Consider the following 288,358-nt stretch of genomic DNA (forward strand, 5'->3'; position numbering starts at 1 on the left):
AGGAAAGAACTAACAGAAAAAAATTATCGTTCATGAACTTAAACATAGCCAAGATGACTGAAATGTCTTTAAATGTATTTGCAGACAAATATAAGACCTGGTAGAAATGATCCTTTCTGAGAAGGGAGGAAAAGTATAAAGCACGTGAAGTTGTGGGAGAGTATTCAGGTAAAATATTCTTGAACATATTTCAGACTAATTTCAAAGACAAAACTTTCCCCACTTTTGAGCCAGTTTCCCTGCACATGGGAGTTGGTTTATTAAGAAAATGTTTTATCATTTAAGCATATTTTATCATATTCAGTATATATTTCAGTGAATTTCCATAGCACCTCTGATTTATGGATCTAAGAACTGTGTGAAGGCAATATAGCTCTCAGCTTTCCAGTGGAATCTTCAGTGCTTAAAAATATTTACTGTGTAATTCATTCTTAATTTCTTAATCTTTAATGTCTCAGTGAGTCTCAGATTAAATATCCTAAAGCAATCACGAAATTAATCTCCCTGTATATTTCAGAATGTGAAACATACACATTTACTTCTCATTTTCTTTAGTATGTGAACAGGAGCAGAAAAGTGTCACAGAATGTTAGGAAGGCCAAGAAATGCATGATTTAAAGGTCAACAGGAGGGAAGAAGAACTCTGTGGACCAGATGAAAAAACACAGCCGGACTATGCAGTAAGACTGTATGAAAGTCACTGCTTCCAAGTTTTATAGCAATATTGGGATATTTGTGGATTCTGTTGTTTTGTTTTGTTTTGGGGTTTTGAGGGGTTTTGTTTGTTTTTCTTCTCTCTCTCCAAAATGGGAAATCCTAATTTACATGAAGTCATTACAGTGCTGAGATCAGAAGCTAGCTCACTTGGTGCCCACCATGGTTCCTGGACCTCTGCACCTCAACTAGGGTAGACTTACACCTGGGACCTCAAATCTCAGAGAGATTGCCAAAAACTGGGGTAAAAGATCGAAAATTTTATTTGGTTCTTTATTAGTGTGCAATCTTATAAATTTACACAGTATCTGGAACTGGAAAGTAAATATAAACTTTACTTGGGAATAGATATCCAGAGTGCCAAACTTGAAGGTCCTTAAGGAACAAGACTTACCTGCCAGGCGAGTATATTGCCAAAGGAATTCAAGCCAGGTTCCCCTTCTGAATTGCCTTCTGGAAGAGAGTCTCTTCCACCCTCTCTCTGCTGACTACACAGGATGTCAGGAAGACTAGCCTCTTAACATTAAGCACCTAAGATATTAAGGAAAAACTCAGAATAGCCATACTAGAGTTTAAGTCCAGTGAGCCCAGTCTCCTCTTTCTAGTAGTACCCCTTAGCAGATACTAATGGAAATATTAGAACCAAACATATTAATAAGACCGAACTCGCCCCCCTGCCTCCCCATCTGCTCATTGCTCTGAGCATCTGCTGAAGCAGTCTCTCTGTGTTCAATAGCTCTCCATAACCATTTCTTCCATAGGTTTGCCTAATCACTTTTGAACTTAAAGCTTTTGGCACCCTCACATTTTAAATTGCAGAGCTCGCTGTCATAAAATATGCTACGCAGGGAAGAACTTTCATGTGTTTTGAACCTGCCCTTTAGTTCTCATACAGTAAAGAAACAGTGAATAATTGTTGCCTAGTCCCTTTTTCCATGACTCATTATTTTGTACGCCTTTATCATAACTCCTCAATCACCTACTTTCCAGGCTGAAGTGTCCCAATCTATTTAATCATTCCTTGTATTCAGGCTGTTCAGTACCTTAATCGCTCCTCTCATCCTTCTTTACACCTTTTGTAGCTCTACTATATTTATTTGAACTGTATAGGACAACACTGTAAGATGCAGGCATGCCAAGGATTTACACAATGATTTGTTCTCTATTCATTTTCTTGCTATTTTGACCACAGAGCTGATGTTTTCATTGTATTTTTACAATAACTCCAAGGTCTCCTTCCTGAGTCATATCTATTTGAGAACCCACCGCCATGTATGTACAGTTTGGGTTGTTTTCCTTCCTGTGCATTATTTTGCATTCATTGACATTCAATTTCATCTGTTATGTTATTGCCCAGTCACTCAGTAGCTGAGATGCTCCTGCAACTCTTCATAGTTAGCTTTTGTTTCCACTACCTGAGTAATTCAGTATCAATAATTTTGTCAGTTTACTTTAGAACCCCTTCTTGAAATAATTTGTGAATACATTAAACCCTATGGATCTAGCACACCTACCTGGACTGCAGCAATAATCTTTCCTCTATTCTGAAAACCAATCATCTATTCCCACCCTTTGTTTTTGACCTTTAAAGCACTTACTAACTCTTACAGATCACCCCCTTTGCCCAAAGGCAACTTTGTTTCTTTAATAGGTACCATGAGGTGCCGTCTGACAGCCTTTTGGAAGTTTAAGTGGACTACACTAAGCAGTCCTATCTTCATTGTAAAGTAATCTAATAGATTTGTGAGACATGACTTCCCTCTACAGAAAGAGAGTAGCATTATATTTGCCCATAGGTTTATTTATCCCACATCTTGACCGTATTTCCTAACAGATTGCTTATTACATTCTTTAAATTTTTGCGTAGAACCCTAGAGCTTCTAAAAAAAAAAAACCAAACCTCCAAAACAAAACCCAACAGTTATTCAGCTGTTCTCTATTTGACCTTTAGTGGTTTTGGCTATTGAGAGTGATCTTTTAGTACTCCTTTAAATACTCGTTTGTAAAATACCTTCTATTGGCTCTTCAGTTTGAGACAATTCATCCCATTCCTTTGAACGTAGGATCATTCAGGTTGGAAGAGAGCTTGGAAGGTCATCTAGTCCAGCCTCCTGCTCAAAGCAGGGTCAATACTGATTTCAGACCAAGTCACTCAGGGCTTTGTCCAGTTCCTTCTTGAAACCTCCAAGGACAGAGATTCCACAGCTGCATGGGCAACTTGTTTCAATGCTTAGTTATCCTCACCATTAGAAACACCTCCAGTGCAATTTAGCACCACTGTTTCTTGTTCTTCCACCACGCACTTCAGCAGACAGTCTTGCCCTGTCTTCTCAACCTCCTCTGCTGTACGCAAGGCTGCTATTAGGCCTTCTCTTTGCCAAACTAAAAGCAAACCCTAATCCCTCAGCCTTTGCCTTGTACTCCAACCCTGCACCACATTGGTTGCAAAGGTTCCTGTTGGTCGTTTCCTTCAGCTCCGAATAGCAGTCCTGCCCTTGAGCATGTCAGCTGCACCCCCCACAGCTTGGTGACCCCTGCAAACTTGATAAGGCTGCTTTTGATCTCTTCAACCTCAAATGACAATTTAGCTATTTCTTGTCAAGAAAAGCTCTGACAAGCAAGTCTCACTTAACATATCTCAGGAATTCCTTTAGGATTTCTACCTCCTTTAAGATCTCTACCAGAGCCTTTCCTCTTTGACTACTTTTTTTACTGAACCACTATGAGTCAACCCTTACACAGGTGAAAAAGTATTTAACTTTCACATTTAGCAAACGATTTTAAAACCTTTTTATTTAAAATTCTCTTTGTTTTTCCTCATATAAACATAGCTTCCATATTTTTACTTCCAATATTGAAAGGAATAAATTTTGACTTCCAACGGTTTCCTTCATTTGGCTTTTTAAGTATTTGTTTTTTCCTCCCTTCCCCTCAAAGGCTGTTTTGATAGATACATGTCATGGTTTAACCCCAGCCGGCAACTAAGCACCACACAGCCACTTGCTCACTCCCCTCCACAGTGGGATGGGGGAGAGAATCGGAAGAGTAAAAGTGAGAAAACTCGTGGGTTGAGATAAAGACAGTTTAATAGGTAAAGCAAAAGCCGCACACGCAAGCAAAGCAAAACAAGGAATCCATTCGCTACTTCCCATCGGCAGGCAGGTGTTCAGCCATCTCCAGGAAAGCAGGGCTCCATCACGTGTAATGGTTACTTGGGAAGACAAACGCCATCACTCCAAACGTCCCCCCTCCCTTCTTCTTCCCCAGCTTTATACGCTGAGCATGACGTCACATGGTATGGAATATCCCTTTAGTCAGTCGGGGTCAGCTGTCCCGGCCGTGTCCCCTCCCAACTTCTTGTGCACCCCCAGCCTGCTCGCTGGTGGGGTGGGGTGAGGAACAGAAAAGGCCTTGACTCTGTGTAAGCACTGCTCAGCAGTAACGAACACATCAGTGTGTTATCAACATTGTTCTCATCCTAAATCCAAAACACAGCACTGTACCAGCTACTAGAAAGAAAATTAACTCTATTCCAGCCAAAACCAGGACAGTATTCACCCCTGAAGACAACAAAAAATGTTTTTACAAATATATTAATGACAAGAAGAGAGCTAAGGAGAATCTCCATCCCTTATTGGATGCGGGGGGGAACACTGTCACCGAGGATGAGGAAAAGGCTGAGGTACTTAATGCCTTCTTTGTCTCAGTCTTTAACAGGCAGACCAGTTGTCTTCAGGGTACTCGGCCCCCTGAGCTGGAAGACAGGGACGGCGAGCAGGATGAACCCCCCCATAATCCAAGAGGAAGCAGTCAACGACCTGCTACGTCACCTGGATGCTCACAAGTCTATGGGGCTGGATGGGATCCACCCGAGAGTGCTGAGGGAGCTGGCGGAGGTGCTCGCCAAGCCGCTCTCCATCATTTATCAGCAGTCCTGGTTAACGGGGGAGGTCCCGGATGACTGGAGGCTTGCCAACGTGACGCCCATCTACAAGAAGGGCCGGAAGGAGGATCCGGGGAACTACAGGCCTGTCAGCCTGACCTCGGTGCCGGGGAAGATTATGGAGCGGTTCATCTTGAGGGCGCTCACAAGGCATGAGCGGGACAACCAGGGGATCCGGCCCAGCCAGCACAGGTTCATGAGAGGCAGGTCCTGCTTGACCAACCTGATCTCCTTCTATGACCAGGTGACCTGCCTAGTGGATGAGGGAAAGGCTGTGGATGTGGTCTACCTGGACTTCAGTAAAGCCTTTGACACTGTCTCCCACAGCATTCTCCTAGAGAAGCTGGCGGCTCACAGCTTAGACAGGTGTACTCTGTGCTGGGTAAAAAACTGGCTGGATGGCCGGGCCCAGAGAGTTGTGGTGAATGGAGTTAAGTCCAGTTGGTGGCCAGTCGTGAGCGGTGTTCCCCAGGGCTCAGTTTTGGGGCCAGTCTTGTGCAATATCTTTATCAATGATCTGGATGAGGGCATCGAGTGCACCCTCAGTAAGTCTGCAGATGACACCAAGTTGGGCGGGAGTGTTGATCTGCTCAAGGGTAGGAAGGCTCTGCAGAGGGACCTGGACAGGCTGGATCGATGGGCCGAGGCCAACTGGATGAGATTCAACAAGGCCAAGTGCCTGGTCCTGCACTTTGGCCACAACAACCCCATGCAGCGCTACAGGCTTGGGGAAGAGTGGCTGGAAAGCTGCCCGGCAGAAAAGGACCTGGGGGTGTTGGTCGACAGTTGGCTGAACATGAGCCGGCAGTGTGCCCAGGCGGCCAAGAAGGCCAATGGCATCCTGGCCTGTATCAGAACTAGTGTGGCCAGCAGGAGTAGGGAAGTGATCGTGCCCCTGTACTCGGCACTGGTGAGGCCGCACCTCCAATACTGTGTTCAGTTTTGGGCCCCTCACTACAAGAAGGACGTTGAGGTGCTGGAGCGTGTCCAGAGAAGGGCAATGAGGCTGGTGAAGGGTCTGGAGAACAAGTCTTATGAGGAGCGTCTGAGGGAACTGGGGTTGTTTAGCCTGGAGAAAAGGAGGCTGAGGGGAGACCTCATTGCTCTCTACAACTACCTGACAGGAGGTTGTAGCGAGGTGGGTGTCGGTCTCTTCTGCCAAGTAACTAGTGATAGGACGAGAGGAAATGGCCTCAAGTTGTGCCAGGGGAGGTTTAGATTGGACATGAGGAAAAATTTCGTTACTGAAAGAGTGGTTAAACATTGGAACAGGCTGCCCAGGGAAGTGGTTGAGTCCCCATTCCTGGAGGTATTTAAAAGACGTGTAGATATGGCGCTTAGGGACATGGTTTAGTGGGCATGGTGGTGTTGGGTTGACGGTTGGACTCGATGTTCTTAGAGGTCTTTTCCAACCTTAATGATTCTATGATTCTTATTCTATACCATCTACGTCACACCCAGGTCTCTACACTTTCCAATACATTCCAATTAATCACCACCACTTTTCCTGTCTTTCGATACATACACCCAGATATCATTCCCTTAGTCTGTGAACCATCCCTGTAAAATGGTTGTTGAGTTCATTTAGTCCATAACTTTGGGCTCCATCTGTCATAACAGTCCTTCAGGGCAGGAGAGGTGGTGTGTGGTGTTGGATTGTTGCATGCTGAAGCTAGTTCTGGTTCCATCACTGCTGCACTTGTCCAGTTGTATCATCGCTGCACTTTGCTTGGTTTCATCAAAGTTCATTCTCTGTTAATCTGGGTGATTCTTACTGTAATACCGTTGATATGGCATATAACCACCACAGAAATGTGATATACAGTATTATATAGCAATTAACATCATAAAATTTAATTCATTGGCTATTCTCACCCAAAATCAAATCCCCTTGAGGTACACATTGGACTTCCCCATCCTTCCGCATTATCCACCGAGTACACCCAGGTCCTTGAGCAAAAGCAATCCCACGGATGGGTTTGCCTTTGCCCGAGGCAGGAATAACCGAGACTGTCTTCCTCAGCATATTTTTTATGTGCACTATAGGGACTTTATCCCCTTCCACAGTACATAAAAGTTTTGACTGGGCAGGGCCAGCTCGATCGGCAGATGCCCTCGTGTTGACTAACCAGGTGGCTTTTGCTAAATGTGTGTCCCAATGTTTGAACGTCCCACCACCCATTGCTCTCAGTGTATCAATTTTCCCAGAGGCTGGTGCACGACAGGGGATGTGATATACCCGCTCAATGCCGTGCTCTTGGGCCGAGATGTCTATGAGGTTGTTTCAGAAATGAGTCCCGTTATCTGACAATTCTTTCTGGGGTGCCATGTCGCCATAGGACTTGCTTTTCAAGGCCTAGGATAGTGTTCCGGGCAGTGGCATGGGGCACGGGACATGTTTCCAGCCATCCGGTGGTTGCCTCCACTGTTGTAAGCACGTGGCGCTTGCCTTGGCGGGTTTGTGGGAGTGCGATATGATCGATCTGCCAGGCCTCCCCATATTTATATTTCAGCCATCAACCTCCATACCAGAGAGGCTTTAACCGCTTGGCTTGCTTGATTGCAGCATGTTTCACATTCATGGATAACCTGTGCAAGTGTCCATGGTCAAGTCCACCCCTCAATCACGAGCCCATCTGTATGTTGCATCTCTTCCTTGATGGCCTGAGGTGTCATGGGCCCACTGAGCTATAAATAATTCACCCTTTTGTTGCCAGTCCAGATCCACCTGAACCACTTCAATCTTAGCAGCTTGACCCACCTGCTGGTTGTTTTGATGTTCTTCAGTGGCCTGACTCTTGCGTATGTGAGCATCTACATTGCAGACTTTTACAACCAGGTTTGCTACCTGGGCAGCAATATCTTGCCACAATGCGGCAGCCCAGATGGGTTTGCCTCTGCTCTGCCAGTTGCTCTGCTTCCATTGCTGCAACCACCCCCACATTTGCCACCATCCATGAGTCAGTACAGAGATAAAGCACTGGCCACTTTTCTCAGTCAGCAATGCCTAAAGCCAGCTGGATGGCTTTCACCTCTGCAAACTGACTCAATTCACCTTCTCCTTCAGCAGTTTCTGTGACTTGTCATGTAGGACTCCACACAGCTGCCCTCCACCTCCGATGCTTTCCCACAATACGACAGGACCCATCAGTGAACAGGGCATATTGCTTCTCATTTTCTGGTAGTTTATTATACTTTGGGGCCTCTTCAGCACGCGTCACCTCCTCCTCTGGTGATATTCCAAAATCTTTGCCTTCTGGCCAGTCCATGATCACTTCCAAGATTCCTGGGTGACTGGGGTTTCCTATTCAAGCCCATTGTGTGATCAGTGCGACCCACTTACTCCACGTAGCATCAGTTGCATGATGTGTACAGGGGATCCTCCCTTTGAACATCCAGCCCAGCACCGGCAGTCAGGGTGCCAGGAGGAGCTGTGCTTCAGTGCCGATCACTTCTGAAGCAGCTCGAACCCCTTCATATGCTGCCAATATCTCTTTTTCAGTTGGAGTATAACGGGCCTCGGATCCTCTGTATCCCCGACTCCAAAACCCCAGGGGTCGACCTCGAGTCTCCCCTGGTGCTTTCTGCCAGAGGCTCCAGGTAGGGCCGTTCTCCCCGGCTGCCGTGTAGAGCACATTTTTTATATCTTGTCCTGCCCGGACTGGCCCCAGGGCTACTGCATGAACTATCTCCTCTTTAATTTGTTCAAAGGCTTGTCATTGCTCAGGGCCCCATTTGAAATTGTTCTTCCTCCAGGTCACTTGATAGAGAGGGCTTACGACCAGACTGTAATTTGGAGTATGCATTCTCCAAAAACCCACAACGCCTAAGAAAGCTTGTGTTTCCTTTTTGCTAGTTGGTGGAAACATGGCTGTTGATCACATCCATTGGGATCTGACGACATCCATCTTGCCATTTTATTCCTAAAAACTGGATCTCCTCTGCAGGTCCCTTGGCCTTACTTTGTTTTATGGCAAAACCAGCTTTCAGAAGGATTTGGACTATTTTCTTCCCTTTCTCAAAAACTTCTCCTGCTGTGTTGCCCCACACAATGATGTCATCAATGTATTGCAGGTGTTCTGGAGCCTCACCCTGTTCTAGTGCAGTCTGGATCAGTCCACGGCAAATGGTGGGGCTGTGTTTCCACCCCTGGGGCAGTTGGTTCCAGGTGTACTGGACGCCCCTCCAAGTGAAAGCAAACTGTGGCCTGCACTCCGCTGCCAAAGGGATTGAGAAAAACGCATTAGCAATATCAACTGTGGCATACCACTTGGCTGCCTTTGACTCCAGTTCATATTGAAGTTCTAGCATGTCCGGCACAGCAGCACTCAGCAGCGGTGTGACTTCATTTAGGCCATGATAGTCTACTGATAGTCTCCACTCTCCATTAGACTTTCGCACTGGCCATATGGGATTGTTAAAGGGTGAGCGAGTCTTGCTGATCACTCCTTGGCTCTCCAGTCGACGAATCAGCTTGTGGATGGGAATCAGGGAGTCTTGGTTGGTGTGATATTGCCATTGGTGTTCTGTTGTGGTGGCGATCAGCACCTGTTGCTCTTCAACCTTCAGCAACCCCACAACAGAAGGGTCCTTCGAGAGACCAGGCAAGGTAGACAGCTGTTTAATGTCTTCCACCTCCAAGGCAGCTATACCAAAAGCCCACCTTTGGGCCTTTTGGGTCCTTGAAATACCCTCTCCTGAGGTAGTCTATGCCAAGGATGCACGGAGCCTCTGGGCCAGTCACAATGGAGTGCTTCTGCCACTCATTCCCAGTTAGGCTCACTTCAGTCTCCAATTCAGTTAGCTGTTGGGATCCCCCCGTCACTCCAGAAATACAGACAGGTTCTGCCCCTTTATAGCTTGATGACATTAGAGTACACTGTGCACCGGTGTCCTCTAGAGCCTTACACTTCTGTGCGTCCAATGTGCCAGGCCACCAAATCCACACAGTCCAGTAAACCCAGTTGTCCCTTTCCTCCACCTGGCTGGAGGCAGGGGCTCCTCTAGTCCTGGTCATAGTATTCATTACTTACTTCTTGTAAATATGAGTCAGAAGTCTCTTCATTAAGGTCAGAAGTAAGATCAGCCCTTCTGCTCTCTCTGGGGAACTGCTCACTGGCAACTGGAGCAGCAATTTTCCTTGAAGAACCCCCTTTCGTGATTGTTTTTCCTTGCAACTCACATGCCAGTGCCTCTAGGGCTTAGGAAGATTTTCCATCCCACTTCCTCATGTCCTCTCTGTGGTCACGCAGATAAAACCATAGGGTGCCCCGTGGTGTGTACCCTCTATACCCTCTCTCTTGAGCAAAAGAACGCTGACTCCTAATGGCTGAGATACTGGTCTGTACAGGTAGGGAGTAGGACCTATCCTCTTTGAGTTGCTGGACCTCCCAGGAGAGAGTTTCTCCACAGCTGAGATGCAGGCCCATAGGGAGGAAGAGGGACTTTCTTCATATTGTTGGAGTTGGCCAGCCAATTCATCCACTGTTTGTTCCTCTCCGTCTTTCCAGGTCACTACTGCCAACAAGTTGGTATACGACAATGGTGCGCTCCGTACAAACTTCCACCACATGGGTCATGTGCACTTGACTTCATCTGGATCTTTGGATAACCAATCATTGTCCAGCTCATCATAAATCATCTCCAGCATGGCTAATTCCCTCAGGTACTGGATACCTCTCTCCATGGTGGTCCACTTGCCTGGGTGACATATAACACCTTCCTTGAAGGGATACCTTTCCTTCACGCCTGACAGGAGTAGCCTCCAAGAGGCTGAGGGTTTGTGCCCCTTTTCCAATCCCTTTATCAATGCCCCCTTCCCTGGAAAGGGATCCCAGCTGCTTGGCTTCCCTACCCTCTAATTCCAGGCCACTGGCCCCGTTACCCCAGCATTGGAGCAGCCAGGTGACAACATGCTCGCCTGGATGACAACTGAAATCTTTTTGCATATCTCGCAGCTCACTCAGGGATAGGGATCGAGTGGTTACTGCCTCATTTATGGGTTCTGCCTCTTCCTCCTGTTCTCGTGATGGCCCTCGTTCATCTTCATCCCTTACTAAAGTTGATTTTCTCGTGTATTTCTTCTTGTGTATAGGAGTGACTGATACCGGCATGGGTTGGTTCTCTGGTTCAGCCATGATGCCTGTCACCGGGGGCTGGAGTAGCTGTAGTGCCTGTCGCCGGGGTTGATGTCTGGATGGTATTCTTAAATAATTGTTTAAACTTAAAGACGACCTGAACCACATCCAGGAGACATAGCAATAGGACCATGCTGGTTTGAACATCTAAGAAGAAAACTAACTCTATCCCAGCCGAAACCAGGACAATACCTCAGGTGAACAGCTTCAGCATTTATCTGCCCCTTCCAATTTCTTTTTAAACATTCAGTTTTAGTTTTCCCTTCCCCAGTTGAATACTCTAGTGACTATTCTGGGCTTTTTTCTCTTACAAAGGATGTAAAGTGTGAGCATATTAGAAAGTGATGGATAAACTTTGAGGCATCACCTATGTGCTGCTCAGGCCTAGGTAGGGCAAGCATCGTTTTTGGTGTCTAGAAGTGTAACCTGCATCATAGTCCCTCCTGACTCTATTTTATCTACACACAGTTAAGTCTCTAATTACTGTGGTGTTTTCTGCTCTTTACAGTCTGTTTTCTCTTATCTCATTGTCCTGATGCAGGTTGGGATGAACAATAGGAATTTAGCTATTGAATTTCAATGCAAATATTTTTCATGTTAATCATATGGTTAAGTTATTCTCTGGTTTTCCAGTCTCCTTCAGAATACAGAATCGCTATAATATCCAAAGTTAGTTTATCTGGATGTCTTTTCTTTTTGAAGACATCTTTAAGTAAATGAACCAACTGCTTCAATGAAAACTGTGAAAACAGTGTTTTCATCATCTTACTGTAAAACTTTCTGAAATATAACTACAGGTATTCAGTTAAAAACAATGCCAGCAATGATGGTTGGCTAAAATTCAAACCCCAAAAAGAAAATTGTTTTAAACACTTTTAAAGCTTGATTTACTCTACTGTAGCTTCTAATAAATGTTAGATTCAGTCACTTCCTTGTAGAACTTAGATGTACAAGAGTCATGCTACATAAAACCTTAAGACCTAATATGTATAGCACAATTAAACTTAAAGCAATGGGGGAATCAGGAATAATTTTCCCAAGAGCACTACATAGCAGAGAAATAAAACGGGCCATTGACCATTACACATCTACCTTATTAAAGGCAGCTCTTGGAATTTCCTGCAAGGAAGACTACATATTTTACACTTCTAGTGGATGAATTTTCTAAGAACATTTACTTTCTCTAGTTATTAAAACTAATTTCCTCATGCCTATTTACAGACACATTTTTAAAAAGCCAAGGAAAGTAAAATACAACTACTTAGGAATCCAAATTATTTTCAAGGTGGACTACTTTGCTAACTTAAATCTTTATTTTCGCATTATGTTGTCAGGTTTCCAAACAATACCTGCTATCTTCTGCAGCTAGAGTACCGAAATTTGCAGGTGCAAGAGACTCCGCTGCCTTAGCAGGGGATATCCCAAAATATTTGTTCCAATAAGCAGATGCCTCATCACCTTCAGGCTGCTATGGAAACTTCTCCCACCACCACCAATGACTTTTCCTAATAACCCAATCAAGTTCTTGTGCTTTGCCAGTTTGACAAGACAGCAGATATGATTTTCTTTTTGGTGTGTAATCTTAATATTCCATATAACCTGTAGAAATCTACAGGTGCCTCTGGATATAAGTTTGCATAAGTCTTTGTTTACTAGCAAGGTAACAAAGCTTCTTACAATTCTACAAAAATCAATGGACATGATTGGCTTTCAACATGCCTAGGCACTTGGCACAAATATGCTGAAGCATAGCAGTGCAGGCCCATACGCATGATTAAAGGTAGTTACTCAAAACGAATGACTGAAATATTTGCTACTTGTGTGGAATTAGTCATTAAAACCATGTTTTGCAAAATGGGTATGAAGATGTAATGAGTCCATTATAAATGGCTCAGTCTTTATAGCCTCACTGACAACAATATTGTTCTCATTCTTCCGTATATTTCTTTCTTCTGTACCCAACTCCATCCCCAGTAACAAATATTCATAGCCTCCCAAGCCTATGCTTCAGATAGCTCCTGTAAATTCACTTTCCTGCAATGACAATAAGCAAGTAAACGAGTCACAGTACAAACTATATCCTACAGCCTTCGTATGTTTTCCTAAGAATTTCCCAGTGGGACAAGATCTTTAACATACTTTTCACACTTGCAACAAATTGCTTTTCAGAAAAATCTGTCCATTTGGTCATGGCAAATGTCGACCTCTTGGCAAAATAGTCTGCACTGAGCTTTTTTGAAAAGCTGATAATAGTAAGCTGTCCTGAAAGCCTGGCCAGGGACCAGGAAGAGGTTACTAGGGCTCCCAGCTTGTACTAACAGGGGTTCAACCAAATAAACACAGCAGCTAGACATAAAACATAGGGGTCCTTGTTGATTGCAAATCACTTTCAGAAGAAAAAATAAGACATATTGGAGTATGACATATTCCTGATGCAGACCATAGGAAAAGGAAACTTTTTTTGGCTAAGAAAGCCTGGACAACATACCTCTGGGTGTACACCGATATTTTTAGGCATTGAGGGTTTCATGACTGCTTTAGTTTGATGGAAAGAGCAATGATAATTTCAATACTGAATATTTTACAGGCAGAGTGTTCTGATACTCCCCTTTGAGCTATGGGCATTTATAAGAGTGACATGAAGTCTACCATATTAAAGCTAATACTATTCACATCCAATTACACATACACAGAGGGTATTATGGCAATGACATATGTACCTCCTCCTATTACAAGAAGAGGCTCGAGATTTGTATTGCAAAATATACTCAGAAATATTCTAAAGAGAAAGAAAATTTTACAAAGAATTAATGTTACAAAATATTTTTCTTCTCACCCTTCTCCAAAATATACTACATACCATATCATTGCAATTTATCTATCTACAGACTTTCTGAGAGTTTTATACTTCAATAATTTAGCATATGAACTTTTCGAAACACTAAAATAAGACATTTGTGTATAAGGGACTGCTTTCCACAATGCTGATAAGCAGCACTGAACTCATGAATGTTCTATTAATTAGACAGAGCCATGAATATTAGACCTAAATTTTTGACTCAGGTTAGTATTTGTTTTAAATAAACTAGGTATCTGTTTTAAATAAGAAAGCAAGATGAGCCAAGATCAGGACTCCTATTGCCATGTATATGTCCAAACATACAAAAGTTGTCATGCGTATCACACAGCAAGTATGATTCACTCGTTACCTACGAAGTATTAGGCATCCACGACGTCAGACTCTAGAACAGTTAAGGAGCACAACATTTTCAAGTGAATTTATTTTAAAACTACTGGGGTTTTTTTTGGTGTTTTTGTTTTTTTTTTTTTTTTTTTTTTTTAACACTAAACAAGATTAAGTTGACCCAAATCATTTGAATTCTTGATTCAGCTTGAGTCATGTTATGTTGTGCAATATTCCGTTACATCCCATCTGGCATGATTTAACACTGCATGGTACAACAGAGTGAAATCAGTTAAATGTATACTTCAGATAAATGCTATTACTTAAATTAGTTTGTAAAGGCAGGCCAACAGGTAACAGGCAACGTAGATTGGCAAGAAAATGAAATGAGTTATACCATACCTCCTCTGCTTCCCAAATACTCTTTGCTTTCTACTTAAGAAGAAACTGGCAATCTGACAAAAACCTTATTAGGCACTGTAAAGTTCTGTACCAGCACTCCATGTGGAATGTGCTCTGAAGCTTTTGAAGTCTAGATGTGTTCATAGTATGTAACAACATAAAAGTACGATTAATAGGGCAGAATATTAATCAACAGCAACCTGAAATATGAAGATCCTGCTCCAATCTGTTATAATTTCTGGAAACGTTTCATTTATGCTCATTATAAATGGTAAATACATACCTAACTAACAAACTTGTAAACAACATATCTGGTTAGCAGATAGGAATGGGAGTCACATCTCATCTCCACTCAGGGCTATGCAAAACACATTAAGAAAAGAAGAGATCTCATCAGTTCTATGTTTTGACTGAGTATCAAAATGTTGCATGAACCAGCTCGTCTGAAAACCTTTCAAAATTGCTAGGAACATTTATGTGTAAGTCTTACGTGCCACAAGAACAATGCATATTACAACTATATTTATAAGCAAAGCCCAACATGCCTCTTGCAGATGTGAAGCAGTATCAACAAAAGAAGCTCTGTGTGCACATTTTATATTAAACACTGAGAATTTGAGAGAAAACCCATAAATCAAAAATGTATAGTCTCTATAATTTTAGCTGTACCAGGTGCCAAAATCATAAGAAGTTAAAATTAATTCCAAAATCTTGTTCCTCATCATAATAGAGAAATATTAAAATTATCCCCCACCTGAAATTACTTGTACCACCTGGCTGAGATGTGGTCAAGTCCCAAATTCTAGTTTTTAGGCTTTTCTGATGTTTGGAACTTTGTTCATAAAAGCCTTTCCCACAGCCAATATTTTCTCAGTCCTCATTATGCTATCAGCGTGACTCCATGCTCACCACAACTATATCACCTATACTCCCTTTAGAATGCAAATAGGAGGATTCAAATTTTCTCATTATTTTTAACTAGCAATGCCTATTTCTCAAGGAATCATTCCTTCCTCTTTTAACTTCCCTGGTGAAGTCAGCCTCTGCAATGTTGTCTGCTCCTCCCACAAGTGGTCCTGAAAGCCTATACAGGCAGTTACCATTTCCTTCTTCAGAAGCCTTCTGAAAAGTGCCCCTCCAGTGTGTCAAGAATAAAGATGTCAACATTTGATAGCTAGGGGGAGATATAACTGGGAAGGTTTATATTAGTTTGTCTAAATATCAAAGACCATAAAGCAAAAAATAAATCTATAAAACTATAGAAATTTGGAATACTGAAACAATTTTAGGAACAAATTTGATAAAAGCTATTAGATCATGGAGTCCAGTTCTCTGCTATCACAGGAAAGTTTGTGATAGAATAACAATAATAACAACCCGTAAAGCTCTTTTGAGCCCATTACTACTGCTGAAAGCCAGAACTTTCTTCTGCAGCATACTTCATGTTACTTAACTGACTAGGTTGCAAACTCCTTGCTTCAGTCATTTGACACCACTGGAATTAGTTAGTGGCCTTCTTCCTCTAGTTCTCCTTAGTTTGGGGAAATTCATGCATACACTTACATTTGCACAGACCAAACACACTAGAACAATGTTCCTAGGGGTGGGCAGGCTGTCAAGGCTACAATACCACTATATATAACTACTTTGTCTCTGAATATTAATCATTTATCAGAAGATAAAATATGAACTACATGTACTTATAACAATACTTGTCAAAATTAATTCAGACATTTTTCATAATAGAAGGAAGAGGCAAAAGAGTAAATTTTTTTCTAGAAGTTCAATTCACATTATATTGCTCTTATTAAAACTAAAAATTTATTCAAAGTAATTAACAATTATGCTATTTACAACTGAATTAAAAATTGAAAAAGAACATTTACAACCAAGTAACAGACTAAAAATAGAAAGGCTAAAAAAATTTAGATATAATACTTCATTAAAGACACTTTTCATAAATATTTTTCTGTCTCCTGATACTACATTGGTAGTATCTATCCATGATAACATACCTAAGAATAAACTGGCATCCTAATGCTAAGCATGAACGTATTTTAATATTAACATCTGTCTGACTTGCTTCTAAATGAAAAACAATTTTAACATTAGGAAGTTTCAGTGAAAATAATTTAGCAGGTCAAAACAATTTTTCTAACTTTTGTATCACAAAATTGTCATTAGAAAATTAAGACTGACTGTAGGTAAGCAATTTAAAGTAGCATCTAAAAATTAGAGCACCATTGAACCCCTTAAATACTTGCATTGTCTGAAGTATTATCTGTTAGTGATAAAAACGGGGAAACACTCACAAAGATTATGGCAAAAGGTATACTGTGCACTTCTCCATTCCCAAGTCCAAATTAAATTTCTTATTCATTTGTTAATATAGAAGAGACATTTGTAAGCTTTAACAGGAGACAAAAAAAAAAGAACTTATTTTATTTTAGAATTTAACAAAATCATCGTATTTCCAAAAAGTGGTTCTTTCTGAAATAGTGCATTACTGAGAGAGACATCTTTTAAACAAAATAATTCACAAGAGGAAAACAGAAGTCACCCTGTTCTCATTTGCTATCCATCAATCCTGCCTGAAATATGGATGATCTCAGAACTAAATCCTACTTTTTTTCTTACAAACATGAAGTAACAGACTTTTTGATGTCCTTGATTTAACACCCAATGCTACATTTCCTTCAGAAAGGCTTCTAACTAGGTTTCTTGGCACATCCTGTTCTTGCTTCCAGCTCCTTGTTTTAATTCCTAGTGAAGAAAGAAATGTTATTACAAATAGGAGACATTCATTCCATAAACATAAGTAGAATTTGGCCTACCTGGATCTCCTCTTCAGAGCATGTCTAAGAATTTTTACACATATTTCTTGTCCTTATTGAAAGCCTAATTTTGATATGCAAAAATGTAATCACTCTCAGCTCAGTAATCCACTGTGCTAATTGCCTAGAAAGTCCAATGATTAGACCCTCAATTGACATGAGATGCTATTAAAAAGGCACAGTGGTCTATATAAAAATGTAGAAATATGTGAAAATTTTATTAATCCTTATTATTATAGAACAGTATTGAAAAATGAACATCATGTCATTAGAGAAAGTTTTGTCTGTTTAATCCAAAAGCAGCTCTTCCTCTTAGGGATTTGGTCATATTTCATTCTTCTCCTGTAATGCATGATTTTGAAAATAAAATTTATTTTACATTCAGTTAAACTTTGAAGAATGAAAAATCTATTCTCTATTTTAGAATGTGGTGCTTCATTACATAGTTTCTTAATAATACCAGAGTAGTGACTGATTTTGGTGACTTCATAACCCAGTCTTTAGTAGTAGAAATTGATACTGATGTAACTGTGTATGCACTTTGCCAAGTAAGTAACTATTGGTTAGACAATGTTTAGCCTCAGATTTACACTTTTCAGAGAGTTTATTGTAACAGAACCTCAACGTTTCTTATGAATGGAGAATAATACATATTCATATGTACTTGATCCCTCACATCAGTTCTTACATAAAAACACATATGCTGTAAAACTGGTGTACTGCCTATGCCACTGGGAAGAGCTACACGATTGGACTATTTCATAAGAACAGCAGACTAAAACTCTAAACAATCTTTGATCTCCTCTAAACTTCCCAAGAAGTTGCAATAAGAAAGATTGTTAAGTTTATTTCTGAAGACAGAGAGAAAAAGGAGACAAGTGGGTAGAGATAAAAGGAAAATTGTAAGGATTTAGTGCATTAAAATCTACTGCAGGTGCCAAGCAACTTAGTGCCATGAACTAGGAAAGGCAGAGGTTTTTGGAAAGTTGCGAACAAAAAAGATCTCTGCGCACATCTACTCAAAAAATTTTTTGGAACTGATTTTGTTACAGTAAAGATTTATACACCTCAGAGAGAAGCCACGTAATTATAGCCATGTAATTGTAGCAGACTTTCACAGAATACCACCTGATAGTATTATTATCAGCAATCTGTTAGAAGCAAAATAATTCCTAAATGTTGCTTTAAAAGAATTTTTCCTCAGCTATTGTGTTGGCCCAAAATAGCCCCAAAGTTTAAGTAATAAATCTCTGAAAAAAAATCATATCTGTAAAAACAAATCAGTGCATTGTTATAAAACAAAGCAAGCAGTTAAAAACAGGTATGGAAATGATTTGAGGATTTTACTTCTTGATAAACCACACTCTGCAAAGATAAAATTGGTAATAAAGTTCACCAAATTTCTCCACAAGTACACAAACAATTTTTGGTGGAAGACTTTAACTCTTGGGAAAAGGTTTTCCCAACAAGTTTGTAGTAATGTTGAGTTTTGATTAGATACCATCTAGACAACTGGTTACACATTCAGATTTTTTTTTTTTCCTCTTTTTTTTTTTTTAATGAATGGATATACTATTCAAAGCAATGGCTTAGTGTACTGATCACAGCAGCACATGATGTTAAATTGACAAAACCTTGAGCATCAACCTTAATTTCAGACCTCCTGTACAAACACAGTTACCAATGCAGTGTCATGCATTCCAGTTTTGACACTTACCTGCCATTTTGGGTACTCGCAAAGCTCTATGGCTTAACAAGACCTCTTGTCGAATGCGTTTTGCAGAAACAGGGTCTTGCAGGCTGCCTAACCCAGTGTTTGATGTAGAACTGGAAAAACAGCCAGGAAAGAGTTTGTCTTCAGTAAAGTGATTAAGCTACATTACAGTAGTTTAGGCCTTGCAATATAGAAATATATTAAATGATATTATCTAGTATTGGTAGTTCATAACAGAATGCAAAGAATAAACTAATTTATTTATGATGCATATATATGGATATTATTCCCCTTTTTCCTTTTAAAACTCTACAAGAATGCTTCAATTGTTAAAATAAGAACTAATGTTGCCACTTAATGTTAAAATGCAGACCAATATGCCACAGGTTTTTTTGGAAGCCACAGAAGCCAGTTTGATGGTCATTGCACACAAATTATATGAAGAAATATTCTTAACACATGTATGAAATCCTTGAAATGACCAAGCTATGTTTATTGAACAAATCACATTTTTTATTGCTACAATAATTTTTCTACAGCTTCCAACACAGTTGGAGGGGGTGGGTTCATAGCAGACAATACTTTTTAGCTAAGCTACAAGAAAGCTGTTATAACTTCAAATTCATTAAGACAAAACCTCTGTATTTTATAGCCTTTTATGTGACGGACTTAAGATCTACAGTGAAAATTATGAACCTATCTGTTATCTCAAGCTTTTATGCTTGCCTCGCTAACTTCTCTGGTTCCACTCTAAGACAGCCTCATAAACAAGCTAATTCTATTTATGTCCCAAGTTTCTATGCTTTTCCCATTCCTCTGATGATATTGTATTATTCTTTATAGTCCCTTAACTTGCACTAGTTTTCTTAATAATAATTGTCTGCCTAAATGAAAATATATAGCTAGCAGTAAAGACTAAGACCTGCCTTGTGCCAGTCCTAAGATCTATTCATGAGTGCTTCTTGGAAGAGAACTTATGCCAATAAGAATGTAATACTATTTAGTAAAAGTAGCCTCTGTATTATGACTGACCTGTCTCTTATCCCTTGTCCTAGCAATACGACTGTTTCAAATTGTATTTCTAATGTAGAGAATATGTCTGAAATTTATATTTTTATCCTAATGTTAGTAGGAGATGAATGACTCGAGTGAACTACTTCAAACAGGGAAAGTGGGGGAGAGAAAAGGGGGAAAAAGTAAAGAAGAAAAGGAGGTCCTATCTGAAAAGTCAGAGCATATTCCTTTTCTCCTTCACAAATAAGAAACTTTCATTCCTTCTCTTCATCACCAACTGCTAGACAAAGCCATAAAGAATTTTCATTTACAGACAGTTTACAGTCTGAGACAGAAGAAATAATCCCAAAAAAAGGAACAAAAGTTGTGGGATTTTCCTGTAGCGTTATTCTAACTTGAAAACTGGGAAATGCATGAGATAAAAGAGCAGAAAGAGCTAGTCTTTTGGGAAGAGATAAGCATGTGTAAGTGTGGAAATCATTACACAGTTATTACAAAAAAAAGTACTCCTAGAGTCTATCTTGGAACATTTACCGTAAGATAAGATAAATCAGACTCCAAAAGTTCCCATACCTCTCCCTAAATAGAATCTAGAAAGTTAGCTCGGTTTCAGAGTGCAGGTGATTTTTTTGCTAAATTCATAATCAACTATTTGAAAAATTGAAAAAGCAAGATGTGCCTCTTCTCATCCTAGAGCAAAACAGTTTAGAACAATAATTAATAACAACTAGAACAGGAACATGAAGTTGGTAAATCTGTGATCTTCTAAGGAAGATTTTTCTATCTCAAAGAAGCTAATAAACAAAAAAAAGTGCTTGAAGTTTCTTCCTATCTATAGAACTTGTTCCAACAGTCTTGAAACATTCTTTAGAAGACCTATGAGGTGGCAGCTCCACTCACTGTGTAGCAGCAGGTGACTCATAATACCGTTTAAAAAAAAAGGTTGTATCAAATTTTGCGTTTGGGAAAAGAAAAAGAAAGAAAGAAAAAAGAGAGCTGTTTCATCAGTACTGACTTGATAGCTAATCCTTAAATACATTAACAAAAACAAATAAACAAAAAAGTACAATTGCGTTTAGCATCTATTCAGTTTCAGCTTTTCTGCTGCTCCTACTAACAAGCCTCTTTCAGGATCATAAAACAGAAGTGACAAAATGGAAGTTCTTCCCAGAGCAGACCACAAGAATGAAATCATAATAACTGAGACTGGAAATGAATTATCAGAAAAACAAAGGCACTGGCCACATAAGTATTGTTAAGCATTTTCTCCACTTTCTATTTTGGTAGTTTCTAATGTGTTCCAGCAAAGGCATAACAATTTCAAACAAATTAGATTTTTTTAATTGATGATGGAATTTCTCTTTTCAGAATTATGTGTCATCTTTCTATTTCGAGTAGACAGCAGATACGGAAGACACGATACTAGTTTGTACTTGTTCTATTAAAACAACAGAAGTTCCTAAACCAAGAGTAAAAAAAGATTCTACTCAACTTGCCAAGAAAAAAGATAATTGAATTGTCAAACATATTTGAGTCAGAACATCTCATATGTAGGTCAAGACGATTTGTATTTGAAGTTTTCAGATTTGAAATGTAATACCGAAACTGAAGTGATAACATAAGTAATGAACACAAACTCATTTGTATAGAATCAGAAGAGGTAGTTTAATCTCACCTTAATACCTTTCTTTTTCTCTCTGCAGCAGAAGTCATTGCCATATACGAAGGCTTCTCAAGTACTGAAGTGGGATTTTTGTTTTTTAACGAAGAGAGACCAAGTCTGAAATCAAAGAATTACATTTTTGTAAAACCTATTCTGGGTAGAATTCAAATGAAATTGTTCTTAACTGTAAATAAATATACGTTAAGTTGAAAAACAATACTGGAAATTCATTTCGATAATAGTACTTGAGGCAGCTTCACAGGACTTCACACATACATGGCAACTTTAACAGTGGCATCTCTCAATGTCAAAGAGGTTAAGGTATCCATTCGACAGACAGGAAAAGTAAGGCTTAGAGAAAGTAAATTGCATGAGGCATCACAAACAATTTCAGAAGTGCTGTATTTTCTTTTGGGTACATATCTTGTAAAACAGGATAAGGTTTCAACTTCATCTAATATCACTAACATACCACTGATTTCAAATAATGGCAGAATTGAATCTGATGCTGAATAAAATTGAGGGTTTGATTTTCAAAATGTTGGGTTTACAAATAAAGTTAACATCAATGGAAAAACCCAGCTCTGAAGATAAACAGGATTAAAGTGTTTGGGTAATATTCCTTGCCCATATAAATGGAAAATACCTTTGCAGAATGCTATTGCTGCACAGCTGTGACTCCTTCGTGGATGAGTCAGTAGACATTTCAGTTTTTTCACCTGTCCCTTCATAGAGAATTACTGTTGAGTCCATATCAGCTTCATCGCACTCTGGGATTATGTCACATGTAGAGTCCAAAATACTCGCCTTTTTCACTGGCATATCTATATTACATGCATTGGCTTCCTGAAGGCCTGCAAGGTGTAAAGCTTTCTTTACCACAGTCTGTGTACAGCAGCTTTGTACTGGCTTTCTGCAAAATTCTGGTGTGTACACAATAGGGTGGACCTCCTTGGTAAGAGAATCCTCCAGATGATGGAGACTGGAGTGCTTGGATGCAGCAGGACTTTGAGCTGTGACTGGAGAATCCATTAGCTTCCGCCTAATTCTTTTCTGTGGTGGTACTGCATATTCTACTATTTGTTGTGTATTTTTATTCATTTCTTGTGATGGTGTACCAAAAGTTGTACCTGTTCAACATAGGCAACAGTGGTTAGCACATTTACCTATATTTACTACTTAAATATTGCTTTTTTCCTCCTATTCCCTGCTGAAATACGTTTATTAGCAGAAATTATTACAAACACTATTTCATTTACATATTAATTTGATCACATAACTGAAATTATTTCTATTGCAGCATTGTCCAGATGGTAGCAATTGTTCTGTGGCACTCAAAGTATTATAAATATGCATAGGCTGATATAGTTAAACCCAGAGATATTACAAGTAATCACAAGTAAGATATGACACATGATGACAGGGAATGAATGGAAGAGTAAGAGTATTGAAAATGATTGCATTACCGTGACACAACTCTTAATTTGATTTAAGGTGGGACTATCACGGTAATCTACAGCTGCCTCCTGATCACGGCTATTTTTTCCCTAGCAAGTACCATGCAGTAGAATGAGAGAGACTGTTGTAAAAGGAAGGACATAGAATCACTTAGAGGGACAAAATTCATTGACATTGCAAATGAGAAAGTAGTGTTTTGGAAAAGGGTAAAGAAATAAGTTACTTGGATCCTGTCATCGACTCTGGGGAAAAAAGCTCTTTATTAAAACCCCTACCCTTAAAAATAACAAAGCAAGCAATGCAGCAGTAATTGGCCATTCCCATTCATCCTGATTCATGCTATTTTTCTAAAGCGTCATATTATTTTTATTTTCAAGTAGGTGGCAATGAAGGCAATCTCCAAAGTAAGAGAGAAAAGGCCTTTCTTTTATTCAAGTTTTCAGTAAAGGAGAGTAATTTAAAGACACAAACCACTGTTCAAATGGCTAGTCTGGTGGTCACTCAAGTCAACACCTACTAGCTTGTAACAAAAAATTAAGGATTTTTTTTTCTTTTTAAACAAAACAAGAGTAGGAGAGGGCTTTCAAAACCCCAAGTGCTGCTATATTTAACCTTCATTGCAAATTTAAGAGATGAAGTAAAGGCTACTATCCTTTAAAATGCCTATGGATTGGCCCCACTTCAGCTGGTAGCCACAGAATCATACTTGCCCTTTCTGCATTGCCTACTCCATTCCTATGTGCAACGAAACTGTAAAAAGAGCTCACGCTTTTAAATTGCTGACAGTTACTCAGAAATTAAATACAGTATTCATATAACAGTGTTGATAAATATTTATTTCTTCTACAATTCCATTCTATTTTTGCATCAGAGTAAGAAAGTTAGTTTGAACTCCTCAGTCTGAATGCTTTAGCGCTCTCTCGTGCATTAACACTTACAGCATTTTAGCCATTCCGTAATGTCTTTGATGAGGAGGAAAATTGATTAAAAATATCTATTGCATTATTCTCCCCCCCAAAGCTTGATTTCTTACAAAAAGCAAAGCTGAAATGATTGTAGTCTTTCCTCTGACTGGTTACCACTTCTCAGCCCCAGTTTAATTTTGACCTCATTGCCCAGTTGCAACCCAATTTGCCATAGGCAAGAAACTCTAAGAATGCCAATTCTCCAAGTACCCTCAAGAAATCAAATGTCTTGAGGAAAAAGGCCCAGAGAAGAGCCTCATTGAAGGAAAGCCTTCAAAGGATGAAAGGATGATCTCAGCACCAGTTTTTTTGTACACGCTTGGGAACTAGACATACCATATGACAGATTCCTCATGCCCAGCTACACAAGATGATGCCTAATTAGAAGATACAAATTAGAGCTGTGAAAAGACAGGAAAGATTTAAAGACTAGACCTGTTCTGGGAGGATGGAACGGGTAGTATCAAAGTGTGTACAAGTAGCAAGTAAATTAGATGCTTATATATAGGCCACAAATCTATTCTATGTTGCCAGAACTTAATTCAATAATGAAACCATTGAAAAAACAAAGCAAACATTTATTCCTCACTCAAGGGCTCAGTTTCAGAAAGAACAACGTTTAAACTACTATAGTTCAACAAATATGCAACATCTTATCCAACAATGCATAAACAATAAAAGCAGGTTAATTTAAGCTAAACTGCTTATGGGAAAAGATGCCTGGACAATTATATGAACAATTACAATTCTATTATGCTGTTTTCAGCTTTGAAGAGACACAAACATGGGAAACTCAGGCCTAAGAGGACTACTTGACATGAAATAACTGAATTGTGAATCTCTGTGTGTGTGTGTGCCCCCGCGTACAGTTCACTTCACTATATATATGTAAAGGACTTTTTTTTTTGTTTAAATGCAAAATACATTATTTTCTCATACCTAATCTTAGTCTAATTCATGGTCAGCATTCACCAGGTGAAGTGCAGCAGGTTGTTAAGACACAGTAGCTTGACTGTAATCGGAACATTAAGCTAATTCAGAATATTCTCCATGAGCAATGAAAGGGAAAGAGTAGTAAAACAGGGCCTGTGTGTTCCCCAAATAATTTTTACCTCCACCAGAAATAATATCAGCCTACTTTGATGAAGACATTTTTCTCAAGTCTCAAGACTTGGTAGGATTTTGTTGGTAACAAGCAAAAAACTTACTTTCTTACACATTTTCAATATGTACTCTGTGACACTATCAACAATGCTATGCTTCATTAATGTGCTTACTCTTTAATTTTGGTTTCATGAGTACAATATTATTCTTCTATGTAAAAGACTAACATTTCTTTCTTTCAAAAAAAAAAATTTTCTAGTCCTCACAACCAAAAATTGAAGCCAAAACTTTCTTTTAAAGATTTTTTTGACAGATTATATTCTTAAATACAAGAATAAGCTTTATCTACAGATTCCAATTTAATGTTTGAAATAGCTATCCATTAAACATTTCAGGACAAATTTTTAAATATTAATTTATTAAGTTCTCCTCCTGCTTATATGCATCTGAAAGTGTGTGTTTCGGGAAAAATAACGGTTAGAATTCTATTTGTCTCTTGTTGCATTAGGACAGGAAGGTTCCAGTTTCAGAAAGTTTGCTTACTGTAAGACACTGAGGTTTTGCTAATGTCCTAAAGTTACTAGGAAGGAAGTCTGATAGAGAAACATTTTGGTGAGAGTGCCAAGTTTTAGAAGCTTCTCCAGGACTAAATACTGGAAACATTTTTAAATTAACTGTAAATGCAAGCATTTAAACCATGAACTAGATAGGTAAAGAACACAAAAGTATTGCCAACATTAATAATTTGTTGAATTCCATCATAATGAACAGTATTCCATACTGTAATACAAGTACATTAATAAAAAGACAGTTGCAGCAATTCTATATAGGGAAAATATAAGCCGTTAGTAAAAACCCAGACCTATTTTTAAAATCTATTTTTTTCTGGAATGAAACTCATTGTAAAATGAAGTTAAAACAAAACTAGCTTTTCTTGCCAGTTAAGTATTGGAAAGCATATAAAATATTCAAGAAGTGTCCCTTCTCAAAGCTTTTTGTGAAAGCATTAAGTTGCTCCTAACACAGTAAACAAGAAAGTAAACAAAAACATCACCAGCAACATCATATTTAACTTGGTTCCACTAAATAACATAAACCAAATGTGATGTGACAAAAAAACCCCAACCCCAACACCCCAATTTCATGTTAGCTTGCTGTTATACAGTATAGATCATAACTGTTTGGAGCTATAAAGTAAACATAAATATAGCAAGAAAAACATTTAAACCCACAAAATAAAGGAATGCTAGTGTTTTTATTTCTGTCTTAGTAAGGAAGCAAGATACTGAAGCCAGTTGCTAATTTTTTGCTGGTGCTTTTAATAGCTGCCATTAAGAAGTTTAAATAAAATGGGCTCAGACAACAATAAGTGCTACAAAAACACTACTCAGATTTCAGATGACTTCAAATGGTCATGATATCAAGTGTTTCTCCTTAAAAAAACAAAACAAACTTTTTTTTGGTGAGAACCTATTTCCAAATCCTTCAAAGGCTACTCAATATTATTAAAAACATTGATATTCAGAGGCATACTTCAAGATTTATATATATAAAAATCCTTATTGAAAGAGAAAATTTTGTACCACAAGCTAACACAAAAGTAACATGCCTCAAACTGAAACACCATACCTTGTCTTTCCTAAATACTAAATTCATACAACTGTGTGGCTAAACAAGCACTGAGTATTTTAGCAAACAATTTTAGAAAATGTGGTCATCTGACACTATGTGGCTTATATTGCAATGGGACAGCTAGAACTAGGCAGAACTAGTTCCCCTAAATCCGATTCAAGAAAGGAAAATGAAAAAGGACTTAAATGTTATAAGTGGCAAATACGAACTTCTAGTATTAAAGCAACACAGAAGAGACACTAATTTCATAGCAGGTCATGCCTACTAAACCCAAAGTATTTGTATGTCAATTTTAGGGAATGCTTTCTCCCAGAATACTCAATTTTAACTTGATATTGTTGAGTGCTTGTAGGTGGGATGTATGTGTATGTTATCTGTTTTAGCACACGCTTTATCTTATTGCCTAAACATTCCAATGAGTAAACACAGAAAATTGAGACAACAGTACATTCCCAGTTACGAACAACCGAGGTAACATAATACATTAACAAAATGTCACAGATGATGTTAATAAGGAATTATTTTATTTCTTGCAGTAATGAACAGTAGATACCCCATTCATATCACATACTAATTTTAACACTAAGAGCGATACTTACCTCCCACAGAACAATTATGCTGTTGAACTCACTGCAGTATGCTGTGGCAAAGCCCATAAGTATAAATGGGTTACAAAATACAGATTTGACAAACTTAGAAGATTTCTGCCGGCAATTATTACATGTGATGGGTTCAATGGGATTTCCCATTGCACTGGAACTGGAAAATGCAAGTCAGCTGACTCTAGATTTATCCTGTTATCACTGTCTGTCTTAGGAGTGTGTTACTGGCAACTAATAAATACAGGGTACAGAAAACGACATAGTGTTGGACCAAGTACGGCTATTCATATTTTCTTAAAGAATAAATCCAAATAGTTCCTGAATGGATGTCTAATGCTAATCATTAAGTGTTGTCATTACTTTTCTACTGAAAGACAAACAACACATTCCAACTCCAAAGAAAATCTACAAACCTGTTCCATAATAAGGCAGGGAAATTATAACGTTTATGGTTTGTATTTGCTTCACATTTTACGGCCAGTTCAATCTTTTGCATCAGAACGATCATCATGATTCAGTGATATTAAGTTTACTTTTTATTTCATATACAAAAATGAATCATTAGATACTTTACAGAAACATCCACAGTTAACCTGATGGAGTAGCTTAAGAGAAAAATGCAGAAGGTGTATTTCCTTGTAGCTTTCAGCTACAATGCTGGTCTTTAAAAATAAGCATTATTCCAAATACATTTTAGAGAATAGATCACATATTTGTTGATCTTTATTTTCAGGCTGATTATTATAAAAGATAATTGTCAGAATTCTTTTAGATATTATTTTTATTAAGAGATTCACTTAGAAATTAAAAATAAAAGTCATCCTCCACTGACCAACCACCCCCCATCAAATGGTATGAGGTGGTTTTGGTCATTAGTTTGTTGTATTATCTGTCCCAAAAGACTATTCAGATGAACTGATTTATCAGGAGAAAAACATAGCAATATTAGATATTTACAGCCCTGTGAGTTAATACGAAAAGCAGAATGCAGTATTTGTGAAACATGAGTCACAGCAAAAGTGAGTAGAGTTCACGACAAGACGACTCTGATGAATTGGGTTAGTTCTAATTGATGTTTGGGACAAAATAACGGCCAAGACTTCTCTTCTTCTGGAACTCACGTTAATACATGCATACGGGGATTATTTCTGGAAACCGTGCTAAATTAAGTCTACCAGGTTGTTCTGCTAAAGTGAAATCAAGTATTAATGTATTCATTTCAATAAACATTTCTGGGCTACCAATGATTGATCCAATTACAATACTAATCATCCATTTTGATTCTTCTAACAACTGACTCATGGAATTCCAAATTGCAAATGAGGTCTAGTGAACGCATTTCAATTATTTAATATTCATGTGACCGAAAGGCATCACTGTGATGGCCAGTTTCACAACAGTTTCGCGAACAACAGCTGTGAACTGAAAAAGGCTAAAATCCAGGCTGCATTCTTGTGGGTCGTGGTGGTCAGGTGTACTATTTTACACAGCATGAGAAAAAAAAGTCATATAGGACAGTGTGAAAAAGCTGCTTAATTTAAGAAAAATCTTTCCTATATACAAGACACATGCTTTTCCTACTTTTAATCAAGTCTTTTACTACATACAACTACACCCCAATTTTTCCTGCCATGCAAAATAATAGTAAATTGACTTTACTTTCGGATGTTTGTGACAAGGGGAGGTAATGGATGCCTTTTTTTTTTTTTTTCCCCTGTAAATCAATTCCATTCTCTCAATGGTAATGTACAGTAAGGCTTCTGGAAATGGGATGCCTGAAACAATGCCAAGAACTTTCCCATTCACAGAAATACTTGCAAATACCAGTCATAGCTCTCCACCCATCAGTCCATACTCTATGAATACTATATGGCTCTCCATTAGCCAACACCCAAGAATGGGGGCCTGAATACATTTTTAAATGATCTTATGTCATTTTCATCGCTTGTGCTTTACTTGATACAAATATTTGAGTTGTTCATGAGGTTGCACATTTATGGTTTCATAAAGCATACACAAGCTTAATCTAATTTTTTAACATATTTATAAACAAAAATGATAAAGGAAAATCAGCATTTCCTCTACAAAACAACAATTCTAATTCATAATTAAAGTCAGATTAAATAGTATGGCTAGATGCTTAAAAATAGGAGTATACATTAATGAAACAATTGTTTAAAAAGTATCTTCTCTATTAATCTGGAGTAGAAAGTATGTTTAACACGTTACGGAAACCCCATGTTAAGGCTTCATAATGAAAGTGAGCAAGAGTAGACGTTCTGAAAATAATGTGCTTTCAGTCATATTTTAAGAAACAAAAATTAAATTACCAAGGAAAAAAATATTTTTAAAAGTATAGTGTGAATACACTTAGTGGGATAATTTAATGTTGTGTAAATCTTTTAAAATTACTTTTACTTGAACAACTTGAAATTAAAAGATAATTCAATGTTTCATTTTAGATTAAATTTTAGGGTATTTATTTTAAAAAACCTGAAGTGGTGGAGGAAGAAAAACCACATCAAATAAGCACAGTCAGAAATTTAAGATTCAGATACTCTGTTCTTTACAAGATACTCCTTGAATCATTACACGTAGAGTGCGTTAGCATGCACTGCAAAACAAGTGTTTGTTAGATCAAATTACTTGTCATACATAGCTGTGTTAACATGGCACTGTCTAAACAAACCAGAAGAGCAAGGAACATTAGCTTAGGACAAATTGTGAATTTTCTGAGAGCTATTTCTGGTACCCATGGTAGTGCTACTGTAGATACAGATGACTAAGCAATATTACTTGGTTGGATGAGGTTGCTGATTAACATAGTAAGCTAGTAATGTACATCTCTGACTCTCAGAGTAAGACATTTCACAGAAGGCGTTTAAAGGTTTCGAAGGTTAAAGGAAAAACAAGATAGAAAGAGGTCTATTCCTGTAGCTACATGTGCTTCGGCAAAGCTTATGAGCTTTAATTCGCTTTTTAATCAGCTTTCTCTAAAAAATCAGAGTTTTTAAGCACAAGAATTGGCTGTCTTGACAACTTGACCATAGAAACAGATGTTGAATGAATGGCCAGAGAGTATCTTGATCTTTTCCTCTCCCACTATGACTTTATATTATTTAATACATAGGAGACCCTTTCCAAGGAAGAAATCTTCCTTAGAAACAAAGAGTGGAATTCAGCTCAAATTCTTTGGTATTTTGAAACTCCTGATAGAAAGAAGGATCATATAACAAGGTAATATCAAAACCACTTCATACAATAAACTAAACACATTTGGAATATAAATTTCAAAACTTATTTCTGCAAGAGACTTTCAACAAAACCTCGAATAAAAATCCCTACCCTTTCACCTTTGCTGTTATTCCCTTTACTCTTTTTAGATGTTTTTTCCACATCAGTTACTAGTTTGACTTCCTTCTTCAGGACCAGATAGTTGAATATAGTTAATTCCAAAGCAAACCATGAGAAGTTAAGGCTCTGCTTTCACAGCTTTTCCTATTCTACCAAAATGATTCAGCTGCTTCAGCCTTTTGGGGGCAGTGCTTATAATCAGAAAAGTTATTTATATGATTTAAAGCATTTTAATTTTTATGTGAAAACACTGAATAACAATTCATTCGCATTTGAACAATGTCATGGCTCCCCCTAAAAGGACTGCCAGCAAAAGGTTACAGCGTTATTAAAAAAGTTTCTGCAATGATTAGTGTCTCATGTTTTACGACATGCAGAATCCTTCAAGTACAGGTGTTTTTCTGCATCACTACCGTTTTAAACACAGTGACTAAACAGTAACTCGTAGTTTGTTAATGAATTTGCAATTTCCAAATATGGATAACGCATGGATACTGCATACATCCTTAGATACTTTTGAGTTCAACAGAAAATATGTAATTATTAACTTCATAAGCTTACACTAAAGAGGAATTTATATTTTCCTCATAAATCTTATTGTTTTCTACATGAGTAGCATCTCATTTTTGCAGAGGGATTTTATCTCAAAAAAGTATTCTGTCAAATATGTGTTAACATAGGTTCAAAAGCAATACACCACATTTGTTACCAGCAGAGCTAGTACACTCTTCTTCCTCTTAGATGCTCTAGGCTTACATTTCATATGAAAGCAACATTACATTGCCACCAATTAACTTTTCTACCCTCTCCCCCAGATGATTTAGAAAAGAAACTTCTGAGACACACAAGGTGACATATATTTATGTTAAATGGGAGATTTTAAAAAAATTACTGCTCTCAACTTATAACATGAAAAATAAGAACCAAATCACAAGAAATGAACTGCATTGCTCTTTCCTGCTGACAAGTTGAAGTCCATGCAATTATGTTACATGTGATATATGGATTTTTAGATAAGGAATAATGACCACTGTGTAGCACATGGCTAATGTTTTTTTTTTTTCCATCTTGGTGCAAAACACTATTTCCTTCCCAGCATCTTGAACAAATTATAAATAATAAAATGCGCCAAAGGTGTGAGGGGATCTGTATAAATCTTCCTTTTTATTTGTTCACTAAGTTCTTAGGTCATCTCTTGCTAACATTTGCCAAGCATATTTCTGAGATGACTTTAGGGAGAAGGAATTGGATTCTTGAATAATTTATTTCATCTTTAAAGGAAAAAAGAAATTACTACATCCTTCCTATTTCTGATTGGGATGTTGCCCTTGTACTACTTCACATTTTCCCATGCTAATGTATTTTTTCTGATTTATGTTTTTTTCCTTAATAGTTTGTTATATACATTCTGCACAAGAGAAATGGATTTCCATAACATAATATCAGCTAATAGTTCAAAATATTTTAAATGTTAATTCAAACAAACAATTGAAGAAGAGCTATTTCATTACATTTATTTTGTGTTCAACAGAAAAAATTCTAAAGCACTGGTAAGTGGATTACTTTTTTCCACCACACCTCCCAAGATGTATGGAAATGATTGTGTCAACACCACTGCATTTTAGGTAAGGACACATTAATATTAAAATGATACTGTAAAAATATTGTTTGAAAAGAGTTTATTTTTTCTGAGCAGAGCTGCTACTGTTCATGTTTACTTGTTATCTCAATGTTTTAAAATTAAATAATTGAATGTCCAATTAATCATTTTTAGAACTTTATTTTAACTTCTTCCAGTATGCAAAGCCAATTCTCAATTCCATTCCAACTCAATTTCAAATTCAAATGTCTAATGTCTAGTCCCTAGTAGCAATGTGTCTTACTCTGTACAATGACTTATGTTTAGAAATTTTTGTACAACAATGGCTACCTGCTGAACAGTAAGTCTTATACTAACAAGCAGTATTGAAGGGAAAAAAGCTGTTGAAGAAAACTTATTTTATGTTAGCTCACCAACTTAAGCTGCCAATGAGAGAGAGAGGTAGATTCTTTTTGAAGATTAAAAATCTTCAGTAATTTGGAAAAAAAAAATCCTGGCAACATCCCCTAAAAGCATCAACACATTTATACAACTAGTCAAAAGCAAATGGAAAGAGCACACAATCAGATAAAGAGCATAAAAAAAAAAATTGAGAAGTGTCTTGTTAGAAATTGTCATAACCTTTCCTGTAAAGGTTACATAATTTGGAGGATAGTTGTTTCTACCATGCTTTCTCCTGCGTCTAAGAAGAGGGGGAAAGGAGTGAAAGTAACATGTCCTATTTCCTTTTCCAAAGAACAACAAGTAAACAAAAATAAAAATACCACAAAAGATTTCTATGGACATCTTCAGGCAAAGACACCATTTACAGCTGAAAAAAGTCCATCTTTACTGAAAAATATGGTGTCCATTCACTTAGGTGAACATACAGTTCAACAACATTTAGAACAAGAGAATAATTGGAAAACCTCTACATAAGACTTTCAAGACAACCCCTCAAATTACGTCTAATGATTTTAATGGAGTGAAATGTTTATGCCTTAAAAGCTCATGTAAAATTTAATTAATAGTTCTTTTAGTGTTAATTTCAGTAAGAACAGATCTGGCCTCTTACAAAACAGGACTTGAAGAAAGATGGAACAGAAGTAGATTAATCAAGAACTCTAGTGAAGCTTACTAGCATCAGGAATTAAAATTCACCACCATGATAACCCATATATGACAAGACAGAATCTCTACAATCAATATTTAGTTAGAAAGTACATTATACAGTTTACTGTATCTGTATTTGGGTACATCTCCCTACCTATTCTGCCAGAAAGAAAAGTCCCTCTAAAAGGAAAAAAAAGTATATAAAAAATATGTCTATGATATAAAATAAATACCAGCTAGGAGCATAGCTTCATGTTTGTCTTCCACATATACAATACCAATCTCCAAGTGAAAACCCCATTGCATGAGTCTTGAATTCTTATCTTACAAGTGATTTAGAGAAGTTTGTATTTCTTTCCTTCTTCAGTTAGACTTAAACTTCCATAAATCCAATCTTAACATGTCATAAATGCCATTCTTTAGGGGTTTGGGTTTTTTTTTAATATAATAAAAAAAATTACAAATTTCAGGCAGATAATCACAGTCTAAATTATAAATGAAAATATAGGCATATATATACACATACATATACACATGAAACATGATTTGAAATAAGAATGGGGTGATTTTTGTAATCAGAACTGCTAGCACTTAAGATTCCAGTGTTCTAGCACTGAAAATAAAATGTTACAGTATTTGAATTCTCAGATGAGTTATGACAGGAAACCACCCCCACCTCCAAACCCTTCACTAATCTGCCCTGTCATGACAGAATAAACAGACTAGAAAACCAGTTTTAAAAACCGTGTTCTTTTTGTTTAAAAATAGAGATAAAGCAAGAAAGAAAACCACTACCTTTTATTTTAACGCCTTTCATAAAGCTTTGCAGAATATATTTCCATTATGATATGACAGTAGCATCGTGGTTCCTAATGAACGCAATCCCACAAAATGCAGATACTTATCACTACCATGATTTTCCAAAAGGTTGCCAGCAATCCAAGATCATATCCTATTTCTTTCTACATGGGAAATAAGAATGGAGCAGAGTGGAAAAATGCAGCCACCCACTGAGGTCCACTGCCCTCACTGCAAGCGGGAAATAGAAACAGGCAAGCCAACAACTGCTTTCAACCTTGCTGAATCCCTGACTAGCATGGACAGGATAGAAGTATAATCATGCAAATCTGCAAACTTTCTTTTCCTCCTCTCAGAAAACACAAAAACAAACCCACACCAAAAAAACCCCTCCAAACCAAAACCAAGCCAACATCAACCCCCCACCTCCCCTAACCGCCACCCTTCCCCCCCCCAAAAAAAAAAACCAAACCAGCCCATCCTCACAGTCTGACCTTTACATTGAGGACAGTGAAATACTGGGAATCAACTATCTGGGTATGATGAACAGTGATACAAACATATGCCAAAAATCACATACACACTTAAGGAGAACAGAGATAATAAATGGTTTTGGCAGAATAATTCTCAACCCCAGGTTGAGCTGTGTAGAGGACAAAAGCTAAAGGAAGCAAGGAACTAATTTCACAGTGCTCCAGGGGTCAATGCTCTTCCGTGACTACCAGCTTTTGAGAAGCTGAAGTATTATTTATCTGCTTTTCCCTTGTTACCTATGGATGTCTTTCATTGTTACGGATTATTAGCTGTAATCAGAAAGCCCCAGTGTGTTGAGTGCTGCCTATCCAGAGCACAAGATACAAGCATTGGCCCACAGCAGCTTGCACTATCAGGCTGAGATTTTGCCTGTCATCCCTCAGAACAGCACCTCCTGTAAGGATTCTTCATCCTTTTTTACCCAGGCTGCGCACCAGGACAACTCACTTTACAGCTAAAGAAAAGACAGCTATATAGACTAGACTAGAATAGAATAGACCAGACTATTTCAGTTGGAAGGGATCTACAACGATCATCTAGTCCAACTGCCTGACCAATTCAGGGCTGACCAAGTTAAAGCATGTTATTAAGGGCATTGTCCAAATTCCTCTTAAACACTGACAGGCTTGGGGCGTCGACCACCCCTCTAGGAAGCATGTTCCAGTGTTTGACTGGAACATAGAGTTACGGGGAAGAAATGGGGCCATCAGGATACAGCAAAGCAGTCAATTCCATGGTAGAAACGGTGAATCTTTTGATTCTTGGAAAAATAAACTTAAAATATTGTACTAACTTGATTCCAGGTCAGCCTGTAATTAACGAGAAATCTCATCCCCCTCAAGGCTATTATTTCAAACTGTGCAAAACTGTAGTAGCTGCTTAACTTTTTGAATCACTAACAGAATTGTAATACTTATTGACACTATGATGCCTTTTCCATCAATGTCATGTGAAAGATTCAAACAGAATTGTTAATAACACTCACAGGATCTAGGAACATTGATATATGGGGTATGTTACAACAAGGGAATAAGGGAATTATCTGTTGGCAGAGCGTGTCTAGCCATTGAAAAAGTAAACTTATTTCCTATATCCAATTAAGAATGGTATATAATTCATAGAAAGCGGGTCTGAGGCTCGGTTTTACATTTGGCTTCAATATTTGGAGAAGGGTGCATCCACTGTGTTTATGGATGACATATAGCTTTTGCAGGAGACATTTAGAAGTATTTTCAACAGAGAACAAATTAATTATATACTTACGGCATGGGGTGTTTGGTCTGTTCACAAGTTGTGGGAATGCAAACATAGCTGACAACTCTAGTTCATGTTTTTGATTTTGTTCATTTTCTTCAGTCTGGTCAGCCCAAACTACTGATTTTTGTCTTTGAATCAGCTGCTCAACCTCCCCAAATTCAGTCTCAGTTAAATTATTTGTCAACCCAGCTTCTTTCAAAGTCAGGTATTGCTTGCGAAGAACTGGAAGCAAAGTATTTAGTACTCTGTAAAACAACAAGAGGTGAGACAAATATGACTAAATCACAACTAATCTGATCCTTACTAGCATTGCCACTATTAGGAATACAAGGGATTTTTTTGCCCTTCTTCCGCCCACCCAAGTTCTGCTGTGTAATTTATTTTAATTTATTTTTGGGGAATACCATAACACTGAGAGGAAATTTTCATGACTAAGTAGAGTGATTTTTCTCATTTGCAAAATCTTGTATTTCACTCTAAGCATTTACTAAGTATATTTTTTCCTCGGTATCCAAGATCTTCAGTCCCTCAAACACCACAGAAATACAGTCAGTATATCTTGATTGAGTTCTGCCTTTCTAAAATTACGTATCAGATAAAAGAAGAAGAGTATAAACCAAATGATGTGGTTTAAACCAAGCACATTTTAATTAGATGTGTATAAAACCTTATTAGAAGCCTAGTTCAAATAAATTTAGATACTAGGATCTTTAATTAAATAATGGAATACATTAAGATCCACACACAACTGCAAACCAAATTAAAGCGACAAAAGTTTAGGAATTCTATCTGAACACAGGAATTAATTAACTGTGGAGTCAGTTGCAAGACTAAACAGTAGGTTCAAGCAACAGGGAAAGGGATATGTATATAAAAACCCAAAGAAGCAACTTTGTAATTACTAACAACATAGCTTTAAAAATTTTGCTTTCAGTTTTGCAGGTTTATGTATTCGTTTTTGTAATGTTTATGGTAACTGCCTTTTCTCCAAAGGGGGAAGAAAAGCTGGTTATTTCATTTTGGAATGATTTAATTATAAATTCAATATACTTACTTACTGAACAGATTTGCAATTACTTCCTATTCCTTATGTCACACTCTGAAAGCTACTCTCCAACATTTTCAAGAGACTGATAATAGAAAAAGAGCTGACGCTTACCTGCAAATTCAGCTTTTTTCAGTCTGACTAGCTATATAAGAGTTTAATGGTAACAATTTTTAATACAGGTAAATTAATGGCTACAGTGCAAGGAATTAAAAGAGAACACAAACATTTATAAAAAAATCAATACTGCTATTCAACACAGAAGAGGAAGATAAGACACCATGATCTAGTGAACAATTGCTAAAAACTATGCAAAGAAGAAAATTAAATAGAAATATGAAGTGCTAGAGTATCCCTGCAGTTTCTGTTAAACAATGGTGGATACAGACCAGTATGAAGTGATTATTATTTTACATATCTTTTTGCTTAAGAAAACACAACTCTAACCTAGAAAAAAAGTTTGAGAACAATCTTGCTTCTGTTTCAACTAAAACTAAATTCTACAGGTATGTCTTCTGAAGTTACAAATGTCAGAATAGAAGTCTTATCAGGCCTGCTATGAAACCATACTTACTTTTCTGTCTGCTTATAATGCTGATCTTGAAGGGACACCAGAGATAACATGTGGTCAATCTGGGCTTTCAGGTCCTTAACTTCTAGGTTTAAATGGCAACACTGCAGATCTTTACGGAGTTCCTTGGGAAATTAGCAAGAAAAAAAAACAAACAACTGGACATCAAACTGAAAGTAAGAAACTAAAATTTGAACTAAAAATAATATTAATTCATCCTATATTGAAAAGTAAAGGTGGAGTGCATCTATATTATTATAATAAAGTTTTATGGTAGAAAAGTATGAATTGTTTGATTCTTATTTACATGCATAAATATTGCCTTGTAGATTTCCCTTGACCAAAAGTGGGTATGCTGTAATTAGTATCAAGAATCTAACAGGCACACATGTATGCTTATCTATGCATGCCCAAAAATATGCTTGCCTCTTTTCCTGTGCACTTGCTCCACATTTGAATTTCAGTGACATTGTCTAGGACAAGTCTTCACTGTATTCAGTCATCCTCCTGAGATGCCAGTATCTCGTTTGAAATACCTTAAAGTTCATTTCTTTTTAACGGATCAACAAATTTTAGTCTTCCCAATAAAAATACAGGTATTGAAATATATTTGGTTATACGAGTCACATAAGTGCTCATTACACTATCATTTAAGCCACTCCAATTGCCGGATGAAACTAAAAGGCAAGGAGGAACAACCCCCCGCCTTTCTTTTCCTCTTCTTCTTCCTGCACAGACCTTCATCCCTTCCCTTCTGCCAGCTCCGGTGCTTGTCTGAGGCTGCACTGAGCTGACTCTACTTGCTAAAACTTGGCAGAGAACACAACTTCCCACTTCTTGCCCCCTTCCCACTCCTCCAAAAAAGAAGGGTTTTTTTGGCCAGGCTAAGAATTAGGTTGTCACATGGTTAGACGAGCATCAGGAGCTACCGTAAAGGCAAGAATAGAATTGTATGGCCAGGAGCAGGATCAACTCTGGCAGCCATCTGAACTGTTCAGCCATGTCATACTTATTTCCCTTTAGCATGCACTTTTGTATGTAATTGTATACTTTCATGAACAAGGAATACTTGCATAAACAATGAAGTACTTTTAGGGCAGAAGAACAAAAACAGCTAACACTAGAATTTGAAACCGGCCTAAAAGAATTAAAGCAGAACTCCTGAGTAGAAGCAAGATGAAGAAAAAAAAAAAATCTATTCTTAACTATAGTCAGATGTTGCCTACAGTGCATGAAATCCGCCCTTGAAGTGAAAGGCATTTTACCTTTGGAATACACCCATCTTGACCCAGGAGGCGCATTTCATTTTCAACACGATGCAGCCAATTGGTATTTTCCTCAAAATGTTCAACCTCCTCTTCTTTCTTTTTCTGCATGTGTACACGGTGGGTTCTAAGCATTGCAAGCCTTTGATCCCGCTTGCAAGTGGCCTAAAAATCAACATTTAAGGGGAAACCTTTTAAATCATGTTCACAAACCTCTCTATATTAAAAAAAAAGATTTTTTCCATACTTTTATACCCAACTGAGCATAACAAACACTTTGCATTTTTGACCAGTTTAATAAAAGTGTAGTAGCACATTCTCCTTACGGGCATTACTGAATTACATTAAAACATTTTCAAATTTTTTTTCCTGGAAGCCCTTATAACAGAGAATATAGTTATTTGATTGATTATTCCTTTAAAGGATAATACATTGGATTTGATCAATTTCCATTCTAGGCCATAATTATCTTAAGTTGGAAAGACTGGAAAAACTACACGTGCACCGACAAACACACTTCTAGATAGAACATAACCTAATAGTTTCTAGTAACTCAAGCATGAACATGAAGAAGGAATTTTATCTTTGTTTTCCTAATGCAGTATGTCCTAGAAAAAGCCCACTAAAGGATAAAGTATTTGGCAAAAGGAAGACCCTCTTTCTTCAATCATCAAAATTCTTCTGATGCTTCTCTGAAATCTGACAACAAAAAGGCACAAAACCAGCAACAGCAAGCTGGATATGAATGAGGTAGTGTCCTAACAAGGCAAAGGAGACTCTTTGTATTCAGAGGACAACTATAGTTTGCAGTATACTTTAAAAATTAGGTCACTAACTCAACTAGTCATAGAGCACATTAACTTCGGATAGAGTTCACAGAGTTCAGCTACGCCTAAACTTCAGTTAAAAAAACCCAACAAAACAACAAAAAAACCCACAAACATTTGAAGTATATAGCTACACTCAAACATACAGAACCCAGTTAGTTTTTAAAAATTATGTAACCTAAATCTCTACATCCATACGTTCCAAAATTAACACTCTAAATGAAAACTTCATCAATTAGAATAAATCTACATATTTAGAATAGCAGGCCAAATTAGTTCCATTATAAAATGTCATAAGAAACTCCAAACATACCTCCCTAATGTTGCACAGAGCAGAAATTACTCTAACTGGTGCCCTTCTGAACATACTGTAGAAAACAGGAACAGTACGTGGAAAGATGCAGATTGCATTTCTTAAGCTGACTTTTCAAAATGCTTACTTCAACACACGGTGTGCAGAACATGGAACCAGCATGGTAAAGACACCTGAACTGCATGTGTACTCCAGGCATCTTACCAGGTCAAAGACTAGATTCTGGCCAGAATTTCACTTTGCTTTCTCTTTAGACTGTCTTACTTGCTAAGATGACAGAGGATCCAGAGGAGACAAAGTCACTTTGTAAAGGACCAGCTCCTTCGGGAAAGTACCGGGAGTAAGAGTTAACTGTCAGATTAAAGCTCACAATGACCACTGGTGCCCTCTGACCAGCGAGACTAGGGGAGAGCTTTCAGGACTGCTGAAGCAGAGAAATCCAAACGCACTGTTTTGCATACTTCAGCTTTTACATAGTGCAGGGAGAGGTATTAGGATTGAAGGTGGTATTGACAATGTCCCACCCATCCCATAGGTTCCCAGGAAGAAAGGACATGTTACATCGATGTGCTACATCAGAAAAAATACGGTTAGGCATGCTAGCTGTACACAACCTCTGGAACACATGTAGTCCCAAGCAAGATACTTGGTTGCTACTCTGTTTTGTAACTGGGGGGAAAAAAAAAAAAAAAAAAAAAAAAAATCACAAGAGATACAGAAGAAACAGCCCCTCCCGGGCTGAAGAACTGGGACACATTCAACAAGCATTTTTGGATCCAGCATGGGCAATTGCAGTAAGCAGAAAAACTGAAACCAAGATAGACTGACTGCTTTCCAGGAATATGCTCCTTTACCAGACAGTAAAAAAAAAAATATTAAAGTGGCAATCAGAAATGAAGAAGTGATTTTAAATCTAATATACTTTCTTTAAAGCCTATCAAAGTACCAGCAATTTTTTTGCCATGTCTTCAAAAATAAAAAAAATTGTAAAACAGATTCCATGGCTGATGCAGAAACCTTCAAGATAAAATAGGTCAAAACGGAGTAGACTTTCTCAAACTCAGCAAGATAGTTAAAAGTAACTATAACACAGTGGCACATACTAACTTTTTATGTTTCCATACAAAGAGGAATGCTCTATACATGTTCTCCTATTGGCACAAAGGTTTTCTGGCTAACACTGCTGTAGCCGATAACTAGTATGCAACAGGAAAACAACACAGATGCAGAAATAAAGGTAACGAGTAGAGGAATGGGCATTAGGCAGGAGGACGTAAACAGGCCCTTTAAATGGGCAGCTTCCAAGTTCTAAAAAAGCTGGAAACAGGGGCAGTTATGTGGAAAGTGGAAATGATTTATTACTGGACCAGGATGGACTGAATTTCACAAGATAAACCATGACAGAATTTTTGCAACAAGAAAGCATTTGTAAGAACAGAGATTAAGTAACCTAAACTCATACCTAAGTTTTCTTTCCTTCTTTCTGAAATTATTGTTTTGAATTAAAGTGTTCAAACTGGCGTTGTTCAAGTATTGATACGATATCATTTGCTTCGTGTTAACTTACCTAAAATTGTTATTATATCTAGTTACTGAGCACGGACAATTAAGTGTAAAATGAGAGAATACTTTATAAGTAAAACTTTTTCCTTAAAAATTAATATTTCAGAAATACCCCTATGGCCTAATCGTGTATTTTACAGAGAGAATACCCAGAAGCATTTAGGAAAACAGCAAATGTGTAAAAATACAAGGAAGAACAGAAGCATTATAATGCACAAGGGAAACACGAGCAGTCACTTTGGTAATCAAATGACTGGATTCCAAAATAAAATCCAATTTGCTCCAAAGTAGTTGCAAAAGGACATTTAATTTTACCATTACAGTGACTTACTCTTGCTAATAAATAAGGCATCGTACTTACAGGACAGTGACTCTTGACCCTTAGTAAATCACATCTATAAGTTAACTAATGGCAAAACCCAACATTTGAGTGCAGCACTGCTAACACTCAAAATAAAAGTTAAATCAGCTCATAAAAAACATTCATATGAAATAGAGTGTATGAAGGTATAAATCCTCATTATGAACAGAGCTATAGCTATGCTCCATTGTAAGTAGCATTTAAAAGTATGGCACAGATAGAAAAATATTACTTTGGAGTTTCTACGGCGTAAAAGAGAATTCTAGAAAACATTAGTCACTTGAAATATCTTCATTAATGACAAGCAAAAACGTGTGATATATTTTCACTTTGACATTTATCTAAGGACCAAATTTCATGTGAATCACTGCGGGAAAAAAATAGTCATATGGTAAACTATCATTTTCGGCCAAATACAGATTGTTACTGTGACTAAGCAAAATCAGCCCCACCCTCCACTTCATAACTATATAAAACATATATTTCTTTAAGCTGACTTTTATCAGAAAAATTAAGATACTGTCTAACGATGCTTACTTATTTATATTTTAATTCTTCTAGAAAGACACAAGCATTTAATGCTGCACAACAGCAATTGTTCATACTTAGCTCCCAAATTCTTCTCTTAAAATTCAAGGCAATTAAATGTAATTATTTCAATTCACACGACTCTGTCCTTAAGCAGCTATCCAAACATTTTCCTGGTGACAACTGAAAACATCTATGATAGGAATCCGTCTTGTTTAGCACAAGGTCCGTGCCTTTCCTTATGAAACACAAATGGATTTCCCAGCTTGGTAACAGCTTCAACGGCTGTACCATACATACATTAACATGCTCTGGTTTTGGACAAGAGCACCATGACTAGGCTAGCTCTGAAGCCTAGTCAGGTCTTAAGTAACTATGACAATCAAGCCTACATAAGGACAAGTTGAAAAGTTTTCACAATTAGCAGCAATAAGCACATCAACAGTTTTCTGTGCAGTGTGGAAAAAAATAGCACACCTGGCATTACTACTACTTTTTTGGTATTTATGTCAGAAAATGTTATCTGGGTGATAATCAGGGTGTCCCATTTTAATTAAATATTTAAGCATTAACTAATTATATAATTACTTAAGCAAAATTCGTACATTAGTATAGCAAAATGAAGAGAGATGATACCTTGTATTACATTATAGAAAACTCACCTTTTCTACTCTTTCTTCAGAGCACATCAGTTGAATTTGTTCATGACATTGTTTCTGGTAATGTGTCTTCAGTGCGTTTTCTTTCAGTTGCATTTCCAACTTGAGGTATTCTTTTCTGATTTCCTCGCGGTTTGTGAACACATTTTTAAGGATTTCTTTGTATCTATTAGAACCAAAGGATAAGAATAAATAATGGATTACTTACGGAAGACTTTTTTTTATGACTGTCTCCTTTACAAGGGGAATTTCAATTCCAAGTTAATAAAATAAATATAAAAAAATTAAGAGGAAAAAAGTAAAGCCTGTTATAGATGAGCACTAAATAAAGCGTCAGGACATCAGTAAAGATTTTATGTACTCGAACTGGAAACAGAATGTGAAATTTTGAAGGGGTCACTAAAAATAAACCTTGCTGTATTTATGAAGATGACACTGGGATTCAAAAGAGACATCTGGAACTTCTTCACATAAGTCTTATCTCTACCTCCAAAAGATACTACATACCTATGTTCTCTACTTCTTATACCAATTTATTAAACAGATTAGATTACTGTTGCCATAGACACACAAGGTCTCCTTCAAAAAACCTGCTAGCTATCTCTCAAAAAAGGAAAACCACAAAAGAGTCTTCAGTTGCTTACTTTCTCTGAAGTACTGTTGTACCATTTTGATCACTAATGGACAACAAAAATCAGAACATGCATCATGTTTTAACGCATACTAGGCTAATAGGGGGAAAACACAAACTAGTAGTAGAAGGTATTTGAGAGTTATTCCAAGGAGACAAATGTTTAAATGGTCTCAAAATCTGCTTATCCCTAGTCTGAAATGCAAATCAGAATAACAAGGCAAAGGAGAAAGCCTGGAAGCATTACTAGTGTTGCAATATAAGTTTCAGTGGTAGTACTTTTTCACTTCACTCCTGAATACTGAAAACGCAGTACAGAATAGCCCAAAAGATACCATATATCTTGATAATGACCAACCTTGTATACAAGCTATTTGATAACATCCTATTGGCTTGTTAGAACTTTACATAAGAATAAAGGCACAGTTTAACATGCAAATGTTCTAAAGACATGCAACATTTGAGGTCGTTATACAGTATTTAGTATAAAAGATCATAAAATTAAATACCGTAGAAATACTATAAAATAACACATAGGTTCAACCAGAGAGCAAGTTGAAGAGACATTCTTGCCATGTAGTTGACTTCTTGCCAGTGTGTTTCAGAAGTAGCAATTCCATTTCATAGTCTAAAGTCTGAATAACTCCGAGTCTTTTATTCTAGTGTCTTATTACTCTAATTTGAAAAACAAACAGAATTAACAAAAGAATTCTTCTCTACAGTTTTAGAAATTCAGTTTTGCCTCAAAGTGTCCAGAGAATGCTATCGTATCTAGGTAAAAACGTGTACTAAAACACACACAAAATTTAGAAATAATATTTCTTTAAGGAATGAAATAGTCAGCTGCAGAGTATCAGAGTTCTTACCCTACACTGTTACTATCTACATAATCTGCACTATTATACTATCTACTGCACAACTGGTTGGAGAATTTTTTTCCTCCATAGTATCCATAGAAACATGGTTCCTCCCAGCTGCCTGGGAAACACAGCAATAAGAAATGAAGGTGAATCCTCTCTCTCAATTTCCCTCACAGTAAAGCCCTGGGCATAATTTAAGAGAGGCTTCAGATTCTGATTCTATGTACAGTCACTGTGAAGAACTATTACCAGTAAATCAACCCTTTGTGTACTTATAATCATCAGTGTCCCAAATATAGCATCAAGTATAGAAGTCTTTGCAAAGCTCCTGCCTTGAGCTGGATTCACTCTTTCAGTAAACACACTTCTATTCTTACGGAGTTAACTTTACCCTCTCTTCTTCACTTAAAAATGACAAAGTAATCCTGTAGGCAAATCCAGGGTATGGACTCTTCTGGACTACCTAGTCTCAAAGAGCTCATGGAGCTGTCAGTGGTAGTTCTAAAGCCAGTGTCCACTGTTTATCTCAACAAGCTCAAGACTCAAAGCGATGGCAGACAACGCATCTCCAAGGTTTAGACAACAGAGGGAGCAGGAACGACCTTTGGGTTTCAAGAAGCAAGTGGTGTAATCAGTGAATCTCTTCCAGATAACAGTGAAGCAAAAGCCATAGGTAGATGGAATGAAACACAAGACTGTGGATAAGGCTCTCTACTCTGTCCCAAACGGAAGGGAGAAGACAGCAGAATACCTTGAAAACCTGTAAATGAATGTGGGGGAAATCAACTCATCACCCACACCATCAGTAGGATGAACCTGACAGGTTCTTCATGAGGAAGAAGAGAATGCAACATCCACTTTATTGCTGATATCTTGAGGGAATGGGATAGGCTTACATGTGTCCCTATGGATATTCCAGAACATTAAAACCCAAACGTTCTTTGACCAACAAATCTTGGCATAGAATATGTCCAGCATTTTGAAAAGACATTTTAGGGACCTTGCCCTTGACTGATTCTTCCCAGACACATAGAATGAAATAAAGGGCAAATCACAGGAAATTAAATTAACCTTAAAGACTTAGAGTGCAAAAACATGCAGGAAAACTGTCAGAACTATCAACATGACTTAGAAACCTACACTTCTTTTGAAAATTAAATTTAAATAACCTGAATTAGAGGTTTATTGAAACCTCTGGAATGCCAGTAAAATGAACCTCAGTTAGAGAGCATTTTGCTTTGAATGGGTTTTTACTTTTACCTCAGAAGTTTTTCCAGGTTAAATACCACATTCAAAGGGCCAGTAAAAAAAAGTTAACTGAGTAAACCTAGGCAAATAATTCTCAGAAATATGTGATGAGATATGCAGAGACAGATCCAGAAAGATTTTCACACCAAAACCTAACCTTCTTATGGAATAGATTGACTTCTGCAACAAATTCAAACATCACATGTTTATTTTGTCACATTTTGTGTGCTCTCATGAGGGACTGTCACAGCAGAGAAGATAGACAGGAACATCACCAAGAAGAAAAAGAGACCAAGAAATACAAAAGCAATAGAAAGTAAGGAACCTACAAACATAAATTAAACTCTTTGTGGAAAGAACTTCAAGTTCTTGCCTCTCTTAAACCTTGCAGGGAGGATACTACTGAAGTAGTATCTGCCAGCGGTAGCAGCAGCTGCTGTCATTTATGTGAACTACATTCTGTCTACCCGCAAAAATGACCTGTTAAGTAGCTTTACTGAAAGCTAGCATTCATATGCTCCTTCCCGCTGCGTGCGTGTTATTTCCAACCCCCATCCCCCTCCCGCCGATTACTAAAACAACCACACTGGACTGTGAGGCGAAACACTACCATTAGAACATAGAGTATAGTTTTGGAGGTTTTGTATAATGCAAGCGACAGTCAATTTCTATTTGGTAACATGTTCCTAGAATTATTAAAAAAGAGCCTTCTAAATATTCTACTGTCCCTCTCCCCAAAACATATCATCTCGATTTTAAAAGTCTAGATCTTGACCAATTTATTGATAATACAACTTTAAAATTATAGTAACTTTCTCTTACTTGTAAGACATTTTCACATTTTTGGGGTTTGAAGATAAGCTTCCTACCAGAAAAACAATTTTTTTCTGTTATTAAAGGACTCTGCCTAGTTTTAAAAGTCCTGTGAGATGGACTTCTATCATCCTCCAAGTAAGACTGTTCCATAGACAGATTGATCAGGAAGCTTTTGTTGCTATTATGGTCAACTTTTCCCCCCTTTCTTAACTATATTGTATTTCTTTATTACATAACACTCAAATATAACACCACTCTATTTAGTTACATTTATCATTATTTTTCCATCTTTAGGTTACTGTTCAGCCCACATACAGACTAGTTGTTTGGCTATTTAGTTGTTTTGTTTGTTTGCTTGGGTTTTTTACTGTATTTTTATTTGATGAATTTTTAGTTGATTGTATGGTTGGCAGTTATTTTTCATCACTGGACTTTCACCAACTTTTCAGTGTTCTTCCTGATAACACCTTAGTGAATGACCCTATCCCAGCCCTGTACCTCCCACAAATACAGATTTGCACTGAATATTTTTGCTACTAAACCTTTCACAATCACCATTTCATTTTTATCTGCCACTGTATGTGTGTGCGTACATATGTATACATATATATGTACACACACACATGCACTCAGTTTTTGAGACATAGTGCTTTCACGTGGGGATCCTTCCAATAACACAAGAATAACAATAGAAATCAGATCTGAAAAGTCAAGGTGACTTAAAATCAATTCATAGCAATTTGCTAAATATTGGCTCAAAATAGGATAAGAAATCTATAAAATTTACATGTTTTAGTTTTTCTAAAAACTTATGTTACAATATGGTACTTTAAACAACCAAGATTAAAGACGGTTGTTATTTTTCTCCAAAATCTTTAGCTTTTGGTAGTAGAAAGAACTTCTTAGCTGTATAGAGTTCTGGAGCTTCCTAGGAGAACACTTGTCCTAAAATCTTTTGTGTTATTAATGGTAGAATTCCATGTGCACGTTAGTACAGAATAACATTGGTAGCCTTGGGACATAAATACCCAACTTTCCCATGAAATATCTTCATTACAATAATGAAGCTATTGATAAGCTTTAAAAAAACCTGCACATAAGCATTTTAAAAGCCACATGCGCACTGATGAAGCTCATAACTTTTAGTAAGATTCAATTCCCTATCATAAATAAATACTCTTGATATCAGCAGTTCTAATGAAAATTTGATAGGAATAAATATAATCCACAGAATACTGACATTGCTGCACTTCTGTCAGTTTAGTAAATACTTCATAAGAAAGTAACCATAGATGCAAGACCTTCACCAGTGATCTAAATTGTGATGTCAGAGTGAGTTACATCAGCTGCTTGAGGATCAGAGTCCGTGGTTATCTTGCAGTGTTTTATTGAAAAATTTGCCTAGAAGGTTAATATCAGGATACTTCCTCAAGTACACAATATTTGTTTTGTTTTGAAGCAAGACCGTAACATGATTGATTTACCTTTGTATTTCCACTTGCTGGTTGTTTGAAAGTACTGCTGCACTACGATTTTCAGGAATGCTTGCTTGCTTTTCTTCATATTCTCTCAGTTTCTCTTTCAACATTAGGATCTAAAACAAAAAAGGTACCTTTTAGTTGGAATATAGTTTTCTGGTTTTTTTTTAAACCCATGATTCTGTGCTTATGTCTTGAAAAGCTTTACAAATGGCAGTAGGTGATATTCCCCTTAGAATATAAAACATCTTTCTTACTTCAAAAGACTATATAAGAGAATTAGGACAATATTGCCTTATAGGTTCAATCCCATGAACATTTTTTTGAATTCAAAGTTATAATAATTAATCTTTCAAACTTTTAACAACAGATTTTGACATACCTCTTCCTTTTGTTCATTGCAAATTTTAACATACTGGCTTATGTGACTGTCCAAACTAACAACATTGGTCTTCAACTGTTAAAGAAAAGAAACAAGTTAGAATTTAAGAAGGGTCCTTCACGTTTTCCTGCATAATAAATACACTGTGTATAAGTACTAGATAATTACACTTGCACTATATTATGAGGAAAGGGATTAACACAATCCTGACTTGCACAATGGAAGTATGACTCTCAGCTTTTGCAATAATCTGTTGCATACTCATGGCCATGTCATTGCCCTCAACAGAACAATAAAAAAAAGATTACATTTACATGTGAAAGCACATTTTGCATTTATTCAGACTAGTTTTACTATTTAAAGTATATCTTGTGCATTTTGTTATAAAAACTATCTAAGTATGCAACAAATGGAAACTACAGTCAACCCCATATTACATAAAATATATTAGAAGCTACGATACAAAGGATTATGAAAAAAAATCAGAATAATCTGGATAATAGAGAGCAGAAGACAGGACACCCCAGTAGCTTTTCATTTATCAATATAAACTCATCGAGTTTCTTGGCTCCAGATGAATTCTACCTGTAACAAACCTGGACTGGCTCTTGTACAACTGCTCAGACATTTCTTTACTATGCTTTACAGTTCTCTGAGAATGTAATAGTAAGATACTGAAACTAGCTGTGAATTCTACCAGCTGAATATTATTTCAAAATTTGAGGCTCACAAAACAAACCCTTTCAAACTGGCAGCATAATCCCATTAATGAAGCTACGTTGCTTTTAGGCCAGAACTAGTCAGCTGTACTGCTTCTGTATCTACTACATCTATCACTCAGATGATGAAGAGTTGACCATAAGAAAGAAGAGGTAACTGAACAAAATTGAGACAAAATGAAGGAAATTATAATCTTCTAAAAGAAATAACTCTCCTTCTCTTAATACTGTATTATTATACTTTCACAAAAGATCAGTAAATACCAACATACTCACAGAAGACTTGATATCCTTTGCTCGGTTTGCATACTTAAGAGTATTATATGTATCATCATAGAACATAGAAGATGGACTAACAGCAGCTATCATTATTGTTCGGCAATTTCCTCCAAGAGAATCTTTCAATAAACGAGTAAGCTTACTGTTTCGGTAAGGAATGTGCTGTTTCTTGCTCTAGAAAGAGAGTTACATGCATGTTTATGGATTAGTCAACTGCACTTTAAATATTCACCTGCCTAAAAGTCTGCTTAGAATTTCAACAATGCCACAAAACACAACAAACAGCCTTGGAACTTTTCTTTGACATAAGTAATTCTCCTCAAAATTACATACACATCACAAATGGCGTTAAAACTCTTGGAACTGTTCAATACCTTTATAACACATGTATTAGCCAGGTTACTTTCTGATGTCCGGATACGTAACAACTATTTTTGTGTTGTGGGCAAATAACAGAAAAGGTAGACTACATTAAACTACTTTCAGTTCACAGAATAATTGAGGTTGGGAAGCACCTCTCAAGACCCATCTAATCCAATCCCTCTGCTCAAAGCAGGGTCAGCTAGAAGAAGCTGCCAATGACTATGGCCAGCTGGGTTTTCAATATCTCCAAGGATGGAGACTCCACAACCTTTCCAGGCAACCCAAAGTCTGCTTTGTGAAGCTTTTTTCAATCACATATACAGAACCTTCATCTCACAGTACAAAGTTAGGTCGCTAGGACCCCAATCACACATCAAATAAGTCAACACGAAGAATTTTACTTATGTCAATGGTACAGATTCTAAATTATGCCTCCCGCTCCAACATGATGGTGATAAGAATGTGTGGCACCAGGAAAGGAATTAAAAGCTTTAATCATTTTTCCCTGGCATATTTGAAGGGGAAAATTGCTAGCTGACCAGAAAGACAAAAAGCCTGTAGCTGTAGGCAATGGACTTGGCTTTGGCAAAAGTTCAGGCGGTTTTGTCATTCTCCCACATAACTGTCCCCACTCCTTCCCTTGAGCTGGTGAGCCAGATCAGGAGACTAATTCACTACTGTGAGCAGGGTGCGGGGGTGTGTGTGGAACAGCACAAAAGAACAACTTTGGATAGGTGTTGTTTTCTCCTATAAAAGCCTCCTCCCCTAAGATTAAAGGGCATAAACCTCTGGAAAAATCTTTGTCCTTGTCAGGCTATTTATTTACTCATGCAAGCTTCTCTATATATACTTGATTTTGAAAAAGGTGGGTAAGAAAAGCAGGTACATTCAGCTTTGACACTATTCTTAGGTAGCTGCATATAATTTTTGAGAATTCTTTCCCATCGGGACTGTCTTTCATTCAGCTATCACAGAGATGATGGTGGAAACCCATAAGAAAGCCTTAAAGGAAAATGATGTGAGAAGCATCAACAACGTAATCTCATTACTCAATGAGATCTTTCCTGGACTTCAGGCTTTAGCAGGGTTATATTCCAGAAGTGAATAATGGATACCCTGGAGTTACCTTAAAAGATATTAAATATTCTTTAAACAAATTGGTAAATGGGAATTTTGCTAGACCAGATAATAAGATACTGAAGAAGTAGCTATCTACAGCACTACAGACAGAATCTGTGGTAGGATATTGACTCCCCCTATCACCCACAGCCAGAATGCCCTTTCTCACTCTGTAGGCAGCAAGAAGAGTTTACAAGGAATATCATAGGAAGACCATTGTTTTCGGTGGTCTGTACATGAGCTCTGGTATTATAATTTTAGTTGTTGCAGGAAATGAAAAAGCATCTATGTTTTATTAAATGACCGAACCATAAAAAAATACTTCATTAATGCTGAAAAAAATGTTTTTTGTTAATATGCAGGGGCAGTGTAAGACCAGGAGCAGCGTACATATAACTGGGGAGCGAGAACCTTTCTAATTAAAACTATACGAATACTAGGCTTCCTGATTGTAAGACAGAAACAAAACTTATTCACCTCTATGACTAGCCTATAACAAGGCAAAATCAAAAGCAGTTAAAACTGTTTAAAGCCTTAGCATTCCTATTCTGAGTGTAAGCAACAAAACCGAAGACGTTTTCCTCCAATATTCTTACACAGACAAAAAACCCCCTGTAGTTCATTTAAGTAAGCCTTTGACTTAAGGCAGTCAAAGGGATGCTGGTTCCAACATCAGTATCAGCAGAAGTGAAATACATAAGGATACTTAAAAAAAAGGTTGTTTCTCTTTCAAGTAGAAGTTAATTTCAGCACTGGTGCTAATGTGACAAAAGAAGTTGTATCAGATGATTCAGCAATTGAAAAGCTAAGGCAATTTTTTTTTCCTTTGCTCTCCCCAAAGTTGAGACTTTTTTTTTTTAAATTAGAACGACTGTACATATACCTTAAGTATATGTTTTTTAATATATTCCATTAGGATATCCCAGGAATAAGTTTCCAAGATACAGTAAGAGTCAAACCAGATATGCTATAAAGAGGTAGTGCCGCATTTAATACTTACCATTTTAAAAAATGTTTTCACAACACTAGGAGGTGAAGATTGCATGGGAAAGCAGCACATACCTTTGGATTTGCCAAGGCATTAATGACATTTCCAAGAGCTAGCAGGGAACGGTTAATATTTGTTCCTTCTCTAAAACGAGCCCCCTTGGCATTTGTCGCGCTGGCACGTTCAGATCCTGCCAGGTCAATGAGAGACATTTTGGCGATGCGAACATTTTGATTAATACTAGCTGTTTTATCTTGCTGCCTTAGATAAATCTAAAAAAAAAAAAGAAAATAGTTAAAAAATAACCACTAACCAGTCTGTTGTTACTCTAAGCAGTAAGCTAAATTTACAGTGTAACAACTGTTTTCAGAAATTCTTACTGGAACTCTTCTCGGAATCCAAGTTAAACCTTTCAGTATGTATCTAACACCAACAGGCAATTTGGCCTAATGGAAAATAGTAAATCCATTTCTGACACTTACCTTTTAAACTCACCTGCTTCAGGTATTAGTAGGGAAAAAGAAGCAGAGTGTGGTTGCACTGGCTTTGGCTGGGATGGAGTTAATTTTCTGCATAGCAGCCCGTATGGGGCTTTCAGATTTGTGACCCAAACAGTGCTGATAGCACACCAGCGTTTAGCTTTTGCTGAACAGCGGTTGTACTGTGGTGAGCAAGGGGACAGCTGACCCTAACTGACCAAAAGTTTCTCCAAAGTAGCCATGGCTTGAGGACTGGCTGGGCATCAGTCTGCCAGTAGCAAGTGACTGCTTCCCCCCACCCCCTTCACTTATGAAGTGAACCACAAGGCATTTCCCTCTCCCTCTCGCTTTTGCCCTTTTGATTCTCTCGCCCATCCTGCAGCAGAGGATTAAGCAAGCAACAGGGCTGGCTGGGGCACAGTGGCAAAGATTGGTGAGCTTCAAATGAATTTTATAGCTAAAATCACTCTTGATTCTTCCACACTCAAGATGTATACCGCACTATTGCACTTTAAACTGAAAAAGGTGTTCATTTTTCAAAGGCACCTTTAAGAGTATGCCATAAAGATATATATATTGGGATAAACCAGGAAAAAGGCTGGACTTTCAGTGATTTAGACTTAACTGTAACTACCATTAATAGGAAAACAATACTCATTTACTGCTGTGAAAACACATACTACTCCAGGGTCTTCTGGAAAGCTGTGACCCCTGAGGCCACTTGCTGCCCCCCTCATCCCTTCTTTCCTGAAATGTTCACAGTACAGGAGATATACAAGGAACTAAATGCTTTTGCTTCCTACTTTGAGGAAGTAGGCAAAGCACAATTATACAGTCAATAAGAAGAATTACAGTTATCCTTAGATGGCTTTTACTTTTTCAGGATTCTCTATAACTTCTTTTGTGCTGAGTGCCTTGCCATCTGTAAGGTTAATGGTTACTGACACTTTCATGAACGCACTTTTAGACAGTGAATTGGGAAAGAGTTGCCCTACACATAAAGGTGATTGACTAATAAAGACAATATCTCACCAGTTCTGTAGCTTTAAGCTTAGTGCATGAGAAATGAAGTCTTCCCAGCAATTTGTAACAGAAAAAAATTGACAAGTATTGGGAGTTAATGAAATTCTCATGACTTGCCACAAAAGGTATGTCTATACCAAGTAGACATGTTTCTATATCAAACAATACAAGTATGTCCTCTTGTACTATTTCTAGTACAACATAAAAAAAAAAAAGAAAAAAGCCACTTCCCTGTACTTATCTAGGTAAAGTAGCTATCTCAGGCTGGTAGCACTTTACCAGAACCCAGTAACTATCATTAGTGAAATAGGGAAAGGTGGAGTGACAGCCAAACTACGTTATATGACTCAAACTCTTACAAAAATTCAAAGGATACAGGAAAAGCCCCAAAGCAGAATCTTCTATTTCTTTGTCTGTCAGCAGAACACTTTCAATAGAACAGTGTGGCAATTGGAATATTACTTTCAGATGCAGTAATTGCCTGACCTAGATAGAGATTTCAAACCTAAGACAGATGGTACAGTAAGGCAAAACTTGCATCTCTAAAATCAGCTCAGAACGTCCTGGGCCAAGACTTTTACTACTTTGAGTCAGTTCCAGAAAATGTCCTGCTCCAATAAAGTTAACAACAAAAACCAAAGCCAGCGTAAGAGAGAATCTATCACTACAGACAAGAGCAACTCTTAAAATAACAGAAAATTTAAAAATGAAGAGGAATCAAGACAGCAATAGGGATTTCTCATCATTTATATCTGTGGAACCAAAGAGGCAATAAAGGACAAGCAGGTAAGATATGTTTTGCAGAATGTCACAGATTTGTAGAAATAGGTGAGGAACTGACATAAATGATTACTTGTAGTACTAATTGACTAGTTTGTAATTATTTCTTATAGCTGCCAACACTGCTAATAAGTGCCTCAAGTAGATGGAGTATTTAAGAACCTACTTTAAAAAAAGTGTATGGTTGTGAACTTGCTTAGCTTAAACCAGTACACATTAATTAAAATCTGCTAAACTTCCAGTTGCATTCATTGGACCAATCTAGTTAGCAACAATAATATTCCTCTAACATGCCACATGCAGATGCAGTATTTATATTAAGCATTTGTTTACACACACATTCTTATAAATATGTGACATAACCCCCCTTCTCCCAGGCATAAAGTCACTTCTGTGAAAAAGGCTTAAAACCCATTCACTCTTAAATGCGCTATTATTCAAAGGCTGCACTAGTTTATCTTTGAGAACACACGATATTAATAGATACTTATATAAATCACACATTCAAGATACAATTGTCTAACAAAACAAATCATGACTTTTACCAATAATTTGTACACTTAACAGAAAATAACACTTAAGCAAAAGCAATTAAATATCTTGATTGACAGCTAGACTATCTCAAAAGACAAATGGAACAAACATTCAGGATTATCTCATTACAAAAGTTAACTGGATTAAGAATATTGCAAACACCACCAGAGGAAGTTTTTGGTACCTACAGTATCTTTGAACACAATCAGTCTGACAGTTTTTGTGAATGAACTGTGCACTGGGACTGAATGCTGAGTACATAGCAGAACATGCTTTGTGCCATAGTATGGCAATGCCTAACCTTTACATTGAAAGGTCTTTTCGTTCACAAAAAGGTTCTAACATCCAGACATTTGTGTGAGTGAGGAGTGAGCGAGCGGCTGTGTGGTACTCAGTTGCTGACTGAGGTTAAACCACAGCAGTCCATGAATATCAAGTTCAATCAAGTACGCCATTTAACTGACTGCAGCTGCATATGGAGACTGGCTAAGAGACCGCCAGTGCACTTTACACAACCAAGGCTACTTTGCTGGCCACTATTGCTATTGGGACACAGAAAAACAAAGAAAGGATGCAGAGAGATTAGTCCAGAAATGACTTTGTCAGTTACCTCAAGCTCAAAGACAAAAATGTTCACACTAGTTTGAGGAGTCTTAAGAATTCTATTATCAACAATAATGATCTCGGAGAAAAATCATTCAGGGCTTAACATACCTGAGCTGCAAAAATATATTTTAAAGTCAGATGCTTACTGTAACAATGTTTTGTAAACATTCAAAGGATAGTGATTTGTACTTTCTCATGCATCACACCAGTTCACAATACGTACATAATATGCACACAATAAAAAAAAGTGAAGCTTGTTCATTTTCGAACAAATACGAAAGGCATTTACAAAACCACTGAGCATGACTTTTCATTCAGTGCATTACAAACAAGCTGCATCCTAAATATTTGTGTATAAAATATATACATACACACACAGAAATCATATATTTGCTGTTCCTACAATATTTAGAAATGAGAGGATTTTTCTTTTCATTATGGTTTTACTTATATTGCCAGAAAGTAAACAATCCTTTCATCTGCAAGCATTCATATTTGGTTCACTTTTGCTGTCTGTAAGCTGGAAATAGTTTGAAATGATGAATTTAAAAAAAAAAAGTGCAAATCTGATTAAGTATACCGATCCATTTTTTTTGTCATACATTCAAACAAAATTGCTGTAAGACACAGGTATACTAATTTTGTCTGTATAGTTTATTTGGTGAATATGCAACTTCTGCTAACAAGTAGATTTATGTACAGTGAAATCAATTTGCCAGAATAAATATAGAACGTAGGCTGGAGAAGACAAACTCTCCAGCATCCCTATTCACAGAACTGTTTGTCTTCTTATTGAAGATACAAGTCGTCTGCAACATTTACCTAATTTATTTAATTGCTTGCCATTTTTAGAAATGAACTGAGAAGAATGCAAAGCCTGCCAGATAAGACAATCCAGAGCTTTTTCCTGTTGAGTAAAGGTGAGGGAGGTCAGACACTCCAGCCCAGCAAGTAAAGAAACAGAAATCAGCAGTTCGCTCTCTGATCTCGGACTGTGGCACTGCACTTTGCGCCTTATTAAAGGCAGCACACATACACGACAATGCAGCTCTCAAACTGAAAAACGTCATAAGTAGTCTTTGCCTTAAATGTACAACCATGGGCAAGACCTCGGGGGAAATTAAAACCTGGAAGGGAAGTTTCAAACAGAAGTCTAAGGTATATAAGAAAACATAGAAGCTTTTAGAGTGGGGACGACTTTTGCTCCGTTACATATTTTAGAAGTATTTAACACATTTACTGTCCGTTATTAACCTCTTTTCTCATTAGTAGTGACAGCAGAGCTCTGGAGAGCTAATTGTACAGCTGCTTGCATTGCCATCATCTATGTCAAAATACAAACTTTTGGCTATAGTTATTAAGCATTGCTTAAGTCTGCAGATATAGTTAAGAACTGCCTAACCGTTAAATAGTTTAGTTGTAAAGCAAAGACCAGAATTCAAATTTGGTTTAATATTTTGTAACCTGGAATGGCAACATATAAATAATACAAGATAATGTGCTTTGCAGTATGCACTAGCAAAGAGAAAAAGAAATTTTAGCTAACAATACCCATTTTTAAATATTTTTTTTTTAAAATATCACAGGTTGTGTTTAAGAGGAGTCAGAAGGATAAGGTGGTGGTTACCAAACAGCAATAATCTTTGGAGAAGTCTTAAGTTCTAGCAGATTTGTACAACGCGTGCAAAACTCATCTGTGGAAACTGAAAATCAGCATTTCATTTTGATGATGCAAGTATGTGTATGGAGATATTTTCAGAGAATATATACTGCTTTAATTGTTCTAAAGCTTGGTACATATCAGAATATTAAGAAATCACTTTAGTGTGAAAACCAACATTAACCAAAATAAGCAGGATGAGAAAGTACTACTTGAGAATCTCAGTTTATAGTCAGATGTATAACTGCATTCTGTAATATATTTTTTCTAGAAAAATGCTGAGCAACATAATGAAACCAGAAAGCATTAAAAAAACCTCAACAACTTTCAATTTATAAAATTACAATATGGAAGTATATTCAAAGCTCAAAATTACACTTTTACAGAAAAGATATTTCTTCTAAGGAGTATTAGTTCAAACTATTGGAACTAAAGAGCTTTTCATTGAGTTCATTTTTTCAAATATAATCACTATGCACCCTGACATACTTACAAGGAATGAGAAGTCAACAAGAACAGTAAACTAGAAAACTTTAATCTCCTCTCACCCAAACTAAAGTTCAATACAGTTTAAAAAAAAAGCTTCCATTGTATTCAAATTTAAACAACAACTACACCTCTCAGTAATGACCACTGTATATCTGCTGTATCATCTTACCTGAAAGACGGCATGGGACCGGGAAGAGGAGGCATTTACATCTGTGGGATGCTGTGTTCTATTTTTATTTCCATAATCCAACATTTGAAGGATTTCCTCTGCTGATTTAGGCTTTAAGGGTAGAGCACAAGATAAATGCATGGGGTTTTTTTGTTTTTCATGAACTATAGGAGATTCTACACCGATTCTAAAACACATTAACATTCACCTTCAAAAAAAATAAAGGAACTTAAAATTTTAGTTACCTAGAAATAAGAGAAATTTCCTGTTTTGGAATTGAGGCACTTCAAACAAACACTTTCAGTTAAAAAGCAGTAAGGCACAAAAAGCAAGCACTTAACTGCAGAAATATAAATCAGAGATTTTTTTTTTTTTTTTTTTTAGAATTTAAACAAATCTCCAAAGGTTCTCCATAGTCAGAAAAAGTCTTATTTAAGAATGACTGACTTAATTTTTCTTGTACTAATGTATTAGACAGTGATATGCTAATTTTTTTCCCCACAAGACCCAAGCTTTGGGAAGTATGGTGTTCGCAGTGTGAACCAAATTAATCACACTGTTACCTGTTGAATCATTATCTCATGTACACAAAAGCTGGAAGCTACATAGCATATAACTAAAAGGCTGCAAGAAAATAGGTCCACAAGAGTTATTTTCAGATTGGAAAACTAAGTTCTGCCACTGACTTTGCCAAAGAACTGCTATACTGGCCTGGAAAAGTCATTTAAAGTGAAACTTTTCAAACATGGTTATTTAGAAACAAAAACAACCCTGAGATGTAGACACAAGACTTGCAAAGGCATAGAACACTCCGAGATGCCACTGACGGCAGTGAATTTCTTTAAGAAATGTAAGATGTATTAGCCAAAAAACAAATCTTCCAAAACCTGAAGATGAGCATCAAACCAATGGTACCCTTTCAATAATAAGGACTGGATGCTTTAATCCACTTGTGTTTAAGAATACTAGCAGTTTTTTTCCACAAAATGCTTTTGAATAATTAATTAATTAGGTTCACAAGTTACTAAGGTACTGGTGATTATTGCCGGAAAAAAGCCCACTAGGAAGTTACCAAGTTGCATACAACTTTCACAGATCAAAGGGAACTTCACCATTTTCTCAAACATATTGTGAGGCTTCCTGAATTTCAATATCTATTTACATACCTGATGTAATGTTAGCCCTTGAACTACCACCCCCTTCTGGGTATCTTCACGAACAGCCAGAGGTCCCGAGTTTACCAGCAGATCACGGATCTGTTCATTGTAGACCTTTAGAAGGGAATTTAAAATATTTTAATAAAACTATCCTACCATACTTGACAGGATTGAACTTAACTAACCAGAAATCATGTCTTTTTTAATACTTCTTTAAGACAAAGTAATAAATTAATTCTGTAGAATTTTTGCCAAACAGCTTTCCTATACTGAGCTTGAAATATTCAATTAATTCAATTTGCATAATTTTTTTAGCCATTAAAGTGGGAGTCTCTCTTTCTTAGGAAATAACTTTATTCTTTATTAAAAAAAAGTTTATTCTTTTCACAAAAAAACTTTTGCAGCAAGCATGAATCCAAAGCAATTATTGTCCTCTATTACACTTCATAATCCATATTTCACCATGATTCTTAATCCAAATGTACTTCTGTTAAAATTCTTAAATACCTTATTTCTTGGTCTGTGGAAGCACTTGAAATAGCACATGGCAAAGCAAACTTTTCCCTCCTCCTCCTCCCCCCTAAATACTAACTACTCTTCCATTAGAACTTTGAGGGGGCTAGAAGGTAACAGTTTTACTACTACTGCTTGACAGCAGTGCCAAGACAGCTACTTGTAAAAACAGAACTGTGATGCAAAAAAGTTGAAGAGTGGAGAGGAGAAGGTGACAACAAAGAACCAAAGGAATATTTGTAAAGAGCTAACCGCTGGCATAGCAGCCCTAATTCAAGTAGTTTTACTGTATCTTAGATAAATAAACTGAAAACTTTAAAAAACATCATGAAGAAGGAATTAGATATCATCTTGTGTGATTTCACAGTGCTTATAGGATTTTATTGTGAAGTCCTGAAATATATCCCTGAAAAGATATGTTCTTGTACATATCAACAGATGTTCAGAGGGATGTAACTGATCAGGAAAAAAAATCATTAGAATGTTTAGTGATTGTCCTTTTTGGGCAGCCTTCTGTAAAATAGTAACAGGTGCCTCTGAATAACACCAAATTTGTGGAGCACAGTTCAGTTCCATTCCTATCAGGGACACATTTTGTAAAGTCTCAGAAAGGGCTGGGGGGGGAAGACAAAACCAGCTTGTCTTTATTTATTAAAATATGCCTTATTAAAAGCAACATACCAAATAGAGGAACTGGCTTACCTCTAAATAAGAGACAGCAACATTGCATATTTTATCTTCTTTTATTTGATCCATGCAATTATAAAGTGCCATCATGGTTAAATACATCACTCCAGGATCTTCAGGGGAACCTAACATTGTATGAGTCTTTCCAGCTCCCGTTGCACCATATGCAAGCACTGAATTTTCACAAAAAACAACAAAGCAAGAAGATGCACTTTATACCAGTAAGCTAATCAGAAATGCAAAAGTCAAATAGACAGTCACACAACTCTCATTCTGCACAGCTGTTTTCATAAACTGATCAAGTTTCTTACTTAGGCTTTACCTTTTACAGCTATAATCAGAAAGCTATTTCAAAATCACATTTATTTTTGAATTTTCAGTTCAAAACTAATTCACTGGCAATTTACATGAAAATATTATTTGCTTACTCTCATAAATGTAAGCCATCAACTTATTGCAGGTAGATATTTCATTTCCTTATAATGTTCCATTTGCTAATTAAAAAACCAAGCTCTTAAAGACAGTTCATAAAGCAGGCTACCACACACTCTGGTTGAATAACTCTTTCCAGAGGAATCCCCTCATAAGCATGCATATCTCACATAAAATTCTGAAGTCTATTATAATAACCCCAACATGAACTCATTTTCAAAATAGAGTAGAGCTATCCTAACTTCCATAGGCTAAAAAGTCAGCCTCTTACATCTATAAATTAAAGCAAAATGCTTTATTTATATCTCAGCCTTTTCTAAGGCCTTTGCAGCAGTTGGATACAATGGTAGAAACTTCAAGGAATTTAGTGAAGTTTTTGAATTGAAGAAGATAAATAGCAGTTACCTGTGCAGTTATATCCATTTAAGAAGCCATCAATTACACTTTTGGTAGTATGCTCAAAAACTTCCAACTGGGATGAACTTTCAGCAAAAACAGCATCAAACACAAACTTAAGATCTTTCTTTTTTCTTTTATTAATATCCCTATGGGTCAGTCTCTTCCCGTGAAAGAAGCTAACTTCCTCCTCCTTTGGATCAAAGACCAATATATGCTGGTCAACAACATGAACAACTTTGCTAAAGTTGCCATCTTTTTCCTTTTGAGACTCTGGACGGACACGGACCACCACTTTCACGTGATTACAGACATCTTCTTCCTTAGCAGCAGACATAACAACGTCCCTTTTGTCCCCCTTCTTCGCTTCCAAGGCTCTTTCAGACCAAGCAGCTGAAGCTTTTCTGCAATTGACAAAAAAAAGTGAAAGGCCTTATATTTCAAATATAACCTTTCAATCAGTTCACACCTTTAACCAGGACTAATATCTTGCGCCTGTGCTGGATCTGTCCAGCCCCTGTTAGATAGCCCTCCAGACTGCTACAATGATCGCGCCACTTTGGGAAGTGCTGTAACTGCCCTGAAATGTGAACTGGTTCAGCACAGCTTTAAGAAAACTAAGCTCATAAGCTTATTTCCACAATTTAAACTGTTAGTTCATCTACCGGCTTTCCTTCATTTCAGAGCAAGCTTGCAGATGAGCTACCAGGTTTCCACGGAGCAAAGCGGGTGGTTTTCTTGTCCTTCAGCAAAAGGCAGAGTAGCCGCCTGTCCGCTTTCTCTGGGCTATTGGTTCAGTCACATTGCCCGTAGGTTTAAAGAGACAGTTAAAGTGGAATTCACGTTTAAAGAGACAGTTAAAGTGGAATTCACGTTAACGTAATTTGCACGAGACACGGAAACATATTCCACAGACGTCAAACCAGATTTCCTTTTAACAGGCCATCCTTGCTGGTAACTGAGGGTTGTTCGCTCCTAACAGCGGACAGCGACTGTCGCGGTAAAGGCTCTCGGTGACACTTTTTCAGCTTCAGGGCGAGTTGGCCCTCTCTCAGCCGAGCCGCCCCACGGCCGTTGGCATGACCGCGACACGGCCACGGAGTGAGGCCGTAACGCGGAGGGAACACCCAGAGGCAGGCGAGCGGGCGGGCCGCGGCCCAGCCCCACCCGGCCCTCTCGACACGCTCCTCGTCCTGCTGCAGGTAGATCTTCCCCAGGGCTCACCACCAGGCTCAACCCCACGACACAGACGAGGCTAACGGCGGGAGAACCCGACCCCCGCCCGGACGCCCGGTCGCCGCCCGGGCCGCCACTCACCTCAGCGCCGCGGCCGAGCAAACGGTCACTAACCCCGGCCGCCGAATTCAAACACAAGCGGCCCGCCCCCCCCGCCTCCTCATTGGCCGTCGCTGCCGTGACGCCAGGAGTGCGACGGCGCCGACGGTAAGCGTGTGGGGACGAGTGGCTGCGCGGCTCTAGTCCACACTGGGGCCGGGCTGCCTCCGCTAGCGCGGGACGCCCCCGGGGCTGGGGCGCTCCGCGGTACCCAGCAGGCGGGTGTCGTCCCTGGGGCTCAGCCCTGCCCTGCCCTGCCCTGCCCCGCCCCGCCCCGTGGAGGCCGCAGGCACCTGCTGCTGGGGGTGGGGGTAGCCCCGGTGTGGCGGTCTCGCCGGTGTGAAGTTGAGGTGGAGGCGGGCGCGGCCCTTCCCGCCTTTCTCAGCCTCTCGGGGAGAGCGGGAGGCCTGGGCGGAGGGGAGGTGCGGGGTGCGCGCGTGGGGGAACGACCCTGTCGGGAGCGGGGCTGAGGGGCAGCGGCAGAGCCCGCGGTGAGGGGGTCTTCCCCCGGGCCTGGCGGGGCGGGCAGGCGGCCTCTCGTTCCCGGTGGCCCCTCGTGTCCCGCCGGCCTCGCCCGGGCGGGGAGCGGGGAATAGCCCTCACCCGCTTCCTCCCGCGCACCGCCGTGGGGCCTGGCTTGGGCTGGGGTGCGGGCTGCGTGCCGCTTCTCTGGTCGTCTCTGGGAAAAAGCGTTATGGAGTTGAGTTTGTGTTCCCTGGCTGCCTTTACCGTCCGCTTCAGTGCAAGTCCCGATCTGCAGGCGGCTGCCTCGAACTCTGCCCAAATGCCACTTAAATGATTTCTGCTCGCTTCTAAGAAAAAAAAAAAAAATCCCTAATTGCATAGAATGAGGATGATTGTAAGTGGGGTGATCTGTGTCCCTAGTGTTAACAACACGTCCTCAGCTTGTACCAACGTAGGGCAGTGTGAGTTGGATGATGATTGTTGGGTCTTCACCAATGTTCATACAATGATTTCTGTAGAGACATTGTGGTTTGTGGCAAAATCTCAGGGCTATGGAATGCCTGTGCAAGGCTATAGAATCATATGCTTCCAAATTTAAGGTAAGGAGAAATACTGCCCATCTGAGGCTTAAATTATCAGGAGAATAACTTTCCAGAGGTGATAACTCAGCATGTTCTACTAGTAGGTTACTGACTTGGTTTTGGGGTGTTTTGGACAGGGGGAAAAGTCATCAGTTCTCCATGTAGTTAAAAAGCAAACTACGTAGCTAATCACACTGATGTTTCCAGGGTTTAGAGTATTATTTCAGTTAGTTATACTCTGGAGAATTCTTGCCTCTGGCTGTGCTCGAAATACTTGGTATTGCAAGATGTAATGCATGATGAAAACCATATATTTACTACATATGTAATGCTAAATTATAGCACCATTTTAAATATGGTTACAGTATTTGATTTGTGCATTCCCATTTTAACTAGAAATACAGAAAACTTGGCAACCAGAGTGCTACTATTCAGAGCAAGTGTCTCATTGTGTTTGGCAAAACGGAGGGGAACAATTTGAAAGTAAAGTCACTGTTCTGGTTGTGCTCAGATTTGGTTAGTCATTTAATCTTAGCATCACCAGGACATTGTAACGCTCTTAGAGTCCTGGTAATGAAAAGAAAAAGAGGTGTTACTTACGAAAAGAAAACTGTTGTTGCTTGAATATGATTGATTGGTAGATGACATTGAAAATTTTGAGAACAAGTTAAAGAGATTCTCACTTTTTGCTGACATGACATATCTATAAAACCACCCATCTTGGGCTGTGTAATGCTTTACTTGTAGCATTTCCATTTTGTTTTTTTAAACAAACCTACTGTTTTAAATATTTGTTTCAAAGTAATTCCTGACATCTACTGTTTTTTTAGGTTGAGCAACTCCAAAATGTTACCTCATTGTCTGTGCCAAGTTTACAAATGTTTGTTTCTGCGCAACTTAAAACTGAATTTGATAAATGTGGCTACTTTGGCCAGACGGATCCATTCTTCAGCAAAAAAACCTTCTGACTGTGAACTAAAGGAACAAACCGTCCAGAAATGTGAAACTGAAGAGCTACCTCAAAGTACAGAAAACAAAAATTTTTCAAGATTGCACATACCAGTGATGCTGGAGGAGGTTGTTAATTGTTTATCCCCCCAGCCGGGCCAGGTGAGTTAAATGATTAGTTAACATTTGTGATTCAGTAGCAGTCCAGCAGAAAAGTTTGTGCAGTGTAACTCTTGTTTAGAGAAGTAAAGGGATGCTCTTTAAGACTGTTGCACTTTCTAAAGCTTCTAAATTGTTTTGCAATTCAAATTAAGGCTTTATATTTAAAATAATAAAAACCTGGCATCTGTATGCCTGAATCCCCAAATAAGCAGTATTTGTTAAAACTGTAGTAAGTATTTGAATAGTCTCTTGCTTTTGTGCTTGTCTCTCTGGATTGCTCTTGTGTATTTCTAGGGTTGTGTTAATTACTAATAGTAGCAGGGAGTTATCATGTATGGTTATGTCATCAATTTGTGAAGAGCTCTCTTCCTTTTGTATAAGAGGTAGTAAGTACATAGGCTTCAAAAATCATCATCATCATACCTTGTTCTGAGATACTTATTTCCATGGTTTCACTTGGTTTGAGGCACTATATTTCCTTAGGATATGCTTACACTGCATAATGTGGTGCACTGTAGAGGTACTGTAGTTATAAGATGACTGTGAATGGTACCAGAAATGGTTTAGCATCAATAATGTGGAAGTATTACAAGTCGTCTTGGCTACGGTACTGTAAGTAGATGCCTTTTGGTATCTGGCTTAGCTCAGGTCTCTCTACGCTGCAGTGCTGATATATCTACGTTGTACTGGTATATGCAGTGTAGGTATGCTGCTACGCACTCCCTTTGCAAAAATGTTACACAGTGAAATAGTTTTCACCTGAGAGGTCTTAAATACAATATTAAGTTGAAAAGTTTTCTTATACAACTTAAATGCTTAAATGATTTTTCACATTTCAGATGCTTTCATCTGTGATTTTAGTGCTTTTCATGTAAGCTTCATAGAATCTTATTAATTTAGGCTTATCAATATGTAGTTTTACTACAAAGACTGAAATGATACATAAAGAAGTAGAAAGTTCAAAGTATGTGTATGTTTGTTTATTTTTACTCAAAAACAGCATCATCCAACAGTGGCAAAGAGATATAGCAAGTTTGAGGTGGACTCAGGGATCAAAAAACTGCAGTCAAATCTTGTTGCATTGCCTTGAGAGAACTTCTTTAGTTTGGAAGATAATGTATTGTTTTAAGTGTTTTGAAAACCCGAGAGAATCTGAATAGTGTAATTATTGTGACATACACATTGCTCTTGCACGTGTCCTACTGTTGAAGATACCTAAACTAGTGAAATACATAAAGAACTTCGAGTTTAGGTTTCATTTAGATATGAGAACTATTATGAAATTTTCACACATTAAATGAGCAAATAAATTGTGACACTATGTGTGTCACATATATGTGTCACACAATATGTGTCATAATTGTATGTGTCCAGTTGTGTAAGTTTCTACTTAAATAAGAATTAAGAAGAGGCTGATGAAGGGACTGTTTACTAAACTGTGTTTGTTGATATCAAAAAAAACTTACTTGGCGACAGAACTTGCAAAAGAAACTATTCCTGGTTATAAACTGTGGAGAGTAACTATTGTTGTCCCTGAAGGATTTTGAGAATTTAAATATTTATGAATGTAAAATAGCTTATTATTGGGGTGCAATTTTTTGCAGGTTTGTGTATACATGGTTTTGCAGATTCCTAAGCTCGTGGTGAACCTCTAATGACAGACATAAGAGAGCTCGAGTGTGTTATCTTGAACAGAAGCATTTGTAACATGGCTAGCCTTTTTAGCATAACTGAAAATGAAAACAGCATTTCCGTTTTTCTTTTTTTTTTAAAGACAGAGTAAATCATATGTTTGCAGCACTTTCTGAAGCCTGAAGTTTTGAAAATAAGTAGTGTGCAAAAGGATGCAATGTGTCAGCTGAGTTTTGCTAGAGTAAGCATCAGTGAAATTTTAAACAAAGACTGTGACTTTTTCTCACTGACATGAATGGTGGTACAGTTTCTGTTAAGATGGATATAGAACCTGGGACTGTTGTATCAATTTTCATTTTTAAGGTCATAGTCATGACTAGGAAGTCCATGAACACTTTCTTTATTTTGTGGGCAGGGATGGTAATGTTCTGGTCTTGGATTTTGTTTTTCTGCTTGCTTCTCTGCTACTCACACAAAGATTTCCTTTACTCGGCTTTAACACAATTATATTCTTTGTTATAAAAAAGCTGATTTGGGCCTCTACTTCTTGTTGTGTCCTAAGACAAGGAGTTGCCAATACAAAGAAAATCCAATTAGAAAGACAATATTCTCCCTATGGTTTTGGTCAGTGAATGGGGTTTTCATTTTACTTATAGGGGTTCCTAAGAAAATAAATGTTACTTAAGAGTGAATCACAGCTGAGATAAAGATGTTAGTACCCTCCTATTGAGTATTCTTGTTGACTGTCTCCTTTGTGGAATCTCTTTGTCAGGGGTTTAAGCAATAGTATTTCCACTTATCTTTGAATATGCCTTTATTGCCTTAGAGCTTGCTTCTACAAAGTCCCTGTAGTAGTCCTGTCTTTGAAGCACATTGTACGAATTAGTTTTTACCGATCTACCTCACTTGTCCTCAATGAAAAGTCTGTTGCAGTAAATCCACACACAAGTAATTTCCTCTTTAAGTTTCCTGTATTGACTAAACTACATTTTAGTCTTCTCAGTCCACTAGTGTTCTTTATGCATGCTCGTCCAGTGTTTCTGCAGTTGTCTGGGCAGCTTGAGTTTTCTCTGTTCTCTTAAACTTTAAAGGTAGCGAAGAACCAAGCATATTTTCAGAATGAATGTCTTTGGACATCCAGAAGCATGTTTTTCCAATTTTCACCCTACTTTCTCCTATTTTTTCCTTTGCAGTAGTCACTTGCCTTTTAACTAGAGATGTGTATCTCTTCCACGTCATACAGCTATAGTGATATGAAAAAGAATTTCATTAGCAGTGAGTTCTAGTATGAATGCCAGAGGATGAAACTTTGAATTTTTAATTATTCTAATGGGGTCTTACAACAAAGGTTCTTACAGGTTGCAAAGCTCTAGGAAACTATTTTGATAGTGCTCCAGCACAAACAGCACACTTCTACATATAATACTTAAACTCCAACTAGAACAAAAAGAAATATTATATCCTACTCAGATTTTATGGGGGAGCCTGTAATCTGGTGACATCTATGGTTTTGCATTAAATGTGATCTAGAATAGACTAAAATGGAGATACAGTAAGTTCTAGGAGTATTCTCTGGTTTATGATAGTTCTGGAAGCTTTTTTTTAATATCTGTAAATTAAATGGTAGGTGGTCAAACTTGAGGTGAGAAAGAATGAATGGGATCATTCCCTTTTCTCCGGTGTTTAAGTGATTCATCAGAAATGGAGTTAATATCAGATGATCTTTTTATCTCATTATGTTAATTTGTGTCTAAAAAAAAATAAGGCAGTTAATTTTCCCCAAACAGATCTTGTCTGACATCTTCTTGAGTTAGCTGGGACTTCTTGCGGAGGTATCCTCTTTGATTCTTCATGGAATTATTCAGCTTATTTTTACTACCCAGCTTTCATTGAAGGGGGTATCCTCTTTGTCTTGGAAATAACGTGTGATACCTAGCTTCTAGAAAGAGACAGGTATTTCTTAAAAACATCCAGCTTTGCCATGAGCTTTCCTTTCATTCTTTCAGGTATATATTGCATTGTTCTCAGGATAGCTATTATTTTCACGCATCCAAATGTCAAATGATTCTTTTTCAGCTGAGAGAGGGTGTGAGCATGGCCTTCCAAAATAACAAGAGGAAGCATAAGACATTGCTGACAGTCAAACATTGGTCTTTTGTCACTGAAGTGCTGCTTGAGCTCTGCAGTTAGTTTGAAGACAGTAGCCTTTCATGTCCTGAAGTTCTGTTGCCATTGTTGGATGTTGTTGATCTGGAGCGTAGTTTCCTTCCTATTCCGCAGAGCTAGTTTGTGAAGTAATAGATGGCACTCAAAGGAAGCTGAGGTAGACTGCTGGTGTGCAACAACTGAAGTGTTGTTTTAGTTTCTTTATATCCTTGTCCATATGTCAGTATTCCTTTTCTTTTTCTGCCTTATACTGAATGTAAGCTTTTAAGGACAAAAATAACCTTTCTCTGTACAGCACCCTACAGAGTGGACTTCTGTTTTGTGAGAAGAGTTTCCAAGTATCACTGTGTATAAATAGTTACGTGGCTATGCTGATGACCAGTGTACTTATCATAGTATTTCCAAAGCCATCTGCAAATAATTTATAACTGGAACAACCCATTTACACTAAAGGCTCTCAAAATTGAAGTTTTCCGCAGGGTGTCCAAGATAAACAGGAATTGAAAAGGGACCTGGAAAAATTAATTCTGAGTTCACAAGTTGTATCAGGTATTTTGTAGGGTGCAACCGAAATACCAGGTTTGGCACGGAGTGTTAATTACGTCATGAGATAAATGCCAACATACTTGTTTTGAAAAAGCACAACACTCCATGGACATAGTAATTGTTTTTATCATTTTAGCCTATTTTCCACGGGACTTGGAAAATGAAAGTAGGTCCAATGACATAAAACAAGTGATTTATATAGTGTTCTTTATTGTAGAAATAACTATGGGTTTTTTGTGGGAAGCATGCTGAAAATATCTTTCCATAAGCAAATTGTATGGTTAATTTTTCTGTGGCAGCAGTACAGTGATTTATATGGTGATTGATAAAGATAAGCCATTGTTGTAAAACAGGAAGAAAGATAGTGGAACTTGCAGGAGGCAATAAATTAATATAGAGAAATTCTGAAAATATTCTGGGAATTACAGAACACACTTTTTCCATGATATGTTAGTTTTACTGGCAGGTATTGAGAGTTATTTCAGCTGATCATGTAGTTCCTGTGTACCCTTTCAGTCACTCTTGTCTTGCCTGATTTCCTGGTTGTGTATATTGTGAATTTATGAAAGAGACTAGCCATGTTTCAGATCACAGCTCTGCAGGGAGATGTGTAATAAAATGTATGTAGAATGCATACGTATGCAAAGTGTATTCATTTTCTGCGGTGTGTAATAGGAAACTTGTTAAATGGAATCTCATCAGATAGAGAACACTGTTTAAAATACTTGGCTAAAATCATACTTTACAAGGGGTTTTTTTGGTGAAGTTAGCATTTGAAGGTAGTGCATGAAAATGGAAAACATTTTCAAAACATTTTCAAAAAAGTTTTGATTAAGATATGCACAAGAGAGTCTCCCAAATATCTATTACTATTTAAAGTAATAATATTATCTGTTTTTATGGTGGTAGTGTCTACGTGGGGATTTGGAAAACCAGACCCCATTTGCATAAGTTCCTTAACTTATAACTGATTGCTCTCTGCTGTGACAAGCAGTCTAAATCAAAAAAGTAACAAGGTAGAAGGAGTATTAATTAACAATGTGATGCCAGCAAATGTCATCTGCATCGGGTGAGTTCCATCACGAGATGAGAGAGGAAAGAAGGGGACAGGGAGGAAAGCAAGCCAGGAGGTAGTGTTCATGAACAGCTTGTCGGTTGAGGGGGCGGAGAAAGTCCAGTCACTCTCTTTAATTATCTGAAGTTTCTTGCTTTGCTGTCTTCTGTAGTGGGTCCCAAAAAAATACAAAGATCATAAATTCCCTAATGACAGATGAATTAAAACACATATAGTTTATTTGAGAGCACTGCACATCTGTTCTGTTTTGAAGCTGGTACTGCTGTGGTTAGACTGTGGTACCAGGAAATGAAAAACATTCACATATTGGATCTGAATGATGGCAAGATACAAATGAGGCATGGTGAAGAAATCCCTTCAGATTTTACTTTTTTTATACATCAAGATTTTTCTCTTTAGAGAGAAAGTAACTAAAAAAACTTGGCCGGGGGGGAAAGGATAAGTTGATGGCTACAGCTGCACAGGGAAGAATCTTTGGTTGTAGTTCTTGGCCATCTGCCCCACCACCTCTTCTTCCCACCTGCAGCATGGCTCTCAGCAGGCATATCTAAATGTTATCATCAGCAACAAGATAGCTCTCACCAACTTTGTTCTGCATCTTTCTCTATTGCAGTAGAGGAAGGGAAGCCTGCAGCTGCTATCTCCAAAGAGACCAGCAAGGGAACTTGGTCTGCCTACTGAGAACAACTCTGCAGATGCGCCAGATTTCATTTTATTGTAATACTGGGTTAGCTTGCTGTTATCACTCTATCGCATAACAAATGGTAGTGCTTCAGGAGACTATTTAAGACGCTGTGTTATAATAAAGCAAGATTCAATGCGTTCGGGTGACTCAGCTTGTAATGACGCTGTATATGCTCTCCTTTTCTGTTGTGACAGCATTAGTCTTTGCACCTCTTGGGGAAAACTAATAAAATTCACCAGAAAGTAATCTAAGCCCTTTAAATTTTAACTTGAGTGAGCCTGTGATTCCAGAAAGGGTGATAATTAATATATATAGCTACTCATTTCCTCCCCATCTAGTACTGTGTGTCTTATTTAGTCAGCCTTTTGGCTAAGCTTTCTTATTAAATATTTGAATTCGAGTTTGCAAACTTGAATACAGGCATACAGGCTTTTTCTACCACACAAAATATTACTAGGGGTTTAAGATCACGATTGGAGTACAGGAAATATCTGCAGGTTTTTTCCTTACTTTGTTGTCTTTCTGTTTAAGGTAATCCTGTTTTGAGTAGCAAAACACAGGCGTGTTCTGCATGAAGAGATAATTAAAAGGTTAAACTACCAAATCTGATGTTTAAAATTAATGGGTATCTGAAGTCACCCAAATGTATGGTCTGATTTTTTTTTTATTTTATTTTTCTTCTCAGAGTTTCTGAGCACATCATCTTAATTCCAGTGGTGTTTGGTGCTCAGCAGCTTGGGAAAATACTTTTTATATAATTGTGTTTTAAACACTGAAGTCAACTGATACTGTTTCAGGCTCCCTCTTTATAGAAAGTTGTATTATCTAATGTCAAATTGCTGTAGGCACCTAGCAGCCAAGACTTACCAAAAACATGTACACGGCTTTTTCAGGTTGGCTAACCATAAGTGTTAAAAACTAGATTAGATTTTCAGTTTAGCCTTTGTAAAATTTTCATTGCATCTTAAATACCTCCTCAGTTATAACCGAGGAAAGAAATTTCTGAGGTAGCTGAGGAAATCAGCTGTCTTGCTAAGTCTGGTGATTAGCTGAAGTCATTCAGACACTGAAATTTTAATTTCTTATGGAAATGTTAATAATGGCTTGCTTGAGTCATAATGTCATTAAATCTAATTCCAGACAACATTACTCTTAGGAAAATGGGTAAAGTAAATAATGCATACTGAAGCGAAGCCTGCCAGAGCTGTCTAAAGGCAGGTGCTGGTGACTTTTGTTTGCTTCTCTTACCTCTGATCTAAGAGGGAAGGGGGTAAGGGGAAAAGGCTCATCTGTGCTCTGTCGCATTGAAAAAATTTGCTCTCAGTAATCTTTCTGGACGTTTCACTCGGTTACATGAAATGCAGCGTCTGGCTGGCAGGTTTCACACTATGCAAGGAATGCCACTTGGCATACGCTAGAGGGTCTGGGTCATGGCTCCCTTTGCTTCTGGACGTGCGAGGATTAGAGTGGTTTACCAGCGAGCGGACTTTTGTCAGGCTTCTGTGAAGGACCTACAAGTGATGACTGAGAAAGCCGTCATGTATTTTAAGATAAATTGTAAAAGTTTACAGGTGGAGTATTCCAGTATGTTCTGTAGAATCAAGATCACAAATTAAGGTATGCAGTCCTAGAAAATAAGTGAAGAAGGCAAAACAATAACAAAAAAGAGGTAATATGCCTTTTTTATGTTTTAATACAAAAAATGTTCATAAGTAAGGAAGGGAGTATCTTGCCTACAAAATTGCTGCTTCATATTTAGCTGTAATCAGAAAATTGAACCCTTGTGAAGCAAATGTATTTGAAATTAATTTTGAGGCTATTGAGTGATTATGATTGAAGGGTGCTTCAAAATATCATATTCATAACAATTTTTTTCCTTTCTGTGTGGAATGATGTAGAGGTAGTTGATAGCGAATGCAAATTACTGAAATGCTTGAATATGCAGACCTAGTCAGTGATCTTACAGATATTTCAGCTGTAAACTAGTATAATTTAGTAGCATCCTCTGTTAGTGTACCAATGAGATGAATGTGAAAAATGGGTAATAATGGTTGCATTATGTTGAATAGACCAGTACTGGAATATCATTTTATATTGCAGTTAATATAATACTTTAAGTGAGAAGGTTGTTTTCCTACAAAATGCCAAATATTTATTTAGATTTTGTTTTGTAATCTAAATTGTTAGAGTGTAAACAACTTTTTTATCATTTCATATATTCTCTCAAAGGTGCTTTTGGAAAAAATTGCAGTCCAGTTATGTTCCACCTATCAGTCCTTACTTTTTTAAATTACATGTGATAAATTTTTACATAGATGAAACATATGTACTATATAGAACTGATAGGAGGTATTTTTTGCTTGCAACTAAAATTCTTTTTTGCTGTGTACTTTATTTGCTTCTTTCTCTTCTTTCTAGTAGGTACCAGAAAAAATGGTTTGTATGGTGTCATGTATTACCATTAGCAAAATTACAGAACTAAGATTTTTTTTTTTTGGTCATCTTTATTTTCTGGCAGGTGATGTCATAAGGCATAAGACCTTTTAATCCCTTTATAATGTTTTCACTGTCAAGTTCAGCTCGTATACTTGAGCAAGGTTTGGATGGGAATTGTGCCTCTGAAGATCTGTGGCTTAATCTGTACAATGTAGCTGCTCATACATTTCATAGCAGTGTCATCAACATCACCTTTTTGGTTGTAGGTGCAGAGCTTTGGAAAGCTTGTTTACCTTGCATATGTTTTCAACATTTTGAAGTTTGCTGCAGGGAAACTTGAAATGACTGCTTTGCTCTACAGAGTAACCTCAACCACTTTTTGCCACAGTTGTTTTTATTTTCCAGAAGTTCTTTTTTTTTTATTCCTTTTTCATTGTTAAATAATTTTATATTACAACATGGCAGTATTTTGTTATTGATTGATGTTGAAATGACATTAGAACATATACTCAAATAGTAAGTCATCTTTCATTTTTGGAGTTCCTTATAGAAGTAACAGAATGCAAATGCAAATTGCAACTTTTTCAGCGTGGGAGGTAAGGCCTTCAGAGTATCTAGGTGTCTGTGTACAGCATGTGGTTCTCTAGATTTTTTTAAATAATATTTTCCCTTCTGTGTGGCAATAGTTTTGAAACAATTACTAAGAATCAAAACAGATACTCTCTAGCTTAAAAACAGATATGTCTGATTTACCTTATGAAACTGAACATCTTTGCAAAATATTTTAAATTCTCATAAGAGGGAGGAAAGGTTATTAGTATGCTAAAAACTAAATAATGCTTCTTACTAAATTGCAGTGGTATAGAAATATCCTGATAAAAATGCAAGAATATCTTGGACTACCTTTGACCTCTCATTTTCTTAGTTCTAGGATAATTTTTCATATTTGCATGTGAGTAACAGCACAGTGTATGTTTTAATTTTTTCAGCTGCGACTTTGAGTGTGTACAGTTTCTGAATTTATTTAGAGAAACATTAAAACCCTTCCAGCATTTCTCTAAAAGTAGATTTCTCTACTAACAAATCTTTGTTGTGATCCCACAAGTAACCAACTTTTATAGCATGTCTCACCGTGCCAACATTTTTTAACAATTCATTTTATTTAAAATTATTTTAAAAGTCCTGCCTTTTGGCAGGCATATAAAACAAGTATGCCTTTTTAAATTTTTTTATATTTAATGGGAATCAAAGACAAACTCTGAGGTATTTCTGCAAAAATGAAAAGATAATCCTTTCTTTACATGGTTGATCTATGCATGTATTAGAAGGGACATAGTGATAGGTACAATAAACAGATCTGGGATAAGTTGGGAGGATGCAGGAGCCTTACCCATCATAAGCTGCATCTTGAGTCAACCAAAGAAGCAGCGCTTAGAACTGAGAAACATAATTAAAATTTATAGATATATGCAGTGGAATTAATCAGGGGTGGATAGTTAGACTTTGCTTTTTAAGATTAGTCTAAAGTCCTTGTTAAATGGCTTTGAGAAGCTGCAAATCTTTCAGCTTACATTGAGGTATGTTCTTTCAACAGATGTCACTTCTTCTAGCAGAGCAGTAAGTGCACCCCTGACAGAGGAGAAGAGGAGACAGATTCATAGAAACTTTGTTTTCTCGTGGATAATTCTGTTATCTGCTAGTATTTTGGTGACTGAAGGGCTAACATCATGGAGAAAAAAATGACCTCAAACGGATAAATCTTTTTATCAATTTTTTTGCTCTAGCAAAAATAGTTCCAGATTCCTGATAGTTCTAGAAATATGATCTGAAACATTTTGTAAGTTTTGACAGATACTGTTCTCTAAACCTAGCAAGATTACTATTGCGAAGCCTGAAGTGGGCATACATGGTGTATATTTTGTTTGAGTAGAGAGGGCTTATCTTTTTTTTTAGTAAAGAATTTTGTAGATGGGTAATTGTTCAGCAGGACTGAATGCAGACCTCTTTGCTGGCCTTGAATTTATAAACAAACAGTTATCTAGGGAAGGTATAAAAATGACAGTGACCTCTTTCTTATAAGTGGGAAATGGTATCCTATTGAAAAGCCCTTCTTAGTAGAATGTAAACCACTTATTTCTGAAGTAGTAAACTCTTACTTGGCCACAACTAGCACTTAAGTAGTTGTGTGGGTTTTTTTCCTCAGTATTATAGTACTTTTATCTTCTTTAGAGAGCTTTCTAGTATCCACATATTTTATAACACTAATAAGATTCCTTCGTATTGCATAGATCATTTGGGATAATGTCCAAGATGTGATTCATTGTAATATTTTAAGGAGTTATAAAATATTTGCCGACTCATCTGGATTATTTTATCACGGTGACATGATCTGGTTGTATTTCCTTTTTTGAAGAATTTTGCAGACACTGTCAGGTAATTAAGATCTGCTGTACTTCTTTAATTACTTCTTGGTGAGACATTAGAAAGTTTACCTTAATTTTTGCAAATAATTTGGTTTATGAATTTCTTCAGATGTTTTGAGCATGGCTTAGAATAGGTTACATGGTTATTCACTACAGACAGTTTTGATCTGGTATAATAAAAACATGAAGAAACACTAAGTACACTGGATTTCTATAGCAAAAATATTTAACAGCTTTCTTTGCCTATAGAAAGAAAAGTAGCACTTAAGATGACTTCCTGCAATATTTTTGGATTTCTGTAGTAGGTGTACTGGAAACATTAATAAGAATGATCTTTTTACAGCAAATCTGTAAAAAATACCTTTTTTTTTTCTTTTAAACTCAAGACTGTATTTGTACAACTACCGGTCTAAGCATTGGTTTATGGTTGAACGGGTATTGTTTGTACAGACAGACATAAAAAAGTTGCATTACACAGTGGTCTGCATTTTATATCCAATCTTAACTCTATCAAAGGAAGTTGACTGGAACATCGTACAAGTATTACAAAAGACTAGACTAAATATATGAAAAATGCATCTTGGCATGACAGGTATCATTTGTGTCCTCTGTTTTCCAGTGTGTAGGGTTTTAATAATGCAGTAGAGAATAACTGAATTGTTTAATTGTCACAATGGTGGCATTGAACGATTTTCCAGATTGCATCAGTTGTTTCTGTATTTTGTGAGCTTCCTTTGAAAAATGCTTTTAGATTACATTTAAAAAAAAAAAGTTTTAAAATGTAATTACATTTAAAAATTACATTTTAAAAAATTACATTTAAAAAACCCTAAACACTTTGTTTTTAGCACAATGTAGGGTTCATCTGTGTTAGCGTTTCAGTTCTTTAGTAAAGAATCTGCTTTTGAGAGAATGTATTGATTGTCCCTGCTTGAAGCAGATGGTTCACATTGCAGTGCACAAACTGGTTATCTTCAGACTGAGCCAGGAGATGTACTCTGAGAGTATACCTTGTGCTCCAACTGTTATTAAATATTCAGCTTAAAGAACCAAAGTAGAAGTGGTCTGAAGTAAATCCCACTGACGTGTGTGTAGGGTCTCGGACAAAACGGTTGTTCTGCCCTTTGAGAATCTTCTTCCACTGGCCTGCTAAGGTAGGCATAGCCAGAGAGTGCTGAGTGAATAAGCAGCTATTTGTTTTGTTTTGTTCTTGTACACCGCCACGACTTATTTGCTGTTCACTATTTGAACTCTGCTTTGAATTCAGATTTTTCTTTTGTATCATGAATTATGTCCCTACAACATTTGAGTTCTTCACAGGTTATTACACTTATCTTCCTAGATAATTTCACTCACTTGTTCAAAATCACGACACAGAATTTATCTTTACAGCTGTCCTATAAGGTAGCACAGTAATATTACTTATACTTTGCAGAACTTAAAGGCATCAATACCAAAATTATGCTTTGGGTGCCCAAGTGGAAATGCCCCTTTTCCTGCTCTTTTTTGAAGAGGTTAACATTTTGAGTTAAACATTTGGTTTAGAGCTTAGATACACATTGGAGTGACATCCGCTTGCAGTTGGTGAGGTCACAGCGTGTCTGGGAAGCAGATGTAGCGTTCCTGAGTTTTACAGCCAGAAAAATGAGAACCAATAATGTGACCTACCTGTTTGGTGTAGTGACCTCCTGAGAATAACAGGGGAGCTGCGTGGCAGAGGTTCCAGTGTTCATCTGTCAGCTGAGTGTGTTTTTTAATTACGGTGTTGGATATTGCAATTTCCAATGACGCTTCGCTTCTGAAAATAACACTCAAATTGAAACGGTTGATTCATTCCTACAGGGTTTGGAGAACCTTCTTTTGAAGAGCCAGGCTGAACAGGTAAGCCAGTGAAATGGCTTGCTGCCACTGAAGGGAGCAAGTCTGGCTTCCCTGCTCTCCATGCATCTCCATCTCTCTGTACGCTCCTGTCCCTCCCTGACTGTTCTGCAAATCACTTAAACGCACTGATAGCACTGGTGCTTACCAGGTACTTCCATAAGCCCATTTAACTTACCAGCATGGCACTGAAAACTAATGCAGAAGAAAAAGCTGTATTGTTTTCTGCCATATCAGTGTGTTTAAGTGATTCCCTGTAGGAATGAATCAACCATTTGAGACTTGCATATGAGAAAACAGTGCAGAACTGCTGCTTTTTTCTTTCCACGCACCCCCCACCCCATACTAAACATCTTGTGAAACCGTACCCTTAGTACCAGTCTTAGGCAGGTTGTCATTCTCTGGCTTTGCTGTGAAAAGCGGATGAAGTATGCCTGTTCCCAGTGAACTTACAGCATTTACAATCAATAAAAGTTAAATACTGAGATTTGTAGATCCTAGTGTAGGTTCTGGGGAAAACATGCTTTAATTTAAGATTCTCTTTTACCGAATTGCAACATTCATGCTCATTTTAACACTCAGAAGCCTTACCTGTTCCACCCTGTGTTCCAGGCCTAAAATAAAACTTAAATTCTTTTTTGAAGTTTGGTCCTGCTTATGATATGGCTTAACAGGTCTCAAACTGCACTGCACATGCTGCTGTCTGGATACACGTTCTTCATTCCTCTCTCGCTTTGCTGATTGTGCAGCCATGGAGTTGAGATCACACCAAAACTGTCAATTTACTTGCAGTTGGTTTTCAGGAGAATAAGCAAGCTGATCCAACCTGTGACTGCAGGGCCAGTGTGCAGCTAGAGCTGAAGATGATAGTAAGCAGCCGGTTGTTTTGAGAAACAATGAGATGTTTACATCAGTTTGTACATAGGTACTGTAGGGCTTCTCTTCAACAGGTTGCCTGTCTTGTGTCTGGACACCTCTAATCCACTCTTCTCTCTGATTACTCCCTGTGTATCGGCACTATCAGAGCGGGACTGAGAGAGCGAGAGACGACAGCTTTTGTTTTCTGAGATCCTGTGCTTGGCAGCTTAAACATCATAGCCTGAGCATTTGGAGAGAACAATTGGGAGAGGAGTCTTGCTTTTAAATCTAACATGTTTTTGGAGGTCCATGAGAATATCAGTAGAAGAGTCTTTCACCTAGGATTATCGTCCTGTTATTTTTATGTCAGAACTTGAAAATGCCGGTACTGCTTAGTGCAATGGTAGAATTGTTGTTGGAATTTTAAAATCTAAGCAGACATTTTTTCCCTGAATGGGGAAATGGCTGAAGACTTCTTGTCACTTTCCCACCCCCCCATCAGATGAAGACCTTACTTCTGACATAGAAAAATTTCAGCCTGCAGTTGTTAAAATCGGTCAGGACTCTAAGCGGCAGAAAACACGATCTTTCAATGAAAAATGGTAGATATTTTATTAATAATAAATAATGCTACTTGAGCAGCGTATAAAAAAGCAGATTTAAAATTGGCTGCTTCAGCTTCAAACTGTACGAAGCATTACTTGTATCTTGATTTTTTTTTTTGAGATGTTTATCGGACATGGAGTTAAAACAATGCTCCTGAAATTCTCTCCTTCATAAACCTATTTGAGCAGTTGTGTCAGTATATACTTTTGGTCATCTAAATTTAAAACAAGACTTATGCTAAGAAGGTCAGTGAAACTACTTTCCTTTTGATCTTGCATCCTTGTGGGTGCCTGGATAGTTCTTCTGTATCTTCTGTAAGAAAAGTTTTACTGCATGAGTCAGTGCACTGAGTCATAGGCAGCATGAAGCCTGTAGTGCTCTAGACTAACTAATTGGTAACAGTCTCAAATTTAATTAAAGCACAGTTGTCAGCTCTGTGTTACTGATTGACATCCCACTGAAGTATTGTGTTTTTAGCAACTTGCATTAATTGTTCTTTGCTGTTAAAATTTGTGTGTTTTAAGACCTTGTTTTTGTTGAATAGACCTGCCATTGCCATTATCTTTTACTATCCTCTTTATGATTTTTATAGTACTCACTTTGAATTTTTTTTTTCCCCTTTTAGGTCACATATTTGGTAATTATGCTCTTTACCATGCCTGTGGATTTACAAATGTTTAGAGTCCTTTGAGGATTTTTTAAAGTTTTCTTCATTAAGATCTGTCCTATTAGCAGTGAACATTTTTTCACTTTTCCTGAACTTTTGTAAGCATTGTGCAAAATTTCTTAAAAATCAAACTTAAAAAAATAATATATTTTTTGTGTTGACTTGCAGATTTCAGTGTTGCTAGTTTTCATTTATAAAGTTCATCTTGTGTTGTACCCTGTTTTATAATAACGAATGACTTTTCTTTATCCCAGTGCCTGCCCATCGTCCCCAGATGAAGGCAGTGGTTTCCGATATCATTAGAGCCTTTCTCCATCCTGTTCTTCAGTTCCTTTGCGTGTGCAGTTTTCCATGATACAGCTTGAGGAGGCAAAGAGCTATATGGGGGGCAGGGGAAAACAGGACATGTCTTGAAGCTGTCTGTCCTTCATTAAGGAAAAAAAAAAAAAAACAAAAACACAACCAACCTCAGGGTCTTGGGAGAAAAGCAAGGTTTGATTTTTTTTTTAATCATTTGCATGATTAAAAAAAAAACCTTGCTGGCTTTGTGTAGGACTCCTGCTTGCTCCAGCTGAGAATTGAGGAGTGAAAACTTGAATGGATGGTGGCTCTCTTTGCAACTGAATTTCTTATTTTTAAAACCTTGGAGATAGCATTTTTGAACTTTCAGAAATTGTCTATGCTACTTCTGTGTGTGATAAATACTGAAGCTGGGATGGTGAAGGAGAAATTCCTTTTTAGAGACTTGAGGAGGTAGAAGATGTTTTAATTACATATTAATTCTTTTTCTCTTGACCAGTTTTTCCTCTCTCCTACGCTCTTCAGATCTAAAGATCTTGCTAAATCACAAGACCATCAGTAATACAGTGCTGGTTCACATCAGAAGTATACCTGACCAGGTGTCCAGTCTCTGGCAGTGCCCAACAGCAGGTGCTAATGGAAGCCTAACAGAAGGGGGAAGTAGAGAATGATTATTTTTCTACCTTGCATTACCTTTAAGGCTCTGACAGTAGTTTAAGGACATCCTTGAGGGGGGGAAGGGAAAAAAATAAAGAAGTTGAGGGTTGTATTCGTGTAACATCACTGGTATAGTCTTTTTTCAAGTTTGATTGCTCTCTTTAAAAAAATGTGTTAAGTCTTAGCCCTCTCCCCGCAACATGATATCCATAGTTTCAATATTTGCATGAAAGGCACTTTCTTTTATTTGTTCTAACTCGATGCCTGATAATATCATCAGGTTCCCCAAGCTCTTGTATTTTGAGATAAGTGAATCATACCATCTGCTACAGCTGTATAAAAGCAATGTTAATAGTCCTCCACAGAAAATTGCTGGAGCCTTCGGATGTTGTATTGGACCAGAAAGATGTGTCCTAAGGGACTCCTTTTCCACATTTCCTATCTTCTTGTCCTCAGCTAAGCCCAGTTTCATATAAAGCAGCAGTGACGGAAGGTGTTCTGTTCTCTCCTGAAACGATCATTTAGTTAGCTCTGAAATTTGTTCTTTGAATGTGATTTTTCTTGTTTTTCTGGATTGTAGATTTCCTTCACATAAACTTTCTCCTAGGAATGCAAAGCTAACTGATGCAGTTCATTCTCAGCCTTCTTCCTTTAAGGAAGAAGGATTTCCTCCTTAATGCATTTTTTCCTTTGTTTTCTTTACCTTGATTTTATCCAGTTCCTCTCCTTTTCTAGCAGTTCTTCCTGTTTCCCCAGTTGTACTCTTATTTTCTATCAAAGTACCTACTCATTTGGTTTTGCATATATTTGAAGTGTTTTAAAAACCTACATTTTTAAATAGGTTTATGGCTGTAACTTTTTCATGTAGGTATTTGTTCTATTTCATCAGTTTGTGAAGAGGCTTAGATATTTTGAATATGGTCACCAAAATATATTTATCCTAGAAACTAGCAATAAAATTAATTCTTTAAGAGAAAAATGCAGCATATTTCAAAGCATCTTTTTCAATTGGAAAGAAGCAGTAAAGATCTAAAGCAAAGCTTCCACCTGCCTTACAGTTACTGAGGAGAACAAACTTCTACTGGACATATCCAATTTCTAGACAGAATAAAATCAGATAAAAATCTTCCATGTCAGCTAAACTTTTCTTGTTCTGTGCAGATTTAGGAAAAGACTTCTGTTGTGGAGTCTTGTAGCTTGGATTTTAAACTAAGTAATTTGGGAACTGTCATATTCTGTTTTGTACCATAACAGCAGTAGTAGTATCTAGTCGTGTGATGTGATTCCTTTGTAAAGTATTACTGGCTCATCCTTGGACAAGTGCATTGTTGCTCATATAATCTTGGTTACAGAGTTAAAAGTGGTGATAGCTTCCTATTTGTTCTCATCCTGTTTCCCACACACCATTTGTACATACAAATGTACATGCATAATTTGTTTTTTAGCACTTCAAACTTCATTGGGCTAGGTTATTGCTGGACAGAATCAGTCTGTTCTAAGTTGGTGTACTGAAGATCAAGAAACAAGATTTCTGACCTGTTAATGGGATTTCTGCATGTCACTACAGAAGTCCGGGACATCCCAACAGTAGTGGGATTTTCATTTACTTGAGGTAGAGGAAATATTCAGGAATGTTTACATATACTAATTAATAAAGTCATGCCTTTTTAATTGTGTGGGGGACAATGCTTTCTTCGTAACACAAGCAAATAACTAATGGTGATAATATCTATTGTTTTTCCTCTATAATTTAATAGAACATTTAAGTGAAATATTTAGAGGTTGTTTTCTGTGTGCATTGACGTATTGCATGTTACAGACAGTGGTTTTGCCTTGGTATGGTAGATGGATTACTTTTACAGATGTTGCAGAAAAGTTCTTTGAGAGTAGTTATGTCTTCCAGGCAGGTAAGAAGGAAAAAAAAAAAAATCATTAAGTGGCATCAGAAACACTAGTCTTCAAGTATTTGTTAGTCTCTTGGCTGCTGGTAGAGAGAATAATTAGAAAATTAAGACTTCATTTCAGCAAATGTTATGCAATAATTCTCTCTTGTTGACCTGATTCTATTGAGTGAGTAAGAGTAAGTGCTCAGAACCTGATAGAGCTGGCATTTAGAAAATCCAGAAGATAACTTTTGACACATACTGAGGCATGAAACAATTAAGGTACCAATTTTAGCATAATTTCAGAGGCTATAATAGTTAAAATAACTTAATAAACAGTCCAATAAGTACTCTTGGAAACATGCTCTTAGCCCCGTGATTTTTATGGTTTTGTAAAGAACTTTCCTAACTAGTTTAGGAATGTCTCTTCCCCCCCCCCCCCCCCCCCCCCGGCAAGTCAGATTGTTTGCATTAGGACTTTTTTTTCCGAGTAGTATATTAAAATATATAGACATTAAAAGCAAAAGAGCAGAATACAAGGGGCAAGTTATCAAAATCAACCGTGCAGTTATTTTAAGCAAGTATTAAAAGTTGTGTACAACAGTGGTTCTTATCACAATAATTGTATATCCATACTGTTATTTTAGGAAATGGAGCTTGACGTTACTAGTTACTATATCAAACTAAGTTTTATAATGTTTATATGATAATTTTGATGAAATACATTTTAAGTAAAAGGATGCAAATAATTCTAAATTATGGCAATGCCTATTTTTTTGGTCAGGCATTCTGCATTACTACTGTTCTGTGAAGCACCTGAGGCTTGAACATCATGGCCAGTCATGCCTATCAGCAGACACTGGGAACATGCCATCCCTGAATGTGTATGTACCTGTCATGCTTTAAAAATGATTTCTTCTTGAGATGGTTGCATATACGTTCATATCCTGGTTAAGGAGGTTGTAGGGTGAAAGATAATGGTAGTGAATACACTCAATTAATTTGACAAGTTGGATTACACGTGTACATTAACTTTCCTACTAAATACATTTTCATCAATTTACTTCTGCTTTGATCGGTGCAGCTGGGGACAAATGCAGCCCTTGTTTTTGAATGCAAACTAGATTCTTGTAGTGTGTTTTCTAGGAAATTTTTTATCATCTCCAATCATTGGTTCATATTCTTCTATTTACATCAGTGAACGTGAAAATGGAGTGTTTTTTTATTTTGCAAGTTTAGGAGTCTCCATGACTCCTTTGCAATACTGGTGGCGTATGTGGCATTCATGGAACATGTTGTCCTTTTCGATTCCTTTTGGAATCAACCATTAAATCTCAGTTGTGAAACCTCCTAGATTTTCATAGCTGTGGTTAAATTACAGCAAATGTTAATGCTGAAAAAGCAGAAAGGCTAAAAATAATGTTCCTTTTCAAACAAATTTACTTGGTAAATGTTTTTCGCTGTCTTTTGTTTCTTAATTTTATTAGTGACATTCAACACATTCCTCCGTTGATAAGTTTTGGTGTAAATACTTAGCCATTGCATTCAGTGCTTTCAATATCTGGATTTTATTTTTATTTTATTTTGGTGGTAACTGCCAGTTGTGTGGTGTGTGGGTTTATTTGTGTGTTAAACTTTTTGGGAAAGGATTCTGTATGCAGTGATATTTTAGGAGTTCAATAGGCTTGCATTGTTGTTGTGTTTAGAGATGTCCCTTTTTGACTATTTATAGTCTTAGTTTAAAGAATATAAAATGCCTATATGTCTTGACCAGAAGACTTAGAGAATGTATTTGTGCTTACCTGTTAGTTAAGGGAGTTTACTGGTCTGTCCCATACAGGATACTTAAATTTGCAGTGTCTGTAGGTGCTATTTCTTCATGGAAGTGGGGTACGTTTTCTGGGTTACTGTGGTGTGGAGATTTGCAGTCTTTGTTCTTTCATAAGTTTCAAAATTAGTTATTTTCCCTGGTTTCTTCAACAGAAGCTGTATCAAATCGCTTGGATTTTCTAGAGGATCTTTGTAGTTTCATATCCCATGTTGTGACGCGCTACGCTTTTAGCAGAAGTACAATATCTGTTGTACTTCTAGAGTAGGGTGAAATCTTCTGTCTGTTCTGTGCTCACGGAGTCATTTTCATGTAAGTACTTAAGACTAAAATTTCTAATCACTGATGTTGTCAAAGTAATTTGCAGAGTTCAGGTTGACATGGGATATGAATTTTTTTTGGTAGTGTGACATGACCTCTTAAGAAGAATTACCAGTAATAATTCTTTGTAGTGTAGACATACACATGACACTAACAAGCTACTTCCCTTCCATGTTGTGTCCTGTAAAGAATTCTGGTATTGAGACTTGATCCAGTTTTCTTACCTGATATTCTCTAGCTCATTTCATTTTAAACCTCAGGACCATTTAACATCACAACAGGAAACAGGTCCTCTATTTCCTAGGTGTCTTTATGCCACCTTTTAAATTAAATGTTATTTAATTCTTTCTGGAGAAAATGTCAACAGTGCAGGCACCATATTAAAATTAAACTTTAAACTATTTTCTGTTGCTAAATTTATATTTCAGATTTTTTGGGGAAGCAGAATGGGATTGGAGAATGGAAAAAACTCGCTCTTTTTTGAAGTAGGTTACTTTTATTGGAATTTTAAAATCTTGCACAGTGATTTTCGCCAAATGCTTACTTATAACAGAAAATGCTGATTAACAGGGTCGTCTGAAGTTTCAGAAATGTAAGAATTTGTCAAAATGGACTCAATGAAGCGTATACTTCAGATTTCTGTGGACATAATACCACTCCTCAGTGTTTCAGAACTGGGTTATTTTCCAACTTCCTTATATGAACTATTCTCCAAAAAGTGTATGAAATACTATACTGCTAGGAAAAGTGGACATACACATTATTTTTATGGAAAATAAGTTTCATGTATAAATTGTCAGTCATGACTGTGCTCTAGTGACAAACACGTCTGTCTTTTGCATTGCTTTTAGAAAAGCTCACACAGCTGAGGTGAGGTATTAGGAGTCTGACTTTTTTAATCAATGAGCCTTTATTAAAGTTCTCATTTGCCTTTACACTTGTTCAACTGCACTTATGTGATTTTTGTGATCTCCCTGCCCCCCCTCTATTCTACCAGTAGTACTCGACTTTGCCATTTTTTGCATTAATTTCAGTATAATTTCTGAGATGTCGGTAATTCCAAGTTGTGCAGTCACCCTGCCCTGTAACTCTGGTGTGTTGTCATCTTATTACTCGCTGCTGAATAAGGCATACAAGATAGTGAATGATTTATCATAGACTTGGACAGAAAGGAAATAATGGGACTAGGGTTTGCATTAAGATATTTAACTCTTCCACATAGTGATTTTTTTTTAGGATGATGACACACCTATGGTATTTAGAGTACATATCACTATTCTTGAATGATTCCCCCCTTTTGAAGAAAATGGAGGACAGTTCAGATTGGCCAGCAATGCCTCCTATGTGCTCTTATTTGTATCTTGTTTGTATAGGCAGAGGAGCTGGGTACGTCGGCCTGGATGAGCATGGTGTGTGGCTAGATAAAGTGCATACTCAGAAGAATCCTCCCAGTTTAAAATAAGCTTAATAGCATAAGGAGTTATGTAAGATTTCATTAAGTGACCAATTGGGAAAAAAGGTATTATACCAGTAAGATAAATTTTTATTTCTTCTTCTGTGTTCTGTTTGAGCAATTGAATGTCTGACATGGATTAGACCACACTGAGTGAATCGGTGCAAGTGTCACGTAAAGAAAATTGGAATCTTGATACACAATGGAGAAGATAACCAGTTATGAAAATCATCTAGTTGTTTCAGTAACTGGTGTTATATCTTCACTGGTTGTTGCTGTATTCACAGCCTGAATGCTGAGCTGTGCGCTTGATTGCTGTTGGAGAAACCTCTCTCTCTTAACAGTTAAGATTTCTAGAGGTTTCTGCTTCTGTCCTGCCTGCATTGTCCTGACCTGTGTGGTCCATGGTGTTGGAACGGACTCCATCTTTCTAGGGTGTTGTGCTCAGATCAGGAATGTACACAAGCTTGGCACTTTTCTGGGTGAAGAACAAATAAGTGAGGCTAAGCAGGATAGTCTCTATTATAAAGAATGAGTCCCTTCCTTTGGCATGCTCTCCTTGTATTTATTTAGGCTTCTCCAAAGTGGTATTACCTTGCTATGTGCTATAAAGAGGGAATAAGAGTAATTGTTGCTAAGGTGGATTTTTTGGAAAATGTACACAAATATTCTCTGATAGTACATTAGCTGTATTGGGGCTAATACAGTAGCAGGGCTAATACTGTGGTTTTCTTTAAGCAGTAGAGGGATTTGACCCTTCCATTGCCTCTGAACATATGTAGCTGATTTAGGGGTAAGTAACATGTATTTGGTGATTATTTGATTTATTTAACCTTATGAATCTACACTTTAGGATATGATAAGTGGAACAAAGGAAATTGACTACTTTTAAATAGTTCCAAACTGGAGCTGTTAATTGTAAGCTAGTTTTCTGATGATAAATCTGATGCAATCAATTTAAAATGTCAAACCAGTTTTTCTCAAAGAGTAAAAGGAGGAAGGGTGTGATGAAATACCTGCAGATGGATACAGTTTGGGGAAACGCTCTTCAGATAACTTTACAACCCAGCATGTGCCTTGAGTGTCACAGTACAGGCCAAGTGAAGATCAGGTTGGTTGCATACAGGACAGTGCAAGCTTGCGGATGCAACAGCAGGCATTAAGAAATGGTAATTGTATGTTCATGTCTGGAGGAGCTCGGCAGTACTGAATGTGTTGAGAGCTAGATCCAAAAAGAGGTTTTGGTGGTTCAGATCCTGCTTGTGGAAGAGAGGATTCAAAATTATAATAGCTCTTTAATTTTTCTTCTTGTGCAACTAACTTTTGGATGGAAATACAGGATAAAGCTAACAACTATGAAACTAACAGACCCATCTAGTTGTGCACATTGATTCCAAGACAGCTCAGCACTCTAGGCAAGTTCATAACATTAAACCCATGAATAGTCTTTTGGAGGTAAATGAAACTACATCTGAAGATAAACGTGTTTAATTGCTTTGCTCTGAGGGAGATGACTGCTAATCTGTGTAATTACATGGAATTGTTTCTGTTACCTGTATGGTCTTCCTTACTGTCACACTTATTTGTTTGATCTTGTCTTAAGTTAGATAAGAAGTTTGTTTGAAAAGAACCGTATTGTATGTGTGTACAGTTCATAAAGCAAATGAGTTTTGCTAATGGTAATTTCCTTTGGCCTGTAATACATGATCATGGCATACAAGCATCATTATAGCAAAACTGAGTAAAACAATTTGTTTGCAGGCAATAAATAATAGACAAAGGGGAGCAAGAAAGTTTTCTGTATTTATGCGCTCTGTGATAAAAGCTGTCTTATTGCCTGTGTATTTTACGGATTTTTTACAAAAATTTTTTAGTCTGTTTTTTACACAGACACTAGCATGTTAAGTAGCATTGCTCCTGTTTGTTGTGTTTTAAACTAATGCTGAGTTAGAACTGGTTGATTCAACTACTGTGTATATGTAATCTGTGTAATTAAGTTCGATGTAGTCACTCAATGCTTCTTGTTTCAGCCAATAAGAACTAACAGAGGTGAGCCAAATCAGCTCCTCATTTTGTAACATGCTGCCACAGGTAGTGCTTTGTAAACAAAGAGTGTTGTCAAAAAGTGAAGAGTTTGGTATGCTGCCTCTTTCCAGCTTTTGGCTTATGATGTATATATACTTTACTATACTGTCATGTTGAAACACAAGCAATTAGTTTAACAACCTCAATGTAAAATAGAGTTTTATTATGTTCTTAATGCACTTGTTTATTCTTTTTGTAGTTAACAGCTGAATGTCTTTTTTTAAAAAATAATACCCCACCCCCAAATTGCTGAACTTAGTCATGCCATTGTATTCTGTGATTTCCAGTATTGCATGTTATATTAAAATATACAAGTAATACAACTGAGAATGTTTTTTGCCTTTCAAAGGAAGTAAAGGGACACTTGTTCAGACTACAGATTGTGGATACGTGTTCCTTTTCGGTGACTTATGTCAACACTGCAGACACTTTAAACATGTTTTATTACTATAATTGCATGTTGCTGATTAAGGCTTCTTATACTACTATTGAACCAGCTGCAGTTGCCACAAGAGGCTGCAAGTTCCTGGTGTTCGATTATATGCTCTGAAGGGCAGGGTAGGTGCCTTCTGTAATCAATGATTTATATGAAAACTGTGTAGTTCTACAAGGTTTTTATGCTCATTACTTTTGCCAGTGGTGAATGACAGAATTTTTCTCTGGGTCTGTATTATGTTTTGATTGCTGTATTAATGTAATAAAGAGTATTAAAGTAAATGATAAGTCATACTGTTCTCACTAGGAGTTTGAATTCATATTTGTGGTAGGAAATTAATCTGGTTTTAATTGCCTGTGAGTCTGAAGTATGTTCCTTTTTGTAAAGCTGATCTCACATAAATATAAATCAGTAACTGCCTGTTCTTTAATTATGTATTAGTGTATTGTACCTGCATACTGGATGAGAATATGAGCATCTCCAGTTACGGTGTATTCGAGGTCATTAAATCTTCTCTGCTCTATGAAGTTTAGTAGCACTGCACTTCTAATTACTGAAAAATGTACTATGTGTTTATTGCTTGTTTTAGAGTGGCTATGTTTAGCTACAGTAAGACAATCACTTTTTAAGTAATGCTATAGGGATTTTTTGACAATATAGAAAACAATTGCTGTAAAACATACTATAAAATTTAAAAAGTATTTGTAAAAAAAAGTCATTGTAAATAATTTTGAGATATTTTAATGTAAAATGAAAATCGTATCAATTATTTGAGAACATTTTTTAGTATTTCATAAATACATAGCTGGATTCTGTCATGGTCCAAAAATACTGTATTAATTTCATGAAAAGATGACTAATGTAACCTGCATTCTCAGTATCAGTGTCTTTTCTTCCCTTGCCACTTTACACTTGACCTTTTCCCTCTTCAGGCAGAGATTATTTCTGCTAAAAGTAATGTAAAATTTCTAGAAATGATGCTGAGATGTTGGGACCAAGTGATTTGCAGAAAACATTTTTATTGGCTTTAGGTTGTCAGTCATAAGTCTTAGGTGTACAAGAGCTTACCGCTATTTAGCAATAACTGCAATCATGAATTGTAAGGATAAACTTTACTAATACTGTTGTTGCCATACTGCAAATATTGCTGTGATATAAAGCAGGAATTTGAGCCAGCACAGTTGCCTCTCTTTCTAAAAAGCATTGTAAACAAGGCTGACGGTCTAATCCCAGAACGTGATTTCTGGTGGTATTTTAACTTAGCTCTCATATATCCATTTATGTGATTTGTTTGGATACTAGTAAATCTTCAAATGGTTGATCAACACAATACAAAAATGACACATACGAAAATGGCATAATATCATGGCATTGCAAATCTTGTAATAAGTCACAATATTAGCAGACATAATTAGCATCCAGTGCAAGGTATGGGGCACCAACCAAAGTCTGGAGATACCATAATTCATTTGGCTTTTAGGGTATGCTAGTCTACAGCACAATGTTTTGTTGCTACAGACAGTCCCTTGATAACACATCCTCTGCAGTGGTCTGTGCTTCTAAGTAGAATATCCCTTTTTATAACATTTAGTCTACCTTCTTGCAGTATCTAAAGGAGGCATTATCAGCATGGTGTTTGACGTGTCTATGTTAGAGAAGCAAATGCTACTTGATAGGTTAACGTGAACTGGTGCGATAAGGGTATAAATCTGTTGCACAATTGCTCAAACTCTGCTTCTAATGATCTATTCTACTCAACAACCCAACCATCTGCAAATAGAAAAGCATCTAAATTACAGGCTACCTTTGGCAACTCTGTCCACCATATCCTGTTCCAGCGTTGTACTGAACTGTTCATATCCTGAGCAGGACGCAAATAGTCGTCAGGTGTGACCTTTTCAAAGAAATACTGATCCTAGAGCTGAAATAAAGTAGCCTGGGTTCAGTAATATGAAAAAGAAAGCTGGTACTATGTCATGTTTTACTGAACATGCCCCAGGCCCATAGTTCTTAAGCACTGCTGTGTTTGAGACAAAAGACACATAACACAGTAGAGCTGGAGGACAATGTTGTGTATTAAGCCTGTTGAGTAAGAAATATGAATAGCCTGATTTTGCTTTACGAACATTTTTATTTTTAAAAAAGTGAAGAGAAATAGCTACAGAGTATATAATATGTTTCATTTGCAAGTCAGCTGAGCTTCAGTATCCTAAAGAACAGAATTAATTCTGTTAATCACATTGATTTCCTTCTGCCCAATTCCATGGAGAGTGAGTGTGTGTGTTAAAAAATAAAAACACCCCAAAGCACTTCAATTTTGCACAATTGAAATAATTGGAAATGAAAAGTGAAAGGACCAAGGTGGTAGGACAAACATCACGGTCTTTTCTGAATGCATACTATGACAAAGACTTCAATTACATGATAACATTGTTCAGAGTGTTTAAATGTGCATCATGTGTTTGCAGTTTTATCCAACACCTTAGTGGTGTGGATTTCTCTGGGGAGGGAGTATATGGAATATTATGGTTGGGTTGTTTTGTTTTTTCTTAAACCTTTCTTATGAAATGGAACTTCTGTTACATACTTCATAGAAGACAAAGTGCTTCATGATGTTTGGGGACTAACCTTTCCTAGGAGATCACAAATGCCATGTTACTTTGGGTTTCAGCATATATGATTGAAACTTTCACTTTTGGGCGGTGAATTTCAGAAACCTATTCTCAATTTGTTCAGATATGAGCTACTCATTAATTTCATTTTTTGTAACTCAGAGAAGGAGAAAAGAGAACTTGCTGAGTTGGTTATTGGAAAAAATGTTATAAAATTATTGCATGAATAATGTTAAAAACAAATGGGAGATTATTCTCAGATCACTCCTGTTTGACTTCCTTTTATAGAAGAATAATATATTTGAAAAGGTGTAACACTTTTTTGAAATATCCATTACTTAATCAGTAGGGAATATTATATGAAATAATACTACTAAGGGAAAACAATTTAAAGAGTTCGGATGAGTAGATTTTTCGGCGTTGAAAGTAAGTTACTCTTCTTAACAACAACTTTCATTCATAATGTAGTTGAATTGGTAGCTGTGTACAATTTGTGATCTTGTATTTATGCTTCAGCCAAAGGTGAACAATAAAAATACATTATTTTCAAGGAGATTTTTTTTTCTCTGGAGAATGCCACGGTTTTGGGTTTGGTTTTTTGTTTGGTTGGGTTTTTTTGGTGGTGGTGTTTGTTTATTGCTGTGGTATACTCAAAACCAAGTTGAGCATATATTTACATAAACTTATTTTCATATAATGGTACAATTAGCAGAAGGACTGTTATCGATAATCGTTATTTATAATGTTACAAAGTTATGTAATTACCTAATGATAGGAGAACATTTGTGACATTTCTAGACACTGTAGATTTTTGAGCATGTTAGCCCGATCAGAGTTGTAAATTGAGTCCAGCCATGAACTTCAGTTGACAGGAAAAAGACTCCATATGTCTTTCAGACGAAAAGTGATCCTACTGCCATTAGTCTCTTTTAAATAGATTGTTTGTTACCATAATAAGATGTTCCAAAGTCAACACCGACATTTTGGATTGTTCTGTGTAACTGAGCTGGTGTAAGTGACTTTACCTGTGTGTGACTTTGCAATGGCACTGCAATTAATAGGTTTGGGGTTTTTGTTTGTAAATGTCAATTTAAATAAGTTTTTTAAAGAAACGCTTTTCATTTTTATTCTTACATAAATATGTTCACAGTGACCTAAGGGAAATAGTTCAAAGGTCCTTTTGAACTATATTCTTTTATTTGCTGCACATAATGACCATCATAATTTGCTCAGAAATAATTGTAAGAATAGCTTAAAATGCAAAATAATACCTGAAATAAACTCTATGTAAAGAGATTTGAAATTACTTCCTTTTTGTCTCTGACAAAGTGATACCTTAATAGTGCCTTTTAAATTATTACAAAATTAAAGTTTAGCTTCCTGCTGGTTATTATCACTTTCTGGACTCTGTTGTTCAGAATGTGTGTTAAGAAAAGACAGTCCTAAATTTCATTTTTCTTTTCCATTCGATTTGGTCATAAACATGATCTGTTAAAACTACTCCAACAGATGTTGACAGGTGGCTTCAAAAATGATGAGCTGCAGAACAGAGATTTTCTGCGTGTACCTCAAATAACATATTTGAGGCTCATGTTAGAAGTTTTGCTGTACTTTGCAAAAACTAATATTAAAATTTCTTTGCGAAAGGTCATGGTCCACATGGGGAAGAAGATGAAATGGATTAAAGGCAAGTGCTGTAAGAAGTGCGAATGTTGAATACGTGATAGATGTTTAGGAGAAATGTTCTGGGTTTTTTTTTCTGTAATGTAAAAAAAAATTACAGAAGAATAGAAAAATATGGTTAGCTTGCCTTTTCAATTACTGTATTTAGCATACCAAAACAATATTTTTAATGTGATTGTCTTTTTGAGAGCGATATGGGATAATCTGTACTGCTAAAATTTGATTCAAAATCAACAGTTTGTGGAAATCTTTATAGTAGGCTTGAGTTGTGCATGCTTAGGAGGTGATATGGAGAAGTAGGGTAGGAGAAGTGTACTGTTTATGTCCTTCTGTGGTGAACAATTTCAGTAGCAAATGAGGTATGGATCAGATACTGGTATGAAAAAACAAAACAATACTTTTTTTGCTTTCTTCTAAAATGCTTTGCTGCACAGAACAGGTTTTTTTTCTAGTCATTCAGTTTCTTATGAAAACATCTGAATTAGACCATAATGTCATCTCAGAATCATTATCTTTTCTGTTGATTAAAAATCACATTCTGTAACAAGTATGTGGTTTTGGTAGCATGGGAATACTTTAAATCACATTGGTCCCAGAAATAGCTTAACTGGTTTATATGGAACTAACTCCTTGCCGTGTTAAGGCACTGGGGCAGACTAACTTTTAGAGCTCCATGGTACATGGTTGTCCAGCAATTTTCATTGTACAGCATAGAATGCATATATATACACAGTTTAATGTTCATGAAACAAAAGTGTTAACTTCAATTTTTGGAGATTATTGCAAATGAATTTGCACAAAATGCATTAGTATAATCTTTATTGGCTTAGAAAGCTAGTTTTATCATTACTATGTATTATATAAAATTATTGAACGGCATTTTTTTTACTGTTCATTGATATGCATGTACCTGTTTCAAAGAAAGGTAATCTGTAAAGGCCCTCTGAACTTTTTTTTTATAAATATATATATCTCCGTACATTAAAAAGTATTAGAAAAGAAAACCATAATATTTTCCTGTTCCTAAAATTATTGTGTAGTATATTGCTGCCTTGTACAACATGGGAAGTTTATTTCAATTGGGATAGATTTTTTTTTTGTATTTTCAGAAGACATTTTTGTTTCTTGATCCACTTGGACAATTATCTTAAAATTAAGGCACTTGAATATGCCCACAAATTCCTGGTTTTCTAAGGAATCTTAGAAATCTCATATTGTAAAGCATTTTGATGAAGTAAAAATGAAGTGGAAGTGAAGAAAAAACTCAACAGTATACAAGCACTGATACTTTTTATTGTATCCCAAAGAATGTCAGAATAGCTGTTAAAAAGGCCTGAATGAGATGTTTGTAACTTAATTCTGGTAAGTATTCTAGATTTCAAAGCAACAGAGCCTTTGCTCCCATCTTCTGCCATATTGACCAGATGTATTTCGGGATGAAAAATACTTGCTCATACACTGAAGTTGTAAATGGTCTTCTATTGAAATTCAGAAAATGAGTTGGAATAGGATGAGCCACATTTATTTGTTCTCATCAGGTACTACTACTAGCTGGGAAGAAGGAGACTGCAAATCAGAACAGTTCTAAGATTAATATTTTTAAGTTGTTTTGTTAAACACTAATTTTTTCGAATGGTAGTTCTTCCTGCTATTAGAAATTTGTATATGTATGTGTATTTATGCATGCAGTAGCTGTATTCTTAGTGATGGTGTCTGGGGGTCAGAAGTGATAGATTCGCACCCAGAGGTTCCTGTTCATTCTCCATGCATACCCGTCTTAACATTTGTTACAATTCTGTGCAGAGGGTGGATGTGGAGTGGGCTGTGGTTTTGGGAAGGTGGCTTTCTTAAAGTGGTGTTTGCCACTAGCTCCCAATAGAAGCCCATTTTGGATCTTGGGTATTCTCAGTCCAGCCTGTTGGCTGGAATGGGATTTGAAGTCTCTTTGGTGGATCACCATCCTCTTCCATAGTACGACTAAGTTCTGTTTCGTGTTGTGGTTTAACAGAATCCCTACTTTTAGAAGCTTGGAAGGAAATACGTTAAAGTTTGGATATACTTTTCCTTCCTCTTAGAATCACTTTTTAGATTTTTACTCCTGATCAATTTTCTGTCTGTGTTTATTGGAACTGTAGGTTCAGTGAGGTTGGTGTTAACAAAGGCCAGCACTGAGCATTAATTTTCAATTTTGAGCTGGTGGATTTTGAGCTTTGCAGAAGGGAAGGAAAACAGAGAAAAGATTCTGCCTTTTGCCACTGTGGACCTTAAAATATGCCCAAATAATAGTCTATATGCTTTATTCAAGAAGCATTTACTCCAGTAATTATCTTAAAAATTTCTATATTAATTCATACCTTTGCAGTGATTAGTTGTGAAAAATGCAGTGATAAAAGCATACAACAGATCAGCTATTCCTTGAAAAAAAAAATCACTGCTAGAAAAAGATTCCTATAGAATTCTTTGTCACTGCTCCCCACTTCAACTCAGTTTGTTATTCTCCTTACGTGTATATGAAATAGTTCAGTGTATTAAAATGGTAAGCTGTGGCAAATTCAAGATGTTTGAATAAGAGGTCAGATATATTTATACTTTAATACACTTAGAGTTGATATTTGAAAAATAAAGCAGAGCGGAAAACAAGTTTATGTTTTGACAATGAACAATTTCTGTTGTGAATAACAAGGAAATTCAGACGACGAGTTTAGAGAACATGACTCATCATAGAAACACCAGGAGAATGAAGAGGCAAAAAACATCTTGCAATGTGTTGATTATTTTGTTTATGATATTACTTTTCTGTTTCTGGGATTTTTTTTTTCCACAAAGTGATCGAATATATACAAATAAGAGTAAGTACTTAAATACCTACCACCAGTGCCTGGCAATGCAGTAATAAATATTTATTGTTAGCCTTAACAAGCATCTCAGTTCACAATACAAGCATACTATTAGTTTGGCCTCCTTTGCATTTACAAGAAAACGCTAGCACTCACTTCAAATATGCAAACTGTATTATTGTGACAAATGTTGGCTTGTCATCCCACTAAGAAAGATTGGTGAAAGCAAAGAGAAGCGCTGTGACCTAGTCTTGATTGGCTTGGAGTACACTAGTGGATGGGTGGCTTTAGTATCATACAAATACGTCATTGCTCTCATCACATAACCATTTATTTTTGTGAACTTATTTTTGTTAGAATATCCAGTATAACAATGTCAAGAAAAATTATCGTAATTTTGACGTTTGATGTCTCAATTGCATGAAAGAGTCTCCATTTTATTTTTCTTTCTTCAAACAGTAGATACCAGGCATCTTCATTTCTTCTAATGAGCTGAAAAGTTAGGTGGCATAGCTTGGATGCTGGATAGTTGTTCTTCCCTTTTTCTTTGCAAAGTTTGTTTCAAATAAATCAGTGTTCTGGTATTTCTTGTTTCAAGCATGTAAAAAGTAGAAAGAGTGCCGTTTACTTTCAAAACAAGTATGTTATGCAAGCGCTGAAAATAAACTAATTTTGTAATTGTTATTCTTTCTAACTCCTGATTTTTCTTCTGGAAGATAGAACATGGAGGGTGAGGGACTGTTGGGACTGGGGCTGTGTTCTCAGCTGTGGCACCAGGGATTGTGGATATATTTCCTTTCTCTACCTCTCACAGGAAAGTTCTGTGATTCTAGTTTATTGTTTGTGAAGCCCGGTTTTGGGTGGAAAGACCTCCAGCAGGCATATAGCACTGTTAAAGTATTATATTCATATATAATATTGATATGGTACTGGCAAAGTGTGTATTTTTTCCAAGTGAATTTTTCTTCTGCTTGTATTTTAAACTTTGCATTCATATTGTTTCATATTCTGAAAATAGCACTACTTGCTTTTTTGCACATCAGGAAGTATGTCCTTCCTGTTAGCTAAAAGAGGTGACTAATTAAGTAGGATCCTTTTCCCTGCTTTTGGATTACTAGTGAGTAACGTTTTCCTCTTATAACTACATCTGAACCATTTTTGATACATATATTGCAAATGGCGAAGTTGAGTTACTTCTGCATTGTATAGAGGTCGTGCATTGTAATATATGTAATATTAGTTTGTCTTTCCATGACTGGCCTACCATTCTGTTGACTGACATGATAGCTGTCTTCATTATCTTCTAAGTGACAACAGCTCATGCTGTTTGATGGGCCTTATGAGCACTTAATTTCTGAGGAGGATACTCCAACAAATGTACTCTGAAGGGTACTGCAAAATGTTCTGCTCAGTACATTATCCTGCTGTACTTGAATGACTGCCACTTAAAGAAAAATTTCTTCAGACGAGAAGGGAAAAATGCCAACGTTATGATACAAGAGCATCAGAGGGGAATAATTGTACGGTTGTCCCTTCTGTGAGTGTGTGTAAGTCTTTGGAGGAAGTGCGAAACAGAGGGCTGGAGGAATGAACTGCATTTTTCCAGAAAGGTTGATTTGAGATGGATTTTTTTTTTCGATTATTATTTATTTTATTTTTTTATCAGTGAACTTGGCTTTAAGATGGTTCAGGTGATAGCACTTGCTGAAGGCAGAGAGGATGGTCACTATCAATAGAGGATAGATTTTTTTTTTAATAGAAAAAAGTGGATAAACAGGGCTGGGGGTTAAAGAAAAAAATAATTATGCAGTGCAAGGTCATTTTTTGGGGAACAAAAGGTGCTCTGTTTTTTAGAAGAAATTCCTGTTTTCTGTTGGAAAAAGCAGCAGAGAATGTCTTATCTGTACTAGTTAATCATAGCATAATAATGATCTTTTGGTATCATATAAGTGCGAACAAGGTGAAACCCCAGTTTGTCTAGACCAAAAAGTAAACAGCAGAAGTCTGTCATCTGGTCAATGATGGAAAAGAGAGAGATTGCTCATGAAGAATGGATACCTGGGATAGAAGACTGTTTGGCGTAGTACTTCATGTACTATGAAGTACATACTTCATGTATGAAGTACAACCCTGACTGTGTCAGGGTTGCAAGAGAAAGAAGAAACATTTTGTGAAAGACCAGCTGATCACCATGAAATGCTTGAAAAGAATTGAGGTTAGCAGCAGAAAATAAACTTGTACATCTAAAGGAGCAAATTACTTTCAGAACATGACAAAGTTCTTGCTTTTAAAAGAGCAAGCAGAGACTAGAAATTACTGGAACTAGTAAGAAAACTTGTATTTTACATTTTTTTTACAGTAAGTCTCCTGTAGTTTCAATTTTGTATCAGTTCTGCAATCTCATTTTGTTAGTAAAGGAAAAGTAATTGCAAAGGCTGTCAGGTGTTGTGGAGTAAACTATTAGATGTGGAACATAACAATAAGTGGAATTATAGATGACTTTTGTCATAGTAAAATGAAGTGCTTAAAAGGTATTTGTTAGGAGATAGCTTGTCAGTGGAAAGTCTCGTATACAAAACTGAAGAAGATAAATTCTTTGTATCTCTATAACTATCTTGGAGCTAGTTATAAAGTGAAGGCTATAAAGTTTTTGTTTGTTGCTATCTCTATGTCATGAAAGAGCCAAATGGTTTCTAAAACGTACAGTCACAAACTGATTATAAAATTCCCAAGAGGAACTCTGATGGGGCTATCATAACTTAACAATGGGACGGTGAGTCACTGAAGGAGGAATTCATGTAATAATCTTTTCTGGTATTTATAGGACCAGAAGGATAAGATGTCATTTAATTTTATTTGATTAAAAACTACTAGACAAGAGAGAAAGAGGAAGAAAAAATGAAGCATCTTTTATTTTAGGTATGAAAGATGAATGGAATATATAAAAAGCATATTATGAAGCAGTATAGTGATTAATTTCAAATCTGATCAATGCTCCAAAATAGTTGTGTTATCAAATAAAATAATTTTATTATTAACTTAAGGTGATTTTTTTTTTTTAGGTTCTACATGCAAAATGTTGCTTTTGAGTGGAACAGCTAGATTATGAGGCATCTGTATGAGTTCTTGCTTGCTAGTTTAGGCATATGTATCTCTGCAGATCAAAGATTATCCATGGAAGGTCTTTATTTACCTTAAAAAGTTATGCCAAAATGTACTTAATGTAGCTTTAATTAGGTTTGCTAGGATGCCAAAAATGTTTAGCCTATATACCAGCAATATTTCATTAATGCTGGTGATGCAGTATTTTATCCAGCACTCTGTATTCAGTCCTGCAGTTACTTCTGCTTGAATCAGAGCTGTATCATCTTTTATATAGTGCTCCCAATTTAAAGATCATGTTAGTGTTGTCTGCTATTGCTTAAAGGTTTGGTTGGTTTGTAGTGTTTTTTTCAGAAAAGGCAATATAATTTGGTGAGCATGTGTTTATTCACAGTGTACGCTTGCATGAATTCTTAACTAAAGCTCTTAGGTGCTGTCACAATATTGAGAGCTTGTCACCATGTCATGGTACAATGATCCTTATCCTTTCTCCTCTTCTCTCCTTTGCGCTGCTAGTATCAATTTTTGGTTTATAAGATCTTCTGTATGGTTCATTAATATTCAGCATGTATAAGGGGTTTATCAAATTTAAGATTAGTGAAAGCAGAGGTAGATATGTGTGAGGAAAGGTGAGACTGTTAAGCAAAATAACAAATACAAATATTCTTGAATGAGCCACAAGATCTTCAAAAAATCATGTGGGGGAAAAAAACCCAGTATTAAATATTGCTTAAATAGCGAAATTGTCTGGATATATGCTTGGCCGAAAAGGTCCCTAATTCATCTTTTAACTTTCCGCTATTCAAACTTTATGAAACAAAGGACCTTCTCCATAGTATGGAAGTGTTAGTGAGAGAAAGGATCAAATCTGTGTAATACTTTCTAGAGATCACCAGAGAAGAATTGGATGTTTAGAAAAAGAACAGATGTACAAGAAATAAGCAAATTGCTAAACCTGTTGGTGAAGAAAGGATATTTTCTGGCACTTCACATTACTAGTGAGTTTAAGTGGAATAAAATTATTGTTCTAAACCTTTTTTGTTTTAAAGTAAGTAGCTGGTTACTTCTAGCACTTTGTATGCCTTCCTTGACTCTTCCTGCCAACATTGTAGGTCTGTTTCAGGAAAGGCAATGTTGAGGTTTTCAAAAATTTCAGTGCTAGATTTCTAGCTATGATATTAAATAAGAGCATTTCTTTGTTCTTTTGTTAAATAAAAAACAACGAAACACAACCCAGAAGATGTTACTCATGTTGATTAAACCTATTTTTTCCAAGAGGAATTATGATGAATTTAGATTGGTTTTGATTGTTTTGAGTTGCTGCAAAATAAGTGCAATCCTAAATGACACATGAGACTGTTGTGACCAAGTTTGAGTGCATTCTTGTGTGGGTTAATCCTATGCAAGAAATAAAAAGGTGGCTTTAATTTTCTATTGTTCCTTCACGTTTTTCTAAAGGGGTTTTTATACAGAAATAGAAGTTATAGGTGAAGGATCTGTTTATTGCTTATGTACATTACTGCTGGTAAGGATTAAATGAAAATAACTTGAGTGGAAATCAAAGAATATCAGATATCTCTTAGAAATTGTAAGAGTAATTTGACAGGGTTTGTGTACTTTCTAGAATTCATGTTAATTTTTGCAATTCTTCAAGCTAAATGAAGAGTTAACAATTACACGTTTATATTCATTTTTCGTTTGAGAGGTGTAATACAAATTTTGCTAATTAGGTTAATATCCCATTCAATAGCCAGTATTGGATTTTTACAAGGATAGTACAAGTAACAGTACAGTGCAAAAAAACCCCACCCCATACTAAATGGACCCTCTATCGTAAGAGAGGTTCTCTGAATCTGATCAACAGTGATAATGTGAGAACTTATAGAAAAAAGAAATGTTTTCAGTGGCTTGGAGTTTTTAATGTATGTAAGTATTTTTAAAAAAGCCTAGCTAAATTCTTGTGGCTAGTTGTGTTTTAAATAATACCCACACTTTTCTGACTGTTTCAGTTTTGTGCTTATCAAATTGGTTTAAGTGAATATACTTTTGTTTTTGTTATGGCAGAAGATAAATCAGAATGCTTAAATAGATTGTGGGAGCATTTATATAGTATGGATATTATATCCTCTGTAACATAACTTTGTCTTATACATGCTGCTTACAAAAAAAAATATTCTGTGTCAGTTCTCTATTTCTTCATATGAATGGTGCAATTTAATATTGGAAGATGAACCAACTAAATCTTTTTTCCTCCATGAACTTTGTAAAATACTACAGGAAAGTTCTGCTTCTAGAACATAGGCTTAGGAAGCATGATGGTATAACACAAAGAAATTAAATCATGACAACCTAAAGATCATAGAGGATCATAATTTTCACTTACTGTTAGCCACAGTAGAGTTGGATTATTAGTTTCATAAATATTCAGGTTTTTTATTATTATGGGATTTCCATTTAAAAAGCCTTTATTTATGTTTGCTAAAAACTGTATCTGGAAAAATGTTTGGGTCTTTCTTCAATCTATTCTTCACTACTTTTCAATTTCCATTTTTAACCAAAGGGACTTCGTGGTTGAATCTTAATTCTTTCAAGGGTTAAGTTACAAAATTTTCCTTAAAAGGTGTTTGGCTTTGGAGTGTATAATTTTTGAAAGTAAGTTTAGTTCAAATTAATTTTTATTGAATATGATTGCACTTGATAAGTGGTCTTAAACTGTTTCATATCCAAAAATAATTTGAGAAGTGGAAAAAAACCCCACCCAAAACCCAAGTATTCATATTGAAAGATGTGGACAATCTGTTCTTCAAGTTTAGTTTAGCTTGCATGGAGTCTGATTTCCTTCCAGTCAACAGAGGTCAGTTAAATCAACTGAGAGGAAAGATTTGGGAATTCAGAGATACAGAAACTAGAGATGTTGTTGTTTAGTTGCATTTCTACTTTGGTTTTTATGACATTTACACTGTCATAAAACTATTAAAAAAAAAAAATCTGTTTCTTTCTAAATGCCAGTATGTTTTCCCTAGAGTATAGAATTATAGATACTTTCTTAGTAATTTGAAAAGGAAATACTTCCTAAGTGGAATTGCAGTCATACAACCTCTGCGTTGTTAAGTGAAGAGCCAGTTATTTCTGTCAACAAAATAGTTCTTGATATTTAAGCAGTTCAGTACCAGTGTTGTCAGGCCAAAGGAGGAAAGTGCATGGGGCAGCTTCTACAAACAGTACTGCTGTTTTACAGATTAAAAAAGATGTAAACCAGCATTAAATTCTAGTTAATATTCTTGTGTTTCTCCTGTTAGTGGAATCATATAGCCCAGCCCACCTTGGTTCAAGGTGGTTGACTGTGTCCCAAGTCACTGTTTCTCAGGAAAGTCTTGGGAGCTTCCTGGGCAGCCTGTTGGTCAAATGGACTCTGACTACAGAAAACTCTCTAGAATGAGCCTACAGAAATTGCAGAGCCATCAGGAGAGCAGTGTTCACCTTTCCAGAGTCTTATCTCAGCTGCCCTTCTGCTTCTTCCTTCCTTTCTCATGTTGGGACCTGCTGCACACCGGTTGCTCGGTCTCCCCTCTTTGCCAGCAAACCATTTGCTCCAGACGTTTTCCTCCGTGATGTGGTTGGGAGTTAACCAGCCTTCTGAAGTCGCCTTATCTCTCTGTGAAATTTGATGACCCCATCACCCTTCTCAAGTATGAGATTGAAAGTTTTTTCTGGTTTTGTTTTTTTTTGTGAAGTTTTTGATGGCCGGAATGTGAGATTTCCATTTATTTTCAGGAGCTTCGAGTTCTGAGAGACTTACTAGAGGAATTTCAATGCCCAATTTTACTCAACTTGTGCTGAATCTGTACCTGTGTATGTTTTAGTCAGAGTGCATTCAAAGTTCCTTGAATGTGTCATCAGCTTTAGTCCAGAAGACTGGAGAGGATGGCTGTGTCTGCCTGTATTACTAAAAATCTTCTAGTCTTAGTTTGTGTATCCAAAAAATAGACATGGTATATGTTCATGGGCAGTAAGTATTCCTCAGAAGCAAGGAAATACACATTGCTTATCAAAAGGTGTAACTTAAGCCCATAGAGTATGTCACATCAGCAGTTGAAATTGGATTGTTGTTAAGGTGGCTATTCCTATGTTATTCTGCATCTACTTAATGTGTAACGATGGTAGAGAAGATACAGCAGGATTGGGCTTCAGCGTATCTTAGTAACCTAAATAAATAGCTTTGTCCTTTCACAGTGAACCCAAAATCAATGGTACTGTGTCTTGAAGACTTACATTTTCTGTGATAGTTAGGTTAGTCCCAGTCAGGATATATTTGTGCCTGTGCTGCCATCACACTTTGATCTGTGGTATAAAACTATGATAATGTCATTTTTTTAATTGATACGCAAATCCATCAGCCTTCCTTTTAGACACATTGTTAGAAAGCAGATGGTGCTGATTGCTTCCTGTAGTCCCATATATATCCTATATCTTTGTTTGCCTCAAATTGAGCAAGTCCAAACAAAGCAGTCAAATCAAACAAAAAAGTCAAAGTGGCTTTCCTCTAAACTCAGAATGTAAAGAAATGGGAAGAGTATGAAGCTGCAGTTGGTTGTACCAAATGATTGTCCTTTTGTTCTGGAAGGATTGGCAGGGGAGTCACAATCCCTAAAAAGATTACTCTGATATGATTGCAATTCTGCAGAAAATATTTCCAAAAAGGCTTTGTGACTGTATCGAACAGTATGTTTTCCTCCAGCATATGAGAAAGATTAGCAAAAGAAGCTTTAAATCAACAATTGGTTTATTACTTTTCTATTCTAAGGTAATGGTGTTGTCTTTCTTACTCAACAGCGTTTCCTTGATATGACGTTTGGAGCCGGAGGTCATACTACAGCTCTGCTAGAGAAAGCCAACGACATTACAATATATGCTCTAGACAGGGACCCCACAGCTTATAAAATAGCTCAGCAGCTTTCAGAATCGTACCCGTAAGTTGTCTTCTCCTGTCTTAAATATGGTCGAGATAAGGTTGATACTGTATTATATACACAATTTAATATATTTTTTATAGTTTTAATATGTAGATTTTAATGACTTATTGTAGAATAGCATTATATGCTGTATGTACCCCATTAAATAGGAGATCCAATTTCTTTATGAGTAATTGCATGCAAGTTCTTCTGAGGTTTTTGGAGTTAAATGTATATTCTGTACTCTGTTAATTTTGAGTATGCATCAAGTAGCCAATTTTATATTTAAAAATTGATTTTAAAAAGATTCATGTGCTCTGCTTGCTTTGAGATGATTCTGATGGCAGAGTTGTACAAAACCATACACTTTGCGGTAAATATTTAACAAAAAAGGATGGAATAATATACTTTAAATAATGAGGTAATTTAAATATGGCTTATGAATATTTTAATTTAAAAAAAAACCAAAAAATAATTGTAATTCAGTATTAGGTTTGCTAAATATTTTGCCACTGGCTTCAGAAACTACTAAACAATTTAATAAGTTACTATTTCTGTGTAAAGCTCATGCTTCAATTTTCTTTTTAAATATAGTGCTGAATTTGCTAAATGAACAATTGCTAAATGCAAATTTCTAGGTTTTTTTAGTTACACGAAGTTCTTGTTCCTTTATTTTATTCAAGAAACAGCCCAGTCAGAGCATGAGTACATTCATGCCAAAGCGTGCAAGATGTAGAGTTGAATATGAGCTTTTCAGAAAGTGCTACTGTTTAAATTTGGCCAACAAGTAAAAATATGTAGATAAAAAATTAAATAATATGAAATAATTAATACTTAGGAAATTTAGGGAAAGTAGGAAAGGAGAGGACAATTACTGTGATGTTGAAAATGTCAGAGTATTTATTTCAAAAGAGCTTTTACATGAGGAAAAGCAAATCTTTCCAATCAGAAGAAAACTGGAAGAGACGGATGAAGAAACACCTGGTTGTTTAGCCATATTTCCCCACATAAAAAAGAGTTCTAAGACAGCAATAGTATTTGAGCAATGCAGAAGGTATTCCTCACCCTTTCTAAAAGAAAAGGCTAAACTGTGCTTTCCTTTCTTCAAGTGCCATTGTCAGAGGCCCCATGGGAAAAATGTAAGCATGTGACAAGAAAGCATAGCTCGGTTTCTAGTCATTCTACTCTGTAAGATCACTTAAATATATTTCTCTAAATTTTCAGTTCTTTGTGGGCTGAAGTGACATGCAGTGTATACTTACAAATTTGTGGAATTCCTCTCTCAACTGTTATTTCTCCAAGGAATGCTCTTTTTGACAGAATAGTGTGGAGAATATTGGCAAGGAAGGTTCATTTTCTTTTAAACTAAGCCTGCAAACTCCACCAGATGTCATTGGAGTTGTAGAGACTTCTGTTCTTTGTGTCATAGGAAGAAATACCTGTCCAAATTAAAGCTAATCTTATATTTAATAAAAGTTTTCAGAAACATTCACGCAACACAAGACAACGATGAACAGTCCTCTGATTCAATATGTGTTTATCTGTAAAGTATGCTATGCAAACCCGGATGTGTAGGAAGTTTATTTTCCAGGTAGATGAGATTTTCCAAGTGTTGGATGTTGTTCTGCCAATTATTGACATTGTTAATTCTCTGCTTGCTTATGTTTGTGAAAAGATGAGCTTTAATCAATATAGTATTACAGTTGATTTAACTTACTATGGCTTTATAAACAAAGGAGGTCTCCCACTTCCTATTTTTATTCGTAAAATCATATAAATTTGGTTACTTGGACTCCAGACATAGTGTTGTCCACCTTTACAGATGCAAGTTATCATTAGAATAGAGTGGATTCTTAAATAACATAGTGTTAGGTTGTTAGAGAAAAGTCTTAATCGCTGAAAGATGACTGCATGCCACTTGAATATGTATTGTAAGATACAGAGCAATATTCTTATTTATTTTGGTGTTTTCCCTCATCTCCTCTTTTTCCTATTGGAAAGAACAGGTGGGTCCTTTTTCAGAAGGTAAATATATCTTTTTTCATAATAGTTTATGTTGAAAATTAAGGGAAAAGAATGTTTGTATATGGTATATGTGCTCATTGATTAATCTGCTTTCCCTGGGAAGTCAGTTGCATAAAGCATTGTTAAATTAAAAGGGGGAAGGAGGAGGTATAAGTATATAATTTATAAATAACAGGTAAAGCTAGGGTTTGCTTACAAGTCAGTTGTAAGTATAAAGGATTTACTTATGAGATACGGAGCTTTCATAAATGGAATTTTTTCTTTCAGTATTCATTAAAAGATGGTTGATCTAATATTATGGGGTTTTATTGTCCATTTTCTGCACTGTGTTAGAAAGAAATTCTTTTATCGTAATTTTATCAGCTTAATTCAAATCTGTGTTGGTATCAAAAGCTCAGGGAATTCATCCAGTTGACATCTTTATCTGGTCAGGTCTACTGTCAGGTAAAATAGTTCCTTGGATCACCAGGGAGCCACAGAAATAGTTGTGCTATCTCAAAAACGGCAATGGCAGCATGCAGTTGCAAGCTGAGAGAAATGTAGGGCTGTCCCTTCTGTAAGAAGCAAAGCCGTAGATGTAACTGACTGAAGAACTACAGCACAGAAGTATAAATGTCTCCATTGTTTTTCTGTTCTAGGGTTTTTTTCACCTCTTCTGTTTAACATTGCTGTTTGGGGAGAGGTTGTTTGACTTGAAGTGCTTCACTTCCTTTGGAGGTGATGGAACAAGGTGGGGGGAAAAGGCTGTTGTGCAACTAAAACCAGTAAAATCTGATTCCCACTATGTCTGAAATTGTGAATGCAATGGGCAAATTGAAAGTCATACATCAGTTGAATTTTCTGTTGCCATTTTGTTTCTACTTAAAACAGAATATTGTACCTGTTTAATTGGGGATGTTAATAAATTCCAGCATATCAACTACATGACGGATCTTGAGTTTTGCAGTAGTGTTTGCAGTAGCCCATCCTACCATAAAAAACTTCAATTCTAAATATTCAGTGTTAATTGCTATTGCTTATTCTGGTTCGGTAACATGAATAATCTTAGTAAAATCATATCGTTCCAACTGTTACTCACTATGAGGCTTCATTTTTTAAACATCCTATATCTTAAGTCACTGAGTTACAAGATTATTAAAGCTCAAGTTGCAGAAATATGCCTGAAGATATGGTTGGAAGAGGAGATAAGCATGGCTAAATTAGGGCATTTTTCTATATTCAGAACTAATAAATGAAGTCCTCCTTGTACTTAGCCGAAAGACAGCTGGAGTAGTAAGTCACTGAATGAGGACACCGAGGAAAAATACATCTGATGTTTGTATTTTAGATGTGTCTCTGCTTCTTGGTAGTGATTTTGTCAGAACTAAAATCTGGAGAGGGTAGAGTTCTAACTGCAATTCTTGCATTCATTTAGCCTCTCTGTTTATTATTTTTATTTTTTAAAATATGTAGTGCTGCTTTAATAAGGAGAAAATGGGTCAGGGCCTGTTAGATATTCAGTGTGTGGGTGGGAATCCTTTGACGTGCTTTCTGGGGAAGCCTCTAACTTGGGAATTGCTGCTGAGAATCCAGGAGAACAAGGTAAAATTCAGTCAGTAGCAATAGATATTACAAGTAAATCCTTTCACGCCCGCTGAAAGGGAGAGGTTAGAGAGGTGGCTGAAATCTGGCAATTAACCAATATCATTGCAAGCTTGTAAGTATGAGAAACCTACGCAAAGCCTGCACAGAGGAGACAATATGTTCTTTGTAATTCTCTGAGCAGAATAAGAAATTGTGCCCCAAAAGTTGGGATAAATAGTATAAAATTCCTCATATAATTGAACTACCATTTTATTGTAGTTCTAAAGCAATTTTGAGGTGAATGGTGCTTGTGGGTTTTGCTTTCAGGGTTGCGCTAAGTTTACAGAAAAAGTGGGATAGAACAATCAGCTGTGCGTTGTATGTTCTGGGGAAAATACAATGTGTTTTGTTCAGTTCTAGGGAAAACAGAACTTCTATTTTTAGTTGCAATAAGCTTATTTTAAGTGCTTGTGAATTGTAGTTGAATGCATAATATATTGATGCTTTTGTTGCTATATGTTATTTATATAGGCTACTATTTAACTTTTGACTGTAGTGCACAAGGGATACAATTAACAGTGTGCAATCAAGGCATATTCATTATAATGATGCCTTGACTATATATAAGCAAGGTAATTAGTTACCTATAGCTTGATTTCTTTCTAAAGAATTCTCCATGTTTGTCAACGTCCAGCTGCCTCTCAAATGCCGACAACGTAGATAATGAGTTGCCTTAAATATGAGATGGAAAAATGCAATTGAGAGCACTAAAAAGACCTTTAAATGCCATTATATTAAAATAGTGCTCTTCTGTCATTTATTTTGTTCCCCAAAAGGTTTATTTGGGTAACGAACGCAAATGCGTTTCCTTAGAAAAACATAAGGAATAAGAATTCTTTCACTTGTTGCTGAAGTTCCAGCTGTGCAGGTTTCAGAATGACGAGAAACCTTTGCTTGCTTTCATATATACGAAGTGATTCTTCAATACATCGAGTTCCTGGTTCAAATTTGGGCCCAATTCAAAGTTACCCTGCAATACAAAACACGTACAACAGTCTACTTTTAACAGTTGTTTTTCTTCCCTTTTTACTCTTTACAGTGTTTTATAAATTGGCCCTTCAGTGCTTTCTTAAAACCTTGTCAGTTTGAGTGTCAGTCTTCTCTGTTGTAGCATAGTTATAGAAGTTTCACTACCAACATCACATCACTTGAAACTGCAATTAAATCTTTTGTGTATGTACTTCTTAATTTTCCTTTCTTTGCGGACATGGTGATTGTGTTCTAATTCATTGTATGGTCTGCAAAATCTTTACCATATACAGATGCAGTCTAATAATTTCAAGTTCAGAAAGTGTTTCTATTACGTAAGTATTGCTGGGACAGATAAACTCCTTCTCAGTGGTCCTACAAGAACACAATATAAGGTTAAGTATCACAAACCCTGTATCCAAAACTGGCCAGTGACACTGGAATGTACCATAGCAAAAATGAAACCGAACTGGTAGGGGAAGCCAGAATCGTGTAATCCCACTTTTTAAAAAGAAAAGTGCTAGTTTTCCCTCTTCCTGTAAATATTCCCTAAATTCAAGTTAAGGAGGAAACAGGTTGCCCGATTGAAAGGAAAATTTCTTGGCAGGGAAGGGAAGTCCTGTTCCTTTACAAAGACAGTATCTCTTCATTTTGAGGTACACAATACCCAGTAGTAAATGATACTGAAAAAGAAAAGTGGGGAACTCTTCTTTTCCTGGCAGTTTTGGCATTAAAAAAAAATCAACTAATGAAAAAAGTTTTTACAACCATTTCCATAAAAAGCACATAGTACAATGTTCAGTCTTTTTTTAAAATGTTCTTCACAATGTACGTGTGTGTTTCTGTATTTTATGCTCAGCATCAGGTTCTTACATAACTGACAGTGTTAACTAGCTGAACAAAACGTTACTGGGTTGTTGTCTTAATTTACTTAACATTCCTGTGGTTATACTCTGAATTGCTATCGCAGTCATATACTCACGGTTACCAATAATATATCTCTGCCAAGGAATTGTGAAAGACAAGTTTATTGTTTTCGTTAGGGATTTTAGATCAGGGAGCTGAAATGGAGTGACTAACATGCAGTGCTATGCTAAACCAGTTCATTAATATTTTGTTGGGTATTTCCTGGCTAAATCAAGAGATAATGGGAACAAATACTGATGCTTCTTCATCAAGACCATATTCTTAATTAGTCTTTTAGCAGAATAATTTATTTGCTCTGAATGTAAATAGTTTGTAAAACTTCTAACAATTTATATCTGTATTTGCATACTAAAAACAATTTCTATGCATGTACATATACACTGAGCGACTGCAGTTGCCTGCGTGCCCACACCACTGTCCTCAGTTACCATCAACTCTTGTTATGTATGTTCATTGAGAGACAACAGCAAAAAGATGGGAAAACCAAATTATAGAAGAAGTAGCATAGTAGAAACCAAGTACTTTACAATCTAAAAATATGGTTTAACATATTTACTTTTGAAAAAATCTGTTGAATGTGATTTTGTAGAGAGCAAGTGCAATGTGGAGTATATATGGACTTTTTATCACACTGTGCAGCACAGACAGTTAAGCGAAGAGGCAGGGTTGGTTAATCCTCAGCCACAGTAGTCCATTTACACATTGTTGACTGGCTCTGAAAAAAGTTCATTTGAGAAACTCCTATAACTAAGAAACAAAAATTATTTTTACAATTAATCATAGAGATCGGTAACAAGTAATGGTTTAAAACAGGAAGGTGCTACGTAATTCCTAGTATCCTATGAGCATCAGAAGTGTTCTTGATGCTTTCTATGGACAGGGAAAGTTACCATCCTCGAGAGTGTGCATAATATGCTTTTGCTTAAGGAATAAAGGTACAGATTAAAGTTAGTCGCTGAGCAGTGCAATATTTTCTATGTAGTACAGTTAGTCTTTTTATCTTTCTCTTTTCTGTTTCATTGATGTTTTTCTATATAGGATATTTGATAAACAGAAGTATTAACAAGATTGTCACCCATGGAAAAATAACACAGGGCACAATCTAGAGAATACCTTACATCTATTCAATCTGTATGTCTATTCATATAAGCAGAATACATTTGTTTGGCTTAAACAGAGCACATTGCATGTGGAAATAGTCATAGATACATGAACACCTCCTAAGCATCCTCAAAATGTAGCATAATTTAAGACCAGGTAGGCAAACAGTACCGCCTTAGAAAAGGAGGTGAAAGAGAAACGATGCACAAATCCAAGTGTTTCTTTAAAAGAATATGTAGCTCAGTATTAGAAGTAAGCTTAGGAAAGATGTAGCTAGGAGAAAGCCATGAAGATGGTAACATAAAAAGATGATAAATCTGAGTATACTGGTTGAGCAGACAACCAGTCTTCAAGTGTCAACCTGAAGCTAGAGAAGATTGAATGAGTTGGATGCAACAGTTTGTCTAAATCTCTTAAGATCTTCCCCCTGCGATTTCAGTAGTGTCTGTGTGTTTCTCAGTTGAAAGTCTATTTATCCACAGTCTTTAAGATATAAAAGTCCTATTTTACTTTTTTTTTTACTGGGCGGGGGAGCCTAAGGGGAAGCAAGTTTCTGAGTTATCTGCAATAAGGGTAAATTGTTTTTAGAATAAGCAAGTTGTCCAGCAGGCTGTACTAAGCATACCTTTGACATAGTGGTGTTTTACTGTGGCTCTTTGGTCAGATTCAGCTTCCAGCATGTTTGTTCTTTTCCTCAGAGTTAGATGTGAAAAGGCGCATACACCACACCTTACAGAGTGTGTGTGTGTGAAAGTGTGAGTTGTCACCACATCCATATATATGGGAAAGGCTGAACGGGGTCCTAAACTGAGAATTTTTCTCAGTGACAACATTGCCCATGCAGCGGGTCTTAAAACTAGTATTTAGTTCCAATGGTGGGAGTTGTTAACTATTGTATGCATGGGAAGCCAGGAAACAGCCCTTACTTACGTTACATAGTAACAGTAGGAAAGATTGCACTTTATATTGATTGAAGCAGGTTAATACATATGTTTGGAAGTCTGGAGCAGAGCTTTTTATGCTCAAGGTATAGGATGTTAAGGATTGATGAATGTGGTATCAACATCTTGTATCTCTCCATCACAGAATTCTTTTAGCACTGTATCATACCAGAATTTTAATACTGAATGACAAGGAAAAGCTCTCTATCTGCTGAATTTAAACACTATAATTTATCGAAATCATTTCAGAGCTCTAATTTTTTTCTGCCTCAGTTGCAACCAAATACTGTCCTGACCTGACTCTTACTTAACTTGCGAGGTCTGTCTAGCTCGTGCATTGAGGTGGGATGGCTACAGGCCATTTCCAAAATTAGTAGCTGAGTTTAAATTTCATATACTGGTTACATAAAAGAGAAGTCCTTATTTGCACTGTTTATATCTTAAAGGAGTAAGGTGTTTTTTAAGAACATAGCTATACCCAAATACTGCCTCTATATATGCAACGGCACTAGTTTCAAGGCATGTGGTTATGTTGACATTCCCACTAAAGCTTTTATTTAGCAGTAGAAACATTTGGAGAATGTTTAAATACTAATCAGTCTATCAAGACTCATTCTATTTACAAGTTTCTATTAATCTTTTTAATGCTATATATATTTATTTCTTTTATTTTGGCAAAAATACCTGATAGTTATATTAATTATTAAAATTATTTTCAATGTCATGTCATAAATTCAGGGTTTTGTCTTCGTTTTCATACATAACATCTCATGTGCCAGTGCTAGTTTTAATGTAATTTCCAGTCAAATGAGTCAGGAGAGCCCTTTTATATGTTACTGGTTTAGGAAAACAAATTGCTGTCATTTTGATCTGAGCAGTCTGAGAGAAGCTGCGTCGTCATATTATTTTAGTAGGAAAATCTTAGAAGAGATGTTGGCCAATTTGAAGCTCTGAGGGAAGGTTTGCAAGCGTTAGGTTTAAAACAATGAACTGTTTCATTTCCATGTTTTTTCTGTTACAGTTATCGAGTCATTTTACATTCCCATATTAAGTGAAAATTAGAGTTTTGTGAATAATTGATATTTATCAATTTGGATGGTAGCTTTGGTTTAGGCAATTTTTCCCGCAATATCAAAATCATTCCCATTGGAAGGGATCTTAGGATGTTATCTAGTCCAGCCTCATGCTTCAGGCAGGTTCAATAGGAACAATTTTAGACCGTAGATTGTAACCTGATGTGGGTGGGTGGCCTTGAATTTTTCTAAGGCACAATAGGATTCTAAAATACATTCACTTTCTGATCTTATTGTGCTATAGTGCTGTAGCATTAAATGGTACATTTGTGCGGCACCATTCTCTAGCAGGCAGTAGTGAGTATCCTAAGGTGGCGCCTGGAGTCATATCCCATGTGATTAGTGTTTCATATTAGTTTATATTGTTTACAGAATTGGAATTAAAATTGAGAGATGCATCATATGGTCATCTCCTTCAAACTTTCTGTTGAGTGGATCCTCATCCAAAGCCTACAGGAAGTGATTCTGCTTCTGCGAGTTATTCCTGCTTCCCTTTATTGCTTTCCATACTCTCTGTTCTAGATATTGCTAGGTCAGGGCAGTCAATATGATCATCTACACTTCTATCTAAATCATCTTAGACATCTTTAGACAACAGAAGTATAGGCCAAACAGCTTAATTACTTTCCAGCCTGAGAAACTACAGCTTTTAGACCACAGATAGTGATCAAGAAGTGAAGAAACATTCTGTTGAATGTCGGTTTTCTTCCATCACAGTTTTTCATCGGTGTTTCTAGGAATACTATAAAAAGCTAACTGTTCTTACAGAATGAGAGAACCTTTATTTCTTAAGTTGATGAAGAGGGATAAGAAGCTTCTGAAATAATTTAAAATAAACAAACAAAAAACCACTCTAGGTATCGGTTAAGGACGTGGAGCTGAATGTGGGTGGTTTGAATTTCTTTTCAGTACAAATGTCCAGATCCTTAATTTATTTTTAAGGACATTGTATATACCTGCTAGCTCAACTTCATATGGAATGCAGTGTCAAGTGTTGCTTTAACTAGCAGTAGTTTCAGACATGTCCATTATATTGGGTTTTTTAATTCATCTATATCAGTGTGCTATAAAAATGCTCAGAACATCTTTAAAGTTTAATGTTATAGCTCTTACACACAGAGTGTTTCTGAGGACAGTTCTGTGAAGCTTAATTTGGGTTGTAGGTTTTTTTCTAAAAGGCACAAATGTCTATTTTTTAAAGTAAATAATTATCATGCTGAAATAATCTTTGATCTTATATGATCCATAAAGGAGTCATCGACTTTTCCTTTCAGCCAGTTTTCTACCTTCTTGGTTTTGATAAGAAAGTTTCTTATAGGTGTTTAGATGACTTAGGTACTTTTATATTACTTTTGTAACAATTTCATTACTAAAATACATGTAAAACATCTTCTATTTGTTGAACTTACATTTTAAAATGTTTTTAATTAGAATTTATGTCTCAAAAGATATTTCTAAATATATATTTTTTAAACATTTAAAGCATTTTTTGTAGCTGAACAGTTGAGTATATATATAAATATATATATAATATGTATTTTTTCATTAGAGTTACAAACCAGTTTGGTGCTTATAAAAATAATTAGTGTTTCATAAAGGAAACTGATAGACTACTCCTTTCAATATTTTTTTCTATTTTTTTCCTAACAGCAAAACTCAAGATTCTGCTTTTTTCGATGAGAGGGAGGAAGGGAAGAGAAGAGAACATAGGTTCTAATCTGAAGTTTTTTGCACCTGGTAGCTATTTGTCTACAGATCTCTTTGTCCTGTTGAGAATATGGTATCTTCATATTTCTCAGTAACAGTTAGTATTTTAGCTTGCTCTTTGTCAAGAGCTGTATATTTAGCTTATTTTTGTTCACATTTACAATAGGAAGCATGGAGGCACTCTGCACGAAACAAGGACATAAACTGTATTGAAATACTCCTCCTTGTATCAGACAATAAAGACAAAAGTACATTTCATCAGTTCATAGATTATAATTTTTGAGAGTAGAAGATTCCAGCATTTTCATATGAAGGTGGAGATAATATAAATGTATGGACAAAAAGGTGCTTGTCACTTACTAAGAGAAGGTCAAGACTGATAAGTATTTGAGCTAAACATGTCGTTTACTAAGTAACTAAAACAAAAAGCTGATAGTCTGATTCATAATTTTATTTCTTCAAATTTGATAAAAAGGAAGACGGGTAACAATGAAAATATTTGTCAACAACATTTTTGTATCAGTATTGAGCTTCACACTTAGCTAAGTATGAAATACACAAATATATAAAGAAGTTATTTGGAGTTCAGATTATTTTTCTGATTGAGTCGTACTTCAAATACTATTATTCTTATCTTAGATACATTAGGATTATGTATATAAGTGCATAGACCATAAAAATGAATTACTTTGAGTTTGACTACGTAATTCTGTTTTTTCTTGTCATAATAATAAACATCATTTGCATTTTAATTTGATTTTGGCCTTGGTGACTCAGCTGTGCCAAGTGTTGTGCAGAATATTCAAAGGACTGAAAGTAAAATCAGGCAGTTAATTGCTGGCTTTGCATTTGGATGCCTGAAAAATACAGCAACTTAGCTTGATCAAGCAGCAAAGAGTTGAATTTCAGAGAATTTCTCTGTAAAACCTTGGTGGAGAAAACATGTAACTTGGAACGGAAGTTACCTGTGGCCTTGTCACCACTGAATGGTGCAAGTGTTTGAGACCAATATTGACTAGTAAGTGGGCTTAACTCTTGAAGCACACAGATTTATAAGAAGTCATACAAATGTCATGTCTCAACAGCAGAAACAATCTGTAATACTGGTATTGTTTACTATTCAGTCTTACATTGATCAAGAGAAGTTAGAGGCTGCTGAAACAAATTTTTAAATATGAGTTAGGAAAACAGAACCAAATTCTTTCTGACGATGATATCCAGATTGGCCATTCATCTTCAAGGTGATCTGTGCCACCTGCTAGCCTGGGAAGGGAAAGAGGAGGATAAGAAGCATTCCCTTCTCCCAAGCCATTACGTCTTTATCCCTGGGAAAGCACAATTTTTTTTTTTTATTCCAGTGATTACACGGGGACCTGAAAACCTGCACCTTTGCACCTCAAAAGAAACTAGGAACCAATTCCTGTGAAACTGGGAGAGCAGCTGCTAAAAGGCAACTTTTCTGTTACCAGGGAAGGCTTAATCCACTTCTGTATTGTCTCTTCCCCCCACCCTTTCCGAAGATGTGTGCTGCATGTTATCCCATTTTCCATCGGTTTAAGGTAGTAGTTCATCCTCCTTCACCTCATTCATGACTACTAGCTGTTCCTAATGAATGGAGTGATTTGCCACAAAAGACAAGGCAACAATCTCATTCAGCTGACTGAGCATCAGAATGAGTTTTGATTCCTTGCACTACAGTCTAGCTTAAGATGGAGGAAATTGTGACCATCCAAGTACGGAGTGGAAGAGCACGCTTACCCGAATTCAACCCTTCCCACAGTCTGCTTTTGTCAAAAGAAGTGGATGTTAGCGCTTGGTGAGCCCACTATTAAGATATGGCCTTCTGGCATTTAGTAATATTTAATCCAAGAACTAATAATATATGAAATTATGCTAGTACCTCTTCATCGTCTAAAAAAAACTAAATAAAAAATTCTGTGTCACAACAAAATTGAATGTGCAGCTTGTTACTTTTCCAACTAGCAGGACTGAAAATGTGTGCCCACTTTGAATAATCAGTGCTGTCATTTTATGAAACTTTATGCTGCAGGAAAACTCATTTCACCTAGAGGGAATTTAGGGACCATTGTGGATTACTGGCTCCAAGAGTATAAAGGGCAACTTCTTAGTTGAAGCTAACAAAAAATTTTGTATATAACATGAAATTTTCTTCTTATGCGGAGAGTTACTGTTTCCAAGATGAACTTATTACGTGTGTCAAAACCCCAAGTTAAGGAAAGACTGAGTATGAAGGTTAATGATAGTGTGGTATTCTTTATCACAGTAATGAGGGGAACCCCACAAATAGGATTATTTTTACAGTATGTTTAACATAGGATTTTTGTGTTGTGGTTTATGATTTCTGTAGTATGAATGATCTTATTTCTGCATGTTTGGAAAGCACACTGTGCTGTGGAAAAAAAATTAGATTTCTGAAAATAAAACATGTAACTAAAATATCTTTCTCTTTTGCCTTCAAAATAACCTTTTTATCAACATTCAAATAGATTAACAATAGTATTAACTAAGATGGCTGGTAGTAATGAGAAATTATATGACCAATCATGAAACTGTTGACCAGTCTTTGAGCTGTTTTTAATATTTCTTTACAGTACAAATTAGATGAGACCTCTCACATCGTTCTTGTGATAAAGAATTTCCATATTGCTGTTCCCAGGTATTTGGAATACTGCAGGTTTGTGGGCAATTTAGCAGAATAAGCAGCATGTATGGAAGATGCTGGTATTCTTGGTCTCATCTGCTCCTTTGTTTTGCATGGTCCTGTACCTGATGGATAGGACATCAAAGCTATGTCTGAAGGAAACCTTGAATTCTGTTTCTTTGGATATTTTGCAGATAACAAATGGACTGAAAAAGAAGCTGCTGTAGGCTTTTGATATTAATTTGATGTCCTTTTTCATAGCTGTTTACTTGAGATACTAGTTTATTATAAATTCAGATATATTGCCAGCAAGAAATATGAATAAAACAAAATTCTACTGAATTTTAAAAACTTTAAAATTCTATACTTTTTCTATGCAATGATTTCATGGCTCAAAGACCTTTATCTTACTAAGGCTAGAAACAAGAACTGAATCTCATTGTATAATCAGGGGAATTTCTTGTTTTCAAAGGGATGTGTTTCCATTCTAAATTCTCATAGTTAATAAGATATTGAACATTGAGAAATAGAAGTGTGCAGAACTAAAAATGTCTTGTCCTCTCCTCTCTCTAACCATAACTACAGAAAGAAAAGTCAATATTTGGGTGCAATCTGGAAGCTTCTCAATGAGTCAGTGTTGCAAGTTTATTAGAAATAGATTAATATGTAATAAAATTACGGTTCACAAAAATGCGTTTATCCCTTCTTTCTGCATCTACATATGTAGTGTACACACTTTAGTTACTGAAACTTACCTACGTTTTCAACTCAAAATTACATTCCCCTGGCAGGTCTGACAGGGCTTTCTCTCTGGAAGGAAGCTCTTCTCTCCTGTTAGACTTCCAGGTGCGAGTCATACATTGATCCATTGTACCAATAGCCTTCGAATCCAGCTTTTTGCCCATACATTCAGTTTGTGCCTTTCATGTTGGCTACCAAGGTAATAGAGGAAATCAATCAAAATCAAAAGCTGTATTAAAATCAAATTAAATCTACTGTTTACCTGTTATCCACAGAGCCAGTTACTTTGTCTTAGAAAGCAGTTAGGTTGGTCAGGAGTGTTTTGCCTTCAATAAATCTATGTTGGCTGTTCTCGTCTTGCTCTTCATGTGCTGGGGAATGGTTTCTGTGAGGACTTACTGTATAACTTCCACAGCGATGAAGGTGAGGTCTGCCAGCCTGTAGTTCTCTGGACAATCCTTCTTGATGGTTTTTTAGAAGCTATCATGGCACTGACCTTTTTCCAGTCATCAGGGACCTGATCACCACAATGTCTTAAAGCTGACAGTGGCTTCATGATAACATCAGCCAGCTCTTTTGCCACTTTCAGATACGTGTTATCTGATCCCTTAGCCTTGTACATGTCCAGCTGCTGCATGGGACCATCTTGCTTGGTCCTCCTGTACTGTGGTGTTGGCATGTTTCCCTCCTAGTCTTTGATAGTGGGTGCTTGGAGCAGATTTTGCCAGTAAATACTTAGGCAAAGGCTTTTACTATCTCAGCCTTTTCAGTGAAATTTATTACTAGGTCACCTGTGCCATTCTCCAGTCTTCCATGTCTTTATGACATATCCCTTCCCAGTTTTAGCTTCAGACAGATTTAGGTGTTCCTAATTGCAGCCCAGTGCAATCCAGCTCAGGATTTCTGCATTTGTTGCAGTCTTTTTTTCCTTTTCCTTACAGGAAAACTTACTGTAAGAGTACAGATTCCCAGAAAGCAGTTAAGTGTGAGGATGCAGATTGTATCTTAATAAATATGTGGAAGACCATTTGTGATAAATTTCATGAAGAGTTTAATTCCATTTTTCATTTAGAAAATGAATGTGATTTCTAATACTCTTAGTACTGAAAAGTTTAAATTGCCTTTGACAAATATGAGTTGTAATTTATATTTTTGTCTTTAAAAACTATTACAGAGGAGAAACACTATAACCTGCATAACACATCAATTACTAAAATGATCTTGTAAGATTAATTTGTCAGCTGTGTCATTGACAACTTTGCTTAAACTCAGCAGAGTGTTATACTTGTTAGAGGTGAAGCTGGACTCAGCTGAGTTGTTCTGTTTCTTTTAAAAATATCAGCTGCATTGTTACCTTAAAGGCTGGCAAATCCTCAAATCATTATGACTGACTTGAAGCTGTTTTGAATATGTCCATGTTTAAAAAAAAAAAAAAGAAAACCTAAATCTATGCTGTAAATATTAAGCAACTTTATGGTAAGTTGAAAATTATTTTTTCAAACAGCAAATTCTGAGAGTTTTTTTCTTTGAGGTTTTGGGGGGATTTTTTTTAAGGTTCCTGTGTAAAAGTAAAATTGCAAGTGAATGACAGTTTGGTACTTTGTTTCTTTACCACCTATGGTAAGATTTGGAGAAAAAGAATTGTGGTTCAAGGTTCAGTGCTTCTTAGTAAGCATTGCTGTATTGCAAAGTGAAACCCCTCTCTAAAGTAGCATGTGGTCTTGGAAAGTTTTCTGTGCAGGTAAGAGGGGACTGGATATTTACATTTTACTTTATTGTAGAATTACATGATTTAAAGAAAAAAGTGAAGTAGACCTTTATTGGTTTAGGTCATACTCTAAGTCAACAACATTCAGGATGACTAAGGCAGTTCTTAAACTAGTGGGGTTTTCTTCTTTTTTGGATTTAAAAAAAAAAAATCTTTTATAAGATATTTTGTTTCTTCTTCCCTACTGCAACGCTCAATCCAGTCACAACCTGTTGTAGGTTTAACACATCTCTAAAACGCTTTAGTCAAACTCTTTGAATATTTTAAGCTTGAATGACAATTTCAATAGAGCTTTATATAAAAAAATTCACCCTTTAACTAGAACCAGAATGTTCTCAGTGTTTTGGCTTTCTGACGTCTTTCTGTCCCGTAATCAACTTTAAGAGGTACTGCAGGTCGCTTGAAGGTAGAATGAGTTAACGATTAATAAGGATTTACGCAGCTTTTTGCGTCACTTTTTATTTCCAAATCATTTGCTAACAAGTCACCTAAGGGCTTAAAATCGACCAGGACAATAAACAGCAGGAGCCTGTAGTGCAATTGATGCTGATGAACAAAGAAAATAAATTATAGAAGTCAAAATAAGTATTAGTTTATTGGTTGCACTTGATAGTATAAAAATGGTTTTATTGTAAGAAATACAAAGAACCAATTCAAATAATGATTTTTCTGTTGTAATTTTATGTAGAACCTAAACTTTCCTCTTTATATTTAATGCAGTGATTACTCAATTTATCAAATGTTGCTGTATGGCTTTTTCTCAAGAACATTCACTCAATGGATATCAGTCTTAGTATATAATTTTTTAAAGTTTTTTTTGTTTTCTGTTATTCGTAAGTCTCTCTGGAGGTTGTCATTAGAGCAGGAAGGCATTATATCTTCAAATATTGCAGAACTAGAAGAGCAACAAAACCAGCCATTTCCATGACCATGTTGAAGGTTTCTGTCTAAAAGTATAGTTTCTTGTGTTGTTCATATGTTCCTTTTAAACTTAGAGATTCTTACAAATAAGATTAAATCACTTATAAACATTTTAACTAATGATAGCTAATGCCTTCTAAAGAGACAAAACTTTGCTGAATGTGAAATGATGGGATATATTTTAATTTTTTAAACTACACCCCCCTCCAGGGTAGTTGATTGCATTCACTTATACACAGGCAACTCCTGTTTTTTTGAACAAAACTTTGACAGATATTCCTTTCTCACTCTCAAACTTTCCTCACAGATTTCATATAGTGGTACTTAGATAATTTGATTACAAATACTCATTTTTTGCAATCGGTGCTGAGTTTACTCCTGTGCTTCTACAGGCTCTTACAATGCCTAAGTCTTTTCTGCTGAAAGTTCAGGTGGCATGTAGATGACTTGTAAGCCTATCACCAACCTTTTATAAGGGTGGGATTTCATGTATGTGAGTTTTGATCTGTGGTGCTGCAAGCTGTTTGAATTTCCTTTGCTTTGGGAGACACAGGTAATGGCATGAATGCCTTAATATTCTTGAACTAAACATTGGAGAGCCTACAGGTCAAAATGACAACTATCATTATTCCTAAACTAGACTGATGTTAATGCGATTTCTTCACACTTTTTTCTGGAAATGCATAATCTATTTCTGATTAATTTTAAAGGTTTTTGAAGGCTATACAGTTATTGCGAGACTGGATGATTTAAATGCTAAACCAGTAGGTATTTTGGTTTTATGTTTAGTTAAGAAAAGGAAAAAAGCTGAAACTGTAGCAGTTAAATGTCCTCTGATTGCAGTCATTATTTTTCTAAAATTGCTCTTGTGGCTCAAACAGAAGGTACATAAATTGCTAATGTGATGCATGTTGTGCTGTATACTAAATAAATTGAAAATGTCTGTTAATGTTTGCATGCTACAATTAGTACTTAAAAGAGTTTGGGTATGCAGTTTATATGATCATGTCATATCATCTTCTGAATGTATCATGATGATACATGATGTGATTTTCTAGTAAAAATACATTTCAAAAAATATATTTTCAATATGCTGAATAATTTGTTTTTGTATTAAGTGAATGTGTAGCAAAGTAAAGCTACATTCTTCTGGTGTTATGCAAAAATGTTGAATATGGTTAGGAGTAAAAGGGGTTTCTCTTAGCTAGATTGGCTCACCCTGTTTCTGTTTAAGAGAAGTCAACAGGAACTTTGGTTGCAAGGTTTGGTCTGTTCTTTGCTCATGCTATGGCTCATAATTATAAAATGAATGCTTTCTAGCAGTTTGCTCTAGGAGCTTTTGTTGTGTTGTCTTTGTCCCTCACAAACTTGTGTAGTAGAGTATTCTGTTGCACTGTACGTTTATTGGAGGTTGGGAAAGGAGCATTAAACATGGGCTTATTACTGTGTATTTATGTGGTTTCAGTGGTCCTAGATGAATTTACACCAGAATTCAGGCACTGATCTTCAGCATGAACAAAATCATACCTTTCTTAGGCTATTTTGCAGAAGAACAATATTGTTGTCAATCATGGCTTTTGTTCGAGAGTTTTAGGAGTCTTTTAGGTTCAACAAATCAAGGGCATCTTCCCCTGTTTTCCTCTTCCTTGCTAAGAAGGCGTTCTTTCCACAAACCTAGTGCTCACATTAGCAGACTCAAATCAGACTTTCAGACCTCGAGGGCCTGAACTTGTATGGGGAGTGTGTTGCTTCGACAATAATTGCAATGCTCTTATGGTTGCCCCTTAGAAATGGAACAGCTAGACTTCTTTACCTGTCTCAGAAAATTAGGTCTTAAAAAATTAGGGTATAATAGAGATTTCCAACAACAAGCAATTACAGAAGAAAAGCAGGATGCAGAAAACCGGATTTTATGTTAAACTTATTAATCAAGATCTTCCTTCACTGCCTGAGTACTTAATCTGTCTTTCGAGTCTGGCCACTTGATTTCTTCATCTGAATCTGAAGTTAACCTTTCTCAGTTTTCTTTAAACTTGATCTTTCAATTTGTTGTTCCAAGTTTTTTGTCCTTAATGTATAAGCCATGAAAACAATGCAAGGAGAGAGGGTGCTACTAAGTCTTCATTTCTTCACCAAGTTCTGATCTCCCTTCTTGTTTGCATTATAAGGAATTGCTCATTATTCCTTGTGTCTGGGTACTGGCATTCAGAGTGGTAACGCAGAAAAAATTAACTTTCTCTGTTTTTCCGAATGTTTCTTGATTTTAAAAACACTTTGCATGCTATAGATAGTCTTTAATTTCTTTTTTTTTTTTTCTCTTTGGAGTCTTCTGAAGATGCAGCGCTAAAACTATAAATTCTGTACTTGGGAAAATAATTACCTTATAACCATTCAATTGAGATTGTAATGTTATTTTTGCTCAGAGCATCGCATAAAGACCAACGAAAATAGAAACTGAAACATTGAAACATGGAATAGGTTGTCTGGACAGACATGGATTTAAATTCATTGTTAATTTTAGAAGCAATCCTTTAAAACTTTTCATATTATCTTTTTATGCTCCCTGTCTCCTTAAATCTGCTTCCTCCCCAGTGAGGAAGCAAGAGATCAGTGAATTACCCTTTATATTTGGTACTGTCTTGCCTGTATCCTAGTTATAATTGGGTCAGACATCTTTCTCCCTCTCTTTGTATAGCATTAGAAGCTGTTATATAAAAGATGTAAAGAATTTTTTGGATTATGACCTTGAAAAACAACGTGAGCGAGTGCTGGAATTGAGCATATGAACTTCCATGGGCTAATGATGGTCATCATCTTGCCTCAAGTATTAGAGATGTGGGCTATACTTCATATCTTTGTGTATTGTCAGAGCTCTGATATTTGTGAGTACACAATAGTGTTTTTTCTTATTTCATCCTAAAAGTAGGGACTCTAAAATACATACAAAGGTTTGTACGTCTCCATTCTGTTGGACTTTTAAGATTAGAATACATTTATAATTAAATGTCTACATGGATAGAGAGAATGTATTGATGTATTGAAAACTTGGTCAATATTTTCTTTAAAGGGTATTTTCTTTTACCTGAAAAAATTATTAGGAACATCAGGGGAAATCTTGATGTGGGAGGTACTTTGGAAAATACAAGAAATTTTGTCTTAAAGCTAACGTGATAAAATAGCGTAGTGAAATGTTGATGCCTTATTAACAAAATTAATAGTTTTTTCCCTATTTAGGGAAAAATCTCTTAGATTTAAAATAAGAAAAAAAGAAATTAAAATGATTCCTAAGTATTGTAAGTATTAAAAAATAACGAACTTTGAAAGCAAAATGAAGGTCTCAAAACTGATAGATGGCATTTTTTGTTTCTTTTTGAAAATTATATGATTGGCATCTGTGATGTTCACTTAAATTTTGAGTTCCATTAAAGAGAAAGGAAATGACAGGAGGAATGCCCTCCATCCGTAAAAACAGTACTATAATTGCTAATTATAGTTAAAAGTGGTTATACATCTGGGATGACCCACTATCCAAAGTGAAAGAACTCTCATATTTGTGGTAGAAGGCTAAGCATGTATCATGTGGAAAAGCTGGAAAAGTCTGGAAGTTGTCCACAGAACCTTGTTAACCCCCTGCAGTCACTACTGGGAAGGCTTTCTTATTTAATATATTCAAAATAAACCTGCCTTATTTTGAAGAAGTTTATGTACTGAGCAGAAGATGGGCTAGTTGCCTAAAGTCTTTGCTTGAACTTAAACTGAAGTGGAGCAACTTCGCAAGGGATTGTCTCTTAGTTCAGCATGTTGATGTTCTGTCAACTTTTATACTGTTCATTTTGGTTTATTGTCTGATTTGTGGAGTCATCTAGAGTTTTAAGATATGCTTTTATTTTGGATTGAGTGTTTGCCTTGCACTATTGAATCAAGGATTGTCCCAGGTTGTTACGCATTTTCTTTGGCTTTTGTTGGAAAGTACTCAGGGAGAGTTGAAAGAATTGATTGAAATTGCCAAACTCGGACTCTTGAGTCATGCGGTGTTTGCAAGAAGTTACAGTATAGCTTCCTTGCTGGGCTGCATCAGGTGATGGCAAGAGGACATCACACAATGGCATGAAAGATGCAAGTAATTGGGCAGCGGAAGGATGTGTATCGTGTAGAGCTGCCCGCTCAGTCCTTCGCAAGGAGGGACGCTGTCAAGGCTGCAGGGACCAATGCCTTTCCTGCCCACGTGCTGCTCCAGAGCTCTTTCCTTTGTCCTCTCTAATGGTAATTGTTTAATAGCTTTTAAACAAATTAAGTATTTGGAATGTTATTCATAGTGACAGGATATTTTCCCGCTTCTATCATATAAGAAAGGGTTTAAACTTGTATTTCCCCAGTGGGAAGACAAAAGGTAGAAATCTCAATGTAGCACAAGATTAGACATACTGATAAAAATGGGGACATAACCAAGGCAGCAAATGTGCATTGCTTCACCATTGCCCCCGGCAAGCTCAGTCTTAGATGGTCCTGTCACCACTCGGGCTGTTTGTTCTTCATAAAAACCTGTGGCTGAAACACTTGTTCCCTCTTGAGATTAATTTCCTTTTGCCAGCCTAGACAAGTGCACCAGCTGATATTAGGGGGGGAAAAAAAGCTAAAGCAAAACAAACAAAACTAGGTCTGTGTTTTTGAACAGTGGTGTGTTTAAAATGTAATGGTTATTCTCCAGGGTCAGAAAATAAAACATTACAAAGTTATGTGTGCTGCAATTTAAATGAATACGGCAAGTAAAAAAGTCATCTTTATTGAAAGGATTAAAAGCTGCCCTATCTTTAGAAAAGAAATTTACTGTTCGTAGTCCATTGTACTTGGAAAGGGCAGTTATTGCGTGTTGCTTTTTGTTCTTTTTTTTCGTTTTAGCATTTGCTGCTACTCACTGGAGGGAAAAACCTACTGGAAAATTAGGGCTGTTTTGCAGCTGAAAAAAACATGCTTGCAATATATAAATAGGGTGTCATTTACTATTTAAAAGGTACTTGCAGACAGTTTTTGCTTCCAGTACCTTTCTTCCACTCAGGATCAAGTACTGAAAATGGAGTAGACAGCTCAGCAATGAAAACGTTGAAGTATATGTAGTAAGCTATTTTTTGCCACACCTTGGGTACTCATGATAATCAATATGTAAGAATTTCTTTTGGCAGGTGTTTTCCCCGTTACTTTTTTTCTTCAGATTGGTGCTTACTGTCCTAATGCTTTTTCTTTTTGAAAGGAACAGGTGTTAAATGTTAATATTGTTATTTTAATTATTATTCAGTATCATCTGAATTAGTGTGTAAATGATCACATATGCCAAGTCTAACACTCAGTTTCTTAAACTTTATAACGAAAGATTGGTAAACTCTACAGGGGCTACAGATGAACTGGATTTATTTTGGCTGCATGTTTTCATGGAGCAACATCTTGAGCATTTTTTTAATTGTGAACAAAAGTTTTTGTGTATATTTGCAGACATGCAGAGCGTGGTACAAATTTTTAAATTACTTAGCTCACATTCTGATCTCTGAAATGGAAATAACGCCTGTTCTCCCAGGAATACTTAAACAGGTGCTCAAGGCAGAAATTAGTTGAGATGAACAAGATTTGCTATTCAAGTGAAAGAGATGTATTAGTGACTGTGTGAACAGTTGACAGGCTCTGCCCAAGCTGCCTGCTGAAGGGAAGGGGGGGAGCACCATCTCAGGACCAGTCTCCTTACTGTTTGGGTAGCACCATGGACCCCCGACCTCTGCGAATACTGGCAGGAAATATCCTTTTCACTTCTAGTTCAGAGTATGTTTGGGGAAGATCAATCCTCCTGCCCCCTCCCCCAGTTTAAGCCCTTTGTAAGCCACAGCTGAACCATCTATGCAATTAGGAAATGGCAGTTTTCAGAGGTTTATAACCTGACCAAAGGAGGATGACCCCGTGCAACAATGTTTGAAAAGCGCATCTCCAGAGACAAATCCCAGGGCGAGGCTTAGGGGACCTGCAGTCTCCTCCTTAGCAATATTCAGAATACTGTACATTTTGTACCCAAGTGACAGAGGGTTTAATTGCTGGACAGCTTTTACCTCCTTCCAAATCCTCATCATAGCTGCATCTCACACTGTCGTCACAGTTCAAGTTCCGGCTCCAGAACTGTGAGCTGCTGGATGTGCTCAATTAAATGATCATAAAATTTTGGCAAAACAGCCTATTTCTTCTAACCTCACTTTTGGACGTGATATGATCTCTTTTGTGGAAGTCCCATAGCATTTCAGCTATCCTGAAATGGAAAATATTATCATTTATGGTTATATTTTGGCAAGGTTGTATGATCAGACTTAAATTTAGAAAGGAAAATATTAGTAATGTTTAATGCTAGCATTTGATCAGGATGGTCTGGTCTTACCTATGTGGGATCCCAGATAGCAGTTTGGGGAACCTGCTCTCAGATCAGTCTTTCTATCTCTAGCCTTGTGTGTTACCTTAAGAGTATTGTCCATTCCCTTCCCTGTGGATGCCACCATAGTTTGCACAGCTAAACCTACATTTGCGTGTAGGCGTAGCTGGAAGGATTCAAGTATTAAGCTCCACACGTGCACCATAGTTTTGTCTATCATCTGGGTGGCTGCATCACTGAACCTGTAAACTCGCAGGTATACAAGCATGGCCCACGATTTGCATTTTTTACAAAATTAAATATAGAGAGAGTATTTTGTTAAATAGTTGTTCAATAGACGGAGTTGAAAGGGGAGGGAAAGCCACTTGCTACTTAATGTGTTTATTAGAGAGGGAATCAAAGATCTGTCGTAATGCAGATTTTTACAACTTGAATTTTACTAGACTGTCTTTTGGGTAAAGGTACTATAAATGTTTTAAAAAATGTCACTTTCACTTGAAATTGCTTACTCTAGCTTTGGCCATACATTTTGAAAAACGAAAGAGAAATAATGTCTGCCTTGTTTTGCCCTCTCAAATCCAACTAAGAGGATATTATGAGGTAGAATATACTATTTTTATACCATCTATCACCTTTGTTCACATTTTATTAGACATAAATCATGTAGTTTCGGGCTGCATAGTGACAATATGGTTCACCATGTATTCTATTTTTATAACTTTATTTAAAACTGACATGTAACTTGCTGTACCTGAAACCCCAAGTGAGCCAGTTATTGGAGTGTAACAAAGTTTTGACGTCAGAACTGCTATTTATTCCACTGGCAACCATTAGCGATGCATTACCCTTTGGCACTCGTATTTTCAGAAACATGGTTAAATTTTTATGACTGGTTCTAGCCAATTAGGATTCTTTCTCAATATAGAAATAAAGGAAGAGATCTTTTTTATAACTTACTAAATGTAGCTTTCCAAAAACAACACCATAAAAATATGAATTATTGCACTCAGAGTTCACAAAACATACTATTGAGCCACACTGCAGATTGACTGCTTGCTGTACACCTGTATTTGAGAGGCAGGGGTTAAGCTAGGCTGCCTTATCAAATGCATGAGCCTTTATTAGAATTTAATGTAATTACAGCTGAGTCATGCTTGCAGGTCAGTCTGGTAGCTTCTGTAGGATGTAGAAAGGGGCTGAAGGCTTAAGGTAGAGAGAACTGGGGAGGCAGAGGGGCTGTGGAGGAAAATTGGGGGGGGGTGTGCGCTTGGCAAAAACACGTCTTGTAGAGAAATTTCAGTAGAGGTTTCTGTTGCTGGCTTTTTCTCCAAAAATTTAAACTTCAGCAACACCTAGGCTTCAGAGCGTTTGCATGCACTATGTATAGGGTGTGATGGAACAGCTGCATAAGAGGGTGCTGTAGGATCTGATGGTGTCTGTGTTCTGGCAATAAGAAATGCCATTGTGTACAAACAGAACCTACAAAAGACATGTTTTCCTTCTGTGTCATTTTTATGATCTTCTCCTGGGGGCTTGGTAATACGCACTGTGTGTTTGCACATGAAGTTGAAGTCGCTTGTCTACAAAAGTTACAAAACACTTGTTTGTACATGTTGCTTTACTGTAGATTTGCATTGAAGGGAATGCTCTTTTATATGAGATTATTTTTCCGTTCCTGCACTTTATTAATGGTCTTGTGTTCTTTAGATCAGTAGTGGAAATATTGTCAGCTGTTGCCATAGGTTGTTTCCTGCAAAAACGCTTCTCTTTAAGTCTCTGATCTTTATTATAATAGGCCAGCTTTAATATATTGCATAAATGGTCATGGTTGTAAACTGAAGTTCCCTAACTTTGGCAGCCACATCCCAATTTTCCATTTATAATATGTTTTTCAGGTAATTCCAGGTGAACAGCCGTCACCTGAGCAGCCATGGAGGGTGGAAAGAATTTTGCATATTGTGCTTCTAGTTCCTGTATTGGCCACGTGTGGAGCCTTTGATAGCCCTCACTGCTATCTCCTGTCATTTGGATGTTTGTTCTGGGTGCTGGAGAATCTGACAGCAGACACAGCATGTCAGAGGCTCTGCTGTCTTTTACGAACCTCCGTTTTAGTGACCTTACTAAGTTAATGGAGACAAACATTTTCTTCTTGCAGGGTAGCAACTGAGAAAATTGTTGAACCACATGGGGTAGAAAAAAGCAGTTGTGAGGACTGACAAAGAAGGGGTTTGTTTCCCAAGGGACTGAACTAAGAGGTGACAGGATTTGGAGACCATTAAAAAAGAAAAGCAGGAAGCTACACTTGATTCTGGAAGAGAAGGCAAACTGCATGAGATGTTTCCAGGTTCTTTGGGAAAGGCAAGGAGGCAATTAGAGAGGGAGGAAGGATTTTATTGCCTAAGCGACTGTATGAAGGAGACATCAAGTCTTCCAGAAAGCTAGAGTGGCCTTGTTGGTTACTCCTGTGCGCACATTTTGTTTGCATCTGTCTGAATGTTCACTCTGAACTGTGTACATGCTGCCATGACATAAGAGAACCCACACTTTGAAGTCTGAAACATCAAAAACCACAGTTGTTTTCCTGTATGATCCTTTCAATATTCTTTTTAAAGAAATGTTATAGGGGACAGGTCACTTGTTTATGCTTTTGTGCTTCGTGAGGGAGATCATTAACAGTCTTCATTGGAATATGCACATTTTGAAGCTATTTGTTAGCTAGTTGTTTCTGTACAGATGCATAACTGATTGTGAGTACAAGGTTGACTTCTTTTGAAAGAAGGAAAACTAAATGTCAAATTTAAGAATTATGCTCTAATGTTAATCCAGCTTTAAAATTACAATGAAATATTTTTCCTGCCCTTTCCTGAGTGCTAATGATTTACAGATATTTAGGCGATACTTGGAACAGTCATTTTTGGAAATCTGAATAGTGATTGTAGACTTTCTCGTGCTACTGCACATGCAAGATTCAGGGCAGAGATCGTCTGTTGTAGAACTTCCTATGAAAAAGGAAATTAGAGTAACATTTTGAAAAGTTCTGAAGTAACTGTTCAAAATGAATTCATATTTAGGCTGTTACAAACTGCAAAAATTAATACCTGCAATGTGGCTATCCCTGGTATGCAGTTTTTATTTAATCATTACATAAGATTCTTGAACGAAGAAATTTTCAGTGCAGGAACTGCCCTTAAGTATGATACGTACTTGTGTAAGGTCCAAAACAGTGATTTCCTTGCTCAGATGTTGTTTACTACAGGCAGTAGTTGCACAGTTTCACTGTAGCTGTAATTCCTTCTTTTCTTAGCATTCCCTTCCCAAAAACCAACAGGTATGTTTATCACAAATGCTAGCTTTTTAGATGAATCTGCTCGAGAATATTCATCTTCTTCAATATGCTACATTAACCTTTATAACTGAATATCTGTAATTCAGACACAGTATATTCTTCTCATCGCCACAGGAACGAACAAAGTGTGTAACAGCAGAATAATGATGGTCCACAAATTAATTTCAGATAGTTTTTTTATTTTCTTAACATTCACCATTTCATCGGGAACTAGATTAAATTAGAGTTGCAAAGTACACAAGTGATTATTTATTTAAAGTCCAATTGGTGAGGTATTGTAATGGAAAGCTTTTTGTGAAAAACTGAGTCATATCTACAACTTTCAGCCCTCTAACTTCAGTTGCAATTTGGGAAAACTGCGATGTAAGTGTAATTAGCTTCAGAGGGTGATCTTCATTTGTGCAGAACTGTGAAATTTTAGTGATTTCATATCACTTAGATAGGATTTGTTTGTAATGAACATGAATATATTTAATTTGATCTCTATCTGTATTGATGTAGTGGAAAAGAAGCATGGCTCATAACTATTTGGGTTATACATTGATAAATGAGAATTAATAGCAAGAAATAAGCGTCCTAAGAAAAGACAAGACTTCTTTCCCCTGGAAAATAGAGCGCTTTAAGTGATGTTTTCTGTGCTGAACACCCATTCATTGTTCAGGGAGCATGGAAATTATAATGTCTTGAGAATACCAATAGGATTGCATTGATTCTTCATGGAGCAGCAGTGGGGAAGAATATGGAAGGGAGCAGGAAATTCAGGAACATGAGGAAAATTGGAAAACTATATCAATGGGAGGATAAAAAGCAAGTCTAGAAGACAAGAACTATATGCAAGTTTTGCTGAGAAAAATGGAGAGTCAGAAAAATACCAAAAGGCCAAGTGAGTTGAATAATTCACGATTGAAGGAGATAGGACATTTTTAAGAGGAATAATATGAGTCAGAGGTGAAATTAATGCAAAAGATATAAATGTGGAACGTGACAGGAAAAATGGCAAAGAACAGAAGTTAAATATTGATTGACCATTCAACACCAGTATTTAAAAATTTTGGGGAAGTCGGGGGTAGTCAAGAAAAAGCTTTGGAGGAGTCCTCAGGGTATGTCTTCAGGGTATCTAGTTCTAGGTGGAAATACTGAGTGAAAGACAGATTTGTTTTATTATTTAGAGGCAAAAAAACCAAAACTATTTGCATGATTGTGCATTTCTGTCTCACTTCATTTTTTGCTCTACAGCAAAAGTATATATGCCATCTCTTACAGTTGCCATGGAAAGTACTGTGGCTTCACACCTCTCTGTCCACTTCAGCATGAAATCGATCAGGGAAAAAGCTTCTAAAAGTATGCTGGTCCCTTCAGACTTGGCTCTTCTGTGCAGCCCTGAGTCTCCTGGAAATTACCCACTTTTTTTTTTTTTGTAACATCTGTGTTCAGCTTTGAGCTGAGATTTCAATTTCTCATTTGAAATGGGCAATAGTTGCCTATGTCTAATTACATTAAAGATTTTCTTACCGTTATTTTAGTTTACAGGAACTTGTGTAATGTTTCCTGTCGTATTTGGCCAGCCAAGATTTTCTGAAAAAAATCCTGTGTGCTTTTTGTGCATGCAGGAAAGGAAACAAGGATGGTTTAAGTCCTGTGGGTAACAACTTTTGGTTCTCAGGAAGCAGTCTTGTAATATGTATTATAACACACAAAAAAAGAAATGTGGGTTTTATATGTTATACTCTTTTAAAAAGAAAACAAATAATAATTATATACTGCTTGTAATTTTTCTGAGGAGTTTTTTATATAAGTTTTATATAAACTGCAGTTTATTAGAAGGACCAAGGATACTTTGGCATTCATGATACTGAAGGAAGGAGAGTCGAAGATGACTTTTGCAGGCTTAAGCAGAAAGTTTTCTATATATCCAAAATGTAGTTTATCAATGCAGAATACCACCTTACTAATAAATAGACAGAAAAGAATAGGCACTATGGTATCTACCTTTCAGAAGTCATACTTGGGAGACTGTTGACTGCAGTGTTAGGAGATAAGAGCATGAAGGGGGCTATTCTGCCTATAGTTCTAGCACAAAGAAAGAAATCTGTGATAAAAGAAAGAGCCCTTTGATGCAGTCTTAGAAGTATCAGGGAATAAGACAGAAGAGAGAATGGAATGATATAGGCAAAAATTTGATCAGTCACTTTTTCTAAGACAAAATCAGATGTGACCAACTTTAAATCTAGCTGCAGATTTCCTGAGCAAACATAGCAATGAAACAATTTCAACCCTGAATGATTTCCAAAAAGAAATTAAAAGAAAATAAATCATGGATGTTAGAAACATGGGTTTTAAGCAATGTCGAGAAATTACTTGGTTGATTTTTCTTGATCTAAAGCAAAATCAAATATACTTCTGGAATTCCTAAATAGTGAAACCTTCTTAAGTGACAGGAATTGCATAAATAATCTGTCTTGGTGATTTTGTGTGGTTTATACATAAAGAATTTCTCCTCATGTCTAGTTCAGAGCTGCTTTGCTGCCACTTTAGCCAAGTACTCCTTTACTTGCTCACACTTGGCAAGCAGAATGACTGAATACTGACATCTTTTTAACAACTTCTTATAGGGATAAGCATCCTGGTCCCCTCCAGCCTTCTTTTATCCAGAAAGAAAAACAAAACAAAGCACAACTTTCAGTGTTCTGTATAAGTCATATTTTCTAACCACCTTTTTTGTTGGTCCTTGGATCTTTTTCAGTTTGTCGACTACTTTTTTTTTTTATTAAAACATTGTCTGTAAAACTAGGCCCAGTACTTCAGGTGAGACCTAATTAGTTCTGTATTGCATGGAATAATTGACTCTTAATTTTGCTTATCAGACTTTTGCTAATTTTACTGTGAAAATATTTGCCTTTTTTCCTAGTAGCATCATCTTCTAATGTGGGTATTTTGTTGAACGATGTAATTCTCCAGTTTTGGTGTGGTGGTTTTGGGTTTTTTTTTTTTTTGCAGAATTATGCTCATGTTGCCATCTGTGGTTTTTCAGCTCAGAGCAGTCTCGAACTTTAAATAGGTATTACTGCTCCATCAAGATAGAAAAGAGTGACTTGTACCAGGCCCAGGATTGGTGCCTGAAAAAAATCCTGTTGGGTTACCATCCAGTTTGGCTACAGACTGTTTAAAATTAATGGTTTGATGTTTTTTAAACTACAGAAATCTCCATCATAACTTCCTAGTTTGCTGTAGTGTTATGTGGAACAGTCAAGGTCTAGCACTAACTGTGCTCTATACTCACTACCCACAATCCATAATTGGGGGGGGGGGGGGGCGGAAATTATTTCTCTTAACCAAAATACGGGCTTCATGTCACTTTCTTGCAAAATTCCGATGTATTCTTTTGGTCCTTATATATTGGTTCTTCAGTAGCCTCAAAAGAGAGGTGGTCGATGCCGCAAGCCTGTCAGTGTTTAAGAGGCATTTGGACAATGCTCTTAATAACATGCTTTAATGTTTGGTCAGCCCTGAAGTGGTCAGGCAGTTGGACTTAGATGATCACTGTAGGTCCCCTCCACCTGAAAATTATTCTAGTCTATTCTATTTTTCCAGTCTTCTGTTTTCAAGGTGTTTTGTAAAGCGAGCCAGGTACTGCCTGGCAACATGAGCCTATATGATGATGGAATCCCTCGTCTGAATTCCCAGATCCACAGTTATAAGCCATGCCTGCGTTAGCATGTAGCATGATGCAATAGGAGTGGTGGTGCTTTTGACCTGACATCTCTACTTCGCTTTGCGATCTTTGCTGTTGAACGCTCTTATCCCTAGGACTGAATGCCCCTTAGCACTCAGAGCACATTAAACTCTCATCTTCATGTTTAGATTCTTTGGACTGGCATTCAGATTATGTGCACTGAAGCCACTCTGATGCAAACTAAAGTGCAGTAAGTGAGGGTGATCAGAAGGCTCACCTCTATCCTGGCTAAAATGGTGGTCTATCACTGCCATACACACGTGCTTCTGACAAGGGGTCTTGGAGTACCAGCTTCATAGCCATGAGAGGAATCTGGTTCAGGTCCTTGGGATCATCAGCAGAAATCTTTTCACTTCAAAAACTGCTTGTCAATCACAAAAATTTATCAGTTAATATAGTGTGAAGAAGATACGTATATATATTGAAGACATGCCAGACCCTTATTGTGCAGAATGTCACTTGACTGTTCTCTTTTCTTCACTTTAGACAAGACATTAGTGTTTGTCAGTGTGATCCACAAAGAGGTGGTATCAGGTAAACAAGCAGTAAAGATAAATGGTGAGGAACATATTTTGAGAAGACCCCAAAATATTTTTTACATGATTTAAGCCATTGCCTGAATTGATTTGCTTAGCTGCTTCTTTGTAAGAAGAATGATGCAAAATAACTGTAACAGAATGAACATGTCTTTTATCCCCCCCATCTAATAGAACCAGAACTCTCTGATCATCTTTTCAGCAGATAACGTCTTCCATAACGTTTTATTCGTTAATCCATGTTTCACTGGTTTTACGGACAAAAGCAGTATGACATTAGAACTGCTTTACATGGAGAAGTCAGTCCAAATGCATGAATGTTGAGTGAGTGATCAGCCTCGCACAGGAAGTTCTTTGGGCAATAGTTTCTGGATTCTTTTGTAAGACAGAACAATAGCTCTGGGATCACTTGAGGATTATTTTTATAAATCAAATCGAGCTATACACTTTGTAACAAATCTAATAACCATACTGTGAATATAACACACAAGTCATTGGTATTGCAGGAGGTATGTGGTGGGGATGGAATTTACTGTGCCAAGTTCATGGCAGTGTTTTGCAGAGTAAAACTGGAGGTATGCTTGTCCTAACGTTAACGAGTTCTGCTGATGGTTCTATTGAATTCTGTTTGATTTTATTTGATATTTTGTTATTGGAAATACTGTGTCTTTTAAGTTTCTTTTATAGAGGTTTTTCAAATGGAGTTATACTTAGTGTTATGGTATGCCACCTTAGGGAAGAGTATACTCTAGACAATACATTATACTGCTGAAATGAAATAGTAGGGTATTTCTTTAGTATTCCCCGTGGGAGATTTGAAACATTACCAGAGCACATTGTAGGAACACCAGTGGAGCCATCTAGTGTCTTTTGAAGAATTTAACAGATTACCCATGGTTTTGCCATTGCAAAAAGAAATGTATTCAAAAGAAAAGGGTAATTTTTTGGCTTGAAGTGCTGGTATTTGTATTTATATTGATGTCAGTAGTCCAGCTTGTGAACAGGAACACAAATATATTTGTATAGTAACAAAAATGAAACTTTCTTCCAGTGAGGATTATTCTACTCAGTAACGAATTGTTTCTGCTAAGAGTATTGTAGTAAATGGAGAGCAATGAAACTCCCATTTACTGACACTTCCAAAGAGAAACCATATCATAACTGAAAAATCAGTTATTTTGAGAATGTGCAAAAATACTGAGCTGTAAACCAGCTTGTATTTACAGTTTGATTCTTAAATTTTTCATGTCACCTGGTAATCATGAGCGATTATTTCATATCCTGCCAAGAATCCAACATCAAAAACTTTGAGTCGTATATTAGTACCCTGATATGGAAAATGAACCTGCTTGAAGTAAATATGTAAATGATTCAAGACTAATTGTTTAACTTTCTGTGTGACAAAACACAATCGAGGCTTATGTTCCAGAGGTGTGTCAAACTACACTTTTTTTTCCTAATTGGACTAAAGACACAGTTACTGTATCTTAATTTCAAGTTTATCTTTATAATTCTGGGAAAAAAAATAAAAACAGGATCAGTGGTCTGTAGTGTTCTTGAAGACTTAAATAATTTAAAACCCTTTACCAGCTTTATGAACAATTTGCAGTAAAGCTTTTCACCTGCCTGAAGGGCTGCCATATAGCTAGAGTCCTCTGGAATTTCTGGGGCATGAGTTAAAAGGCAGGAAATTCCAATTAGATATTAGGGGCGAAAAAAATTGCCATAAGGGTGGTAGTACTGGAACAGGTTGCCTGGAGAGCTTGTGGAATCTCTATCTTTGGAGGTGTTCAAGGCTCAGCTGGACCTGGCCTTGAGCAACCCCATCTAATTAGACCTGCATTGAGCAGGGGCTTGGACTAGAAGACCTCCGGAGGTCTCTTTTGACAAATTATTCTCTGATTCTGTGATTCTCAGGTAAAAAGGTGACACCTCAGAAAAAAGTTCTCCATAACAGTCTGGACATTTGTGGATCAAATGGATTCTTGCATAATTCCAGTGTTGGAAAACTTCAGTTTAAATAAATGCTTAAGTAGCCTGCGCTTGTCTTACGAAGCCTGTGAAGATCATGTTACTGTGTATTTTCTAGCATCTCAAATGGCGTTCAGCTTCACATGGAAATGACCTGTAATTATTTTACTTACAAGATCTTAGCCTCTAATAAAGCAGGTAATACAAAAGTAAGTACTAGTCTAATTGGGGAATCGGCTACTGTGCAAAAGAGATGGAAAACTGCTTATAAATATAGAGAAATACAGCATGCAAAGTCCCAAGCCATGGAGCAGAATGTTAAAATGTTCTTTTCAGTTAAGCCAGTTCTCCTTTATTCTGGTTGGAAAGAAATAGAGTTAAAATACCACTGGAGTAAGTTGGCTTTGTTTTTTGGTTTTGTGGTGTTTTTTGGTTTGGTTTTTTTTTTTTAGTATTTCAGAACTCTCCTTTTAGATCACATTAAGTTTAATGCCTTTAGACTATTTTATCGCTCTCTATGGAAAAATAGATACTGAACTTTTCCTTCAGTAATGATCAAAACTTGCTGACCTTGGAATCCTAATCATCCTTTTGTAGCAGCAAAAGGTTTTGGGAGTTGCTTTCTCTTCTTCCGACTTTAAAAAAGCTAAAAATCATTTTATCTGAGCAGTGTCTCTTTTGAGTTTGCTATCAGAAAATAATAGTTTCCAGTCAATACCGGTGTTATATCTGCTTCAAAAATCCCCAGTAATCACTTTGGGGAAAAATTAATAGAAAGAAGCCTTTTCAGTGCCAGTGTTGTATTTATGCATTCAGTTTAGGTTTTTCTAAAAATAAAATTAATTGTTTATACCTAAGGGGTATGTTATTCTTATGTTGGAGTATGTTTATACACATGTAAAAAGTGTAATGTGTGTATAGATATTAATAAGTTTAAGTAAACATTTTTGGGGTGAACTTTTCAATGGAGAATTACAATAGCTGTTCAAATATAAACATGCTGTGAGAGACTTCTAGATCATTGAATCCAATTACCTGATATTACAAGCCACTGCATAATTTAATCTCCTTCACTATGCTCTATCTTAAAAGTAATTAGGAGTTCTATATGCAGTGCTCCAGCTATTCTAGAGTCTAATTTTTCATTATATGAAACTTTCTTTAAATTTCCGGTTAAAGTAGTTACCTAATTTAATTTTAGTTGAATAAAATTAACTAACAGTTGATTAATATCTATTAGCTCTTTTCTCTCCCTGGCATTTAAAGTACTCGGTGGAGAATATTAACATCTATTCTTGGCCTTCTTTTTTGTATGCAAAACAAGTTTGGGTTTTTTTTTTTTTAATACTTTGATCTCATAATAATAGCTTTCATTTCTTCTAGTCATCCTATTAGAGCTTCTCTGTACCAGTTCCACTTTGAGTTGCTCTCTTTTAGGTAAGGCTCCCGTAATGGCGTACAGTACTCCGGATGAAGTCTTACCATTAATACTTTTCTATTACTAATGAAAAGACTTCTGACTTGTACATCCTAGGATTTTGTTTCCTTTTTTATGGCTGTGTTCGCACTACTGTTTACTGTTCATTTTATGGTCAAATAAAACTTCGTGTTCCTTTTCCTCATGGTTACGCCCAGATGATGAGCTTCCAGCTCATGCAAGGTTTTTTTCTGGCGCTTCAGTACATGATTTCACATGTGATGCTGTTCAACTCCTCACATTTCTCTTTGGTCATTTCTTTATGAGCTTTGTCATCCTTTACTCGGGTACTTGCAACAAATTTAACTGGATTGACATTGCCTTTCCTAGGTTAATAGAAACTTGACTACAAATGCTTTTTTGCTTATGGGTTTTCAAGGATCATGTTTCATGATAGTTTAAATGGATTTATGCAACAGCTTCCGTTCTGATAGCCTGGCAGTCACATTTGTATACTTCCACATTATTTCTTCTGTATGGTATCTCTTTAACTTAAGCTGTTCATTTTGACCGCTTGAAAAAATCAGATTGTGTGGATTATGTAACTGTTCAGTTACCTTTTACGCTTGGTGGAGGTGGCTCACTGTTTTGTTTTGCCTCTGGATGTCGTCTTGTTTCACAAGTCGGGCATTTATTTTTTTTTTTAATGAATCTCAATTGGATATATTTTCCCAGTAGAGAGAAACAGAGCAGTAATTTATAATTGCGTGTGTACTTTCAGGACCAAACATTATTCAATTAAATATTCTCTTCTTTCTCCAAATACTTACAACTTAAGACTTTATGCTGTCATCTGCAGTGGCAAGTAACTAGACTGTACATGTAGTCTCTGTACATAAAAAAAAAAATAGGTGGTTGAAATTAGGATATTTCACCAAAACCATTAATTATTCTTATTTCGTATATTTAGTTAAAAGATAATTTGCACAATTTCTGGATGTTCATTGTGTAGGAGGGAAGTCCATTGGAATGCAGCATCTCATGACTTGTATGAAGTAAAAATGTCAATACACAAAACGCTGATTGTCAGAAAAGATCATCAATGGTGAAATGCAGCTAAATGTGCCAGATTTTATTATAAGATATTTCATAAATGAGATAACAGAATTAGAATTTAATATAGAATTGCCTGTAAGATTTTATGTGGATGCTAACCAGGTGGTATCTACAGAGCAACAAGATATTAATGGTTCCTAAACAAACTAGTTTTATGATTGCATTCTGAAACTGAAATTTTTAAATTAGAGAAAAGGTCAAGGTCACTGGGAAAGTGAATTGCTGCCAAATTGTGTTTTAAGCATTTTAAATCAGAAGCATTCTTACAGTTGTTAATATTCCATTCTTTTGTATAACTTTAGTAGTTCTTCAGCATTTAATGCTTACCAATGTAACTAAAAGTCTGTTATCTTGGGGGATGTACCTAACTTTTCAGATACAGTGTTTGAAAATTCTGACTTTCTTAAAGTTTTGATTTGACAAACTAGTAAAATACTTCCTTTTAAATATGCATATAAACCTTATAATCTTTAGTAGGATTAAGTACATGATTTTCTTTCCAAGAATGGATTGCAATGTTGTGAGAAGTAAATATAGATTTAATTTTGATTTGAAGTGCTTTGTCATTTGGGACAGAAGAGTTTATATTTTCAGAGAGTTTGTAAATTCAGAAGTAACGAGTACGATTTAACAAGGCGAAGTAACCATTGTGTGTAAAGAATGGGTAGTAGAAGCAAAGAAGTCTTCCAGTGTAGGTTTTTCTGCCTAGCTGTAAGGGTCACACTCATCTCATTTCAATGCAATGAGCTCACCAGTGAAGTACCATAAGGATATGTGGGTATGGTACGCAACCTGTTTGTTCGTAAATGATCTAAACAGGAGAGTGAATTGGTGGCATAGTTACTATGATTGTTGTTTAGGCTAAGTTACCTAATACGGCAAAAATGAAAGCTCATTCTGAAGAACTGCAAAAAACTTAGAAGGCAGGCAAGTGAAAAGACACATAGTTAAGTATAAAGTGTGGCAAAAACCATGTTAGGTTTACTTATGTAGTGATGGGTTATGAGCTGACCAGTCATTAATGGGCTTATAATACTTAGTTCTATGAAAACTTAATGCTCTGTCTTCGCTGGTGGTTAGAAGAGCATGCTACAAACTATTAGGGAAGGAATAGAGAATAGAAGAGTGAATGTTAGCGTGTCGTTTAAACCCATGATATGATTGTATTTTTAATTTTATGCACAGTTCTTGTTCCCTTGTCTCAAAAAGGATAAGACCTGGTACAAGCAAAGATTCGGAAGAGCAAAGCTTTGTGGCTTCTGTAATTTCCAGCTGAGTGATGCCCCTACTGCACTTCTGCTGTTATTTGCATTCCTCTTGTGTTCTGCTTCTCTTATTTCTCCTTCCGACAATTAGAAGCATATAGCTGGGAGACGTGACACTGTCCAAGCGATGGGCAGACAGTTTAACACGTAAGGTGGAAGTCAATTAGGAATGTAGACATGCTCTTAAGTGATAGTTTAGATAAGACTGACAGGAGGGAAGAAAAAGTTACTTATTTCATTTGTAATAAATTCTTGATGCCAGGTGCATTCATCCTTAGTGTTCTAAGGTTTACCTACTGTGTCAAAGAAAGAAATAGTTTGTCAAAGGAAATAAAAATCCTGTAGGGCTTTATCAGGCCACTCCAGTACTGCTGAATAATTAAGAAAAGAAAAAAAGCTTCTGTTGCTCAGATTGTTTTTCCATCTATTATGTTATAGCATTGCCACTGAGTCTCAAGGTCTAGACTCATATTTTGTTAACAAGGCAAAGGCTATGCAAATATATTCCAAGTATCAGTAGCAGCAGGTCTGTCAAAGCAACAATTATGCACAATCTTGAGCAAGCTCCCTCCATGAATAGAGCATTTTAGAGTGCCAGAATTTATGATGTGGAAAAGTATTGCGTAAATTTGCTTTGTTAGCTAAAGAGAATTTAACAGTAGTTACATTCATTATTTGGTTCTGCAGGGAGGAAAAAGAGATGCTTTTTACATACTGTATGTCTGTGTTTTTATAATAGTGTTACAAAATATAAATCAAATTGTAATAGTAATTTTAAAACAATTGAACGTGTGGGTGTAGGTAGAGTAGCCTTTTGACAGTTCATTGCATGTTGCTTTTTAAATCATCAGTGTACGTTCTGTTAACTTCAAGTTCATGCTTTATATAAATTAAACCTTTTATTCAGCTAATGAATGGATACCCTTGGAAGTTGGATAGCTATATTCTAATCTTGGAAACTGACTACAAGATTATTTTATACTTTCTTCATAAACCTTTGTTTATGAACAGATTACTATGGATTTCTGAAATTAGGAGTTTAGAGGAGAAAGCACTGGACACTGTATGATTTAACTTTCTTTTGCTAGAAAAAGAATTTACTTGATCTGAGATTCTCTTATGTGTAAAAATTCCTTCTTCATTAATATCCATATTATGCAGAGAATCATTAATTACTGATTTAGGTAAGGTAGAAACATATTTAGGCAGCACAAACCAAAACGTTGCAGGGAGGGAAAGCAGTTAGTAAAGAAAGTACACTTTTTTGTTCATTTAATACAGGAGAGACAAGTTCTTGTCTTTTGAAACTGTAACGTTTCATATATGGTATTTTGGTCATTATACATAGCTGATCACAATTGATCAGTAAATCTGATTGAATGGTAAATCTGTTTGTGTGCCTCATCCCCAGTCTGAAACCCTGAATATAACTTCAAATTCCTCTGAGACTGGGCATTGACACTGGGAAAAAAATTGTATTCTGCTCATTCCATGCATGTTGCAAAAATGTATCTGCAAGGATTGTTGCTATAGATTTTAGTATTCTTATATTCATGGGCTGAAAGATGTTTATACACAGCTGTTATGTTTCTGATGTCAATTTGTACTTCTCAACTTGCTGATGTATATCCAGAATTTCTTTCTGTATTCTACAGGGTTTTGGCGACTGAATTAAACAGAACTTTTCTTCCTTCTAAGGCCAGTAGCAACATTTCTTTTGAGTTCAACGAAGCACCATTGCGTCTTTAATGAAAGTATGGATTTATATGTGGGTTGTTGGGGAATCATCATAGAATCATAGAATAGTTTGGGTTGGAAGGGACCTTTAAAAGTCATCTAGTCCAACCCCCCCGCAATGAGCAGCGACATCTTCAACTAGATCAGCTGTAAGGATATCTTTTAAATGCTAGTATAGAAAGAATAAGGAAATAATGCATAAGATTTATCAACTCTTAGGGAAAGTTGCTTTACTACCTTTTCTTATACTGAAAAATAACCTTAGAACTAGAACTTGAATAATGAGATGAACATTCACCCTTAAAAAGTGATCATGCAAACTGTCAGCAGAAATGCTGCAAGACCATCAAAACTTCTTGCAGTAATTGTTAAAGTAATATTGGTTATTAGGAGGTCTGAAATAACAGGCAGATTCATTGATGTATGTAATATATACGTACTGGATCTGATGGGGTGGGGTGGTGTCATTGGCTGTGGAAATTACTGCGTAAGTGTCTTCTTGCTTCAGAAGTATGCTGTAGCCTGTCTGCTTCCACTCGTGGCTGAACGGAGGAAGAACCACAGTGACTGTGCTTGTAAAACCAAAACCATCCTGCAGTGCTGTAGTGGGGCATTCCTGCGTCAGCAGAGACCATAAATCCTTCTGTGATTCACCTCCTTTTTTTTTCAGTTATTCCTCTCAAGTCTTTGATTTCCGTGACCATGGAAAATGAGCATTTTTGAAAGTGCATCTAGCGGTTTTGCTACCTGATTCGCCAGTTTGCCCAGCAAACTATTCTCTGCTCTGTCGTCTTTATTTGCCCTGCACTGTGCTCCCTGGAGGTTGTGTGAGAACAGGAGAGGGAATGCAAAGCAATAAAAAAAGAGCCAATTCCCTTCTTTCCAAAAGGAAGCTGGTCAGCTTTAGACTTAAAATCAGTATTGATAAAGCTGAGGGTCACAAAGAATGTTTGGTAGGCCTGAGATGATGATACAGGTATTCAACTATTCTTGCATTATGTCCGCTGAACCTTGTAAAACTAGACTGTCCTATTGCTGTGAATGCTAACCTAACATATACCTCAAGCTAAAACCCCCAGATGGGGCAATGTAAAGTCCAGAGAAATATTTACGATTCTTCTGATGGGTGGTGTCTTATCCTTTGAGCTGTCAGGTCTCATGAATGAAGAGCAAATCATTCTAATGGCTTGGTTTTCTTGGCACATCTGAATGATGACAGCATATTATGTATTTTACATATATTATGTAATAAAGGTGGCATGCGTAACAATGTTACGTATTTTATAACAACGGTTTTAATGCTGGCTAGCTGCAAATTGCATAAAATAATATAATTTGCTCTTATTACTCAGCAAAACTTTGTGTTACTTAGGAAACTTAAAAATACATTTCCGCAAATTTTGGTGAGGCATACACTTTTGAAATTTGCCTTAATAATCACTAGTCTTATTCTATTAGTCTTTCATTTGCCCAGAAAGAAATGACCTCCTTAATCTGTAATTTATCCAGAGAGGAACATTTTTCATTAGGAACTTAAATTTTCATATTTGTTTTTGACAGAATTGAACATACCTGCTATGAAAGATGTCCAATATCGTAAGATTTCTGATGTACTCCATGGAAATTATCTTTGATATTTGTGTTTTTGATTAAATAATTATATTTTTTCCTTTAATTGAAACAGCATTTATAGTTCCTTCAATTTAGAACAGTAGTTTTTACTGAAATTGTGTTTGTGTTAGTGGACAGAATAGTGGAATGCGTACTTTACATATAAGTTAAAATGAGCATTAAAATAATGAGCAATCTGTTTTGAGGCATCCTGAAATTTCTTACAGGTATGCTTGAGAGGTTGTTAGAAACAGGTTTTGGCGCTTGGAGTCAATGAGACAGGAGGAGCAAAGGACAGCATCGTTTTATGGAATCTGTAGCGGAGTAAGAAGGAGCGGAAGTTTTGCTGGAAGCTGCAGGAAAACAGTTAAAGCAGGAAATACCTAGTTTCATAAGGGTTTGTATAAAAGAGAGAGAAGACAGGGAATTGACAAGAGGAGACAGAGAAAGGCAATCATTTTCACCTTTGGGATGGTAGTCCTGACAGTGTAAGATGTTCAGTGTTCTACAGGTTAATACAAAAAGGGGGTTTTGTTGGCCTTTTTTTGGTGTGATGTCTTCAAGTTATATGGAAAGACATATTTAACTTCTAGAATGTATACATACCTTTTAAGTGTTCCCTACTCTTAAGTGGGAGTACGTGGTATGTAAATGTTTACCGATTCATAAATACTTACAATGGCGTTTCTGTGATCTTAACACACAGAATAAAATTATTATTATAGCCCTCAAATTTGAAAATATGAACTTACTTGGTTCTATGGAGATTGCTTTTCACATACACTTCTTCCTGTTATCAGGTCCTTGTTCATCAGTGGCTGAGATTTGGTTTTGTAATTTTGTAGCACAAAACCTAGCCTAGACTGAACTGTCGGTTCTCAGATAGATATATGGGCTTTTTCCAGAGCTATAATTAATTTTTTATAAAGCTGGGAATGTAATGACAAGGTTCATTTATAAGTTGATAGATGTTATTTTTTTTTTTTCTTTGCAAACGTGAAAACGATGCCAATTTCCCATTTGTCAAAGGTCATTTAAAATTTTTTACAGAATATTCAGGTATGTTTTTTGAGAGGGGTGTTGCACTGAGGCAGAGTAACGCTCACAGGTAGGATGCGGAAAGTTCCAGGAATTTATGACTGGAGTACTTTGTGGTTTGCTTCTAGGTGTGCCTGGCCCAGCGCAGCCGTGAGTGAAAGTCACAGCTATCTGACAGCTGCTGAGTGACCTAGGTGAAGCGAGTCAATGACATCAAACCAGGTCTGTACCAATATCCTCAGTACAGCTGGTGCTAATTGGCACCCCTGTTGGCAGCCTCAGTGGAGTTACTGAATCAAACAAAGCACCAGATTGGTCTCCTTGTTTGATGTGCATTGGCAAGAGTTAGCTGAAAAACTTTTTTTTTCCCAGTTCTCTCAAAGAAACCATTTGTTCTGGTTGAGTAAAAGGTAGTTTTCACTGTTGACAAGGGATCATCACTTCCCGACTTTCTATGTATTCATACATAGAATTTGTAAGGGGAGCAATGGTGAAAGATCAAGAGCAAGTATTGTTATATACACATAAAAAAAATGCTGAAGCACCATGAAAGCACAATCGTATTTTTCTGTGAAATTACTTGAATGATTGATGTCACAGCAAGCTCTGTGACAACGGAGAGATACGAGAGAAGGGAAAAGATTTTCTCTGTTTATTTTGTAGAAGATATATTCATGCTTCACTTTTTTCCTGTGCACATCCCTCTCAGCTGAGTAAAATAAAAAAGAAATATTTTTATAAAGCATTGTAGAATACCAGAGGTTAACTGAAAGCAGAAGAACCTGAAATACATTAGGAGACTTTGAACTTTCTCATTCTGCTCTTTCATATAATTGAGAAGTGTGGATCCAATGCCGTCTATCAGAATTACAATGCTATATGTCGTAGTATAATATAATAAAATACTGTGTTATGACCTGAACAAAGGGTCCTGAACCCAAGGTTCTGTGTTATTTGCCAACTGTAGCAAACAGTACAAGAATTCTGCAGGCTCTTTAGGTTGTTGCGCAATAATATCTATTAAGGCCCCAACAACGTATGTAGCAGCTGAAATAACTTTATTATTTTTAAAAGTGGCTAGATTGTCTGTGTTCCCAGTGTTCTTTTAAAATCTTGAATACTTTTTTCTTGGAGCATGTCAAAATTAATAAAGAGGGAGCGAGCATGTTGAATATTTTGAGAAGTTAGAGGTTGCTTGGCTGTAGCAGTTGGGAATTTATCAAAAATTACCATGCTATGACCACACACATACACAAGCCAAGTGAGAGCTAAACATATGACAGGTATTGTCTGCTTTTTTACATCCTCAGACCATACTCTCTGAAATTGTCTTAGCTTTCTACATAGGAATCTTCAAGTAATTCAGTATTAAACCCTGCAATCTTACTTCTCCATTTATGAGAGGGGCTAAAAGCTCTTCATAGTTGTTTTATGTTTCTAAAATATTCTGAATATGTAAAGGGCTGTTCAAGTACTAAGTTTAAATATTTTCTCTTAAGCAAGAGGATTGGATTTAGTTAGATTGTAACCTTCAAAGATCACCTAAAATGATTTAAATGCTCTCTATGTGACCCTTTGTAGTCTTAACAGCTTTTGATGGTATCCCCAAGACCCGCCTAAAACCCCCATTCAGTCTTGGTCTGTCATCTTTTGATATGCTCTCTCTTCTCAGGCTTTTTTGAACTATAAGCTCAGCTGTTTTATTTGATATTTAGGGATGTTCCCTGGTTTACCTTTCCTGCTTTTTCCACTAAGTGCTGTTTTTGCAATATATTAAGACAGAAAGGGTAGTAGACAGATTTTCACACTAGATAAGTATGGTCATGGAACATAAAACTTCTAATGCCCAAAGAAAACATTGGAACACTGAAAAAGAAAGCAAAAAGAATTTCTACATACCTGGGGAGAGCAGAAGGCATGTGACTGTAGGAAATAAACATTTTTAGTGTAGGGTACCCAGCTTTTATTATTTGTTTCAGGTTATTCTGGAAAGAGGATTTACAGATGAAGTAAACAAAAATCTGAAGGCAGAAGGAATTCGGGCTAAATTAAGCATTTTTAGTGAAAATCGTGTGTAGCAGGCAGTTATTTGAACATAGGTGTAAAGAATAGTAGACAAGGGGCAAGAGTTTTATTATGTTCTAATAAATGCTTCTGAATGCTTGGTAAAATATTTTTCTTTAAATAAATGTCATGCTCATAATCTAATAGATTAGTACTTGTCATCACTATCATCATTGTTACTATCCTATTGAAAAAAGAGTTGATACTTTGTCATGGTTTAACCTCAGTCGGCAACTGAGCACCACACAGCTGCTCGCTCACTCTCGCCCCACCCCCCCCCCCCCGGTGGGATGGGGGAGAGAATCGGAAGAGTGAAAGTGAGAAAACTCGTGGGTTGAGATAAAAACAGTTTAATAATTTAAATAAAATAATAATAATAATAATAATAATAAACAAAGCAAGTGATGCACAATGCAGTTGCTCACCACCTGCCGACTGATGCCCAGCCAGTCCCCGAGCAGCGGCCCCCCCGGCCAGCTTTCCCCCAGTTTATGTACTGAGCGTGATATCACATGGTATGGAATGTCCCTTTAGCCAGTTTGGGTCAGCTGTCCTGGCTGTGCCCCCTCCCAGCTTCTCGCTGGCAAGGCAGTATGAGAAGCTGAAAAGTCCTTGACTAGTGTAAGCACTGCTCAGCAACAACTAAACCATCGGTGTGTTATCAACATTGTTCTCATCCTAAATCCAGAACACAGCACTGTGCCAGCTACTAGGAAGAAAATTAACTCTATCCCAGCCGAAACCAGGACACACTTGTATTTCCTTTCATAAGGTAATAAATGTTTCATAGCTGTGTACTTGATTAATTGAAATATATGAGATACCCGAGATGCTTAAAATTGTTTCTTCTAATCCACAAAGAAACAGCAGTTCAGAGAACTGACCTGAACATTTTAATATAGTCATTATAATCTCATGAAATGCATCTATTTTTAGTAAAGATTTATTTTCACCAAGACACCTCTATCCGCTATTGATACACAAAATGCGGTGTATAACAAACAGGTTATACGCAGAGGCTATAATTTCACACAGCTGAAAGGCTGACATCAAAATGTCAATCTAATTCTTTTTCAATCTTTATTTGCAAACTCCAAAACATTTTCCAGCTGAAGCATCTCTTTACCAAAGACTAAATTTCAACTTACTTCAGATATACTTCTTTTTTAATTACCTTTTGGCAGACCACAAATCAAAGCCACTGTCCCAAACATCTTAGCCATCCGCATACTTATGACTTGTTTAAAGAAACATAATCAAATTTCTAGCATGTTATTAATGGAGTTCAAAATACTTTTTGATTGGTTGGTAGCACAGTACAGCACTAGTTCATAGCACGGATTACTGTCTGCTGGAGGAACTAGACAATAGCAATTTATAATTTTTACCAGATCTCATTTATTTTCATCTCCCACACACAGAATTTTAAAGGTCATTTGTTTGCACAAGTTGTAAAGTTAGAAACACTGCCCAGCTGGACAAAGTGGTACAGGTTTTCAAGAAAATTCCTCTCATTATATTGAGGGGAAATATAATCTCAAAGCTATAACTACATAGCTTAAATTGGTTTAAATATGTTAAGTGGATCATTGTGCTTTTCAGGAACTGTCAGTTCTTATTAAGCTGCATCGTTGTGTTTAATTATGTGCTGGACAGTAATCAATTCAGAAATGTGTATGTGTGATCATGATATCCCTCATGAAATTTGTTCATTCAAGGTATTTCCCAGTTTTTGTGCTATGTTAAATAGGTTGATTCATTCTGCTCTAATGAGGATACCGTTGTGTAGCTAAATGCTCTTCCATATGGTTGCGTTCATAATTTCTTCCTTTTAACAGAGCTTTCTCTCTCTCTCTCTCTCTTCCCCCCCCCCCCCCCCCGCCCCTTGGCACATTTTCTCACTCCAATTGGATGGGTGCAGAAAAGGTCCTGATTCCCTGTTCATACACTATTTAAAAACTGTAGCCACTGGAGTTGACTAAATTATGTCATAATGCCAGTTGTCTTGATGTTAAATTGACCTGAAAGAAGGATTAGACTTAAGCTGATATTTTGAAAAAGATTGGGTTGGGGTTTTTTTTCAAAATTACTATAACGCTGAAGTGTCGAAAGATACATGGGCAGCTGTCCTTTTGTAGCTGAAACAGTTAAATGAGTTGCGCTCTCCGTCCATTCACTGATGCCATGTAACTTAGACACAATTATATGAGTTAACCTGGTGGACCTTGTAATAATTTGAATGCTAATCCATAGTGCTGAGGAGCAATTATCAGAACCGTAATCAAAACTCAGATGTGAAGGCAGTGGCTTCTTGTAGGGCCAGAAATATATTGTGTTTTGCAGGTACTGCTTAAAAATGCAGCAGCATGTTGGTTAGTCTTTTTAAATCTTTGTGAAATTCATTGAGATTTTGACAGATAAAATAAATTATTTAATTGTAGGTCACTATATATAAACAAGAATCAGAAGGCTAGGTTTAGACACCCAAGAAAGAGTTGGGCACTTCAGAGATGTGTCATCATCTCCCTTGCCATGCCGCTTTCCCTTCCCAGTATGGGAATGTTAAGCAAGAACCACCTTAAATCTAAGAAAGAAGAATGCTAAGCACAAAAATGCATGTAAAACTCTACTCTCCCCAGTGATTCGGTGCCTGAACCAAAACTACACTGAAGTATTTTATCTGCTTATGATCCAGTGCTCCTCATTTGCCCAATTATTTTTGAAACAGCAAATACCACTAAAAAGAAAGGTGTTTGTCCCATGGCAGGAACCCAGTTTCTTTTCCTGGCGGGTAAGTATTAACCACAAGGCTGTGCAGTTGTGTTCTCTTGTCTGCTTCTCCCCTAGGTCCAAGAACCGTTCGTTCTTTTCTGCACTTTGGCCTCACTTGACTAAGGGCCCTGCTCAGCACATCAGGGTGGTGGTCAGGGCGTTCCTCCTGAATGTGAAAGGTGTCCCTTTGCGTTCCTGCGTGTTGAAAAAATGAAGTTTTAGTCCGGTTTCCATTTCTTTGAGATCAAGCAGGAAGGGAGTAAAAAGTTAAGGAAGCTTAAGTAGCTGCTGATGGGTGGGTTGGACCAATTTTCAATGTTGACATATGAAAAGTACTTAAACTATTATTTTGGGAATAGCCCTACTGATTCTGAGACAAGTGAGTGCTACTATCTAATTCCTGCTATACAAGGGGAAGACACCGCACTGTTATAATGAAAATTGAGGCTATTTATTTGTTATTTTCTTACAGGAAACAGATTCGAGCTCTTCTAGGACAGTTTAGCCAGTCAGAGGCTTTGTTAATCTCCTCTGGAGTTGAGCCAGGGACTCTAGATGGAGTTCTCTTGGATGCTGGCTGTTCTTCTATGCAATTTGATACACCTGAAAGAGGTTTTTCCCTGCAGAAGGATGGACCTTTGGACATGAGGATGGATAGTGACAGGTACCTGTTAATAAAATATTTCTCCTTGAAACTCAAAAACTGTGAGCTCAGCAACCCCCGTGCATTTCGTTTCCCCTTAAACTGAAGAACTGTCATCATCAAACCACATCTAATTATGCCCAAGTATACTGTTTTTCTTTTGCCACAAAACTTTTCAATCTCAATACTTAGAACCCTGGTTTTTCCTTCTTTGAAATAAGAGGAAAGTTCCAGTGATGAGTAATTAAACCAATAACATTTTTAACTGTACCATTAAAATTTTACATTTTTGGCATGTATAGTATACAGTCACAGGGGCATCTCACGTCGAGGCCTGTCTTCTCCCTGTTATTTCCGCAGTTTCTCAGATGTACTTGATCTGCAGGCTCACAACCCCTTACTGCAGTCCCTTTCCTTTTCTGCCACACTTATTATTTGTGGAACCTTCACTTGAGCATGTTCAGTTGCTCCCTCAGGAAAGGAGCAACCTCCCTCTTCTCTGCAATGGCCATCTGACCCAGTTACTTCTCTCTAAAAGCAACGTAATATAAAATAATTAAAAACCCATCCATGATATCTGCCAAATGAAATCGGATAGCAACGTTGCTTTTAACACACTAGTATAATGTTGTCTTTCATGCCTGTATATTTATTGTAAGCTTTCCTTAGCAATATTATAAGCTTCCTTTCACTTTGTGTAGGAGGCACATCAGGCTTACTTAATTGTCAAATTAACAATTACTAAATAAATCACCTCTATTTAAATTACTCGAATTGGTGTTTAGTACATTCAAGAGCATGAAAATCAATGGTGGAATGATAATTTCTGCTTATGTAGCAGTTTTCATCTTCAAACAACCTAACATATTTCTGTAGCATCGTGCTTTTTACATGAACGACCAAAGATCTCTGTTGTATAGATGATGGCAGTAATTGTATGATGCTTTACTGGGAGAATGCAAATTTTTGCTTTGTGTTTTGATGAACCTGTAGTCTTAAGAAATGTCATTCGATCTTTCATTGCTCACGTAGAGCTGATGAGAAGCCTCAGTTTCTAGGGAATTATCTTAACACATTAATGTTAAGTCTTAACACAACAAATTTCATGATACTCGCTTTTTCCAGTTTTGTGTTTAAAAAAAAAAAAAAAAAGTGATCCTCCTGGGATTCAGCCCTCAGATTTCAAGAATCTGAACTCCAGGCTTATATTTGCATCATGAGAATACATACATGGAACAGGAGCATAAGAACAAAGGATACCTGTGGCATAACAAAATCCTTACACTACGGTTGTTGCTATGATACTACTTGCCTCTGATTTCCAAGTTTTGTTATCTTTTGTAAGATACTGCAGGAGTGTAATAAATGCCTGAAAAATATTCTGCACATTCATGTCTTTGTAGAAGAGAATTTATTAAGTAGGTTGTACGTTTTCTCCGATTAGTAAACCCATATATGATGTTCATAAAATACCTTGAACTATTTCAATAGCAAAGTGACAGAGATTTTAAAAAAAATAAATGTATGGCTTACACTGTTTATATTGTAATAATTCCTGTCATTTGTAATATTAGGTCATTTCTGTTCTCTCAAGACAGTATTTGGATATAAATCCTTGTGTCTTTTAGTGAAAAGTGAAGTTAAATTATTTTCATGAGCAATTGTTTTCATAGCAGGAGATGTGAAAGAAAAGATCCTTGAAACCAGTTCTGATTAGAAAACAGCATATAATGCAATGTGACTGAAATGAACCCATAAGGGGCAAGTTTATATTCTGAAGCTGGCTAAATAAAAAGTCACACAGCATTCCCATTTTAACACGATATTGAAATGTATTTATTCTTGTCAACTCATTAAGCATAGTTTATGATAATACTTGGAAGTTTCAGCTGTTCTAATTGATGTTAAGAAGCAAACTCTGTTTAAAGTAGCAAGAAAAAGGATTTAAAAGGTGCAAGCTACATCTGTTTTCATAGGGTTGCTGTCTCTTATTTGAAAACCTCAAAGGCACTTGTATGCGGTGTGTGAGTTTGACTTTGTCTCAATGCTATGAAGCTTTACCTCTTGTCAATGAAAACTGACGTCAGTGAACTAATTGGCTCTTCTTGTGCGTAGGTACCCTGAAATGCCCACTGCTGCTGATGTTGTGAATGCTTTAGATCAACAGGCGCTTGCGTCCATCCTGAGAACATACGGAGAGGAGAGGCACGCCAAGAAAATCGCTTCAGCCATCGTTCAGGCACGCAGCATATACCCCATCACCAGAACTCAGCAGCTTGCAAGCATTGTTGCAGGTACCCTCATTAATTCTTCACAGTGGCTGAGGAGAAAAAATATTAATCCCCAAAGTCCCAGAGGGATCTATTTGTACTTGAAATCATGCAGGATCTAATCCTGCCTATTCTGCTCTGATGTCAGCTCTCTTTCTTTTTTTTTAAGCTCCCACTTTTTATATTGTAGTTTGATTAGTTTAATAATAGATTTTACATGAAGTGATTTATCATTTTGCCAACCAACTTGAAACACAGAATGACAGCAGCCTAGGGAGTTCTTTATCCCAGCTATTGATAAGCCTTCAAATATCAGATACGTCATATACCTCTCTTAGTTTTAAATTTCTACATTTTAATATTTTGAGGGGAAGTACCATGGCGGTTTCCAATTATGAATGAAATCAGATCATTTCTGTCTGCTTAAAGAACCAGGAAGCAAAAAGTAAAGCAATACATAGCTTGCTTCACCTTGTGAATGCCAACTAGATCAGCCTGAAGCAGCTATTGAAACACTTCATCTTACTTGCTCTTCACTGTAAACAACTTGAACAAAATGTAGTTAGGCAGGAGCTGTGCTCACATCAAGAATCTTCACGTTTGTGTTTTCAAGTGAAAATTTTCAAGGAAAAATGTAAGACACAAATCCTGTTCATTAACATTATAACATGTAATGTTGGGACATTTTCATTTTTTAACTAAGAAATGAAAATTACTGGGTCTTGTCACAAATAAGTCTAAACTGCTGACTCCTTTGAATATAGACCTTTAAAATGGCTATCCAAAATTAACGTGTTAAATGTTGTATCAGTATCCTGAAGACTTTTAAAAAATATATTGTATTCATAAAAATTTGTATTACTTAAACTGGAAGTTTAAGGGACTTACTTTTAATGACCGACAACCAAATTAAAAGTCAGGATACTTGAGCAAAATATCCAGTCAACCAAGGCCCAAAGTTTAGCTGATACGATTAAAGGACCTGAAGATACTGCTTGCTGTTGTAAGCCCCTGCTGTAAATACAGTGAATGTGAGGAACAACCAACCTTAAAAAACCAGAGAGATAAAACACTATGAGTCTTTATAAAACTTGAAGAGTTACATTTTTAATGTAGTCATTGTCATCAACATCACAAACTAATAATTTAGGTTTTTGTCACATGTATCTCATGCATTTTGAAAAACTGTTGATTAAAACAGTGTACCGTTATTGAGATTGAAGCAACCATATTGCTATGCTAAAGATGTAATTTGTTATAGGCTGTAAACAAGCAACTCGGTAACTTCTGCAATAATTTTGTGCACTAGCTTGAACTAAGAAAATAAAAATACTAGTGCATAAGACAGTGATTGAAGATCCCTTTGTGTTTAATGTGTTGCATGTGAGTCATCACCTAATGGTCACTTTCTGTGACAATGAGAAGGATTTTTTTGTTCTCACTTTAAACTCTCTGCTATATTTGAAGAGCAGCTTGGTACATGAATCAGGTATGCATCAGCTAGTGTACATGCCCAAGACAGTGAATCCAACACATATCTACCAAGACAGTAAATAGGTATGTTTTATATGCTTTTTTTTTTTTTTTGAAGAATGCAAGTAGTTAAAACAATTTTAGGACTGTTACATTGATCCCTGTTTAGGTAGAACGTCTTCCAATTTTAATTTGATTCCTCCAGTAAAGGAGCACAGTTTTTGAACTGATTATACCTTAAGAAAATTTCTGGTAACTGTAATATATTTTGTTTAATTTATCTTCTATCATCATACACCTCGAATACTGTGTTCAGTTTTGGGCCCCTCACTACAAGAAGGACGTCGAGGTGCTGGAGCGTGTCCAGAGAAGGGCAACGAGGCTGGTGAGGGGTCTGGAGCACAAGTCTTATGAGGAGCGGCTGAGGGAACTGGGGTTGTTTAGCCTGGAGAAAAGGAGGCTGAGGGGAGACCTCATCGCTCTCTACAACTACCTGACAGGAGGTTGTAGCGAGGTGGGTGTCGGTCTCTTCTCCCAAGTAACAAGCGATAGGACGAGAGGAAATGGCCTCAAGTTGTGCCAGGGGAGGTTTAGATTGGATGTGAGGAAAAATGTCTTTACTGAAAGAGTGGTGAAACATTGGAACAGGCTGCCCAGGGAAGTGGCTGAGTCCCCATCCCTGGAGGTATTTAAAAGACGAGTAGATGAGGCACTTAGGGCCATGGTTTAGTGGACATGGTGGTGTTGGGTCAACAGTTGGACTCGATGATCTTAGAGGTCTTTTCCAACCTTGATGATTCTATGATTCTATGATCAATATATATTCTTACGCAAAATGATACCTGTGAAGTTATTGAGGTAAGCCGGAGCTAAAGTGCCAGAGACCACAGCTACAGCCTCTTGGTGGCACAGCACAAAAAAAACCCTGACTAATTCAGGACTTTACCATAGTAAAATCTATGACCTATTACTTAAATGTCAAGTCCTTTAAAAAAATATATTAATTAGAATAATAAAATCTTGCATTTTAGATTTTTTAGACTCTATACAAGCATGATTATCTCTCTGGAACAGGATCATTTTTTTTTGCCTAGTATAGGAGCCAGAAAACAAGCAAAAACAGCCGATGAGGCTGGGTATTTCTCTCTCTCCCTCCCTCCACACCCCCCCACACCCCCCCCAGTGTCAGTATCTGAGAATTCATGTATAAACCATATTTCTTTCACATGTTATAGATTACTATGGCTTCAGATTTTCTAGAACTCCAAAGTTTTGTGTTAAGGTCCAGCTGATAACCAGAATCCTAGTGAATCTAGTTTTGGACTAGCCTGAAATTGGAAAAATCGATTTCTATGTATAGAATGCTAGACTTCTGGTCTTTCCTACCACCCCCCAAAAGGTTAGAACATGTATTGCTGTTGCTAATTGATTGGGAGATAAGAGTGAAGGATGTAATTACAAAACAAACAAACAAAACAGCTCCACAACAGTTACAGAACAATCAGACATTTCTAAAGTTTGTATTAGCAAGAGTTATAATTTTAAGGTATAGCTGGAAAAAATCTATAAATAGATTTGTATGTCAAGATTGTCTACAATAGCTTGGGGTTAACTCAGGTATCCAAGTGATTTCTTTCTCTCCTTCGTTCCACTTCAAGAAAATAATTCCTTCTATTTCTTGACATAGAGCCTGAAAGTTCTCTCTACATACTGTGCCAATGAATAAGGTCCTACAAAAAACCCTAAAAAAAGTTTGGCTTTTTTTCTTTTTCTAAATGTTGTCCAGAAGGCTTCTGATCCATTTAAATAAGGAGATCTCTGTGAGCTATGGAGTCTGCAGTTTACATGGGGAAAAAGGAGGATCTTTCTGTTCAGTCATGTGAACGTCATCTCTTCTTGCAGCACAATCGAACTCTACTCACTGTTTATAACTTCCACACAGCTATCTGCAATGATGAACGCTCTGTAAATACTAAAGATCAGTAGTTCTCAACTGCAGGTCTGTGAACAGATGTGTGGAAGTCGATTAAGAAGCACTTCCTTATGGCTTTTGCTGTAGCTCTTTGAGTTGTTTGGAAACCATAGGTTTAACTCGATGCGCAGGAAAACTGGTTAAAAATAATGAATTTTTTAGAATGTAATTTTAATATGCTTTTTCAGTACAACTGTTGATCTATTTTTATTTCTTTTCAGTGGTAATATACCTTCTTATCTATTAGTTTTTGTTCAAGATTTAATTTTTCTCAGTGTTATTTAGATAAGTAATATATTAACAGATCATTCTGAGATCATGCAATCATTTGGACTTAACTTGAAAGGAATCCATGGTGAGATATTAAAGAAATTTGAAAAGTTTAAAAAGAACTTTAATGGGTAAAGCCAGTCTCATTCAGATTGGTTCGCATTTATAGACTTTAATTATCAGTTTGGAATTTGTAATATTGCCTGAATTTCAGATGGGCGAGAATTAACACTGTACCGAGGGAGCCTAGACAAAAGGACATTAGTTGCGTCACAGAAACTTATTAAAAGCCATGCTAATTCAAGAGACGGATTCCTGCAAACAGGTGCACGATCTCAGTTAATTTTTAAACTCTCCCACTCTCATACACTCTGGGGACTTTAATAGTTCATATTGATAGGCACAGCACGTTGCTAATTTCATTCACAAGCTTTAAAATTTCAATACATTTCAACATGTGAATCTATTAGATTTTTAAAAGTGAAAGCAGCATCAGGGCATCCCAAAACTAAAAATGATAATTTCTCGCACTGGGGTTTCTAGCCAGAAGCGTGGTGTTTTTATGAATGAAATTCATTTTACAAGCTTCCCATACAGATTTTTTTATATTTTTGTACGTTATACAGCCTGTTACCAGGAAGGGTTTTCTTTTAGTGTCATGGTAATTGGAGGGGGCTGGGTGAGAAATTTTTGTGCCTTAGCAGAAAGCACAAATAGGTTTTTAATTAACTGTACCAGAGGACTAAGAGTGGGGTAGTAAAATTTTTCACCCCTGAAACATAGATCAAAATCTACTGCCTTTACTAAAAAGATGAAGGCCAGTGTGACAGAAATCACTACCACAGATTACATTTATTAGTTATTCCCAGTCTCTGAAGACAGACCAATAAGTCTTTGAACTTGGAAATGGTTTGATTTTGGTTTTAGTTTGGGGGGTTTTGGTTGCATAAAGCTGCAAAGTAGCTGCATTTCTTTACCGGTTTCCTGAATATCAGTATTCTGTACCGTAATACATGACCTGCAGTGCTGTTTGTGCATGTTCAACTGAAGCACGTAAGGTTTTATTATACTTACAGAATATATCTGAGTTTTAATTTATTTTTCTTCAGTGTGTGATCAATTAATTCACAGCAATAAATTAATGTCACAGTTCATCATCATAGAAGATTATTGTAGGAAGACACTGCACTCAACAACCATGGCAGGACAAATTGAAGAACCTTCCAAAGACCTGTTAGTGTCCTAGTCGTGCTGGTAGCCTGAGTATCTCATTTCTTTTGTTTATCTATTCAGTATTGCAATTGCAAAATAGCAGTGTTCATGATCAGACTACTAAAAATGTGGCCAGACATCAGCATGTCATGTCTATTTAGATTTTTACAAAACCAGTTTTGAAGTAGATCTTTATACCATCCTTGTTTTTTCAGATAAGTAAAAGATATTTTGGTGACATGGAATATAAAACTTCCAGTATTTTACTAAAATTCCAGTGAGATTGGCTGTGGAAATTAAAAAAAAAAAGGATCTCATTCTAGGCTTCTGTTTTTATGGTTAGGTCCCAATCAAGAAGCACAGTCAGTTTCGTACCTAAATTACATGCTGTACTCTTGTGGGTTGGCTTCATTTTTATCTGTGATACTTTTGGAAGCTGAAATACTCTTAGAATATCAGAATGGATCATCCCCAGAAAACCAGCGGTATTTTTAGAAAATGCTTAGACTGCTAAAATATGATAGTTAAAAATCCTGGATCTGCTTTGAGCGGTAGACACCTGCTCTGGGTAGTAACAGCTCAAAATTGAAAGTATAAAACTGATGCTCTTCAAGTCACAGCTGTAAATTGTTCAGCAAGGGGCAGGAACAATACAGGTAGAACCGAAAAAATGCACCCTGTTTTCTAACCCACTAGCTTGTTAATAGCTAATATTTTATAAGGGAACAGTGCTTTTTCATTCCAGTTACAACTGTTTTCGTAGAGTGAACATGGCAGCAGTGGGCTTGGTTTTTGGAAGGGGGGAGGGGAAGAGTGAGGTATGTTTTCAGTGGTTTTAAAAGTAGGCTTAGAAAAAGAGATAGATTTGTTGTGTGAGATCTTTTACAAAACCAGTATTTTCTTATTCAAGAAACCATGGCTTCTGTAATTGAATTCAAAAGATACCCGGGTATCTGATGTTTCAACTTCAAATTCCATTGAAAATGCTATTATGACTGAAACCTAAGACAGGTCTTACGGAGAACACGAAGCTATCTATATTTAGTCACTTAGTGCATGCTATGGAAACATGCATGTCCTGTGGTGGTTTTGGATACATTACGTGCTGATTTTAAACCCTGCTGTTTCATTTAATAACTATTCAAGAGTTCTGAGCATACTACTAGTGTATGTAGCTGTTAGTTGACCATTTAAAGAAAATCATTTATTTTGCTCAGCACAGCATTCCTTTATGTTACGCGTTAAGAGACAGTTTTCTTGACACACGAATGGCAGTCAGTGGCTGTTTTAAGGATTCCATTTTCAAATAATCTATGTAAAGAAATATAGAAACAGATACTGTGCCAAGCAGTACAAGCTTGGTGTCAGTTGGTTTCTTAGGACATCTTACCTTCTGCAATTGAGTTCTCCTTTTAGTTCAGCTCTTTCATCAAAACAGGCTTTGTGACTCCTACAATGAGGGTATATATTCTTTTTATGATTTATAGAACGTATAGAACGTGGTGTTCTCAAGGACAGAAGTGATATTAGCTAGCTAGTGTAACTTTTTCTAGAGTTTGTAAGTGATGGAGGAGCCTAGCTCCCGTAGGTTAAATCTATTTACTCTGTTTCGTGAAAGTTTAAAGCCACAAATTCCTGTGCAGTAGTTTGTGTTGAGAGAAGTTGATCCTGTTGTCACTTTCTGTCTCGAAGGATTCAGACTATTGGAATAGGAAACAGCCACAGCTACGATGGGTCTCTTCAGTTAATTCAGGAACTGTTAGCATTAGAGTCAGAGGCGGTAGGGAATGTAGCTGGGAAAATGGAGTATGCAGAAACACATCTCAGATACATTGCATACATGATAATAACTTTGTTAATAATGATTGAAGTTTTAAATCCCATTATTGGCCTCTCCCTTTGCTGAACACTGATAATGGCTTGTGTGTTTGTGATGCCACTTACGTTTTCTGACATAAGTAAAATCTTACCTTTAAAACGCTCAAGAATTCCACTAATAAATTATTTTTTGCCAACGTATCTTTATCAGACTCCTGCGCTCACTCACATAATAGATAAGTTTACTCAGGTTTCACAGATCTTGTAAGACTCTTGCGCTTTAGTCCCTTTGATCCATCAAATCTGGCTTCTTTAGCTTTTTGCTCTATACTCAGATAATGAAGATTCAAGCCTAAAATACATTAAATAATGATATATTAAAGTTTCTATCAAAATTTCAGTCTCTACAGAGACTTGTATAACTCAAAAGAATTTTGGAGAAAGGAAGAGGGAGTTTTGTGCATCTAGTAAAAATTATTTAATCTGGTGATTTTTTTTGTCCAACAAACTCATACCTTGACACGTTCTGCTGTATAGGCATGTGAAAAAGCAACAGCATCAGCTGCATTTTATAAATTTCTCGAGGTATTTTTGTGAACATTTGAAGAAACACAAGTGTAGTGGTCAACTATTTTTATCCCCAAACAAGGATGCCTCTTTTAAGCTTTAAGTAATTCATTGAAAGATATTTATCGCCAGGTAGACATTGTCTTCATCTTATCTCTGCCTGTGAAGAAATGCATAATTATCTAGAAGGCAACAGTTAAAATTGGGTCCATCGTATATTTATTTATTTTTTTGCCTTAAAAGCATAAAACAAACCACCACAAATACTGAACTGATGTTGACTACACTGAGCTGTAAAGTGAGACTTACCTAGCCCATCTTCATTTTTTCCTTATCTTGGTTTCAGCCATCATTTTGTATTTTAACTTTGTGAGGCATTTGGGGAAGGAATTTCTATGAAAGATTCTAAGAAAAAAACCAACACGCAACCACAAGCCAGCTCAGTTTAATAGGGTTTACTTTCAGAAATGTGAATTCAAAGCAGAAAATAAAAGAAAGAAGCTCACCACTCAGGGTTCAGTTTTAAGTATGCTTTCCTTTAAAGTCATCATGCATGAGTGGATTAGTGTCAGGATAGCGATGTAGAAATAATAAGATATTAACATATACCTTTTAAAATTTGACAGGTGCTTTTCCAGCATCAGCTCTGCATGCACGAAAAGACTTGCTTCAGAGACCTACACATGTTGCTACCAAAACTTTTCAAGGCCTGCGAATATTTGTAAATGATGAGCTCCATGAACTCTTTATAGGGCTGAAGACAGCTGAGAAGTTTCTAAAACCTGGAGGTCGCCTTGTAGCCCTCTCCTTTCATTCACTAGAAGATCGTATTATCAAACGTTTTCTTCATGGAATAGACATGACAGAAAAGTACAATCTTGGCTCAAGGCAGAAGATAAGACAGGCTCTGAAAAATTGCTCCAAAGAAGAAGATACACAAGAATTTCCCCATGGAAAATCCAACTCAAAGTGGATTTTTATACAGAAAAAAGTTCTCACACCACAGGCCAAGGATATTCAAACAAACCCAAGAGGAAGGTCGGCCAAGCTGAGAGCCGCTATTAAACTCTAAAACAAAAGGCATGATTATATAATTGTATAATTTCCTTAAATTTTGTTTTCCAGAAGGCTAACTGGACAGATAGTATCAAACTGAAAAAATAAAATGAAGGCTCTTAGAAAGCATTTCTTTCTTACCTTTGTGCTTCTATTTAATTAGGATGTAATGTAGAACATCAAAAGGTAAAATAAACGTAGATAAGTGGGTGTCACTAATTATACAAAAAAGACATCTTTTTAGAGAGCATCAAAACCAAAGTTTATAAAAATTACAGGTTTGATGTATTTACAGTATTTCCTTTAGATTAAATTCAAACCCCTGACATTAACAGTCTAAATTCAGTAGCTGACTGAGGCAGATGCATTTTTATGGGGGTGGATTTCACGCACCTAAGTCAGATGGCTGGTTTAGTCTAGAGTAAGTTTAAACTAACCTAAGAATTCATGATATAGAAGTCTCTGTATCTCAATTGACTTGTTGCATGAATGCCTGTGGGACAAGAGCTATTCTTAAATAAATTGATATCAGTATGTAATGTTCTATCCAGGAATTTGTAAATGGGTTCTTACCTTTTTTAAAAATAAGTAAATATTTACTTCTGAGTGATGACCTGGTTATTTAATGTTTAGGATTCTAAATAATAAATGTATCTTGGGGAAAAAAGATTCTTAAAAGACCACTGTTTGCACTTGGACACTACAAGCAAGCAGTCAGATTTGTGCTTGATCATTTGAATTTCTTCCTGTGACCCTAACTTCTGTGCAGATCCAGTACAACTTTTAGGTGTTGATGGCATTATAATTAACCCATAAAAAAGGGATATTCTGTGTCTTATGAAGTATTCTCCTTTGCTGGTGATCATTTATTAAGAGGTGCTACTTAGGTAAGTATTGAATTGTTTTGTAAAAGACCCACTGTAACACCGGTTTCCTATTTGGATGCTATACTAGGTAGTAGAACATGTAATGTAATTTATTTTTTAGTAAGTTAGTATGAATTGGATTTAGCTTTGGGTTTATATTTTATCTTAAAAGACCATTGTTTTTCTGTCTTTGTATGTTAAAAATGGTCAGAAAATAGTGTAAGTTTAACTTCTTTGACCGCTGACTCATCTCTTCAGGAAAATAGTCCTTATTTGGATAATCAAATCAATAGCAGAATTTCATTTGTCATGAACCTGAAACTTGGCTGGTAGAATAAAAAATGCAATTTCTGACTCCGAGCTAAATGATTGCTACACTAGCTTCTGAAAGAGAACTGACTGGATCATTCTGGACTTGATTTTCATCAAGCATCCTCTTCATGTTGATGTAGATGATTACTTCACGGGAGTTTTTTGGGTCATATTGACACAAACAGGTTGAAATTTAGGTTCACTGCCTATAATATACAATATATTGAAATATCTGAATATTGTATAATTCCTTGGTAAAGCTAAGTCATGTAATGTATTCTTAGGTATACGCATGATAACATCTGTCACTAATCTGAAGTAACAGTTGAATCACGATGGGCGTTTCATACTTTTCAAAAATTTCAATATTTTTCCACTAGTTTCATTATACATGCTATTAAATAAAACATTCCACTTCAAATAATATTACTTACTGTTGACATCTTAGAGACAACAGACTGTACCTTAAATAGACATTTTTTTCATCCAAACATTAAATATAAATAGCTAATGTTATTTTTAGCTAAGATTCCATATTGAAATGTACTCCAATTGTAGGTTGGAAAAATTGTGCCTCCCACATAGGCTTAGAAGAGTTGTAGTGCCATGCTGCACCTTGCACAGGAACACACTTCAGGAAAAGACCATCCAGTTATAGCAGAAGTTAAGTATCTGTATCCCAGAAATTATATGAAAGCATTAAAATTCCTTATGCTTAAAACGCTGTTGAAAATCCACTCTTCTCACATCTAATTTCAAAGGCACAGTTTCTTATGATAGTTGAACTACTGTATATCAGTAAATACACTCCCTCAGTTAGGGAAAGTAAGAGATTTTTATTTACCTTTAGGTTGGAGCTGCACAGCCATGGCAGTGCATTAGTCATTAAGCTCTTCTCTGTAGAGAATCTGTTTCTGTCCTCTCAGGATATCCTTACTTTCAGCTTTAAACTTATAGTATGGAGAGTCCTGGAATTTTAACCTCTGCTTGCCTGAAAACAGAATTTTTCTGGTTTTCCCAGAAAAAAAAATCTGGTTATATTTAGTCGAAGTATTCTTGTATCTTTAAGCATTTCATTTTCATTTAGTAGGTGAAGTTATATTATGTGAAGGGTATTAGGTCTTTATGGTCTTTCCAGGACACATGTCTACATAGCGTAGCGTAAATTTTCCTAACATGGTATATGTGACAAGTTAGTAAAGCTAAACATTTTTTTTACCATAATCAAAAATGGTATTTATGAAGGAGACGGTATCTGGTGGAAGATTAGTCTTACTGAAAACCAAATCATGCTGTCAAGATACAAATTGTATATCATTTCTAAAATCTTGTTATTCAACCTGAGCAATGTATATTTTAATACAGCCAAATGCAAGATTATCTATCAACAACAAAGAAGAAAGATTGTAGACCATGTTTACAAGGACTATGGCAATACCATGGTAGTGTACACAATGGGAAGAGCAGAAACATCCAATATGTGGAATATTTGTAGAGAATGTCAAGTGGTAGTTGTGGAGAGATGACGGTGTTGCCAAATAATATGTGCGTGCAGAGCATATTGCTAAAGTGTGTATCTTCTCATGTTAGTATTTCAGAAGGGTGTGGAAAAATTTTAAAAAGGATAAAAATCAGCTATGAGACTCTTTGTACGCATTGTAAACATACTTTCTATTGAAATTATTAGAAAATGTGATTTAATTAGTTAATCCAAGTGAACGTATAGAGTTGATATGCTGTCAAAAGTACCTACCTTGTGAAGAGATTTGCATAGAATAATTATTTGAAAACTAGACACAGTCATCCTGTGAATAAGGTTTTTATAGTAAAAATATAGTACTTTTTAAAAATATCATTTTGAATTATAAGCACAGTTAGCTGCATTTATAGCCCATGAGGGCCTACCATCAATTATTACTTTCCTATTGCTTCCTAAAGAAAAAGAATCAGTTTCATTGTTTCAGAATGCAAAGACTTAATCATACTGTTTTCAAGTAATGTAAGGAATTAATATCTTTCTTTTAGGTTTTAGTTTTTTTTAACTATTACAGTTGAGTAATATCTCAGTAGTCTTTTATAGTCACATCTGCTGAGATTGCCACTTGACTTGGAAAAAATCCCAGTCTGAAATGTCAGCTTTTGTACAGATCTATTGAGGTATTTGATAGATGGAAGTTGGAAGGAGAGGGTTCCTAATGCAGTATGAACGGGGAAAATACTGACTTCAGTAAACGCTATTAGCAAGTGGCTCTCTTCTAGTAGCAAGTATTGTATCAGACTTTTTGCACGTTGCTTTCTAGAGTAGCATTTCTATGATTATTAATGATTCATATAATTGCTGTAATATTATTCTTTGTATTGGAGAAGACATGATATTAATTGGAGAGTTTACGCTCCTAAATAGTGTAACAGCACTATGAGGGAGGAAGCATGAGGAACTATGCCCTGGGGAAAAGTGACACGCAGGGGTGGGATGATTGCAATAAGCAGTCTTAGACACAGATTGTTGGTGATTTTATTTGATTAATTTATATTTTAAAATAACTTAGATATCAGTCTTGACTCATTGTTTGGAGTATCACTGTACAAAAGTACTGGTGAAAAATGAGAGGAATTTGAATAAACAGAGAAGTAATGAACTCGTAAGCCAATTTGGTTTTGCCCATCTTACTTAACATCTTTACCTCTAGCAAGAGTAATAAAGGGTTCAGACCTGTTTTTCTTGTGCCCCAAAATCTCTCCAGGAAGGGCCCTTCAGTAGGATTAGGACCATTTACACCAGGATTACACACCCTGTTGAGTGGAGTACGGGAGTCAGTCTTTATATCCATACATTTATTTCTTCATATAGCAGTTGCTTCAGTCTAATCTGTAACTTACAACAATATGCAATCATATTTGTAAGTCTTTCAGAAGTATAACCAAATGTGGAGGCCTTTTTACACCTGAGAGATACTGGAATTAAAGCAGGATTTTGTGGATTAATTAAGACTGCAGTGCTACAGTGAATCTTGCAAATAATTTAAATGAATGTAGAACAACTTCTTCCCTTCCCCTTCTCCCAACCCCTGTAGAAGATAGAAGAGAAAAATATGTTTAATTAAAAAGTAAGAAATAAGCAGTAAAGTTGAACATCTTAGGAAAAAAAAGTGTAATTTATGAGGTTGACATCCAAGTTTAACAATTTCATATATGCAGTATTCTGTTACTTTTTCCGTTCATTGCCTAATTTTACCTGTTTTGGGATAAGCAGTAGCAGTGAGATTGCTCAGTCTCTGTACATGGATGCAGAGCATGGTTTCTTGTGCATAATCAAAGGTAAGAGTGGGAAGGTATATATGCTTCTAAATCCAGCTCTCTATATTTTTTCCTGTCTCCTTTGCAGTTAGAATTGTGTTTACCTTTCTGAATCCTCTGCAAGCTTATCCCACGATGAATGAGGGAAGGGCTTTTCCTTTTCAGAAAACTGCAATACCTGTCCATCCGACTGTGTTAAAATTAATGCTATTTAATACTTTTCTTTTTGACATATTTTACTGATGACATGCCATGGTTTTCAATATTGCTATTACACCACTAAGACATGAAAAGGGGCAAATATTTGTTCATGGGAAATCTGAGCTAAAAAAACAGAGCAAGTGATCAGTTGCCTGAATGTCTTACCGTACTGACATAGCTGTGTTTATAAAAAATAAAACTTTCTCATTGTACCTTGATCTTTAGGCAAATTATATTTTTCCTGATGCTTTTAAAGCCTAATTTGATTGGTTGTAATAGTCAAAAACAAGCTGGAGTTTTTTTAAATCTATTTTAATGTTTGCAAATTTAAACTTGACACTTCATTTATAGCTGTCTCTTTAAAGAGTAAAATTGGAGATACAGCTCCCTCTATCTGTCCTGGGAATACCTGTGCTTTGTTCTTTTTGGAGTGCACCTGCAAGTGATTATAGTAACAGCATGTTTATTGTCAACATGATACAAGATAAAAACATGTGGATAACTTCTTTTACAGGTCGGTAGTTGTTTTAAATTATGCTAACTGGAATTTTAAAAGAACAAAGAGTGAGTCATTTTCTTATCTGAAAATACTTCAATCAAGATACCTAATTCAAAAGACAGAAAAACAAACTTAGTAAGTTTCTCAAACATAACTTATTATTAGAATAAAATATATATGTATAAAAATTCTAGCTATTCTTTAGTGCTCATACAATTTTTGCAGGCATAAGTGGCAAGCGTACTTCATGTTTTTGTTGACATTAAAAAAAAAATTTCTGTGCTGGTGGAAAAATCTGCATAAACAGTAAAACATTAGGGGGTAGGACAGATACTGGAATGAAAATAAATGACGCTATGTAAATCACGTCTTAAAATTCATACATGCTGGAATACCTGAGTAGAAACTTAGGTTTCAGTGTACTCTGTTGTCATTTGTTCACATGCCACATTAGTTTGAGTCTGTGGATGTGATTCTGACAAAGAAAATGTAATCTGCTTTTCAGTTTTAGGTTGTCTGTGGTTTATATTTGCACTGAATGTATACTAGAGCTCAGAATAAGTCTCTACTAGGCTTATGATGTTATTAGCATTTTGTATTAGCTGTAATTATACTAATAACATTAACATAGCAACATAACATTAACAAGGTTTTATCACAAGTTAGTAACGATGAAAAATAAATCTTGAAGCATCGTGATACAACTTGTACGTGAAAATGTGTGGAAGCTTAGTGATAACTTAGTCATCAACAATTCAGGCTAGAAAAGCTATTTTGTTTCAAACTATATTTTAAGCTCATTTCTACACACCTTTCCTGTATATTACATACTTTTCTCTTTTGAATCATAAGTAGTTTCAGGCTTAAGAACATCTCTCATAGACTTTGCAGAGAACTGAAATAAGAAGTATTGACAGTCCTGGCTGATAAGTATCTGAAAATGAAAGATATCATAAAAAACTGTTTTGTAATATAGTGCAAAACTTATATTCTGAAGAGTAATGACGCATGCATGCCTGTTAATACATGCGCGACCTGAGAGCCTAATCTTGCAACCTTTACTTAGGGGTACAGCTTTGTTATACTTTATTTCTAAAACGTCCCATTTCTCAAAGTTGTGATAGAAATGGGATTTGAAGTCTTGGTAGGCAATGAAAGCTGACAGAGCGGAGGTAAGTCCAGTGGGCTGGTAGGTGGGTCTCTGTGGAAGCAGAAAGGACTTGACGCTCTGCAAAACAGGGTCCACTGAGTACGGGGCAGTCCAGACCAACTGTCTGGGCTCACACGATAGTCACTAAATGCGACAATGCTGAATTAACAAAGCTCTTGATGTAGAGGCAGGTCCACTGGTGTATATTACACTGCATTTCACAGTGGCTTAACAATGGTGGCAGTGGGTTTCAGAAGACTAAAGTTAGGAAAATAATTTAAAAAAATCCTTGAATTGAAGCTGGTATATAATTTTCTACTGCCTCTCTTGGGGAGGGCAGGAGGGTGACAGAAAAATTGTTTGAGAGGAAAGGGCGTTTAGTGTCTACTGTTGCTGCCCGTATTAAAGGTAATAAAAAGCTTCCATTGATTTAAAGAACATGGGCTCAAGACCTAAACTGCCCACGTACTCTAGTTATCACTATTAATCAGTCTATTAAAAACTAGCAGGTGGTGTGAAATTATAAAACAGTAGATTAATTAAATGAGCTTGGCAAATACCCTGTCATATAGTTGTACTGCCCTTAGTAGTATTATAAAACTAAAGTAATTAAGGGATGATCAGGGATGTGTCACAGTAGCCTTCGCACCAGGACCCTGCCAGTTTTTCTTGTGTATGCCTTAAGTAAACACAGCAGTGTTGGGCTACAGCCTGCACACCTGGGCAGGAGCACCGCTGTAGCTGATCGTGTGATGACTGACACGTAGATTAAAATCTGAGCCTCCCCTGAAAATGTTACAATATCTTACTTTTTAGAGCACTGACTTGTTAGCTAATGCTTTATTAATAGAGCTCTAGTTATTTGGAAAACAACGCAGTACAAGCCGAGTATAGGGGGTGTTTTCTGGTTGCTGTTTGAATTTCATCACTTCCCCCCCCCCCCCCCCCCCCAGGGCAAGCTAGCTATTGTTCTTTTAAAATTAAGTGAGACTTCCCTGGAACGAGCAGCAGTCAACATTTTTCTCTGAGACAAAAAATAATTAATGAAATTAATTGCAGTGGCCATTAGATCCAATTATATCCCAATGGGAGCACAGTCCTCCAAAAATACCACGTTTCCCAATAGTTCAGTAATTCAGCAACATATAGAAAATAATCTTTTGCAGTTTAGCCACCTCCATAGTTACAGTTGGCAAATATTTTACTCAGCCTATCCAAGTCATAGCTTAGTTTTCAGGATTCTGCTTCATTTGAGCATGCTTTTTGAGAAAGAAAAAAAAAAAAAGTTACAAGGTACTTAGTTTTCCTGAGAAAGGCAATTGATTCTTTAAATATAGTCTTGTGCTAAGAAAACGGTGATATTTTTCCTTTTTTTCTTAGTTTTAACTTTGAGAAAATATAGATCTAATCACTTCTGCCGTCATTTCTCCTTTGAATTCATTGTTTGCGTTAGGAGTAGAGAATTCATGTTGGCTACTGAACAGAGCTATTGACTATCATGTTCCCTCCTACACAGCGTGTCACATGAACTGGCCTAACTCGCAATCACTTCCTATAGCCTGCAGAATAACAGGCACTCCTCAGCATGCATTCACCTTTTGTTCCTCCTAATTTAATAACGAGGCTATAAAATACTTTTGCTTAAGTTAGGTTTGCTTTTCTTGAAGTGAAATCCACACTTGTAATTTTACTTATTTTTGCATATAAAAATCATGAAGTTTCCATGTTCAAGTCGCCGCATCAGATTCAGTGTTGACAACACTCATGACCTTTGTAATTAATGTTGTTTCAAGTTTTCCCACGGGCATGAGAGTCTCAGCTTTCCTGAAACATTAAAGTTGATTTCCAGCCTTCATGGCTGCAGAAGAAACCATGTGAATTGGAGCCTCTTATCTTTTCCATAAGTATGTATGATAACCAAATGTAAACTTTTTTTTTTAGGATAGCCATGTCATTTTTGGAGCCTTACTTCTGATTTTTTAACATTTTCTTCCCTTTCCCTTCTCCCCCTTTCCTCTGTTTGACACTCTAGAAGGTGTGTGCGTACAGGACTGGCTCTGTACTTGTCACCTTGCTTGCATGCCGTCGTTCTTTTGTGGCACCAACCTATACCATCTCAATTACTATAGGACGCCGTTAATTATCAGTTTACGAGGAATTGTTATGCAACCATGTAATGAAGTAAATGCATAGAACACAGCCGGGTATGCCATTACACACCTTGCTGCTGTGCAAATGTGTGTTCCCTGCATAGATTACTGCCTCTAGGCCATTTGAGATGCTCTTGGTTTTTCATTTATTCGCACAATTATCTGGCTTTTGTTGAGCACTGCCTGCTGAAAAGCTACAATTCTAGTTACTGTCTTAGGAGTACAATAGACAGGGATCAGATGTCTTTGTTTTTAAATTAATGCATAGAATTTGAGAACATAATATTTAGGCTTCTCCTAAATGTCTTCCAAACTGAAATCTGAGCCAAATTGTTTGTGTTAATTGTCATATATCTTTACTATCTATGAATCCCAGTCATGACACAGCTAAGAAAATGCGATGGCACTGGTTTGAAGTGGAAGAAAAGGTGCTTTGTTGCCTCTTCCTGCTTATGTGTGATTTACCAGCTAATGAGGTCATCTTCAACACACAAATTTTTGCACTCTGAAGCATAAAAGCCTCTCTTAAACTTGAACCTTTACAAATGGATCCTTAGAAGTATTTCTTACACTTTATATCCTGGTAAGGTGACAGATTGTTGAATTAAATTCATCAATGAAAATATTTATAAACACAGCTTTGTAAACACAGTCTTTTCCCAATGAACAATTTCCTTAGTCTTGGTAGCCAGAGTCAACAGATTTCCAGAAGAGCTTCCTGAGCAATGGGAGGCACCCTGCCAGAACAAGATTGCCAGTGCTTCGAGGAGCTGGAGATTTGGGGTCCATAGGTTACTAGCTACTCATCCTGTCCCGAAAGCAATCCTGTGTTTCAAAGCAGTACGATGTTTGAATGTGGCTGGGTCTGGCTGTGGACTGTAGTCTGCAAGGTTTGTTCAGTTATACTAAGAGACTGAGGAATACCTCTAGCGGTACGCAGTATAATTGGTGATTGTGTAATTTAAAGTTGTCTTTGGTAATGATAAAGATGGAGAGTTATTATTGGAGAAGGAGAATCATTTTATCATTCTCAAAAAGAATACTACACGTGACTTCTTGGGCAGGTTAATTTGGAGGGGTGTATCTTCTGCAATGGGGAGAAGTTTTTAATTTGAAAGATAGACTCATAGAATAGTTTGGGCTGGAAGGGACCTCTAAAGGTCATCTAGTCCAACCCCCCTGCCGTGGACAGGGACATCTTCAACTAGAGCAGGTTGCTCAGAGCCCCGTCCAACCTGACCTGGAATGTTTCCAGGGATGGGGCATCCACCACCTCTCTGGGCAACCTGTGCCAGTGTTTCATCACCCTCAGTGTAAAACAGTTCTTCCTTATATCTAGTTTAAATCTACCCTCTTTTAGTTTAAAACCATTACCCCTTGCCCTATCGCTACAGGCCCTGCTAAAAAGTTTGTCTCCATCCTTGTTATAAGCCGCCCTTTAAGTATTGAAAGGCCACAGTAAAGTCTCCCAAAGCCTTCTCCTCCCCAGGCTGAATAACCCCAACTCTCTCAGCCTTTCCTCATAGGAGAGGTGTTCCATCCCCCTGATCATTTTTGTGGCCCTCTTCCAGACCCACTCCAACAGGTCCATGTCTTGTGCCGAGGGCTCCAGAGCTGGACGCAGGACTCCAGGTGGGGTCTCACCAGAGCAGAGTCGAGGGGCAGAATCCCCTCCCTCGACCTGCTGGCCACGCTGCTTTGGATGCAGCCCAGGATATTGTTGGCCTTCTGGTCTGTGAGCGCACATTGCTGGCTCATGTCCAGCTTTTCATCCACCAGTACCCCCAAGTCCTTCTCGGCAGGGCTGCTCTCAACCCCTTCATCCCCCAGCCTGTATTGATACCGGGGACTGCCCCGACCCAGGTGCAGGACCTTGCACTTGGCCTTGTTAAACCTCATGAAGTTCACACAGGCCCACTTCCTGAGCTTGTCCAGGTCCCTCTGGATGGCATCCCGTCCCTCTGGCGTGTCAACTGCACCACTCAGCTTGGTGTCATCTGCAAACTTGCTGAGGGTGCACTCGATCCCACTGTCTATGTCATTGATGAAGACATTAAACAGTACTGGTCCCAATACAGACCCCTGCGGGACGCCACTTGTCACCAGTCTCCATCTGGACATTGAGCCATTGACCACTACCCTCTGGATGTGACCGTCTAACCAATTCCTCACCCTTTACCGGACAGTCCACCCATCAAATCCATCCCTCTCCAATTTAGAGAGAAGGCTGTTGTGGGGGACTGTGTCAAAGGCCTTACAGAGGTCCAGATAGACAACATCTGTAGCCCTTCCCGTGTCCACTGATATAGTCACTCCATCGTAGAAGGCCACTAGGTTAGTCAGGCAGGACTTGCCCTTGGTGAAGCCATGCTGGCTGTCTCCAATCACCTCCCTGTCCTCCGTGTGCCTTAGCATAGCTTCCAGGAGGATCTGTTCCATGATCTTCCCAGGCACAGAGGTGAGACTGACTGGCCTGTAGCTCCTCCCTGGGTCTTCCTTTTTTCCCTTTTTAAAAATGGGGGTTCTGTTTCCCCTTTTCCAGTCAGTGGGAACTTCACCGGACTGCCACGACTTCTCAAATGCAATGGATAGTGGCTTAGCAACTTCATCTGCCAGTTCCCTCAGGACCTGTGGATGGACCTCATCGGGTCCCATGGACTTGTGTACCTTCAGGTGCCTTAGATGGTCTCGAACCTGATGTTCTCCCACAGTGGGCGGCTCTTCATTCTCCCAGTCCCTGCCTTTGCCTTCTGTGGTTTGGGCGGTGAGGCTCGAGCACTTGCCAGTGAAGACCGAGGCAAAAGAGTCATTGAGTACCTCTGCCTTCTCCATGTCCCGGGTAACCAGGTCTCCCGTTTCATTCCAGAGAGGGCCCACATTTTCCCTTGTCTTCCTTTTATCCCCGACATACCTATAGAATCTTTTCTTGTTGCCCGTGACGTCCCTGGCCAGATTGAATTCTATCAGGGCTTTAGCTTTCCTAACCTGATCCCTGGCTGCTCAGACAATTTCTCTGTATTCCTCCCAGGCTACCTGTCCTTGCGTCCACCCTCTGTAGGCTTCCTTTTTGTGTTGGAGTTTGTCCAGGAGCTCCTTGTTCATCCATGCAGGCCTCCTGGTGTTTTTGCCTGACTTCCTCTTTGTTGGGATGCATCGCTCCTGAGCTTGAAGGAGGTGATCCTTGAATATTACCCAGCTTTCTTGGGCCCCTCTTCCATCCAGGGCTTTATCCCATGGTGCTCTACCAAGCAGATGCCTGAAGAGGCCAAAGTTTGCTCTCCTGAAGTCCAGGGTAGTGAGCTTGCTGTGCGCCCTCCTCGGTGCCCTAAGGATCTTGAACTCCACCATTTCATGGTCACTGCAGCCCAGGCTGCCCTTGAGCTTCACATTTTCCACCAGCCCCTCCTTGTTGGTGAGAACAAGGTCCAGCATAGCACCTCTCCTCGTTGGCTCCTCTACCACTTGGAGAAGGAAGTTATCAACTATGCATTCCAGGAACCTCCTGGATTGCTTATGCCCTGCCATGTTGTCCCTCCAACAGATGTCAGGGTGGTTGAAGTCCCCCATGAGGACCAGGGCTTGTGAGCGTGAGGCTGCTCCCGTCTGTCTATAGAGGGCCTCATCCACTCTGTCTTTCTGGTCGGGTGGCCTGTAGCAGACGCCCACCATAATGTCACTTGTCCCTGCCTTCACTTTAATTCTGACCCACAAGCTCTCGGTCAGCTCCTCATCCATCCCCAGGCAGAGCTCCATGCACTCCAGCTGGTCATTGACATAGAGGGCGACACCCCCTCCTCGTCTCCCCTGCCTGTCCTTCCTAAAGAGCCTGTATCCCTCCATCCCAACACTCCAATCATAGCAGCCATCCCACCACGTCTCCGTGATGCCAATAAGGTCGTAGCCCTGCAGGCGTGTGCACGTCTCTAACTCCTCTTGTTTATTCCCCATGCTATGTGCGTTTGCATGGAGGCATTGAAGTTGGGCCCCCAGTGAAGCTGTCTTACTGGCTGGAGTTCCTTTGTGCTGCTCTTCAGGCGCTCTCCTGCTGACCTGTGTTCCTTCTCCAGGCTCTGGGCATCTATTGCTGGCCCTGGCATCAAACTGGTAGGAGTGGGATGGATTGAGGTTCCCCTACCCCGGCATCTCTAGTTTAAAGCCCTCTTCATCAGCTTGGCAAGCCTATGGCCGAAGATGTTCTTCCCCTTCTCTGACAGAGGGACCCCCTCAGCCCCCAGTAGACCAGGTTTCTCAAACCGAGTCCCATGGTCTAAGTAACCAAACCCCTGCCTGTGGCACCAGTCCCGTAACCATTTGTTGACTCGCCAGATTCGACTGGCCCTTTCAAACCCCTTCCCTTTGAGTGGGAGGATTGATGAGAAAACTACCTGCGCTCCAGAGTCCCTTACCGGGGCTCCCAGGGCTCTGTAGTCCTTCTTGACAGTCCTCAGACTGCTCCTGGCTGTGTCACTGGTGCCCACGTGAAACAACAGCAGCAGATAATAGTCAGTGGATTGTACGAGGCTTGGTAGCCTCTTGGTGACATCCCTGATACGAGCCCCCAGTAAGCAGCACACCTCTCTAGAGAGTGCGTCAGTTCTTTGGGAATATCGCCTTCAGTGATTAAAGTCAAGATATAATTCAAATTGCCTGAGTCATGCTTCCATTTTTTCCCCAAACTATGCTACACTGATGGGCAGTTAGCAATTATATGGGGTCTGATCCAATGTTAAATCCAGCAGCTTGAAATGCTCTAAGGCTTTAAAGTATCGTTGTGAGAAAACTTGAGAAACGTTAGGATGTGTGACTAGTACCCGGCTGCTGTCTTTAATAATTATTAGCTCTATCTGGATTCACCGCAGCTACAGCTTCCTTTCCAAAATCCAAGGAGAAGGGAGTTGTAGCTGACTGCTTGCCTTGGCAGTGTGTGCCGTAACAGCTTTTCATGGCAAGAAGGGGCAACAGCATAAAAATGTCATTTTCCTTATCCCAGCAAAATGTTAGGTGAGGTATGCAGGCATGGAGTTGTTAGATGCCTGAATGTTGCACGAAAAGCACATGATTTGCATCAAAAGGGAATCGGGACTTTGCTGTGATTTCACTTAAAATAAAGAATTAGCTTAAATGCACATGATCTGTAATTACTTGATATGAATATATTCTAATAATTGATTTAGTAAAACTTGTGCAGGTGACATGTTACTCCTGGAAATGAAAGCAGTTTAGTTAAACCAGAGCTATTAATCCTTGTTGAGCAAAATTTATTAGCTTGACAGTGTGTTAAAATGACTATGTTGCATTTGGGACAGAGCAACCGTGTCTGTCACACTATCCTTTTCTTGAACATACTAACCTGAGTTTGTAGCAGCTTGGGTTTTTATCCGTGATATTCTACTTAATAGCATGTCAGTTGACTTGCAAGCATGTTAAACCGTCATTAAATGCCAATTCATGTTATATCTTTAACTGTTTTCTTTGATATGTCTGCGATTATCTTTTTATAGCAATTTGTTTTTACACTATCCTTTCTAGAATTATTTATAGTAGTATGTGATGAGCAGCAGTGGAGCACACAAGTAAAGCAATATTAAACTGATTCGGAAAAAAGTTGACAAGTACAGTTTTGGCAAATACTGTAGTTTGGTTTTTGTTTTGTTGGGTTTCTTTTTTGTCCAACGAGGTTAAAGACTGTTAGAAGCCTGTACTCTTTCATGGGAAATGGCAATGCAGCCAATCTCCAGCAGCATGCCAACAACTATTTGTCATTTCTTCTGAGTTTAATCTAGTGGAGGATTTATCATCTGTGGCAGATGTCTGTAAATATACAGATCTATTGATCTAGGGCTCATTTTCTGCAGAAATGTAGCTGGCAAGGATGTTCATTTCTCCTCCATGCTGAATGTAAAACATGTTGCCTTATCTATCTAGAGAGAGAAAAATTGAAAGTTAAGGGGGTTTTGGTGCATTATTGAATAGCAGAGGTTAATAGGCTGGGAATGTATGCTTTCCTTATTACGCTTGCTTCTTTCCTATCATCTACACTCATCAATAAATAAATAAGTTAATTAAAAAGCTGTTTCTAAGGGACAAAGTACAGATTCTTAAGATCTATCAAAATCTCAGTAAATGATTTAGCCTCTGGCTTAAAAAAAAAATACATAAGGTTATGGATGGATGAAAGCCCTCGACTTCGATGTTTTTTTTTTTTAACATTATAATGAGCCGCACAAGTTGCAATAATAAATGAAAAGTACGGCTCCCTGCCAAAAGTTTGGCCAGTGGGCCATGACAAGGCCCACTATGCAGAAAAGGTAAGATGAAAATCCTATTTACAAAAATGTCCAAAATTTCTTATATATGTTTAATCATAATCTTAATATTTTGGAAATGTTCCAAATGAGTATGAAAAAATATTCGGAATCTAATTAAATGCACATAGGAAATTCTGTCTGATGTTCAACCAGGAGTTTATGAAGTGTGAGTAAGTGTGTGTCCGCATTCAGAAATGAGCATATTATTTAATATTTTAGTAAATTATTTAATGTATTTTACCATACACAGTTTTATCTTTACGACCTCTCTTTTCTGCGTTGCAGGCTGCCTGTGACTGCACTGCTCACCTGGGCGTCCTCTCGTTCTTCTCGTGTCACCGCCGACGTCCTTCGCTGACATAACTGTTGAGGGAGCTGCTATTCTGAGCTTTCTGCGACGGCTCAAGTTTCTGTGCACACAGGTGGACTGGTGCTAAGTGCTCCTCTCGTGAGGTTGATGTGGATTGTCTTCTGTGTTTGGAGAGCACGTGGTCAGAGACTGAATAATGCAGAAGGTGAGTTGTGCTTTAAGCTCAGAAACGTCTGGCACGTGCAGCTCTCCAGACCCCGTAGCAGCAGAGGGCTCTGCAAGGCAAGCCCAAGTAGGCAGGCAAGGTGGGGCACCAGCCCCCTGCTGTGTCCTCACCTGAAAGAGAAGGTGGAGAGCTTCGCTCGGTGAAGGGACGGCTTTGTGTTCCTTGAGAACAAACCAGCGTTCTTCTAGAAATAACTAATTCTGCCATTTTGCTTTCAAAATGCGAGTCAGGCTCCAGTGGATATTCTGTTCGTAGTTGTTCCTTACTTGAGTTATCTGCAGGGAAACAAAACAGAAAACTTTGTCGCAATCAACATGGGTCTTTGAAAGGGACTTGGGAAAAAGTCCTCATTTTTCTCTATCTCTGCACAAATTAATAAATGAAGTTAAATACTGATATTTCTAGGTGCATTTTTATTATATTCAGGGCCGTTTACAGCCAGAGGGATAGATAAGTAGGTGCTCAAATTCAAGTATAGCCCAACACTGTGGGTGGCTTTAATGAAATAAACTTGCTGTCTGTATGTAGCTGGCTACAGTCATTCTTGCAAACCACAAAAATGCATTTTGTGAACAATAAATTAGAAAAGGGAAGAATGTTTATTTCTTAGCAAGCTTCACTCGCCTAAGAATTAAAAATGCTTGAAAGCTTAAACTTATTTAAAATATTTTCAGATAAATGTTTTCGTTGGACATTCAGTTGGTCATTCAGGATGTTTGAGCCTATGCAATAAATTAAAAATAGCTAATGTGAACAGCTGTGGAGAAGTCGTCACTATTCCTTTCACAAGAGTCAACACATACTCATTAATAGAAGAGTTTAATTTTGCCTGCTTAGTGTCTTTAAAAAAAAAAAAAGGCAGTAGCAGCCACAGAAGATAAGAGTGGGTGATTGGTTCCTATTATTTTTCTTTTTAATATGAACATGAGCCCTACAGCTTTGTGATTCAGTTTTATAATTTCCTTCCATTTAACCTAAGTGGCTGTTTTGGGAAAGATTCCTTTCCTTGAAGATTAGTTCACGGGCGGGTTTAATATGTTCTTGTAGAAATATATTATTGTTTTCATTTATAATCTTGGCAGAGAGCAAAGCACAACGTTTCATTAATTATATCTTATTTTCTTTATTTAAGCTTTTCTAAGACTTAACAATAACAGTGTTATCACCTGTTTCAGCAGTCTGCTTTCTGTAAAGTTCCAGGTATCCTTATTTAAATGAATGAAGTCTGTATTTAAAAATAGAGTTGTGGTTCCCCTGCCTATATAAACATATCCTTGTCTTCCCATTAATAACAATCCATCTGCTGTAGATATTTCCAGTAGACTGTAACGAGGCCCTTCCTCTTATCAAAAGGGAAGTGCAGTTCTCAAATTGAGAAAAAACCTATAGAAAGGCAAGCCATTGCTAAAAGTGGTACAGTTTATTCCATAGAGCTGAAGTGAGCAGAAAAGTTACGTAAATTGTCATGCTACGCGGGTCACTGGTTACTTGACATTACAAAAGACCTAAATTTGGAATACAGTATTGTAGAGTATCATGAAATTGGTATTAACTTGTGTATTGATTAATATGAAAGCAAGTTTATTGCCAACCGGACTGCAGTGGTAGAGAGGGTAGGACGACAGCCGGGCGGGACTCGGGGTTCCGTTCCCAGCTCTGCGCCTGCCTCCCTAGCTGGCCGGTGGCAAGTCAATTAGACTGGGATGTTCTGGTATGAATGCTAAAAGTTAGGTGCCTAAATCCGTATTTCATAAGTTGCTTGGCTTTGCGGAAATGCTGCACACCAAAGCTTCAACTAATCTGTAATAGCAAATATAGTCTTTTTGAATTCCCTCACCAGTGTGTGTTAGGGGGAAGAGGAGGCTTCTGTTTCACTTCATGTTCGTAATCAAATGATAGTCATAGTTTTTAGTCATTTCTGACCAGGAGAAAGTGGATCGTAAATATGTATAGATTTACATATTTATGTAGCTATTTATAAATATGTAAATACTTAACATCTTCTGAATGGCATGCATATAAAGAACTGACTGACAGCAAAGCTTTTATTAGTATAATTACAATATAGCTCCTGCTGTAAAATTGTCATTGCACCAGCATAGTCTCAAAATGGGATCATAGTTCTAACTCGGTCTTTATTAGCATGCTATTTTGTCTATAAAATAAAACATTCACCACATTTCTAGTAAAATTCTGTTTTATGTGAGTATGAAATACCTTCTGTTGAGTGAAGTATCAATTAAGCAATGAATTGCGAACTCATGTAATTTGTTTGAAATGGTGCTAATTACCACTGTTAAGGTCTTTATTGATGCTGAAGTCTTTAGATGCAGACTGACGGGATAAACACCTCATGTTACACAGATCAGCTTTCACATGGTAGTATCTTTCAGCTGCTGCTTACCGAGAGCCAAAGTATTTCTTCTCAAATTCTGTCTTTCCCCTATGTAAATCCTATGCCTCTCTTCTCTTCATGTTACTGAGATAACGTACAGCCTGTTGGGAAGTACCTTACTCCTAATGAGACTATTACACCTCTTCAAAATGCTGACCGTCGGAAAATGCAAAGCATTTTCAGTCAAAATGTGAAGGAAATAGTATAGCTTGTGTCTCTGAAAACAAGCATATCTTTTTCAGGTTTTAAGTAGAAGCAAAGAAAATTCTGCTTTTCTTTCTTTACCCCAAAATGAAAATACAGAAAAAAGCGAATGAGTTTTTGGCCATTTTTTCATCTCAGTTTTATTTTTCTTTAAAATTTGGACCAGCTCTGCTGGAACTCAGATCAAATTTCCATTTTACAGAGGTATTAATGACAGTACAAAGAGCGCTACGATGGGAAATGACTCCTGAAGGCTATGAATTTGTTTGTGTCAAATGTCTTGTACTGTAGAATTCTGGATGAGTTCCACACTTGTTCGTTTGCCTCAGCACAAAGTTTATATAGCTGCACTGTTTCAACAAAATTAATTACATGTATGCAGGCATATGTCTAGGTATGCATGCATACATATACATGTGTGTGTGTATATATACACACATAAAGAAATCATGCTTTATTAATTAGCATGACCATCCTTAGGGTATTTGAGAAAATAAGTCCTGTTACTTCAAGAGGAAGAAGGCAGGCTAACGAAGGGAAGTTCATACGTAGATAAGTTCAGTAGCTGGTGAATAGATCATACGTTTCCTACGTATGTCATCAAGATGCTAGTGTAAATAACGCAGTCTTACCCCTACCATTTATCACACATTTTCCGGTTACGTTTTCTTGTTCTGTATCTCACCAAAATCCCATCTTTGTATCCTGCTGCCTTAGGCTACTAGTTATACAAATTCTCAGTTGAAAGCATAACCTGAAAGAGGGTCAAAAAACACGTCTGGAAAAGCTCGTACAAAGGTGAAATATATTGGTGTAAGAGCCACTTCTCTAGGTTCAGTCGCCAGATGCCAGGTTGTAAACTCTCGAATGTGAACAATGATAATGGGCTGCACTTGCTAATCCATTTATTACTGTCTTGCACCTGTACACATCGGACTACTAAGGATTTGGCTCACAAGTGACCATTGCAAAGAATGTTTGAATATAAATACTTGGAACATGGAAAGAGCAAAAGGGAAGAGAATTTGGGGTGGTTTGAAGGGGGAAAAAATGGAATAAATAGATTTTAAAATAAGGGTGAATTTAATGGAAAACTTTATGATAATGCACAGATTTTTCCAAAGAAAATGTGGAGGTGGCTTTGCCAGGATATTTAAAATCAGACTTGACGAAGAAGTGACAACTATCATGTAAGGAATTATTCTGTACTGGCAGGGGAATGAACTGACAGAAGTCCATTTCTCATTTTAGGCCACTTGATTATGCGTGTGCTACTTAATGGAGTTCTGGTACTTACGCTTGATATATGAGTAGTTGGAGATGGAAAATGTTGGTAGAGGCACCTAGTTTTTTCCTGCTCTGTTCTGTTTTTCCCTGGCAATTATGATAACTGCCATACCCATTTTCTTCCCAGAAAGCCAAGGAGTATTTCCCATCTATGTTAATGTTTAATTAAAAACAACATAAGTTAATGTCAGTATTTCTGTTGCTGTGTGACGTGGCCATTGTTTGAAAGTCACGTATGAACAGGGATGTAGAGAAACAGATGGACTTCTGCAACTAAAATGACAGTTGAGATGGCAAATGATGTTACTGAACTCCAGTTTCTTTATCTGTGATGCTTTAGATGTGTTTCTTTTATCTTTGTGAGGGTGTTTTGCTTTATAAAGTGCTATTTTTGTAGTATATATAGCATAGCAGAAGTAACAAGGAGGCCCTAGTTGTTTTTGAATTCTCTCCTATAATGCATATCTCATATTTACATGTGAGTGATGCTGCAGAGAGACATTCTGGGCTGTAGCAAATTGCGAAAGAAAAGTTCCATGTTCTCCTCTCAAAAGGCCCCGCTTCTTTTGGACCTGCAGAGAGCTGTTTGTCTAACGCTGCTGCTGAAGAGCACATTGAGTCACACATCACAAATGCGGGCTTTGTCCTCTCTTGGCTGACTAGGCTCGTATCAATTATTCTTTCCTCCTGTATTACTTAATGATACACCAACTCTTTCCACAAAGCGTGCATGACTCAAGGCTTCACCGTGCCGTTGCCCCTGAACTATTCCTCTCTTTCTGAATCACAGCTTGGAGGCTTGAAAGGGATTTATTAGGGGAGATGTTTGGGAAGACCGAATTGCATGGTATTTGTAATATTAGGTTCAGTTCTTAAAATGGCAGTTTTGTTTGAACACCTTTGGTATCAATACATTGAAAGGTTAATCTGGAAAGTTTTAGCGATTCAGCTTAAAAAACACACCGAAGTTCAAAGTTTCTGTTGAACCTCTTGGAACCCCAAAATAAGTTTGAGAATTACGAGACCTTTTCCTCTTTATTTAATTTGAATGAGTCCAGAAACACTATGTATTAAGCCTTCCATTCATGATTTTGCAGCATTTCTAATTTAGAACCAATAAGTTTAAGCGAAATAAAGGAAGAGCTGGGTTTTTGAAGTGGTTTTTTTTTTATTTTATTTACAGAAGTTGAAAAAAAATAGTGGGAATTAAACACCCTGAAAATCCCCACATGCTCTTATCTTCATTTTTAGGTGTCTAAATAGCAGACTCTTTTCTGGAGTTTTGTTAGCTTTTGTTTTTATTCAATCAACAAATAAATTTAGAAAGTAATTTAATGTGAATCACCAAGACTTTTAAATAAGAGATATGAAACTTGTATCAGCCTACATTGCTCATATGTTACAAACTATTTTCCTGCAGGTTCTTGTTGTCTTGTCCTAGAAAGATAGTTTTAATGGCTTAATGTAAGGAGAAGGAAAAAAAAAAAGGAAAGAAAACCAGCAATATTGGGAGTTACTGTCACTTTAGACGCTGAACCCTTTAACAAAGGGGTTTACAAAGAAGGATACTGATCAGTTTTTTTATTTTATCCAGTGTGACTGTTGCTGTTAGGAGACTCAAAGCTTCAGGGTCTAAAAACAACATTAATGTTGCAACTTTAGAAATAAAATGCACACAGCCTCATTCTTCTATGTCTTTTTTTAAATTTTTCCAAATGACAATACACACTTGTAATAAGGATTTGTTATGATTATTAAAATCAAAAGAGCATCTTGCATCTTTGCAAGGAACTGATAGAGTTAGCACTATATTGTATTTAAAGTAGACTTTAAAAGCCAAATTTTCCAGGTTTCCAAGTTTTGGCACCTGGCTTACTGTCAAGACCATCTCTGTAGCAACTCAGCTTTGATGTTTCAGGGTCAAACGCATGAGTAGACTATATTTTGGAAGCAAGAGTATGTCTGTGATGAGGCTGTACGTCACCTAGCTGCTGCCTTGTAACCTGCTTATACTTGTCTCCACGGACAAGATGACCCAGAGTCCTTCCTAGACACTGTAGGCAGTTCGAAGTTGGAGTTGGCTATAAGAGCAATGTGACCACAGAGACATAAATCATTCTGGGTGTCCTCCAGACTACTTGCAGAACTAGTCAGCTGTAGTCTGGTGGTGATAAATGTATATAAATAGAGCATCCACCTGGAGAGTAATGAGGTATGTGGAACCTCTGGACATGATCCTCTTTGGCAGTATCGGGGGAAATTGTGTTTTAGCTATATTTTCTATGGCTGTGTTTCAGGAGGACTCCCTATGTGTCTGGTTAAACCATTTCACAGGTCAACTCAGCTGAAGGTGGCATCAACCTGTAGAATAATCTAATATCACCTGTCAGAGGAATACATGTGGAGTTGCTAGGGATCTCAGTCTAATCTGTTGGAAGCAGGTGCATAAGGCTGAAAGCTGAAGAGGTAAAGAAAATGGATGTGCCTAACTGCAAAATGTGTGCACTGTATGTTGAAAAAGCAAGACTGAAGTAGTCAAGTATGTAGTGGCTAAAATCCTCTAGATGATGGAGAAAACGAAGTCTGATTATGATATGGATATTGAGAACAAATCAGTCAAAGAGGAGAATAGGAGGAGAAAGGCATGAAAAGGCTAGCAATAATCTGCACTGTTTGTACTTAACTTTTGTGTGAACAGTTACTTCATGCATTGCTTTGGCTGTTACTCCATGGGATAATCCATCCCTGATGGGATGCGAAAATATCGAGCCAGCAGTAGCTTTAAATCTGGATGTACCCAGAAGGCTGATAACACTTGGTTGATTTGTGTTGCTCACATTCAGTAGAGTAAATTTATACTCTATGATGGTATTTTGAAATCTTGGATCCTCTCAGATTTTTGGGACTCTGAATTGCCTTAAATAACTGGGACACAGGCATTCCTAAGACTCCAGAGACTAACCAACCAAGGAGTAAAAATTAGTTCAGATACACATCTAAGCTTCATTTAATTTTAATCTAAGCTTCTATGGAATTATTTAGTTATTTTTGGAATTTAAGACTTCTGTGTTTAAAAAAAAAAAAGTGTTGGACAAAAATTCATTTTGCAAAATTTGAAACTCCAGTTTTGAGGGGTAAAAATAAAATGCTTGGGTTTCTTTATGTCAGTTACATTTCTAGTGGTTTTATTAACTTTTCTACTACTTCAAAAATTTTACACTGCTATACATAAGGAAAAGAGGGCAAAAATCTCACTATGGTTTCTGACAGATTCTGTCAATCATAGTAATAGGCCCAGAGTAGAGAAGCTCTTTCACAGGAGGCCTTATTCACACGTGGAGGGATGACTAAGTGTACAGCAAGATGCATAGACATGTAATATTACACTAAAAGAGAATATTCCACTTTTAATTCACCCCTTCAGTCAGATCTAGAGATATGCAGTTACTCAAGAGGCTGCTGTAGTGCATAAGGAAATTGAACCAACCATTCAGGAACTCTCCAGCCCTAGGCAAGGCTGAATCCAGGTAATGCCTTCACAAGCACATGCCTCATATGCCCAAAGAGGCTGAAAAATGATAGCTGTTTTTTAGAAAACTAAAGTTACCTGTTTCTGGGTACACTGATGAGGAGCGGTGTCAGCATGGATTGAGGGCTGCTCAGCGTTACGGTCTCGCTGGCTGTACTAGAGCCTCGTAAGGAAAACTCTGAAGATAAAAAGGATATTCACAGGCTTCTGTGATGCTTTTAAAGAAGGCATCAACTGATTGTATTATACTAAGGACTGAGCACCACGTATGTTTGTGTAATCCTGCACCAGTGGATTGCCCAATTTTATATCATCCCCTGTCTCTGCTTAAGACCAACTCCTGTAGCAGAGTAGGAGCCTTGCTAATCAGAAATCTCTTGCGTGTGTTTTGCTCATGACATCACTCAGTGTTTTGTGTTGTCTTACGTGGTGATGTTCTGTAGATGACAGGCACATGCTGTCCTCTGAGTGGTTTATACCTTTAGTCTGCTGCTAGACTCCCGAGAGCCTGGCTTCGTCCAGCCTCTCCGATGCAGTGTGCAGGACAAACACTGCAGCCTGGATCTTTCTCTGAACACTTTGCAGTTCTCCTCTTCACACGCTTTGGGGGACTAAACTGATCAGGTTCTTTTATTCTTTTTTTTTTATTATTTTCAGTTTTCAAAATGAGTGTCTTAAAGTGTTTGCTGGTTTCTTTCCTATTATGTCACATTAATATTATTTCATTTATATGAAACGTGGCTAAACTGATTAATATGTCATGAAGCTGTTAACCTCTTTACAGGATTTGGAGCTCCTCAGGGAAAAGGTGTTATGCAAAGGCAAAGATATCTTCATAGTAATACTTTCATATGGCAGAATTTATTTTTAAATTTCAAAGTTAATGTTCACTGTGTCTTCATTAGGTCAAATCTTTTTTCTAACCAGTTCAGGGGTTTTCTACTCACTTTTTATTTCCTTTTCAAATTATAATCAGTTTCATGTTGTCACACACCATTCTGCTGGACACATCCATATTTGTATGTCTGATAGTGTTGCAAAATATTGTTCTCAGTGTTTTGTAACTATGTATACATTTTCAGAAACTTTTACTGAAATTTATGCCATGTATTGGTATTGAGCTAATAGATTATATTTTCATAATGAAATTATTTTCTGTTTTCTTTTTGTATTATTTTCCATCTTGGCACGCCTAATTATTTTATGATTGATTTATGACATCAACAAATGCTGCATTTTCTTTTCAGGAATACTGTTCTTAAAGATTTTTTTTGAAAATTAGCAAATCTGTTTCTACTACCTGTGGAAAAATATTAAAAGCGAAACAATTTTAATAATTAAATTCACATGTCAGTGTTCAGCCTGAATATTCGCTTTTGTATTTTCTTCAAAAATTCAGGAATAAGGTTCCCGTGTGGTGAAGGCGTTGGAGCATTGCTCTGGAGAACTGAACTCCTTTTCAAGGCAGATTTTTCACTGCAGCATGGGGAAATTGTTTAATCTCTCTCCATCTCATTTTGCAGCCTGTGGAACTGAGCCTGTAAGAGTTTTACCTCTGTCTGTAAAATCAGTAATGGTTTGTTGAATAAGGAAAAAAAAAAAATCTACTCTGTCTTAGTAGAAGAGCTAGGAATCACTCAGTGAATATTAGACAGTGGGCTGGAAGAAAAGTAAAGGAAATACGCTTTTACATGTAATGATTTCTGTGCTGATGAACACCCTAAAGTAAGCAGGAGCCTTCCGTTTGTCACAACCGTGCCGGCTTTGGCAGACAGGCAAATTGTCGTCATTTGTAATGCAAGATGCATGTGACACAGAAAGGCCTAAGTGCCAGTAAACATGGAATTTCATGTCATGTCAGTATTTTTTTCATTAATTTCATGTTAGCCCAAAATAGAGAGAATCTCTCAGAGGAGGATAAAATACGTAGTCTACTGTTGGTCTGATGTGGGTAGGTATCTCATGATTGGCTGCTGAATTAAGCACTTTTCCTTTATGCAAGCCTGAAAACCAAAAAGATGAAATTCTCACAAAAAGAGATGTAAGCAGTATGAAAACATTATCCTAAGTCTAAACATACTGAAGGTGAAGTTTTTTCCAGGAATTCGTTCCAGGTGTGCAAAAGGTACCTTCTCATAGACAAGCTGTAAAAATGTACACACCTTACCATGGGGCTTCCTTCCCTGTTTGGTTATTAATCTTAGAACAAGCTGGGCTTAGGTGTTCGGTCTCCTTGTAAAAATTTACCTTGTCCAAAGTGGCATTTCATTTATACAGCTATTGGCAAGCAAACACGTACCATTCCGAAAGAATTCGTTAAATAGGGACATGTTAGTTTACAGGTTTAATCCATATGATATTTATTGGCTGTCATACAGGCAATGACAGGCAGCCAACACACTATTCAGTGGACTTTTCCACCCATCTGTTTATCCATCTGTTACTTGAAAAATAGATTGCTTTTTTCCCAAAAAAAGCATTGTTCTAGCAGGCCAGTGAGATAAAGATACGTTGATGTATAGAACTCTCTGTAACAGGACCATCTGAAACATCCAGCGGTAGTATCTTGATATGAAATAATAATAGTAACTGGTGTGCCTCTGATCCCCACACCAATATACTTGTTACTGTATCACTAGAATAAACTCATAATGGACAAGCTGAATTTACTATTTTGTGGGGGAGAGAAGGAAGAAGGTCGCTTTTTGACCATCTTCTCAAGGACTATGTTGCTCAGCATACCCTGGGTTGCTAAGATCAGAATGCTCTGGGGAAAAAAAATAATTCTGATTTTTAATCAGAACGGTGATGTTAATTTGTGCACTGTCTCACCAAAAGAGAGTCAAGTTATTAAATTTTGGTCAGGTGCTTAAAAACTTCATTATTGTTATGTAAGTTGGTTTTCTACTACAGATTTCTGAAACCTACAGTTTTAAATATTGCTATCTGATTGTTTAAAAATGTGTTATTCCTCAGTAACAAAAAATTGGGAATATGCTTTTGAGGGAAAAAGTAAAAAAAGCTCTAAACTTCATCACTTCGCATAGGTACCAGCTATACAAACAGATGCACATCAGTGATATCACTAGAAGCACAACTTTCAGGCACCTATTGTGTTGGTGCAATTGTGTGTTGTCACAGAGTTATGTCCCTCATTTCTGGTGAGCCCTAGGAAATGTGCGTTAGAGTATATTCTTTACAGCCCGTGGACTGATGTGATTCACAGCATTCACACTGAAAATGCCTTAATAGCAGATTCAATATGATTTATTTTGACAACAAAATATGGACTCAATGACAACGTCTGGCAAAAATTTCTATGGGGAGATCTGGTTTCATTTTGGTAACATTTTTAGCCTAAGAGATGTATAAGTTGATAAATGTATTGATAAATAATTTCCAAAATATAAGTGCTAGGGCTTTTTGCTTAAAAATACAAAGCCCAAGAAAGTCCCACAGGCACTTCAGCTGATTCAAAGAAAGTTACAAATGACCCATGTGAGAATGCTGGAACATGTAAGATGGTCCCTTCTTCACCACAGTTATTGTGCTATCCCTCTGTAGAGGGAGGGAGAGGAACCTGCTGTTCCTTCAATTTAAGAATGTTTATCCAGTATATGCAACAATGGAGAACAATAAGGCAAAGCAGAGGAGAATCAAAGAACTATGGGCCAGGCTAATTCTTTTTTTTCTGATTTTTCAGCATGTCTTTCTATTTAGAGTGGAGAGGTTTCAGCAACTGAAAAATGAAGATGACAACAAAGTAAGGATGTTGTTGTTGTTATTACTTGTCCATCAGGCAAGCAATGTACAAGTATGACTGTTTTTTGTAATTTAATTTAGTTGAAAGCATTAATAGCAATTTACCAAAGTGGATCAAGTTTTAATATTTCCTAAGGGAGTTTATTCACAGATTTCACAATTATTTATAATTGTCCTGGTTTCAGCTGGGATAGAGTGAATTTCCTTCCTAGTAGCTGGCACAGTGCTGTGTTTTGGATTTAGGATGAGAATAATGTTGATAACACACCGATGGTTTAGTTGTTGCTGAGCAGTGCTTACACTAGTCAAGGACTTTTCAGCTTCCCATGCTCTACTGACTGAGAAGGCTGGAGGTGCACAAGAAGCCGGGAGGGGGCACAGCCAGGACAGCTGACCCCAACTGGCCAAAGGGACATTCCATACCATGTGACGTCATGCTCAGTACAGAAACTGGGGAAAGCTGGCCGGGGGGGCCGCTGCTCGGGGACTGGCTGGTCATCAGTAAGCAGGTGGTGAGCAATTGCATTGTGCATCACTTGCTTTGTATATTATTATTATCATTATTATTTTATTTTATTTCAATTATTAAACTGTTTTTATCTCAACCCACGAGTTTTCTCACTTTCACTCTTCCGATTCTCTCCCCCATCCCACCAGGCGGGGGCGGGGGAGTGAGCGAGCGGCTGTGTGGTGCTCAGTTGCCGACTGAGGTTAAACCACGACGATAATCTAGCTAGGAGACAAAGGTGTACTGCAGGATTTCCCCCCGCCCCTTTCCCTCCTGGGGTAGCAGTAAGATTGTGTGCAGCTCATTGCACAATGGGACATTCTGTGAAGAGAGAACTTGAAAACCAGTTTTTAATCTGGAAAATACATCCTATTTTCTACAGTGCAGAAGAAATGCTATGAAAGAAAAATAGAAAGCAAGGAGAGAAAGAAATAGACAGCTTTTGTGTTCTAGTATTTGTCTGGGGTAGGTATGCTACGGGGAAAAAAAAAAGAAACATCATTTACTAAAGGGCTATGGTGAAGATAGTGTTCATTTTTGTAGAAAGTAATCAGTAAACACAAAATTTTAAAGTGTTGCAACCCTAGTCTTTACAAACTTGCTCCATGGGCATTCAAAATGGACATCGTGGTATGAATAGAATGAAATATACAAATCTGGAAAGTTTTTGGCAAACTCTAAGGAAAGACTTTCCTGGCATAAGTTTAAGTTTGTAAGCAAGTCTAAGTAATGTAAGGGAGTAACTTGGATGTTTTATCACTGAGAAGGAAAACTCCAAGAAATAACAATATGTATGCATAAGGAACATGAAGTAAAGTCACATGGCAGCTTACCAGAATTTTCTATACTAGTTCCCCATGCTGATATGCTTGATGTGCAATGCGTGCAAGGTAATTTAACCCACCTGACACAGGCAATTTCTAGCTCATTTGGGCAATAAGGCCTGAAAGTGTCAAAAAATCTCATGCTTACTCTGAGCCAAGACTGTCTAAAGAATAATTTATATGGCCATGCTCTGTAAATTATTATTCTAATTTCTTACACAAGTTGTCAAAATTTCCACCCTTCTGAGGATTTCTTGATTCTCAGAAATTACAAAGAAGATTGTAAGCAGGGAGGCATAATGCACTAGATGGCCCTTAAGTATTCTATGAAATGTGAAAGTATTTATTTCAGTTGCTGCAGAGCAGAGTGAACCCCAGATGTGTTTGCATTCATTAAGGGCTCCTTCAGAAATACAGAATGAACTCACTATCTCCCTTCTTTGCCTGCATGCAAATTGACCGTAAAGAATATGTATGTGTGTACCACTTCATGCACACATAGCCTTTCTATGGCCAGGCTACTCTGAGGCTGAGTAAGCTCCGGTAAATATTCTTTAGTGGGTCTTGGCCAGCTTACTTCATGTCTATTAATTGCCTTTAGGGTACATTATGTAATTGTACTTCCTTGGATGTCCTCTACAGTAATTTCTAGGGGTAACTCAAAAAGTGGAGTCAAACTTTAATATTCATTCTTCTATGAATATAGCAATTTGATGATTATTAGCACAGAGAGAGCTTGATAGTAAGAAGGCGACTACTGTAAGCAGAAAGGGAAAGCTAGATGTTTAAAGAGGAAGAAACGAAGTATAAAAGCCAAAATAACTATAAAGGGGAAAGAAAGATAAGAGCTTTCAAATATTTTGTGTGGAATCTGGATTCTTTTACCTATTATGTAGTAGTTACCCAAGTAATTTACCCATGTATCAACACTGAGCAACCCTGAGTACTTTCAAAAATTTTCTCCTTTTTTGCTGTGTAACGCTAGTACAGGTCAAAGCATAGATTATAGTCTGGAAAAGACTAAAAAGTCAGCAGCTAGGTGATAAATAACATAGACACTTAAAGGAAAACTTGTTACAAGTCTTCTGACCCACAGAATAAGTAGATTCCAGTATACTTTCTCATGAGTTTGCTCCTCCCCTGGGTACAGTGGAAATAATGGAACACTTAAGATGCTTATTTGTGGGGTAAGGTACTACTCAACGCATGAAAGGATGGCTCTAGGTCTGTATTACGTCTTTACATACTTCTGCTCATGTACTCTTATTCCCTTTTGGAAGATTTTTGTATTTGAATTTTAGATGATACTTTCTCTCAGCTTCATTGTCAACCTCTTATTTTTAACACAGTCTGTCAAACACCACTTAACACTATTTTGGTTTATATTTAATGCTTTCTTGGGGTCCTGACTTTGCTTAACTCTTTGTTATCCTTTCTTTTCCTTTTACCGATGGTAGGAAACTTTGAATTTAACAGTCTCCCTGTAGCTGAATTCTTTCCCACCTTCATAATTGTGGTCTGTGATCACAGAATTGAATTACTGTATCAGTGTGTATTACTATTCATATTTTAATATCTCTCTCCTGGAAATGTGTATCTCTGTACATACACTGTTATACAAAACGTTCCTTCAGATCTGAAAGCACCGTACTGATTTTAGTGTATCTGGATCTGCTACTACTAGCCCAGAATGAAGACCTTCCAGTGCTTTCCTGCAGAAAATATAAAAATCTGAATCCTAGTAACTGCACAATTCCAATTTAACTTGCACCTCAAACATTCAGAACACCTGCAAACTAAGTGAGAACTATGTTTCTAGAGGAGAAAGCAATTTTCTTAGTCATATTTTTAAATGATCAGCAAGACATAGAGATTTAGACATTCACTTGGGAAGTAAATAACAAAATGTTAAATTTAATTCAGAGTCCTAGAGAAATACTGCCGAGACTGAAAAAAAATCCTTAGTGTCCTGATACAAAGTTCAGACACTTTAATTGAGCTTTTCGTGCTCTGGACTGGGAAAGGTGGCAGACCAGAGAATGGGATATTCTCAACTAACGACCTCTTCTGCTGCCCAGGAAGGATTATGGAGAGCTCAGCAAAGCGCACTGTCTGGGAGAGTTCACTCTTCCAGGTGTCCTGCAGGATCTGCTTCTTTGCCTGGGTTGTCCGCTTAGTTACAGGCATCACGATTGCTCTTCATTGTCTCCTCGTTGGTATTTTGCATCTGTACCCATTGATTTTATTGGCATATATATTGCAATAATTTTAAACAGCACTTTTTAAACTGGAGTAGTCTAAAAAAATGTCTGTAATTCCTCATTGTGCACCAGGTCAGAGAGGTCGCATAGCATTGCATAGCAGCTGGGGCATTGCTCCTTATGGGGATTTGTTTCCATCATGCTACCCAATACTAACATCCGCATTCATTTACAGGACCCTACCACATCAGATCCATGAAGTTCCATGGGTTGAAATGTGGGTAAATTGAGAGAGATGTCTCACAGTCAGTAAGGTACATAACTTAACCCTGGGATCATACTGTTAACTTCCACTGAAAAAGTATAAAATAAAACGTAATGAGATCCAAAAGTAAATGTCAGAGAAGTTCAAGCATGAAGGCTTTTAAAAGTCCAGGAAACAATCTTTCAGCTTGTCCTATGGTTGTTTTTCATCAGCCAACACCTGGATCTCCCTTAGCCCTAAACCTCTATGATATTAATAGTTGGCCTTTGCTCTCTAGTTGTTCATTTATTCCACCTGCTGTCTAAGAAAAATGCATACAAACCTTTATCTTATGTACTAGTCTTAAGGGAATTTCAGATGGGTGTTGGTAAAATTCAAGGAATCCACAAGAATTGTGTTAGGAAACCAATTATATTGTCACTGAGAGGTGAGTCGTTTTTCAGTTGCCAAATGAATTACTGTTTAGGATTTAAACATGACTTTTCTGCTTCTCCTCAGTGATGGTAGTTTTGAGTAAAATGGACTAAGGAGAGATACAAAACTAGCTCCTTACTGCACAGACCAGCTTTATCTTAGAGATACATTTCCAAAGCTATTTGTCTCCTAGTAGTGACATACCAGGACAAATCTTTGCATGTAGAATACCACTGTGTGAAATCTGGTGAGACAGATCTGATCTGCAAGGTAACGTGGATGCTAATTAATCATACAAATCGGTTCAGTCACTGCATGTATCTCTGATTTCTCACACATTCCAGGAGGGCAGAACAGCAGTAAAAGTAGGTCTACAGCCTGCTCTGGGACTAGGTACTTCTTTTTTCTCTCAGAAAAGAAATTACCTTGGCTTTTGCTACTGTCATGAGATTTCACAATCTCATGTCTAATTTTCTTAATTTAAAAAAAATGGTAATTTCTATTTGTTTTCTGGAATTATCCTTCAAATAAATATGGTACTTGGAATTATTTCTTTATTTGACTCTGGTTGTATTACTGATAGCAGAAGTAAGAGGGGAGAAGAAAAACCAATTGTATTCATTTTTGTCAGTTGGCTTGTTGGGTGGTTGTTACGTGAAGAGAGGAAAGAAAGGTGCTATGGAACAGAGGTTTCAACTTTATTGTGGCAGAACTGCATCCACTTAAAGTCATGATGATTCATTGTTTGTAAAAGATCTATTTTTAGTTGGCCTGAATTATATGGAGATTAAAGAGAATCATTAGCATAAAATTCCCCTTGAAGCTTCTGCAGTTGGTATAATACAAAAGACTTTGGTAAGATTTCTTCAGCCTAGATAACTTCGGAGAATCCCTAAGTGTGCACAAAAGGCAGATTGGTAACCATACAAAAGCTTTTGTGGGTCAGTGATCTATTCCTCTGAGCACAATGTAACTTTTCATACAGAATGCACTCCAAAACAGTGCTTTTTAGAAATAGCAGTGTCAGAAGAAAGAAACGGAGAGATAAGGAGGGGGAGTGATACATTTATAGCTATAGAGAGAACACATATCTTTAGGAAAAGCATTGGTGTTTGGTTTTGCTGTTTGCTCTGCTCTCTCAGCGCAGAAGGAACATTCACTTCATTGCATCTATTTAGACTGTTGTTTCTTGTCACATAAAAATGCACACAGCTAGTTTGATTGCTACATGGTGTATGTAGATTGCAGCGGAGAGGAAGAGGACCAGCTACATTCAGTCACAGATTGTGTGAGCATCTCTCTCCATTTATCAGTGTGCCCTGGCAACAAAACTCTGAAGACATTTGTTAAAGTATTTAAGTTGCAACAAGTACGAAATATGATGAACATGGCAGAATATATAACTGTTACAAAGCACTTTTAACAAGTACAACTCACACATCATAATATATTGCATTTGTGTAAGGATCAATATTTGCCATCGTAGGCAAAAATGTCTTTGGTGGGGAAATCCAAAAGGTACTAACATTGTGTTTTGTTTCGAAGAAGAAAAGCTTAACAGCAAACTTTAGAAATCATGTATAAAACCATAAATAAATGTCCTCCATACTTAGCTGGACAACAAACCTGCAAACCTGTATTATATACATTCCCTTGATACAGTGAAATCTAATGTCTCAATCTATGTCATTGTATCTCAACTTGGCCTGTTGGCATACCAGTTAATCGTTAAATGAAAGTTAAAACATGGTAACAACAGTTACTCCACAAAAATCATCTCTGAAATGTCTTTATCCTTTTGTCCTGAAAAGATACGTGCTTCATTCTAAGGTTCTTAAATAAAATACATTTGCTATTAGAGGACAGGAATAAAAATAAAAGTGAAATCAAACATCTATCAGGAGGAGTATGAGGGCATAAGTCTGAGTTTTCATTACAAAAGAGCTGAAATTCGTTGGAAATTTGTGTATGTGGAAAAAATACTTCGGCAAAGAATAAATCCATTGCAGTCATTCTCACTGTTACTGGAGAGACTGTTAATATGTCTTTTCACATTATGCAAAACCAGCAAACAAAAATAAGGGTCACAGCTTTAAGAAGAGTTGTTTGTAGTATCTGTTAGACTGAGCAAAATGTCACAATATGTAGTCTTCCGGAAGAAGCAGACCGACCATTAAATCTTGGATGAATAAAGCATGTTTTCAAACTGCTACAGATTTTTGTCGTTTTGGAATCGTTACAGCAGTGCTTGGGGTTGTGGCCATGATTATGTGAAGACAATCGGACAGTAAGTTTTAGTGGGACTAAAATTTGCCCCATGGTGCCAGAATGAAGGTCTGGTTTGAAAACTGCTTTATGCAAAGAAAGAGATCCACCATCTGCAAAACAGGTGGTAACCCACCAGGGGCAGGCACGTATGAAATCACGGCTCTTTATTTGGATTACCGTGAAAGGAAAAATGAAAGGATAAAAGGTGGAACAGCTGATTCAGAGGAGCAGCCTCCTGACCTTTTACTGGGGCTTTCATAAATGAAATTGTGGTTAGGCTATATGCTGGAATAATGGAGATCCCAAATGTTGAACATGTAATGTGGGCCTCACAGCCAGGTGCATGCCTGCTCGATGGGTTAAAAAATTCTCATTGGTGCTAAGATATGGCTTTGCATCATGTATTTATATCTTTTATATATGTGTGTGTGTGTATATATATATCATTTCTTTAGTGAAAGGAACTTACACTGTTACTATACTGAAGAAGCTGGTAGAGTTGCCGTTCAGTCCCCAGTGGCTCCATCGTGAAACCCAATGTTGTTGGTCTTTTTGGAGAACTTGGAGCTGAAGAATGAGCTGGAACAACCTGCCCTGCTGTATCATCTCCGAGAATAACATAAGGCTGCCAACGGCACAACTGAAGTTGTTTCAGATCTTTCATGAGTTCCAGACTCAACAGAGAAGTCAATTTTAAAAGAAGTTAATAATATTTTTCATGCATATTTGTTTACTGCCATGTTAATGAGTGGAGACACATGTAGCCTTTTTACAAGAGCTTTTATCTGGGCCTCAAATAATTAGTGTATAGCTAGCATTGCACAAAGTAAGGTTTTATGGTTTATAGGCAGTGCCAAGATGTAATTTCTGTCCAACAGTAACAGGGAATATTTCCCAGCACTGAAACTTGATTGCCTGTGCTGTTTCTTGTCAGAATAGTCCTCGCCTCTTTTGTTTGGCCTGGTCAGACAGTGTTTTCCCCGATAGTGTCTTGGACACAAAGTAGCTGGCATGGGCCAGGGATCACTCCCAACTGACAGTGGGAAACAATCCATTTTTTAGATAAAAGGTAATTTAATTTTATAAAAGCAGAAAGACTTTTTCAGTGGCTGTGGGGACAGAGAACAAGCCCTGATAATGTTTAGTTTAGTTATAGAAAACTTTTGTATAAATCCCCTTTTTAAGCGGCATGAAATGCTCTCAGCACTTCCTAGGATTGGACAATTTTGTCAAATAGGGAATGCAAGTGTACTAGAATTGGTACCATTTACAAAGTGCAGAGCTGCAAAGTTTTCCTGACTATACCATGAAAAAGTAAAATAAATTTAAAAAAATTAATATACTGAAATATAGTTGTATCAAATAGGGAGGGAAGATAAGTCATAAGAAGGAAGAAATGAGAAAATTGGTCCTCCTAGCTTGGAGAGAAAAACAAAGCTTTCAAAGTTGTTGAGGTTTCAACATGCGGCATTAGCTTGAGCATTCTGGGAGCCTCTGAAAAAAGCAGAGGAAGAAGGACTGAAAATTCTTTGGTCCTTTGTAATTTGGATAACCAGATCACAGCCACAGCCTGATGGTTCATTAGGGGTGGGCTTTTTAACATCAAAAAATGTGAGATTAAGAAAGGATTTATGTGAGGTTGTTTCTGCATGGTGCAAGAAAGCAAAAACCGTTCCTACTTGGTAGAGTTCATGTGTGGATGGTTTCACCAGGGCACCACTGACATGGGCTGCCTATGTCAGAAGATTAAAATGTGAACTCAATTCCTTATTTAAGTAGTTGGTTAAATAAGTGTGAGGTGGTATATGTGATTAGTTTCACAGAATCTCTCAGGATAGTTCAAGTGAGCTGTAAATACATAGTGTACATTAGTGATCTCCCAAGTGAACACCAAGCTGTCATTGTTGAGCAATAGAAGATTTTCACTGTACTGAGACAAATTTTACTACAAACTTTTGGTAGAATTTTTGTTGCAAGTAAGAGTGGGTGCTGCTTCTGAAGTTGTTGTTTGGACAGGTGTTTTAGAATGTCATTAATAACATTGCTAATATACAAGTAGTCATATTTCTTTTATGCCCAAGATGTTAAAATGCTTTTACAGAATATTCAGGATTGCTGATCTCTCTAGTGTTCTGTACTTTCAATGTGATATATTGTTTACTGCTTCTTTGCAACATCATGTGGGCTCCCTTCCTAGTTTGAGTTACTTTAAAGCTATTCCAAAATCCTCAGATTTCTTTTGTTATGACTTAAAACACTTTCCATAGCTATGTTTTTAAAATGGAAGTAACATCTGGCTGGTGTGTTTAAAATCTGTCTGGAGCAGATAATGTAAAAATTACCTTGGCCCTGAATTTAAAAGGGGGGCGTGAAGCTGGCTGAACAGTATGCTAATAAGAACACAACTCGTTCTCTGTGTAAAGAGGGAAAACAACAACTTCTCAATGAAAAACTTTGAGGCTAGAGTTATTTGAATAATTTTTCTGAATGACGCAAGACTGAGCTCATGAGAGTCAGATCAAATCCAGCTGAAGAGCAGAAACAAGAGTCCAGCTGGGAATCCTGCTATTCAGTGACTCACAATAAAGACATTGATAAAATATGAACCTTCTGAAGTCCAGGTACTCCAGGGAAGGTAAAAACAATTTAAAATGAGACAAAGAATAAAAGAAATATTTCCAACTACTAAAGCCTGTTGCTGATAACAACAAAAGTTTGGTAATAGAATTTGTTGTAAATTTATATTTCATTGCTTTCATCATACATTTGAACTGGGAAGCTACCTATTTCTTGCATCTCATTGTCAGTGTGATTTATTTTGTTATATCTTACTGTTTTATTAAAAATTAACAGTCATCAGCTGGGAACAAAGTCACGAAGTTGTGAAGAACCTATCGATGCCAACTGAAATCCAAGGACAACTTGTTGCTGACTTCAGTAGACACTGAATCCTAAGATGGTAAGGGGGACACTGACTGTTTGCATCTCTGTTTTGCTTAAAAGTCATTCTTTCTTAGTGCTTCAGCTATAAATTACTAAAACAATATTCTACTGATATTTTAAAATCTGTGTTTATCACTTCAGGTTTGTCTTATTTGCACATGGCTGAGCTGAATCATTTTTTTTTCAGTCTGATTTTACAACATGGAGAGAATAATTGTGGTAAATTCAAAATATTGGAACTACAGTGGTTATATTAATTTGTCAATTAATTCACTAGGGCTTTACAGCAACATATAATTTTGCACACAAAGTTTAGTTCTAAGGTATAATATAAAATGGTCTTTTAATAATCCTCTATAAGGGTATAGTTGCCATTCTTTTTTCATGACAAAAGCCCTGTTCAAAAGAAACCTTGCAAAATGGATAGTTTTAACTTTCCAAATGCTAGATCCAATAGTGCACTTGTCTAAAGCACTGAATAACACAAATTCACAGGCAGTTGGGTGCAAAAGCCATAGAACTATGACATTCAATATGCAGAAAAGAAAGGCTGTACAGGACGTTAAGCCTGAGACATATTTAAAATGAGAAGAAATTTTTGTTACTTCCTGGTATTCTTGCTGAAAATAAGCAGCAATAAATCTTTTTTGATGCATAATTATAACAACTTCCCATGCCTTCCATGTCCCCCTGCACTGCACAACACCAGCATTACAGTTTGAGAAGTGTCCTGAACTCTGGTACTTAAGGTGCAGGATTAATGGAGCTAGCTCAAAGAAAGTGAAGGCTATGAGTAGGAATGTACTGCTCTAATCTTATAGTGTGTTCAAGGCAAGATTTGGAGAATGGAGACTTGCCTTTCTGTTTGTCCTTCCTCCTTCACAAGGGAACACAGAGCAATCCTGTGCTACGTGGTCGTCTTAGAGGCCACCACGACCACCTCGTGGGTCCAGTGAGCGAGACTGCAGTTCTCTTTTCTTCTTTCCAGGTGTTTCTAAGAGCATTCTTACTGCCTTGTTGTTACCTTGTGGCAAAGACGTATTACCTGTGTACATTATTCTGGCTTTTTGGAGAAATGAATGACAGAAGTACCTCTGTACATACGGGGACTGAATGGGGGACTGCTAATCCTCTGTTTTTAAATGAATTATCACAGAATAAGAAAAGTATGCTGTTAACTTGAAGTGGTTTTATGGGTGAAATGGCTTGGGTTTCTCTTTTCTCTTCTTTTTCCCTGGAAAGCTCCTGGTCTTCTAGCTGCACACATACAGAGCATACAGGTACATTTCACTCTTATTAATTGTTTTGCTTTCCAGTGAAATTGGAAAATACCTTGTTATTTCAGCTCTTAACTCTATAGCTAATACACTATCTAAGTGTAAACAATGCTAACAGTATTTAATTTATGACTGAATTTTATATAAGACTGATAGGGAAGAGTTAAAGTTGTGTATCAAGAATTTGTTGTGTTCGTATAGAGAGTATTTTGTGTTGAATTACCAGAAGGCCTTCAAGCACTCTACAAAATTTTACTTTTCATAGGTCAGCCTTCAAACCAAGGTAGTCACAAAGGTCATTTAGGAAATCCCTTTGTAATGAAGCAACCAGTAGAGCTCTTATCCAGAGAGCAACACTGCTATGAGTCAATTCTGTATTTTCATGCTGAGGGAGAGAGGCAAGCAAGCTGCATTTGCTGCACAGAAGCATGCACAGCAATGGCAGGTCTTACCAAGGTGGGCCAGTGTCTTAACATCTATAAATCTTAAATCTAAAGTGGTTGCAATTTTTGTTGGTTGTATAATCAAATCCAAACAGTAGCTCCCTCAGGACAGTGTGCACTGCTGCCAAGCAGAGGCTTAGGGGGAAGAATGGCCATCCTTGGTTCTCCATCTTGTGTTTTCCAAGTCAGTTTGACTTTGTTGATTGATTTTTTTTTTTTCTTAAATCTAAGAACTGATTTATGTAGTGATAACTGACATAAGTAAAGCTTATTTACACAAAGATATGGCATAAAGATGTGAGTACAAGCCATGTGTATGATATAATGTTCGTATATGGTGTATAGAGTGAATAAAAACTATACGTAGGTAATTTTATTAAGGTAATTCTTAGAAGGAAACCTCTAGCTTTTAATGTTAGAGCAAAAATTCTATAATGATGTGATGAATTAAGGTCAGATTATTACTATTAAGGTAGCTGGCACTGCAGGTATGTCTAGCATAACACTAGACACTGAAGAGAAGTTTCTTTCATAGCAGTTTTATTTTACTAGCTAATGCTTACGAGTATCATAGAATTTGCAATTACTTATGCTTAATGAAGAATGGTTTCAGACTGCCTAGCTGATTCCTCAATAATTTGCCTAGAAGATTACTGAAGATTTTTTTGTGTATTCCCAGGTATCAGCTTTTGGCAATGGATGGTTGTGTTGTCATTAATTTACATATAATTTGTGGTACTATGACAATCTACACTGTTGTCTATGTAAATTTTAGGAATAGAAATATACTTTGATGCAGTTGATTCACATTTTTGCTCATTTGGTACAGGTCTACCCTTTTTCTAAAACAGTGAATTAGTATTTCTAATGCACTTACTGTCCACAAAACTTTTGTTTTGAATGCAAAGACAAGTGGCGAGCTCAAAAAGTTATATTGAAATGGTGTTTGTGTGTTATTTTTAGAAAAGCTGTATAAGTAAAGCAAATTTATAGGCCACATTGCTGCTTGTAAAAAATTTGTGGTATGTATCTCTGTCAAATCCTAAACCCTTCAAATCCTATTTTATGACAGTAATAAATAAATGGTGTGATGAGTAACAGAATGTTGCTTCCTGCTTGCACAGAAGTGGCAGCCTATTGAAAGGCTCTCACATGGTGGCCAGAAGTTCATTCCTTTCCCTTGTCCTGCAGAGCTTTTCTGTGTAGTCTGTATGTGTTACTTTAAAGAAGCTGGAGTGAGACACTATATAATTTCTCTGCACTTCAGATGCTGTGAAATATTTGGAAATTTCAACACAATTCTTTACTCACTACTGACTCTAAAACAGCTCTGTGTGTGTGTGTTATTTTACTTAAAACAACAAAAATGAATCAACAGACTGCATTCTGGAGCAAAATAATGACTGGTTCCTTTTGTGGCAGGTCACTTCAAACCTTCATCAAATAAACACTCATTATTTGATGTTTTCTATACTTCGGTAGTTAGCCCAGGTTTTCTTGCCCTATGAGTTATTATTTCTTCAACTACTGCAGTTACCTTTCCATCAGGGAGCAGGGAATGCCTGTTTTCACCCTCACCGTAGTATATTATTTGGATACTTGTTGGAGACCTTTCTTCGTTGAATTCTTGATGTGCAAACCATTAAAGGCAGTTAATGGCCACTGCCTATTATCTGCGCATATAGCAAGTCAAGCTGTGCTGTGGTTCCAATTTCTAATTTGGTTATACAGCTTGAAGTCTATTAAGGATAGAAATGGTACCATCAAGTAATCAATATATTCATTTCAAACTGTGTAATTAATTGCACTTTAATTCTGTTTGATTATTGGACAACACTGTGTATATCTGGAACTCTTTATATGACAAGGTATACAAGTTTTTTTCTGAATGTATTCTGAGGACAGATCTATTAAGTTTTTCTGCCTACTCACATTCTGGCTTTGCAAATTTCTATTTTTCAAGCCAGAAGCAAACCTACAGCTTGTATATAATAAACTTTTGCAGATTTATATCTACATTTTTAATGGGCCCAAAAGTTCATACACACTTTTTTGGCCATCTCTCTTTTTGTTCAGGGTTAAGCAAAAAATGCTGTCTTTACCAGGTTTGCATTCCACTTTGGTACTTTCTTTCTCACAACAAATCTCATCCTACTCGAGTTTAGTTCTATGTACACCTGTTACTGCTAGTCCTTTTGCAGTCCAACAATTGCAGCCAAGAATACAGATCAAGATGAAATCCCTCTACTGTATTTTACATAAGTATATTGTAAAATGATAGTGTGCATCTGAAGTCCAAGATCTCAGAAGAATCATTTGAGAAGGCAGTGAAAACAGACCACTGAAGCATGATGATATTAAAAAAAACCAACCAAACAACAACAAAAAACCACCCCCAAACCCCGAATGTTTGAGCAAGAGAGGAATAGTTTCTCTGGAACTTGGGGAAGAATAAAGTAGGTCAGGATTTTTATTCCGGTTTGGTTAGTTATTTCCTCCCTCATATTTGCAGGGCAAGGGGATGGGGGTTATAGGCAAAGAGAAGAGAGGAAGATTGAAATAGACATTTTCTCCCAGGAGGGAGAGAACTGTGGTCAACCAACCACCAACAGCCTCTGCAGTTTGCCACCTGCCTGATCATCATTAGCTGACAGTACTGGCTTCAAAGTGGGACTTAGTGGTGAAGGGGGACTTGAAAGAAGCCTAGGAGGTTGTTTTCTGCAGGGAGGGCGGGTGTTCCTACTGCAAATTGTGGAAGAAAATACACAGTTGCTTGAGGGAAAGCAGATAAGCAGTTAACAGAAGCTGGTATCGCTGGGAAAATAGAGGTGAGCTGCCTTGGGAAGACCAGAGAAGAGCTGATTCTCCGAGTGAAGGGCTGGTGACAAGGCTGTTGATTCCTCTGGCTTTGCAAAAAAATCTTGCGGGCTGGATTGTGAAATACTGCTCTACCTTCCCTGGTCTGACTGAATCTACAAACATAACTAACTAATGTGTGTAACTAACTAACTGTGTCTTCTTCACATCTAAGAATAATTTTTGGAAGGTAGTGCAAATGTGGGAATTAGATTTATTTTGATGTTCAGAGATGTAACTATTGTTCAGAGATGTAACTGTTGTTTAGTAGTACAACTAATAGCCACACATATATATACACGGCCACAGATAGACATAGAGGAGACTCGGTTGTTCTCTTCCCTGTATCCTGTCCAAATCCCTTGGTTCTGGTTGTTCACCACAGTTCCCATTCTTCTCTACACTCCTCCTCCATCAGCTGATAGGTTTAAAAAAATATTACCACCACTTCATCTTTCTCTGCCCTATCACCTGAGTTTTGCTGGATGCTGAAATAGCCCACCTATGTGCAGGTATTCTCTTTTGTTTATTTTCCTTCATTTGTATTACCATATATATTATGTTAGCATATAGGCATTTTTATTTATAGAAGTGGAGTACTGGCAGTAAAGACTTCTCGATTCCTCAAAATAGATGTTTTCACTCTATAAAAGTAGACTTTAGAAACAGTAAAATGGTCGGAGATGGAAAGAGCCAGACATGTAACATGCTTAACTTAAGAACAAGTATGGGCGTGATTTTCATTTGTCATGCTGGGTCCTCTTTTTTGTGCTGCATTAAATGGCTGTATGCAACCTCTGCCATGAGATTCTTAATTAAGGACTTGTCTCTGCTTAGAGGTAAGACTTTGGAGCGCTACGATGTATATGGCAGAGAGGAATACTTGAAGGCCTTATTTAAGCTGATTTTTTTTCTCATCTGACATTTAGCCTTTTTTTCCACATGCCAAATGAAAAGTAACAGATGAATTGCAGCAGCAGCTAAACTTTAGAGACTGAAGCATGCTCAGTGTAGAAAGAATGTTGGGATTTCTTAGAAGGATTTTGTGTGTCCAAGTGAGCATGTCCAGGAGGAAAGTAGGAGACAGCTCCCAGATCTCAGTCCCTCAAAGCAAGCGTGAGCTCCAAAGCATACTGACTCCTCAAAATGGATGAAAATTTTCACCCTAGATTTACAGTGTGCACATATTATTTTCCTTTCTTCATGATCTGATTCCTGGAAATCGGAGTCACTTTTGCTTTCTGTTTGTTTGTGTGTTAATTGTCTGAAGAAGCATGTACTGAAGAACTTAGAGTCCAGGCTGAAGTTAAGCTGTATTTGGAAGAATGATTGTAGTGAAAAAACTTAGTACCAGCTGTGCTATTAAACTTAAACAGCTTAAACTACTGCAAGTTTAAGTCAGTCTTTATAATGTTGGCAGGCATAGTTGTAAAAATAATTCTATTTTCACATCTGGATCTCTAATGCTGAAATTACAAAAGCTACAGAAAATGTATTTCTCAGTTCCAAAGTTTGGTGTCTATTCAGGATTATATACTGCATTTTTTTTTTCTTCCCAGAAAAATTTGCTGGATAGTGTGTTACCCTGATGGCCCTTAAATGTCTAGGATGATCTAAAGGGGAAATGCTAAGATAAAAATCATTAAAATGTGATTTCTATCCATGTTGACATTAGTTTTTTTACCTTGTAAACAGCTCCATGCAGTCACAGCGTCAGTTCCAGAGATCAAACACTCTGATAACGGCTATAAGAAAGATGGTCAGATTAATTTCTTATCAAACTGAGTTGATTCAGATAAGGAATGGAAACCATCGGATGTATTTTACAGATCGAAGCTAATTCTCCATTGACACACATGCACTTGAGTAGGCGCATCTGTGTGACAGCTAAATTATAGGAGTGCTTTACACACACATTATCTTGTCACAACATGAGAACATCCTACTGTGCTAAAATACCTCTTCCAGAAGAAACATGTAATTTCCCCATATTGTTGGGGAGGATGCTAAACAGCTCCTTTCTTTTTACATATCTTTTGTTTTCACCTTCTACAGGCATGAGATGAACAAAGTTTTTTTCAAAAAATTGAAAACTATTCATTTGATTTTATCTGTCTCTTTATCCTCTTCACCTTCTGTCTAATGAAATGTGTTGGTAGCTGTGTCTATGGCTGGATGGAAAATGCTGAAGGAAATCAGTGATTTCATTTTAGAGTTTAGTTGCTTATTTAAAGGGAATTATTATAGGGGTTTTTTTCCCTTTTATGTATTAGGGAAAGTGAATACTTTTGGTTTGTGCTACCGGAATGAAAATTGTGTTTGTAAGTTTGGGAAAACTGCATGAATATTTGGCAACAGCTTTGTGGCACAACTTTCACACTCCCTAACAGTTGATACTGTCCAGTTTGAGACTAGGGTTAGGTCAATACAGGCTTTTGAAAACTTAATCTTTACTAAACCAAGGTGCTATAAATTGAGCTCAACTTCTCCCAGCTTCTTGTAAGACAGTTCAATATATTGGGCCTAGACTTGTAAGAGGGCGCTGTTAGCAACTGAACTGAGGCTGGGGCTGTTTGTGTCTGGGCTTTTTTGGTTTTCAGTCCATTACAAAGAAAAAAGACAATTGCAAAACTATAATAATTTAGTTCAACATTTAGCTCTTGAAACAGTTTCCCTGTTCTGTGGTGCTTATCCCAGGCTTCTGGTTCTGAAGACAAAAAAAATGTTTAAAATAAGATTTCTCTTCAACAGCTGCATGCCCCTATAGGTAAATACGCTCTTCACTGATAACAAAACTTAAAAAAACCCAAAACATTTTGCTCATTTTTTAATGGATATGTTCTTTTTAAACAGCATCCTTTCGTTCCTCTGTCTCCTTCTGATTTGAAGTCCTTGACACACATATTGCCACCTAAAAAATGCTGTTAACTGCTCATTGAAAGTCTTTTGCCGTGTGTGACACGTACTGACCTGTGGGCTGGTTTGCTGAGGTGCTGTCCCCCTCCTTGCACGGCTGTGTGCCCTGGTCACGCACCGACTCCTGCAGGTGTGTGTCAGGATCTTGCCCTCTCTATATTTCTGTTGCTGCTAAAACCAAGGCAAAGGAATTGTAAACAGTCATTTAACTTTTGCAATTATTTTAGTTCCGCCTTATTTGTTTACTTATGCTCATTTTCTGTAATTCTGGGGAATACTCCATCGCAAACACAGTGGTTGTAGAGCATGCGATGTGGGGTGAAGGTGAGTGACTGCCTGTGTGTTAGCCTCTGCGCTCCAGACCCAACTCGCAGTTAGGCCTTGTTCGGCAGGGGGATCAAAAGAGGCAGCCCGCCGCCCCAAACAAAACCGGGCAGCCTGAGAGCCGCAAGACAGTGGATGGTGCCTGGGGACGTGGCAGGGAATGCTGGTGCCGCCGGGCCCATTGCTTGAGCAGGACCCAGCGCTGAGGGGCGGCTGGCTGGGCGCCATCTTTGTGCGGCCTCGCCGCCCGGCACTGGCAGCACACGGGGAAGTTCAGTGCCACTGCTGCTGAGGAGGGTTTGTCCTGAGGAACTGGTACAGCACTTCGGTGGTAACATTGTAAGAGTAATTCAAAGTACTATTTCTTAATTTTTAAAAAATTATTATTATTATTATATTTTTTCTTTTTTTTTTCTTTGGAAAGGCTTATCGCTGTGTGGAGCAGTGAACATGCACCATGACAGACGTGTTAAGGGTAAATTACTTTCCCTAGATATTTAACAGTTTAGCACCCACCTTTCCATTTATTGGTTACTAATATCAACATTTTATACATCTGTCTCATCAGTGGTACTGATTTTAGAAGCTTTCCTCCAGGTTTATTTTAGTTTGTAGCATTACTGGTCTTTCCAGAAGAGCTCCCTTGCGCTCAAAGTGTTGTCAGTGCTGCCCAGGGTTTGCCCTGGGCTTCTAGCATTTACACACCCAGGCAGGCCCCTGATAAATAAAAGTGACTAAAGGAGAAGTGTAGGTTTCAGAAGTAGCTGGAATACCCCAATTTTCCCTGTTTTCGATGTGTCCTGTGAGAGGCGGGTGGGCGTCATGCGCCAGCCAGGGCTCTGTGCACCAAGAGACTGGTATGCCTGCTGAAGGTGGCTTCACCTGAAACGCCTGTGTGACTTCCATGTGTGTAAAGTGGTTTTAGAGGGGGCCTGATTTTTAATGCTGACTAAAACGGCACCACACAAAAGTATATGAGATGTCAAGTTTCTTTATATTCTTTATATAAACAGGGCAATGTTTTCTGCTTTCATATATCATGCTTTGACTTATTATTATGTGAAAAATGAACATGAGAGAAGTATCTTTTATTTCTCAGTTTACCAAAGCCGCTATTTTACAGAATTTCATGGTAATTTTCAGTTAGAGGACGAGACAGATCTCTACCATCCTCTCCGTCTCAACACCACTAGCATTTTCTGTGCCTATTCACCTGTCATTAAGCTCACACATCCTGAATCTCTCACATGGTTGCCATGGAAAGAATTGTGATCCCATAACTGAATATATTCTGTGTAAGAACTACTTGAACATAGATCTGGTACTATTCCAGTAAACTGGAGAAAAACATGTGAAGGAATGGAAGCGAATAATGTAAAAATGAATGTGTATTTCCTATTTAATATTTACATATATTCAAGATGTTTGTATTGTAATATTACATCATGTCTTGTGCATACTCTGAAATATTGATTATCCAGTCTGAAACAGTAAAACATAACACTGCACTTTTGCTAAGAATTTTGAATTACAAGTTAATTGAATAGAGCTAGGGTGGTACATTCTCCACAAATGAAGCCCTTTTTTTTTTTTTTTTTTTTTTTAATCTATTGTAATCTTGTGTATATGCAATACAAAAATAATTACACAAGCTTTTTTCCAACAGAGTGTCTTTTGGTTTTGGTATGAATTAATCATTGGCATTCCATTGTGCCAAAAAGGAATGTATTTTCTTTTTCATAAGGCAGGACACACCAATATTATTAAAGGAAAGAGTTGTTATTATGTATTATGTTATTATGTAACAGAATAGTACACAAATGTGTTGAGTTATGAATGCGAAAAAGGTGACACAATTTTGAATTTTTTATGGCCTGATGTTTTCACCATTTTCTGATGAGAAAGGTCATTAACTTGTTACCATATATCAAATTTGTAATAGAATCAGAAAAAGTAATTTGCTTTATCTATCATATTAGTGTCATAAGATAATTGATTCACATGAAGGCTGATATTTGGCAAATACTTTCCTCAGGACCTCTGTAAAAATGTCTTTTTTTTTTTTTCCTTAAGTAGACTATCAGTGTTCAGTTGAATACATTTAATGATGCTGTGCTCCATATCCCTATTTGTGCCCTATATAAACACGTTTTTATAGTTTACCACATGGCATGTGCTTATGCTAGTGGTTATGTGCCTGGAATCCTGCTGTGAAATGACAATTCACGGACAGCCACCATGAAGCAGCAGGCTTGACTTCAAAGGAAAGGTGTCTTTACTGTTTGCATACCAAGCTAGTGGGCACTCAGGAACCTGAATAAAGACAAGGTTTTTGCTTTCTTTTCTTCTTTTTTTCTTTTTTTCTTTTTACCTTGCTTTCCTTCTCAATACAGTATTTTCTGTGGATCAGCTCTTTTAGTATTGTTGTTTACAACCACAGTATCACTGTGTCTTTCAGAGGAAACTGGTGGACAAGATGGAGATTCGTGGGGCCTTATCCTTGGCATCTAATGAAAGTTCTGCCTTTCTGTCTGGAAATTTAGAGAGCTGGGAGAGGTGAACATTGAGATTAAGGGAGAAAGAATGTGTTTATGGTAGAGTACTGTAAGTGGCTTAGTTCCAGTACTGGTGTAAAACCTTAAATGAATACAAAATAAACCCATGGTGCTATTATCTTGGCCATGATTTGACTATTGGATCAAGATTAAAGAATGTTCACACGTTGCTGAGCTGTTAAGTTCGGTATTGCTATTTAAGTAACTCTTCAGTTTACTCCCACACAAGCTTGTAGTCAAAGGTCTCTGCAAAGCATTTGATGGTAGAATTGGGAAACCATGAGTGTTCTCATCTGTTTGTATCTTTGTAAGAGGAATATCAGGAAACAAACAAATATTGTGACTGTGAAGTCCTTAATTTTAAGCATTTTGAGTTTGACTCTTCTGGATATAAAGCAATCCTAATGTGCCAGTGCCATTCCTGTACTTTATCTATTGTTAAAGATATATTCTGTCGTGGTTAATTTTGGCTGTGAGCTTTGAGAAGTGAGAACTATGCGTCAATAATTAAAGGCACCATCACAGCTGAAGCTTCAGTTAGTTATCTTTACTTCCATCTTGGCATCCCATGAGTCAAGAAAAGCAATGACAACAGTAAGAAGGAGATTATTTTTAGAAATGTCTCAAGTAGAATGCACAAATGTTAAAATATAGATTGACTTTCTTTACTACTACAAAGTCTATTTTTGTCATTTCAGTATTTTCTTTATTAGTCACTCTTATCCTGTGACGTAAATGCCCCTTGCTAGAATTCTGTGTTAGGGAAGCACTGAGTCTTGGTTTTAGTGGGTTTGGCTAAGGCTATTCTTCATGTGGTCAGAATCAGCGCTGCCTACAATAGAGTAGTGAGTGCTAGCCAAAAAACTCCTGAGTTTGTACCCAAGTTTGCCAGTGATACATGGAGTGACCTTGTAAAGGAGATGATATTCCCTTTCCTTATCTTGGTTTTCCATCTGTGACATGAGAATAATAATTCTGACCTACTGAAGAAAAGCTCATTAAAGCCATATATGCATTAACGATTGAGGTTTGAACCTCACTTTGGTGGTGTGTAATGCAATATGCCTAGTGAATGTTGTTGACATACTTTCTTTAAGACTGTTAGTTCAGTATGAATACAGGCAGAAGAGGGCTTTGAACAGAAGACAGTTCCTTCTTTGAAGTGAACGTGCATACACTATGTGCTGAGACAGGGACGTATTGTTCTACTTTACACATGAGTTACTCAGGCTCTGCATCTAGGGTTACACAGGAGAGTAAGACAGAACCAAGGACCTAACTAAACATTCAACAGCTTATCAAGAAAATAATCTTCTATATCTGGCTTCTGTTTGTACTCATTTGGGCACATCCTGCACATCTAGTGATAAGAACTATTTGAATTAAGAGAAAAAAGAAGAATGAAACTCTTGGCAAAGACCCCACTGGGCAATACATTTCATAGTTTTTCAGGACAAGTATACTTCACTGGCTAAGTAACGTCTCTTCTGACATCTGAAAAGGTATCTGAAAAGCTAAAGCTTAAAATTATGAGGGAGCTAGACCCATCTCTAGATATAAATTCTACCTCAGTGTATCACACAAAAATGTTATGGTAACAGGTAGAAATAGACTGGAGACAGTGCTTGCTCTGCTGGGTTTGTGACAGAACTGTTTGTGAAGCAACAGTAATTAGATACGCGATTCTGATACAGGCCCTAACATAGCAAGTGAGCTATGTTAGGCTCACAGCTCACAGCTGGTAAGTGAGCCTACCAGGGGAGGTGCCTCGCTCGACCTGCTGTTTACAGACAGAGAAGGACTGGTGGGAAATGTGGTGGTCGGAGGCCGTCTTGGGCTTAGTGACCATGAACTGATAGAATTCTCAATTCTTGGTGAAGTAAGGAGGGGGGCCAGCAAAACCGCAACCATGGACTTCCAGAGGGCAGACTTTGGCCTGTTCAGGACACTGGTTGAGAGAGTCCCTTGGGAGACAGTCCTGAAGGGCAAAGGGGTCCAGGAAGGCTGGACGTTCTTCAAGAAGGAAGTCTTAAAGGCACAGGAGCAGGCTGTCCCCATACGCCATAAGAAGAATGGGTGGGGAAGACGACCGGCCTGGCTGAACGGGGAGCTCTTGCTGGGACTCAGGAAAAAAAGGAGAATTTACCACTTGTGGAAGAAGGGGCAGGCGACTCAAGAAGAGTACAGGGATCTCGTTAGGTCATGCAGAGAGGAAATGAGAAAGGCAAAAGCCCAGCTAGAATGCAATCTGGCCGCTGTCATTAGAGACAACAAAAAATGTTTTTACAAATATATTAATGACAAAAAGAGAGCCAAGGAGAATCTCCATCCTTTATTGGATGTGGGGGGGAACATTGTCACCGAGGATGAGGAAAAGGCTGAGGTACTTAATGCCTTCTTTGTCTCAGTCTTTAACAGGCAGACCAGTTATCCTCAGGGTACTCAGCCCCCTGAGCTGGAAGACAGGGACGGCGAGCAGGATAAAGCCCCCATAATCCAAGAGGAAGCAGTTAACGACCTGCTACGTCACCTGGATGCTCACAAGTCTATGGGGCCGGATGGGATCCACCCGGGAGTGCTGAGGGAGCTGGCGGAGGAGCTCACCAAGCCACTGTCCATCATTTATCAGCAGTCCTGGTTAATGGGGGAGGTCCTGGACAACTGAAGGCTTACCAATGTGACGCCCACCTACAAGAAGGGCCGGAAGGAGGATCCAGGGAACTACAGGCCTGTCAGCCTGACCTCGGTGCCGGGGAAGATTATGGAGCAGTTCATCTTGAGGGCGCTCACAAGGCATGAGCGGGACAACCAGAGGATCAGGCCCAGCCAGCACAGGTTCATGAAAGGCAAGTCCTGCTTGACCAACCTGATCTCCTTCTATGACCAGGTGACCCGCCTAGTGGATGAGGGAAAGGCTGTGGATGTGGTCTACCTGGACTTCAGTAAGGCCTTTGACACCATCTCCCACAGCATTCTCCTCGAGAAGCTGGCGGCTCAGGGCTTAGACAGGTGTACTCTTTGCTGGGTAAAAAACTGGCTGGACGGCCGGGCCCAGAGAGTTGTGGTGAATGGAGTTAAATCCAGCTGGCGGCCAGTCATGAGCGGTGTTCCGTAGGGCCCAGTTTTGGGGCCGGTCTTGTTCAATATTGACGGTTGGACTCGATGATCTTAGAGGCCTTTTCCAACCTTAATGATTCTATGATTCTATGATTCTAATATCTTTATCAATGATCTGGATGAGGGCATTGAGTGCACCCTCAGTAAGTTTGCAGACGACACCAAGTTGGGCGGGAGTGTTGATCTGCTTGAGGGTAGGAAGGCTCTGCAGAGGGACCTGGACAGGCTGGATCCGATGGGCCAAGGCCAACTGGATGAGGTTCATCAAGGCCAAGAGCCGGGTCCTGCACTTTGGTCACAACAACCCCATGCAGCGCTACAGGCTTGGGGAAGAGGGGCTGGAAAGCTGCCTGTCGGAAAAGGACCTGGGGGTGCTGGTCAACAACCGGCTGAATATGAGCCAGCAGTGTGCCCAGGCGGCCAAGAAGGCCAATGGCATCCTGGCCTGTATCAGAAATAGTGTGGCCAGCAGGAGTAGGGAAGTGATCGTGCCCCTGTACTCGGCACTGGTGAGGCCGCACCTCGAATACTGTGTTCAGTTTTGGGCCACTCACTACAAGAAGGACGTTGAGGTGCTGGAGCGTGTCCAGAGAAGGGCAACGAAGCCGGTGAAGGGTCTGGAGAACAAGTCTTCTGAGGAGCGTCTGAGGGAACTGGGGTTGTTTAGCCTGGAGAAAAGGAGGCTGAGGGGAGACCTCATCGCTCTCTACAACTACCTGAAAGGAGGTTGTAGCGAGGTGGGTGTCGGTCTCTTTTCCCAAGTAACGAGCGATAGGACGAGAGGAAATGGCCTCAAGTTGCTCCAGGGGAGGTTTAGATTGGACATGAGGAAAAATTTCTTTACTGAAACAGTGGTTAAACATTGGAACAGGCTGCCCAGGAAAGTGGTTGAGTCCCCATCCCTGGAAGTATTTAAAAGATGTGTAGATGAGGCGCTTAGGGCCATGGTTTAGTGGGCATGGTGGTGTTGGGTTAACAGTTGGACTCCATGATCTTAGAGGTCTTTTCCAACCTTCATGATTCTATGATTCTAAGTGCACACACCTTTTGGGATTGCAAACAGGCCTGCTGAAATGTACTACACTTCAAAAATACTTCCCCTACCTCTCATTAACATTTACGTCAAAAGTATTTCTAAAACTTAAGAGTGACCAAAGGAAATAGATTGCTTTGAGGTGACTAGGGGATCAATATTTAGGCAGTGCACCGTTTATACAGAGCAAAAGTAAAGCAGGTAGTTACAATCCAAACCTCCTGTGCAACATCCAATTTCAGCTGGCTTGAAATTGCTGGTGATTCCCACAAACAGAAAGAGTTTGAAATCTCCTAGAAACCTCATAGTATTTCACATTTAGTCTTGGATGTAACATGACTTTCCTTAAGCCACCTTCCATTTATCTTCTTTAAGTAGCCATTACACTAAGCTTTCATAGAATGAAATTACATGTTACATTTTTTCTGATAAATGTTTATGCTAGAGTGCCATTTTAAAAATAATTACCTAAGCATTGATTTATCCATTTTCGTGGCACTACACATTTCAGTCCATCTGAATGCATTTGCTTATTTCTTCTATGGTAATTCATAGTAAATAAGTCAATTTTATCATATGTTAGGTATTCATCCTGTAGATAGATAATTGTTTATTTCTCTATGAACTTTCTGACCAATATGTGTGTAAATGTATACAGAAAATGAAGCAAAGCACTTTCTTATAATAACTTAGCATGCAATGAGTTTGTCTAAGCGAGAGTTTCTCCAGTAAGAGATATTTGTCAGTATAAAAGTAGTAAGCATTCATTAAAAAAGTTTGATTTCTTCCAAAATGTTCTCTATGCCTTTAAGTACATATAAAATATAATCGTTTATGAAACAGCAACCCAAACCTTGTGGAAGTTGATGAGAAATATATTGAGACCTCCAGGGACCTGATCCTCTAAATAATTATGCACATGAATAACATTATGTTTGAAAAGATTGCAGTTGATTTTAAATGCGTGTGTTAGGGTAAGGCTAAAAATATAAATGTGATGCAAATGTGCAAAGATCATGATATGTCATGGTAAGAACATGACTTGTCTCAAGTATGCTCTCCAGCTGATGAACCTGCTTGTGGAACGTGGACAAGAGTGAAATCCCAGATTAGAACAACCAAAACCTTGGAAACTTTCTATAACATGTCCAGCAAAGTCAGATAATCAGCTTTCCAAAGGAAATTTTAGTAGACTTAGTGCCAAGTCTATCAACAATATCTCTGAAGGTGGTAAAGATGAGCAGTCACTTGCTGGCATGTGGCACCCCCTGTGTAAGACATGCACCATAGAATGTTTTTTTAATGTATTTGTGGTTAATAAGAGAAACTTCTGTTAATCCTTTGAGTAATTTATAGTCTTTTTGCTGACCTTTTACAGTGTGTTAAACACCATTTATGGTGTGTACAATGCCTACCATAACAGGATTTTGTGGCAACTGGGGCCTTAGGTTATACTGTGACACCACTAATCAGCGATACTAGTAAGTGTTTGTACATAATACTTGGTTACTGGAAAATGTCCTAAAGGACAATATCGGAAGCACCCGTAATTTTGGTTCTAGAAACAGCAAACCAGAGAAAAAGCAAAGAAATGAAAGTGGGAGTATGTCAAGTTTATATATAAAGTAGTGAACCAAAATGAGATAAATGCTTTTACCTGAAGTCAATGGAAATGAAGTGACTGACTTAGGGACACTCGAAAATTTTGTGGCATACCTGGGAAATGACTGAAGGTCTCCGGAATCTTCATTCAGTAGCTTCGCTTTGAGGTAATACTCTCCAGTGTACGCTTTCTTAAGCTTATTAGCAAGAGGGGTAGAGAAGCACAGAGAAAGCGTGTAGAGAGTTTTAACCTTCTGTTTCTACCCTAATTATCCAGAATTCAATTTTTTAAAGTGAGTTTTGGTGACTGGAATAATTTGCCATATTCTTTCTTGGATTTGTGGCACAGTCACAGAAGCTCAGTGTACCCACTGGTCTTCTCAGTGTCTGGTCTTGTACTATGTGAAGATGCACAGTGCTTCCAAAATAGATGCAACCTTTCTTAATATACACTTTCAATGGCAACGATGGCTTCCTCCTAATCAAAGCTGGCTGAACCTGTTTTTATGATGTGTCCTAATGGAAAGTACCTAATTTTCTTGATTTACCAAATGACCAAAGAAAGCGTCTGCCCACTGCTTTTGTGTCTAAAGCTAGTTGCTCCTAAACATATACATTTGAACTATAATTCCTCTTCCTAAACTAATGATAATATAAGGTCTCATTTAACCACTATTATTTGAAAAACAGATGAGAGCCACTGAAAACAGTGTTAGGCCTTTCCCCTTTGTATTTAGATGGGTGATTTAGACATCAGATTTTAATCTTATAAGGCTTCATTTTAAATTTTTTTAATTGTTCTTTTTTAACTTTTTTTGTTACTTAAAAATCTGTTCTGCCACTGGCTAGCTTAATTTTTATCTTTTTTGGACTTCCTGTTGGAGAACATTTGCATTTGAAAGTTTTTTTCTGGGCCTTGTTCTGGAGATTATTGTGAGGAAGTTTGGGTGTGGGGGAGGTTTTACTAATTATGAATTCCTCTCTCCTGTTACAGCTTTCAAAGAGCACTGTGAAGTAATTTGATGAAAGTTCAATGTAGTGAAGACCATGGGAACATCAAATTTCATAGTCTTCATCTGACACTAATATCATATTTAAACATTTTCCTTAAAATGTGGCAGCTGTCATTAAACCTCATATATAATTACACAGTATATGCTATATTTTATATATGTCTAGATTAAAACAAACATAAAAGTTGATTTAGTGTGAATATGAGATTTGGTCCTTTTGTCACTTATCCCCGCACCACTTTAATGTTATATTTATATAGGTCTATTGATCTCAGTGAATTTACACTAGAGCTTAGTGCTCCATACTATAATCAATGTCGCAGAGACCGGGAGTAGAGAAGCTGGAGCTTTCATGTCACACAAATCCACAGGTATAATATCTAGAGTGAGCTGAATTTTGGAGATGTCCTTTGTATCCCACCAACACAAAGACTTTCCTATCAGGCAAAAAGGATCTTCTTAGGGGAAAAAGTGGGGGGAGGGGAAGGCTCTGCAGAGTGGTTATTTTTTGCTGTCTGTATGATCTCTGCTCTTTTCTGGAATTATACTTTGCTGTGCTAGAGAAACAGAATTTTGTAGTTCACTTAGGCAGTACAAATTTGGAAGAACTGAGGTAGTCAGTAATAGTCTTTTCCCCTTGAAGTCATGATCTTTTGAGACTAAGATTCCGTCATGCTGTAGGCTGAATGTGGATTGGGAGTAGGCTGTATTTCCTTATCGTTGCTCACACAGTACAAAACCTAGCCTAGAGAGCATTCCAGGTGACTGCAGTGACCACATTTAAGAGGTAGGGATGAAACCAGGGGTCATGGGAAAAACACCCACATTACACTTCTTAATTCAAATTCTAAATATTGCATTTTGCCCCCAGCATGTTGATTAGAGTGCGTTTTAGAATCATAGAATCATGGAATAATTTGGGCTGGAAGGGACCTCTAAAGGTCATCTAGTCCAACTCCCCTGCCGTGGGCAGGGACATCTTCAACTAGAGCAGGTTGCTCAGAGCCCCGTCCAACCTGACCTGGAATGTTTCCAGGGATGGGGCATCCACCACCGCTCTGGGCAACCTGTTCCAGTGTTTCATCACCCTCAGTGTAAAACAGTTCTTCCTTATATCTAGTCTAAATCTACCCCCCCTTTAGTTTAAAGCCATTCCCCCTTGTCCTGTCACAACAGGCCCTGCTAAAAAGTCTGCCACCATCTTTTTTATAAGCCCCCTTTAAGTACTGATAGGCTGCAATAAGGTCTCCCCGAAGCCTTGCCTTCTCTAGGCTGAACAACCCCAACTCTCTCAGCCTTTCTTCATAGAAGAGGTGTTCCAGCCCCCTGATCATTTTTGTGACCCTCCTCTGGACCCGCTGCAACAGGTCCGTGTCTTTCTTGTGCCGAGGGCTCCAGAGCTGGACGCAGTACTCCAGGTGGGGTCTCATCAGAGCAGAGCAGAGGGGCAGAATCCCCTCCCTCGACCTGCTGGCCACACTGCTTTGGATGCAGCCCAGGATACAATTGACCTTCTGGTCTGTGAGCGCACATTGCTGGCTCATGTCCAGCTTTTCATCCACCGGTACCCCCAAGTCCTTCTCGGCAGGGCTGCTCTCAACCCCTTCATCCCCCAGCCTGTATTGATACTTTCTGGGTATAAAAAGTCTAAAGAGCTATATGCCTGTGAACATGTGAAAAATGGTGGGAGACTGGATCGAATTGATATGTGGTAGGATCTGTTTCATTGTATGTGTTTGAAGAAACTGAAGTAGAGAGAAGTAGCTACTGGCAAAATGGCATAGTTGTGTTTTACTGATGCATGATTATTATTAACGTAGGCTAAGAAAAAAATTATATACCCACATCACAAGATTGAAAACAAAATGTGAAATGAATGGGATGCAGAAAATCAATGAGTGCTATTTTTATGAAGCTAGGTATTTTACCCAATTTAAGAAGCAAGTTATCCCTATCAGAAGGGGATGAACTGAGGAGGTTTTACAAATAATCCTTCAGGTGACCGTAGGAAAAGCATTTAATTAATTTAGCAGACATCTTTGCAACCCAAATTTTGTGTACTATAGTGTACAGAAGGAAATTTAAAAAGTTGGAAACTGAAGAGATTTTTGTGAACCTTTCTGTGGTTTGTATTAGGTCAAAATAAACCACCTGAGGACCTGGAAAAATGAATGTAATGTTTATCAGTATGGACCTGAGACAGACTCAGGAATGACAGCCTAGACAGGCTGAAGTCAATGGTGTATAATACCTTAGAAGTTGTTTTAAGGGACAGACAGGGCAACATCTGAAATGTGAAGTTCAACTGAGGTTTGCTAAACCGAAAAAAGGCAGATCTGACAAAGATTCTTAAAAAGTGGGCATGGTGATTATTAATAAAGTAGATTTTAAGGTAAAGAAATCTAAATTGCTTCTAAGTTTGTTAATTGAATATGTGTGAGGGGAGGGCTGTATTTTATTTATTTAGGAGTAAGGATGACTTTCCACTTTGTTTGGAAGTATTTATGTTCATACTGTGTTCACTACTAGCCTAAGCCATAAAGTGCTGTTATTCTCCTCATTGGTATAAGCTGAACGTCTGACAATTTAGCTGACATGGTAGACATTGAAAAGAGAAATTTCAGATTCATTTTTTTGCAAATGGTCCTTTTGTGAAGCAGCCCTGTCTGAGTGAATGCAACTAAACCAATTCATGCAGCAAAACCTTCTCAGAAACGTCTTTATTCTTTGCTAAGTTCACAATTTACCCTTAGTCCATGAAGGGCCTCTGTACATCTGGAAGCCATACTGTCCCTAGATTCACCTCACAGGTTATGTCAGTAGAGAGGACTACAGCATGAACAAACACAGAGACAGATCCTGTCCAATACTAAGAACAAATAACTCCAGAGCACTTTGCTGGCCGTGTTGAGAAGCCAGTGCTGCTATTTCTACTATACCAGCCTAGAAAGCCTACTTTTTTACATTGTTAGTTCACATGCCACGAGTCACTTTAACTTTAATTTGTATTTTTATTTATTGGTTATAGTCTTGCTAATTATTTTTTAGCTGTTTTAAGTATGGACTAAGTTATGTATAATATAGTATCCATATTATAAATGCAAACCTCCAGTGAAACAACTAATAACATCTTAAAAAGTACTTTTCAGTAGTCCAATTCACCGAGGTTAATATTTGTCAAATACTCCCCTGAGACTTATTTGTTTTCCTGCTGAAGGTGGCAATCTGCCCCTCTTGTGTCATACTGTTATGGCGTTCAAAAATTGTCACAAATGTTGGCAGTAGTCTCCTTTTCTGTGGCTTTCTAAATTCCTCACTGACCAGCTTGCAGGTGCAACTATGTGCAATAGTTTATGTGAAAACTAGATGAGAATACTGTAATATAGGGAGAGCAATGAGTCAGGAGTGAGGACAGGAGTGAGTTTGGAAAACGCCGGTAGGTCAAATTAAATTCTTTCTTTGTCCTTCCATGCCAAATATTTGAGTCTGGAGTGCCCTATAAGATCTTAGAGTTAGCTGAAGGAGATGAGAATAATTGACACAAAATGAAAAGTTTTTCTTTGACCCATCTGCTTTGTGAAGTTTTGTCCTGGTTATTAATTGGCAGTAGCTTTTTCTTTATAGAGGGTAAGCTCACCCAACCAGACAAAGCAAAAAGCCTCAAACGTCTCCCAAGTGTAGACTAAAACTACAGAGCCAGAAATTAACTAATTTTGTTTGTTTTCACACCACTTGTACTTCAGCACTGGAACAGAACAAGGATATGTAGAGATGTATGCCACCAAGAGGAAAAAAGTTGACGTTCAGACAGTTTCATGTTGCAATCTATTTGAGGCTCACAGAAAATGTGAGCTGATTCATATTTCCCTGATACTTAATTAATTAGGTTTATTGTGGGAACAGGACCATTCTATTGGAGAAATATAAGTTGAAAAATATCTGTATTTGCTTAATGGGTAAAATAACTGTGGTTGCTCTCTTCCTTTTCTTTAGATGTGTGGTAGACTCTTTGTGTCTGGCTTCTTGGTGTGCTGCATTAAGTTTGCTGTCACTAACATGCTTTGATTTTATCCTCTGCCTAATTATGAGTCCCCAAAAGACAAATGAATATTCCTACTTCTTTTTCAGAGATGTTGGTGGTTGTTTTTTCTTTTATGGAGAGGAAGGAAAAAAAGAAAAATCTTTGTCAAAATAATAACACTGGAGGCTGACCTTATGGGAAATAAACAAGGTATGGAAATTAATCCTACCTTGGAATATTTAAATTGCTATGAAAACATCTGTAGCCTAGCATTCATGTTGAGCATAAAATCCTCAAGCTGTAAATCCTAACTGTTTCTTATATTTTCTCCATTAAAGACACACAGAAAAACTTGCATATCTTTTAGTGATATCCTGACTGTGTTCATGTGTGAGATACTCTCTCCTAAATTAAACACTAGCCTGGAATAGCATTAGAATAATGGGAAAGAGAATGTACAGATATGTACATAATGTTTGAATTAAGGGTAAATGTGGATGTTCCCTTTGTTCTCTGCCATAGTTTATTTGAGAACACTCAAACTATTAAAGATAGAACTAGGATTTTAAAAAAAGTATTTAATGAAAGCCCTTGTTTACAGACATGTTCCTGTTTGAATTATTTTCCAGTGAAAATTACTGAAAAATACTTTTTTAATTTCCATAGAAAAGAGTTACCCTTAATTTATTTTTGATGCAATAACAAACCTCACATTTTTCAAGAAAGTATTTAATTTGTAATTCAATGCTTTGGCATTTGTTCTTCTTATCTCTTTTAATAACGTGTATCAAGAACAGGATGTATTCTATTCTAGTTTTGTGAATGAAAGGCTAGGAATTATCATTGAAACAAATCTTTCAAATTTTCAATTTTCAAGGCTGGTCTCAAGATAGACTTGTGTTGTTTTAATTTCATGTTTGTATGTTTAATGCATGTTGTATTTTAACCTGGCAGGCAGCTAAACACCACACAGCTGTTCGCTCACTCCTCCCCCACCCCAGTGGGATGGGAGAGAGAATTGGGAAAAAAAAAGTAAAATTCATGGGTTGAGATAAAGACAGTTTAATAGGACAGAAAAGGAAGGGAAAATAATAATAATAATAATAATAACAACAACAACAACAACAACAACAACAACAACAACAACAACAATAATAATAGAATATACAAAATAAGTGATGTACAATGCAATTGCTCACCACCTGCCAACCAATGCCCAGCCAGTTCCCAAGCAGCAGTCACTGCTCCCCGGCCAACTCCCCCCAGTTTATATACTGAGCATGACGTCATATGGTATGGAATATCCCTTTGGCCAGTTTGGGTCAGCTGTCCTGGCTGTGCCCCCTCCCAGCTTCTCGCTGGCAGGGCGTGGGAAGCTGAAAAGTCCTTGACTAGTGTAAGCACTGCTCAGCAACAACTAAACCATCGGTGTGTTATCAACATTATTCTCATCCTAAATCCCAAACACAGCACTGTGCCAGCTACTAGGAAGAAAATTAACTTTATCCCAGCCAAAACCAGGACAATGCAGTTGCACCTTTTATATTTCAACCACTTTGCTAAAAATAATAAAAAAAAATTCTCACAATAAACCTTTAACTTTGGTACTGTTATTTAAATACTAGCATTGGTAGTGGTGGCTAGCCTCCAAATGGAATTAGTGATTGTAAATTATTCAGTTTAGTAAATGGAAAAATATATTTGTTTTTCAGAAAGTGGTGATTTCCTACATCTTAATAGCAACTTTTGTTCAGGATGCCCCACGTGGAATGCCCACAATCACAAATACTTTTTTTGTTTTATGTCCATCTCTACAGGTGACAGAGGAGACCCAAGAGGAAGAGTCCAACTTTCTCAGCTTTGCTGAAGAGATCTGGTAGTAGAGACTTGACATTGCATGTGGTACAGAATGGCATGTCTCTGGAACAAGGAAGGTAAGGGCTTCACGTGCAGGGTTTTTTCCAACCAATTTATTCTTTATATCTTAAATGTAATTGCCAATTCTTTGGCAATTTTGACCTTAATAAACATCAGGTTGCATTTTGAGGTGCAAAACAATCAAGAGCCAGTACTTTGCAGTGCAGCTCTACATTGTAAATTTGTATTACTTGTTGGTCAAGCTTTGAGCACTCTGTTTGATTTGGAAAATGTTTTAGAGTAAATATGGTGTTTGTAGAGATAGCAATGGTTAAGGTCATGAGATAAAACATTAAAGGAATGTTTTAAACATTTTTACATGGCTCTTTTGGCTGTGTGAAGGTTTTTGAATCATGTATAGACAGTTTACATCTTTGTAACACCCATGACGCAACTTCTTAGTTCTGAGTCAGCAGTTACCTAAATTCAGCAAGCATTTTTACTTGCACAAGATCATAAGCTCACATTTAATGCTAGATGTGCTGAGGATTAGGGAGTCATGAGACTGCTCAAGTAGTTAGATTTTAATTGGGAACTCTGAGAGGGCATAAAAGGCTGTGGTGGTTGTTGTTGTGTCCCAGAGAAAACAAGGAATATCATGGCAGCCTCAGAGGATGAGTTGAGCTGCTTCTTTGCTGCTGTGTAGCTATAGAAAAAGGTCTGGTGAGCTAACACAAATGCATTCATTAAATAATCAGGATTTTTGCAAGATCATGTCTTGTAATGAAGATCTTGCACATACACAAATTGCAAAGTTCAGGCTCCAAAGTAGACTACTGTAGTGTTGTGTCTTTCCTTAGAAAAGGCTGCTTCTTTTGCCAGCTCATGTTGTGGTTTGATGGTGTCATTAAATGCTCATTAATAGTGAAACCAAGCCTTGCAAATGTTTTCCACATTTGGACTGGGATTCAAGCCTCTGGACAATATAAAGAGAGAGATCGCGGTTTCTCTTTAATGTCGCTGCAGTGGAAAAGTTTGTGTCAGACATCGTGAAGTGACTTAACTGACTTAAATATGGAGAAGTAAACTCTGTATTCAAGTGATCTATTATTAATAAAATAATTCTTATCAAGAGTACTGGTCACCTGTTTCATTGCTTTCCCATGATAAAGCAGCTTTCTCATTGGAAATAATGTCACAGATTGGTGCAAATCAAATATTCTCAATGTTTTACGTTCTTACTGCATGCAAACTGAACACAGATGTGAACTGTGGGAAAGTGGTCTGTTTTTCTGTCAATTTGGCAGGCAATTTATGGAAAGCCTTAGAGTAGCTGGCACTTCTGGGGACTGCAAAAAGGACAGACATACTTATATTACATAAATGTGTATAGCATTACCCTTAATAAGATTTTTCTCTTTTCTTTTTTCTCCTCAACTGCTGTTTTAATTTGCAGTGAGGAGAGAGTGGAGACTTCTATGCTATTTATTCTCTGTTTTTTTCTTTTTTTTTTTAAATGTATGTGTCACTTTTATTAAGCTACAAATGGTATTTTACATTGTAATAAAACAAAGGCAAATCTGATTTTATGCAGTTAACTGAGAAGGCGTGAACAGAATTGAAATGTAAATTAGCACACAACACTGAGAAATATGCTGAGGAGTTTAATGGCATTTATATCACAATAAAACCAAGTAGTATGTATAGATTTGCAATGTAGCAGAACATTCTGAACAAATAAGATGCATTCAATGCGATCTGCATGGAGTTATATATCCGCAAGCCTTTAATATTTTTTTAATTTAGTAATGATAATAGTATGAATTTGGAGGTGGTACATTTTCTTCAGGGAAGTTATTGGTGGTAAAATGGTTTGTGGGTGAACATGCCAAGTGCTACGTGCAGAAAGGAGTGGTCTTTTAAAATCAATAAAAACCACTTAGTTTAAACCACTAATGATCTACACACATGTTTCGGGAATTACAATTTCATTATGTTTTAGAGAGATATTGGAACAACTTGTGGCTAAGTCTGTCAGCACAGGAGACCACAGTCTTGTTATTTTTCTGTTTTTCAAAGTAGAGCATACACTGATATATAAATGTTTAAATAACATTGAAACAGATCTGCACAGAAAACAATACCTCTCAGATTTTTTTCTTCTTTATAAATAATCCCTGTTGAAAACTCTAATAATGATTGAAAGGGCCATGAAAAAGGAGCACTTACAGGCAAATATCTAAAATACATTGATCTAAAGGATGCACGTTTCCACTTTTGTTCTGGACACATATGCAATTGGTTAGATTGCATGGGGAAATATTGACAGTGAAGCATAAGCAATGCTTGAGATCCCAGATAAAATTTTGAAGTTTTCATCTCAAACCATCCATGAAATACTTTCTTGCACCAAAAAAAATCCCCAACCCTCCCTACTTAATTTTGTGCTTGAATCAGTTTCTTGATGCTTCACAGTTAGAATATCCGGCTTATATCATCCTCAACTCCAGGGCCCTTCAAGTGTGTGTGTATATTTGTGTGTGGATGTGTATGGATAAACGAACAAGACTTGACTATTTCAAAGAGGTAAGCAATAAGAAGGGAGTGGGATTGTTTGTCAAGATGTGTAGGCCTATAAGTAATGAGATGAAAATAGAAACAAAAAAGAGAAGACAGTGCCAGAAAATATCTCAAAAATTTTTAGCTATGAAGTTTGGAGAACATGGGAACTGGTAAAAGCCTCATAGTTCAAGACATTTAGAACTCAACAGACCTAAAGATTAGAAAATGGTCTTCAGAAAACAGTCCAACCATGGAAGAGGACACATTTTGGTAGTGTAATTTACTTCTCCTGTGTTTCCAGCATTTTCACAGCTCTCTGGAGCATCCTTCTTTGGGCTGCAGACACAGCAACTGATGCATTCTGTCTTCAGACCAAGCTCATTTTCTTTCTTCACATTGCTTTTTTGGTAATTATTCCATTTTGATTGTAAGAGGCTCAAGAGTATTCTAAGTCTTCAAAGAACTCCGTTACTACTACTGCAGTTTATACATGGTAGAGCTTGATGAGGAATCTGAGATTTGTTCTAGGAACATTAGCATTTGTATATTGTTATTATGTATAGAGCTAGGATGAATTTTGCAGCCATCATTTATCACGGTAGAGATCTGCCATCCCATAAATGGTCCCACTGAAACTATGGAGTTACTCATAGAAGAGTAGCAGGCATAAATCTTGTATCTTCTTACTATCAAAAACATAGTTAAAAATGTGGCATTTTATTTTGTGGAACAAAATCTGGAACAATTCTGGTATAATTAAAAAAGTCTTTAATTAAGATTGATTTGAGTTCAAACTTGCATCTGTACTTATCTTGCTTATTAAAATATATCTGATGACCTTTCTCATTTCTATACCAAATGGATTTAAAGTAAATTATCTTGTGTGCCTCCACACATTGCTGTTGCACATAACAGAACAATATGATCTCCCTCTTGTGGTGGAAAAACACTTCTCATTCCCCAAACTGAATCAAGAGTACCTTTAACAAAGTGGCTAAAATATTTCAAAAGTTTCTTGTGTAATTCCTGGACTTCATTAAAGTATAACTCCCTGATGTCCCTCAGTATTAGTGAGAGAAGAGATTTAAAAGTGTGGCACAAAAAGGGATAGGACTGGGGGTCATTCTAATCAGAAAGTAAAATCTTCTCTAAATACATTGTGTTTAAAATCCTGAATAACCATGCCAGATATGCAAGTAGAGAGTTCTTAGTCTAACAGAACATATTTTTTAGCCATTAACATCAAGATAAGAAGCATGTTTTCATTAAGATGGAAAGAATAATTAAACAACTTCTGGGCTGACAGACACTGCGGAATAGCTACTCATTGTAGGCACTTAAAGACTGAAAATTCTTAGAAAACTGTGGAGAAAAACAGTCTTCCCACACAAAAATAATAGTCAGGAAGTGGCAACTTCGTCAGTAGTACTATTTTATAGGTTTGCAGCCCAGAGTCTGCTTATAGTTGTTGCTTGTTTACCAAGATTACTTTCGCTCCTGTTAATGAATCAGATAGAAATCAGTATAATGACACTGAAATTGTGGCTTATTTAGCCTGTACTTGATGCTCTTCCTTGAGGGAGTTAATGTCATGTGCTTCTTGCCCAATGCTTACAAAACAGTAGGAAACTAGAAACTTAGACTTACTTGAATTAAAATAGCATACAAAGTCATAGACTCATATTCTGTGTCAAATAGATACTTTGTTTTCTAATCCGTGATTTTTATTTTTAAATAGCTAAGTTGTTCATTTTTAGAAAAATGTTTGTCAACTGGGGGACCAATGGTAAATGAATTGTTCTGTTTTGACTGGTACAATGATTATGGACACCTAATGTTTGTTATAAAGACATCTTAAATGGTTTATTTTGGATGGTCCTTTTAACTATTTTAGATCACAATGAGAAATACCGAACGTCGGCTTTTGCATCATATGATCAAGATGTTGCAAAGGATCTCTCCTACTCTCCTTGAGGAATTAAGAGATAGCAATTCTGCTGTCATCTGTGTGATAGCTTTAGTTTATCTGGGAAGTAATCCAGAAAAAATAAGGTCAGAAGGTATTTCCCTGAAAGGAGGTGTACGTAGACAAGGTGACAATACACCTCCTCGGTGTTGAATGAGAGATGGATTGGGATTGTTCATTAATCTTTTACCAAATATCATTTCTTTGGCAGAAGACAAAACTTGCACGAGAGAGTTAGAAAGAACTGAAGAATAATCTGAGTGGGGGAAGGGAATCAGAAGACTTTATTTAGAAAGTGTAACTTATGCCCTTTTATAATTAGATTGAAAGCATGCTGGTATGATACCTTTGTTCTAGACTAGATTCTCTTGCACGTGAGCATGGATTTGATTATATACAGGAACAATTCAAGCCATACTTTCAAAAGTTACCTGCTGTTTTTTTTTAGTGGGAAGACTTTTAACAGCACTGGCTGCAAGGAGATTAAATGAGCAGTAGTGAATGTTTCCATTAAAAAAAGAAGAAAACATGGGAGTGTCTAATCATAGAGACAAACCTGTTATCATCTGAGAATTAACCTTACTGTGCTGCTTTTGGCTGGGATAGAACTAATTTTCTTCGCAGTAGCTAGCATGGGGCTATGTTTTGTATTTGTGCTGAAAACAGTGTTGATAACACAGGGATGTTTTCGTTACTGCTGAGCAGTGCTGACACAGAGTCAAGGCCTTTTCTGCTTCTCGCACCACCTCACCAGCGAGCAGGCTGGGGGGGCACAAGGAGTCGGGAGGGGACACAGCTGGGACAGCTGACCCCGACTGACCAAAGGGATATTCCACACCATGTGATGTCACGCTTAGCCTATAAAGCTGGGGGAAGAAGAAGGAAGAGGGGATGTTTGGAGTGATGGTGTTTGTCTTCCCAAGTAACCGTTACACGTGATGGAGCCCTGCTTTCCTGGAGATGGCTGAACACCTGCCTGCCGATGGGAAGGAGTGAATGGATTCCTTTGCTTTGCTTGTGCGCGTGGCTTTTGCTTTACCTATTAAACTGTCTTCATGTCAACCCACGAGTTTTCTCACTTTTACTCTTCTGATTCTCTCCCCCATCCCACCGGGGGGGGGGAGTGAGCGAGCGGCTGTGTGGCACTTAGTTGCTGGCTGGGGTTAAACCACAACACTTACAAAGAGAAAAGATGGAGACAAATGAACAGCTCTGCTTTCTAGAGTGTAAATAACTTGTCAAGCTGTCCAAAAGAATGTTTTTACCATTTATCAGATTGTTCTATTCTTTGAAACACTTAGATCTTCTGTCAATCACTTTTGAGCCCACTTGTTTAGTTTTCAAACATTATCTATCCTACCTGCAGGAGAAGAGCTTTTACAAATGGTGATTTGCTTCAAAGCATAGTTTACTTTAAGAAGCATTTTCCAATCTGTATGAGATTATACACTTTAAATGAAAATAGGATGATGAAAGTTTAGCTGGAGAAATCATATTGATTTTTATGACTTCTTAATTAGAAAATGATAATATCGTGACTTTCCTAGAATAACAGTTTTGATATGCTACAATTACTTTATTAATTCACACTTATTTTTCCTGCTTTTCCATTTGTTCTTTTGCTTTCTTTCTTACACTTTTCAGTTCATTTGGTTGTTTTTTTCTTTCTTTTCTTGCTCTTACTTCCTTAACTACCACACCGTATGAAGCCAGGGAAAACCTCACTAGCTCATAGCGTTGCTTAGCAATGTCATGCATCTCTTGTTGTCTGTTGTGAAGCCATGGTATCCTGGTCATTCAACAAAGACTGCTACATCACTGCTTTGCTATAGGTCCAATTTTTTTCCTGAGATTTCTGATAAGAGATGATGTGTCTAGACAGCATACATAAGAGATTACCTTCTATCCCTTATAATATAATTAGACCAAGCTATACCAAAGCTCACCAAGATTTTATGTTTAAAAGGTCAGCAGCTTTTATTCCATATTTCAAAGATAAGCACCTTACATTGTGCTTAATATGTAGAGTGCTGTGCCTGAAAGAAAAGGAACTTCAAAAGATTTCTCCTTCTATTATATCATTCAAAATAGACATTTGATACTGTAATACGTCCATTTTAACTTTGGTGATTCATGGAGCTAGAGATAAAAATAGGTCAGCTATGCCCCTACTGGTACAGGATTATTCCCTGAAATATATTTTCTATTTCTAAGTCCAGAGTAGATTTAACTATCTCAAGTGAGGATTTACATTTATTAAACTGGAGGGCTGTTCTTTGGTGGTCTTAATACATTATAATTTATTATTTGTATTATGGCAGCAATTGGAGAGCTCAACTGAAATTAGGATCCCACTGTGCAAGGTACTCTATGAACACATAGCATGAAGTAATTTTTCCCCTGAAGGGTTTACAGTTTAAATAGAATAAAACAAAGATTAAGAAAGTGGCCATACCAATATCCCCATTTTAGTAAAGCACAACTGAAGCAAAGAGAGATGAGCTGCTCCTGGGCTTGCTGATAATATGTATAGCAGACCTGATAAGTGAGTCCAGAGCTGCTGCATTCTAGCCTTGTGCATTACCTAGAAACAGGTTTTTGTGATTGAAGTCAGCTGTCCTTGGAGGATTTGACTACTAGATATTTTTTTTCTTCTCTAATGTCTTGCCTCTTTTGGGATTTATAAAGTTCACCAGATTACTCTGAATTATGCATTTTCCAATGTTAAATAGTCCTGCTCTTTAACTATACCACTCAAACATCTGAAGAAACTTATCAGATAACCCACTTTTTCAGATGTCCCCTCATTGTTCACCAAAGGACTTGTGTTTTTTCATTTTATTTTTTCCCCTTTCTCTGCCAGTTCCTCTCTTACTCTTCTCTGAGTTCATTATATCTTTCTTTAGCCTTCTAATTCAAAATTCCTAGAACTGAATGCAGTATCACTGAACAGGTTTGCCAAAGTTCTACAAAACAGAGAAGTTTGCTTTAGTTTTTCCAAGTAATCATTGCCTGGAATATGCTATAACTGGAAATATTCCTCCTTGCAAATATTTCTCTGCCTTGTAAAGATCATAAAGGCAAATCTAAACTAAAACAATACAGCATGGTTCTGAACAGCTTAGTGTTATAAAGCTAGCATGTCAAGTTTGCAGACTTTTAAAAACAAACCGTCGTGGTTTAACCCCAGCCAGCAACTAAGCGCCACACAGCCGCTCGCTCACTCCCCCCCCCCCCCGGTGGGATGGGGGAGAGAATCAGAAGAGTAAAAGTGAGAAAACTCATGGGTTGACATGAAGACAGTTTAATAGGTAAAGCAAAAGCCATGCGCACAAGCAAAGCAAAGGAATTCATTCACTCCTTCCCATCGGCAGGCAGGTGTTCAGCCATCTCCAGGAAAGCAGGGCTCCATCACGTGTAACGGTTACTTGGGAAGACAAACACCATCACTCCAAACATCCCCTCTTCCTTCTTCTTCCCCCAGCTTTATAGGCTAAGCGTGACATCACATGGTGTGGAATATCCCTTTGGTCAGTCGGGGTCAGCTGTCCCAGCTGTGTCCCCTCCCGACTCCTTGTGCCCCCCCAGCCTGCTCGCTGGTGAGGTGGTGCGAGAAGCAGAAAAGGCCTTGACTCTGTGTCAGCACTGCTCAGCAGTAACGAAAACATCCCTGTGTTATCAACACTGTTTTCAGCACAAATACAAAACATAGCCCCATGCTAGCTACTGTGAAGAAAATTAGCTCTATCCCAGCAAAAATCAGCACACAAACTTATTTCTTTTTGACCAACATAGTTGAGAGCATCTCTTCAGTACTACAGGCAAGTCTTGTTTTGCTGACATATTTTGTTTATTAGGCTTTTCTAGCAGGATGATGACGTATTCTGGGACATAGTGATCTGTATCATCGCTTGTCTGACAGTGGATTTTGAGACACACCTAAAAAGTTCCTCCTTAAACACATTTAAGAATATAATTTCAATAACAAGAAGGCAGTGTTACGCATGCCCTTTCTGTGGTAACTGATGGAGAGCTAAGGGCTTATCAACTTCATGCTCTTTAGTCTGCCTGGAAAAGCAGGATAAAAATTGAGTTGGGAATATATACTGAGAGCCCAGTTTGTATGCTGAATGTCCTCAGACTTGAAGTCGGAAAAAGTTGAGGAATGTCCGTTGAGATTTGTCTCTTTTACAGTGATTTCGTGCTTGTTTCATGTTGTGATTGATCCCTTCAGTTGACCAGCGTGTGAAGTTGTTGAACATGCTTTTCATCAAGGACGTATAGCTTGCCATTTACAGCCCTAATGTAGTAGCAGCCATACAGCACAGGGTGTTACTGCCAGTAGGCTGTGGGTAGTGGTCACAGAATTGACCATTTCAGAAGTCAAGTTGGGAAGACTAAAACAGATGTTTCATTGGTGATTGTTCTTTTTATGTGGAAAAATGTAATTAGTAAATGAAATAATTTTTCTTCCTCCTAAACAATAATTTATGGAATTTTTTTCAACATTATAGTAAAAAGGCTTTAATATATACTACCCAGCTGCTTTTATCATCAAGTCATCTATACTTCCTCTTACATTTCTTTCAAAGTATTTGCAAATCCTTTCTTCAGAGATCCTAAGCTTTCAAAATAAAATCAAGGACTTATCATTATTAGATCTGATATACAAATTACAATTGTAATATTTTGCTTTTTTGCATTTACCAAGTCTCAATAAACAGAATCAATTTCTAGAAAACACAATTTTCTTAAGTATTTTCGTAAATAAAAATGTGAAGAGGAAATCAGAATTATTTGGAAAGAAAGTAAAAAGATTTCTTTAGGATACTCACAAGTGAAATCTTTGCCATATCAAAATTTAGGAATACAAGCTTTCAGTTTCCAAGTAGCTTTAGCAGTAACAAAAGAAACTAATAAAACATGGAACAGAACATCCCTTCTGAGGTATTCCTAACCCTATTATACGCACTTTCCACGCACTACCCTTTTTTCCTCATCAGTTGCTGAAAATACTTCCAGCAACCTCTCCCTCAGTATAATATTCCTTGGGTGGCAGCAATGCCATGAAAGGGAATCTATTCATGTCTCTTAATTTTTTTTTCTTTTCTCAGTTTGGACTAATACATCTACCCCCCCTCACCCAACCAACAATGTATTTTCTGATTTAACATTGAGACAACAGGAGAGAAAATGGCAGCAGATTTCAATATGTTAGCAGCAGAAAGAATGCTAACAGCTCACTATTTTGGGGAAAAATAGAAGCCAGTGTCTTCAGGCTCAGACATCTGTTTCATACAATTTGCCAAGAAATGCCATAGCTGTGAGCTCTAGTATCGTTAATTAACATAATATAGCTAGTATTGAAGTGATTGTTTTAAAGGATAAAAGAAAATACATTGTATGTATATTTTGCGTTCTTTCTCATACTCTGCTAAGTTTTCATTATTCTTCTTCAGAATTGCCACTACTAACTTATTTAATCATTTGTTTGTTTTGCTCAGAACTGATTATGCTGTAATGATGCTATGCTGTGCATCCTTTTCATCTATAACAAACTACCGAAAGGCAATTAGTGCTGTCAGGCACACTTACCAGCCACTGATGCAAACTTTTGTTCTACAGCATACTTGTTTGTTGTTCAGTCAGCTTTATCCAAGACCATGATGCCCTCCAGCCAACAATGAATCAGTAACTAACGCAACACAACTGTTGTACCAACTGTGCAAGTTAAGCAAGGAAGTGATTGCTTTTGACTGTATTTTAATTCCTTATACTCTTTACTCTGCCTACAGTAGAGGCTTTAAAATTTAGGATGGTCCTAGAGTAGCTGCTGTGTGTAGCTCAGCCACTGAACAGGAAGAAGCTGCAGAGTCAAAAATGAACATACAATATTTATTAAGTATATGGGTTGGCTTTTATTCTTAGAGTGCCTTGTTTTTCTGCTCTTCTCATTCCTGGACTAGTGCCTCAGATGCAAAACAAGAAAGCTACAGTTGAGATATGCACAGTTGAGTGTAGTGTATCAAGGCTTACTCTTGCCACATTGCATTCCATGTCTTCCTCTTCAAGCCCTTGTATGTGGGCATATGTATGATCTGCTTAGTTCAGTCAGTTCACATATCTATCATATGTTGTCCCCCCATAATCCTGCCTGCTTCGTGGGTTAGCTGGACTTCAAGGGCTAGTTAGAAATTCAATGTTAACTGACTTCTATTCTTTTTATTTTCCTAAGCACATCACTGGTGCATAAAGGCCATAATGAAGAAATCAAATTGAATCTGCACTGAAGCCTTGAAGAGTTGACTAGCCCGTGTTTATTAAAAATAATGTAAAAAATGTTTTATTCTTTTTTTAATCTTGTATGTTATAGCCTAATTTTTTAATTCTAATGTGAAAAAATTATCTAATCACAACAGTTATTTTCAGTAGGCAGCAGATCCTGCAGCAACAGTGAAACCCTAGTGGAGAATCTTACTGGACAGTTTTTTCCTTGCGGTAGCCTGTCATTGCTTGTTAGAGTTATTTACTATTTTTCAAATATAGTCCTTATATTACTGTTTTATCTTACGCAGGATATAGGAAATTACAAATATCATAACATGGCTTAAAATCAGATCAAAGGGAGTTATATCTTTTTTTTTCTCAATGGGATTTCAAAATGTGCATGACCTGTCGTACTTATCTCAGAAGTTACACCATATAAAAATGTTAGTTTAAACATCAGCATTAGAAAAGTACCCTGCTTACTTGAGGACATATTTTTATTTTCATAAAATCTGGATCATGAATTTTAAGCTGATTATGCAGGTTTACTAGTCTAACTTCCTGCGTAGACGTACTCAAGGTTACAGCTTTGTGTTACAGCTGAGCTAATATAAAATCATGCTGTTATCAAAATGGTGATTGGGTTCCGCTGGCTGCTGCTTGATCAGGTGTGAGGAAAACAGACAGAAGTGTACAGTGAGAGCTGGGCTGGAGCAGAACATCCTTCCTTGACCATGGTGGGCTTTAGATTAGTTGAGCTGTAACTTGGAACTTTCTTCTTATTCTGACATGGGGTTGCTCTTTTCATTTTGCTTTTGTTATTCAAAAGCCTTCCTGTGTGGCACAGAAAAAAGAAAATCCATGGAAAGAATTATAGTTTATAACTGATTTTATGCCTCTGTTGGTAAGAATAACAATTCTTTCTCAGGTGGTTAAGGCCTAGTATTACTTATAACTTGTTACTAACAGAACTAAAGAATTTGTACCAAGTACTGGAAGATGTGGTAATAAGGGTTCTTGTAACCACCAAAATGAGAGAGAAAGAATGATCCAAAGGTGAGGGTTTTGGAAGATCCTGACGCAGTGTTGGTTGTATAGACCATTTACAGATCTATATAGCTATATAGGCCATGCTACAGATTTTCTCTGTTGTTCTGGACAAATATGCTGTATTTTTCTGTCTTTCTGTATTACTGATGGATTTGTAAAACATCACATAATGGGATCCTCAGCAGGTGAGATGATAATAATCAAACAAAACAGAAAGTTGTCTAGATTGTTTTTCTGAATTGTTAGAAAGATAACCTAAGCATTATATATTTAAATGTGTCTATATAAGGTGTGTCTGTATGTCCTTGTCCGTGACTACAAATAGTGATGATGTGTGAAACGTATTGGAAAAAGAAACCATAGGCTATGATAGCTAAATTAATAGATTTGAAAGAAAGAAATAAAATAGGGAGACAGTATCTATTTTTTTCAAAAAGAATTGAAAGCTATAGTTCATTTTGTACAAAACAGTTCTGGTGGAAATATCAGCCAGGTTACTTTCTTGATGTCTTAGTTGTCAGGCTATAAATCATTAGATGAATTTTTCTATTCTCATTAATATAATTAAGTTGCATTTGAAAATCTTATTACATGAAGACATGCAACTGAGTGGGATTCGTAAAGAGTCTTTGCAGCTAGCTCACATAAAGAAGTTCTTTCTCTTTTGGCCCATCATCAGGCCTGAGTATAGTGTCAGACATCTGATTAACACAGAAAATCATAGGCTTGCTGAATCATTTGATATTTCTTGGAGAATAAAGGGGACTATAAAATAGAACATGAATAATTCATATACAGGACTATCCAAAGTCATTTTCTGATGATGTGATTTCTCTCCCCTTTCAGAACTGAACTTTTCTTTTAAAAGCCAGCGTGATAAAAGTGCATTTCTGTAGTGCAGAGACGTCTTCCTTTTCAAATGTTTATCTTATAAAGTAGAAGTGTCACAAATGTTGAAAATAGGAAGAGAAGAGACAAAAATAAATTGGAATTTCTTTACCACAGAGAACTGTAGGGTGTGAAAATAAACTGACTTGTTATTTCAGGAGATTTAGTCATGACAGCAGAAAACTATACTTTCAGTGCAGGGTACAACTAATTTTTAAGAGCATCACCCTGTCACAAAATGTAAACTGAGAATTTGGCGCGGTATTTTCCTTCCGTGTAGTGCTTGGGAGGAGATGAAAAATAGAATCCTCCCCAGTCTGCTTCATTGCCACAGCTACATTTAATGGGCTGTGCTGGGGTGCTAAGAAATACAATCTGGAAAATTTTGCTCTAGTGGTTTAACATGTTAATGTCCCTACTGTTTTTTCTGCTGACTATCTCATCTCTAGGTTACCATCTCCATTTCAGTGTTAGCAGACAAAAAGGCTTAAGCATATTAAGTCTGTTACTATCCTTACCCTTCCAATTTTCCAGGTTCTCCCTGATTTTTGAGTCTGTATAGCCTTATTCCAACCTTTTTTACAGTTCTCATGTGAAGTGCTTATGCACAATAGAGGCTTGAGCCTCCTGAAACGAAGGTTCCTGGCAAGCAACTGAAATTGTTGTCTCTGGAGAAAAATAATAAACTTGTTTTGTGATATCAAGTGTGATGGAATAGGCTTTTGTGATGAATTAGCTGAGCAATCTGGGAATACCGGAGGGTGATGAAGTGAATCTGCTGCTTCGCTTCTGTTTAAGAGGGCTGTAGGTGGAAAAAGGTGCCATCTTGACTGTTGGAATATTGCAATATCTGGTGAGGATTACAGATGAAAAACTGGTACCTGGATAAAAGCAATAGAAGGAGAATAAGTAAGATGGGGAGAAGGCGATATAGGGACAACTACACATGAGGTTGTGAGGAAGATGATGTGTAAAAACCCTATGAATGGGTTACACTCATGCACCTGTGATGTGTTTGCTTGTATGTGCTGAAGCCAGTTTGATAGCTCGTTGTGTTCACTGAAGACATAGGATTTGTGTCCTTCATTTTTGTCATCCTTTATAAAATAATCTTCTCTTATTGAGGTTTTTTCTGCACACAAATATTATACTACTTTGCTGTGTAGATTCTAATTGTACTCATTACATTCCCATACTATTGTTGCAGTTATCTTAGTATAAATACACTTTTTGTAGTACAGATTATTTCCACATGGAAAGGGGGAAAAACCCCACTGCAGTCGGTAGAAGGCACCATTAAAACAATACGATAGTATCTGCACTGGGGCTGTATTATGTTGTGCCTGTCTCATTTGGGAATGTAATGCCTTAACCTAACAGTTACACTGAAAATGATGACTAACTCATGGAATGCAATTTAAAAAATCAACAACAGTATAGCACTTGAGTGAGTGATAATAGCGACTTGGAAGGGGCTTGAGTTGAAGACATTGCACTGGCAGTGCTTGCAGTGCTTCCTACTAAAGTGATGGTATAAAAAGCATGTGAGAGACCATCACAGCACACTGTAAAACGTAATTAGAAACAGGTGTATAAGTAAATGATTAGGCTGACTTGTGGCTCATTTGTTTCTAGTAGTAACAAAAGGTTTCTCTAGTAATTATCCCGAAGCTGGATTCTCATATAAAACTTGGGAGCTTTATATACATGTATGTATTTCAACTTGCATTATTAGTCAGAAGCCTCTGGAAAGAGTCAGAAACCATAAAACAACTTCTGCTGTGATCAGGGGAATTTTTAACCCTTCGGGGAAAACAGCACAAAACAGAAAGGCAAGTCCTGATTTGGGGTGGTGGGGGTGGTGGGAGATAGAAACAGGAGAGCAGAAAGTACTCAAGTTTTTGTTGTTGTTTGTTTTGTTCGTTTTTTCATTGGGTCTATTGATAAAAAGCTCAAAGGCTGCTTGGCAGTGACCTCAGTCCTGTTCATATGACCAGGGGAATGCAGGCGGGAAGCTAAAGCTTGCGTTTAGTCAGTGATCTGTGAATAACCCTCAGTCCCTTAATGACGTGAGAGGAGCCTCCAAAGGGAGACAGTGAGTCAGAGAGAAGGAGGCACAGAGATTGCTTGAACAACCATTAGCACGTCATTGGTAATCCCAGCGACACCTTTCACATCCCTGGCATTTGTCTCAATGCACTCTACTGAAGGCTGGTACTATGTTTTATTTAAGGCTTTCTCACTGCTTCTGGAGATGTGTGTGTTACTGTAGCCTGACTGATTGGTTGTCTGTTATGTTTACTAACACTCTGAGATCCTGCGAGAGAGGGGAATCTGTGGAATTTCTGCCACGGCTGAATACCCCTGGAATGAATCTGCGTTTTATATTAGACACAAGGAACTGAAAGGGTATCCAAATAAACACACCAATAAAAGCAAATCTTTTATAGAACATTTAAGTTGCCACACTGCAAAACAAAAAGTTACCTTCATGTAGTATTACCCAGCTGTGCTTCTGCCTGCTTGTTGTCATCTAGTAAGAATCCTGTGATAATATGTATGCATATACTGATGAGGAATGTTAATCTTGTGCGTTTTGCATCTCTGCTGAGCATTTGTGTTCATCTAAATATCTGCCTAGAAGCTGGACAAAGGAAAGATCAAGCCAAAAGCTTTTTGGAGGTATAAGGGCAGAGCCCCTTTTGGGATAACGCTTCTTCCTCATTCAGAAGAAATATATCGGGGGGGGGGGGGGGGGGGGGGGGGGGCGCGGGAAGTGACAACACAGCAACAAAAGTTGCCACAGTGAGCAGAGGTGGCTGTTTCAAGAGGCAAAGTTTATGGTGTGGTTTCAAAGCTGTTAAGGTTGATCAGAATTGCGGCTTGCACAGTCCTTTCCTCTCCCCAACCTTCTGTCCCTCATTGATGCCTCTGACTGCTTGGTTCAGCTTTCCATTTAGTCACTTCAATGGTTGACTCTGAGCAAGTACTCTCCCTAATGACTCAGTTTCTTCTTTTGTCAAATGCCATGCTAGTAATCATGGTAATAACATGACTAGTATTCACCTGGATCTTAAAATACTAAAGCTGTTTTTACCTCTTAGCTTTTTACAGAAAGTTTCATACTTCCATCTACGATTTTTAGTTTTCTTTTGGGAAAAAAAAAAAAAAGAATGAATACCCACAGCATTTCAGCCAAATACTTTAGTTGTGGCCACTTCTAATTTTTATGTGAGTCTTCTGCTGTAGTGCTTCCAAGGAGATAAGTTTGCTGCCCTTAGCTAAGTTTTCCTTGGACTACAATTACTATGATCCGTGGCAGGTGAACATGCTCTGGTCTTCTTATGTTTAAGCATGGCTGTGTTGCATAAAAGGAGAGAATGTCTGAGCTGGGAAGCATAAGGCACTGTAGTAGCATTAGCAAATAAAATATTCAGATTTATGCAACAAAAATCTGAGTTTTTAGTAGGAAGATATTCCATTTTCCAGTCACTCTACTTTCTCCAAAAAACATAAATATAACCGTGATACTTTCTCTAAGAGAAACAACCGAGCATTTCCGCCCCAAAGGGAGTGAATACCAGAATTCCTGCTAATAAAAGCTGCAGAAGTTTGGAGAAAGTATGGAACTGCAGCAGCTATACACTACCCAAGAATTCCTCTGTGCTGAACCACAGAAAAGCCTTAATAATGACACTGGTAGTACAAAACTAGAAAAAGTACCTTGCTTGTTATATTAAGGAAGCACCTCTTCCTGTAAGTTTTTATCACTCTTGCATGACACACATTTTTACTCTTATAGTTGAAATAGATTCTAAAAATCTTTTTTTTTTTCTTTCTCTTTTTATCATGAGTCAAAATTGCTAATTTAATGTGTATGAAGAACTTGGATTATCCAGCATGTGCTAAACATAGCAACTGAACATTTGCCACATGTCAGAACTTTGCAAATGTTGTTTGTGGAATTATTTATATTGACTACATTGGAAACATGGGTGATTAGCAATGATTACCGCACTAGTTTGCGAAGACTTACAGATGGAACTCCCACTATCCTTTATGGACAGAACTTCTTGATATGTATAAGCTTAAGCTTGGCATTCAGTGCATCTTTTAAAGGATGGCAACTGAGAAATGCAAAAGTGGGCATAGTGTGGAGTTCAGCACAGCAGGTATAAAGAAGAAATGAGAATGACTGCAAATTTGTTGTCAGTTGGTACCCATAGGTTTCCATTAATTTCCAGTGACTGACTTCTGAGTACGACTATGGCACCTTTGTTTCTTGCAGAGTAAAGTGGTGATTATGGTTCTCTTCCTTAACTAGGGGAATTAGTTAATGTTAACATTGACTGTTGAAAAAACTCAAGGATTATGTATGTTCTTATAGTAGTCTGGTACACTGTATTCTACACAACATTCTGTAATAACTTTAGGGAAAGGGCCGCTATGCAATGCAATTAGCATTTCTGGTCATTTGCTATGATTGTTTCTAAGCGGTGAAAATATGCTGGGATGTATGAGAACTTTGTAGTGCCAAGAGAAAGTGCAAAGTACTGTAAACAGAAAATTGCCTGTTTTGCAATGTGGCAAGAGTAAGTCTTCCCTTTAACAGAATGGCTTCCTTGGTTTTGTCTTCACCTATAATTTGTGAAACTTACCTTTTCTGCCTTTGACAATTATAGCCAGTGAAATATGGAAAGTTGTTTAAATTAGATTGAACACTTTGCCTAAAACTGAACAAACATTTTTTGCCTAAAAATTAACAAAGTGTCATTATTTATTATTCACATTGCAATAATTCCTTTGTTTGGAGAAGCTGCTACTTTTAATTTTTAAGAGAGGTCTTGATCCTTTGATGCAGAAATACAGTTCAAACAAATGTCCATGTTAACTAAATCCTGCTTCTATCCTATTGAGGATAATGCAACTGAATATCAATTGCACTTAATTAATTAGTTTAACTTTACAACAGTTTACCAATAATCCCCATGAGTTTTGTTGCTGCCTACTTGCTTGTCTGTACTTATTATTATGCTCACTGGAAAGCATAAACACAATTAAAATGCTTTCCTAGACTTTTTTGCCTCCTACGTCGGAATGTGTACTTTGTTTTCATGCCACTTCATAAGACAATCTGTATTAAGATTCAGGCTCAGATCTTCAGAAAATACATTGGTTTTATCAGGTCTGGTATCCTGTAGGCCTGTACTTGGACCCCTACACATGGAACCTAATTAGTTGTGCTCTAAGGAGAAGCAGAGAAGAAGATTAAAATAAGGACCTGAATGGGTATTTTTTCTTCTTTTAGTGGAGATACTTACGGTATTTTTGGAGTCACATTATATTTTTGTTTGCTTTCTTGGTGATTTCTGATACCTAGAAGCTTGACACCTAAAAATCCCAGTGAAACAAAAACTTTGTTAGAGACTCTCTGGTTGGAAACAAGTTTTTGGTGGGTAATATGATCACACAACTAATTGGTGTTTTTAAAATCTAGCTGTCTAATGTTCAGCTGAACACTATGGCTGACTCTTCAGGGTTGGAGAGATACTGGTATAACCCCAGTCTTGTTCTCAGAAAACATTTAGGTATTTTAAAGTTATTAGGTATAGAGTCTTAAAAGTTTAAGTATACTTTTCTTTTGCTTGCCAAGAGAAGTTGTTCTTGTAAGGAGTCATTCCTGCCCAGAATATGCTGTATGTCGCATCATAAGCTGCCAGTAAGACTGCTGCAGAGGAATGGCCACAGGAGGAAGTTCCTCCCTGCCCCCGCCAAAAAACAAAAAGTACCACTTAGCAGGTATACATAAATGTCTAATTCTCTGAAAATTTCAGTCCAGAGCTTGAATTTTGATCCTCCAGAAATACACTGTGTACTCCTCGGGTACTTGGGGATACACAAAAGTTATTCTAGACTTGAGTGAGAGTGAGACCATCTCTTGATCATAGTGTTCATGTGACAGTCAATCAGGCAAGTAGCAATTGCCATTCCATCAATCATAGGGAATTTGTTAAACTCCTTATAAACAGCATTTTGCACCAAGTAAATCCATGTAATACAGAAATGTTGTAGCCCACATGCATTTGCAAACTTTTCTAAGAGGATCTCAAGTCTAACTTGCACTGAGAATTTTAGAAACTTTTTCATATTTGCAGCTATACCCCATGAACCATGAACATCTTTTAAACCCTCAAGAATAGGAGCACTTAACTCTGAATTGAAGGAATACCCTAGACCTGGATGCATTAAGCCCTAATTCAACCCACTAGAGACAAGTCAGAGATTAAGGCAATTAACTAACCATGAAAAGAAATTGCGATGTATAACTAGGCCAAATAAAAAGTATGGAGCAAAAAGGTTAAGATATTTGTTAACATGCACTTGAAAAGGGCAAATACCAAGATAGGGGAATTTTTGTTTTAGAATGGTTGGATGAAATTAAGCAACGAAATCAGTTTGAATCATGAAATACTCTTTGCAGTGAGATCAAATACTACACAATTGAAGAGCCTCACAAGAAAAGCAAGAGAAAACTGAAAATTTGCATCATGTGAAAATCATTCTGTGGTAGATTTGGAATGTATCTGCGATGTACTAGGAATGGGTAGATGGCATAGTAACACTAGGAATTCCTAACCATGGTTGCATTTAGCCACTGATACAGAATGTATAGAATACAAGTAATCAAAAGACTGTCTTTCCACAGTAGAATATAGTTGCTCTGAGAAATCTACCTCTATATAATAAATATAGTGTTCACTTTTTTGTAAGATCTATTGGTGATTCAGAATTATCAAGGTTTAATTATTGTGCTAGAAAAAATACTTTTGCCTGCACAGACATGGCCGGTTGTGGGTTTCTTTTAGTGGTATATACTTTTTCAAACAAGATTAATTGCAAAGACATACATGAATATGTAAATGTAGCACATAATGCAGTGTAAAAAACCCAGAGCATCACAGTGACTCTAAAATGCATTGTAACTCTTGCAAAAAAGATGTTATCTTTGCAGAAGGGTTTTATCATGCTCATAAATATATATAGCTGTGAGTATGTCGAAAGCAGCTAGCACAGGATCGCTTAGCTGAGTGGGAGGTGATGCAGGACTGTGCTATTAGTGAGCAGGAGGTGGGAGGTGACTGGGGCTGATGGGCAGGTGGGATACAGTATTTATATACATATGTTTACACGTATTTTTAGATGAGATATAAATATGCAAATGTTAATTCAATGAGATAGCTTGCCTCAAGGGTAGATAGAATGATGTAATAACTCAGAGTGAGGCAGCATAGTAGAGTGGACTGAGCATGGCAACTGTGAGACAAGAACACATATTTTTTAATCCTGATTTCTATACAGTAGTACTTTCTCAGTATTTGCTCTTCCCCATGTATTCTATAATAGCTTTAGCTGGACATACATGTTCAGATGGGGGGTATATAGTATATTTCATATATACTTGTAGCTTAATGTGGCATGGTTAAGAAAAAAATGATGACATCTGTAGTGACTAGTGATGTAAGGAGGTGGGCAGTAGCAGTGGAGGAAAAAAACCTCTGTGTAAGGATTTTATGTAATTTGCCTTATATTAGCTTTTTTCCTATTTTCTTGGTCAAGTTGATGTTCTGCTTATTTAATTTCTGTTATTTGGTACACTCATACATTCTTCAGAGATTCTCTCTGCTGTTTTTTCTCACTTACTGTTTGTTAATGAAACTAGACCTATGAATCTTTTCATCATAAGATTTTTTTATTTTCTCTTTAAGATATGCAGATTTTTCTCCAAGCTGACCTGCCCAAGTATTGTCAATATGTCTCCAAATTATCTGGCTGTCTGCTAGTTGTGGTGCAGTTTCGATAGGCCAGATGACGTATTTCCTATTTCTGACAATGAACAGTAATTTAAACAGCTAGTTTCCCATCCCTGTCTAGCCTCCCTAATACCTATTCCCTTCTTCTCTGCTTCTGTCTGTGCTGTTGGATCCTCTCATAGACTCTGTATATCTAGGCTGGATATGCCTAACTGGTTCTTTAGCATCCACCTACTATCCCTGACACCACTTTCTTGCCTGACCCTATTTTAGCTGTTCAGGAACAGTTCTAATGTAATCTAGCTGGTGAACTGATCAGTCTCACTCTTTCCCCTCTTCACTTTCAGTTTGATAACCAAAGACCAGGATGAACGTATGGGTATCTGCAGTTTTCCTGATATTAGTAATGGTAATTGAGAATTTGTCTGGAATTTTTGGGAGGACTCATTCTGCTCTGGGTTTGACTGGAAATACAGATACCCCAGTAGGACTTAAGCATGATGTAGACATGTCCTGTGAGAGAGATGCAGCAAAACTGTACTAGATCACAGGACACAGAGCTATTACTGGTATGAGGTTAAACTATGTTCATCTGTGACAGAGGCTGTAGAGAGGGCCGGGAAGCTGTGCACTGTAATTCTTAATGCCTATCAAATTGAGATACATGGTGGATTCTGAGGATGTGGTAAATTAAATGGAAAAATGATCAGTCACTTAAGCTCAGTTTGGGCTGCTGAATTAGGGTAAAAGTCCAGTTGTTATATATCTATTGCTATCATATACATAGTATTTGGTAACTGTTGCCTTATCATAGGAACACCTTGGTACCACTCTTGGATTTTATCTCTAAAAAGCTCCTGAGAAGGAGAAAAATGCTGTTATCTTTGTGTATGGATAGATCCAGGTAGTGCCCTGGATGGACTGAATTTCTTGCCAAGGCTATATGGCAGCCCACAAATCTAGCTGAGGTTTCCCAAGTACCATCCATCATGTCCAGACAAAGATTTGGTTTGACAAATTTTCATTGACCTGTTTACTTTGTTTCTTACCAGTAATCAGGACAGCATACTTGGGGTCTGTACTGACTGCTAGATCAGGAAATAAGAGTCTCTAGAAGTTCTAGCAGCTCAACTTCAAAACTCAGGAAGCCCGTAAGTCTTTTTCTCAAAAGTGTAACTTCCAAATGAGCTCTAGCAATGTGCCTAACTCTGAAGGTGCAAAGGCTAGAAAAACTTATATGAAACATGTATACTTTGCTTCTTCCTGATACTTGCATCATCCTTACAAGGGACCTGTCTTACTAAAGACTTATTAATCAAAGAAACTAGCTGTCCAACAACAGGCTATGTCCCAGATGTTTCCCATCCCATGGTGAAGCAGGTTTTATAGTCCCTGTATAATTGCATTGTTCAGCCCTAAACAAGACTCTACACCTGTAGAACATGAGGGAAGAGAAGTGCACTGGAGATACAAAGTGCATCCAATGAAGGCCACTGCAGATTTTGACTCCTAGTCAATATTCAGAATGGGAATGTATATACCTAATTATTTCAGATTTATCATATGCCTTTTGCCATGTATACGTTGCAAAAGCACTTCAAGAATGTGTCCAAAACCCCTTTCCATCTTCCCCCAACCAATTCCTATTAAAATCTAGTTCCTTTGGCTTGAAATAATGATTGACACTGTGTTGTGTCTCATGTGTCATCTTAAATGGAGATTCTTTTAAAACTAAATGTGGCAATTAAATCCCCAGGCTGCTTCAGTTTGTGCACAGCTTGTTTTTAAGTAACTGATAAAGAATATGAAAAGTTTTCAATGAAGCTGCCAGTCCCTCTTCAGTGTCCTCCATGCAATGCGTATCTTTCTTCCTTTATTTGCATTGTCTTTGTCACAGAGAGGTAGTTTACTTGTGCCAGTAGAATGGGATTGTTTTCATGTGATCCATGACAATTAGTTTTCAGATAACTTGTTGGTATTTGTGCTTAGGAAAGAAATGTTTTTCAGCTCATCTGTTACACCCTATAATTGCTAAAAGTATAAGTGCGAGAGCTAAGACTTCATGCTTCCTTGGCACAATATGATCTACCATTTGTATGGTACATCTTTACTAAGCAGTACTAATTTGTGAGGAGAAAGAGGAGGCGGTGGAACTAGCTTGAGCTGAAGTGGCAGCTGCAAACCGGCCCTCAGTGGTAATAGGTGTTTTTAGGCATGTTTACTGAGAGACTGGTTGTGATCAGTGCTATGCTAGGGAAGTAGTCCATGGAGACTGTCGTTGATTTTCCCAGGGTGTGAGACCTGCTGGAAAAAAGTTCAAGCCTAAGTATTAATAAAAGCAATCCTAACTTTGCCTTAACTTGTGCGTGGGTCACTGGTTCCCTCTGCTGCATGGTTCCAGAGGCGAGGCAATACCTTCTCCCCATTGTGTTCAATATGGTGGATGTGTCCTACTCAAATTACACATGTAAGTGTTTGTGTACTGAATCCCACAAGGCTGTTACCCATACAGCTGCGTTTCAGTCTTCCCTAATCATACCTTCCTGTGACCCTGTCTTCCCTTGTACTTTTGTGCCGGGAACTATGGGAGGACTGAGGATGCAGATCTGGGCAACCAGCTGTTATCAGCTGCTTTATATTGTTGGAACATCAGAAAAAATTCTGAAAAGCACTAGGCTGTAGCCCAGCAATGAGGCCTGTTTTAGCAAATGACTGGGCACAAGTGAAATAAATGTCCTCTTGCAAGTCAGTTTGTGAGGAAACAGGTGGTACATGGTTATTACAATGCAAAGAGAAGAACTCCTGGAATACAACTGGAAATAATTCAAAAGACAACAGTGAGTCCATTGTAAATAAAAAACAGGGTATGATGTAACTGGCTTGTGATAGCAGGGGTAACCAGTGGGCAGCCAAGGACATAATGTTTTGTTTTGTGTATAGTCACTGAGTAATGATGAGGAAGCAAATGGCAGCAGCTTAGGTGAAAGATTCCATGTCACTACTGTGCTGCTCTCCAGCGAGCCTTCTGTCCCTGGCCTGTGAGGGGGAGCATCCAATTATATTTGCTGGAAGAGATCAGTGAGCCTCCTTGTAAATATTAGGGAAGGTCAGTGACAGTCCAGCTAATGGGACACAATAGATCTGAACACAAGTGTTTTCCTGTTATTAATAGATGACACCTCCTCCTTCTCAGCCATATGAAAAAAAATGTAGGTATAAGCCTGAAATGACAGAAATAAGCATTGGTCTTCCTGGTATTTTTAGGTATTATCAGCTGACAGGGCAGATTGTGAAGGACTGAAAAATGACGAACATAGCTCCATGACTCTCTTCCTCCCTGCCTTCCCCCCTCCAAAAAAAGGAAAGTGGGGGGTGGGGGGAGAGGGAGAAGAAAGAAGGCTCTGCTGGCAGCCTCAGGATAGTTAGTTTAAAAAGCAGGTGTGGGGGAAAATATGAGAAACAATCTTGTGGGATTCAGTGAGGAAACACTTCAAAAATATAATTTGATTAGGACACAGCCTGTATGATTCAACGAGGGGGAGGAGGTATTGCCTGGAATATGCATCTGACAAACTTTCACATCAAGAATTACTAAATTACTGTCATGCAGCCATGAGGTAGGGGCCAAAACAGCTTGTGGAATAGACAACTTTTTTTTACAAACTCATGAACTGCAACTTTTTGAGTTGTTGGCATCTATAACGGGAATCAGCACCATGAGTTACTTTTGCTTCTGGTTCCATTGATGTACTCCACCTTCTCATTTTTATCACAGTATCGTGTGCTGCATACCCTTCCTAAGCTCTCTGTTGGACTGGAGAGCAGGTAAGAAAAACGAATCCTTCACTACAATGGGCAAAAGAATGTCAGATTTAATATGAAGATGATTCAGGCTTTGTGCCTGATCAGGTAGGCTTTGGCATCATTACAGAACATCATTCATTCACTGACAACTGTTCATTATTTGTTATTTTATTATCTGTATTGTACCAGTGCCTATAAGTGAATTGCTATGAACATGTAGTAATGGTCAATACCTGACCCAAAGAAATTATGTAGGTGGAATCAGAAAAGATAAACAGTAAAAGAAAGACAGAATTGTTTACAGAAGGGCAACCAAAATAGAGAAGTATTTAAGCATTTAAAGATTGCAGTCCCTAATCTTTAGGTATAAATGGAATGCAGAATGCTATATTTTGCATCATAGCACAAGGAGATTAGACAGAATCACAGTGTGGGACCTTGTCCAGCTAGTAAAGGAAACATGGAGGACAGAGTAGGCTCTGAAATCTCCTTCCTCTTAGAGGCATTTCTCTCAGGGCTTCAAGGAGGATTATACAGTGTAAAAATGTACAAATAGTAAAATGCTAGCCATTTTCTTTCAAAGAACTGAGCCTTTTTCATGGCTTTTCCTTTTTTTAACTGATGATCCTTGCTTATAAGTAAGTATGTTGTTTGGTACACTCATTCAGGTAGCAAGTTGTCTGGGTGTAATTTTCACTTCAGCTCTAGATGTCTAGCTTCTGGAGAGCAGGCAGCCAGAACTTGGCTATTGTCTCTTTTGGACAATAGCACTCTCCCACATAGTGCTAATTGAATATAATTGAAAATCTGTTTTGTTGTGAGAGAAAATGAGAGAGAATAAGTATTCAAAAAGGAGACTGCTTAGTACAGTGTTAAGACCATTCACTTGGAGAAAAGAGACTGGGTGCCATATCTGCTTTCAGGATGAATTCTCTACTGGAATTAAGCAGAGAATTTGTGTAAAATACAAGAACAGTCCTGGGAGCAACAAATAGAAAACCTATGTATACACACTGTATGTTAGTACCATGGTATCTCTTAAGTAATGAGGTTTTGATTATTACTGTTTAGATTATATTTTACACAAAGCAAAAGTGAAGAACCACCCCCAGCTAGCAGCCCCTGGCTCTTTAGAGGCCTGGGGTACAGGAATGTCCTGTTTCTGAATACAACTCAGATTTTGGCAGGCGATGCACATATGACTCCTCAAACTGGGTAGTTCAGGATTTATTATATAATTATACGTAACTGCTAAGAAATAGTTTCACTCCAAGCAGTTTCTTCTATTTCCAGCCCTTTCCCAGTAAAATATAGAAGAATACTGAGTAATTGCACTTTTCATAAGTAGTTCTGATTGGGGAGCAGCAGGTAGGTGTAGGAATGCATCTGGGAAGATGAAAAGAATACTTTCTTTTTAAAGCTTGCTGTCACCAGAGGAAAATTCCAGAGGGGACAATAAATAGCGTATTCTTCATAAGCATGTTGCTATTATAATATTCTATGATTCATAAATAACCAATTGTCTTAGCATTGATTTTTCCCATTAAAAAAAAAAAAGTGTTATCTTTTTAATATCTGTTGGCAAGTTGGTGAGTTTTCATCCTTAAGGTATTTAGGAAACCTGGGGCTTGTTGCAGAGCTAAATGAAGCCTTGGAAAAGATGCTTATTTGCACCAGGTCAATTTTAAGATATTAGCACTGAATGGAACTGTATATGAAAGTAGAAAATTTCCTTTGCAGGTGTGTACAACTTGTTTGGCATTAGTACGATATTCTGTTTTGAGGTCTATTCTATATAACAAATTGTTGTTTATTAGAGGTTAAATAAGTTATTTAGTTAAAGTACACTAGTTTGAACATTTTCCTTGAAAGTACCATCCCAGAGAGAATTGGACAGAACTATTAATCTTTGATTTATATCTGTATTTTCAGGCCCCAATTCAGCAATACATGCTTAAAGTTAATCATATTTCATTCCTTCACTGAAAGTCCATTGTAACATACTGAACCCATGGGACACTTTAACTACAGGTAGAGCTGAACTGAGCTAGAAAAAATTGACTAAAATACTAATAATATTCTGTCTTACACTAGGACTTCTCATTTAAAATCAACTGGATAAATGATTGCTGGATATGCTCTTTTGCCTTAGTGTTTATCTGATTTCCAATGAAAACCATGAAAGGATAGCCATTAATTTGATCAAACCCTACCCAGTTTCATACAAAAAGTTTCCCTAGTGTTATACAAAACAGTTAATTGTTAACCACACTTTTTTCACCACACTTTGTTAGGTCAGAACTCTTTAGGAAAGGTATAATGATCCCTAAACTAAGAATGTATAGGTATAAAGTCTTTAGAGTTTGAAGAGTCCCAGGGCTAGAAATTTAAATCAATTTTGCCTTGAAAAAAGGGTGGTATGAACTTCGTGTTTTTCAGTTCAAGGCTAGCCCAAAGTTTTGGCTCTATAAATATGTTGTGAACTGCTGCCCTATTAATTCAGGGTTCATTAAAAAAAAAGCAACCCTGTGAATGTATGTAGTATTTAAATGGTTCATACAACTGGGATTGGGCTTCTGAAAAGGGGTGTTTCACATACTGAGAGATTCACTAATACACTTAGTGAAAATGAAGGCTACCCCCTAGTAATAATTATTAAGGTCAGAATTATTGAGGTCAGACTTGAAAGGTCAGAAAAACAACTTTGCAGGTATATTGAGAATTTGAAGTATTAAGTGTGAGGAGCACTGCATATGTTCTGATTTTGTTTCTAGAAGAAATTATATTAAAGTTGTCAAAACAACAAACTGATCTTTTTGATGATTTGATGAAATTTGCTGATCTGTATATTTTCCTTCATTTTTAAGTAATGAAAAAATAATGAGCATTCCAGAGAAACTCTTGAAATTATTGAAATTTCAGTTCCCTGAGAAAACAAAGCCCTACAAAACAATTCCTTGTTAACAGACATGTTCATGGACTTTACATGGGGAAAAAAAAGACTGAGTTGTTTTAAAATACTACCTGTTTTACTGTGTTTGGCTTAGGAAAGTAACTGGTTATTTCTAACATTTGTTTACAAAAGGGTTTTCTTTGTCAGTCGTGTAAGGAAATACATATCTTACTTTAAATCTTTTTGGAAATAAATGACAGTGACCAGCTTTATTAGTGGAAGCCTCAAATGCAGTTGTAAATATTACGGGCAAGTGCAGACTATTTTAGCTAAGGACAACTTGTAGTTTCTACTCCTTCAGCAGCAGTGGGGAAAAGAATAATTCTGAATAATTCACAAGCTTTGTACCAAAAAGCAGGAAAACTAGAATTGTTTAGTTGAAGACCAGAGCTCATGAGCTCTATCAGAGGAAGTAGAAACTCTATTAGGGAGTCACAATGGTGTTTCTTACAAATAAGAAGTGATCCATTTCTCTAATTTTCTAATTATCTTCTATTTTATGTAAGTGGGAATCCTCACGTCTATATATAAACAGCTAGAAGTTGTTGTATAATCTAAATAAGCTGTATAGAAAGTGATGAGAAAATGATGTTTCCAGAATGTGGCTCATCCCACATATTTAAATCCCTATTGACAAGCTTCTGACAACTTTTTAAACTGAAAAGCTTCATATTTAAATTGTCCAACCATTCCTCTTTCTCAGTTTCATTCCCTATCAGTTTCAAATATAGTCTCAGGTTATTACATGGTTGGCAGGAGATAGATAGGACTTGCAAAGGCGCTATAGCAAACAGCATTTATGGGTCAGTGAACTTTCTCACTTTTACAGGCATACTGTATTGGGAAACCGGTTTAGCTCATTTTCCTAACCACAGAGTACAAGTCAAGTGTTTGGAGAGCAGTTTTTCAAAGTGAAATTGGCATGATGCACAGTTGCATCCAAGCCTCTTCTCTACTGCCACATCCACTTAAGCTTCAAAACAAGTTCTTAATGAGTTTAATCATATTTAAAATTTTATTATTTTTCAACATTATTACAATTGCCTTTGGCAAAAATCAGTAGTACACTGAGCTCCACATGACTCAGACTCAAACCAGGTTTTGTGTATTCAATTCTTTGTGAATCACCACTTCTTTAGACAAGCCTTTAATTTTTTGGTGTTTTTGCACCTTTAATTACTTTATTGTGCATGTGGTTAAAAAGAATTTCTAAGAAAAGTTAGTAACTGTTACAGGCATATTCTCCATCTAGTCAGGATGAAAGTGAAACATATCATCTCTCTTCCTTTCTCTCTACAGGCTGACACAAGAGATGAGTGGGTTTCGGGGGTTCTTTCTTGAGGATATCTATCTATTCTTGCTGGGTTGCATAGTGAGAAGTGGAGATTGTGGCCTATTATATCTCAATAGCTTTTTTTATTCTCAGAGGTCTTCCCTTAGCTCAGCTTCATGCCTACAAATAACATGATACGTTTTGACTTTGCGATCATCACTGGTAGATCTGTAATAGTGTATTTTGGCTTGCCAATGTGACGCCCATCTACAAGAAGGGCCGGAAGGAGGATCCAGGGAACTACAGGCCTGTCAGCCTGACCTCGGTGCTGGGGAAGATTATGGAGCAGTTCATCTTGAGGGCGCTCACAAGGCATGAGCGGGACAACCAGGGGATCAGGCCCAGCCAGCACGGGTTCATGAGAGGCAGGTCCTGCTTGACCAACCTGATCTCCTTCTACGTCCAGGTGACCCGCCTAGTGGATGAGGGAAAGGCTGTGGATGTGGTCTACCTGGACTTCAGTAAGGCCTTTGACACCATCTCCCACAGCATTCTCCTAGAGAAGCTGGCGGCTCAGGGCTTAGACAGGTGTACTCTTTGCTGGGTAAAAAACTGGCTGGACGGCCGGGCCCAGGGAGTTGTGGTGAATGGAGTTACATCCAGTTGGCGGTTGGTCACGAGCGGTGTTCCCCAGGGCTCAGTACTGGGGCCGGTCTTGTTCAATATCTTTATCGATGATCTGGATGAGGGCATCGAGTGCTCCCTCAGTAAGTTTGCAGACGACACCAAGTTGGGTGGGAGTGTTGATCTGCTCGAGGGTAGGAAGGCTCTGCAGAGGGATCTGGACAGGCTGGATCTGATGGGCCAAGGCCAACTGGATGAGGTTCATCAAGGCCAAGTGCCGGGTCCTGCACTTTGGCCACAACAACCCCATGCAATGCTACAGGCTTGGGGAAGAGTGGCTGGAAAGCTGCCTGTCGGAAAAGGACCTGGGGGTGCTGGTCGACAGTTGGCTGAACATGAGCTGGCAGTGTGCCCAGGCGGCCAAGAAGGCCAATGGCATCCTGGCCTGTATCAGAAATAGTGTGGCCAGCAGGAGTAGGGAAGTGATCGTGCCCCTGTACTCGGCCCTGGTGAGGCCACACCTCGAATACTTTGTTCAGTTTTGGGCCCCTCACTACAGGAAGGACATCGAGGTGCTGGAGCGTGTCCAGAGAAGGGCAACAAGGCTGGTGAAGGGTCTGGAGCACAAGTCTTATGAGGAGCGGCTGAGGGAACTGGGGTTGTTTAGCCTGGAGAAAAGGAGGCTGAGGGGAGACCTCATCGCTCTCTACAACTACCTGAAAGGAGGTTGTAGCAAGGTGGGTGTCGGTCTCTTCTCCCAAGTAACAAGCGATAGGACGAGAGGAAATGGCCTCAAGTTACACCAGGGGAGGTTTAGATTGGACATGAGGAAAAATTTCTTTACTGAAAGAGTGGTGAAACATTGGAACAGGCTGCCCAGGGAAGTGGTTGAGTCCCCATCCCTGGAAGTGTTTAAAAGACATGTAGATGAGGCGCTTAGGGCCATGGTTTAGTGGGCATGGTGGTGTTGGGTTGACGGTTGGACTCGATGATCTTAGAGGTCTTTTCCAACCTTAATGATTCTATGATTCTATGATTTTATTCTCTGTTCCTTGTACATTCCTCACATATGCCTGTGTGAAATTTAAAAGAGATTCTGCAAATCTTAGTCATTGGGGACAATACTGTATTATACAAGAATGCCTCTTTGAAATGCAAGTTCTCTATTCTGGAAAACAAGCCTAAAGAATAATCACTTTCCCTCAATCACTGTGGTTCTAGAGTACCCTAAGGGTACACAGGGACTTAATATTTCATAGAAAACATCATTCTTCCCTTTCCACAATTTGCATCATTGGTTGGAAGTACATCCTGAACTGGTACAAGTTGATTCTCTGTTTCTAACCTTTAAATTACGAAGAAACTTTGAAAAATAAACTGTGTAAACTATGCTGAGATTATATTTTTGTTTATATTTTTGAGATCCCAGATTTCCCAGAAACAAAAAATGGCCTTTAGAAATGTGAATTAACTCTTGTCATCTCATTGGTCTTTAGTGTGAAGTGGAGTGATGGCAGCTTAAATAAGAATTAGTAATAATTAATAACAATTATTCTTTCATGATTCAAATTCCCAACTAATGTGCACATTCCCACACTGCTTCTATTCCTTTTTGTATATCGTTATTGCATTGTTTTCTCAGTGGTTGGAAGCTCCAGTTAATTCTTTGATACAATCTACAGGGTAGGTATATATATGCTGTGACTACAAAAATCCATAAAAGTAAATCCTGAAGAGCACCAATGAGCTCTATTTAGATTCAGATCTTCCCTTGATGTTCACTTGCATCTTTAACGCTCAGCTGAATTTAAGGTAATGACTTATGTCACGTTTACTATGTTGAATTATGCAACATAACATGTATGTGTGTCTCTGTGTGTGCACAGGTATATTTGTATTTATAAACACCAAACTGTGCCCATCTTATTCTGAGAGTCATGGGGCAGAGGGAGAAACCCTCTACCTGTATCATACAAGTGAAATGAAGTGGCCAACAGCTTCTCTATCTGTCTTTGGTTTCCATACCCAGGGACCAAGTGTGCATATACAGCAGGGTTCGCCAGAGAGAGAGGGATGTAAAGGGAAATGACAGTAATATTGAACTTAGGCTTGAACTCACACTCTGCAAACTGCAGCTAAGAGAGGAAGCATGACCAGATTTTATTTCAGTCAGTGTCCCTAATTTACCAAATTGGTAACTATCAGTTTGTTACCAGTACTTTTCAGTTTAAGTGTGTTACTGCACAATGTCTGATATGAATTTGTTTTTGTAAAAGTTAACTATTTTATTGTCCTGGGTTTTATCATTACAACAGGACTAAACTTGAGCAGGCCAAGATCCTGACAGAATGTTGAGTTCAAACTATAGTCATTCGGTTTTAAAATATCTGTTGAAAACCTTTTAAGTTCAAGTGTATGTATTATTTGTCTAGCTAAAATTTATTTAATTTCTTGTACTATTAAATATTAACAACATTTGGTTTGTAATAAGATTAGCACCTGGTCTAAGATTTGGTAAACAGGCTTTCAGAAGGGTCTTGACCTTTCCTGTAATTTTGTACCTGAGTTTTTTTATTTATTACAATAGGCAGGTTTACACACCGTAGCTCTTCAGCTACTCAGTTTGTATGAGTAAGTGCTATACAGAGTGCCTACATTTAATGACAGAGCTAAAATCAAGGGTTTAATTTTAAAAATTGTGACCTTGTTGGCCCTCTAAGAATGGGAGAGCTTTGAAATAGTTACTGACTTTTAAGACCTTTACAGATTCTTTCAGTGGGCTGTTTCAGATTATTTTAAGTGGAAAAATATTCAGGATATATGAAAATGTATTTTCTAATTAAAAATTTCAACAGAACATACTTCATGTTTTCAGGAGCATGCACATGTATAAAAATAGAATCCAACTAAGAGATATGCCTTGGACTTGGAGCAAGAGGATAGGCCAGAAGAGCTGCTGAGGTCCCTTCTAACCTGAATGATTCTAAGATTCTGTGACTGCACATTTTTTTATATCGTTAGCTTTGAGTATAGACTCAAATCTAGCAAGGGTTTTAGTATCTATGTCCTGTGACGGTGGACTTGAAATTCCTCTCGTTGTTTATTCTTTTAGTAAATTACCAGCCAACTATAGCTTTCCTCCCTTTCCCTTTCTTACATTCTTCTCCCTCTCTCCTTCTCGCTTCTTTTAGAAATATGGCTATTTCTTTTAGATTATGACTCTATAGAGTAATTCAAAAGTAGTATACTTTCCACATTAAAAATACCACCATTTGCCTTGAAAGTGCACATTTAACAAAACTTCACATCAACTATGTGCAAACCCTCAGGCTAGAAGATTTTGAGAGGCAGAAGTCTTTGCCTCTATACCGCCTGTTTGATTTATAGCAATAATAGTATCGGTGACCTGTAATTCCAGTTGCTTAATGGTTTTACTTTACTGGAATGCTTTTATATTTTGATTGTATGCTAGACTGTTATGATAATTAAAATAACTCATGAATGTAGTAGTAATGCATGATGGGAAAGCAGAGTATCTTGGCTTGCCTGTTATTGAGCATTGACTATGTAACAATATCCAGATTCAAGAGAAATTATATCCTTAGAGAACAAATACTAGAAGTTGTAATTTCAAAATGACAGGTTATAATCTGCACATCTGAAGACTGTAATCTGCTTTCCTGACCAAAGTTAGTACACAGGTCAGCTGCACAGGTTTGGTTCAGATGAGAGACTGGGAATTGATTCAAATAGTCATATTTTTGGTTCCTGCTTCTTCTGTGTCCGAAGGGAAATGACTGTCTCTAGCTCTTTTCCTCAAACAAGCCTGTTTCCTCTTCGTATTGTCAATGATACACAGAGAATTGTAACATTCATGCTAAATCTGCTGACTAGCTATGCTGACAGTGTGATATTTGCATTCTAGAATTTTATTCTCAATAAGATTCCCAAATCAGTTTTTTCAAGGCCACTGCTAAATCAGGAGATACTTTCAAACATCTCTCAGTCACTTCTTGCCAATGTACAGCTCTTTTGGGATGAAAATTTCAGTATTTCATTATAACTCCCTTGAGCTTCTGTATGTATCTAAATAAACATTTGTGAGAGATTCGTAAAGCAATATCAGAAGACAGTTACTGCTGTAACATGGAAAAAATACTGTTGGAGTGTAACCAAGTTAAAATTATATGCACATAAATAAAGTGCATAATTATTTTATTAAATGTGTAACTAATTTTTTGATTTCTAGAATGATTTCTTTTAGCAAGTCATGAAATATTTGACATGAGAGATAACAGACTTCCTTACACAGAAACTTTTGCAACATTTCATAGAAGAGAAAGGCTGTCATTACGCTCTCTAGAAAAGTGGATCCTAAACCAGTTGAGTCAGGCTTATTTGACATCGCTCACAGTGCAGACTGTTGTTGCTATTTGAAGACAATCCAGCTCTGAGCTGTAATTATGATGACAGATCTATTCATGTTTGTTGGTGCTGAGGATAGACAGCTGTTTTCACATGCTGGCTTACAATTTGACAACTGCAGTCCCAACAAATGCTTTTGATGTTCATACATGACAGAAATAAAAAGATCAAACATCACACATATAATGGCCCATTTTCCTTATTTTTATCTTTCTGTTGAATCTATAAAAACTATACATAGTTTTTTAAAAAAAAATCTATAGGTCTCGAAGGGACTTTGAGGGATTTACCAAATCAGCTTTAAGGTAGAGTCATGGTTACCGAGAGCGCAGCAACCTCTGTTGTTTTGTCTCTGCTTACAAAAGGGATGGTTTTGTGGATGAGGTCTGGAAGCGATTTTCCAAGAGGTAGAATCTTTTCCTGGTTTTGCTCCCTGATTTCCTTGGCCTAGGTTAAATCAGTTGCTGAATTCTTATACCTTCCCATTCAGTCCTAATTGTAGACTTCTCATTCTCTCATTCATTTCTACAGTAGCCTCCATGGTGGAGGTCTGATTTCAGATGAAGATCTTTAGGTGTTACTTTGTTCGGGCTTTCTCTCTGCTTACTTCACTCTTCCAATATATCAGCTACTCTTCACTCATATTTTACCTTCCTTATCCTGCTATATGCTTAAAGCTAGAGCTGTTACTCTGTACAGAGCTATGCACTAAATGACTATAGATAAAGACATAAACTGTAACTTCTTGGACATCTACAGAGCCACCCTGTGAATTTGTTTCACTAAGCATAAATAACAGCTCTATTATCCTTTCATTTGTACTCAGGTGATTCATTCATGCTCAGTTACTTCTCTATACATTTTGTAGGACAGACTCATCATGAAATATGTATGTATGTTTGTATGGTTGGGAGTGAAACCTTCCAGTTTTAGTGAAAAATGTTTTCCTATCATTTCATAAAAAATGAAACTAAGAAATCAGTATGTATGATTTTACTAGATACAACTCTGATGAGTATTGGTTTTGGCTGTGGCACTGCCACCAAGCTTTTATTACCACAGGTATTCAAATGACATTTTATTTCCTACTCTGCATTTCTGAACAGCAGGCTGTTTTAACTACTGCAGTCACATCCACAGAAAAGGGACAGATGTTCCACATTTTTCTTTATGAAACTGAAGAACTTTTCAAGTTCACTAGCTAAAATGCCACCAAAGAATCAGACAGAAACATTGCACAATAGATGACATTGTCCTAAAGAGATGAAGAAAATGTACTATTTAAGTCACCAGTAGCACTCACAAGGCATACTTGATATAATTAGTAATTGTATGCTCAAAAGGCGCACATGGTAAAAGATAGTTCCTTCCTACTATTCTCATAATGGGAGATTACATATAGATGTCTATTCAAAAGAGAGGATACAAGACTGTTGCCAACAACTGTAAGCGAGAAAGAGAGAGAGAAAAAGGATGAGAAAGTTTAATTAACAAGTACTACCCAGAGAGATATTTTGAAGAAAGAATGACTCATAGGATAATAATGCAACTTTGCCAGTGGCCAGGATAGGGAGGCAGAATATAAAGGAACAGCTCGCTTTTAATGAAGATGATTTAGTTGCTGTATCTTTAGGAAGTTGAAAACATACCTTTGTTGCCTGCTTACTCATATCCCTGCTGTATGTTCCTAGTTTGTTAAGTTTTTTTAAAAAAAAGGGGGGGGGGGGGCTGTTTTCTGTACTACTGTCTGGCAAGGACAAAGGGTCTGAGATATATCTTCTGCAATAGAAAGAACTCTTTGTACCAAAAATAGTGTCAGTAGAAAAATTGAGTCAGAATAAAATGTAACGTTTTGCCAAAGATTGCCTCTCAATCCAAAGTTTTACATGCTTTTCTAGAGTTACAAGAGTTTTTGAAAGTAACAGTTTTCAAAGGTGCTTTTCTGGCACCACTAATAGCACTGGAATGGACTGGATCTTTTATGACTCTACCAGAACACTGCTCTGATGGGGACTGTGGCCATTCAGAATTAGTGCTCTTAATTAATCTTATCAATTCAGTAGAAGGAATTTAATTAAAATCTCAGAAGATTGTCTGTATTACCCTCCATTCTTAAGGCATGCACTTCAGTGGGGCTAGGATGTTTCTTGGAATATCCTGAGAAGCTGCATATCAGTTATAGGCAAAAACATATCAGAAACGTATCAGTTTCAAGCCACTACTCACTGTGTTGACTTGTAAATTCATCATAAAAGAGGAGTAATTTCTCAACAAAATTGTGCCAACCCAGTTTCATTGTGACATCTTCAGATGTATGCCTATTCCAACTTCTTTTGGCAAAAGAAATTAGAGATGGAGTAACCTGGCAACAAATGAAGTTGTTCATTGTACTGCCTGAAGAAGAAACTGGGTTTTACCTAATGAGGCTGGATGTAGTGCTTCATCTGGCAGACTGTGATCACGTTGGGAACAATGTTTGCTCAAGATTAACAAAATGGTTTGTAGCAAGTGTAAACAAATACTGCTATTCTCTGTTTCCACAGCACAATTCCCCATTTTAGGAAGCAGTTGTCTATCCCAGGAACTTAGTAAATACTTATACAGTGAGATATTTCAGACACAGCTGATGGTTACTGAAATGAAAGGAGATTTCAACAAGGACACCCTTGAAAATGTAATCTATGGTGTATTGTTATTCAGAACAGAATACTTTTCGCCATAGACATGAATGAGTTCTCTGAGTTTTGATACTGCGATGACTCGGCACTTCACTAGCATCTTCAACTTCTGTAGCAACTTAGTGTTCAGCTTAGTCCCTGATTGAAAGTGGTTCCTTTATGTGATATATATGAAGGGCACTGCTAAACTGTAGTGTATCATCTTCTTCTTCCCAGCAGTCTTTTGTAATGCTTTATCTTTGGCCAGCATGACTGAGAAGGTCAAATAACTTTCTTACCTATTTTATAAGAATAATTTTTATACTCTTACATCTGCGCTGTCCATCAACTCTACCAGAAAAGTGTTTTAGTGCCAAAAAATCACCATGTTTATTGTGGTATCAGTCTAGTAATGTATTGTGATATAAGTCAAGCTCTCTTAATTGATCAGTGCCTACAGTGTATTACAATATAGCTTCCATTATGTCATTCTGACATGTGTCAAGCACGTCCTACTGTGGAAAGCAAGAGATGGTAAAGAGCCTATTTATTTCAAGAAGATCTCATGACGCTTGAACACAAATCAAAGTTTCAGCCCTTGTAAATATGCAAAATGTGAAAACTATCCTGATAGCTACGATATGTATTTTAAAGTATTTTCTACACCATATTATATATTGGAGTTATATATTCATAATATTTTTTCTGTGCTACATTCTGTTTGTTTGTCTAACTGTTGCTTTTTCAATTTTCAAAATAGTTTAATGCGCAGCATTAAGTTGTGTTAATATGCCATATGCAGATGCTCTGCTTTTTGTGCAGAAAGAGAGGTTTATAAAATTTTAAATATGAAAAATAGAGTACTTCCCCACTATTCTTTTTGTTTTCAGCTTAGGAAACTTGCAAAGAGCTAAAATTAATGTTATTAATTTTCAAAGCTCTTATAGGATGTATAGATTTACTGATAAAAGTGAATCAAATGAAGCTAGACAGGTGATATATGATATTTTCATGTCTTGAGTTTGATTTTGTTTTTAAGAAACAATATCATGATCAATGTGCTTCAAGAACCAGAAAAGTGAATACAAGTCCATAGTAATGGTCTATATGCTGCCCGTCAAGCTATTCTTTGGTAAGCTGGAATTGTTATTGAGAATTTCTGACTTTTTTACTTTTTTCCTTAATTGTTAATCCCAAAGCCACAACTGAGGGAAATCAGAAATTTTGGCTTGTGTAGATCTGGTGAAGTAATATTAGTATATTAAAGGAAAAGAGAAATTTTATATGTGAGAATTACAGAAGGCAGATGCGTAAGTTGGAGAGTTCAGGATGGTTGTATATTGTCAACTTGTCTTGACTTTTCATATTAATTTTAATTTTTTTTTCTTAAAGGCTTTAAAACATATCTCAGGAGCAGCCCCTGGAGCTGCTAGACGTTTCTGCTTGCTCCTCATTCATCCTTTTTGTGTCATGAGACCACACATGAACCACAGCACACAGTTGGAGCTATCAAGCTCTGTACAGCAAAGAGAGGGAATAAAGAGGAAGAATGTAGAGCAGAGGGAGAATGAGAAGGTCTCGTATACCTTGTAGTTTTGTCTTTCAGTTTCCAAACATGATATCACAGAAGCACGGTCTCAGTGTCGACTGCCAGTTCTACAGCTGTGGATGGCACTGATAATTCTACATGAAGGTTGGTATGCCAGGGTGGGTGCAGACCTTTGTAAAGTGGAATATATTGAGTGGTGCGTAGGGATACAGCTTTATTATTGAAAATATGGGAGGATATTTTCTGTTTGGAATATTAACTCTTGTTAAAGAAATAAATGAACTTAGAACTACTTTCATTTTGATTTGTTAGAGTACCTTAAAGGGTGGGTGATTTACTACTTAATTTAAAAAAATTGAAAAGTCTTATAGTAGCCTCTGTATGTTCAGTATCGAATCTGATCCACTGGTGATCTTCATATGAAATACCTCACAAAAATTGCTATGTGATAATGAGGTTTCGAGGAAGCCTGTAGACTACGTTGTCTTCAGCTTTCTCAGATTCCAGGATCTCCAGGCTTCCCAACATGCAAGCCCTCTAATAGCTGTCCTGTTTCTTCCATAGCTTTAGGAACATTTGTTAAAAGTCTTTTCAGACTCAAATTTTAAAAAACACTTCAATTCTTTTTAAGGGGTTTTAGAAAGATTCCAGAATTTCTGATTGGAATTCTATTTTATGAGCTACTTTACAGTTCTAGCCTAATTCATCAAAGCTCATGAGCATATGTTTAAAGGTATTCCATTCTGGCAGAGAACAAAACCTTTTCTTTAATGGTAGGCATGTGTACATACTGGACAGGTGACCTTTCCAGGGGGATTTTTGATTGTATTGATTCTTATTTTTACAAAGAGACACAGAAAGACTGGCTTTCTCATGCACTCTCTCTCATCCTTGTGTTGCACATGTTCCCAGTTAGTGTAGCATACAAATGATTCAACTTAGTAAGGTTTTGGCTTCCCCTATCTTTTATAGGAGCACTTAAAAATTATTTTCATCTTTCTTGTGCTGCAAACTCAAATTGTATCAGAGTGAATTTTAATTTTAAAGTTGAAAAGCCAAACATGTTTTTTCTACTAACAAATGAACCTGCTGCTTAAGCATTAAAATATACAATCAAATCAAAACAAACCCTTGAAACAACTTCAGGCTATTGTGGGATATCAGTACAGACAGGGTGGGAATCATCTAGTGTTCCAACCAGATTTTAATAACATAATATATTTCTCAGGAAAGATTAAAGCAGGTAATTAAATAAAGTAACATCTGCTTTTTCCTTTACATTCAATTAGCTGTGAAGCAGCTTTTGTTTTAAAATTATATTATAAGGAAAAAGTTATAAACACTAACATTTTTATGTCTTATAAATAGATGTCCCACAGCTGCTCATAACTGGACTGGCCTATGGATACACAGTTGTGAAAAGCCATGTTTCACTGTATAATAATTTGCTGGCATAGGCACAATCTTTGAGGTCAGCACATTAGAGGCAGAACAATGACAGCTCAGCCATGTGATTTTTAAATAATAATAATAATAATAATAATAATAATAATAATAATAATAATAATAATAATAATAATAATAATAATTTTTCAAAGTTTATGGCCCCAAAATATTTAGTTTCAGATAGGCTTTAATTTAATTAGTCAAAGAGATTGACACTTCTCAGAAGCTTAAATTAATTTTTGAAGTTGTGAAAGTGGAGATCAAGAAAGTATTAAAAAAAAAATCTGTCATGGTGATCGGGGCATTTATAAAAACTAAGCCTGAACGACTAACACAAAGGTACCAAATCTGACCCATTCTTCACAAGAAAAGTCACGCTGTTGCCACATCTTCAGTGTCTCTCTGCTGAAAAGTTTTAAGGAACATGAAAAAGAACACTTCGACATAAGGTAAGTAAGGAGCAAGTGTGTGAAAGCATGCAGAGAAAGCATACAGCAAATGTATACATACAGGGAAGGGAATGCATACATGCAGCGTACAAGGAAGCATGCAGAGAAAGCATACAGGGAATGGCTTTGCAGAATACATAGAACAGCTAATTAAACACCAGTGAAAGATGACATCCAAAAGCTTGGTGCTTCTACACAACTAGAAACATGACAGCAGAAGAAACAAAGACATAGAAGATATTTTGTGAGACTATTCTACTTTCTGTCTGAAATCATGTAACAATTTGGCTGCTACCAGTAGTTAATGGCTAGTGCTGGGGTTTGTCGGTTACCACCTAGAGATAAGCTCCAATTTGTGGAACAGTCTAGTTGAAAAGCTGAAGAGAAGAACTTATAACTACTAGGAAACACTATGCTGAGGAGAAATGGTCTTCTTCATATTATTCCTTTATGCAAAAGGTTTTTTCCCACTGTCTGCAAAGGACATTTTCTTGGATTTTAAATAAATTTTCTCGGATTTCCCGATCTTTGATTCCTCCTGTGCACCAGGGTATGAAAATATATATATGTAAACATGTTTATGTAAGCATATTTGAATATACACATACATATTTTAATACATATACATATTTTAACATTATATATACGGAGCATATGTAATGTGTGTGTGTATATATGGAGTAGATATATATGTATAAGGAAAAGGATAATTTAGTTTTCATCAAAAAGCTGACCCAGCTTTGTGGAAATAAATTTGTCTTTGGAAGTCCATGGCTTTATAACTGTCAGGTTCAGCTACAGAAACCATTTAAAAGTAGAAGTGAAGCTGCACACTCTGAAAAAGCATCAGCCAATGTTATGAAGTTTTCACTTAGCAGCAGTCTGGTTAGCAAATATTTTCATGAGCATCCTGGTCCCTATTTCTGGACCAGGCTCTGTATTGGCTCTACCACTGTTACAGATAGCATCAATAGAATATAAAAGAATAGTATATAGGCACAAAAAGTGCTGAACCAAGGCAGTGTGTAAATACAGAAAAAAGAAATTTCAGTGAAGCCAAAGAGTATACCTCACAAGTGCGGAATATCCACCTGATATCTGTGACTCCTGCAGTGTCCCAACACCTTCCTGCGTGCCAGAGAGACTTTAATGTAAACAGTATTGAAACTTTTTGCTTTTCCTGACTCCTGCAGTGGCTGTTCTTTCCTTGTCCTGAGCAGCTCAGTTGTAAACCTACCTTTTGGAAACAGTGGAGGGTGGGCTGGGGAGCTGGGGCTACTGGTAAAGTGCCCCAAGGTCTTGCTTTATAGACTTGTCATGACCTGAGGTGGGGGATGTTGTTACGTAGTTATCTTGAATCATATTAGACTGAGCCTGGATAAGATTAAATGCAGATAAAAGCATTTGATCATAACATTCAGAATAAACAAAGTTATGAATTTACAAGAAAATATAAAATAAATAAAATGAAAAAAAATAACACTCTACCCAATGTTTAATCTAGTTACATTAGGAATTGTTTTTCTTTTCCTCATTCCCCTGAGTGTGCAGGAACAGGGTTAGGAAAGCCAAAGCTCACTTGGGATTTAATCTGGTGAGGGATGTGAAGGGCTTCTTTAGATATATTATCAGCAAAAGGAAGACTAGGGAAAATGTGGGCCCTCTGCAGAATGGGGCAAGAGGCCTGGTGACAAAGGACATGGAAAAGGCTGAGGTATTCAGTGCCTTTTACTCCTTGGTCTTTACTGCTAGAGTTTTGCCCTCAGGAATCCCAGGCCCCCAGAGACCAGCAGGAAAGTCTTGAGCAAGGAAGACTTACCCTTGGTAGAGAAGGATCAAATCGAGGGACATGTAAACAAAATGGACGTACACAAGTCCATGGGACCTGATGGGATGCACTCACAAGTGTTGAGGGAGGAGGTCCTTGCAAGGCCATTCTTAATTATCTTTGAAAGGTCGTGGTGGCTGGGAGAGGTTCCTGAAGGCTGGAGAAATTTTCCAGGCCAGGTCTCGACCTTGAAGATGTCTTGTTAACAATTGCTAGCAAAAATGAGGCATAGTCACTTTGGATATTAAAAAAAAAAAAAAAGAAAAATTGCTATTTTCTTTTTTGTGAAGAAAACTATATATAAAAAACTAAATAATTGTCTTGTATTATTTTTGAAGTACTGTGTGTTTATGTAGTAATGTTGTACTAGAATATGTAATTTCAAAGGGCAGAGTTAAGGTTGTATTTATAACCTTCATATTAATATTACCCGACTTCCTTACGTAAGCTTGTGTTCTCAACATTCCCTTCTGTAGTACTTTGTGTGTAGAAGGAAAAAAGTATTGCTATTAATTAGTATTTCAGTAAACAGAAATTTGTTCTCTCACTGCATGATTTTTATCATAAAAGAAACCAGTAAACACCATAACATAAATCAGAGGTTTCATTATGTTTTTATCATTATATTTATTGCTTTATGCCATCTAGTGGACTCTGTTTGTGTTCAGTATCAGCTTTAGTAACTGCAGAACTTTAAACACTTTAACAGATGCTATTCTAATATGACTTTTTCATGTTTTCTTGATACATGATTGGATAATGGAAGATCTCATGATGATGCATAGGACAAGTTGCCTTGTTACACACTTTAAGATGGAAGGAATTAAACAAACTTAAATAACAAATGTTCAAAATGTTATTACTAATTTGAACTGACGCCAGGATGTTTTTCAGTGTTACATATGTGTTTGTTCTTAGTTTGGCTGAAATTTTCACTATGAATAATGAGGTGCTGAAATAAGTAAGCTGACCAGAAAATAACTTACAGCAAGATAGACTGTGTGGAGTGTTTAAGGATTATATTATTACACAAAGAGACATAATTGCAGTTTTGGGATTTGACTGTCCTGAAGAAATGTTGTTGCCCTGCAGGGTGAATTTATTTTTAAAAAGACTGTTGGTTTTTTTAAATGGAAGAAAAAAAGCCTGCCTTTTCTTTGCTGGACAAGGAGAATTTTAACATTTCAGAAATGTTTAATCTGTATGTTGATAGTTAAATGTGAGGTTCTTTGATTAATTTAATTTGTCCAAAGGAAAAAAAAAAAGTGTTATTGGATAACAGCTTTTGCGACAGACGTACTGACCCTGTCTATTGAGAGCCAGACAGTAAAACTAATTTATCCAGCATATCCGTTCACATATTTATTCATTCAGGTGCTGAATTGTCTGTAGTAGGTCTGTACAGCAGTAAGTTACTGCTTCTAGAGGAAAGTAAAGTAGCTGCAGCAAATGGGCCGAGACAAACATTTATGATGGCTGATTAATTCCATCACAGAAATTTGGCAAGCACTGTTTATGCTTTCCATGTGCAATGTTGCCAATTGTCAGTCTTCATAAAGGGTCTTGTATCGTGGATCTTTTTATCTTGTACCACTTTTTAACTCTCTGTCAGGCAACTTGGTATCTTAAAACCTCAGCTGCAGAAATCAGGAAATTACATTTGTGTTTTCATTTTCATTGAAGAAATTACATTTATAGTCCTTTGGTCCAAAATTAGAATATGTTGAAATGGGTGTGACCCTAAGCGTGCAAAAATAGGAAAACTTGAGAAAAAAACCCAACACCTCAATGTTCATTATTCTTAAAAGTAAAGATTTTTAAAACCACCCATGATTTTAGGATTTGGATTGGCAATATTGCATATAACTCTGGCATGGTATATCTGAATGTGGGCATTTTGCATTCTGGCAATTCATACCAGTCATGAATAGAGCTGCCAAATATGTTATTTTCTGGAGTTCCACTGGAATTGAAGCTGCCAAGCTATTTTTACCAGTAATTCTGATTTTAAATCACAGCTCCAAAGGAAAAAGTTAATTGGTCCTCTATAAAATCCAGTCTTCTATCATGTAAGCAGTTGTGATTAGCAATGTGTTTTACACTTTTCTGTTAATTTAGAAGCACCAATCCTGTGCTACATGCACATCTTACACCTGACACAAAGTATAAGATATTAGCAAAGGGAAAAAACAAACCAACCCAACACCCAAACTCTACTGGCTTTTACAGTAAGGATTTTAAAGTAGGAATAGTAATTACTTGAAGGACAGATGTTCCAGCAAAAACAATATACTTTTACACTGCTGTCAAGCTGTTGAACCATAGAAGCCAGGTTTAACTAAAAAGAAAATCTACAGAGGCCTCTTCTGCTGAGTTGTATTACACTGTGGTAACAGACTGAGTTTTAATTTTACTCTGTAGATATGGGCAACCTGAAACACAACACCATTGTCAAAAAAAAACACGTGCTTTGTTGCTGTACCTTTGCCTCTTTGTAATAGTAGAGGGTTTGCGTCAGAGACTAATGTTTCATTTTATTAAATATTTACCAACAATCTATTGGCCATATGTCATAGAGTTTGCATGGTGACAGACTCGGTATTCGTCACCTTTTCAAGATGATTCTGTTAAATCTGCAGTGTTATACAGGTTCACAAAGCCCTTTCAGTAACCCAGGTTTTTGTTCTTTGTGCTGTCTTTGCTAAACTGGCGTCAGTATCGCATTTGTGCTCTGTTGAAATGGTTTTCAGGAATGAGCTTTTCAGGACTTTTCTGTGGGGTACCATGGAAGATGTTAGGACTCCTTTCTCAAGTACTGTTTATCTGACAGTTATTTGTCTTCAAATATTTTCTAAGTGCAGAGACACTTTCCATACGGAAACATTATTAGTCAAATGTTATAATAATACTTAAAAGGCTCTTTCGACTCTTTTGTTGTTAGGATTATTCACCAATCTGGTTCATTTTATATGGTGTTGCAGAATAATCAACTAAAATTATGGAAATTATCACAGGTTAAGTTTTTGTAAGGTTTGGATAAGGTTCATGCTTTGAGTACGGGGAGGGGGGAAACACTCAATATACTTGTTAAAGCTTAATATCTTTTCTGTTTAACATATTATAGTTTCAAGACCCTCACAGTATACGTCCCTTATCCTGTCTGAATTTAATTATTTTCCATGTTTTCTGATGCAGAATAATTTTTATGTAAGATGGTAAAATGATGATAGTATCAATTACAATTAATTGGAAGTTATTAAAAGCTTCTAATTTCTGCAATTGCATAAGATATATATTTACTTTATAAACAGGTATGTTTGCATATTGTAATGATGAAAACTGATTAGATATCAAGATAAAAATGTATGTTATTATAATAATTAAGAATACCAAAATATAAGTTATGAACAACAAGCAACAAATGATTGAGTGACATGCAAGAGAATGTCTTTGGCTACCAGAAGGAAAAGGAAGGACTTCAAGGAATAGGTCACTTTCCATGATGTACCTATTCAACGTAAGGTTCTCACAATTGTTTCGGTCTCTAATATCATGAGCAGCATTGTGCCCCAGTAGGGACAGAGTTATGCCGCCTCCAGCATCAAAGCATGCCATCTAGGGACATTCAAAGAGCCGGGCTAGTAAACACATTCCCTAGCTCCTTTCCCACCAGTACAAGTTCCTCTAAGTCCATCACACGGTCAGTGTAGTCACAGATGTTTAGATAGAAGTAACTGGAGGTCTGAGTCATCTATGAGACAGCGGTAACTCTCAGTGCCTACCAGACCAACGCTTCACATTCATATACCTGATCCCTAGAAGATTACTTAAGGATAAAGAGTGCTTTTTGTCCCATTGTCAGGTGGTAGTTGGATGGGAAGTCAGGCTGACACAGGTACTTTCATTTCTATTTCTTCAATACCTTGGTCAAAGCTGCTGAGTCAGCATAGAGGACTCAATAGTCTACTTCAAACAAAGGGGGACAGAAGTTGTACCATGACTCACAGAGCTGCCCAGACACTCGACCTCTTTCTTTTGTGGCTAAACACTAGGCAATAAATTAACTCTATGGTTTTATTACACTGTGCAAAACATGCTGGGTACAAAGACTTGTGTGGCACACAGTGAAATCAATTAGGTAATTTTGGGGGGGGTAAGCAGCATTTATTTTCATTTTTTTCCCATTTTTTGTGGATATAGAGAAAATATTTGACAGGTAATGAGAAGTTGTCTAACAATACAGCCATAATCTAAAATCTAGCTAGAGAAGAAAGCACAGTGGCAACAGGCTTGCTTTTTTTTTTTTTTTTTTGTAAGCTTCTGTAGAGTTTATGGACATTAAAGAAATATCAAAACAAAATTAATAGCCATTGGATGGCTGAGACATGATTAACAAAACAGGTAAAGGTATTACTTCTACTCAGATCCTTAACCATCTCAACAAACCTGGTTTTGCTATGTTGCATGCTATGAGCACTTGAAAAAGCACATAATAAAAGGGTATAACTGAAATTGTCCTGTGTTTGTTGTGCTAGATTACAAGGAAGCATTCTTGTCAGCTAGATTTGTCCTACCTTCTAGAAAGGAATGTTGTACCAGGAGCAGTTTGTAAGATGTTGTTCAAAATTATGTCCTGAAAAAATGGTGTCTTATTTGGATTTTTATTTCTTAAGAAAAACACTCAAACCAGAGGGAAGGCTAATTGCCTTTCATGAAAGGCTTAATTAATTAAAAAAATGAAATTTAAAGGGATTGTAACCTTGATTGTGACAGGACAATTGACCTCATTTTGATTTCCATATTATTAGCAACTCAATATGAGTCATTACATAACATTTTTTTTAGAAAGTATTCTTTACCACCATCATAGCCATAGTGGTAGGAAAACTCAACAGCTGTGTGCTTAAATGTAATTGTTGAAAAGCATGTTTTGATATGGTTTTCACAGCCAAAGTAAGTAATATTTGAAGAAAATGAGAAACATTCAAGAGAATTCTGGGTAGTGAGTCAGTCTGTATCGTAGTTGAATATCACCATCCTCCACAAAATATTACTGTGATTCTAGTTATAAAGTAGATTTGTGGCAACCCTTTCATGGAGGTGTTAATAGGGTATGATGACAGCTACTTTACAAAGACAGTGTATGAATAGTTTAGGTATTCTCACCACAGTAATAGCATGTATCTCTTCTCACAGTCGGAACAGTGCTTTTTTTTGACTGAAGTATGAGGAATGGATTTTCTTCAGACAATAACTAGTTAGGCATATGAACAAAAGAAGTCATATGCAGATAAGGTGTCTTTAAATTTTTCTTTTACAATTTACTGTTTGTTAACTGACATTAAATACTTCGCAACTTAGCTGACCAGTTCTAAGCCATGAAGAGCAACATTTAAATGAAACTGTCCACATCTAATTAAGAAAAGTGAATTAATATCCTTAGTATATCTCCATTTTCTATGGTGGAAAAATTCACTAGCTGCAAAAAGCTAAAGTAATTGAATCAGCTAAAATATTGAGTTCAGCTTGGGAGCTCTGGAATGTGGGCTTGTTCTTCCCTCTTTTTAAATTATAGAATAATGGCAGCTGAGGACCTGACTCATGAATGAATCTTATGATGGAACTAGATGCTCTGGGGATGGTCTTTGGTGCTTCAGTCAGATAAATGTTGCCAGACATAAGTTAGTAAAACTGATATGGAGCACTCTGAATGTGGTTTGGGGGAAAAAAAATCCTCTCCAGGATTTGATGTCCAAACCTATAAAAGAAAAAAAAAATGCAACACCTGAAAAGTGCTCCTTTTCCACATTATATTCAGGGGCAAAATTACTGATATACAACTAGATGAAAGAAGCCAAAGAAAAAACTGGTTACCTGGTGAAAATAAATCTGAAAACCATTGTTTAAAACCATTTAAAAATTCATTTTATATAAAAATGGAAAACCCACAAAGATAAAACTTTTTTTGCAGACAGCTTCTTTTCTGAATGAAGGCCATTTTTAAATCAATAATAAAACAAAAAACTCAATGTCTACCAATCAGTTCCCTGCAGTAGCTGCCATGAGCTAAATACCATTTTTCCTGTCATCTGAGAAAACACATTTATAAACTCACTCTTTGCTTGCTGAGCTTTTTTTCTCTATGGCTGAAGCCCTTTTTTTAGTATTCTGAACTGCTTGTGAATCCCCAGAGCTTTTTGTTTCTTATCCGCTTAATCTTTAGATATAGCTGATGAATATTGCCATAAGTAATCGAAAGCATTCTCAACCGCTTGTTTCTTTCAGGCCTGTGACTAGAAGCCCTAAGGAGTGGGCTAGGCAGAGCTCTTCTCCCAGCTGGCTGAGACCCACGTGTTTGGTGTTGGGAGATGTCCTGGGAAAGATGAAAGGTGTGAACAGTGAAAGGATGGGGGAGGTGGGGATTCAGCAGGGGATTGCAGACCACGCTGTGGCAGCTCTGAGGAGGAGGAGGGGGGAGGAAGAAGTCATTCAAGATAATAGTTAAAGCAGGAGGTTTGTAAAGCCCCTGAGCTAAAGGGAGAAATATATGGCCCTGGGCAAGACAATGAACTCATTGCTTTATTACAGAAAGAGAGATGTAGTTACTCTGAGACAGCTGAAAGTGAGGTAGTATTTATTTTAAGGGTTTTGAGTATAAATAAACTGCTTCCAGAATTCAAAAGATACCTGAAGGTCTATCTGAAGCCAGGAAAGAGTGCCCCGGCTTGGTGCTTATCTGCTGGGAAACACAGTATTAGAACAATCTGTCTTCCTCTACTTCATTCATTTCTGATGCCCACAGCAATCAATGAAGGACAGAAAGGCCTTGTGCATGCCAGGTGCACAATTCAATAATCATCCTCCCACAAAGGAAGTTCAACTCCTTCTTTGTTGCCAAGGCTCAGGGAATAGAGTGTACGATGAAGTACAATAGCTTTCTTCATAAATTGTATGTCTGTATATCTTTCAGTCTATAATGATGTAGTATAACATTTCTGTAGCTGGGAGAGCGAGTAGCTTTTTCCAAACCTGTAAGAGCTATTCCAAATCAATTCCTAAGTGTTAGAGTGATTCAACCCTCACCTTCTCTGCCAGTGTATGAAGCGTCAGCAGCCATGTATGCTTTGAGTTCTTGCCAAGTGCACTTATGATTCAGGAGGAAATAGCAAGGAAAAATGGCTTCATGGCTGCTGCATATTAAAAAGACCTTGAGAATTTTGTATGGGAAGGATTAAGTTGTCTGCAGTGTACAGAAAAGATCTGAGTTAAGGAAGTTACTAGAAATGGTAGTTCTTTAAACCTGTCATGTGCTCCAGCCCCAAATTTGCTGAAGAACTGTGTTTGCAAAGAAGTACAACAGTTCAGCAATGTAAACAATTAATATTCATAATCCTTTTTTCTTTCTAATGTGAAGAAAAACATAGCTGAGTAAGAGTATTTCTAGCATTTGCTATGTGCCACTCTTTCAAAACTCTATTTTCTCTAACAAATATGTGACAAAACTCTGAGTTATAAGAGGATAAACTAAAATTACAAAATAGGAACTTTCAGAAACTTCGAAAATGTTGCATATCCCCATTAATATGTCAGATCCCCATGAATATGTCAGTTCATTTCAAGTTTCCAAAAATAGCAAGCAACTTAAAATCAATTATTATTATTTCTGCCTTTTGCAGAATTCTATAAAAATAGTTTTCACAACATGCAAAAGGAAAGTCTTGCCATGCTCTCCCTGGTGATTTAGAATGCTAATGTGCAAATGACTTGCCTTTGTCTCGGGGGAATTTTGATCCAAGCCATGAAATAGCGGGTGAACCAGCATTTGTTTCCTTCCCCAAACAGTGAATGTTTTGAATTATTGTCATTTATATTTTGAGAGAGTATATGCATGCATGGAAGAAAAAGGTTCATTTAATTAGGTTAGAAGAGTTACTCTAAAGCCTTTTTTTTTTTTTTTTAATGATTTAAGCCACAGATAAATCTTCAAAGCAAAGAATGATATCAGAGCTGAAATGAGTGAAATCAAGACCTAGTCTAAGGTCCTCTCTTTTCAGGTTGTTGAGAGAAGTGTGAGTTGTAAAGTAATGTGTAATTTTCCTCTTACAGATGTGGGAACTGTCATTATTCATTTAAAGAGAGGAAAAAAAAACCCAACCTCAAAACTATAAGTTAGAAAGCCATCTAGGGCAAAATTATTTCCCTGAAAAAATGTCATGCTGTGATAATTGTAACCTCTTGAGAATGGGGCTTTATAAAAGAATTGTTGACAGATCTTCTGCAATTGGGTACTTCAGTTCTTCATTTTGTTCTATTCCTAGACATGAAAAGTATCTGTTTCAAGAACTTAATTCACAAATTGGTCTGCTTTGAAATTTTAAAGTCTAGCAAAATATGCTAACACAAAAGAACCTTTATTTGTAGAATCAGATAAAGAATGTTAATAATAGAGTTGCTTGAAACTCTTTATTAAACACAAATCAGAAGCTATAAATTGCTTTTTCCAAACACAGTTTTAGTTTTAGTTGGGGTTTTTTTTGGGGGGTGGGGTGCTTTCTTGTGAAAAGGAAGTTTCTGTATGTTTTTAGAACTCTGTGCATGTATATATGTATATTTAGACAACTTCACAGGAGATATTTTCACTTAAAAATTATTAGTAATTTAATGGTAGCTCTATGTATTGTGAACAATACTTTGAAAACAATTTCATCTTGACAGGGATAATAAAATTTTGTTCTTATGTAGAGAGTTTATATTGATTAACTACAACAAGAGCAAAGAAATTATTATTTTAATTTTACATGTGATTCTTTTTGTTACTGTGTTGCAATAGATTCTAGTTGCCTGCAAGTCCCATTGCTGATCTACAGTGCACACATGTTTTTCATGAAGCATCCCTGACTTCTTGCACCTGGTTGAAATCTCCAGTGGAAGACAGAAATTGGGAAATTACTCTGTCTGCACGCAATGGTAGTTTACTGCAAAAGAACAACAGCAAAATGGAGATAAGTTAGTAGACTACATTTTTTTTTATGGTGAATACGCTTTTTTTATGTGTATTTTAGAACTATGTTGTAGTACAGGGTACAGTGTAGATTTTATCTAAATAATGTATAGTTGCTGGAAAAGTAATTTTCTAGCAAAGCTGCAATTTAGTTTAGTAGTGGTTCACCTAGAAGAAAAAACCCTGAGACTTCTTAAAAAGAGTATTTAAAAAGAAATCTCTGCTATAACAATCATTGCACTTTGTCAGAGGGTAAGAAATTATGCCTTGTAGTTGAAAGGGTTTGTTAGTTGAGGTCCTACTTCACTGAGATTTGAGCAGTTTTCTGAGACTGATTTTTCTTTTTGGCTATAGTAAGGCAGAATTGTGAAGTGTGCTTCTAAATTTTGGCCTTCAGCAACAACGTTTCCAAACTGAAACAAAGATTTAGTAGCTCAAATTCATAAAGTTGACGACTTTTTTTTTTTCTCCTTTGGATTTCTGTATAACACTGTGGATTTTCTGAACTTGTGCTTGGTGTTTGTGTAATAAGACTTGTAAATATTGTCTATGATTCTGTACATTAAAAATGGTCTCTAAATAGTGTCTATGTTATATTATTGAAGGACAAATGCCAATTAATCCTAAACTCACATGAAACTGCAGGAAAAAGAATCTTGCCTAGGCTATGGTTAGTAAGAGATCGGCTAAAGGTGGGTGGGCATGGAGCTGCTTTTCACCGTGGTATGTAAGAGGCAGAAAGCAGCTGCTAGCTTGGTGCTGTATGCTATGTAGAGAGTTTCCCTCTTTTGTTCCTACAGTGTAGGTGATATAAAAGGACCAAAGAAAGATGACTCCAGGCTGTCCTTTGCAAGGAAGTAGCATGTTGTATGTTTTATCCATAACTGTTGAAGTCATGCCACTGTCTAGGAAAGAATTCAATATTTAAGGTGCCAAAAAATATAAGAGCAAGATTAAGCATAACTCCGTAGCCACTGAGTCAAATTGGTGTATGACTCGACACACTTGATCTTTCTGTGTGTGTTTGTGTGTGTGTATATATATAAAAAAAATATTTGGGAAACTTCTCATTTTTTAAACTTTCTTTCAAAAGAAAGTTCTTTCTCTTGGATTTTACTTTTTAAACATTTAGTGGTTTGGTTTTTTTCCCTTGACTCTTCGTACAGTTGATGTTTCATTTTTCTTAAAGCCTAAAAGGCTAAGACTGGTTGCTGGATATTGGTTAATACCCTTTCTTTTCTAAAAAGAAATATCTCCTTTTTGTGTTGGAATTTTAGAATTCCAAAGTGAATGCTTCTGAAATGGATACATTTTTGCAAATAGAAGATGAAAAATAAAAATAAAAAAATTATATTCCTTAAGTTTAGTTTTGAATTTAAAATAAATGTTGAAATGCAGATTATTTTTTTTAACCAACTTTAATCGTCTCAGTAGCAGTAAATAATATTTAAGTTTACAGAAACTCCTAAACTATAGGAATCATTACTTGAAATACTGTATACAGTAGCTGCTTGCCAACTCCATGATCAGAACAGTTATCCCTTAAGGTACAAGAGGTAATTACAATAGAACATACAATGTGCTCTTTAAGGTCACTATAAAACTGACAATACTTGATGTGTAACCCCTCATTTCAGCAGTAATTTAATTGGTATGTTTTCTGTTCAGGCTTACTGTCATTGGCTGGAGCTTGAACCTGTAGCTTCAGGCCTGGCATTTAGTTAGGTATACTCTGACAGAAAATTAGACTCTTAATTAGATGTGAAGATATAAAAAAAGCTTTGGTTGTCCAAAACACCCAGCTAGCAGTTAGTACTGGGGTAGACTAGCAACACTGCTTGAATGCACAGTTTATCCTCTAACTAGGGATTCCCAACGCCTTATCCTTCAAAACATCTGAAAAATAGAAAGGTCAACATTGCATGTTTGTGTTCTTACATATGAAATGTGGCCATAGGTGGGTGCTGGATTCAAATTTTAATTAAGATTTAAAATGGGGTTGAGTAACTGTTAGATGTAGAGAAAAATGTTAATTATGACAGCAATGAAAATTTAACAGTTAATGGAGAGAGAAGGATCTCATATGTACCCAGCACAGGGTTCTTACTTTCCTCTAGCACTTGGAACTAGTCATGTAAGATGAAAAGGGTCAAATAGATAGGCATGACCAAGAGTCATTGTTCCTTTATAAATTCTTGGTCATTAAATCCGTAAAGTTCTAATGGGTTCTGTACATCTTACTTTATATTTCAGTGTATAAAAAGCCTTCTTCAAAATATACTAGTTTGGATGAAATAAAATAAAGTCTCCAATATTTATGCATAACAAAAGCATGGGTATCTTCATTTGAGTAGCTCCTAAGTAATGAAAATCATTATAGTCTAAATACTAAATAAAAGAATATAATTACCTACACAGTCATGAGGGAGAAAATACCATGTATTATTGGAGCTTCTTTAGCCCTTTGTGAAGAGGGAGATTTGCTTGCTAGTAATTTTTAGAAAATTACAAATTTTAATTTCTAATTTAAGATTTTAAGATTTAATTCTGTTGCAAAAAGTTCCACATCTCAGAATATTAATTCTCTCTGAGTATTGGAAAGCTTTTGGAATAACTTTTCTTGCTCACTATGTTTATCATAGTCAAGTGCTCTTCGACGTCTCAGGCCTCAGCACTTCAAGAGTTTTTGTCATCTTTTCAGAGTAGTTCATACAATTCTTATGGTTAGTCAGCATAACACAAGGAGAGGTGAACTGTGATGCTAAGTAGAGTTCCTGGGAAAATATGACGAAGTGGCTAAAGAATTTAATTTAGAAAAGAAAAAACTCCTAGCCTGTTAGCAATGAGTAAGCAGCAAGCCTGTAGTTGAAGAGTTAAGGATAGGGATTGGATTTTTTTTATTTTCTGTGTATCAATCAAGTCACTGCTTTTCTTTGTACTGCAACTTCTTGGGGTGTCCTTAGTTAAATTTATATAGAAACAGCTGTAAGTGGAGAGTCTGTGTTCTTAGGGTCTATGTTTCTAAAGGCAGAGCATTGTTTAAAAGCAGGAAATTTAACTATCCTAGTCACTGGAAGCTTGCATCATTTTTAAGAGTGTCCCCTTCCCTTGTATGATGGTTTTAATGGTGAATTTACTAAGAAGTCCATTCTTTGTAGTCTGGCAGTAGATGTAGTTAAAAGCAAAATAGTTGATGTCCTGAAAGAGCTAAATATGCAATCTGACTGAGCAGAAACAATTGAATAAGTATAGAGAGGCAATAGAGGAGCTGCAGATAGCTTAATAGATGTCATCAATCAGAGAAGCAAGCATTGTACAACAAATGTGGCATGGTGTTTGTGATCTGTCTGCACTGAAAGAGGGATTAAGAGCTGGATCCGGTACACTAGTGTATTTGCAGCTGCAGGCAGACATAATCACCTTGGCTTTTTCCAAGTGTCTTCTTAAGAAGAAAGTCTGAGATATTATTGTTATTAGCAAATTAATGTTGTCTTAAGATAAACTTGCTTGTTTCAAAATAGATTATAGGGGAATGAAATGGTGTTCACCCCTGGAGATTCATAAATGTGTGCTTTCAAATTCAATTCTCCTACCTGCTTCATGCATGTTTCTAATAGTGCCAACATCTTTGTAGCTTCTACCTCAGAATTTCCTCAATGTGAGGAAATGTGTGATGGAAGATCAGCTTTTCAAGGCTTTATATTTTCAGGCATGCAGGTCTCGAAGTGTTCTATAAGAATTTTCATATATCCCATTAAAAATTAAATGTAATAAAATAAAAGGAAATAAAAGTGAAATAACTGGTAGGGTTGGGGATGGAAGACAAAAATGAAACAAAAATTTAAGTACTTGAGCTACTTGAATGCTGCTAAAAGCTGTTGAGAAAACCCTACTTTCATTTTATGACAAAAAAAACCCCATGTTGCAGTGTGTTGTAATTTTAGCAAAAGTGCACAATAATTGTGAAATAGTGTTAAACTGGAAATTCTGAAAAAAATTTTGAGTGAAGTCTATTGCTTTATTAATTATGACAATCTCATAGTTATCAAAATGGCCTTGTGAATTTTGTATTGTGTAAATTTCCAAATGGAATCTACCTGGTGAGGAATAATTCTAGCATTTTGCATGTTGCCTAAAACAGGCATAGTTATGGATAAGTTGGGATTTTTGTTCTTGTTAAGAGGAGAGTGTTAGGTCTTAAGGTTGTAAATGTGTTTAATTCTGTTTTCAATGGGAATCAGATTGGTATTGTGGTTGAACCGTGTATTGTGATTGCTATATTTTGCTGAGTGTAACTTATATTTGTATTGTTGTTTCAGTATATTTTGTACCACTCTGCTAAAACAGAAAGCCCATGTAACATCACCTATCTTCAAATAAGTAAATGTAATATTAAACATTACACCCTCCACATGCGAAATATCTAAAAGAACCTGGTCAGACAGTATTGGGCACTGACAAATGGGCAATTTGTTTAGTGTTTAAAAACTTCCATCTAACTTGTGATATGTATGATGCTAATGATGACATTCATGGATGGGTGTCATCATGAATAATCATTCAGGATATTACCAAGAGAGCTTTGTGATAACTAGATTATACTTTTCAAAGAATTTCCTGAAAAATCAGGATTTTTGAAAACTGTATGTTTTCAATCTTAGGGCTTCATGTTGAAGTTCAATAGGATATAAAACTGCAGGTTTCAGAAGTTACTAACTTAGAAAGTTGAGAGTTTGTGGTGATTTTGTGACTTGATACAGCCAAAATTTACTTGAAACTGAGCTGATGTTTACCCTATCAAATGTTATATAGTAGGTGCTTAAAAAGTTTTGTGACCTGTGAATTTATTCCAGTTGGAAAGAGAGACTTGATTCATTTAGTCAGAGATTTCTACATAATGTTTTGCACTCTTATTTATATGTAGTGTTGCCATGCAGGTGTAATTCCACACTGATTTGTGGAAAGTGGCCTGGTTTACTTTTCTACAAAAAAGTTTACTAAGAATAAAGTTGGATTCTGGCTAGATAGGAATAGAGTTATCTTATAAAAGAAAAAGAACAGCACTGTGACAAGATACTAAAAATTATGTTGCAGAGTTTATTTCCGCTTTATTTAAGAGCTTCAGGAATGTGCATTTAATATTAGGTGTTTTAGGCCCATCCTCAGTTACGCTGTACTAGGACCATTCAGACAGGGCTACTTATAGAAGAAAGGTACTAGTTACTCCAAGGTTCAGTAAGTACCATTTGTTCATGGTCCTAACTCTGTGGGAAAGGTTATCTTCCTCCAGATTTCATGAACTATTCTGCAATGGATTTCATCTGTCAAGAATTCAAGATAACCCAGTGACTGGTGGGTTGAATGATTTAAAATCTCTTAGTTCTTTGTCGAGTGAAATATTTGTTATAAACTGTTTTTGTTTTCTTGCACGTGTGTATCAATTCTGTCTTCTATGTGTGTTGGAAATAGCAAAAGAATTACAGTAATCATGGTTATTAGCAAAATTCACTTTGTTGTTTACTTCAACACAATCTATTGGTAGTTGATGCCATGAAATACTGATATTCATAAGAGTTTAATGACAGTTAAAGACAGTTAAAGAGTTAAAAATACAGTGCCTCATGCTTATATGTATTCTTATATTGAGCAATATGGCTTGCATTGAAAGGCTAAAAGGACCAATTAAGATTCCTGTCTTTCCTCTGGTTCAAAAGAAAATGTCTGCATAATCTTTTTTCCAAAGGGAATCTGAATTAAAAGGAAAAGTGAGAAATGCTTAGCTTTAAAGGGCCATTTTCTTCCCTGAAATGCACATAAAAGTGCAGCTGCAGCAACACAGTGTTCACTCTAGGGCAGGAAAAGCTGTCCCTTTTTGGCCCTGAAAAGAGCTCTTCCTGTATGTGTGATGGGAGAATATTTCCAGGCTGCCTCCTCATCTCTTCTCATCAGCCTGGTAACAGACTGGAAAATACTTGCCTCTGAGTCTGTGTGGCAGGACTTCGGTGTGAGTACCATCTGCAATCGTACAGGAGCTGTATGATGAGGAGTCATTCTAGGATCATGCAAAACCTGGTTGACATTGTTCCCTCATTTGAGAGAAGAGAGGGTTCGGTCAGATCTATAGCATTTTGCAAGCAGGTAGAGGCCTCTAAGGGCACTGATAGTCTGCAGTAATGTCTAGCCTGAAAGGCAGGAATGGTCTAAGTAAAGAATATGGTGGCTAAGAGGAAGTTGAAAGTATATCGCTGTCCTCATTCTGCCTAAGGTTTTGTTGGCCAAACATATTTCTATTTGACTAGCATAAATATTTTTTGGCAGTAGAAGACTTACAAAGGGAGTACTTGTATATATTCACCAGTGGAAGAGTTAGGGTCTCCAGTAGACAAAGTGTGTACTTGTGAAGGGGACCTTTGGGAAGCTCTGTTGCCTGATGCAAGCACTGACCTAAGGAAGTAGGAGGCTTCCTACAGCCACTGGAAACAGAAGGGACAGGGGGTCTTGTAACTGCTAGTAAGATTTCTGTATTAATAAGTTAGGAATCTAGGGAGATTTTATTGCTTGACAGCAGGCAGACTACTTCTGTTTCTTTTTTTGGGTAGAAGCTGGCCTTTCTATTGGGTAGTACTGTTTAGGTTTTTGGTAATAACTGTAAGTCTGGGCATGAGTTTCCACTAGTATTTTATTTTAACTTAATTAAACACTTGCCAGCTTTTGTGCTCTTTTCCTATATTGGATTGTGATTTTGAATGTCTACTTCAGTTAAAAAAAAACAAACCACCTTAAAACCAGCTGGTTGAGGCTCACAAAAGTACATAATGCCCAGTTTGGCTCTCAGGGCAGTGGTCTGTCTCTACATAGAGACAATAAACCTTTTATCCTATGGTGATTTTATTTGTAATTGGTGTGAATAACAATATTGAAGCCAGACATTTAATTAAAAACTTGTCCTATTGCAATTTGATACCCATGGTTACACCCTGGATCTGTATATAATCTGTATATAATGTAGAGGATTCTTTACTACAAAAAGCTAAGGCACTAAGGAGACTACACTTAAATTTAACAGGCAGAACTCTCCGGGACACTGATATTGTTAGATGAGAGAAGGGAAGCAAAAATAGGACTGGAAGAGCTGACGCACACAAATGCTGAGGTCAGAATGAAAACTGGTTTTTCTGAAGATGGCATAAAGCTGAAGGAACTGAGACTACCTCCGGCAGTTTTTTTGAAGCTGTGGTCACCTTCTTATGTTGCAGTGGCTGTGTTATTTTTTTCATTTTCAGGTTGCTGTTTGTGGTGTTCTATTGAGGAAAAAAAAGAGTTCAGCCTCTAGATACACACATAATCCAGAGGAATTGTTCTAATGTACTTTCTTACATAACAGCTCTGTATTTATTCTCCCTGAAGAATGAACTGTTCAGTCTAGGACCACAGATATATTCTGCTAGGTTTTTTTAGGTAAATGCATTATCTTGGAGAGTCTTTTTAAAATTTTATCTCCTTTCATCATGGCAACTTTATTAATAGATTTTTCTGGAAAGTAGTAACACTTCAGGGGTTGATGAGAACCTTAGGCAGTATGATGCAGTGCCTTTGAGATCCTTTTAAGCAAACACTCTTTTAATTGCAATGCTGGGATGAGAATTTCCTTTTGAAGACTTTCTGCCCTTTTGAAGAGTAGTACTTTTAAGCTATGTTTTGAGCTGCTGTGGATGCATACCAGTGGGGTAGATGAGGCTGCAATTCCTTCTTCTGCACGCATAGGAATAGTGGGATACAGAACTCATAATTTGCTCAGACAGATGGCACTTCTATTTAGCATCTAGTATCTATTGGTATAAACTATCTACAGATTGTCTAGTAGTTGTTGTTGCAGACTTTTAAAGAGGAAAGTTTTTTTTTTTTTTTTTGCATTACCAGTGTTTTTATATTTGAGGGGGCGGATCAGGAGTATGATGGAATGTTCTCGGTAAAGGTACAGACCCTCAGTAATGAGGTAGATTAAGATTGGCAGGTAGTATAGTTCTTTATTTAAGGTAAAAAATTAATAAATTCATGAAGCTGGACTCGTACTTGACCTTGGGAATGTTTAATATTAATAGCCTAGAGGAGTCAAGAGAAAAGATTGGCACTGAGCAACAGGTTGCTTTTTTGACATAATTTGTTCAGATCTCTTAGGCCTTTTTAAATGTAAATAATAAGAATGTATTCTCCCTTTAAGAAAAAAACCTGTAAACCTGACTTTGTTTTATTGATAGTATTGTGAATGAGCATCTGGGATGCTATTAAATTCATAGGTATCCTCAGTTCTGTCTCTTTCATTCACCAAGTAATGGACTACTTTCATTTAAGATTAGAAATCTTGCTACAAAGTGAAAACCTGCTTTGATACCAACATGGAAAGGCACTTCTATACCTAAAGACGAGTTGTCTATAGATAGCAGTGACGTTACTGCAGTTGAGGAAACTTCATTCCATTAAAAACATCAGTGAAGAACTAGAGTAATGCTTAATAATTAATGAATATGATTTAAGTCCATTTTAAAATGATGACACTTTTTAATGGTCCTGTAATATTTATAAGAAACTCTTACCTCCCGTAATTCTAATGAATGAATTTCCCTGACCCTTACTGAAAGTTACACTTGTAAAATAGTTTTTCAGCTTGCTACTAAAGGGTCTTTTGTTCAAAACCACAGTTCATTCACATAATTTTTGGAATGTCTTCAGGCTCTGTAGACTTGCCTCTTTTGTTTGGCTTAGCATATTTCTTGTAAGTTACTGACTATTAGCTAACACCTGACTACTTTAAGAAGGATTGAAAGTCCCATACATAGAATCATAGAATGGTTTGGGTTGGAAGGAACCTTAAAGATCATCTAGTTCCAACCCTGCTGCCATGGGCGGCCACTAGATCAGGATAACTTCCACTAGATCAGGGATACCTTCCACTAGATCAGGTTTGTGCACAAACCACATTTTGCTAAAAGGAATATTATTTTCATGTTTTTCATACAGAAAGTCTAGACTGTGTCAAAAGAAGGTACGAGGTGACAAAAGTATATACAGAAGACTTTCATTCATTGCAAGTACCAAAATTTTTTCACTGTCCTTATTGTTAAGGTCCCTAATAGTGGGGCCTTAACAGTAAGGACATTGTCCATCTTACTTCAATGAATTAATTTCCGTTAAGGAGCTCTGCACTGGGTCGTAGGAATATCATGTGAATAAAATTTCAGGATAGATTCAGATTCAGTCCACCATGTTCAGCACATTCCATGAGTGCTGGGATATGTTAAAGGTCCAGCATGAGTTGGAGGAGGCATGGACTGGGATGGCAATTAGCTCCTGCCATTTGCCTTTGCTTCCAGCTCATTTGCAGGCTATTTGTACTCCTAGAGAAGCCATGGTGGAGAAACAAAGCAGTCTTAATGATATGTGAGTATGTGGGTGCCCATTTATGCCTGTTCTGGTCACATGGCATCATGAGGCATCTCAGCCTTCCTGCTTTTTCCAACCCTGCCTCTTCTGTCAACAGATTCATTGCGTGTATGCCAGCTTTCCCAGCTAAGGGCTTACGGTCTTTACAGATTTAGTGAAGAAAAAGCTGGGTTTTGTGATTTCATACTGAATAAGGATTTCTGTGTGACTGATAGGGAGTGTTCTGAACATTCAATGCTCTCTGGACTATAGAGATGCTTAAATCATGACTACCTGCTACCCACTTGCAGCCATTAGGGATTCAGAGTGAATGTCTGCTTCTGAAAGCAGGTAAGTATTTAAAAAGAATGGTTATATTTTTATAATAATCATATTAATTTAGGAGGAGACCTGAGTTCTTGGCCACCATCATACTGAGGCTATTCATGCCTAGAGCTCTTGCAGCCCAGGAATATTCCAATGATCAAACTACAGATTAGGTTGGTGTGGACCCAGATTTGACCTCTTCAGCTGAATTGAGATTACTGAAAAAAAATGCAATATGTGTGAAGGCCAAAGATGTGTGATGGAGTTCTGCACCATACTTTGTGCTTCCAATGCTGTTAATGAATTTTGACCAATAAACATTTTGCATAAATACAATTACTGTCCCTCTTTTGATGATAAGAATCCAATGTCACTCCTTTTGGGGGGATTGGAAGCATGTAATTTTTTTCATCTTGCCTTTAGAGAATGTCTAGAGTCAAGTTTTACTGTCTTAGAAAAAGCCTCTATTACATCAATGAAGACAATGGATTTTAAGATTCAGTCCATGAACTGTTTTTCTGCTGACTTCCAGCCTATGTACCAAACATGGCCTTAGAGCTGGACTTTTAGCAACTTGTAAAAATTTCATGAGATTTTTACAAAAAGGTAACTGTAAGCATTTTGAAATCTAGAATTCATCTGATGAAGTTTCTTCCTGAAATATGTCTAAAATGCTTGACAAAATTATAAAACTAGCTTTTATTTCTTCCACTTAAACATTACAGTCTGGGGTGGGGTAGTTGCTTCTGGGTGGTTAATTGTTATGAATCTTGAACTGAATTGAAAATTGGTGTTACAGGAGATATGAGCAAGACAATGGAAAACCCTAGTCAGGAAGACAGGAATTGTAAATTGAGCTGTGCAAAATGTTCACAAAATAAGAAACAGCATAATACTCTGGTAGGATATTGTTACAGTCTTGAAACATAGCCCAGGTTTGCTTTTAATCAATAACCAGACAAATTCAGCACATCTTTTAAATGAAAGAAAGCTGGTCAACATTTGCAAAAGTGCTAGTCACTGCGGGTTTGAGTGTTAGACACTCTATAAAGTTTTGTAAAAAAAAAAACCAGGAAGCAAAGCAACTGAAGGATAAAGTTCAAGGAGTCTAAACCATGGCAGATCAAAACAGAAGCAAATGTCTGCATAAACCCCCACAATATGAAACTGCTTTGTTTTTAATGCTTTCTTTCCTAACAGATGTTTGAGATGAGCTGACCTTTTGCCAGAAATGTCATTATCACCTATTGCATTATCCAGCTAATACTAGGCATTTGTTGTCAATTTCTTTTGCATACCTTTCAAACTATATTTTAGATGCTGCAATACCCGATTTCTTTAGTCTGTTTCTATTTTTCCATTATGAGTGAGTACATGGAAATGCCGTCAACAAGTAATTGGTGAGTTTGGGATGGAGACTTCTCATGGTCTTTTTGGATGATATCAAATTCAATGTTCTGTGGCAGTCTAAAAAGTCTAGGTTAAACATTTTAAAAAGCAAAACTTAACTGTAGAAAAGGATTTTTTTAGTCATTTTTCTTTAGGACAGGAAATAGTAATGGCATGGGTCTTATTTTGATATAATTTCCAGCTCATCAAGTATAGAAAACCTATAAGAGATGAGACCAGCAAAACTGATGCCTTTTACTAATGTTTTCAGCTGTTGTTGGATTAAAATTTAAGGCCTAAATTTCATTATAATGTAGGTTTTTATTAAGATTTCTTAGAAAAGTAAGGCTTATGGTAGGAACTGATTTAGACAAGCACCTGAATGGCTGGTGCCTGCTTTTCTGACTGTTTTGAAAGTATTTTGTTTATATAAGAAGTAGCCTAAATCTGGCAAAAACATCCCCCCACCACCAAAAAAAGAAAGAAAAAAGAAAAAACCTGAAAAAAACCCCCTTCCTTTTAGGTTTCAAGGAAGTATTTCATAAACTCTAGAATCATTCATGGTATGCTTTTAACAAATTGAGATACTGTTTGCACAATGTCAGGAAAAGTTATTGTATAGATGCTAGAGACAAAGGCCAAATTCCTTCTTCTCTCTTCTTTGGCACTGACGCCTATTTAATTTTGAAGAAAATGAGCAAATGGGTATAAGAAAGTTAGGCTATGAAGGGCCTGTGCTCTAGAAATTTCTGGAGATATTTAAAACCCAACTGGACACAGGTCTGGTCAACCTGCTCTAGCTGATCCTGCTTGAACAGGGAGGTTGGACTAAATGATCTCAAGAGGTCCCTTCCAACCTAAATGATTCTGTGATTCTTAATTTACTTGATGATAAACACTTAAGTTTGCTTTTATATTTTTCATATTCCTTTGATGTGTCAGCACAAATTAAAAAACTGCCTGAAATCATGAAAAGGAAGTGTTAACAACATGTTAAGAGAAAAAAAGCTAACAAGTTTTCAAATTAATGTGTTACGTTAGAAACAGAGGAGCATAAAAGATGAATCGTTTCCCTTATCTTGATGTTAATGTACAACACAACCGGGGGAGGGAATGGAGTATTAAAAGTGCTATACCAGTAAATTCCACTGGCTCTTGTATTATAAATCTTCTATTATAGATCTTAAGGTACTTGTACCAATAATTCTTTCAAAGGCATGCAATATATACTGAAAACATTAGTCATCATAACAAAGTACATTAATACTTATACTAAGTAACTCATCCCTAATAATAAGAGAATGTATGGGAAAAGTTTGGATTATTATGTTACAGATCGTGAGAACTGAGTTAGAATTTTACTTCTGCATTAAACCCCCAAACTACTAAGCTAGCTGAAAGCATTTCAGTGAGACAGAGGTTTCTTGCACTTTTCTTGTTCCAGCTGGAAGCAGTGTGAGCAAAAGATGCTGGATTCTGTTAGTGAAGATCTGGATCTTCAGTTCCTGTGGGTAGTTAGTCCACCCAAAATGTGATTACTTTAGAGCAAAATATCTGTCACTCCTGATCTTCCCCACCTGGGCAGCTTCTGAATTATACAACATTTTATTTTATTCTTAGTTCAGTGTAGATCTGAAAATGTAAGCATTTTGTATACAGGGTTAATAGGTAGATGGATCCCAAGTTCCTTGAGATGTATTTGAAGGTAGTTCTATAGCTGAATATGAAGAGAAACTGTAGAAAGTAATCAGAGCCAACTGTAAGGAAGGAACAAAAAGCCTGAATAGCCAGGAGAATATATAAGGGAAGAAAGTTGAGATAGAAAATACCCCAAATCTTTCATCTATGAAACTAAAATTTTATTCCACCTTTTTTATTAGGCATTTAAATTCGTGTTAATTATTAAGAGCTGCAGATTCAAGCTAGAAGGAACCGATAAGTTAGAAGCACACTTTACAGTTTCCCAAACTCGTGAATTTCAGCACTCTGGACAGAGGTTTGATTCCAACCCCATGGATGTACGCTGGGAGGACACTGAAGTAGCGGGTTCAGGCTCTCTTGCATATAAGGATAACTATATTTACCATGTGACACTACTGAGGGAGACAAGATTCCAGTCATTGTTTCCCCAACACAAAGGAGAAAAATTTCATAAGTCTTAGTAAATTATTTCAGCTTCTTCTCGGGGCTGTCTACATCTTTGTGTACTTGCTGGTTTAGGCTTTGCTAACTGTCTGGTAGAAGTAAGGTGGTTAGGACTAGCGATGAGTATGGAAAGACTGTAGCTATAAATTACCCCAGAGTCTGGGTCAAGTGCTTGGTGGTGCACAAGAACACATAGCCTAGCTCTAAACTATTGAATAGATTTACGTTCTAAACTTTGAGGAATATTGCCTCCCTTGCCCTCTTTGTTCCTTCTCTGTCATAGAAATTCCCCCCTTATTCCTGACAAAGCCTGTCCTAATCTAGCTAAAGAAATAAGAGAATTTTCAGTGGAAAAGTCCATTGCATGGGAGTGTCTTGTATAAAGGTGAACTGTTTGAACTTAATCAACCATTCAGAAAATCTCTTTCCATTCTGAAAATTAATGTTATATCAAATGAGGGCAGGAATAGTATAGGAGCCATGGTAACAGATCATAAAATTATTTCAGTCTGGAAATGCAAGGATCCAAAATATTTCCTCCTTCTTCTGGCTATAAGACTAATTCGTCTTCTTGAAATGAAATCTCCCCTGCCAGAATTATCGTGCTCTCTACTTCCTTAGTGTGTTTTATCCTGAGGAGACAGCTTTTATTTCTCTGCCATAGAACTGGAATCTGATGTCATTGACTTCAGTTGGGTATTCATCATACAACTCATTGTATGACAATAGAATTCATCATACAACAAGCTAGCTCTGCATCAAGCAAGGCTTTGGACCAGATGACCTCCTGAGGTCCCTTCCAACTGAATTTGTTCTATAACTCTATTTTCACTATCTGTTTCTCCAACTGTCTAGACAAATACTGGGCCCTCTGCAAGGTACCAACCTTCAACCTCCTTTCATGGCCTCTCTAAGAGCCATGATAATGTATCTGGTCACACTGTTATCCAGACAAAGAATTAAAAATTATTTGTGTTTCTTCTTATATCCTGGTGTATTTAACCGGTACCCATGCCTGCCTTGAATTAGGAAGCTGCCTTGAACATTAAATTCCTTTGAGCAGGAATGGACTTTTCCTGTCTCTTTCTTGACTCATTGCTGATGTTGCCAAATGCATAACAGCCCTCTTCAGATGGGCTGAGAGAAAGGACGCCTAGTTTCCATACAAAGCAGGTTTGATAAGAAAAAATTTGTGGTTGAGGTAAAGACTGTGGAAGACGTGATTTTCACATGAAAGAGAAAATTATGATCAAACTCAGTATTTGAAAATGCTTCATGGCATGAAAGTGGTTCTTTAGTATGCTGATGATGGAAGGGAAGAGGAGGTGGAAGGCAGGAAGGTAAGAATGATGTGGAGTATGAACTTTAAAGAGTGATTCAGGAAGTCTGTGTCTGCTCTTTGATGGGTTCTTGGCTGTAACCGACAGCCAAAAGAAAAGGAAAAAAAAAAAAAAAAAGAAAAAAGAAAAAGAAAAAGCATGCAAAGGCCAAAAAGGGAAATTGCAAGAGAGGTATTTTAGTTGGTTCCTTCTGGTAACAGAGCTGAAATCAGTAGGAGTTTTTCTATTAATTTCTATGAGAGTAGGACTGTGTCCTAAAGGACTCCTACAATCACGTTTTAAAACATTTGTGTTGAATGGTAAAAACAAGATATAAAACTCTACAAATAGTAACTGTCGACTCAGAAGAAGGAATATCTCCTAGCGAGACATCTCATACCATGTGTGAAGCTGCCTATTTCTTGCAATTTTGTCATCACACCCAGACAAATGGTGGTAATAGCCAAATGTAAGAATAATGACTAATACAAAATCTAAAGTGAGCATCCTCTAGTTTTTCCATATGGCTATGATCAGGATTAGGTTCCTTCCAGAAATCTCCAAACTACGTTAAATTTTCCTTGAGCTATAGCAACGTACAAAATGTTGAGTTATACTGTACGACAAAAACTGCTGAAAGGTTATGTAAAGAATCATGTTTCTTCCTTTTTTTTTTACCCTAATCCAGGTAATCTAAACAGATGAAATTAATAAGAGTAATGCAAAGTTTTGATAATAATTTTGATCTAAAATATATGAATTCAAGATATGCAATTTTTAAAAATTGTGCTCCTGTAGGAGTATCCGATAAAGTAACAAAACACAACTTTGGTGATTGACATCTTTATAAAATTTAAGCCAACTGCACGAGAGAGATGGACAGTGTGAAAGATCCTTAAGTTTAAAAAGGGTTACTTTTTTATTCAGAACCTCATTTCTCTTATACTCCTAGAAAGCACATGTGATCTGTGAAGTCCCATGAAAGTGGCTGGAGGCTGGGAAGACAGTAGAAAGAATATCCTCATTGTTTGCTTTGTGCATATATACATTTCATTATGAACTGCTATGGCCACAGTCACCACACAAATCTTTGGTCAGACTCAGTACATTTATTTTTATATGCTACACCAGGCTTGTCAAGGCTAGGCAGGTCTGAAGAACATGGCTAAGGACGAAGGAACTTATGCAGTTATGTCCAGTTTCTTATCTTTGAATAAATGGAGGGCTTTAAAGTACTAATCTGTTGATCTGAAAACAATGTACAGCACTAAATAATTTTACCAGTGTTGTAATTTCATTTCATGAAACCTTTTTAATGGCTGTAGAGTTATGCAAAGAGTAGTTGCTTAATGTTAATTCTTTTTAACTCTAAGATTACATGTTGGTACCTTTGAAAGATTAAATGTTTAAGTAACGTGCTGTCAAATATCTATAGTAAATCATAAGGTTTGGCAGCAGAAAACATTAAATCGGCATTTATTTTTGAATGGTCCAGAGGTGTTTTATTGTAAGAGAATGTCAGGCAAATAAAAGGAAAGGTCAAAGGGAGATCTTTCCTTTTAATAGCTAAAGAAGAGTAAATATCTTAGTAAATCTTAATAGACTTATGGAACTCTCTGATGCTTCTAAAGTTAAGCCATTCTAGGAAAGCCCTAAGGATATAGCATTTTCACTGCTTCCAACAGCATTCCTCACAGCTGCTAATCACATAGTTGCATGTTATTTGGATCATATGAAATTATTCCAATAATGTTTATTACAAACTCTTAGATATGGGATGTAGTAGTATGTAGTAGTAGTATGTGGGCTAGCTTGGGGAGAGAGAAGACTCTTTCTGCCACCTCTCATCTCCTGGCCATTGTACATAAACTAAGACCTGCTTACTGTCTGGGCCACAACACTAGTGTGCTATCTTTGCTACTATTGTACTAGTAGAGTACAAGATTAGCAGACATAGGTATAGAAAAAAATTGCCATGTAAATCTGTCCCACCTGCACATCAATCAAAAGAACGAAGTGGTCAACCAGGAGGTAAGAGCTCTGTGTACTGGCTGCTCTCACACACTGAGAAATAGGGTCCCCTGGGGCCAGTGTACTCAAGACCTTAGTTCTTATGACCTTGATTCCGCACTTTATCCTGAAGACACTTAGGCTTGCAGCTACATGTTCCTTTGTGACCTTGCTTGCTTCTGGTTTGCACTGAAGTGAAGTAACCCCTTCCTCTTCAGTGAAATTGTTATAACATGCAACAACAGTTGCTGCAGAAAGAAACACCTATTTTGATTCTCATCATGTTGATCAATAGTCTAATTCTAAATCGAAATTGAGTAATTATTTTATTCAGGATAATATGGTTACATATCTATCATTCTACTTGGGAAATTCACTTTGTCATGCATAGAAGCTTAAATAATACAGACTTTCTCCCTCTCCCCCAGCCCCAGTTGAGGAAGCACTGTGCTTTTAGGCATTGTTGCAGTACCTCTCAGGTTGGCCTATAAAAACGTCTTAAAGTTATTATATAATTAGAAGGGCTATAAAGACTTCTAGGGAAGAATGTAACCTGTTCAGTACCAGCCACTGTATCTTACTCGGTTATCTCACACATAGAATCATAGAATCATAGAATCATTGAGGTTGGAAAAGACCTCTAAGATCATCGAGTCCAACTGTCAACCCAACACCACCATGCCCACTAAACCATGGCCCTAAGCGCCTCATCTACACGTCTTTTAAATACCTCCAGGGATGGGGACTCCACCACTTCCCTGGGCAGCCTGTTCCAATGTTTCACCACTCTTTCAGTAAAGACATTGTTCCTTACATCCAATCTAAACCTCCCCTGCCGCAACTTGAGGCCATTTCCTCTCGTCCTATCGCTTGTTACTTGGGAGAAGAGACCGACACCCACCTCGCTACAACCTCCTTTCAGGGAGTTGTAGAGAGCGATGAGGTCTCCCCTCAGCCTCCTTTTCTCCAGGCTAAACAACCCCAGTTCCCTCAGCCGCTCCTCATAAGACTTGTTCTCCAGACCCCTCACCAGCCTCGTTGCCCTTCTCTGGACACGCTCCAGCACCTCGACGTCCTTCTTGTAGTGAGGGGCCCAAAACTGAACACAGTATTCGAGGTGCGGCCTCACCAGTGCCGAGTACAGGGGCACGATCACTTCCCTACTCCTGCTGGCCACACTAGTTCTGATACAGGCCAGGATGCCATTGGCCTTCTTGGCCGCCTGGGCACACTGCCGGCTCATGTTCAGCCGGCTGTCGACCAGCACCCCCAGGTCCTTCTCTGCTGGGCAGCTTTCCAGCCACTCTTCCCCAGGCCTGTAGTGCTGCATGGGGTTGTTGTGGCCGAAGTGCAGGACCCGGCACTTGTCCTTGTTGAACCTCATACAGTTGGCCTGGGCCCATCCATCCAGCCTGTCCAGGTCCCTCTGCAGAGCCTTCCTACCCTCGAGCAGATCAACACTCCCGCCCAACTTGGTGTCGTCTGCAAACTTACTGAGGGTGCACTCAATCCCCTCATCCAGATCATCAATAAAGATATTAAACAAGACCAGCCCCAGTACTGAGCCCTGGGGAACACAAAGCAGTTTGAAATGTAAGTATTTTCATTTTTGTGTTCTATGGAAATTTTCTTAAAGAATTAAAAGTAGTGGGAAATCACTGATGTAAGTGCAGTAACAAAACCTGCCTGCACTAACTGCTTGCTCCCATTTACTTGTATCAAAGCACTTTTATGAACCTGTGATTACAAATGTGATACTCAAATTAGCCTGGTTTAAAAGACACAAAGGAGTAGTAGTGGTCACTGTTTGGACTTCCCCAGGAAGTAAAGTGAAGGACACATTTAACTGAGGAACAAAAGGCAAATTAGTAGTTACAAAAGGGTGTGAAAATAGCTGTATAGTCTGATGTGGATGGATAGGTATCTTTCTCTTTCTTTTACCTGGTAAGATACTAGGTGTTATC

At 37.2% G+C, this 288,358-nt stretch overlaps 2 protein-coding genes across 6 annotated transcripts; one reads left to right on the forward strand and one right to left on the reverse strand.

Annotated features, from left to right (window-relative positions):
• Positions 1-16,801: 16,801 nt before the first annotated feature.
• Positions 16,802-62,295, reverse strand: KIF18A (kinesin family member 18A). 4 transcript variants are annotated; one of them, XM_076343869.1, is made up of 17 exons: positions 62,259-62,295; positions 60,951-61,345; positions 60,129-60,286; positions 58,923-59,027; positions 57,757-57,867; positions 52,091-52,288; positions 49,544-49,720; positions 48,549-48,623; positions 48,173-48,282; positions 43,137-43,299; positions 38,883-39,047; positions 37,621-37,742; positions 36,008-36,246; positions 22,252-22,735; positions 21,618-21,722; positions 18,932-19,041; positions 16,802-17,143 (listed from the first exon to the last, which is right to left on the reverse strand). In XM_076343869.1, the coding sequence occupies exons 2-17, from the start codon at positions 61,276-61,278 to the stop codon at positions 16,995-16,997; spliced, it is 2,799 nt and encodes a 932-aa protein (XP_076199984.1). In that variant the 5' UTR covers positions 61,279-61,345; positions 62,259-62,295; the 3' UTR covers positions 16,802-16,994. The 4 variants fall into 4 exon arrangements, with proteins under 4 accessions (XP_076199984.1, XP_076199982.1, XP_076199983.1 ...); XM_076343867.1 differs by lacking the exon at positions 62,259-62,295 and having other exon boundaries at positions 17,093-17,143; positions 21,626-21,722; positions 60,951-61,327; XM_076343868.1 differs by lacking the exons at positions 16,802-17,143; positions 62,259-62,295 and adding an exon at positions 17,490-17,556 and having other exon boundaries at positions 21,626-21,722; positions 60,951-61,327.
• Positions 62,296-62,364: 69 nt separating this feature from the next.
• On the forward strand, positions 62,365-160,904 carry METTL15 (methyltransferase 15, mitochondrial 12S rRNA N4-cytidine). Of its 2 annotated transcripts, none has more exons than XM_076343871.1 (6): positions 62,365-62,384; positions 64,153-64,432; positions 103,435-103,571; positions 149,490-149,681; positions 151,776-151,954; positions 159,869-160,904. In XM_076343871.1, the coding sequence occupies exons 2-6, from the start codon at positions 64,169-64,171 to the stop codon at positions 160,312-160,314; spliced, it is 1,218 nt and encodes a 405-aa protein (XP_076199986.1). In that variant the 5' UTR covers positions 62,365-62,384; positions 64,153-64,168; the 3' UTR covers positions 160,315-160,904. The 2 variants fall into 2 exon arrangements, with proteins under 2 accessions (XP_076199986.1, XP_076199985.1); XM_076343870.1 differs by lacking the exon at positions 62,365-62,384 and adding an exon at positions 62,807-63,340.
• The last annotated feature ends 127,454 nt before the right edge of the window (positions 160,905-288,358 follow it).

This window comes from Aptenodytes patagonicus, chromosome 7 (genome assembly GCF_965638725.1).
Source record: "Aptenodytes patagonicus chromosome 7, bAptPat1.pri.cur, whole genome shotgun sequence".
In the NCBI taxonomy this organism is placed as follows: domain Eukaryota; kingdom Metazoa; phylum Chordata; class Aves; order Sphenisciformes; family Spheniscidae; genus Aptenodytes; species Aptenodytes patagonicus.

Excerpts from the sequence above, each read along its gene's own strand:
- KIF18A (XM_076343869.1), bottom strand. The coding sequence starts at position 61,278 with ATGTCTGCTGCTAAGGAAGAAGATGTCTGTAATCACGTGAAAGTGGTG. Across the intron at positions 59,028-60,128 it reads TTGCTGTCTCTTATTTAGAG|GTCTACAATGAACAGATCCG; the intron begins GTAAGCCAGTTC and ends TCCCTTCTAAAG. Across the intron at positions 52,289-57,756 it reads GGTCCCATGCCGTCTTTCAG|ATTTATCTAAGGCAGCAAGA; the intron begins GTAAGATGATAC and ends TTTTTTTTTTAG.
- METTL15 (XM_076343870.1), top strand. Across the intron at positions 149,682-151,775 it reads ATGAGGATGGATAGTGACAG|GTACCCTGAAATGCCCACTG; the intron begins GTACCTGTTAAT and ends TCTTGTGCGTAG. Across the intron at positions 151,955-159,868 it reads GCTTGCAAGCATTGTTGCAG|GTGCTTTTCCAGCATCAGCT; the intron begins GTACCCTCATTA and ends AAAATTTGACAG.